Source organism: Bos taurus, chromosome 9 (assembly GCF_002263795.3).
Source record: "Bos taurus isolate L1 Dominette 01449 registration number 42190680 breed Hereford chromosome 9, ARS-UCD2.0, whole genome shotgun sequence".
NCBI classification, from domain to species: Eukaryota; Metazoa; Chordata; class Mammalia; order Artiodactyla; family Bovidae; genus Bos; species Bos taurus.
This window is the reverse complement of record NC_037336.1, coordinates 41636692-41925049: the sequence shown is the minus strand read 5'-3', so window position 1 is coordinate 41925049 and position 288358 is coordinate 41636692. Positions and strand designations below refer to the sequence as shown.

General features: G+C 38.7%; 2 protein-coding genes and 1 pseudogene across 3 annotated transcripts; 2 read left to right on the top strand and 1 right to left on the bottom strand.

Annotated features, from left to right (window-relative positions):
* Nucleotides 1-6908: 6908 nt before the first annotated feature.
* SNX3 (sorting nexin 3) lies at nucleotides 6909-54121 on the bottom strand. Of its 2 annotated transcripts, none has more exon segments than NM_001079778.1 (4): nucleotides 6909-7670; nucleotides 9145-9269; nucleotides 17894-17989; nucleotides 53810-54121. In NM_001079778.1, coding segments are annotated over 4 exon segments (489 nt in total). In that variant the 5' UTR covers nucleotides 53972-54121; the 3' UTR covers nucleotides 6909-7564.
* Nucleotides 72510-73384, top strand: LOC784208 (ribosomal protein S4 X-linked pseudogene; annotated as a pseudogene).
* AFG1L (AFG1 like ATPase) lies at nucleotides 73930-269940 on the top strand. The gene is made up of 13 exons (NM_001192915.1): nucleotides 73930-74115; nucleotides 98741-98964; nucleotides 119738-119789; nucleotides 131379-131480; nucleotides 132400-132530; nucleotides 142200-142299; nucleotides 165405-165463; nucleotides 197786-197868; nucleotides 220571-220641; nucleotides 220898-220998; nucleotides 262159-262299; nucleotides 266008-266121; nucleotides 268760-269940. Exons 1-13 carry the CDS (start codon nucleotides 73980-73982, stop codon nucleotides 268886-268888), a joined length of 1443 nt encoding a protein of 480 aa, NP_001179844.1. The 5' UTR covers nucleotides 73930-73979; the 3' UTR covers nucleotides 268889-269940.
* Nucleotides 269941-288358: the final 18418 nt, after the last annotated feature.

Sequence of the window (288358 nt, the reverse complement as noted above, 5' to 3'; positions counted from 1 at the left end):
TAAGTTCTCAGCCATTTAGAACTTAAAATATTTATTTTGCTCTGTCCTTTCTGGTATTCCAGTTACACATGTGTTATACCTTTTGCAATGATCTCACAGTTTTTGGGTTTTGTTGTTTATCTGTTGTTTACTTTTTGTGTTTCAGTTTGGGCAGTTTCTACTGATATATCTTAAAGAAAGAAAGAAAGAAAGAAAGAAAAAAGAAAGAAAGAAAGTCGCTCAGTCGTGTCCGACTCTTTGCGACCCCATGGACTGTAGCCTACCAGGCTCTTCCGTCCATGGGATTTTCCAGGCAAGAATACTGGAGTGGGTTGCCATTTCCTTCTCCAGGGGATCTTCCCGACCGAGGGATTGAACCCCAGTCTCCCGCATTGTAGGCAGACGCTTTACCATCTGAGCCATATCTTAAGATGCACTTATTTTATGTTGAGTCTACTGATGAGCCCATTAAAAGGCATTCTTCATTTTTATGACAGTGATTTTGATCTCTAGTATTTCCTTTGAGTCTTAAAGTTTCTACTTCTCTAATTACATTACCCTTCTGTTCTTGAATGTTTCCCCCCCCCATTAAAACTTTTAACATATTAATCAGTTATTTTAAATTCTCTGTTTGATAATTCCAATGTCGTATTTGACTCTGGTAGCATATATGACTTTGGTTCTGATGATTGCTTTCTTTCTTCTGAATGTTTTTTCTTGTTTTTTGGCATACCTTGGAATTTTTTGTTGAAAGCCACATATGTTGCACTAGATAATAGAAACTAAAATAAATGGGCCTTCTCTGTTTAAGATTTATGATTATCTGGCTAGGGAGTGGACTTGTTTAATGTTTGCTCTGATTTTAGGTACCAGAGGCTTCAAATTACTCGTTTCTATGCTTTTCTCTTTCTTAACTCTAGGTTTCCTTCCTCCTCAGAGTCTGTCTGGCAGCTTTCAGCTATAATCCACTGTTATACTGGAGCCCTGGTGTGGTGTGGTGCTACAGTGGGAGGCAAGAGCACATTCTATAGTTCCTAGATGCCAGGGTCCAGTGGGCCTGTGGCCTTCACAGGTGTCTCCAGTGGCACAGCTTCCCCCTTCCCCGTTTCCTCCCTTCTCTGGCTGCAGCATTTCCTTAAAGTCTTGACCTCTGTTGACCATGTTTTATTTTTCCTTTAGGTAAGATAGGAAGGCTAGAGGTGTGGGAGGAATGCCCTTCCCTCATCAGGGAGGGATAAGGCTCTGGCAAAGGCTTATCCTGGAGGATAGGCCTTTGTAACGGGCTTTCCTGGTTGGTCAGCGGTAATGCCTGCAATGCAGGAGACACAGGTTCAATCCCTGGGTCAGGAAGATCCTTGGAGGAAGGCATGGCAACCCACTCCAGTATTCTTGCCTGGAGAATCTCATGGACAGAGGAGCCTGACGGGCTCCGAAGAGTTGGACACAACTGAAGCGACTGAGCACACACACGCACGGGCCTTTGTAACAAAGCAGATTCTGGTATTTCACACTGATTATTCATCTCCTCTTCCTGTCAGAGACATAAGGGATCTGTCTTGATCTTCCCTGTGGAAATCTGGTGGGGTTCCTGGAGGTCCAGCCTAGGTACATGTGGGGGCCCCTCTAAGACTGTGGTCTCCAGGAGTTACTCTCATGCTAGACCACACTTGTGTGTGCACGTTCAGTCGCTTCAGTTGTGTCCAACTCTTTGCGACCCTATGGACTGTAGCCTGCCAAGCTCCTCTGTCCATGGGATTCTTCAGGCAAGAATACAGGAGTTGGTTGCCATTTAATTCTCTAGGGGATCTTTCCAACCCAGGGATCAAATCCATGTCTCTATGCCTCCTGCATTGGTAGGTGGGTTCTTTACCACCAGTGCCACCTGGGAAGGTCACACTCAACCTCCACAAATTCGGTATCACAGTATGTGTGATCCTACCAGTTTGTGACTAGCAGTTCCTGCTCAGAGGTAAACAGATTTTGACCATGTCTGTCTAGATGAGCATGTCATTCCAGATTTGAGGGTGGAGGTTTGCTCTGCAACCTCCATTCTCTGATGGGGGTGCCTAAGATAAGGTGGGTCACTGATTTTTTCACTTTGTCGAGCTTTTCCTTGTTGTGAAGCCAAGGATGCCAACTTTCAAGCTTTTTACACTTTGGGGCTGCAACTCAAGTGGCATTTATTTTAAATGACCATTTCCCTCCCTCCACTTGAACTCATGTGTCCCTTCCCTCCTCACATTTGCCGTGTCTTCTGTCTGTACCTTGTGAGTCTTTTCATGACAGTGTCCTAGCAAGACTGAGTTTCTTGAGAAAGGGCCTTTGTTAACCTCTTGTGTATGTTTACACTTTACTCATGTAAAATGCTTAGTGTTGCTGTTTGATTTTGCTGAGTCACTTCCATTTATGTCACTCATTCTAAAAGGCATCTGTGGTGAGGTGGTACCCAGCACCCTGAAAACTTCCTTTTGGGCTTTTAAACAAATTGTCCTGGTCTCCAAAATCAAGGTCTTATTTTCTTAGCAAGGTCAGAATAAGGCAAACTTCATTTACTATAAATCAAGATTTACAAAAGTAATTTCTCAAGATAAGTCCTGACTTTTTCTTAATTTCCTGATTTCTTTTCATAATGATCTAGTCAGGTTAAGATCAAATCGAACCAAATTCCAGGAAATCAAAGGGCCTTCTAGCTAAGTGCCCAAACATGGCTATTTCAGAATTACCTGCGAAGCTTTAAAAAAAAAAAAAAAAAAACCCTGGATAGTCTTAAACAGTAATTGTGGTACACAGCTAAGTTTAGGAGTGTTAAGATACTTCTGATCAGTTACCTCTGCATGCCCCAAAGCACTTTTTATACTTACAATTACAATCACACTAAAAAACAAAACCAATTCACATTCACTCATGCTTATCCTAGAGGACCCTGGAAATGTTACTGGAAATTCACCCTGTCACTCAATCCATACATCTATTGAGCATTAAATAAAGGCTGGGTAGGTACCAAGTCACAGGCCTGGTCCTAAGAAAGAAGTGCACCAAGGCATGGCTTTTAGAGGCAGACATCTTTCTAGTGTTAATCTAGAGCCATAACATCCTGGGTAACCTTGGGCATATTACTTAAGCTTGCAGAGCATCAGTCTTCTCATCTGTAAAGGAGAATATTATTTACTTTATAAGGAATTGTATGACAGAGATCATAAAGGAACTATCAAGGAAGACATACTCTATCCTCCTAAAATAGTTTTCTAACTTGTTTCCCAGTCCAAACACTTGTATATTCTAATAATCACAGCTAGAACTTCCAGATGTTCAAGCTGGTTTTAGAAAAGGCAGAGGAACCAGAAATCAAATTGCCAACATCTGCTGGATCATCGAAAAAGCAAGAGAGTTCCAGAAAAACATCTATTTCTGTTTTACTGACTATGCCAAAGCCTTAGACTGTGTGAATCACAATAAACTGTGGAAAATTCTGAAAGAGATGGGAATACCAGACCACCTGACCTGCCTCTTGAGAAACCTATATGCAGGTCAGGAAGCAACAGTTAGAACTGGACATGGAACAACAGACTGGGTCCAAATAGGAAAAGGAGTACATCAAGGCTGTATATTGTCACCCTGCTTATTTAACTTACATGCAGAGTACATCATGAGAAACGCTGGACTGGAAGAAGCACAAACTGAATCAAGATTGCCGGGAGAAATATCAATAACCTCAGATATGCAGATGACACCACCTTATGGCAGAAAGTGAAGGGGAACTAAAAAGCCTCTTGATGAAAGTGAATGAGGAGAGTGAAAAAGTTGGCTTAAAGCTCAACATTCAGAAAACTAAGATCATGGCATCTAGTCCCATCACTTTATGGGAAATAGGTGGGGAAACAGTGGAAACAGTGTCAGACTTTATTTTGGGGGGCTCCAAAGTCACTGCAGATGGTGACTGCAGCAATGAAATTAAAAGATGCTTGCTTGCTCCTTGGAAGGAAAGTTATGACCAACCTACATAGCATGTTCAAAAGCAGAGACATTACTTTGCCAACAAAGGTCCGTCTAGTCAAGGCTATGGTTTTTCCAGTAGTCATGTATGGATGTGAGAGTTGGATTGTGAAGAAAGCTGAATGCCGAAGAACTGATGCTTTTGAACTGTGGTGTTGGAGAAGACTGTAAATAAGATCCAACCAGTCCATCCTAAAGGAGATCAGTCCTGGGTGTTCACTGGAAGGACTGATGCAGAAGCTGAAACTCCAATACTTTGGCCACCTCATGCAAAGAGTTCACTCACTGGAAAAGACCCTGATGCTGGGAGGGATTGGGGGCAGAAGGGGACGACAGAGGATGGGATGGCTGGATGGCATCACCAACTTGATGCACAGGAGTTTGGGTAAACTCCAGGAGTTGGTGATGGACAGGGAGGCCTGGCGTGCTGTGATTCATGGGGTCACAAAGAGTCGGACATGACTGAGCGACTGAACTGAGCACTCAGAGCAGTTAACCTATAAACCAGGCAGTGTGCTAAGCTCTCTGTCCATCCACACCTTAAACAAATTTTATCTGTAAAGACTTACGGGCGAGGAGCCTTCTCCTTTCATTGGCTATATTCATCCAAAACGGGCAAAGCAAGCTGAAGCACAGGAATGGCCCTTAATGAGAGGGCTGAGTTAAAAAAAAAGGATGTAATAAAAAGAAGATGCTCTCGGGTATCCAGCCCAGAGGTCATCATCACTACTGAGGGTCACCACAGCAGAACCGCCCAGCAGGAAACCAAATACCAGATAAACCTATTCAGGAACTGCCAGGGGCTTAGTGGTATCATTTGCTGTGGCTAATGCTTCATCTGTGATTCCCACTGCCATTAGCTAACTATCATTAAGCCTTTATATGTCTCAGGAACTGCTGTTCTGTGGATTTTACATTTGGTCTTCAACAATTGTTAAGTTACCAATAGTACCACTGCTGTTGAAATTTTACATCTGGCAGAAGTTGGGACAAGGTGATAATTTACTGAGAGGACACAGAGCTGGAGACTCTTGCTGCATAACTCACTGCCAATTCACCTTCTTTTAGGAAGACTCTTTACGGGCTTCTAGAAACGTCTGTTACCTGAGTTGACAGCACCTGCACTTTTAGTTCACAGGGTTAAAGGTGTTGTAGTTTTTTTGGAGCTTTTAAAAAAATTTTATTTTTGGCTGTGCTGGGTCTTAATTGCTGTTGAGTGGGCTTTCTCTAGTTGTGGTGAGTGGGGGCTACTCTTGGTTGCAGTGTGTGGGCTTGTTGTGGTGGTGGCTTCTCTTGTTGTGGATCAGTCTCTAGGCACACAAGCTTCAACAGTTGTGGTTCACAGGCTTAGTTGCTCTGCGACATGTGGGATCTTCTGGGAACAGGGATTGAACCCGTGTCTTCTGCATTGGCAGGTAGATTCTTACCACTGTACCACTATAGAAGTCCAAAGATATTGTTTTAATGCAGACCGTGGTTTCAGTTCTTTAAGAAACAACAGTGAGATATATCCTCCTACATTAGGTAAAAACATGTTACCTAGAATAAATCACCTTTCATCTGACTTTAAACCTTCAACTTTCTAAAAGCATGCCTGCCCTAAGGAAACTGTAGAGATTAAAAGTAAGCAAGGCCAATAAATAAATAAATAAAAGTAAGCAAGGCCAGTACAACCAATCCTAAATCACACTATTCTCTTGTCTATAAATGATCAAAATCAAAAGAATTCCACACTGAGTAGAAACGTTAGCACTGTTGACATTTTCCTGTTGTGGGAAGCAGTCCTGTGTACATTGTATGGAGTTTAGTAGCATCTTTAACCTTCTGCCTGCTAGATTCCAGTAGCATTTCCCGGTTGTGACAGCCAAAAAAGTCTTGCTATATTGCCAAATGTTCCCCAGGAGGCAAAATCACCCATACTTTGGAGGAATTACTGAGTTTAGCAAAGCTACTGTTAACTCTGTTCTGCATGCCAAAAACTTTCAATTTTACTACATACCGAAAACTTTTGATGTTACTGACCACCTTTTACTGCTCTCAGTGAAACACAATTCACATGCTATTTATTCTGTACCTTAATTTACAGTAATTGAAATGTCCAGTATTATGCAACTGTGACATATATAAGCAATAAAACATACTAGGGCAGCTCTGACTTCTTCCTATGACAGCGATCTGCTTTGGGGGACATCCTGGGTATTAGGCCAAGGCCTAAGCTGGTTTTCTCTGAAATGGACTGATCTGTCTCTATAGGAGACACATCTGGAGTGTGAGGGAAAACCTTCCTTACCTTGGAGTTTAACTCTAGGTCACAATGGGTCTCCAAACCACCAGATATAGTACAGATTCAAATTAGAGACCACATTCTGGCTGCAACACAAGTTAGGCAGCAAGGAATCCTTCCTGCATTTTCTGGTTATACAAGTCAGGCTAGAACACTGTTTGAGGCCCTCTCCCTTGGTTAGAGGAGAAGAGGAGAAAATGTGCCACTTCCTAAACCAAATTAGAAAGCATGGATCTGCTAAGAAAATGTTATTACACTCTTGCTAAGTTTGTTTAAATAAGTCACTCAGATGAGCTAGGAAGAAAATTCTTCTGAAAAATAGGAGGCATGCTACTGACTTATCTTAAAAGGATTTCTGAATAGAATGACTTCAGATTATAAGAGCATTTTCCAAATACACAAAGTGCTTCATAATGACTCAATAAGCTTTAAGGAATGCTTTTTCTAGTACATCACATTTTTGTTGTTGTTGTGTAAAAGAAAATACCTCCATTCAAAGGGTAGTAGAATATTTGATATCACCACTGTTTAAAGAGGAATGGAGTTACAGGAATGAGAAGTATATAATTAGTAAATAATCCCTCTCAGCAAGTGAGTTAAGTAGGAAAGCCTTCTGAAGAGAGAAAAGAAAAACCAGAGGCAACACAATCAGTGCATATCAGAAATGCATTTTTATTTTTATTTGAAAACAACTTAAATTTTTAGACAAATGATTTTAGTATATAAATTTGATTTTGTTTTTATACAGAATATAAAGATTTCCCTCATTGATCTTCCATGTGAAGGGTATTACAAGCCTGAAGGGAGATACTCTCTGCATACAAGCATGTATCTTACGTGTAGGGAACTGGAAACCAATGTGTAGTGCTTCCACACATAAATTAGGTCAAGTGACACCACATATTAAAAAGGGGTAAGAGAAATATTCTATTAATTGGATTCAAGAAGCAAACAAGACACAAAAAACTGCAGGTAAGACCAAGTGAGTAAGTTTAGTTAGGACACTGCAGGTTATACTGGAGCAACAGGTTTGTGAAGCTAGAGTATATACCACATTAAAACAGCAAGAAAGAGCTATTTATATAGAAAGGTTGGAATGAGGGATTTTTCACTAAAGCAAATTAACTTCTTGTCAACTGCCAAAACAAAACAAAACAAAATTGAGCGTATGAGTGTTAGTATACTGAAGGCATATTATACCAGTTTTTTGTGCAGCATGCTAAAGTTAGTTAGAACTTCTTCACTGGTGCATATGAATCATTAAGTCATGGAAAGTTTTTTTTTTTCCCCGCCCCTTCTTGTGAAATTTCAGGCATGTCTTATTTTAGATGGAGTATAGCTTTTATCTATAATTTCATCCTGTAAAAACATGTGAAGACAACGTTCATTCTGTGCCAGAGGGTGACCAGCGACCCTAGAAATAAAAAATACAAGTTCAGTCCAATTTTTATAAAAGCAGGGCAGGGGGACCAAACATACACATTTTAAGATTAGGAAACATGAACAATTTAGTAACAGTGTTACTCTGGACAGCCCATAGAGCTATGCTCTATCTAGTGAGTAACTATGTATTTGCTTTCCTTCTGTCTGTAAGGGTAATTTAGAAAACATTTAATCACTAGCTTTACACTGTCTCTGGCAATATGTACCCAGATAGCTTCTTTATATATTAGTTGGTGAATTCATAAGAAACCTAAATGAATTTTAATGTTAAAAGTGAAACAATGTCATTGATTCAAAGAATACATTTTAAAGAAGAAAAAGATATAGGATCACAAGTTCAATAAAATCCCCATATACTAAGAAACAAGCACAAATGTGCAATTTTGGGGTTTGGTTTTTTTTTTTGCTTGCTTTTCAAGGTTTCTATCAGAACAAATATAAAACCAGACTGGGCAACCAGACTTTATTTCAGAATTTAAAAACTTCCAAGCTAGCACTGCCTTTTCCAAAAAGAAAGTAGACAATGAAGGTTGTGTGCTATATCAGATAACTAAAAGTTAAGGGCTTTGTGTAACTTTCCCTGTTTACCACTCACAGATCTTCAAATTACTAGATAAAAAAGTACTGCTAATAAATAAGCTCACACAACAGTATTCTCTAGGATTTGACTTTATGTGGCCAAACTTAAGGCCAAATGCACAATTACAGTGAGCCCTTTGCAGGCGTAACTCTTCCTATAATTTTGGCTTTTAAAAAACAGCTATATTTAGAGAACTCTCTGGTGGTCCAGTGGTTAGGACTCTGTGCTTTCACTGCTGGGGAAACTAATAGTTCAATCCCTCGCTGGGGAACTAAGATTGAGCAAGTTGAGAAGTGCAGTCAAAACAAAACAAAACACTGTATCTTAAATAGGAATAAAAAAAGCTAGAGGTTGATTTTATTAGAAGTTTCTAAAGTAAAAGATAAATGATACAATCTTTTACATTTTCAAAAGTATATATTTTGCCATGAAAATGTAAAATGTGCAGCTTTTACACAAGACATGCTGATAATACCTTCCATCTGCAAACAAAATGACTGCAAGTGTATTGTTCATGCTAGAACATACCTTAAATCAAAAAGAATCATAAGTAAAACTATTTTTTAAATGCTGGAATTTTATATGTAATTGGCATAAATTAACCAAGAAAAACATACAAAACTCAGATCAACAAAAAGATACTCATATCACTCGTAAGTTTAATATTTAGCACATAATATTCAATTTGTTATATATTTTTACTTTGTTTAAATGATACAAAAAAGTTAGAAGATGACCAAAAGGAAAAAGTAGTATTAGTTTGATATCTAAATTACTAGCAAAAAAAAAAAAAATTACTAGCAGTCACCTAAAGAATCTCAGAACACTATTCACTCTTAGACCTTGAGGAACAGAAAGCACTTACTTGTTTATAAACTGCTCCAACCCTTGCTTCCTTTCTTCAATGAAATTGTCATCAAATATGCCATCATCTCCTCTAAAAGGAAGTTGACGCAAAAATGCCTTCCCAGGGAGTGGGGGGACTACAACCTAAAACATGGTAAGAAAGTTCTTGAACAACATGCTGGCTGAAATGGGAAAATTTGTAGAGCACAACACGAAGACAAAGTATATCTTCACTATGAGAGCTATCCTACTGTCAAACTAGTTTAAATATACATAATATAAATATATATAATGTATTTATATTATAATTATAATGTAAATTATAAATAATTTATAATTAATTAATAATATAAAAGGGACTCAATAAAAATACACTGAAAAATGATTTAGTGTTTTGGAGGCAAGATAAACAAAATGTCAGAATAGTCCATCAGGCCAAAGCTCCTCAATGGCTTAATTTTCATTTTTCCTGGACTTACCAAAGCACAAGTATACAAAGGGAATAAGCAACACTGAAATAAAGGCTACCATGCCCCTCAAACAGTTTTGATGTTGCTTGGCGAGAACACTGCTTTATTACAATGGTAATTGTAGAGATCGATCTGAACTCCCAATTAAATGAGGATGTAAAATATTAACAATGTTCTTTCTGGCATGGGCAGATAAGAATTCTGTGGTCAATTTCTTCCACTTCACACTATCTGCATATAATCTTTCCTGCCTGCATTTGAGGTAATGACAAAATAACCAATAATTACTACTTGTTGCCACTCTTCTACGGAGAAGGCAATGGCACCCCACTCCAGTACTCTTGCCTGGAAAATCCCATGGACAGAGGAACCTGGTAGGCTGCAGTCCATGGGGTCGCTAAGAGTCTGACACGACCGAGCGACTTCACTTTCACTTTTCACTTTCATGCACTGGAAAAGGAGATGGCAACCTACTCCAGGTTCTTACCTGGAGAATCCCAGGGATGGAGGAGCCTGGTAGGCTGCTGTCTATGGGGTGGCACAGAGTCAGACACGACTGAAGCGACTTAGCAGCAGCATTACTAGGCTAAGAAACAATCAACTTTCTCACAAACCCATTATCCTACCTTTCCCCAAAGACCTGTCATTTCTTCTTCTACAATAAAGGAACATCCCAAATTTTCCCTGTCAAAGCCTAGCTTTCCTTGAGGGACAACTTATGACTGATCTCCCTCTTCTAGGAATTACCTGGACCTCAAATATTTGTTTAAATGCTGCTGCTGTTTCTTTAGTCACTAAGTTATGTCTGACACTTTGCAACTCCATGGATGGTAACCCTCCTCTGTCTGTGGGATTTCCCAGGTAAGAATACTGGACTGGGTTGCCATTTCCTTCTCTGGGGGATCTTCCCAACCCAAGGATTGAACCTGTGTGTCCTGCTTGGCAGGCGGATTCTTTATCACTGAGTCACCTGGGATGCCCCTGAATTAAATAGTACCTAGCTATTTATTTCACAGGTTCGTCAGGTTCTCTATCCCAGAATTTCTCAACCATGGCACTATTAACATGTTGAACTAGATAATGTACTGGGGGGAAGGGTTTCTTGTACACTGTAGAATACCTATTCAACAGCATCCCGGACCTCTACCCACTAGATTGTCATCAGTAGGCACTCGACACAGATAGGTGTGACTATCACAGTGGTCTCCAGACACTGTCAAATGTCTTCCTGGGGGAGAAAACTACCCCTCCTGGAGAGCCACCAATCTATCCTATTAATGCCTTCAAATCACGGACCCTTGTCTCAGGCTTCTTATGGTTATTTTAAGGAAAGCTGGGCATACAGAGAAGTTCAAATATCTGTTAAATGACTAACCACTTAGGTGAATCCTTATCTTACATTAAAACAGAGAAAAGGTGTAGGCAAACAATTCACACAAGAAAAAATATAAACAGTAAACACCAGTAATAAAATTATACATATTCTAAGAGGTAAAATCTAAAACCCTTGATGAAGAGTTTCTATCCTAAAACAATAATTCAACAAGGTAAAAAAGGGAAAGATTACACAACTTCTTACACATGCACAAAAAACAAAGAGTAAAAAAGAAACACAAAACCAATGCCCTACATAAACTTTGTAATTCCTTCCTAGATCTACTCTTCCCAGGTGCCAGTGATTAAGACATCTAAAGATTTGTCATCATAAGTTTGCTTTAGCAATCTTAAGTCTCTCCCTTATATTATAAAAGCATTTGTCAAGTTGAAGATTTGAAACCTGCAGGTAACTACAACTGAAAACCGGATTATGACCACTAGCTGTGCTCCAACAGAAATAGCTATATGATGGGCAGGGAAAAACATCTATATCTATAAAGCTATTATTAAAAAAAGGAATCTAGAACTAGTGCATTAAAGAAATGACCACCATTAATTCAGGGAAGAATTTAGCATGGAATTTAAAGATTACTGTGTATTATCATCAACAGAGACATACTTTTACTAATACTCAAAATACTCATTGAATTGGATGGTGATGATGTAGGCAACAGGATTAATCACCTACAAAAATCATAAGTGGTTTGTTAACAAAGATCTTCAACACCAAACTATTTTTGCTTAAGCAGTCTGAAAAGATCTACTTAGAATTCTCACACCAATTTAAAAAGTCAGGAGTCTGATGATATGTATGTATATGTGGGCAAGATGAGGACAGGAGGATATCTGGCCAGCATAATATAGTAAAAACATACTGAAATAAAAGCTAAAAAATTAAACCATAATGACTAATAAACACAATAAATGTCACCAACTTTCTCATCTAGTATAACAGATCTTAAGTAGAAGTAGTAATATATAAACAAAACAACTTGATTAACTGTTCTTAGCAATTTTGTTGTTCAGTTGCTCAGTTGTGTCCAACTCTTTGTGACACCATGGACTGCAGCATGCCAGGCCTCCCTGTCCTTCACTATCTCCTGGAGCTTGCTCAAACCTATTGAGTCCAATGGACTCAATGAGTCCATTGAGTTGGTGATGCGATTCAACCATCTCATCCTCTGTCATCCCCTTTTCCTCCTGCCTTCAATCTTTCCCAGCATCAGGGTCTTTTGTAATGAGTCAGCTCTTCGCCTCAGGTGGCCAAAGTATTGGAGCTTCAGCTTCGGCATCAGTCCTAATGAATATTCAGGGTTGATTTCCCTTAAGATTGACTGGATTGATCTCCTTGCAGTCCAAGGGACTTTCAAGAATATGCTAATGAAAATACAACTTTCACACAGGTTAAATGCCCAAAATAAAAAACTGATTTAATGTTAGAAGTGAAGTACTATGCTTCAAAGGACATCATCAAGTGAAAACAATCCACAGGATGGGATAAGATTTTTGCAAATTGTAAATATAATAAGAGACTTCTAAGAGCTTCTTTTTAATATATTCTATATACAACTCAATAATAAAAGAAACTCAATTAAATGGGCAAAGGATCTGAAAAAAAAATTTCTCCACCAAAATAATGGCTGATACATAAGTACCTGAAAAGATGATCATCATTAGGCATCAGGAAAATGAAAACCACAAGGAGACACCATTTCATACATGCTAAGAAAGCTATAATAAAGAAATTACTAACACTAAGTGTTGGTGAGGACATGGAGAAAAGTGGAACCTTAATACACTGTTGGGGAAAATGTAGCTACTTTGGAAAACAGTCTGGGAATGCCTCAAAAAGTTAAACAGTTATCATATGGCCATAAATCCACTCCTAGGTATATCAGTTCAGTCGCTCAGGCATGTCCAACTCTTTGCGACCCCATGGACTGCAGCACACCAGGTTTCCCTGTCCATCACCAACTCCCGGAGCTCACTCAAACTCATGTCCATTGAGTCGGTGATGCTATCCAACCATCTCATCCTCTGTCGACCCCTTCTTCTCCACCTTCAACCTTTCCCAGCATCAGGGTCTTTTGTAATGAGTCAGTTTTTCGCATCAGGTGGCCAAAGTATTGGAGTTTCAGCTTCAGCATCAGTCCTTCCAATGAATATTCAGGACTGATTTCTTTTAGGATTGACAGGCTGGATTTCCTTGCAGTCCAAGAGACTCTTAAGAGTCTTCTCAAACACCACAGTTCAAAAGCATCAATTCTTTGGCGCTCAGCTTTCTTTATAATCCAAGTCTCACATCCATACATGACTACTGGAGAAACCATAGCTTTGACTAGACCTTTGTTGGTAAAGTAATGTCTCTGCTTTTTAATATGCTGTCTAGGCTGGTCATAGCTTTTCTTCCAAAGAGCAAGCATCTTTTCATTTTATGGCTGCAGTCACCATCTGCAGTGATTTTGGAGCCCAAGAAAATAGTCTCTCACTGTTTCCATTGTTTCCTCATCTATTTGCCATGAAGTAATGGGACCAGATGCCATGATCTTAGTTTTCTGAATGTTGTGTTTTAAGCCAGCTTTTTCACTCTTCTCTTTCACTTTTATCAAGAGGCTCTTTAATTCTTTGGTTTCTGCCATAAGGGTGGTGTCATCTGCCTATCTAAGGTTATTGATATTTCTCCCAGCAATCCTGATTCCAGCTTGTGCTTCATCCAGCCCAGCATTTCTCATGATGTACTCTGCATATAAGTTAAATAAGCAGGGTGACAATATACAGCCTTGATGTACTCCTTTCCCGATTTGGAACCAGTCTGTTGTTCCATGTCCAGTTCTAACTGTTGCTTCTTGACCTGCCTACAGATTTCTCAGGAGGCAGGTCACATGGTCTGGTATTCCCATCTCTGGAAGAATTTTCCACAGTTTGTTGTGATCCACACAGTCAAAGGCTTTGGCGTAGTCAATAAAACAGAAGTAGATGTTTTTCTGGAACTCTTTTGCTTTTTCAATGATCTAGCGGATGTTGGCAATTTGATCTCTGGTTCCTCTGCCTTTTCTAAATCTAGCTTGAACATGTGGAAGTTCACGGTTCACATACTGCTGAAGCCTGGCTTGGAGAATTTTGAGCATACCCAAGAGATACAAGAGTTATATAGCTAAGATATACAAACACATGTCCATGCAAAAACCTGTCCATGAATGTTCACAGCAGCATTATTCACAATAGTCAGAAAGCAGGAAAAACTCAAATGTCTGCCAATGATAAATGTGTAAATAAAAAATGATATATCCATACAAAAGAATAAATAAATGAAGTAGTGATTAACAATACAACAGGATGAACCCTGAAAACACACTCAGTGAAAAAAGCCAGACAGAAAAGACTACATATTCTATGCTTCTATTTATACAAAATGCCCAGAACAGGAAAATCCATAATGAAAGAAAATTAGTGGTTGTGAAAGGCTGGGTGAGGAGAAATCAGTAATGATCACTAATGGGTATGGTGTTTCTCTTAGAGAGAGATTACAATGTCCTAAAACTGACTGTAGTAATGGTTGCACAACTCTGAATATACTAAGAACCATTAGACTTAATGGTAAGAATTAAGAATTAATACACTTTAAACTGGTGAGTTGTGGACTTCCTTTGTGGCACAGTGGACAGGAACCTGTCTGCTGGTGTGGGGGACACAGGTTCGATCCCTGGTCTGGGGAAGATTTCACATGCCGCAGAGCACTAAGGCTGTGCACCACAATAACTAAACCCATCCTCTACAGCCTGAGAGCCTAAAGCCTGTGCTCCACAACAAGAGAAGCCACCTCAATGAGAAGCCCACACACGGCAACAAAGAGCAGCCCCCGTTCGCTGCAATTAGAGAAACCCATGCGCTGCAATGAAGACCCAGGGCCAAAAATAAATGAATGTAAAAACTGGTGAATTGTATGGCATGTGAGTTATGTCAATAAAGCTGTCATGAAAAAAAGTGACATATACATTTATGGAATGCTTATTAAACACTCCAGTAGGCCAGGTACTATGTTAAGCAAAGTCAAAAGCCTATCAAGATACTTCTTATCATAAATCAGACAGAAAAAGACAAATATTATATGATCCCACTTTTGTGTGGAATCTAGAAGAGTTGAACTCATAGAAACAGAGAGTAGTAGTAATAGATTAGTTGTTTTCACGGGTTGGAGGGTAGGGGAAATAGGGAGATATTGGTCGAATGGTACAAACTTTCAGTTAAAGAATGAGTAAGTTCTGGAGATCTGTGTGCTGTGCTGTCGTAAGTTGTTTCAGTCACGTCCAACTCTGTGACCCCATGGACTATAGCTCAGAAGGCTCCTCTCTCCATGGGATTCTCCAGGCAAGAATACTGGAGTGGGCTGCCATGCCCTTCTTCAAGGGGTCTTCTAGAGATCTATTATAGCATTGTAACTACAGTTAACAAGATTGTATTATAGTCTTAAAATCCGCTAACAGAAACAGAGTTTGAATGTTACCACCACCACCAACAAAACAATGACGTGATAGATGTATTAACTAACCTTATTATGGTAATCATTTTATAAGATATACATGTATCAAATCATTGTGTTATACAACTTAAACTTATACAATGTTATCTGTCAATTATATCTCCAATAAAGGTGGGGGGAAAAAAGACACTTCTCCCTATGGTCATAAAACATTTCTTCTTTGTAACTTAAAACTTCCTTGTTTTGTACATTTAGATATTCAAACCATCTGTAATTTATATACAGCAAATTATACAGCTTTATTCCCAAACAGCCACATGTTTCAACCCTATTTGCTGAATATAAATTCCTATTCTATACTAATTGACAAAGTTATCTTTGTTATGAACTAAATTTCCAATAAACACATGGTTAGCTTCTCAATTCTCTGACATTCTGCTAATCTATTTGCTCATCCCTAAAGCAATACTTTGCCAACAAAGGTCCATATAGTCAAAACTATGGTTTTTCCAGTAGTCATGTATGGATGTGAGAGTTGGACCATAAAGAAGGCTGAATGCTGAAGAACTGATGCTTTCAAATTGTGGTGCTGGAAGAAGACTCTTGAGAGTCCCCTGCACAACGAGGAGATCCAACCAGTCAATTCTAAAGGAAATCAACCCTGAATATTCACTGGAAGGACTGATACCAAAGCTTAAGCTCCAATACTTTGGCTACCTGATGTGAAGAGCCAACTCACTGGAGAAGAGCCAACTCACTGGAAAAGACCCTGATGCTGGGAAAGACAGGGCAAGAGAAGAAGAAGGTGACAGAGGATGAGATGGCTGGATGGCATCACTGACTCAATGGACAGAAGTCTGAGCAAACTTAGGGAGATAGTGAAGGACAGGGAAGCCTGGCGTGCTGCATTTCGTGGGGCTGCAGAGTCAGACATGACTCGGTGACTGAACAACAACAACAAAGCAATACTATACTGTTTTAATTACTACAGCCTTAACATATGCTGATGTCTGCAGGTGCTAAATCACTGGTAAAAATAATTTTTGGCTATTCTTGCACTTTCTCTGATACTAAAAGTCTTATCTTCAGGCTTATAAAGAACTCCATTAAGATTCCTATTAGAATTTCACAAGTTTATAAATAAGTTAGGAGATACTGCCTTATTTCTGTTGGGTCTACTGCTAAAATGCCAGCTCTAAGTGAGGCCTTCCCTTGACCATCCTATATGAGACTAGCACTCTCTATTTTCCTTAGATTTTTTTTTAGAGCATATTACCACCTGACATATAATCTTTCTATTTTTTTTCTGGTTTCCTTTTCACCACCACCCCGACTTACCCAATAAAGTGCCAAAAAAGTGAGGACCTTCATTTGTTCACAGCTCTGTCTGCAACTCACATAACATATAGAATGAACTCACAAATATTTATAGAGTACATGAATCTTCTGAAGTGAATATTCCAAACCAGGAATGTAGTATTTCTGTTTATAAGGTCTTCTTTTTGCCTTTCAATGAAGTTTTAAGGTTTTCTTTACATGGGCCTTATACTTTCAGTTTTACTTGGAAACATTTTATACTTGGATATTCTTTAGAGTAAAACTATTTTTCCATTTTTGATGGAATGCTATGACTTGTATATGTTGCTCTTGTATCCAGCCACATTTATCTGGTTAGGAAAGATTTCCTTCTTTTTCTATCTTAGTATGCTTCAGAAGGAAGCACAAGCTAGTCTTTTGAGTGTACTTTTCATCATTCTGAGGGTACTTTGCAAGACTCCACGCTATGTATGTCATTCTGATGTAGGGCTGAAGTAAGAGACATTAGAATGAGACTTTGTTTTCTCTATTTTGCAGCCAAAGCCACCAAATTTTCTTCTAAGAGAAGACAGTTCTTACCAGGATATGTAACAGTGTTCTAAAACTGCAGGTAGCAACCTAAAGGTAGATCATGGCCGTCATTTAAAAAGTGAATCTGAGGATTATTAGCACCTATCATACAGATTAAGATAAGTGCTGGTTTATGATATTTCTGTTATATATAAATGTATGATGATAAAAAAAAATGTAGAGTCAGTTAAAAAAAAAACAAAGCTGCAAATACAATGCTATAGCAGATGTACTGAGAAGAGAAACTTACCAAGGGTGGGAAGAGAAAATGAACAGGAAGACGAGAAAAAGGAAGGAAGCAATAGCAAGAAAGTTCTAAGAAGTGTCGTGTAAGTGTGAGTCAGCAAAGGCCTCTGTGGGCCACTGAAGTAGACACGAGAAGGAAGAGTTCTAAGGAAAAACTACACACTTCCCCATCTCCTAGGAAATGAAATTAAACTATTTGGGGGGGAAATTGCTTTTACTCATTTTATTCAAGATTATTTTCCTGAGAGGTCTTAAACATTAAAATTTGGAATGTTTTGCTTTAAGGTAACACTACAAATAATTCTTACCTTGCTCTCTCTTTCTAGTTCACTTCGCAGCCATTCAAAGTCGCTGTATCTTCTTCTAACGGTAGATTCCTTTAGCTTGAAAATAGGCAGATTTGTCTGAAACAAATAAAAAAAAATCACTCCTAAATTGAAGCATGTTACAGGGATTTCAAACAAGCTGGGGGAAGGGGGGAGTCTGTTGTCAAACTGATAAAATGACAAACCCAGTTACCTTAAGAAAATCATAAAAGTTATTAAGATGACATTTTACCTTTAATAAAGCTTAGCTGTTAAAAAGTATGTTACATATACCAGAATACAATTTTTTAAATGCACATTTGTACATATGCTTTTCGATGTCATTCTTCCTGAGGTCAGTTACATAAATACAGGTCATTTTTTCTATTTTCAGTAAGTGGTAAAAATGTCAGGAGTGAGATGAAGCCAGCTCTGATTGCTATACAGTTTAGTATACAATGCTTACAGGGGAAACAGAGCTTTACTAGTTTGAAATGAAATACAAAATATTTTGTTATTATGACTAGAAGTTTCATAATGAAAGAAAAGAATAAAGGACGATTATTTTTAATGGTCTTCTTAAAAAAGCCAAAAAACAGGAGAGAAAGAGTGCAGTGTGCTCTTACTATCAACAGGAAATCAGGAGTCATACACATAAGGTCCAGAGCTTTCAGACTGAGGGCAACTTTAGGAACTGAAAACATAAGGCCCAGTACTTTAAGGTTGCATCGGAATGGAATACTGTTCTTTACAAGAAAGACCACTTCTGTCAAATTCTAAACTTAAAGAATCAAGAACAGATTTTAATTGCACATATCACAAAGTTGGTGCAAATGACCTAACATAATTAATGCCATAATATACTGAAAATGCTATTTAATACTATATACTGTCAGATTATATTTTGTTCTTTATCTGGTCTTTGCACTCGTAGAACCGCAAACTGTATTAAAGCTGCAAAGAAAAAGTGCCACTGGAAGGAAAGACTGACTTCTTAGCAGAGACATCATCATCATCACGTAAAATTCCCCTTAAGAAAATTCCAGTCACTTGTTAAACTTAATGCCTTAGTAAGTGTCATTTAGTAAAAGAAAAGCTTTTTATTCAGGACCTTAAACCCGTTTTGTAGTGGTTTCAATTTTTTCCAACATGTATTAACTTCTCTATGTTGTACACCTTATAGCTTGGAATCTTCTACAGATGCTATTGGGCATAACACTGTATAGATTTCAAGCATGAAACCAAATCTCACAAGAGGTTTAAAAGCACTTGAATTTTCTTTCCCAGGTAACCACAACATTTGTTCATTGTATTAATGACTAAGAGCAAAATTGCACCTAACAAGACCCTTATTATACTAAAAGTCAAGCTTATATTTAGAGATGCTGGCTTGCTGTACAAGAAGGGTATTCTCATTACCCACAGGGAATAAAATTAGGTCCCCTGGAGAGCAAGATGGTAATTCCCAGAAAGAAAGCACTGGATTATTTCTCTCTAATTTCACCCACTGGCTTTTTAACCAAGTTCACCCTTCCACACTAAAATATGAAGTCTTTGTAAGTGTCTAAAGATAGAAAGGCCTTTACAGAATAGAGTGTTTTCTGCAGGTGAGATTTTACATTTTGAATTCCCTCCTCTCAAATTACCTTACAAAAGGGATTAGCTGCTCTCTTTATTCAGTATGTTAAGATCAAGCTTGTGAAAAGAGTTCCCTAAGAATTTTCATACTTCTGGGTACGGAAGTCTATAAAGTTAATCTCTGAAACAACATATCAAGCTTACAGGTACAATGTTGAGGGAAGAATGCCAATTCAGCTCATTTTACCTCCATTTTCCCTTTTGAACTTTTGACACAATCATGATTATATCTGATTCACTTTAATAGATGGGTAGTGGGAGGAAGAAAAAGTCCACTCCTTTCTATGACTAGGTAATAGATTAAAGATTATATATTAAAAAAGGATCATGCTTAGTTTAAGAAAATTCTATAGTTTTCTCAGCTGGCTATTTCTCTTTATATGAAGACTGCTTTAGAGTTTTGATAAAGTCATATCAAGTAATTTTATTATTTGTCCATTACATTTAGAGTGGTAAGTGTGCCTGTTAACTTCACCTTGATCATCACAAGGACTTTCAATTCAAATTGATCAGCATACAAATAAAAGATGCTGAGGATTTTTTGTTTAAGCCATTGAACTATCACTTTTAATTACAAACGCTCATTATTGGTAACTTTCAACTTATTTAACCCGTATAAAATATTGTATTTTAGTTTTCTAGAGACTACAGTTTTGGAAGGATTCAACTATTATTAAAGTCTAAGAACACCCACAAAAGGGCATAGTGCTAGATAAGACGGGGAACACAATGATGAGTAAGATGCAGTCTTGGCCCTTATGAAGCTTATAATATATGTGGTTAAAAGCAAATAGTATAAAAATACTATACACCATAAACAAAAACAAAGTTGAAAGACCATAAACTGCAGACAACTATCTGCAATATAAAACAAAGAGATAATTTCATTAAAATGTAAAGAACTTAAAAACTAGTGAAAGATAAAGATGAATAAACTGACAGATTTTAGAAAAACTATGTCAATAACGTTCAACTTCACTCACACAAGAAATGACAGTCAAAACAGTAACATCCCATTTTCATTTATCAGACAGGCAGGTATTCAATTTTAATACCCAATGATGGTGAAGATAGATAAGCATCTAAAAAGCTTACTGCTAATAGAGAAAACAACCTTAAAGAAGGGCGTTTTGGTGACATCTATCACTCTTTTAAAGGCATATTATCTTTTGAGCCAACGATTCCATCAAGAATTATCCTACGAATATTTCCACATATGCAAAAAGGTATCAGTGCATAGAAATTCACTTGAACATCATTTATATAATAGCAAAAAAAAAAAAAAAAAAAGCCCAGAAACTGAAAATCTTATTAAACTGCTACAAATATAAAATGAAATATTATACAGCTTTTACAAAATGTAACTCAGCCAAAGACTGATCAGGAAGCTTCCTTGAGATGTGTTAAGTATAGGAAGTTTCAGAAGAGCACCTATAGTATGATACCATTTGTACAATTTTTTTAAAAAGCATAAAGGAACTGATAATTGATCTGGTCAGTATTCTTTTAACATCTGGAGTCAGGCATACTACAAGAAGACAGTTGAGAGTGATGAAAATACCATGAACTACATGCAGAGAAGAAAACAGCGTATTCAGGAAGTAATTCTTGTACATTCTAAACCATAGGAGATGGTGGGAAATAAAACTGAAAGCCTGAATATCTGGCTAAGGTATCTCCCTGTGAGCACCAGGAGTTAATAAACATCTCTGAACAGGAATATATCTTAAAAAAAAAATTACAGAGAAGTTACTACAAATTCAACAGGTTAGCTACATATACACTAAAGGGCAGCATGAAAAGTTGGCTCATTCTTATTACACACAAAAGCATTATTTATTTTTTTTAGTAACTATGTATAATGCTAGATATTAACTTGACTTATTTTTACAATGTATACAAATATCAAATCATTATGGTGTACACCTGAAACTAATATGTCAATTATTCCTTAGAAAGAAAAAGGGCTCGTTCTAGCTAGTTTTAAGTTTTATCTGCTTGAAGAGTATGGGAAAGAGACAGACTGAGGCAAATTATAGCAAAAATTCTTTAAAGTTTTTCTTTTGGATATCATTCAAAATGCTTCTGGTTTATCCAGAGAGAAATAAGTGCTGAATTCTGAAATTAGACGTAAATCAGACTTAAAGATGTTAAGATGACTAAAACTTTTGAAACTTAAAAGGCAAGATTTAGTATTTTCTCATCCTTACATTTGAATTTTAAGAAAAGTTGCTCTAGTTTCTCAAGCTGAGCATAAACTAGAAACTACTATGTTCCTCCATCTATAGGTCATTTTAACTAAGAGGTAAAAGTGTCGAACTCAGCCATTTGTATGAAATAACAGCATATGAGGAACAGGACCCTAAGACAGGCAAAACTAAAGCCAATCATTAGGCAAAAACCAAAACCACCTGGCAGCTATTTGTGTAGGTATGTGATATTAGTGAATGCTGAAAGTGAGTTTGAGTAACCTTGGTCCATTTTAGACTTCTCAATTCCATTCATGGAGTTATGACTGTCTGGCAAAGCAAAGACAGAGGTACCTATAAATATTTACATTAACCATTGTCATATATATAAGAAACTGCAAATTAACAATAATTTAAAGTTATGTCAGGGCTGTGGCCCAAACTAACATTTAAAAAGCAGAGAATTATAATCATTTGCCCCCCAAAAAGTTAAATTCGCTGCTTGGAATCCATAAAGTCTATAAAAACTATTTTATTCTACATTAAAAATATTCTTCTGTTAATCATTATAAGCCAAATTCTAGTTAAATGTCACCACCATTTAATAACATTATTGGGGAAAACTGTAACACAGTCTTAACTAGGTTTTAACTAGGTATGTGTGCTCAATCACTAAGTCGTGTCCAACTCATTTGAGACCCCAGGAAACATAGCCCACCAGGCTGCTCTGTCCATGGGATTCCCCAGGCAAGAATACTAAACAGGGTTGCCATTTCCTTCTCCAAGCGATCTTCCCAACCCAGGGATCCAACCTACATCTCCTATGTCTCCTGCACTGCAGGTGGATTCTTTACCACTGAGCCACCTGGAAAGCCCTAACTATAACACAGTTTTAATTATAACTATGTACAACATAGTGATGCAAGATTTTTTAGGTATTATACCCCCTTTAAAGTCATTATAAAATACTGGCTATATTCCTTGTGCTATACAATATATCCCTGTAGCTTACGTATATTATATATGCCTTGTTATCTCTTTAAGTCTTCTTCAATCTAGAGCAATCCTCCTGCCCTTTCGCCATTTAAGACAGTGACAATTTTAAAGAGTGCAGGCCAGATATTTGAGAGATATTATACCCCTGAGTTTGTCCTTTTCCTCATGATGAGTTCCATGTCGTTCATCTTTGTCAGCAATGTTCCTATTGGCAGGAATTTGAAGCCTCCTCAGTACCCCACATCAGAAAGAACACAGTGTCAGCTTGTCCTGCTGTTTGATCACTTGGTGAAGGTGAGGTCAGTTAGATTTCTCCCATGTAAAGTTACTTTTTTTCCCTTACATTGAGGTTTTTTCCCTCTTATGCTGAGGTTTTTTTCCCCTTGCACTTACTTTTCATAAAATAATTTAGTGCCATTTGGAATTTACCCAGTTAAATTTAAAACCTATGGAATGGGCAAAGCACAGAATGAATTCTTAGAGATTCACTTTTAGGGGAAGTTATCTGCTTGACTTTAACCATCAGGACAGAGACTGGCTTACTGCAGGAAAACCTCATTCTGCCAGATACAGTGTGAACACACAGATGTGTAAGTACATTATGTTTGCAATTTGTTGACTCAGAAAAATTAAGACTTATAGTCTACTTGGCTAGAATGAAGCCATAGATATTTGTTACTTATCCTATGCAAAATTCAGGGCAATTCTCAAGCTTCTGTGTAGCTTATGAAAAGGTGATGGACTAATCATTATATAAGAAATCTGGGATATTCAGAAAACTAGGAAAGAACAAGAGTAACCCTATTCAGGGCTTCCCTGGTGGCTCAGAAGGTAAAGAATCCACCTGCCATGCAGGAGACCTGGGTTCGATCCCTCAGTCAGGAAGACCCCCTGGAGAAGGGAATGATTACCCACTCCGGTATTCTTTCTGGAGAACTCCACAGACAGAGGAGCCTGGCGGGCTATAGTCCATGCAGTCACAGAGTCAGCCCCACTGAGTGACTAACACATAGTAACGCACATAACGCTGTTCAAAATTATTCTGTTGCTCTTTACTTTTCCTGATAACATACCAAAAACAAAACTCCAAAGGGATAAAATGTTATGAGAGATGCCTCTATGCCTGATACTCTTAAACTGCTATTTACATAAAAGAGAAACTACTAGTCATTTCCCACAAGGTGTTACTAACCACATAGGGTAAAACCATCAGGAATTCAAATGGACATTATACACTACAGAACAGATTTCGAAACCATGGTACAGAGCTCTAAAACAAGTGCTCCCTTCACGTTCAAACACAGGAAATGGCCACATTACTGGTCTCCAAAAAGCTAGCTCTTACACACTTACAGAGGCTGACCTATCAAAGTCAGCAGCTCACAGATACCCGATATGTAACCTGATTATCACTGATAGCCAAGCAGAAAACCAAGCCTCAAAATGTGGTCACCTGAATACAGCTTAACAATAGATATTCGAAAAATGTTTACGAGGTGTTTCTAGCATTTCTTCAGATAGTGTCATGTGTACATTTGAAAAAAGAGACTGGCAACGACATCAAAAGTATACTCAATAGGCCATACTCTATTCAACCAATCCTAAGAGATGTAAATGGATGCCTCACTTCAGTTCTCATTAAAAGGCTGTATTTCTTCAAATATCTACATCTAGAGATAAAGGATAAGCTGAGAAGTGCTTAAGCTATTACCTCGCCCTTCAGTACTTTTGATACTTGTTTTACCCAATCTGGAACAGCATGAATAACTGGAGATATGGTTTATAACCTAGATGAACTCTAAATATGGCTTGGGAGAAGTCATTTAAGCAAAGAATAAGCTTTTAGTCTGGAGAACCTTTGAAATGTAGATTGTCATTAAGCCAAGGTATTGTGTTTAGTTTCTTTTTTTCAAATAAGGACGTGGCCTTCCAGTGATACAATTTCCTGTTATTTCAAAAGAAGTATCCTTTATGGTGTAATTTCTGAAACAGTAGAGAAGACATTACTGAGACTAGTTTAATGTATAAACCAAGTAATTTCATATATGTTTTCTACTTTGTCCATATTCATTTGTGAATGACAAGATTTATTTGTGAGCTCAAGCAAGATCTTCAATGAGCAACCTTTAATGAAATTGTGCAGTAATAATTCTACTGTAAAGGAAAATTTGTTCTTGAACACTTACATAATCCTACAAGCTTCTGCTGAAAGAAAACTGCCTATTAATAGCATAAGACCTATTCTGAACAATTTTTAAAGTGCAAAATTATTTTGTATCTCTTTCCGACTTGCCTAATTGTAAGAATCACTTCAAGAGGTTTTAAACACACTCCCAACCCCACACTCTTAAATGCCCTCATCTAGAAACTCTCATTCAAATTAGTATAGGTTGGACTCCAAACATCAGTATTTTTAGGTGATTCTAAGATACAACCATGGTCAAGAACCACTGCCCTAGACTTATTAAAAGTGAAACAGAATACTGAGTGCTTAGGAAATCTGTATGATTCCCAGAGATTCTAGTTCAGCCAGGACAGATACGGGCAATACTTTACATCCTCAAGGATTTGGAACTGACACTATGAGAACAATGGAAATGGGATGCAAAGTCACCAAAAATAAAACTATAATGGAGAAATCAGTGAAAGAATACTAGTTAAGAAGCTCTGGACTTCCCTGGTGGTCTGGTGGTCGAGAATCCACCTGGCAATGCAAGGGACAGGGTTTGATCCAGGAAGATTCCACATGCCACAAGGCAAGTAAGCCCTTGCACCACAACTACTGAAGCCTGGGTACCCTGGAGCCCGTGCTCCACAGTGAGAAGCCACAGCAATGAGGAGCCCACACACCAAAACAAAGCCCCTGCTCACCACACCTACAGAAGCCTGCACAACTATGAAGACCTAGCATAGCCAAAAGTAAATATAATAAATAAAAACAAAATAAGTCCTTTTCAGTAAGTGTATTCTAAACTTCTATGTATGCATTACCAGGCACATATGGATTACAAAGATCTAAAAAAATCCTCCTGAAGAGATATTTACAGCATAAAACTGGGGGGTTGGATAGAGGAGAGCAAAGTAATCTTCCAAGACTTAAAACCTTTATCAGTTATAATTCATTGTAGACTTATTACTGTTTAGATGAAAGGGTGGAAACCCACACTAAAGTAATCAGGGTAGAAATGAAACAGACATAAAGCATATACAGATGAATGTATTAGGTTAAGTTTGCATGGCAGGCTCATAGGAAGTATCCATACCAATAAAAGAAGAAGAACAGTGGTACATGCTCATTTGCAGATATGTCATTCTGATACATGATTGACCCCTGAACAATGCTGGAGGTTAGGGACACCGACCCTTCTGAGAGTTGAAAATCCAAGTATAATTTATAGCTGGTCCTCTGTATACATGGTTCCTCCATATTTGCAGTTCTGCATCCACAGATTCAACTGACCATGGATTGTGTAGTCCTGTAGTATTTATTATTGAAAAAAATCCATAAATAAGAGGACCCATGCAGTTCAAACCCATGTTGTTTAAGGGACAACTGAATATCCTTTCAGATTTTATATATACAGATTTTATTCTTATTAAAATACTAGCTTCTCATTTGATATTATTAACATGATTGTATACAGATATCATCTACCTGAGAGATATAGGACATGGTTAAAGCACACAGCTCTGGAACCAGACAACCTGGTTTTAAATCCCAACTCCGGCATCAACCAGTTATCTGACCTGGGGTAAAATGTACTGGGTGAAAGCTAGATGAAGCTTTAGTATAGATCGATAGAACTGACACTTTCCTTAGAACAAACCCCTAACGGTAAAATTACTGGGTCAAAAGCTATGAATGTTAAGGTTTCCAAATGTCCTTCAGAGAGGCTACTTTGCTATAGACAAAGAAGGTATACAACAGGAGTAAGCTATTACTTTGGTGGCTTACAATAAACAATGCCTCTCGGTATCTTTCTTTCTGTATCCTCCATATCTTCCTATGGTGGTGGTGAAGTAGCTAAGTCATGTCTGACTCTTGTGAACCCATGGATGGTAGCCCGCCAGGCCCCTCTGCCCATGGGGTTTTCCAGGCAAGAATACTGGAGTGAATTGCCATTTCCTTCCCATATCACCTTGGCCATGTGACTGCCTCCGGTCAATGGTATATTAGCAAATATTTATTAATTACAGTAAGACTCATCCTCTTGGAATACTTCTTCATAAAGATACTATCTCTTGGAACCCAGCCACCATTTTTCTATTAGAAATCTATCCACATGGAAGAAAACTCAGGACTTGATCAATAGCCTCAGCTTATCTCCCAAATGGTAGCCAGCAACAATGTGCCGGCTAGTCAAATGACTTGAGTCATCTTAGAAATAAATCCTCCAGCCCCAATCAAGCTGTTCCAGCAGATATCAAGAACAGAGAGGAGCTATTCCTTCTAAGGTCTGACAAAATTGTAGAACTGTGATAAAATCAATGTTGTTTTAAGACATCAACTGTTCACAGTTTTTATTACAAAGCAACAGATAACTGATTCAGTAACCTGACTTTGGCAGAATCATGCTAAACATGAAGAGATCGAGAGCATAGTATTTCACATACAAAAACATGTGATACCTAAAAAGTGAATAGACTTTAATTTTTAAAAAACTCTTTGCTGTTTATACTTTTTTACTTCCTTATCAGTTCTTGACTATTTTCTGAGTAGCTGAAGTTTCCAGAAAATCCACTGATTGTGGATTATTCAACAAAGGAAGTGTTCCTCCATAACTTAAGCTGATCCAATGAGCTGAACCTAAAGATTTCCCAAGGCAACATTCTAAAATAACAGTTGTAATTTAAGATTGAGTTGCTTTCTCTACAGTAATTTGATAAACTTCTAGGAACAGATAGTACAAAAGAGTCTGCCACTTATAAAAAATGAAGCTGAGGTGTTTCTTCAAAAAATTACCTGGAAAACTATTTAAAAAAATGTAAAAGGGTGTTTAATGAGTCCTAATTCTCTATGACATGACTGATCCCCATAGTAATAGACTCCTTTCTCCTCTATTCAGAGGAGAGTAATTAGTTGTAATAAGAGCAGCTAGACAATGATACTAAACACTATACACACGTGTTTTACATTTACAAACTGACAGCAGTGCCGTTACAATATTTTATTCCTTTCATAAGGCCCCAAAGAATGATTATTGTTCTAATAACCTGAAAGTACTCAAATCATCAATGCAAGATCTTTTTATTAGAAATAGTAAATAACTAAGAATAATCACTGCAGATGGTGACTGTAGCCATGAAATTAAAAGACGCTTACTCCTTGGAAGGAAAGTTATGACCAACCTAGATAGCATATTCAAAAGCAGAGACATGACTTTGCCAACAAAGGTTCGTCTAGTCAAGGCTATGGTTTTTCCAGTGGTCATGTATGGATGGGAGAGTTGGACTGTGAAGAAAGCTGAGCACCAAAGAATTGATGCTTTTGAACTGTGGTGTTGGAGAAGACTCTTGAGAGTCCCAGTCTATCCTAAAGGAGATCAGTCCTGGGTGTTCTTTGGAAGGACTGATGCTAAAGCTGAAACTCCAATACTTTGGCCACCTCATGCGAAGAGCTGACTCACTGGAAAAGACCCTGATGCTGGGAGGGATTGGGGGCAGGAGGAGAAGGGAACAACAGAGGATGAGATGGCTGGATGGTATCATGGACTCGATGGACATGAGTTGGAGTGAACTCCGGGAGTTGGTGATGGACAGGGAGGCCTGGCGTGCTGAGATTCATGGGGTCGCAGAAGAGTCGGACACGACTGAGCAACTGAACTGAACTGAAGAATCCTCATAATAAACCACAGCTAAGAGCACAGTCACAAAAGAATTTGTAACCTGTTATCAAAAGTTTCAATACATTAATAATTACACTGGTATAATTTAAAAAAATTTCTGGCCAACAGATCCTCGTTAACTGTTAGGTGTAATCAGTGTTTCTCAGGTAGCACTGGAGAGCAGGGCATTCTGGTTCTTTTCCTTATAATTAGGTTCATTTCAGAGTACCCTTTTTTTCATACAGTTTCCATTCCTTGACCTCTCCTCCAAGCTGTGTTGTAAAGTTTCCAAAAAAAGGAAATTATTCCAGATCTTTCATCTTTAACCTCCAAACCCTACTTGAAAGTATGGCAAATATATTTTAAGTCATGACATTTATAAATATTAATTATGACTATGAAGTCTCATAAGTCATTAAACTGATGTTACCTTGAATGCTAATAAGTACAAAGAATACAAAGCATTTACTGAGAATTATGAATGTTGACTACATATATGGACATGGTCCCTGACTTAGCAGATTTTATACAGAGAAAGATAAGTCAGGGTTAAGAGGCAGACATTAAGAAGAGTAACAATTATGTAAAGTTTAAAAATAAAATAAAAAAAAAAAAAAAAGAAAGAAGAGTAGATACCATGGGGGAGTTTCTATAAAACAGTATTCAATCTGGGGAGTACACTATTATGCTAAAGACATGTATGTACACCCTGTTAGGCTTAAAGGCCTTAAAGCTAATAGAAACTTTTTCTATTTATACTTTCATGACTGCTTATATTATTACGTAACAGAAGTTTTCAAGTTTAGATGTGGATGAAAAGTGTAAGGTCCCCGGTTTTTCCCATTCACTTAAGGTATTCAAGGCTAGAGTCATTAAGGTTGTTATCTCAAAGACTTAAAGTCTAAATAATTGTTGTGATACTTTTTGCTGTGGAAGTTCCTGACATGATACATGCTGGGGGAACCAAATGGAAGCACATATATATGAATACACATGCAATCGTTATTTCCTTTGTATGACTGTAGACTTAATAGAAACTAATCACAAATTTGTAACACAATTTCTGATTCTCGGAAGCAGCCAAAAAAACAAAACACCACACCCAAAACCAGATAAACTAATCAAGCAGACCAGGGCTCAAGCCCGCCTCTGAAACTCAACAGTATGACCATGTGACCATGTTAAGTTACTTTCCTCCTATAAATCTGAGGTGCAGCAGACGTGCCTTCAGAGAAGGCAATGGCAACCCACTCCAGTACTCTTGCCTGGAAAATCCTATGGATGGAGGAGCCTGGTAGGCTGCAGTCCATGGGGTCACACAGAGTCAGACACGACTGAAGTTGACTTAGCAGCAGCAGCAGCAGCATCTTTAAAAAAAAGATACTGCCACTTAGCTCAGTTAAACAGGAACTATTACTACTTCACACATATCATCACTACTTAGTGTAGTGCAAATACTATTTCACATGTCACATTTAATCCTTTGGTGTTTCACTTCACGGCTGAATAAACTTAAAAAGAGGAGTTATGAAACTTGTTCAGGGTCACACGTCTATTAGTAGGCAAAGAGATAAATATTTCAACAAGTACTGTGCAAGGAGCTAAGTAATACCTGGTTAAGAGGCTTTTAAAAATATTTAAGCATTGCATAAAAAGTGCTTCATTTCACATGCTAGCAAAGTAATGCTCAAAATTCTCCAAGCTAGGCTTCAACAGTATGTGAACTGAGAACTTCCAGATGTTCAGGCTGGATTTAGAAAAGGCAAAGGAACCAGAGATCAAATTGCCAACATCTGCTAGATCACAGAAAAAACAAGAGAACTCCAGAAAAACATCTACTTCTGCTTCATTGACTGTGCTAAAGCCTATGATTGTGTGGATGACAACAAACTGTGGAAAGTTCTTCAAGAGATGGGAATGCCAGACCACCTTACCTGCCTCCTGTGAAACCTGTATGCAGGTCAAGAAGCAACAGTTAGAACTGGACACGGAACAACGGACTGCTATATTGTCACCCTGCTTATTTAACTTCTATGCAGAGTACATCACGTGAAATGCTGGGCTGAAAGAAGCACAAGCTGGAATCAAGATTGCTGGGAGAAATACCAATAACCTCAGATATGCAGATAACATGACCCTTATGCCAGAAAGCGAAGAGGAACTAAAGAGCCTCCTGATGAAGGTGAAAGAGGAGAGTGAAAGCTGGCTTAAAATTCAACATTCAAAAAACAAAGATCACAGCATCTGAACCCATCACTTCGTGGAAAATAGTGACAGACTTTATTTCCTTGGGCTCCAAAATCACTGTAGATGGTGACTGCAGCCATGAAATTAAAAGATGCTTGGTCCTTGGAAGAAAAGCTATGACCAACCTAGACAGCATATTAAAAAGCAGAAACATTACTTTGCTGACAAAGGTCTGTCTAGTCAAAGCTATGATGCTTCGCAGTCATGTATGGATGGGAGAACTGGACTATAAAGAAGGCTGAGCATTGAATTGATGCTTTTGAACTGTGGTGTTAGAAGACTCTTGAGAGTGCCTTGGACTATAATGGGATCAAACCAGTCAACCCAAAGGGAAATCAATCCTGAATATTCACTAGAAGGACTGACACTGAGGCTGAAGCTCCAATACTTAGGCTACCTGATGTGAAGAACTGACTCATTAGAAAAGACCCTAATGCTGAACTATTTACAATGGTTCATAGTTCAACAGATGAAAGGATAAAGAAATTGTGGTACATATACACAATGGACTATTACTCAGCCATAAAAAGGAACACATTTGAGTCAGTTCTAATGAGGTAGATGAACCTAGAGCCTATTATATAGAGTGAAGTAACTCAGAGAAAGATAAATTTATATCGTATACTAACGCATACATATGGCACCTAGAAAGATGGTACCAAAGAATTTGCAGGGCAGCAGTGGACAAACAGACATAGAGAACAGACTTATGGACATGGGGAGAGGGGAGGAGAGGGTGAGATGTATGGAGAGAGTAACATCGAAACTTACATTACCCTATGTAAAACAGATAGACAATGGGAACTTGCTGAATGCCTCAGGAAACTCAAACAGGGACTCTGTATCATCCTAGAGGGGTGGGATGGGGAGGGAGATGGGAGGGAGGTTCAAGAGGGAGGGGATATATGTATACCTATGGCTGATTCATGCTGAGGTTTGACAGAAAACAACAAAATTCTGTAAAGTAAGTATCCTTCAATTAAAAAATAAATTTAGAAAAGAAAAGACAAGACCCTGGTACTGGGAAAGATTGACAGCAGGACGATAAGGGGACAACAGAGGATGAGATGGTTGGATGGCATCACCAACTCACTGGACATGAGTTGAACAAGCTCCAGAAGATGCTGAAGGACAGGGAAGCTTGTTGTGCTACAGTCCATGGGGTTGCAAAGAGTTGGACATGACTGACTGAACAGCAACAAAAAGTGCTTCTGAGCACCCATTAAATTAACATTAAAACATAATATGAACTAATACAATATTGTAAATCAACTATGCTGCCAGACTTGCCAGAAATTTAGGAGGGATATCCTGAGAATGGCACAGTAACGACAGGCCTTAATAGTTCTCTTATCCCTGGAGGTCTGAAAGGCTGTGTGCTTGCACAAAGCTGTATGCAGGCTCAGAAAAAACTGGTGAGGATCCATAGTTATCTATGTACCTGTGACCCAATATGAGATCTTTCAGAGATATAGGAGCGATATGGACATGAGAAGACTTGGTACAAAGTAAAAGCTGAAACAAACCTGTTACTTGCCTAAACATTCAATTCATTCCCCAACCTACATACAAATCCAATATCAAAGGGCAGAAGCCTTACTAGCTCTAAGTGTTTATGCAGAACCTCTGACCAGTCACTGGCTGACCACTAAAGCTGTCCTGATCCAAGGGTGACCCCCTAGGAAACCAGGCTTAAAAAAAAAAAAGCACATACAAGAAAATATCAGCAACAGCAAAGACTACAGACTTAGTGCATGCGAGTCCTTTAAAAAAAAAAAAAGATACTGCAACAAAGCTCCCCTGGGAAGAAAGACAAGAGGTGATCTAACTCGACAGTCTTGAAAATACATTATCTAAAATGCTTGGTTTAACAAAAAATGATAAAACATGCAAAGAAATAAGAAAGTATAACTCACATGGGGTTAAAAACAGTCAACAGAAACTGTTTCTGAGGGAATTCAGTTCTTGGACTAGGCTGACAAGGATTTCAAAGCAGCTTTCACAAACACGTTTAAAGAACCAAAGGAAATCATACTTACAGAATTCGAAGTATGATGACAATGACTCAATGAAAGAGAGAATCTCAACAAAAAGAGATTATAAAGAAAAATCAAATTGGAATTCTGGGACTGAAAAGTACAATAACTGAAATGAAAATTTCACTGACGGGGCTCAACAGCAGATCTGAGCCGGCAGACAAAAGAATAACAAATGTGAAGACAGATCAACCAGATTTTCTATTGTGAGACTCCATAAAGCATACCAACACAGGTAAAATAGGAATCTCACAAAAAAAAAAAAGAAAGAAAGAATAAATAATGACTGCTGCTGCTAAGTCGCTTCAGTCGTGTCCGACTCTATGCGACCCCATAGATGGCAGCCCACCAGGTTCCGCCGTCCCTGGGATTCTCCAGGCAAGAACACTGGAGTGGGTTGCCATTTCCTTCTCCAATGCAGGAAAGTGAAAAGTGAAAGTGATGTCGCTCAGTTGTGTCCGACTCTTCGAGACCCCATGGACTGCAGCCTACCAGGCTTCTCTGTCCATGGGATTCTCCAGGCAAGAGTACTGGAGTGGGGTGCCATTGCCTTCTCCAAAATAATGGCTGACGACTCCCCAAACTGGACTAAAATCTTTAATCTGACATTCAAGAAGCTCAATGAATTCCAAGTAGCAGAAACATAAAGAGACCTTACAGACATACTGGCAAAAATGTTGAAAGACAAGACTGCCTAGTAGTCTAGTGGTTAAGAATCCACCTGCCAATGCAGGGGCCATGGGTTCGAACCCTGGTTCAGGAAGATCCCACAAACCTCGGAGGAGCAACTAAGCCTTTGTGCCACAACTACTGAGCCCATGTGCAACAATTACTGAAGCCCACAAGGCTAGAGCCCATGCACTACAACAAGAAAAGCCACTGCAATGAGAAGCCTGAAAACCACAACCAGAGAGTAGCCCCCACTCTCTGCAACTAGAAAAAGCCTGAGTGCAGCAAAGACCCAGCACAGTTCTAAATAAATAAATAACATATTGAAAGACAAAAATGAGCAGAAAATTTGGAAAGTAACGAAAGAAAAATGACTCATCATATCCCTCCAACCTCCCCTAATAAAGATTAACAGCTGACTTTCCCCTGAAACAATGAGGACCAGGAAGCAGTGGAATATTCAGAATGCTAAAAGCAAACACAAGAACAAATAATTCTGTACTTAGTGTGGTGGCAAGAATTAAAGCACTGTACTGAATATGTCAGCCAATTTGGAAAATTCAGCAGTGGCCACAGGACTGGAAAAGATCAGTTTTCATTTTAATACCAAAAAAGGGCAATGCCAAAGAATGTTCAAACTACAGTATGGTCACGCTCATTTAGCATGCAAGTAGCAAGAAGAGATAAGAAAGCCTTCTTCAGCGATCAATGCAAAGAAATAGAGGAAAACAACAGAATGGGAAAGACTAGAGACCTCTTCAAGAAAATCAGAGATACCAAAGGAACATTTCATGCAAAGATGGACTAGATAAAGGACTGAAATGGTATGGACCTAACATAAGCAGAAGATATTAAGAAGAGATGGCAAGAATACACAGAAGAACTGTACAAAATGACCCAGATAATCACGATGGTGTGGTCACTGATCTAGAGCCAGACATCCTGGAATGTGAAGTCAAGTGGGCCTTAGAAAGCATCACTATGAACAAAGCTAGTGGAGGTGATGGAATTCCAGTGGAGCTATTCCAAATCCTGAAAGATGATGCTGTGAAAGTGCTGCACTCAATATGCCAGAAAATTTGGAAAACTCAGCAGTGGCCACAGGACTGGAAAAGGTCAGTTTTCATTCCAATCCCAAAGAAAGGCAATGCCAAAGAATGCTCAAACTACCGCACAATTGCACTCATCTCACACACTAGTAAAGTAATGCTCAAAATTCTCCAAGCCAGGCTTCAGCAGTATGTAAACTGTGAACTTCCTGATGTTCAAGCTGGTTTTAGAAAAGGAAGAGGAACCAGAGATCAAATTGCCAACATCCGCTGGATCATGGAAAAAGCAAGAGAGTTCCAGAAAAACATCTATTTCTGCTTTATTGACTATGCCAAAGCCTTTGACTGGGTGGATCACAATAAACTGTGGAAAATTCTGCAAGAGATGGGAATACCAGACCACCTGACCTGCCTCTTGAGAAACCTGTATGCAGGTCAGGAAGCAACAGTTAGAACTGGATATGGAACAACAGACTGGTTCCAAATAGGAAAAGGAGTCCGTCAAGGCTGTATATTGTCACCCTGCTTATTTAACTTACATGCAGAGTACATCATGAGAAACGCTGGACTGGAAGAAGCACAAGCCGGAATCAAGATTGCCGGGAGAAATATCAATAACCTCAGATATGCAGATGACACCACCCTTATGGCAGAAAGTGAAGAGGAACTCAAAAGCCTCTTGATGAAAGTGAAAGTGGAGAGTGAAAAAGTTGGCTTAAAGCTCAACATTCAGAAAACGAAGATCATGGCATCCGATCCCATCACTTCATGGGAAATAGATGGGGAAACAGTGGAAACAGCGTCAGACTTTATTTTTCTGGGCTCCAAAATCACTGCAGGTGGTGACTGTAGCCATGAAATTAAAAGACGCTTACTCCTTGGAAGGAAAGTTATGACCAACCTAGATAGCATATTCAAAAGCAGAGACATTACTTTGCCAACAAAGGTTTGTCTAGTCAAGGCTATTTCCTGTAGTCATGTATGGATGTGAGAGTTGGACTGTGAAGAAGGCTGAGCGCCGAAGAATTGATGCTTTTGACTGTGTGGTGTTGGAGAAGACTGTTGAGAGTTCCTTGGACTGCAAGGAGATCCAACCAGTCCATTCTGAAGGAGATCAGCCCTGGGATTTCTTTGGAAGGAATGATGCTAAAGCTGAAACTCCAGTACTTTGGCCACCTCATGTGAAGAGTTGCCTCATTGGAAAAGACTCTGATGCTGGGAGGGATTGGGGGCAGGAGGAGAAGGGGACGACAGAGGATGAGATGGCTGGATGGCATCACTGACTCTATGGACGTGAGTCTCAGTGAACTCCGGGAGTTGGTGATGGACAGGGAGGCCTGGCGTGCTGCGATTCATGGGGTCGCAAAGAGTCGGATACAGCTGAGCGACTGATCTGAACTGAAGGTTATGCTCAAAATCTTTAAAGCTAGGCTTCACCAATACATGAACTGAGAACTTCCAGATGTACAAGATGGATTTAGAAAAGGCAGAGGAACCAGAGATCAAACCACCAACATTTGTTGGACCACAGAGCAAACAAGGGAATTTCAGAAAAACATTTACTTCACTGAAAATGCTAAAGTCATCACAACAAACTGTGGAAAATTCTTAAAGAGATGGGAATAACAGACCACTTGTCTCCTGAGAAATCTGTATGCAGGATAAGAAGCAACAGGTAGAACCTTACATGGAACAACAGACTGGTTCAAAATTGGGAAAGGAGTACATCAAGGCTATGTATTGTCATCTTGTTAACTTACATGCAGAGTACATCATGCAAAATGCCAGGCTGGATGAATCACAAGTTGGAATCAAGATTGCCAGAAGTACCAATAACCTCATATATGCAGATGACACCACCCTGATGGCACAAAGTGAAGGGGAACTAAAGATCCTCTTGATCAAGATGAAACAGGAGAGTGAAAAACCTGGGTTAAAACCCAACATTCAAAAAACGAGATCATGGCATCGGTCCTATCACTTAATGGCAATTAGAAGAAGAAAAAGTGGAAGCAGTAACAGACTTTATTTTCTTGGGCTCCAAAATCACTGTGGATGGTAACTGCAGCCATGAAATTAAAGGACACTTGCTCCTTGGAAGGAAACCTATGACAAACCTAGAAAGCATATTAAAAAGCAGAGACATCACTTTGCCAACAAAGGTCCATATAGTCAAAGCTATGGTTTTTCCAGTAGTCATGTACGGATGTAAGAGTTGGACCATAAAGAAAGCAGAGCACCGAAGAATTGATGATTTTGAACTGTGGTGTTGGAGAAGACTCTTGAGAGTCCCCTGGACAGCAAGATCAAACCAGTCAATCCTAAAGAAAATCAATCCTGAATCTTCATTGGAAGGACTGATGCTCAAGCTAAAGCTCTAATACTTTGGCTACCTCAGGCAAAGAGCCAACTCAGTGGAAAAGACCCTGATGCTGGGAAAGATTGAAGGCAAAAGGAGAGGGCGGCAGAGGATGAGATGGTTATTAGATAGTATCACTGACTCAATGGACGTGAATTTGAGCAAACTCCAGGAGATGGTGAAGGACAGGGAAGCCTGTTGTGCTGCAGTCCATGGGGTCACAAAGAGTTGGACATGACTTAGCGACGAAACAACAACAAATAAAGGCAACTACATATGTAAACATGTAAGACAATAAAAAATAAAATTTTCTCTTAGCTGATTAAAAAAACTGCCTAAAACAATTATAAAACTGTACTATTCTAACATATACAAATGTAACATATACAACAATAATGCACAAAGGAAGGAGAAAGTGTATTGGACCAAGGTTCCTATTTCACTGGAATTAAGTTGGTATTAATCTGAAGTACATTGAGAAAAGCTGAGGCATACTGTAATTTCAATATCAAACACTAACAATAATTTTTAAGAAGTAAAAAGAATCTCGGGCATTTAAACAGTAAAACAGAAAATATCTAACACAGAAAGCAGTAAAGGAGGAACAGAGAAAAACATGAGACATAGAAAACAAGTATCAAAATGGCAGAAATAAACCCATCATACTGGTGATTTCATTAACAATAAATGCAGGGACTTCCCTACTGGTCTAGTGGCTAAGACAACAATCCTAAGGCAGGAGCCCCAGGTTTGATCCCTGATGAGGGAACTAGATCCCATATGCAACAACTAAGAGTTGCTAAACTAAAAGTACTCATGTACCGCAAGGAAGACAGAAGATCCCACATACTGCAACTAAGACCTGGCACAACCAAATAAATAATTTTTTTTTTTTTTAATAAACGGATTTAGGGAGAAAATATTTTCAAATGAAATGACCAATAAGGGGTTAATCTCAAAAACACATAAAAAGCTCACACAACTTGACAGCAAAAAAGCAAACAAGCTGATTAAAAAACAAGAACTGATCAGACATTTTCCCAAAGACACACACAGGAGGCCAAAAGGCACAGGAAAAGATGCCCAACACTGTTAATTATCAGAGTAACACAAATTAAAACCACAATGAGATATCACCTACACCTGTCAGAATGGCTATTGTCAAAAAGACCACAAATAACAAATCGTGGGAAGGATGTGAAGAAAAGGGAACCCTTGTACACTGTTGGTGAGGATATACATTGGTGCAGCCGCTGTGGAAAACAGTAAGACCCAGCAATTCCACTCCTGGGTAAATATCAGATAAAAAAGAAAACACTAATTTGAAAAGATGTGTGCAACCCCAATGTTCATGTGGGTGAGTGGGCTCAATTGTATCTGATTCATTGAGACCCTGTGGACTGTAGCCTGCCAGGCTCCTCTGTCCATGGAATTTACCAGGCAAGAATACTGGAGCGGGCTGCCATTTCCTACTCTGGGGATCTTCCCAACCCAAGGAACAAACCTGCATTTCTGGAGTCTCTTGCATTGGTAGATTGATTCTTTACTCTGAGCCACCTGGCAAGCTCTCCAATGTTCATAGCAGCATTATTTTCAATTCCCATATTATGGAAGCAACGTAAGTGTCCATCAATAGATGAATGGATAAAGAAGATACGGTTTTTAGTATACATGTATGCGTGTGTTAAGTGTTTATTACAGTGGAATACTACTCAGCCATTTAAAAATAATGAAAGTTTGCCAGTTTCGACAACAATGGACTCGGAGTGTATTATGTTAAGTCAGACACACAAAGACAAATACTGTATGATACCATTTATATGTAGAATCTAAAAAATAAAACTAATGAATAGACTCACAGATAGAGAACAAACTAGCAGTTACCAGTGGGAAGAGAAAAGGAAGGAAGGGCAAAATAGGGATGGGGATTAAGAGGTACAAACTACTGTGCATAAAATAAATAAGCTACAAGGGTATACTGTACAACACAGGGAGTGCAGCCAGTACTTTTTAATAACTATAAATGGAGTACGGCCCTTAAAAATTGTAAATCACTATGCTGTACTCTTCAAACTTATATAATATACATGAACTGTACCTCAATTAAAAATTTTTAACAATTGTAAAACAAAATGGATTATATACACCAATCAAAAGGCAGATTATTCAGATTATCAAACTGAATAAAAAACTTATATCCTCTCTACAAGAGAGGCACTTAAGATTCAAAAACAAAAACAGGTTAAAAGTGGAAGGATGGGAAATGATATACAGCTTACAACTAACCATAAGAAAGCTGGAGTCACTGTGTAAGTATCAGATAAAACTGATTTTAAGACCAAAGAATTGAGATTCTTGGCAAAAAGTTTTAAAGAAATGTTTTCCTCCTTGGCTTTGGTAACTTGAAAGGCAAGAAGATACACATTTAATAACTGTCCCTCCCCCACAGGAGAAGGAAATGGCAACCCACTCCAGTTTTCTTAGCTGGGAAATCCCATGGACAGAGGAGCCTGACAGGCTACTACTGTGTATGGAGTCACAAAAAGGTCAGACATGACTTAGCAACTAAACAACAACCACCTCCTCTATTATCCATTTCTATGCTTTTTTTATTGTGGTAAAATGTACATAACATAAAAATTACCATTTTATGTGTATGGAGTTCTGCACCGTTAAGTACATTCATTGTTGTGCAACCCTCACTACCATCCGCTGACAAAACTCCCATGTTTAAAAGAATACATTCTATAAGACTATGAGTACCTGGCCTTCTCTGGTGGTCTAGTGTTAAAAATAAACCTGCCAGTGCAGGGGACACAGGTTCAATCCCTGGTCGGGGAAGATCCCACATGACGTGGAGCAACAAAGCCCTGGAGCTGTAACTACTGAGCCCACATGCCCCAACTACTGAAGCCCATGTGGTTAGAGCCCACGCTCCACATCAAGTGTGGCCACTGCAGTAAGAAGCCCAGGCACCGCAACAAAGAGCAGCCCCCGCGCATTCCAACTAGAGAAAGCCTGGTGCAGCAACAAAGACCCAGCACAGCAGGGGGAAAAAAAGTAAATAAATCTCAAAAAAATAATAATGAGTAACTGGATTCTTAAGAGTTTTGACCTTTCATTAAGCAACTCCAAGGGTAAATCAGAGTGCTTGGGGGGAAAAAATGCAGATCCGGTAATATATATGTTACAAAACTAATCTTTTACTGAAATCAGCACTCTTCTTTTTTCTGACAGTGCAATAAAAACCTAGAGCCAATTCTCAGATAATGACAGCAGCAGCTAGTATTAAATAAACAAGACAGTACTTAAAAGTCCATAACACACATCATTTAATTTTAGGAGGATCCTAACACTTTCATCTTAGGATGGACAAAAGGTTCAGAGAGGTTAACTGCCCAAGGGCACTCAATTAGTAGGTAGTGTAAAACCAGGCATGAATTCGTGTTCGTAGTTCAAGTGCTCTTGATGTTCAAGATACATTAAACAGTATCTCCCCCAAAATTAGTAGAAGCTCTAAAAAAATGTACATAAGGTGCTACATAAGTAGCGCCTCAGTAGTAGGTTGTTTTGTTCTTCTGCCACAACGTCCTCTGCTCCAGTCTGCCTCCTGTTCCCTTCTACCAACACTAGGCTGGGAAAGACTGTCCCAGATGTTTAGATCAAACGGGAGAGAAATCTAGCTTCCTTGAGAAGAATACTTAAAACACTATGCCAGACCTATTAGTTAAAGCTCAAAAAGAAAATGAGATGGTGGATAAGCAGTAGTGAGCCCGATACAGAGACTGATGGAGAGAGAGAAACAAAATGTAATGTCAGGGCAAGAGTAGGAGATAACAATAGTAAATAACAGCAACTATGAACTAAAACAACAAAATGTCTCTGCGGACTCCGGCAGAGAATACTGATATCAAAATTTCTAATTTTCTAGCAATACTGATATCAAAAAACTGCTAAGATATCTCTGAAGCCAGATGATAGTTAATAAAAAGGTCCTATCAAGAAAATAAGTCTCTAACCTTTGTTTGGTTGGATTAAGAAAATCTATCTATTCTTAATGAAGAATGGGATGTGTATGAAGTCAGTTACACCTAGAGTTTGGCACAGGGCTAACCGTGACCAGATTGTGAGTGACCACTAATCAGAAACAGTGAGATAGGACAAAAAGGTAAAAAAGCAAAACAAAATCTCAGGTTAAAAAGCAAAACAAAATCACAGGTTAAAAAGCGCTGAGTGCACTGGCCCCTTCATATATGAGCCATCCTGTATATCTGAGGCCAGTATCAACTATAGTCAACTAGACAAATCATACAAGTCAACGTCAATGCCAAGAAAACTGGACAAAGAGACGTCTGATAATTTGAATCTTAAACTTTAAATACCCCAATATAGCGAATGGCTATTGTATTAAAGTTGTTTTAGACAAAAATATCAGAAGTTCTAGAGAAAGGTAAATTGAAGAACATACTCATTCTAAATAATCTATTGAAGTATATTCGTAACTGATGTCCTACTTCAACCTATAAAATTTTTCTTAATTTTGTTTGATCAGATTCTATATAATTACAATCCTTCTAAAATACTGTTAGCTTTGACATTCTTGAAACTCTGGGTACCATATGTTTGATACATATTTTTATGGGCTTCATAATTGGATATTTAAAAATTTATTGTCACAAATCAACGTAGGAGTTTTCAAAAGATTGTTTTTGTTCATTTTGAATGAATGCCTTATCAAGATTCAGGTTTCTTCTCAAAACAAAAACAACAAAAAAAATATGTGACATTTGAAGAAATTGTATAGTTATACATTCACTGCTTGAAATCCTTAAATATATTTTAGACTTTGAGGCCTAGAATCACAAGTTGCAAAGGTCAAAATACTTTTCTCTTAAGGTGTGCAGTGAACGGAAGATACTAGTGTTTTTAAGACTAGGCTTGAAATTATGGAGGGTCAAAGACCTTACAATAGAGTAGGAAATTTTTTCTAAGTTAAATTTTAATCAAGAGCTAATAAGCTAAGATATTCATCACCCAGAACATTACTTGTCTAGTCTCAGAAGTTAGCACTCTTACACAAAGGCACTAGATCACAACAGCAAGGGCAAATGACTGAATCAAAGATTATGCGGTTCTTTCTCTTATACGAAATCTTTTTAAAAAATACACTAGTCATGCAGCATTGTTAATTTTGACTTACACATGAACAGCCAAAGCAACAGTCTTTTAGTAATTTTCTCTATAGTTTGGAAAAATAATCCTCTACAGGTGATTAAAGTAACACATTCAATTTTTTCCATGAGAAAAAGTGTTTTTCTATGCCTTTGGTAAAACATCTTGGCAGACTAGAAGGCAAGGGATAATGAGAGCTGATGGTGCTAGATTCTGATGGAGATAAGAAAGATAAGGCTGTGTGGCCTATAACCAAGGCTCAGAATCAGGCTGAGCCCAGTCCCCACTGACTCTCATTCTCTTGGAGTGAGTCTATTGTGTTTCCTTCTGTTGGAAATTATCTTTAAGACAGGGCCATGTCACTATTATTAGTTTCCTATTGCTGCTTTAACCAATTACCACTAGTTTAGTAGCTTAAAACAACACATATTTATTATCTTATGGTTTTGGAGGTCAGAAGCTTGAAATGAGTCTCACTGGGACAAATCAAGATGTCACTAGGGCTGCATTCCTTCTGGAGGATCTAGGGGATATGCTTCCTTGTCTTACCTAGCCTCTGGAGGCTACTCGCATTCTTCAGCCCACGGTCCTTTCTTCCATCTTCAAAGTCAGCGATTAGATCACTCCAACCTCTACGTCCACTGTCACGTCTTTTATGACTAACTCTCCCACCTGTTTCACTTATAAGGGCCCTTGTGATTATACTAGACCCACCCAGATAATCCGGGACAACCTCTCCATCTCATGATCCTTAATTTGATTATATCTCCAAAGGTAACATTCTCATATGTTAACACATTCAGATTCTAGTTATTAAGAAGCAGAAATCTTTGGGGAGTTATTTCTGCACCGTCAATAACCCAAGCCACAGGTGCCACCAATTATGACATTTGAAGATTCCTAACAAGTAACGTATGGTAGATAATGTTGCCACAAATTCTTTGAAGCTACTTTCATCTGAGAGGTGGAGTTTATTTCCCCACCTCTGAATCTAGACTAGCCTATGACTTGCTTTGAGCAAGAGAATGTGGTAGAAGTGACAAGCAGTTTTCTAAGCCTAAAACTCAGAGGTCTTGCAACTTTCTATCTTCATTCTCTGGGAATGCTATTCTAAGACTGCCATATAAGAAAATCAGTAGAGCCTACTGGAGAATGAGAGGCCATCTGGAAGAGAATAAGGCACCCCAGGAGACAGACAGCCAGACATGCCAGCTCTCCAGCTCAAAACAGTTGCACAAATGAGCACACAGAAACTGCCCAGCCAGACCACAGAATGGTAGGAAATAAATCACTGTTGCATGTCATTAAGTTGGGGTGGTTAGTTATGCAACTGACATAATATTGGTTACTGGGAAAAACCAGTCTACAATGTGTACGTATCTGGATGAGCTTTTGGCAGGAGGAATAAAGAAGGTCATTTGGGTTAGATGGGAGAGGAGAACAGCAGGTAGACTTTCATGGCTGTATCACAAAGCATGATCAGGCTGATACAGGAAATGACTGTTAAATAAGAATGACCCTGGCTATTTTTATGATCTGTTCTAAGTGGAAATAAAAGCCATTACAGTTTCTAAGAAGAGGCAGATAACTAAAACTATATCAAAGAAAACATAAAGTGCCTACCATACCAGCTTGAGACACAGCAACTGCCCAAAACATGCTTAAAATAAAACAAACCATAAATAAAGAGGTAGGGAAAGACATTTGAGCCAGACAGTAACAACAGGTCCCAGGGCATAAAGTGGTCAAAATCCAGTATTAATACTGTGTGACTTTGGCAGGTCATTGACAATGGAAAAGACAGCTGTTCTCTCTGCCCTTACACCCCTGGTCCCGCATGCAGGCTTGGGTTCCTACTGAACATTATGACTGTTTTCACCAAGTAGTATCATTAAATTGAACTGAATAGAATCAAACTGACCTACCTCCCTACGTTCCAGTCTATAAGCTTCCTGCCTTTAAGAGCAAGCCATACATTAACACAGTGACTGGCATGTACTAGGTGGTTCATAAATGTTCATTTATTGGACAGTTTTAGGGAAAACTGATCAAAGAAAACATCCAGTCCTGTTTCAGGTTGGTGTGAACTTCTAAATGCAGCAACCACATCTTTTTAAACTTGGCATTCCAGTTCAGTTCAGTCGCTCAGTCGGGTCCGACTCTTTGCAACCCCATGAACCGCAGCACACCAGGCCTCCCTGTCCATCACCAACTCCCCGAGTCCACCCAAACCCATGTCCATTGAGTTGGTGATACCATCCAACCATAGCATTCCAAGTGCTCAATAAAACAACTGGCCCACAGGAGCCACTCAAATGTTAAGTTGAATCTAAAAAGAAATGTAGTTAGGAAAAAACTGATTAGAGTCTTAAGAAAATAAAACTGGGCAAATACACAGATTACAGATAAGAACCATATCTAACATCTAAGTGAAAATGTCTACAATTTATTTCAGCTTAAGTATATCAACATCATCTGCCCTTTTAAACTAAGAGAAAAATTCTATCAATTTACTATATTGTTCCATTTTGAGAACTAATATCACAGTTCCTCAATTTTCAACTTAACCCCTTTCTACAATTCACACATTAAACTTACCCACATCAGTGTCCAACTAATACCAATTTAATCATTTAATAATGGCATACTGCTATAACATGTAAACAATTACCATGTAAGAACACAAAACGTTAAATGATGATATGGTATGAAACAACTAATTCTGAGCTAGAAAATATCTAAACCCCAATCCTGGCTAGAACAGACTCTAGTTTTGTCAGGCACCACCTTCAGTTTTGTCACTGGTTTATCAACTGAAACTAAACCACCATGAACTAGCTACCTAACAGTTTCTATCAGCCCCAACTCTCTCTCTCTAGATATTCAAAGGAGTTTACAAAAGGCTTCAAGCGAGAAAACTAGTTTTACAAACTGAAACTCTTTGTGGTTGGCCTTAATATGAATAGTAGATGTAATGACTCACAAGGTTAGATTGTGTCTTTGCAAAAACTCGACCTTTAGAAGGAAAAAATGGCGCCTACTATTTCATTCAGTACCCAAGAATAGGACCATGCTTTACAATCAAATAAGATTCTCCAAGTGCTTTGTTTTCCACTATTCCAAAGCTACATAAAATATAGACCAGTGACTGGCCAACTTTTTCCCAAATGGCAAGACAGTTATTTGAAACTACTCAGCTCTGTCCTTTCAGTGCAAAAGTGGTTGTAAATACTATGTAAACAAAATATTAAAAGATATGCTGTGTTCTAATAAAACATTAAATAGGTAAGCCCATAGCTGCTGATCCCTGTTCTATAGTGATCAGTGTTTTAAGACTGTTTTCTGTTATATAATATGGTGGAAATCTTTGAGTGTAAATTTAAACAAAGGTCTGGTGATACACAGAAGTATGCCTAGCCAACAAGACTTTTATCTTTGTTTCCACATGAAAATGATCCGTAATATCATGGCAAAGAGGAGATATTGAGAACTAGACATAAGAAAACGAACTTTGAGGCTCCTTTGTTCCTCTAAATGAATTAGAATTTCCAAACTTACTATAGAACAGAGAAGCTCATCCCGTAAGGACAGGAAGGGGAAAAACGGAAAGTAAACAAGCTATAGGTGGCAGGTGTGGAATAATTTTAGGAAAGCCAAGGAAACAGAGATGCTACATCATTTATAAAAGTCTAGAGAGCAAAGAATTAGAAAGTGATCATTCCAGTATTGTTAGGCACTAAGTAATTTTATTAAAGTGATCTTGTCTTCCTAGGATTCCCTGGTAAGAGACACTAACCTCACTCATTTAGATGGCTCAAACAATATACTCCATTACTCACTGTCATCAACTAAAACGCTGGTCCCAAGTAAAACCTCCTACATAGCTTTAAACAGTCACTGAAGGCAAAAAAAAAAAGTTAATCATGTATTTTCCATACTTCTAACCCAAACTCGACCCCATGACGTACTTCTATCGAACATGCCATGTCTTCATGCCTGCCTCCTTTTTCTACTCACCAAAATTTTCTCTGGAAGGGATCAAATTTATTTACATCAAAACAAACAAACAAAACCCAACTTACATTCAAGGATGTCAAAACTAAAAGGAGCTCAAATTTTATTTCTTACAAATCAAATAAACTTTCTCTAAACTTTGAAATCTCAGTCATCAGCAAACAAAGGAAAAAAAAGACAAGAGGAGAATGTTGCCAGTGCCACAGCCTAGAAGACAGACCCGATTACTTCTTTACCACTGTGTGGAAGCAGAGAACAGTGTCTGTTCCTCCTTTCTTCACATGGCTGCCCAGCTAGATTAAATTCCACAGCTTCCTTTATAGCCAAATGTGGCAATGGGCCAGAAATGTGCCTTCACCTTGCCTAGAATGTGGATGTGATACCAGGAAGCTCACAGTCAGGTCACAATGCCAGCCCTGGACTGCTCAAGACTTCTTCACATGAAAAAATAAACTCAGTTTTTGAGGTCTCTGTGAGAACAGCCCAAACTATACCTTAACTGACCATATGTCATATTTTACTATGCTGTCCTAATAGGTTCTAAGTTAAATATTTCTTTAAAAGAACACCTTATTTGGCTGAAAGCTTTAAATCATTTAACTAAGCAATCCATAAACAGCAGTACCAGGATTACAGTATTGATTTTCTCAGATACCACCTTTCTTATATGATAGTCAAAAAACTGCTCGCTCTGCTTACATGGAAGCAGCATCAGATCAGATCAGATCAGATCAGTCGCTCAGTCGTGTCCGACTCTTTGCGACCTCATGAATCGCAGCACGCCAGGCCTCCCGGAGTTCACAGAGACTCACGTCCATAGAGTTAGTGATGCCATCCAGCCATCTCATCCTGTTGTCCCCTTCTCCTCCTGCCCCCAATCCCTCCCAGCATCAGAGTCTTTTCCAATGAGGCAACTCTTCACATGAGGTGGCCAAAGTACTGGAGTTTCAGCTTTAGCATCATTCCTTCCAAAGAAATCCCAGGGCTGATCTCCTGAAGAATGGACTGGTTGGATCTCCTTGCAGTCCAAGGGACTCTGAAGAGTCTTCTCCGACACCACAGTTCAAAAGCATTAATTCTTCGGTGCTCAGCCTTCTTCACAGTCCAACTCTCACATCCATACATGACCACGGGAAAAACCATAGCCTTCACTAGACGAACCTTTGTTGGCAAAGTAGCAGCATATTATAATACAAACATAAAAGTATCTAAAAATAACATTTCACTCCTTTTTTTTGTTAAGTATGATTGTGAAAGTGAGATGAAAAATCTCATGGAATCACCAAAATACCTGAAAATTAGGCACTAGTAGATTTTACACTTTAAAGGTATAGGGTGGCAATACTACTAAAATACAAAGATTTCTTAAATGTATATAAATTTGTCTCTTCCTGATTTCTGGCTTACTTTCATGATTATTACACAGGGATACAGACATGGATGGCATAAGACAGGGGTGAAAAGATCAGGCTTGGCTGAATGTAGTAAATGCTTCTCCTTCCCCCAAAGCTAAGTTGTTGGCATGCTTTGATAGTATCTAAATTGTCTCCCCTTTAAAAATAGTTTTCATCTTTGGCCAATATCACTGGTTTTCCTCTCTGCTACATGTAAGGATCTGCTTCTTTTTCTCCCTTCCCTCCCCCTACCACCCTAGAATTTGCCTTTTTAAAAATCCCATTGAGGCTACTAACCACTGCAGCTCCATTTTTTTTTTTTCATACTTCTCTGTTGCCTGTCATAACTCAAAAGACAGAGAGCCTGGTGCCACCAGGTATAATCCTTGCTGCACAACAGTAAGGTGCCCTTGCTGGGGTGCTTTTTAAATTACCACTTCCCAAATCCCACCCTAACCCAATTAAAAAAGAATCTAAAGGATTTCAAAAGCTCCCCGGGTGATAATGAATGTTCAGTGAGGGTGAAAGAAAAAATATGGCCTCTGAAGATCAGAAAATCTATATTCAAATCCCAGTTTTGCCATTTAATAGCTGTGATTTTGGACAAGTTACTCAACCTTCCTAAACTCCATTTATTCCTAAAGTATCCACTACATGTCAAGCACAATGTCAGATGTTGAGTTAGGGTGATCATGACAGTCCCTGTCCTCTAGAAGGTTACAGAAGAAACAGGAATTAAAGGGAAAAAAAGTGAAAGTCACTCAGTCATGTCCAATTCTTTGCAACCCCCATGGGCTGAAGCTCACCACGCTCCTTTGTCCATGGAATTCTCCAAGCAAAAATACTGGAGTGGGTAGCCATTCCCTTCCGCAGGGCATCTTCCAGACCCAGGGATTGAACCTGAGTCTCCTGCATTGCAGGATTACCATCTGAGCCATCAGGGAAGCCCATACAAGCAAACAAATGTAATCCTAAAAGGGCTACAAGGACACACAAGGAGGAAATCCAGTCTAGATTCCAGGGATCAGCAAAATCTCTAAAAAGGTAAAAGCAAGGCTGAGTTCTGCAGGACAAGTAATGATAGCCAGATAAGGCTGCTAAAGCAAGATAGAGGAGGAAGTGTATGCAAAGGCCTGGATAGTAGTCAGCTTATTTGGGAGATATAAGTAGTTCAGCAAAACTAAAATAAGAATGAGGGAGGAACAAGAGATGAGGATCAACAATGACTTCAGCTTCCACATTTGCAAAACAAAGATATTATTTGCTCTGCTTGGTTACTCAAAGATCAAATTACATATATAGCAAACTGTCTTGAACACAACAGGTACTCAGGTGATAAATTCCCTCACCTTTCACACGAGAAGAAGCTTGCCTTTTATAAGCATTTCCAATCAACAACACACTTTTTCTTTTGAGCCAATCAACAACACACTTTTTCTTCAGATGATTTCATCATAGCACAGAATTCAACAGTAAGTTCTTTTCAGCTATTTTGTTTTTCTGGGGTGCATTTTATCTACTGTGGATTAATGAACAGTCAACTCTTAGGTCTCAAGGACACTAACATTGAGACTTCCTTCTAAAGGTTCAGACACTTGAGGGTTCTCCAACACCAGGCTGTAGATAAAAAAGGTTTTAATATATTGTTTAAATGAACTGAAGCTGTGAAGCAATACAGAATGTGGACCACAATACTTCAAATCCAACCCTGACTCTGATACTCACACGAGCTTTGTGCTTAGTCACTCAGTGGTGTCGGACTCTTTACAACCCCATGGACTGCAGCCCGCCAGGCTCCTCTGTCCATGGGATTCTCCAGGCAAGAATACTGGAGTCAGTAGCCATTTTCTTTTCCAGGGGATCTTTCAGACCTAAGGATCAAATCCAGGTCTCCTTCATTGCATGCAAATTCTTTACTGTCTGAGCCATCAGGGGAGCCCTGACTTTGACTTGAGTTAGACATTAATGATTTACGTTGGGTAAGAGACATCTTTCTGTGTCTTGGTTCCCTTATGTGCCAAAATGAACAATATAAAACAGGATCCCTTAACACAATATAACAGAGCTACTTTTTAACTGCCACTGCCTCACTCCCCCCACATTAAGGGATGGGTTAGGTAAGAACAGACTCTTAAAGCTATCTTTCCCTGATAGAGATCCTGGAGGTCAGCCATAGCTGGCAGCAAAGATGTATATCAGACTTTTCATGGTCAATTGATAAAGCTACCTAGATTCTGCAGATGTCCTTCGGCTCCAAAATGCTTTGATTCTTTTAAATACTATTTTAGCCCTTTAAGAATTAATTCACATAAACCCTAAAAACAAGTCTAAAAATTAATTTATTTCTGAAGAGAATACTAATGACTCAATTTAAAATGAGAGGACTCATCCAGAGAAGAATTACCAATACAAGTTTAGAATGGCAAATATTGTCAAGATGCTACTTTCATTATCTTTCCTGGTACAAGGTTTATTAGAAAACTTTACTATTCAGTTTTATGTTTCAATATGCCTCAACTTAAAAAAGCTACTTTTAGAAGCATGTCAGGTGATAATGTTAATTAAAATTACTGTGGTAATCATTTATGTATATAGCAGTCATTATGTTGTACACCTTAAATACAATTTTATATGTCAATTAGATCTCAAACTGAAAAAAAAAATATCAATACTAGCACAATCATAGGAAACATACTACCTTAAAATATGTCTGTGTGTGCTTAGGTGCTTAGTTGCTCAGTTGTGTCTCACTCTTTGTGATCCCATGGACTATAGCCCACCAGACTCCTCTGCTCATGGAATTTCTAGGGAAGAATACTGGAGTGGGGTGCCATTTCCTACTCCAAGGGATCTTCCGGGCCCAGGAATTGAACCTGAGTCTCTTGGGTCTCCCACACTGGCAGGCAGATTCTTTACCACTAGAACCATGTGGGAAGCCCCCACCTTAAAATATGGAGACTTCTATTAAATATTTTTGGTCTTAAGTGTGAAATTTTACTACATTCTGAATGGCATCACAGCTTCCCACATGGAATGACGCAAATAGAGTTCTTGATAAGGAAATCAAATTATTTTAGTAACTCACCCCTGCACATTAATGTAGAGAATGTAGTCAGCTGATCAATGACTTTTAATTTAGAAGTAGCTGTATTTAGAAAGAAGCAACTTTTGAGTGCCTATTATATACCAATCACTGTGCTAAAGAGAATTATGTGTATTATGTCATTTAGTCCTCTGAGGTAGGTACAGTCATCTCTCAGTATCCATGGGGGATCTGGTTCCAGGACGCACACACCTCCATATTAAAATCTGCAGATGCTCAAGTTCCTTATATAAAATGGTTTAGTATTTGCATACAACCTACGCACATCCTCTCTTTCACTTTAAACTATCTCTAGGTTACTTATAATACGTAACACACAATGCATATGTTATATATATATAGCTGCGGGTATGCAGCAAATTCAAGTTTTGCTTCTTGGGACTTTCTGGATTTTTTTCCTACTACTTTAGGCCTGTGGTTGGTTGAATACTCATATGCAGAACCGGCATCCTCAAATACAAAGAACCAACTGTACTATTATTAGCACACCTATTTTACAGAAGGGAAGTGGACCTTAGATTTTGTACCTTACTCAGTTATTCTTTGAACTCAGAGCTCAAGAAAAATCCTTAAATTAACTCTGGTTCAAAGCAGTTTTCTCTAGGTACAATACACCTTAATTAACTTAGAATCTTCAGAAAATTAAAGCCACATTATAGCACAAACTTCATAAACAGTGACTGAATTTCCCCTTCAGTTTTCTCTTTAATATGCCAAAATAATTCTAGAACCTGAGCTTTCCAAATCCTTTAATCATTTATGGTGCTCTCTGCTATGCCTACCATTAGAATGATTTTAAAAAACATTAATACTGTATCAATTATTTTTAAAAGCACAGAGATAATCAAGAGATCCTAATAGTCTTAAACACTATCCTCAAACCAAAAGATAAATGGAGATTGGGAAACTTGCATTCTAAAGTGCCATCATCCAGATAAAATTACTCTGTGAATTAGGGTAATTTCAATCAGATTCTATAAAATGGAACATTTTTCTCAAGACTAAAATTAGAGTGTAACCATAGGATAGTTTAAGGGCCCAAACTTTGGAACATAAAATGGTCTGACACGTGTCAAATTCAACAGCAGAAGGCAAGCAGCAGGGGCTAGGGAGAGAAGGAACAGTTTAGAAAAGTAGTAATAAATGACAAAATGACTTACCTATTCATCTCACTGGCAGCTGTACCTTAATTACTCTCAAAAATCACATGCTGCTAAAATAAGTTCTAATATCTTACTATACGGTGTCCTGCATTTTAAGTTAACACATTACATTATTAAGAGAATCCCCAATGACATTTCATAAGGACTAGAAACTCAATTATATTTTCTTAGAAGGCACAAGCACTTATGACTTAACAGTTACTAACACACAACAATCTGGTGTACATAATCTAACAAACCAGTGTAGGTGTGTATACTCTGTTAATTCCTTAACTTATTAATCACTCTTAAAAAGGATTGCTTTCTTCAAAATACAAATGACAATACCATAAGCACAATTTAAAGTGTCACATATGCTATTTGGTAATAAAAATCAGATGAATTTTTTTTTAAAACTGTTATTATACTTAAAGTCCATTTACTATGTAAGAACTCAGCATGACAAACACAGTTATTAAATGAGGAAATGTAGGCAGGAGATTCCACTTCAGTTGTGTGACAGGAAGTACTAGCTCTGGAAGTTTAGAAACAGGAATACCAAGCTCTGCTGTAGCACAAGAAATAAAGGAAAATATGCTGATGAATGAGAGTAAAAGAAGTTCTTTTCAGTTACAACCTGCGATATATTAAAGGCAACCCAAAACCATTCCAAAAGTTAAGGGGGAAAAAATGCCTCATTTTTTTCCACTAGGCTTAGGTGACAATGTGCTTCCTTAGGTACACTGGAATTCAGATTCTGCAGTTTCGCTGTAACAAGACTGCTTGTGACTCATGTTTTACACATCCTTAGAGAGACAAGGGTGACTTGTAACATTTAACAGGTTAGTTTCTATTTTAAGTTGGATGATTATTACATTTTTTATAGCAACACATAAGTAAATTATTTTTAAGTGTCTAAGTTTCACAACAGTGAATAAACTGAACATTACTAAACTGTACAGTTAAAAATGGTTAAGATGGTATATTCTGTTATATCTTACCACACAAAAAATGAGAACGTTAATCAGACATTATTCCACTTAAATGTTAATAGTAATTTGTTACATAAAATTTGATTACTCATAAACCAAATTCTTAGGCTTAATTTTTAGTAATTTGTTACTGTCATTAGCAGCTGGATTCGTTTCACTGTAACTAATTTTTAAAGATACTTCCATACATGAGGAAATTCTTTAATTTTAAAGTAGTGTGTGAGAGTGAAAGCACTATACTCAATTGGCATCTTTCAAATCATCTGAATTACTTACTGCCAACAAATACTGGTTATGAAATTATAAATGTGGTTCTACTTCAGCTGATTCTTTCATTCAGTGAAGTGCAAATTTCGAAATTAGGAGAGCAAGATCCCTAAATGAACAGGCTTTTCTTAAAGCAGTGGTAGTCTTGATTGTGAGGCAGGCAACACTTCCCACTCCTCAGCCTTTAGCACAATTGTGGCCCAAAATACTAAGGTCAATCATTTTCCATCACCGTTTTCTCACCTGGCTCAGCCCTACCAAATTTGACAGGCTTTTGTAAACTTTCTTAAGGTTCTGTTCAGAAAAGCGTGCAATCTAGGTGAGTTTGGTAGCACGGAAGGGCCTGAGAGGAATCAGCTTGGCTCGGCCAACTCGGGGGTGGGGGGGGGGGGGGATGGTCTCCAGGAAAAGAAAACCGGATTGGCTTCAACTTTGCGCAAACCCTCTTTCTCAGTCACAGATAGCTCCATTCCCGATGAAGGGCTGTGTTCTCGAAAGATCTACCCCTTTCCAACTCAAATGTCATTCCCAGATCAGCTGCTTGAGGGGCCAGCGGCGCTCAACCCACGCCCTCTTCTCCGAGTACCTTCTTCAAGTACCAGAGCTGGCCTCAGCTCACCCTACAAGCTCCCATCCAAGCCCTGCACGAAAGCCCTACACGAAGACTGGCCCTGGCCCGGACCCCGCCCGTGGAAAAGTCTGCCCCACCATGTCAGCAGGGGGCCCCGCCTGGGCGGCCGTGGCCGTTTGAAGGTCTGCGCTCCAGGGTCCGCGGCGGACAGCCAGGACCACAGGAGTCTCTCCGTAGTGGGAAAAGATGGCCTCACCTTGACCCTGATCTCGTAGGTGGTGAAGCGGCCCCGGCCGACCCCCACTGTCTGCGGGTTGCTCACATCTATCTCGAGGAAGTTGCTGGGAGGCCCGTAGGCGTCATTCAGGTTCTGCGGCTTGGTGATCAGCCGCCGGGTGTCCGCCACGGTCTCCGCCATTTCGCTGCTGCAGCCGCCGCCGCCGCCGCCGCCGCGGACTCCCTCCGCCCCCTCCGCGTTCTACCGACACCTCCGCCGCCGCTGCTGCTGCTGCTGCCCGCCGCGGAGACACCGGGCTCGCGCGCAGCGGTCGCAAGGCGAACGAGCACGTAGAGCGGGCGTTCACCCCCACGCGCGTAGCTCCTCCCCGCGTCCCTCCGGCTTCCGCCTCCTGTGCCCTGGAGGGAAACAGCTGACCTGTCGGAACTTCGCGCCCGAGACCCGGGAGACCCAGCGGAAGCCGCGGAAGGGGACTGGGTCTAGGCAGAGGAGGGGAACAGCAGGCTTGGAACTTGTAGGTGCGGACAGGTTCCGGCCGGACTACAGAGCCCACAATGCACCGGGCGAGCGCGCCCCCGCCGGGCCGAGGCAGAGCTGCTTTGGGCTCAGTTTCAGTGTCGGCCTCGGCCTGGAGCAGTGGAAAGAGCACTATACGAGATCTTCGCGGCCTTGGAAGACGCGGGGACAAAAGTTAAATGGCGAGCTAGGGGAGGTTTGCCCACAGTCCGAGCAAAATTGCCTACGCTAATTCAATGCCAACCTATCCACCGTCTCGCTGTGAACCACTGAAAATGCCTTTCCAGATAGATAACTTTGAATTAATGCCTCAAGTGATTTTTGACATCAATTTGATAGTTTTACCGTACATGCGTCTGGCTTGGTAAATTGTGGTAGAGTGGTCTAAAAACTACTTCATAAGATCATACCGTAAGGTCAAGCCGTTTGGGGAGACTGATCAGTCCTCTAAAACAAGATAATATATGGGCTGAAACTTGCCTTGAATTTCTGATGGTCGAGTGATCTGCAGCTTTTCCCCTTCACTTACCACACAGTTACAGTAAATTAAAAAAAAAAAAGTGGTAAACATATTGCTGCAGCATTTGAAATGGAATTCAGATAACCTTTATCAGAAACGAAAAAACGACAAAACAATTAAGTAGATCATAGTTAATCTCCGACAAATGCAAACTTTGAGCATTGAGGTAAAAGGACAGATGTCTATCCCTGCCTGGGGAGTTATCTCTCTTGTTACGGTCTCATAACCCTTTTTGCATTTCTTTATATGTTGAGTTTCAGAAAACTTATTCACTTTAAATAATCTGATTTGTCCCTTAAACTAAAAAATTACCTGCATCTTTAGCAATGCTCAGAAAAGTTGGTGTAAAAAATTACTTAAGCATGATGTCAATCCCTTTCAGGAAAACTCAACATTCATTCATTAAGCAAGGATTTACTGAAGACCTGCTAGGTGTTTTCAACTCTAGATATTAGAGGTAAAAGGGTGAGGAAGACATTAAAATTCCCTGATCTTATCAGGTTAATTGTTTTGTATTAATATATTGTCTATCTTGGGTAGACAAATAATAAACCAATAAGTAATACATCTACCAATATGATTAATGTTATAAAGAAGATAATACTGGGTAATGTGAATGAAAGTGACCCAACAAGCTCATTAAGTTGGTCAGAGAAGTTCTTTGAGTGTATCTCTCCAAGAGAGAGTAATATCAGAGTAAGTATGCCCAGACAGGACTCCCAGAATAAGGGCATACTTACTCTGTTGCAAGAGACCAAAGGGAAACTTGACAGGTATGATTACAGCAGTGAGCTCAAGAATGTATTTAATGATTCTTTGAATTGAACTATGTGAGACCTGAGAGACCAAGAACCACTCTATTGTATTGTCATCCATGACACTTGAACAAAGCAATTATGGGATATTTGCTTAGAAAGCTTCTGTCTCATTGGAGGCCATGGCAGAGTAGCTTTGGGCAGCAGCAATTGCCTGCAGTGAAGTAGCATCTACAGAAAATAGCAGCACAGTCACACAGCTAAAGAGCTTCCCAGGATAAACATCTGGAAAAAAATCATCTTTATTTTTCAAGGCGATACGATTGCATTCCTAGAAAAACCTATGAAGAGTAAGCTAGTAGAATTAGCAAGAAAATTTAGTGACTGAATGAAGGTATCAAATTTAATTTATAGTTTTCCTCTAAGCAATGTCTAGTTAGACTGGAGATGGGAAAAATATCATATTCATAACAGAGACCAAAGTAAAAAAGAAAACAAGAATGGAAGGCACAAGAGCTACAGGAAACAAAATTATGAAATTTTAATAAAAGATATAAGCCAAAACCTAAATAAAAAAGACTCCATGTTCTTGGATAGGAGGACTTAATATAAAACAAATCACCTAATTTACTATTAATAATGCAAATAGAATCAGAATCCCACTGCAGTTGGTTTTACTTTGCCTTGGGTGCATAGGGTAGTAGTGGACAAGAATTTTCTTTTTTAAGTTCATATGTTGGAGATTAACCAAGAAGACCATGAACATGAAAAGAAAAATGTGATTTGCTTTACCAAATGTTAAAACTTAACTATAAGACTAACTGTAAGCAAAAGCATAGGCAATTCCCTGGCTGTCCAGTGGTTAGACTCCTCACTTTCACTGCAAGGCCCCAGTTGGATCCCTGGTCTGGGAACTAAGACCTCACAAGCTTCTCAGCACAGACCAAAAAAAAAAAAAAAAAGCCACAAGAGTATGGTTTTGGCTGTGTATAAGATAGAGTGTAGTACAGAGGGAGTGTTTCACATCATTGGGGAAGTATTTCTGGCATAATCCTCTGCATTATGTGTGTCTGACTCTTTGTGACCCGTGGACTGTAGCCTGCCAGGTTCCTCTGTCTGTGGGATTTTCCAATCAAGAATACTGTAGTGGGTTACCATTCCCTTCTTCAGAGGATCTTCCCGACTCAGGAATTGAACCCAGGTCTCTTGCATCGTCTGCATTTTCAGGCAGATTCTTTACCACTGAGCCACCTGGGAAGCCCACCCCTGTGTTATACCATATATGAAAAAATTCCAGATAGAACTTATTTATTGTTGATGGTGGGTATTTTTTATTTTGGCCACACCACATGGCTTGTGGGATCTTAGTTCCCCAACCAGGGATTGAACCCAGGCCCTCAGCAATGAGAGCATGGAGTCCTAAACATTAGACCACCGGGGAATTCCAAGATACAATTCAAATATTAATATGTGTGTGTGTGTTTAGAGAAATTTTAGGAGAAAAATTGTACAACCTTGAGTAAAAAAGTGCTTCCTAAGCAATATGGGAAACAAACTATAAAGAAAAAGTAGTCATTTAAGTGCATAAATTTTTTGTAAAAATTACTTTTTAAAAGACATTATAATAAAAGAATTGAAGGAAATATGTTTGTAACAAGTAAGATAGTAAAAGGCTAATATTCCTAATGTGAAAAGAACTCCCCATAAATTGATAAGAAAAAGAATCCCATAGAAAAATGGGCAAAGAATGTGGATAGGTCCTATTTTATACTTTTTCAGATAATGAATTTATCAAATCTGCATAATAACTCTAAAAGTGGGTACTATTATTGTCTGCATTTTAAAAATGGGAAAACTGAGGCACAAAGGCAAAATAACTTGAGTACAGAATGGCAAAACTAACTCCAGTATTTACATATGTAACCACTATTTTTTGCTCTCTCTTAGGAAAAGAAATTAAAATGGACAGTAAATGAGAACAATATGCTCAATCTCATTAATCAAATAAATGTGCGTACGTGCTAAGTTGCTTCAGTAATGGCTGACTGTTTGGGACCTCTTGAACTGTAGCCCATCAGGCTCCCCTGACAATGGGATTCTCCAGGCAAGAATACTGGAGTGGGTTGCCATGCCCTCCTCCAGGGGATCTTTCCGACCCAGGAATCAAATCCTCATCTAAGCAAATATGAAATACTGTTTTCTGTCTAGCATATTGGCAAAAATAACAAGTAACAGGGAAATAACAGGGAAACAAGGATTTCCCTGGTGGTCCAGTGGTTAAGACTCTGCACTCCCAACACAGAGGGCCCTGGTTGGAACCCTGGAAGGGGAACTAGATCCTGCATGCTGCAACTAAGACTTCATAAGCTGAAACTAAGGATCAGGCAGGCCACAACTAGATCTAGTGCAGCCAAATAAATAACTAAAAAAAACCCCACAAGATCAGAAACAGTGTTATGGAGACTATAGGGAAAGAGACAATTTGCTCATATTTATCAAAATTAAAGATATTTGGAAAAAAGTATTTAGGAAACTTTGATCCCCAAATCCAACTTTTGCTGCAAGAGACTATAGTACTTAAGAATGTAACCACAAGAATGTTTATGGCAGCTTTATTTGTGGTGGTAAAAACTGAAAACAGCCTGAATTAGAAATGCTTGGATTATAGTATATTCAAACTATGGGAAAGTATATAATATTTTTATGTAATTTACATGTAATATATAAGTTAAATAATAGAGTAGATGAAATAGTTTAACTTTTATTTAAGATGTTAGAGTATACCTATTTTTAGTTATTAGAGTTAGAAGAGGAGGGACTTCCCTGGTGGTCCAGTGGCTGAGACTTCACACTCTCAATGCAGGGGCATTGGGCTTGATCCCTGGTCAGGGACGCTGCAACTAAGACCCAGCACAGCCAAATAAATAAAATTTTTAAAATGAATTAGAAGAGGAATATCCATGATATTTTGGAAAGAGGATCAAAGAATAATATGTGCAGTATGATCTAATTTGGGTAAACAAATAAAAGCCTGTCAGTCTACGTATGAAAGGATATACACCAGACTGTTAACACTGTTAACTCAAGAAAGGGTGGTAATTGAAGCGAGGAGTAGGGATGAGAAGACACAAACATAATCTAAGCATGGGCTAGATTATAGAAAACTATAACCAATTTTATGTTTTCCTAATGGTCCATTGGAGAAGGCTCTTGAGAGTCCCTTGGACTGCAAGGAGATCCAACCAGTCCATTCTAAAGGAGATCAGTCCTGGGTGTTCTTTGGAAGGAATGATGCTAAAGTTGAAACTCCAATTCTTTGGCCACCTGATGCGAAGAGCTGACTCATTGGAAAAGACTCTGATGCTGGGAGGGATTGGGGGCAGGAAGAGAAGGGGACAACAGAGGATGAGATGGCTGGATGGCATCACTGATTTGATGGACATGAGTTTGAGTGAACTCCGGGAGTTGGTGATGGACAGGGAGGCCTGGCGTGCTGCAATTCATCGGATCACAAAGAGTCGGACACGACTGAGCGACTGAACTGACCTGAATAGTCCATTTTAGACAAATTATGTCAATTTGCCTGTATTACTGTGTGTTCCTTGAGTAGTGTATTAGCTTATCATAGCTAGGTAGATCCGATCACTAAGATCATCCATTCCTGTTTATTCAGAGATCACTGAACAGTCAACTGATCGTAATTTCATTTTTGTGAGGATTTTCTTTTTTTAAATTTTTTTGAATTGAAATATAGTTGATTTATAATGTGTTAGTTTCAGGTGTTCAGCAAAGTAATTGCATTATATATTATGTATATGTATATATGTGTGTTTATATATATTCTTTTTCAGATTATCTTCCATTTAGATTATTACAAGATATTAAATATAGTTCCCTGTGCTACATAGTAAATCCTTGTTGTTTATCTATTTTATATATAGTAGTGTGTATTTGTTAATTTATCCCTCTCCCCCATCCTTTCCCTTTTTTTTTCTGTGTCTGTGTTTCTGTTTTGTAAGTTCACTTGTATCATTTTTTTTAGATTCCACATATAAGTGATATCATGTGGTATTTGTCTTTCTCTGACTTACATATATGATAATCTCTAGGTCCACCCATATTGATGCAAATGACAATATTTCATGCTTTTATGGTTGAGTAATATTCCATTTTATATACAAACCACATCTTCTTTATCCATTCATCTCTTGTTGGACACTTAGATTGCTTCCATATCTTGACTGTTGTAAACAATGCTGCTATGAACACTGGACTGCATGTATCTTTTAAAGTTAGAGTTTTCAGCTTTTCCTGATAAATACCCAGGAGTGGGATTACTAGATCATATGGTAGCTCTGTTTTTAATTTTTTAAGGAACGTCTGTACTATTTTCTATAAAGGCTGTCCCAATTTATATTCCCACTAATAGTATAGAAAATTTCCCTTTTCTCCACACCCTTTCCAGAATTTATTATTTGTAGACTTTTTGATAATAGCCATTCTGACTGTGTGAGGTGATACTTCATTGTAGTTTTGACTTGCATTTCTTTAAGACTCAGCAATGATGAACATCTTCTCATGTGTTCATTGGCCATCTGTATGTCTTCTTTTGAGAAATGTCTATTTAAGTCTTCTGCCGAGTTTTTGATTGGGTTGTTTCCTTTTGATATTGAGTTGCATGAGCTTTTTGTATATATTGGAAATTAAGCACTTATCTATTGCATTGTTTGCATATATTTTCTCCTATTCCATAGGTTTGTCTTTTTTTTTATTAATGGTTTCTGTTGCTGTGCAAAAGTTTGTAAATTTGATTAGGTCCGATTTGTTTATTTTTACTTTTATTTCTTTTGCCTTGGGAGATTGATCTTAGAAAGTATTGCTACAATTTACATCAGAGAATATTTTGCCTGTGTTCTCTTCTAGAAGCTTTTTGGTGTTACATCTTATATTTAAGTCTTTAAGTCATTTTGAGTTTATTTTTGTGTATGGTGTGAGGGCATGTTCTAACGTCACTGATGTACATGGGACTGTCCAACTTTCCCAACACCACTTGCTGAAGAGACTGTCTTTTCTCCATTGTATATTTTTGCCTTTCTTGTCAAAGATTAATTGACCAGATGTGTTTGGGCTTATTTCTGGACTCTATTATGTTCCGCTCATCCTTTTGTCTGTTTTTGTGCCAATACTACTCTGTTTTATAGTAGCTTTGAGATATCGTTTGAAGTCTTGAGAGGGTTATCCCTCCAGCTTTGTCCTTTTTTTCAGCATTGCTTTGGTAATTCTGGGTCTTTTGTGGTTCCATATACATTTTAGGATTATTTATCATGAGGACTTTCTTGCAGGCAAAAGGAAATTCTGCCTTGTGGGTGCAGCTAGTTTATATTTTCATTTTAAACTTGTAAATTAAGGTTCTGTCTTATCAACCAGCATCTTGTGAGCTTGACTTGCATCACTACCCCAAGCCTAATCGCCTCTGAGGAAAATTATAAAACTGAGTAGCTGGACCTCCAGAGTATCAGACTCTGAATTTGTGGCAAACCTAATAAAGTCCTGGAAACTTCTCAAGGGCCATCCTGGCCACTCTTATGTCATTTTTCTAGTTCACACCCTGACCCACCTCCAAACATCTGCTCCCAGCCTGCTGAGAATTCTGAAGAAAATCCTAAGCTGACTGGCACATTTATGGTTTCTAATCTCAGCTGACCTTTCAACATGCCTCAGCAGTCCCTTACTTTATTTGCTTCTCAGATAAAATGTTTTGCAACCCTCTTCCTAAAACTCTCAGCATGTAACCTCACTTCATGTAGCACACAGAAAAGTAAAAGCCACAAAGCTCAGTGCTTCCTTCCTCCCCACTGAAGGCTACTTACAACATGAGTCACCCTCAGAACTTCTGAGAGTGTAAGGCATGCCCAGACCACTGCCAGCTTTTGAGAATGTGGGCATTTTCAGATTTAGTATTGAGGGAATTTATAAACACTATGATTTGTTTGTTCATTTTAAGTAAAACATTTACATGATTCAAAAGTCGAAGTGCATTTAAGAGTATCCAGTGAAACACCTGCCTCCAGTCCCTATCTGCAGCCATCTACTTCCCCTTTCTATTGACAGCCGCAGTTCTCAGTTTCTTGCTACGTATCTTTGTGTCCTTCCAGAAATAGTCTAGCATGTAAAATGTGTGTGTTTATATACATATGTATTATCTAACAGAAATGGCATCATAGAATACACACACTTTTGTACCTTCTTAACAATATATCTTGGAGCGAAATCCACACTTACTATAGCAGTAAAGTATTTCATTACATGATGTTCCATAATTTATTCAACTGGTCCCTGAAAGGGAGCAGAATGTGTGACCCCCAAATATGCCACTTTGGCATGTGGATTATCTTGAATGGAGGATAATCAAGATGCAACTGACTTTAGAAAAACTTGTACCTCTTTCCTCACTATCTAAAAGAAAGTAGATGGGGCTTGGCCCAGAGAGAGCTATTACCAAAGATAGATTTTGTCTGAATGACCTGCTGAGGCAAGGCAAACATCCTAATTGCCAGACATCTGCATCTCTTACTGTCCTCTGAATTACTGCCCTTCCCTTTTTGGAAGCCCCAGACCCCTATCCTACTCCCTAGCTCAGGATGGCTTATAAGCTTTAACTGCCCAACTTTCTCTAGTCGCTTGGCTTCTATGGGACTCTGGTACATACAAAATTAAGTTTCTCTTTGTGTTACTCTGTTTTATGTCCATTTGGTTATTATCTACTCTAGAAGCAAGTCCACAAATTTTTAGGTTTCCCAATGCATACAAATATGTTTACACTACACTGTAGTCTGTTTACAACAATATGTCTTCAAAAACAATGTACAAACCTTAATTAAAAAATAATGCTGTGGGAAAGATAGCACTGATAGACCTGCTCCACAATGAGTTGCCGCAAACCTTCCATTGTAAAAAGTGCAGTATCCGAAAAGCACAATAAAGCAAAGCCCATTAAAACTTTCAGCCCCACCCCCTGACTCCTGGGAATGTGGCAGACAGGAGAGGGCACGGAAGAGCCTTGCGCCCTGTCCCCCATACTTTGCCCTGTGCACCTCTTCCATTTGGCTACTCCTGAGCTGTAAAATAAGCTTAAACATAAAGTATTTTTTTCCTTTTCTGAGTTCTGTGAGTCAAATTATCAAAACTTAGGGAGAAGAGGGTCTTGAGAGTCCTCAAATTCGTAACCAATTAGGCACCTGGTGGCTCAAATGGCAAGGAATCTGCCCACATTGCGGGAGACCCAGGTCAGTCCCTGGGTCGGGAAGATCCCCTGGAGAAGGAAATAGCAATCCACTTCAGTATTCTTGCCTAGAAAATTCCACAGACAGAGGAGCCTAGTGGGCTGTATTCCATGGATTCGCAAAGAATCAGACATGACTGAGTGACTAACACTTTCACTTTTCAGGCAGGAAGCAGAATCGAGTAGTTTAGGTACCCCATTTAAGGCTGGTGTCTGCAGTCTTGTGGGTCTAAATCTTTAACCTGCAGGGTTTGTGTTAACTCTAGGTAGTGTCAGAATTGAATTGTTGCACACCCAGCTGGGATTGGAGAATCAGAAGCTTTGGAGATGATGTTAAGCCCTTCTAGGCACATATCAGATAGTCTCTATCCTTCTCTTAAAAGTTAAGTTTTCTACTTCCACGATCAGGGAGGGGTTAGTGCAGGTTTGCTCCCTGGACTAAGAGTTTAGGGTCTTGGGGAGGCTAATAATTTAGTTGAACATATCTTCACACTGATCTTTTTGGTATATTTGTTCATGATTTCATTTAAAGGAGAGGCAAGTAACTTTCCTGACAGCTCAGTGGTTAAGACTCTGCACTTCCACTGCAAGAGGCATGGTTTGATCCACAGTTGGGGAACTAAGATCCCCTATGTGTGCCACGTGACCAAAAAAAAAGAAGTGGCAAGACCTAGAGCGAGCCACTCAGCAAAATAAGCCTAGTAAATGTGACTCACAGAAGGCAGGTTAGTGAGCACCTGTTGATCTGTTGTGTTTTGGGCATTCCCTTTGAGCAATATTACTTGCCACCCTGAGACAAAGTTTTGTCCAACACACACATAATTCTCTATTTTATTACTTGTGTGTGCGTGTGTGATTTAGTGTCTCTTCTGTATTGGTAAACCAGGCAGTACCCAGATGGTTGTATCAACATCAGAACCCCCCTCTCTTGCTGTTTTCAAGTTCTTCTCCACCAATTAAGCCACTTTCCCTATACCTTGTCTTTACCCTTTGTGGTAGCCATAAGAATGTGCCTCTCAGATCTCTAGCCTCAGGAACATAATTAACCTATGGCCTCAGCTGCTGTGTACTGAAATGTCATTACTGCATTTGCTGTGAGTCCACATGTCCCATGGTTGCTCCCAGCCGAATGCTGAGTACACCAACCAATGGTTGAGGACTGCTCAGACGTCAGGAATATAAGACCCATTACTGGGTGAGGAGGGACTCTCCTCTTATAGATGACTTTGGATCCAATGCCTGGAAGAGTCAAAAGCAGCCAGGACAATGAGCGATTTCTGTCCCTGGTCAAGTGGTTGAGTTCTGAAAAAAATAAAAAGGCACAGGATTCCTTTTGAAATTGAAAGCCTATAATTTCATATAGTGTGACTGATATCAACCATGTAAGGTCAGGCAAGGTTAGTGTAAACCTGAATTGGGGTGAAAATACGCAAGTCCTCAGCTGCAGAAACAGTGGTAACCAGGTATTTGTATTCATTCTCTCAAGAAAATGGATTATGAACTTTCTGAGTAAAGAGCCACCAATACTCAGAGCAGTGTTCCTCAATCATTAATATTGAGGAACAGCTCAGCTGGGGATTGGGTAGAACTACAGATTCTGATACAGGAGTTCTAGGATGAGGCCTGAGATTTTGCATTTCTGGCAAGTTACAGAAAATGCCACTGTTGCTGGTCTCCAGAACATAGCAGATAGCAAGAATCTAGAGAATCTCAAGAATGCCATATATATTGATTTGTTGGTGGGGCAGGGAGAGGGTCATTTCCAGAACCAGTGGCATTATGTGGTCTCCTTAGCTGAACAGATATGTCCCCCTTAGAACTCTTGAATCCTTCTAGCCATTCATGTGACAAATAGTTGCTGAGCAAGTGCTGTAAACCAAGTGCTGTGTTAGGTGCTTGTGGGCGGAGAAGAGGGAAGGTGGTGAACAAGATACAGTTTTTACTTACAGGATATTTCAGTCTGGTCATAGGCACATGCCAGTAGACTGTGATGACAGCCACATACCCCAGTCTCGAGGGGAGTAGGGAAAGAATTCCAGAAGAAGCAACAGTAAACATGGGACTTGAAGTTGGTGTTTGACACACAAAGCATCTGTGATTTGGGTGTGCCTCTGTGTGGGAGGTACATCCCAGAGATGCCTCTGTTTCCCAGAGGAAAGCACTGCTGGGGAGCTACAGGTAGTTAGTACTGCTGGATGAAAGGGCAAAATGACAAGGACTAAGGCCAGAGGGCATTTCAGTCAATGTTTACAGTTCTGGACATTATCTAAAGACATTCTAAAGGAAACCACTGAATGAGACTGACTTGATTTTTAGTTTAGAAAAATCATTCTGGCAGAACTAAGATGGCAGCAGTGGGAATGTAGAGAAGAGAATGGATTTGAGAAATAGTTGCCCCTGTATGGATGTGAGAGTTGGACTATAAAGAAAGCTGAGTGCCGAAGAACTGATGCTTTTGAAATGTGGTGTTGCAGAAGACTCTTGAGAGCCCCTTGGACAGCAAGGAGATCCAACCAGTCCATCCTAAAGGAAATCAATCCTGAATATTCTTTGGAAGGACTGTTGCTGAAGCTGAAATTCCAATACTTTGGCCGCCTGATGTGAAGAGCTGACTCATTGGAAAAGACCCTGATGATGGGAAAGATTGAAAGCAGGGGGAGAAGGGGACAACAGAGGATGAGATGGCTGGATGGCATCACAAACTTAATGGACATGAGTTTGAGTAAACTCGGGGAGTTGATGATGGACAGCGAAGTCTGGCGTGCTGCAGTCCAGGGGGTAGCAAAGAGTCGGACACGACTGAGCGACTAAACTGAACTGAAGTGAATTGCCCTGCCCCTGTTTCTTTCGTTTGACCTGAGAAGGTACTGCATTAAGCAATGGAGGACTGTCCAGACTGGATATCTGTGAGATGCCAAATCTCAGGATGCAAACAGCACCATAACTCCTATAGGGAGGAGAAAGGCCTGGCAAATCTATGTGAATTGGTGTCAGCATTCTAGTGAAAGGCATTGCCACCACAATATACACTCCAGGCATACCAGCTTTGGTTCCTAGTTGTGTTTGCAAAGGAAGTAAACTCTTCTAACTACATTTAGGAATGCCTCTTCATAGGAGGTGTATTCGGCCAGAACCTGTGGATTGTTTTCTTTTTTTAAAATTTTGTCAAGTTTTTTGTTTGTTTGTTTTATTTTGGTTGCGCTGGGTCTTTGTTGCTGCACAAGCTTTTCTCTAGAGTGACGAGCGTGTCTACTCTCTAGTTGTGTGCATGGGCTTCTCATTTCAGCAGCTTCTTTTGTTGTGGAGCACAAGCTCTAGGCTGCATGGGCTTCAGTAGCTGCTGAGCCTGGGCTCAGGAATCGCCCCTCCTGGGCTCCAGAGCACAGGTGCACAGGCATGTCAGGTCTTCACAGACCAGGGATCAAACCCATGTCTCCTGCACTGGCAGGTGGATTCGTAACCACTAGGCCAGCAGGGAAGTCTCGTGGGTTGGTTTTGAGAGATTGAGCAGTCCTGCTGCAACAAGGCTTGATCTGCTCAGCTGTTCAATGCTCCCAGATCTATACTTACCTCAACCTAGAGTGCGGGCATGTTGCCACAGTGCTTGCCACCCACCCTGACACACACTTGCCCAGGCAACCATGTGCTATTTCTGTTTGTTGTCCTATTGACTAAATCAAACTTTGACTGTCTAAATCAGTCTCATCCCACTTATTCTTAAGCAATACCTCTGATATTTACATCCTTTCTGCTGTAAATCACTTGGGCTTATAACAGTGAGTCATCTTTTTTCTCTCCTTTCTCATCTACTCTTCACCACCTCCTGCCATATCTTAGTTTGGTTAGACTGCAGGATTCTCCATACTGCCTCACTTTCTCTAATCTCTTCTATCCATTACGCAGAATACTAGCATGATTTACACATCACCATTCTGATATGTTTTTGTATTAGAAATATTTCTCATCTAGAAATTTATATTTTACATAAACGTGTCTGACTTGAAGACAGTACTATGAGCAAATCATATTCTATTAAGTCAGGGTTTGGTAGAGGACATGGGCAAAATCCTTAGTAGATGAGCAACCCTAGAAAAGTTACTTTGCCTGCCTGTGCCTCTGTTTCTTCATGTATAAAATGGGGACAATAGTATCTTCCTTACCAGGTGGTTATGAGCATTGAGAATTAATATTTGTAAAGCACTGAGAACAGTACCAGACATGTGGTAAGCCCTGAAATGCCTAGAATCTGTGAAGGAGACTGGAAATGACCTTATCTAGGAAGAAAGAATGTGGCTGGAAAATCACAGGAAGAAGCCTTGAAGCTATGATTAGAAGTGACTGGTGGTGTACGGCTAGGTCTGTGAACAGATGATATTCAATCAATGTTGTAACTAAATGAATCAAGTACTCAAAAGCTTGATCCTCTTGACCAGAAAGCTGAGCTCAGGTCTACTGACAGAATGTTTCAAAGCCTTGATTTATTTACTGTCATTTTAGATTCAAAACATTAGGTTTTCATAGGCATTTCTGTCTAAGGTAATGTCAGTTAATTAGGTCCCAAGTAAAACATCTGCCATGGGAGATTTACATTACCATAGCCTGCATATGCGAAAGTCAAAAATTTCAAAATATCATTAGTATCATTAACAAAATATACCAGAGTATATTTTTGATAAACCAGCTTGAATACTGCCTTGTGGATAACAAGGTTAAATAAAGGTTCTAATAAGACAAACAATGACAATTTAAATAAATCAGATGTTTTTGTCGAAGATTACTCTGTGATTTTCTCCAATTATTCATGACATTTCACCCATTCATATTGTGATCTGCTTTAATAGTGGAAGGAAAAAAAACCCTTGTCTCCTTGTTTATTCTTTGTTCTCAAGGAGATAAGCTGTTTATAAAGATACGTTATTTGTTATTTAAATCACTTTTACTGAAGTTGTTTATTTCCTTGTTTCAGTTTCTAAAAATATTGCAACAATTGTAATGCTTCTTAGAGATGTGTATTCAATTCAGAGTGATTTGTACTGAAATTCTTTACTAAATGGGCACAGGTGCTATGTGTATAATATGCTAGAGTGAGTCAAAACTAATAAATGCTGCTGCTGCTGCTAAGTCGCTTCAGTCGTGTCCGACTCTGTGCGACCCCATAGATGGAAGCTAAACAACAACAAAAAAAGACAATGGGAGTATACTTGTATTAATTTTCAAAATGTGTGATTAAAAACATTTTAGACCTAACATCTCAGATATTTGTAAATGTCAAACTCTATACTTGCCATTTCATAACTATTTAATAACAGTAATAATATAATAATAACTTAGATAACACCAAAACTATAAGCAGAAAAATTGTGTAATTTAAGTTCAGAAATCTATTTCTTAGAAAATGCCCTTTAATCATTTTTCAGACTTTCAAGATCGCTATTATATAAAAGTAATTAAATAAAAAGATAATTTACCTGGTATTAAAGTATCAAATTAAAGCTGAAAAACAGTACCTATAAACGGAATTATATTTTAAAAAAATTGTTGAGTAGCAAACACAAGAAGTCATATCTCTTGTTTCTCTCTTTGCTAGGCATAAAATCATTTCTAGGATGCTATGCTATGCAAAGTCACTTCAGTTGTGTCCGACTCTGTGCGACCCCATAGACGGCAGCCCACCAGGCTCCCCGTCCCTGGGATTCTCCAGGCAAGAACACTGGAGTGGGTTGCCCTTTCCTTCTCCAATGCATGAAAGTGAAAAGTGAAAGTGAAGTCGCTCAGTCGTGTCCGACTCTTAGTGACCCCATGGATTGCAGCATAACAGGCTTCTCTGTCCATGGGATTTTCCAAGCAAGAGTACGGGAGTGGGGTGCCATTGCCTTCTCCGCATTTCCAGGATAAATTTTAGTAATTTAATACTATAAAACTATATAGTAGTATAGCATGCAACTCTAAAATACATGTCTTGCATATCAATCTATAAACTCAAACTATGGCTTGTCTTGAGTAATCAACAGCATTGATATGTGAAATGAAGCCAAGTGGATTTGATATTTTAAGGGACAGTTGATTATTTCCAAGAACAAATGCTTCAAAATCCAGCTGGGTTGATTTGGACTAAAGAATGAAGCCTGGTATCATGAATTATAGTATGTATTCCTGCTGAGTAAGCCCTGGATATGGCAAACTCAGATCTGTGGATGCACATCACTCCCTTTGAAGTTGATGAGAATTACTTGGCCTAAGTGAGATACATGCTGGGAAAATTGGGCCCTTATAATTGGTGTGTATAGACATTAGTGGTCTCATGATCCTTTCCTCATCTGGTGCCCTAGTTTTCTCTAGTCTTGGTTTTGGCAGAAGACACCCTTCTTGAGTTAGATATGTCCCATGACCAAAAGGTATTCAAGTTTTATCATCTAGAGAGTCTAGCTTGAGAACTTCTCTATTATCAGTAAAGTTGGATAATTATTTATCCAAGTAATCTTCCTAAGATGTCCATTTGAAAATAAACCACCAGCTGATTCCTTTGAAGTCTAGGCCAAATCATGGCTAATTCTGAGTGTAGTCACCTGGTGCAAGAACTAACACTTATAAACAAATGAGTTCACATAGCTTTATGATTGCATCTTTGAGTCTTGATGAATAACTGCAATTTAATTTTAGTTCTTCTGAAAAAACAATCTGTATCTATAGAACTGAAAAACATTGAGTCTATTTGATTGCTTGGATATGCATTGCATCAAATTTAACTAACCAGACAACACAACTAGATAGACTATGACCATCACTATGTGACAATCAAAATTCTTATAGCACAGTATACTTTTTGCCTATATATAGGTCTCATTTAAAGACATTTTGAAGAACTATCTAATTAAATAAATAAGTTTTCAGTTTCTTTTACTGTTCAGTTAATTTCAAGAAGGAGCGGTGCCTGTGTTATCTTGGGTAAATTATTCTCTCTTAGGATTATTGTGTCTCAATATGTAAAATTCAGTTCAGTCGCTCAATAGTGTCCGACTCTTTATGACTCCATGGACTGCAGCACGCCAGGCTTCCCTGTCCATCACCAACTCCCAGAGCTTACTCAAACTCATGTCCATATGTAAAATGGCTGGGTTAAAATCAGATCTTTAAGGTACCTTTAAGATTTAGAAGTTACCTGGCTTCCCTGGTGACTCAGATGGTAAAGAATCTGCCTGCAATGCAGAAGACCCAGGTTCAATCCCTGAGTCAGGAAGATCCCTGGTGGAGGAAATAGCAACCCATTCCAGTACTCTTGCCTGGAGAATGCCACGGATGGCCTATAGGCAACATACAATCCACAGGGTTGCAAAGAGTTGGACATGACTGAGCAACTAACACACACACAAGATTTAAAAATAACTTTTCTCATAAGTCTGGATATCCATACACATGGCATTTTTTTGTTTTTGTAATGATAAATACTGAATACATATGCAGTATTAAACCTGGAACATTCTTGGAGTTGCCCTGGAAATATTCAATTACTAGTTTTCATGATTCTTTTTTTACAATTGAAGTACGGTTGAACAAATGTGTTAGTTTTTGGTATACAGCAAAATGATTCAGTTACACACATATACATACATATTCTTTTCCATTATGGTTTATTACAGGATATTGAATATAGTTCTCTGTGCTACACAGTAGGACTTGTTTATATAATGTATATATAGTAGTTTGTATCTGCTAATCCCAGTAGTTATTTTTTTCTAATTAAAAAAGTATCAGAACACACTTAGGAAATAAAGTTGGGGATAGGGAGTAGGAAGATAAGATACGTTTTCCAGCTTTTTTGAAAATAATATATATGGAGATTCATGAGAACAAATGGAGAAGGCAATGGCACCCCACTCCAGTACTCTTGCCTGGAAAATCCCGTGGACGGAGGAACCCGGTAGGCTGCAGTCCATAGGGTCCTGAAGAGTTGGACACGACTGAGTGACTTCACTTTCACTTTTCACTTTCATGCATTGGAGAAGGAAAGGGCAACCCACTCCAGTGTTCTTGCCTGGAGAATCCCAGGGACGGGGAGCTTGGTGGGCTGCCGTCTATGGGGTCACACAGAGTCGGACACTACTGAAGCGACTTGGCATGAAAACAAATGAGATACTTAAATCACAGGGCTTCATTCATTCAATGTGAGAAGACGGTAAGGTAGTTAAGAACCAGATCTTGATTTTTTCAAGATACAGAATAAATTGTATTTCCTTCCATAGACTTTAGGGAGGCATTACAACTTTAGAATCTGTGATGGAATGTTTTTGTTTATTTTAAAAAGTATTGATTTATTTGGCTGAGCCAGGTCTTAGTTGCAGCATGTGGGATCTAGTTCTCTGACCAGGGATGGAACCTAGGCCTCTTGTATTGGGAGTGTGGAGTCTTAGTCACTGGAACACCATGGAAGTCTCTGGGATTGATGTTTTAATAAAATAGTTTACAATGGCTACTTAATTAGTCTTCTATCATTATCAATTCTCTTGAATACAAAAAATGTAATTTATTTCTAAGTTACCTTATATTTGTACACAACAAAGTTCATTTGCCATGTTTCCGTCCACTTGTACAGTCATGTGAAAATTTCCCGTAAATCTTCCTAGAAGTTTGGCATTAAACTATACATGAGTTCTTATTTCACTTTTGTAATTATTAAACTTGGAATCTTTAATAAGAGGTAATTTCATTGACCAAGACAAGCAGTAGTTTTCCAAGAGCAAACAAAATAATACTCAGACACTCTCTGAAAGTCTTGAGTGTGATAAATGTGTAAGTCAAGGAAGAAATAGTCCAATTTTTTTCAAAAGGTCTTTCACAAAGTGTCACACCAAAAATTAGTGATATTAAATGAAACAAACATGCAGGAATAGTTTGTCCTTTCAGACGTAATTAAAGATAGAAAAAAATCTGACAACATATTTTGGAAGATAATCAAAATAATTTTTCCATAAATGATTTGACAGTCAGTAAAGAAGTCTCCAAAATATTATACCATGCTACATGCTCTCTTTTCCTGTTTCTTTGGAATCTTCTATTGTAGAAGATTTTGTTAGAACTCTTCACTATGACTGGCCCCTCTTGGGTGGCCCTGCAGGGCCTGGCTCATGGCTGCATTGAGTTAGTCAAGCCCCCTCACCAACACAAGGCTGTGATGGGTGAGGAGGTCTATTGTAGACCAACAACCCAATTTTCTGGAACTCTTTATAGTGTAGTTTGAAACTTGGCTTTCTCCTTTCTGTAATCCGTATTTTCTTTCCTGCCTTAACTCACTCTATTCCTTGTTCTTGGAAGGTCTTCATTTCCTGTTGAAAGTAAAGCTTCTAGAAGGCCTTCCTGATTTCCCAAAGTGTTCTTTCATTGATTCCACAACACGTGGTTAAACATTTTGTCGTTGTGTTTATCCCTCCTACCAGACTGACTAACTCTTCAGGTCAGCAGTTTGTATTCCCAATGTATTTAGCATAGTGACTCAAAACAGTTTTTGATTAACCAAAATAGGGCAGATCACCTAGAAATTCTTCTTTAGATACGCTGTCCCATGGCCATTCTATCCACTCATTCATTTTAGGCCATTGGCTTTCCCATGTTACATACATTTCCCCATGTTCTTTAAAAACGTTTGAGTGGCTCTTTTCGTGCCTAACGCAGCCATGGCTCGGGGTCCCAAGAAGCACCTGAAACGCGTAGCAGCTCCAAAACATTGGATGCTGGATAAACTGACCGGTGTGTTTGCCCCTCGTCCATCTACCGGCCCCCACAAGCTAAGGGAGTGTCTCCCCCTAATCATTTTCCTAAGGAATAGACTTAAGTATGCCCTAACTGGAGATGAAGTAAAGATTTGCATGCAGCGTTTCATTAAGATCGATGGCAAAGTCCGCACAGATATAACCTACCCTGCTGGTTTTATGGATGTCATCAGCATTGATAAGACTGGAGAGAACTTTCATTTGATCTATGACACCAAGGGTCGCTTTGCTGTTCATCGTATTACACCTGAGGAGGCCAAGTATAAATTGTGCAAAGTAAGAAAGATATTTGTGGGAACAAAAGGAATCCCTCATCTGGTAACCCATGATGCTCGTACCATCCGTTACCCTGATCCCCTCATCAAGGTGAATGATACCATTCAGATTGACTTGGAGACTGGCAAGATTACTGATTTCATCAAATTTGACACTGGTAACCTGTGCATGGTGACTGGAGGTGCTAACCTGGGAAGAATTGGTGTGATTACAAACCGGGAGAGGCATCCAGGTTCTTTTGATGTAGTTCATGTGAAAGATGCGAACGGCAACAGCTTTGCCACACGGCTCTCAAACATTTTCGTTATTGGCAAAGGCAACAAACCGTGGATCTCTCTTCCCCGTGGAAAGGGTATTCGCCTTACCATTGCTGAGGAGAGAGATAAGAGATTGGTAGCCAAACAGAGCAGTGGATAAAATGATCTCTATGTGATGTGATTGGAAAAGTCTTTGTAATTAAAGATAATACCAAGTGAAAAATAAAAAAAAAAATAAAAACGTTTGAGTGTACGCCACATCAAAAATAATTTATGGTATTAAAATACAGAAAGCAAAAGTGGTAGGAGCACATTTCAGATACTCTGCTAAAGATGAGTTGAACGCTGGAGGCAAATAAATCCTACCATTTATGGAAGGTAACATGAATATTTCGTTAAAACATGAGCCTGCACTTTTGATTTTGCAATCTCGGTCAGGTTCTCTAACCTAAAAGACTCAGGGATGGTTGTTTGAATACAAGCTGTAATCACGTTCTAACTCCTTGAAAGTGTTTTGGAATCCTCTGCTGCACCCTCTGCATGGACAATTGTCCCTCTAGCCAGGCTTGAGCTGCCCGCCCCGCCCTCGGTGCCGCCGCACTGCATGCTGGGAGTCGTAGTCCAGATTTGCTATGTCTGGAAGGATCTAAAGGGCATCGGAGGCCAGCCCGCCCCCTCGCTACTAGAGGTCGAGTTCTTCCGCTGCTCATTCTCTCGGGCGGAGCCTTCCATGAACCCGGCCACGTTTGTCTGTGCTACCGTCTCTCTTCTGGGTTTCAATAAAGTTTTCCTCTTCCTTCCCTGGTGCGGAGCTCAAGATGGCGGCCTCATGGTCGCCCTTGGTTACCCTGTGCTTAACGCAGAGCCGGCTGAGAGGGAGATGTGTTGGGTGCAGGGCTTGGGCCGCTGCTCTCACCCCTTCGGCCATCGCCCCTGGAAACCCTCTTTGTAAAGGTTAGTGACTGTGTCTGGAGTAAGCCGAGCCCACTGCTTATGACCCAGGAAGCCTCGGGGCAGTCAACCCTCCTCGAGCTCCATATACGGCCGCTTTGGTTCAGTTTTCGAGAGGTTTCCTCCAGAGGGATTTCACCCTCTCGTGCTCTAGTATTATTGCTTGCTCCAGGAGGAGCACTAAGCACTGAGGGAGGTAGCCCAGAATGACTTTTCATTTTGAGGGTCAGGGTTCGACTCAGGGTTTGTTGTCCCCCGGACCCCGTCTGTTACAGTTGAGACTTTGTAAGCCCAGGTGTGGGAGTACCTGGCTTGAAAGGATTCAAGTGGGGGTGAGGGGTGGGGGTTGAGGTCTAGGAATTCTTCCAACCTGCGCGTTCGCAGTCCCAATGTCTCCAGCCTGGTATCCCGGGACTGTAGTGAAAAGCCAAGCCTCTGACACCTGCAGGCTCCGCGAGCTCTCTGGATTCCGGGAATGGAAGTGTACAAACATTCTCAGATTGAGGGGTCGAGTTCTCATGTACTTTTCAAGTTACTAGAGGCTTCAGCGAAGTGTATTTTGTCACCAAGGCTTACACCATTCATTCATTCGAATTGTTATGTGTTCATGAATGAATGAACCTGTATTTTAAGTAAGCAAGCCCACCAGGAGTGCTAATTTTACTGCTCTGTTCACATCAGTTCAGTTCAGTTCCGTCGCTCATATACTTCTGTTCATATACTTCAACTAAATTGCAGGTTACTCAAAGGCAAGGACCAGATGTCAGTTTCCTCAGCACTTAGCACAATGTTTGGCGCGTTATATATATATATATATATATGTTTTTTTTTTGAGTGATGTTATTCTTATTGTTCCCTCATCCACATAACTTTCTTTAAAAAAAAAAAAAATCTCCAGGCCACTCCCCCCATAGATCTCAATAGATTTGTTTGTCGTTGTCTAATTTAGCTAAAGCTCTCTCAGTCTTTGATTATTATCAACAATAGAATTGAAATTAATACTGGAACTGTGATTAAGTCCCTTTAGGTTTTATTGTAAAGTTTAGCATAATCCACCTCCTATACTGGAGAAGGAAATGGCAACCCACTCCAGTATTCTTGCCTTGAGACAGAGCAGCCTGGCAGACTACAGCCCATAGGGTGTCACAGAGTAGAACAAGACTGAAGTGGCTTAGCACACTTACTATCTAATGGAATATTTTGGTAGCATGAGGTTTCTTCGATCATAATATAAACTTAGAATTTTTTTTTTTTTTTGCAGTATAGACACTAGAAGTAAACAATACGAAATTCAAAGGTACAAAAAGGAATTAGGTAAAATGTTGACTTTCTTCCACCCCTGTCCCACAGCCACTTAGTTTTTCTTCCCAGAAGCAACTACTGATACTTGTTTCTTATGTATTCTTCCAGAGACATTCTGTGTGTGTGTGTATGTGTGTGTATATATATATATATATCTGTGTGTGTGTACATATATACACATATATATATTTATAAATATCTGTGGTATGTGCTACAGAAAAATAGAAGTGGTAATGTACTATACACACTTTTCTAGCCTTATGTTTTTTTTCATGTATTGATACTATATCTTGGCAGTCATTCCACATCAATACATGTAGAACTGCCTCACATTTTTAATGGTTAAAATAGAATTCCATTCTATGCATGTACCATAATTTCTGAAAATTAGGACTTAAGGAACATCGTAATAACATGAGACTTATTGAATGTTTGTTCGGGGTCATACAGTATGCTAACTGCTTTCTACATACCTTACCTTATTTAATTCTCATTATCCTTATTTTGGGGATGAAAAACCCAAGGTTGCAAAAGTTATATGGCTAGTTAAGTGACAGAACTTGTGGGTTCAAGTAAAGGCTGTGTCTGGACTTACATCTGAGCCTAAGGCCATTGCTATTAACCTGAACTCATACTATCTCCTATACTCAAGATTTAGCCAGTTTTGAATGTGGACATTTGATGAAAATGTAATTAGGATAGAAGTCAATTTAACTGTAACTAAAATTGCTCCCTCTCCTTCTTTAAGTAAAAGAAGAAATTTAAGTTAAATGTTATTCAGTATTTGGAGTCTGATTTAAATTTGTTTTCTATCCTTTTCTTGATTTTTTTGGGGGGTGGGGTTACTTACTATTTACATTTTAAAAATTTATATTTTATATTGGAATATAGTTGATTAACAACATTGTGTTTCAGGAGTAAAGTGATTCAGTTGTACATATGTATTTATTCATTCTTTTTCGGATTCTTTTCCCATATAAGTTATTACAGAATTTTGAATAGAGTTTCCTGTACTATTTATGTAAAGTTGTTGTTATCTCTATTTTATAGATAAACAGTCTGACCAGCCACTCTAGTGGTATTTGAACCCAGGCATTTTTGCTCCAGAAGCACAAACTTAACCACTATGTTCTACTAGCTCTTTAGCAAGATGATAAACGTTAACACCAACATATCTAGGCTCATCAGAAGTCTTGTAGGACTACACAAAAGAAAGCAGCTTTGCTTGGAAATGGAAGGGCTTTTAAGCAAAAGTGTAGAAGTGAGCTGTGACTGGCCCTTATTGGTGTAGGTATAATTCCTCAGGGGGAGTAGGTAGAGATGAAGCTTGGCAGGTGGGCCAGATTCTGGTTAGAAGAGTCTTGTATAGTATACAGACATGTAGGCTCAGGGTGATTTTGTTGAATATTTCTTGAGAAGTGATCAGGTCCACTTTAGTATATTTGTCCTTGGGGCCACCTGAAAAACAGATCAGGAATGCCTGGATGGGGGAATATTGGAAGCATGGTGATTATCTAGGAGAGTGACTTAGGGCCTGAATTACTGGTAAAAATGGAGAGCAGGGCAGCAAAGGAGGGAGTTCAGAGATATTGTTTTGGTAAATCGACCCTCTCTGGGGGAGACAAGGAAATAGCAGAGTTAAGGTCAATTTGGGTTTCCTACTTTGGGCAACTTAATGGCATCATATTCCGTCTATCAAAGAAAACTAAACAAACAAAAAGTAAGGCCAGAGGTGTTTTAGGGGAGGTTCCATTTTGGATATATTAAATTTGAGATGTTAGTGATAATTCTAGGTAAATAAATCTAATTAGTTGTAGGAAGTATGAGAGATGCATCTAAGAAAGGAAATAGGAGGTGCTGAGACACATGAGAATGGAAGAACTAGCTTGGTAATATTTGTAGAATGAAAAGGAGGAAAGACTAGGAATGACTTCTTAAGGAAAACTTATTTTATGAGCAAAAGAATGTGACCTTGTCAGGGAGCAGTTAGAGAGGTCATAGGAGTAAGAGGAGAGAAACCAAGGAGGAGAGTGCTTTTAATTTTTCTAGAACGTAAAATCAGCATATCTATTTTACTTAAGCTAGCCTTAGAAATTGTTTGTTTCCTAGAGGTGAGAGAATATGAGAGTCACATCTTGTGATTTCTTATTATTATACTGTCCTTCTGCATCTCAATGTTGTATTTTTAGATCTCTCTGTTAACTGATGATTCATCTTTACCTTTAGCTCACAATCTCTTTTTTAGTACACGCACATTGGAGATCCTCATCAGGTATTATTGTGAGTAGAACTCAACCATTTGAGTTGGTATTATTTATTGGTGGTATAGATTAGTGATTAAGAAAATGGACTTTGGACTTTTATTACCCAATTAGATGAATACCCTGTGTGAAACTTCATGTTTCTTGGATTTCTATTAACATTTATTATTGTATTAGAAAAGAATGTTCATGCCTCCTCCTGAGACTGATTAACTTCATGATAATGGTTTCTTTGGGCTTCCCTGGTGGCTCAGTGGTAAAGATTCCACCTGCCAGTGCAGGAGACGTGAGTTTGATCCCTGGGTGGGGAAGACCCTCTGGAGAAGGAAATGGCAACCCTCTCCAGTATTCTTGCCTGGGAAATCCCGTGGACAGAGGAGCCTGGTGTGCTGCAGTCCATAGGGTTGCAAAAGAGTCGGACACAACTTAGCAAGTGAGTAAATAACAACAGGTTTCTTTCAGTTAATTTTTTTTAAAGCATAGTAGAACTTACTGCATGGCATAGCTAGTGTCCAAATGTAATTCTGTGGTGGAGGGTTGGCAGATGAAATAGGATGGATTCAAGAGTGGAACTTTTGAACAGGGCTACCTTGATAGCTCAGTTGGTAAAGAATCCTTCTGCAATGCAGGAGACCCCATTTGATTCCTGGGTCGGGAAGATTCACTGGAGAAGGGATAGGCTACCCACTCCAGTATTCTTGGGCTTCCCTTGTGGCTCAGCTGGTAAAGAATCTGCCTGCAATGCAGGAGACCTGTGTTTGATCCCTGGGTTGGGAAGATCCCCTGGAGAAGGGAAAGGCTACCCACTCCAGTATTCTGGCATAGAGAATTCCATGGACTGTCTTGTTTTAGTCCATGGGGTCTCAAAGAGTTAAACACGACTGAGCGACTTTCACTTACTTTCACTTACTTGCTTACTTAAGAGTGGAACCATTCAAAAGGAACTTTAGAAGTCTAGAGACAGATTACTGATCTACCGTAAATTAGCACTGCTTTTTACCTAGTGATCTGCATTCTCTTTAAGTGAATGGTGAATGTTAAATGGATTTAACTATTTTGGATTTGTCTTTTCACAAAAGTACTACAGAAGTAATAGTCAATGGTCTTGAAATTGATAGTTCAGCCTTGGCACCAGTACACTAATATGCTCTGTAAATTGACAGAAGGTTATGTGGCCTCAGCTTGACTCTCTCTCACACTGTTTCTCATAATTTTCTCTGACTAGTGACTAAGATTTGTTCTAATTTCTCTCTTAAGAGCCTTTTGAATATGTCTGTTCTTCCTGCTGTGTTTTGTCTTCCTTGCCTGAAGTCCTCTGTTGAGGTCTCATTTCTGTGTGCACCCTGTTGGAGGTAACTCATACTTTAATCTTTGGAATCTTTTTCTTAACCTTCTTTCACTATCCTGCTTGTCCTTCTTATTTCTTCTCTCCATTCAGCTCATCCTCAAAGATAGTTTTCAACATTATCTGTCTATGTTCTTGACCAGGTACACCTGTTTTCAGCAATTTTTAAAGCCTGAACATGTAGATCTTAGTTACTTCAAAGCTCCATAATGCAATTTATATCTTATATATAACTCCTATAGATTCCATTTAAAAATTCTTTTATATATGTGTGTAAAAAATTTTAAATGAACATAACAAATAGATGTTATTTTTCTTTATTGTTTGAAAGAAAATAGATCTCTTAGATTTCATTATTAAGTAGTGTTTGGAAAGAGTGAATATTAAGGAGTTACTCAGTATGCTAGGCCATGCCTATAATTACTTCAGAATAGCTTTATTCAGATTTTTAGGCAGTATTTTACTGATTTGTTATGAAATTTAAAGTACTGTTTTTTTTCCTTTTGTAAAGTTACACACATTGACAGATTGAAGATTAACTAGCTTCTAAAGGAAAAGAATGATAACTGGCAAGCATTTAGTTTCAATTTTCATAATTTTTCTATTTAAATCAAAAGCACCCTTTTAAAGCCCCTAAATCAGCCATTTATAAATAAAGTAAATCATCTTGTGATGCATTCCTTGATGATGGCTTATGTTGTTTTTCTAAAGAAAGAGTTTAATTAAGATTTGATTTTCTTCTATTCTGCACTTTGTTTATTCATCACTGAATCAAACATAGGTCTTTTAGTGTCACTGGTAAATCTGACTTTTTGGGTCATTGATGACCATTGCAGTTTTCAGAAAGGCAGCTGAATGTTTTTCTTTGGGTATGAATAGACCATAATAGAGCATAAACGGGCTGCATATGACCTTAGCATGGGCTTCTGTCATTGTAGGAGAACATTTCTGGTCAGTGGCCACTGTTTATAGTTTGTTAAAATCAACACAAATGTACAAAACACTCATGAATAATTGTGAACACAGTATTTGAATGGATGTTTAATAAATATGCATTAAAAATCTAATTACAGTAATGAAGTTTACAGCTGAAATTTTAATCCAACCCTTTAGAAATATTAAACGTGCTTTTCCTGATTGTGCATTTTTCTCACAGCAGTTGGGTAAACATTTTAAACTGGAAATCTAAATTCCTCATATAGTTTTGATTTCATTTAACTAAGCGTGTGTTCTTTTTGGCAACAGTCTTCTTTCTCTTTGTGAAAAAGTAAAGCTCCTTTTATCCCATAACTATTACTTAGAAGAATTCTGATCAGTTCTGTTTTAGGACTAATGAACATATGGGATACCTGATGAATAATAAAATGTAACCTGGGAAGGCTAGATTGTGATTTTGGTTTCATCCTCTGGTACTGAATCAGTCATTTAATTTGATATTTCCTTTTTCTCATCTGTCGAATGAGATTAGTCATCCTAACTAACATGTCATCATGAGGCTCAAATGTCATCTATGAGGCTCAAATAAGTTATTGTATGAGAAAGTCCTTTGAAAACCATAAGACATGTTATATAAGTGTGGGGCTATGCCAGGAGTAATTGAAATGGTAATATTGAAATGGTAGAGGTGGTGGATTCCAGTCAGTGAAAAGGAATAGGACGAACTCAGCTCTATGTATAATTACTAAAACCTTTTTGATTTGGGGGGCAGACTCACTTATGTTAACAATGGCAAAGGACTCAGTCTGATTTCAATGCTTTGAATTCTAGAAAATGCAGTTTTGATTTTTCTAAGATTGTGTGGAGGGCCTCTACAGATAACCAGGATGGTTGTTGTTATCCTAGATTTAACTACCTTTTCTCTGGATATCCTGAATATATCTAGAGGGTCTTAGAAAATATGAGCTACTGCTTTCATCATGATGTTTCAAAGAAAGCTGTTCAAATTTGATTTATAGTATTCAGGTAAGTCACTTAGGTATCATATCTTCATTTAGTAAGATATTGCTTATGGATACTGTTTTCAGAGTAACTCCAGTTGTTAATTATTTGCTGTGCAGTGAGATACAATGATAACATTTCGTAGGATCATAGAATAATAGAGCTGAAGGGGACCTCTGGGTTATGTAGTCAAATGTCAGATGGGAATGTACTTTCTGCCTTTATTTCTTTTTGAGGCATTCTGTTCATTTTTGGGTAGCCCTAATTGCTAGAAAATACTTTAATAGGCTGAGATTTGAGCTTCTCTGTAACTTCTCCTCATTCATCTTGACTCTTTCCCCAAGGACAGCTTATATAACTCTAGTTCTCATTATTCTCATGGCAGTTTTCTAAGTATATTAAGACCGATGATGTGTATCTTATTAATTTATATAGTCATTTATTCATTTATCATATTTCCTTGTCCCAATTCCATTTGACAGCCTTTACAACATCAAAGACTTATATTTCTCCCATTCATCTGTGCATTCATTCTGCAAATATTTCTTGGTGCACCTGTATGCTAGACACAAAGTGCTGGGATGTTACTCTCTCCTTAGTGTCAACCTCTCTTGTCTTACAGTCGCATCTCATGACATTCTTATGAAATCTTACGGTTTCTAGATCCCTGAAGTACTTCCCTTCTTGAGACTACAGTATGGTTTCTGAATGTCATTCTGTAAACACGGTCCACATATCAGTATATTCCTTTGGACATTTCTGGCCAGAACAGTACTTTAGGTTACCTTTTCTGTGTCCTGGTACATTAACTTGGTGGCCAGGTCATATTCATGTCTCACCTTAAGGCTCCTTGGGCTATTAAGACAGGTCTCCTTTGTTTATACTTGATGAGTTATTTTTTTCTATTAAAAGTAAATTATTTTTATTATAAAAATACTACATGTGCATAGTAGAAAATACAGGAAAGATAATCACTGTGAACTTCATTTTTATTTTTTAAGTATACTTATTAATGTATACGATTCATTTAGAAAAGTACACAAGTGGTAATTGTAAAGCCTACTGAATTTTTATAAACAGATTTGTGTAAATACAACCCAAATCAAAAATAGAACATTTGTAGTACTCAAAGGCTCACATTGTGTACCCTTAAAGTCATTAGTTTTTTACTCAAAATGGCAGTCAACACCCTGGTTTATGTTACTGTTGATTTATCCTTTCATATGTTGATTTACACTTGTTTTCATGTGTTGGCTATTTAAATAATGCTGCATTGGACAGACGGAGAAGGCAATGGCACCCCACTCCAGTACTCTTGCCTGGAAAATCCCATGGACGGAGGAGCCTGGTAGGCTGCAGAAGAGTAGGTCGCGGCCTGGTAGGTCTCGAAGAGTCGGACACTTACTGAGCGACTTCACTTTCACTTTCATACATTGGAGAAGGAAATGGCAACCCACTCCAGTGTTCTTGCCTGGAGAATTCCAGGGATGGCGGAGCCTGGTGGGCTGCTGTCTATGGGGTCGCACAGAGTTGGACACGACTGAAGCGACTTAGCAGCAGCAGCAGCAGCAGCAGCAGCAATGGACAGAGGAGCCTGACAGGCTACAGTTCATGGGGTCACAAAGAGTGGGACACGACTTAGTGACTGAGCATGCACACACAGTGGACATGGGGGTGCAGTGATTTTTTTGAGATAGTGATTTTGTTTCCTTCAGAGAAATACTCATAGGTGAAATTGTTGGATTCTATTTCTTAATGAATTATGTCAGATTATAGATTGCAAATGTTTTCTCCCATTCTGTGGGTTGTATCATCACTTTCTTGGTAATGTCCTTTATTAATACAAAAGTATTAATTTTGATGAAGTCCAATTTATTTTTTGTTTGGTCGCTTTTGCTTTTGGTATCATAACTAAGAAATCATTGCCTAATCCAAGGTCATGAAGATTTACAATGATGTTTTCTTCTAAACATTTTATAATTTTAGCTCTCATGGTTATGTTTTTGATCCATTACTACAGGGATTTAATTGGGATTCATTAAGTCTGAGTTTCACAGATGATTGTCATTGTCCAGACAGGATTAGCTTTAGAAAGTCCACACCTGTTAGGAGAGTAAGTCAGGGATTGGCAACCTTTTTCTGGAAAGGGTCAGGTAATACTTTTGTCCTTGCCTGCCATGGTCTCTATTGCAGCTATAATTGGCCATCCTTATTTTTGAGTTGAACATCTGTGGATGCAGAGGGCCAACTGTATTTATTGTACTGTACCATTTTATATCAGGGACTTGAGCATTTGTCGATTTTGGTATATGAAGGGGCTCCTTGAGCCAATCTCCTGCGGATACCGATGAACAATTGTACTCAATTCTGGTACTGTGAAAACAGCCAGAGACAATAGACTATTGGGTATAGCCATTGGCCTGCTGACCATAGTTTGCAGACCACTGGACTAGGAAGATATTCACCTGTACTTTATTTTTTTGGTTTGAAATTTTTAATGTATTTACATTTTAAAGCCATCTGGAAAGTATTTTGGTATGTACTATGAGGGGATAATCTAAATTAACTTTTCTATTCTAGTTGTCTAGCTGTCACTTGTTGAATGATCTCTTGGCTCCCATTGCTTAATTCATTTATTCAACAAATATTTATTGTGTGCCTATCATATGCCAGGCATTGTAGGTGCAGGGTATACAGTGAATTAAACAGACATGATGTCTTCTCTTTTGGCTTTCCTGCTGGTAAAGAATCCGCCTGCAGTCCAGGAGACCTGGGTTCTATCCCTGGGTTGGGAAAATCCCCTGGAGAAGGGAAGGGCTACTCACTGAGCTATTTTGGCCTGGAGAATTCCAAGGACTATGTAGTCCATTGGGTTGCAAAGAGTCAGACGATCCTGAATGACTTTTACCTTCCCTCTTGTGACTTGTAGTCTAGTTGAGAGAGACAGACATAAAGTAAATAACAAAGAAATAATTTCAAGTTGGGTGATAAAAGAACAGTGATAAGATTTGGTATACCTTTCTTTTTTATTATCTATATTAAGTTATTTAATGAAGACTTGCTTTGGAATATGTTCATTGATCTTCAGATCACTGCTGCTGCTAAGTCGCTTCAGTCATGTCCAACTCTGTGTGACCCCATAGACGGCAGCCCACCAGTCTCCCCCGTCCCTGAGATTCTCCAGGCAAGAACACTGGAGTGGGTTGCCATTTCCTTCTCCAGTGCATGAAAGTGAAAAGTGAAAGTGAAGTCGCTCAGTCGTTTCCGACTCTTCTCGACCCCATGGACTGCAGCCTACCAGGCTCCTCTGCCCATGGGATTTTCCAGGAAAGAGTACTGGAGTGGGGTGCCATTGCCTTCTCCACAGTGTTTTATAATTATTTTCTCATCTGGTAGATAAGATCCTCCTCATTACTTCACATCTTCATGATTTTCTAAAGATGTTGGAATTGGAATTTGATGGAACTGTGTTTAATCTGTAAATTGTACAGAATTGACAGTGTTATGATGTTGTGCCTTTCTTTTCCATAACATTGTGTCCAGTTTTCCAAATTTTCATTTATGCCTTTGAAAATTTAGTTCTCTTCACATAGATCTTACAGATTGATTGTTAATATGACTCTTCTTTATTTTAGACTTTTTAATCTTAATTGTAAGTGGGATCCTTTTTTCCCCTATTGTATTTGCAACAGGTCATTGCTAATATGTCAGAAGGATAAAGCTGTTAAATTGTTTTCCAGTATCCTCCTCCTTGCACTTTTCTGGTGGCTCAAACAGTAGAGAATCCGCCTACAATATGGGAGACCTGGGTTTGATCCCTGGGTTGGGAAGATCCCCTGGAGGAGGGCATGGCAACCCGCTCCAGTATTCTTGCCTGGAGAATCCCCATGGACAGAGGAGCCTGGCGGGCCACAGTTCATAGGCTCTCAGAGAGTCGGACACAACTGAACCACTACGCACAGCACAGCACAGCACAGCATCCTTCTTCTTTGCTTAAGAGGAGGTATAATTAAGCCACCAAATTCTTTAAAACTCCTAAGTGGCTCCCTGGTATCTTCAGTATTAAATTAAAAAACTATTTGAATTTAACTTTAAATTTACCATTGTAAAGCCCTGTGTCACCTGGTTTCTTTGTATTTTTCTAGTATCTTAATTCTTGCCCCTGGGCCTTTTATATTTTATCTCAGTACTGAACTTGTTTCATTTTCTGTAATGTACGGTCCTCTCATATTTCAGAGCCTTCTCTCAGCCTGATGCACCTCCTTCTCTTTTTTCTATTTTTCCCTGGCTAACTCCTGTTTCTCTTTTTTGCTCTCAATTGAAACATCATTTCCTGAGTAACCTTACTTAACCTCCTTAACCTAGGTGCTTTGGCTCTGTGATCTCATAGCATCCTTCTCTTCCCTTTACTTGGTACCACATTTTATTAAAGTTGTTTATCCACTTTTTTAAATCTCTCCCAGTGCCCTGTTGGCATTTTGAGTGCAGTTACAGTGTCTGTCTAGATGGTTGTTTGAAGTTTTTAGTACAGAGCTTTATACTCTATGGCTACTTTATTTGTTGTTGCGTATTCAGTTCTTCTGCTGATAAGTTTTCAATTGATTCTTTTCAGTATAATTAAGTTTTTGAACCTATTTACACCTTTTGGTACTTTTATCCCGTTTTGTGGCACATCAACATCATTTTGAATCACAACTGTGATCCATTGGTCTGTCTCCTGACTTGGTGTCATCTTTGTTTTTGAGAGCTGGGTCTTCATTTAGTGCCAAATATGTTAATACTTGGTTCTCAAAACTCAAAAAGGTGTACATTAATCTAGTTAGTCAGAATTCTTAAGAGCCAGTTATGTGAAGCATAAGCGCTTTTATATTTATATAGAAAGGAATTTCTTTGCTCTAACATTTCAACTTTGGGCTTTTAGTAAAAAAGCTGCTGATTCATACACATAGGAAAAAAACTATGGTTACCAAGGAGGAATGGAGAGAGGAGGGGTAAATCAGGAGTAAACAACAAGGACCTACTATCTGGCTGCTGCTGCTAAGTCACTTAAGTCGTGTCCGACTTTGTGCGACCCCATAGAGGGCAGCCCACCAGGCTCCCCCGTCCCTGGGATTCTGCAGGCAAGAACACTATCTGGCACCGGTAACTATATTCAATGTCTTATAATAGCCTGTAATGAAACAAAATCTGAAAAAAGCATATATATATGTGTGTGTGTGTGTAACTGAGTCACTTTGCTGTAGCTAAAACTAACACAGCATTGTAAACCAACTATACTTCAGTAGAAAAAAAATCTGCTGCTGCTGGGTTTTGGAAGAGTACCGTTTATTAGCAGAGGGAGGTTGACCCCAGAGTGCAGGCAGGTCAGAGCTCTAGCTGGGCCTGAGTAGGGTGGAAACCCAGGAGTGGGTTGATGGTTGCTCCAGGAGGCTTGAGTACTTCAAATTAGAGGGCCTGAGAGAGGTTTGTGTTTTGATTTTCTGTTGCCTGGCTGCGATAACTGGGAGCACAGTCTTCACTTGTCTGTAGTGTTATGGTGATTTTAATGAGCGAAGTATCCTGGTGGTTTGGGGTCGTTTAGCTTGAGCTCCTATCTTGCACATTCACTTAACATTTTCTAACTTTTTGTGGTGTTTTAGTTCCCTCATTTGTAAGGAATAGCAATGCCTACCTTAGATTTTTTTGGAGAAGTAAGATAATATATAGAACATGCTGTGTGTACGCTGGCTACATAGGAGGCACTTGTTAGTGTTTTCTTTACCTTTCAGGATTCTGTTTCTCATAAGTTTTCAAATGAATCCAAGCTTTGCAAAGAAAATCTTAAGTTGTTAAAATGAACATAAAGCATATGACTTTTCTGGGTTATGTAAGTACCTCTTGTAATCTGTTGATTTTTATACAACATCCTTAATTCTAGTGAAGTAAACACATGCAATGTCTTGAAATAGACTCATCAAAAATTTTATTGAATATTTTTGGACATATAGCTGTCTAGGAAGGAATAATGCAAAAAGATAATTTTCTTTACCTTGAAAACTCTTTAAATTTGTATAATCATTTGTTATCTTGCATATATTCAGTTCTTTAATCACAGGGTATTTTTGAGCTGAGAATTCTTTACTCGTATGTTTTTGAGCTGAGCCACTTTACTGATGAGTTGTATGTAAAATTTCTGCACATTAAATGACATCTCTACTGATTTTGAGTATAAAGTTGGAGATGGGTTCTCAAAAATATGTAACACCAAGTGAAAACCCTTAAGGGTGAAACAAACCTGTAAAATAACATTTCTGAAAGAAAAATGCTTACTTTCTGTTGAAATAGTCTGGTCCACCATTTTGCCTAAGTCTTTAAAGAATATCTGTAAGATTTTCTTAACTATCTACTTTGTGTAGAATTTGAAATTTCATTCCTATTTAAAGCCCCAAAGAGCACAGAGACCACACATCCCCTTTGCTGTTATTACTCTAGCTCTGTGGAAACACAGTTAAGCTTTATGACATATATTTTAGTCAAGGTTCTTCAGAGACAACCAATAGGATGTATGTACATTAGAAAGAGATTTATTATAAGAAATCATCAGCTTGTGCAGTTATGGAGGTTGACAAGTGCCAAGATCTACATCAGTATGCTGAAGACCTGGAGACCCAGGAGAGTTGGTGGTGTTAATTCCCATCTGCGTCCAAAGGCCTGAAAACCAGAAGTGCCAGTAGTGTAGTTCTCAGCTTAAGACCCAGGAAGAACCAACATTTCAGTTTGAGTCTAAAGGCAGGAGAAAACCAATGTTACAGCGTAAACGCATCCAGGCTCAAGGAGTTCCCTCTTACTCAGGGGAAGATCAGTCTCCTGTTCAGGACTTCAACCGATTGGATGGCACCCTCCCACATAATGGAGAGCAGTCTACTCAGTCTACTGCTTCAAATGTTAAGCTTAAAAGAAATACCCTCACAGACGCATCTACAGTGGTGTTTGACCAAATGTATTGGCACTCCATGGCCCGGTCAAGTTGACATAAAATTCACTATCACACATATATCAAGATTATTGTTGTCCTCAGTGTGTCAGCGGCATTTCCTCTCATGTTCTGAAGGTACTTGCAGCAGTACAGGTATGTTGACTTCATAGGTAAAAGTACAGAGGCAGGAAGGAATGAGTTTCTGTCCTAGTCATCTTTTGAAGAGCATCAGGAGACACTCTGGCAGAAGTTGACTTCCTCTTAGGCATCATTGGCTAGGACTGTGATTTTGTGACCAACTTGCTATGATCCAGAGTTGAAATGGTGGAGTCAGGAGATAAATCTGGAGGGTATGACTCCAGAGCCCATGCCCCTTCCACCATAACATCCTGCCTCCCTGCTGGACCTGCAGGTACAATGCTGGCTCTGCCACTACCTAGCTATGGGGACATGGACAAGTTACTTACTTAGTCCCTTTGTGCTTCAGGTTCTTTAAGTTAGGGATAATGTTAGTACCTGCATCAAAAGGCGGTTGTGAAGATTAAATGATTGGAAGTGTGTAAAGTACTGAGAAAAGTACTTGGCACTTAGTGAGTGCTCACTAAACGGCAATTTTTGCTGCTTTTGTTATTATCTATATGACTTGGTCAGTTTACTTAACCTGCAATGCTAACTCTCTGGTCCAAATCATAGATATCTCTGAACTGTACTGTTGTTACAGTTTCCTAACTGGTCTCTCTGCCTTTTAAAAAAAAAAAGGAAAAGAAAAATTCTTCTACTTGATCTTATCAAATCCATGCTATTTACCATGGTTTGTAAGACCCTGCATGATCTGGTCCTTCCTCCCTTTTCAACTTCACCTTATAACATACTGCACCTTGTAAACTTTCTCTTCCTTCCTTGAAAATGTGAAGCTTATTTCCATTTTCACTTTAAGGTTTGCCAGAGTTCTTTCTTCTCCCTGAGCAGTTCTCCCAGTTCTTCCTTAGGACCACTTCTTCGGATATTAGGTGTCAACTTATGTCACTTCCACAGGAAGGCTTTTCTTGATCATCTATAGGAGTCCTCAATCATTCCCTAGCATAGTGCTTCTCAGACTTAAGTGTGCATATGAAACACCTATATATTTTGTTAAAAATGCAAATTTTGATTCAGACCCCTGAGGTGGTGCCTAAAATTCTGTACTTTTGTTGAGCTCCCTGGGGAGATCAGAGGTCCCAGGATATCACTCAGTTTTATTTTCACCAGTATACTGATCATTACATGATCCTTTGTTGCTTCTTCATTTAATTTTTTGTCTGTCTTCCCCTTGACTGGAGGGAAGTCTCCACAAGGAAAGGTATTTGTTTTTAAGTGTAGTTTCACTGGTGATAAGAATAGTGCCTGAGCTACATAGTTGGTTCTCAAGAAACGTGAATGAATGAATCGATGAACAGATTCATTTATGGGTGTTTTTAGTTATTTGTATAATAGGATTATTGTGCAGAGTAGAGCAAGTAATTATGTGAAGTTACTTAACCTAGTCCTTAGTACACTGTAGGTGCTCAATAAATGTGAGCCGCTCTTAATAGAATTTTCTTTTAAACTCAAAATTTTGACAATTCTTTTTAAAACAGTGATTCTTAACCAGTTTTTGTTCACTTGTTTGAAATTCTAAAGGAATTTGTAGTATATTTAGAGGTCTTACCTCAAGAAAAATGCACAAACATACACACAGACACTTTTAATTTCAGAAAGCTCTCAGACCGCCCCCCCACCCCCACCCCCCATCCAATTCACTGCCAGCCTGTCAAGACCTTATTTAGAAAAAACAACCCATATATATATATATAAATTCTTGTTAGGGCTGTTTGCGTCAATTTGCCTTTTTCTAATTTCTCAACAGTTGTACTGTCGAATTGCCTCTTCTTTCTTGTTGTAAGTTATTATGTGCCGTTAAGAAAAGCATCAGTGCTTGTGTGCTCAGTCGCTCAATTGTGTCCTACTCTTTGTGACCCCATGGACTGTAGCCTGCCAGGCTCCTCTGTTCATGGGATTTTCTAGGCAAGAATACTAGAACGGGTTGCCATGCCCTCCTCCAGGGGATCTTTCGGACCCAGGGTTTGAACCCGTGCCTCTTGCTTCTCCTGCATTAGTGGATTCTTTACCATGGAGCCACCTGGGAAGCCCCACAGAGTGTAATTGTGCTTTATACTATTAATGCAATGAGATTATTTAAGTCTATGCTTTATTATTAAAGCATAGACTTTAAGAGTGCAGAACTTAAAAATTTTTTTGTTCTAAATCTCTGTTTTAAGATGAAATCTTAAATATTGGGGGAACTCCCTTCTCTTCCTGCCAGTAATGCCCCCGCAACAAACAGACGTGATTTGTGTTCTTAAAACTTGCTGGACTTCTGTAAGAAGTGTGCCAGGCATTAAACCCACAAAGTGACACAGGACAAGAAGGGCAAGGATTCTTTGAATGCCCAGGAAAAGTGGTCTTATGACAGGAAGCAGAGAGGCTATGATGGGCAGAATGAGCTGCTTTTCTGGAAAAAGGGCTAAAATTACAAAAAGGGATTGTGCTGAGGCTTGAATTAATTGAGCCTAGAAAGTGCTGCAGATTTAGAGAGTGCTGACTGTTAAGGCCTGCAAGCATTTTGAACTGGGAGGAGATATAAGGGCTAAGTGGTCCAGTCCTAAGCTTCATCTTTTATTTTTTTATGAAGACAGTAAAATCTTAAGCTTATGTTCATTTAAAAAAAAAGTTGGTGGAGGGGTAGCTGAAGTAATAACAAATAAACCTGTTAAAGCCTGGGGAAGCTAATTTTTTTTTTCCTTAGGGAGAAAAATAGATGTAATTGTTCGAATACTATCTAGAAAATTATAATAGATTGTTCAGATGCTAAAATATCATGATATTGAGTATATCTTATAGCAGGTGGGCTATGGAGCATAGTAGAATCTTCCTAAAACTTAGTTTAGGAGAGAGTAGTGAAATAAGGTAGAAAATTGAGGTATTAAAACAGTTTAGATTTTTTTTTTCCCCTCTAAAATCTCCCATTTATGTTTGTGGATTAGTGTGTGGATCTTCAGAATGGCATTTTCCCACTGTCCATTTGGAGTACAATAAGGCAAATTAATACAAATCAAAATAATATGGCAGCAGCATCACATAATTTGTGTACACTGATGTAGTAACAGATTTAATTTAGTGCAGCTTTTGAGAAGTCTTTTGTGTTTCAATTTATACAGCTGCTATCCAGGCCTAAGCTGGCCAGTCTTTCAGCCTTGAGTATCTTGCCTGACTGATTCTCTTTCTTTTTAAAAAGACTTTATTATTTTTTTTAGAGCAGTTTTAGGTTCACAGCAAAATTCAGAGAAAGGTACAGAGATTTGCCAAATACCCGCTGCCTGCCCCTCAGCATGTCCCCATTATCACTGTCCCGTCCAGAGAGGTACATTTGTTATAGTTGATGAACCTCCATTGACGCAGCATCATCATCCGAAGTCCATAGTTTACAGTAGGGTTCACTCTTGGTGTGGTACAGTCTACGAACATGGACAAGTGTATAATGACATGTATCCATCAATATAGTATATTTTAAGGTATTTTCACTACCCTAAAAATCCTCTGTGTTCTGCCTATTCACACCTTCTTCCTATCTACTTGCTTCCTTTTTCTACTACTGATCTTTTTACTATCTTCATAGTTTTGCCTTTTCTAGAATGTCATTGTTGTATAATTAAGATATAGGACCTTACAGTATATAGCTTTTTCAAATTGATCTTTCACTTAGTTATGTGCTTTTACATTTTTTTGTGTGTGTGTTTTCATGGCTTGATAGACTCATTTCTTTTTAGTGCTGAGTAATATTCCATTTTCAGGGTGTGCCAGTTTATTTATCCATTCTCCTTCTGAAGGACATCTTGGTTGCTTCTAAGTTATGGCAATTATGAATAAATATGCTATAAATATATGTGTGCAGGTTTTTGTGGACATAAGTTTCCAGCTTCTGTGGGTAAATACCAAGGAGCATAATTGTTGGATTGTATGATAAGAGTATAGTTTTATAACAAACCACCAAATTGTCTTTTAAAGTGGCTGTACCATTTTGCATGCTCATCAAGAAAGAGAGGTACTATTGGTCCACATCCTGGCCAGCATTTGTCAGTGTTCTGGATTTTGGCCATTCTAATAGGCATGTTCAGTTCAGTTCAGTTCAGTCGCTCAGTCGTGTCCGACTCCTTGCGACCCTATGAATCGCAGCACGCCAGGCCTTCCTGTCCATCACCAACTCCCAGAGTTCACTCAGACTCATGTCCATTGAGTCAGTGATGCCATCCAGCCATCTCATCCTCTGTTGTCCCCTTCTCCTTCTGCCCCCAACCACTCCCAGCATCAGAGTATTTTCCATTGAGTCAATTCTTCGCATGAGGTGGCCAAAGTACTGGAGTTTCAGCTTTAGTATCATTCCTTCCAAAGAAATCCCAGGGTTGATCTCTTTCAGAATGGACTGGTTGGATCTCCTTGCAGTCCAAGGGACTCTCAAGAGTCTTCTCCAACACCACAGTTCAAAAGCATCAATTCTTTGGTGCTCAGCTTTCTTCACAGTCCAACTCTCACATCCATACGTGACCACTGGAAAAACCATAGCCTTGACTAGACAGACCTTTGTTGGCAAAGTAATGTCTCTGCTTTCGAATATGCTATCTAGGTTGGTCATAACTTTTCTTCCAAGGAGTAAGCATCTTTTAATTTCATGGCTGCAGTCACCATCTGCAGTGATTTTGGAGCCCAAAAAAATAAAGTCTGACACTGTTAGTGGTATCTAATTGTTCTTTTAATTTGCATTTCTGTGATGGCATATGATGTGGAGATCTTTTCATATGCTTCTTTGTCATATGTGTATCTTCTTTGGTGAGGTTTCTGTTAAAGTTTTTAGACCAGTTTTTAATCAGATTGTTTTCTAGTGAGTTTTTAGAGTTCTTTGTGTGTTTTGGAAAATAGTCTTTTATCAGATGGGTCTTTGGCAAATATTTTCTCCCAGTCTGTGGCTTGTCTTCTTATGAGACCATGACATTGTCTTTTGCAGAATAAAAGTTTTTAATTAAGTCTAGCTTATCAATGATTTGTCTCAGGAATTGTACCTTTGGTATTGTATCTAAAAAGTTAAAACGGTACCCAAGATCATCTAGGTTTTGCCTGTATTTCTTGCATGGTATCTTCTAAGAGTTTTATAATTTCATTTTTTACATTTAGTCCTATGATGCATTTAAAAAAAAATATTTATTTATTTGGCTGCACCCAGTCTTAGTTGCGGCATATGAACTCTTGATTGAGGCGTGTGGTATCTAGTTCGCTGACTAGGGATTGAACCTGGGCCCCCTGCATTGGGCGTGCAGTCTTAGTCACTGGACCACCAAGGAAGACCTCCTATGAAGCAATTTGAGTTAATTTTTGTGAGGTGTAAGGTCTGCGTCTAGATTCACCTTTTTGCATGTGGGTGTGCTGTTGTCCCAGCATCATTTATTGAAAAGATTATCTTTGCTCCACTGTATTACCTTTATTCCTCTGGCAAAATGAATTGACTATATGTATGTGGCTATATTTCTGGACTCTCTATTCTGTTTTATTGATCTGTTTGTCTGTTCTTTTGGCAATACAGTGCTATAATGATTATTGTAGCTTTCTAGTAGGTCTTGAAGTTGGGTAGTGTCAATCCTCCAATTTTGTTCTTCTCTGTTGGTATTGTGTTGGTTATTTTGGGTCTCTCTTGCTTCTTCATTTACATTTTAGAATTATTTTGTCAGTATCCACAAAATAATTTGCCAGAATTTTAATTGAGATTCCGTTGAATCTGTAGATCAAGTTGGGAAGAACTGACATTTTGACAATATTTAGTCTATCTGTGAGCATAGAATATTTCTCCATTTTTAAGTTCTTTGATTTTGTTCATCAGCGTTCTGTCATTTTCTGCATATAGATCTTTTACATATTTTGTTAGATTTACACCTTAGTATTTCATTTTTGGGAGTGCTAATGTAAGTGGTATTTAAAAAAATATTTATTAATTCAGCTGTGCTGGTCTTAGTTGTGGCACACAAGATCTTTGATCTTACACTGGGACATGTGGGAATCTTTAGCTGTGGCATGGGGGATCTAGTTCCATGACCAGGCATTGAACCTGGGCTCCCTCTATTGGGAGTGGAGAATCTTAGCCACTGGACCACCAGGGAAGTCCTTAAATGCTATTGTTTTTAATTTTACATTCCACTGTTCACTGCAGGCATATATGAAAGTGATTGTCTTTTGTATATTAACCTTGTATCTTATAACCTTACTGGAATTGCTTGTTAGTCCTAGGAGTCTTATTTTGTTGTTTCTTTTGTATTTTCTATATAGACAATCATGTCATTTGGGAACAGAACATTTTATTTCTTCCTTTCCAATCTGCATGCCTTTTATTTCCTCTTCTTGTCTTACGGCATTATTTAATGCTGTGTTGATATGGAGTGAAGAGAGGGGACATCCTTTACTTGTTCTTGATCTTAGTGGGAAACTTCTAGGCTATTACTCTTAAGTATATTTTTAGCTATAGGGTTTTTGTGAATATTCTTTATCAAGATAAGGAAGTTCCTTCTTAGTTTACTGTGAGTTCTTATCATGAATGGGTGTTAGTTTTTGTCAAATGCTTTTTCTGTGTTTATTGATTCCTTGAACCTCAGAATGAGAACACCATATGTGTTGGGGATCCCCTTAAGACTACCCTCTGGGGATTTACTAAAAGACTCAGAGGACTCAGCATATAGTTAGACTCAAGGCTACCATTTATTATAGTGAAAGGATACAAAGCACAATCAGCAAAGGGAAAAGGCATGTGGGGGAAAGTTTGGGAAAAAATTAGAAGCATATAAGCATCTTCTCTCAGTGGAGTCAAACAGAACATGCTTAATACCTCCAGCAACTTTGACAACAGGGGTGAAATGTCTATTAGGAAGATTCATTAGAGACTCGAGGCCTAGGGTCGAGTGGTGGTTATGGACGTGCCCTCTGCCTGTCCATGCGTGCGTGCTTAGCTGCTTCAGTCATGTCTGACTCTGCAGCCCTATGGACTGTAGCCCGCCAGGCTCCTCTTGCCATGGGTAAGAATACTGGAGTGGGTTGCCATGGTCTCCGTCAGGGGATCCTCCCTACCCGGGAATTAAACCTGCATCCCTTATACCTCCTGCATTGGCAGGTGGGTTCTTTACTACTAGTGTCACCTGGGAAGCCCACCCTCTGCCTAGCCTGTGCGAAAATTCCAGACTTGTAGAAGGAAACTCGGTGTTCAGCATAAACCATATTGCTTATATATAATACAAGCGTTTAGGCACAGTGAGTCACTCGTACTATTTCTGGATTGATGGGGAACCCTGTGGGAATTCAAGCTCCAGTCAAGGTCCCACTTTTGCAAGCAGGCATTTCTAAGCTCTGCAGTCTGAGGCCTGCTGTGTTAACGCTTTTCTGTGCACTGTTCTCACTTAATGTGATCCTATAAGGTGGGGAAGAGGCCTTAGGGGCTACTTTGGAAATGAAGGGATATGGGTGTGAGAATGAGGGAGATGTGGAGAGGATGGGACTTTGTTACCCCTTTCTTCTTTTCTGTTAAGTAAATTTAGGATCCGATGGAAGGTTTTGTATATAAAAAAGGTGCTGCTGTTAAAATTACATTTGAAAATCACTCCTTTAAACAATGAGATGAATTTTAAGCCAAATATTGGTAAAATCACATTTGGATTTTAGTAGGATCATTTCTGTTGTTGATGGGAGATATTTTTTTAAGAGATTGTGGTCAAGATAAATTTGAGGTTGGAGATGATCAGAGGCAGGGAGATCAAGACAGAGATAATTAAGAGCATCGGCTGGAGTGGTTATATGAAGAAGGAGGAGGAAATGGATTAGAGAGACTTTAGGATGTAAAATTGGGTAGAGAGCTTCTCTGATGGCTCAGACGGTAAAGAGTCTGCCTGCAATGTGAGAGACTTGGGTTTGATCCCCGGGTTGGGAAGATCCCCTGGAGAAGGAAATGGCAACCCACTCCAGTATTCTTGCCTGGAAAATCCCATGGACAGAGGAGCCTGGTGGGCTACAGTCCATGGAGTTGCAGAGTCAGATACAACTGAGCGACTAACATACACACAGAAAATTGGGTAGCATTGATGATTGATTGGCTGAGGATCTGGTTGCGGTCTGGGGAGGGGGTTTGGGGTTGGAGAAGGAAATTAGCATTATCTTAGGTATTTTACTTAGTTGATTCCAGGGAGTGGAAAAGAGCATTTTCCCTGGTTGTGAGGGTCTCATAATCCTCCAACACTGCTGGGTATCCAGTAGTGGATACCGACACTATCTACCTGAAGGTAGTAGCATCAGCTCCCACGTGTTAAAGGGCCAATCCTATAAAAATGGTGCCACTTCAGAGGCCAGCTGCAACTGTGCTGCCCTGCTTCCCACCCTTCTGCGTGGCTGAATTCAAATTCAGGGGGTTGATAATTAGCTAAGTTTGATAATTTTCTAGTAATGGTCATAGACCTCAGAAACAAACACTTTAAATATGTTTATCAGTTTGTTATAAAGGGTATGTACAACTCAGAAACAGGCAAATGGAAGGGGTTCACGGGGCAAGGGATGGAGCTTCCATGCCCTCTCTGAGTACGTCACCTTCCCTTGAGATGTTCACCATCCTGGATGCTCTCCAAATCTTATTGTTCAGGAGTGTTTATAGAGTTTAATCTCCAGCCTCCCTTGCCCTCATAGGTTGGTGGATGGGACTGCCAGCTTTCTAAACACTTAGTCTTTCTGGGAACCAGCCCTGTCCTGAGACTATTTTCAGGACCTTCCCTGAGTTCATTAGCATATGTGTGATGGAAAGAGGCTCATTATGAATAACAAAAGATGCTCTATCACTTAGGAAATTCCAAGGATTTTATGATCTCTGTGCCAGGGACTGTGGACCAACTGCAAGTATGTTTCTTATACCACCCTGGTAAACGTCTCAAATCGCTGGAAACCTCTGCGGAATTCTCAACCTGTGCCTTCAGTTTCAGCATGAACCCAAATCTTGTCCTTGGTCCTACAAGGCCTAGGATCCCAGGAGACCCTTAGTTTGGTTCTCTATTGCAGGCTGTAAGCCCAATGTATTAGTTAGGGTACAATTTAGGCCTCTGTAACAAAGAGACCCCAAAATACACTGCTTGAAAAGCAAGATAGACGTTTATTTTACATAAAAATCCAGGCAGGTGGTCCAGAGCTGGTTTGGCAGCTCAGCATTGTTGGGGAACTTTGCTCTGCTTTGCTCAGCATTCTGTGTGCCTCTCCTTGCCAGGTTGGCTCTTCCAGCTGCAGCCATGGCACTTTCTTTCCAGACAGAGGGAGGGGAGGGAAAGAGAGGAGGGGAATTTGCCCTTTCCCTTTAAGTGCTCCGGAGCAGAGCACACAAATTTCAGCTTACATCCCACTGGTCACGTGGCCATCCTAGCTGCCAGAGACCAGGATATGGAATATTTTACCGGGCTGACTTGTACCCAGCTAAAACCCCTATTTAGAAAGGGAGAACAGTTATTAGGGGATAGCCCTGCCCTATCCTCAATAGTCACAGTATATTTAAGGATTTTTTTTTCCTTTCTTAGAAAAAGATGAAAATAATGTTGTGACTTAATTTTTTTCCTAAATTAAGTAATTTTCATATTATTGAAACAAAGGAAACATGGTATTCAATGAAACAAGAGAAACTCTGGCAAAATACCCTTGCAAAATCTTTGCCTAAAAATGTACCAGCTTGAACCTGCCCCAAATAAGGAATGGAGTTATAACCGGACCTTACCACAGATAATCAGTTTTCTTCCTTGAGAAGCTAAAAAAAGGATGAACACACCCTGCTTTGAAACACTCTTCTTGTCTCTCAGCTCTTTGTGTTCAACCTAAAGGTAATGGAAAAAGTGAAGGAATCTTGTAAGCAGAGAACTGAATTCAGCATGGTAATGTCTGAATGCTGTGTTGTTTTGGATAGGGAATAAAGAGGCAATAGACAACCCTTTGTGACTAGTCTCTAAGTCTCTGCCTTGGTGTTAAAGAACCAGATTTAGGCCTAATGCAAAGAAAGGTACCACCTCTGCTGTGGGGAAGGATGCGATGAACCTTGGTAGCATTCAATGGAGTGGAGGTAAAGCTGTCACTGTAGAGGGGGTTAGGCTTCTTAGAGGGCTTCCCTGGTGATTTAGACAGTAAAGAATCCACCTGCAATGCGGGAGACTTGGGTTCGATCCCTGGGTTGGGACGATCTCCTGAAGGAGGGCATGGCAACCCACTCCAGTATTCTTGCCTGGAGAATCCCATGGACAGAGGAGCCTACAGCCCCTGGGGTCACAAAGAGTAGAACATGACCGAGTAACTAAACACACACACAAAGGCTTCCTAGAAGAGGGGTTATATTGATAGGTTATGAGTTTGGGGTTTATTAAATTGAGTCAATCATTTATATATTTATTGTACAAAATGTGTATGTTTTTGAAAAAGTTATTTATCTGGCTGCTCTGAGTCTTAGTTGTAGCATGTGAGATCTGGTTCCCTAACCAGGGATCCAACCAGATCCCCTGCTTTGGGAACACAGAGTCTGAATCACTGGACCACCGGAGAAGTCCCCAAAATGTGTTTTATATTATGGTTTTCATCAAAATGATTTTTACAACAGCTGCTCAAATATGTACAATTGTAATTGGTTAAAAGTTTTAAGAAACAGTATCGAGCACTATGAAATACCTTCATTTCAGAAAGTCTTAAATCTTATATATATGTATTTGTTTATAGCCTATTCAGTTCAGCCCCCTGAGAGTATGTCTCCAACTGCTGCTACAGAGGCTTATTCAAAAGCTTTAGCTGTTTGCCATGGACCATTGGACCACTATGACTTTCTGATCAAAGCTCGTGAGCTAAAGGATGATGAACATCAAAGAAGAGTCATACAATGTCTGCAGAAACTGCATGAGGACCTTAAAGGATACAGGATAGAGGAAGAAGGCCTTTTTTCTAAGGTAAGATTTGTGTCATGTTAAAGATGGAACAGTTAAAAGTGTGAGCATTTTAAAAATGGATTAAATGCAGCTGGGTACACTCATGAAAGAGCTTGAAAATTTGCTTCCAGTTCCTTCAAACAAGCTCTGTTGGATCCCCATTTCTGACCTCTTGATGTTCTATAGCTTTCTTTTACCTTCAGGGGATTCAAATAGCTTCATACTGAGGTAGTAAAAAGAATACCTAAATACCAGTTACAGTGAAAACTTGTATGCAATTCAAAGCTTCCCCCTCGCTTTAGCTCAGGCCTGGCCTAGGATCAGTAGCAGAGAAGAGGGAGTGACTTGTTCTTTTTTCTCTCTCCTTTTCCTCTCTCTGCCAGCTTGGCTTCCCTAGGGTCAGAATGCGGGGGATAGACGATTAGAGTGAAACAGCAGAGTCTTGAGTGGCCAGTTAAGGGCCATTTGTGTGGTAGATACTGACATGCTAGCTCTCTGTGAGGAGCATTGTGTGCGTTCTTCAGGACTCCCATGAGGACCTCCCCACTGCGTCACTGTGACCGACCTCTTACGACTCTAAGGAACAAACATCTCACAGCTTGGCCCTGTGGTGCGGGGATGGCCTTGCCCTTGCACTTAGCTTTCTTCAGTGGGGTCCTTTCAGGACAGCTCTAGCCAGGTCGCCTTTGTGGTGTCTACTGAGACCACCCCAAGTAACACATCTCCTTTCTCCAAACCCTACTGTGTGGGCAGCTTCAGTCTCCTGCCCTTGGACTTCTGCAGATTTAAGAAGCAAACACCAGCATCTGTTCTGTGTGCCCCTGTACTCCTGGGGACACATACGTGTCAGGTTCTTCTGTGAACTCTTTCACACCCTACTTGGGTAGCTGTCTGCAGATTTTCTCAATGAAGTGAGTATCCAACTGGGGAGAGGATGCCCATTTTGCCTTAATTCTAACCTGTTTGGATGTTTCTCTTGGGGACCCCTTGCACTTGACATGAGGTTGGTTCATCCAGGGGAAATGCCACAGGATTCTTTACCCAGCTAACAATTTTCTACCTTGATCACTTTGGTTGTGGGGCTGTTTTTTGATTCCCCTCTGCCTCTGTTTAAGGAATTCTTGCATATATACAACTAGTGCCTCTCTGTAGTGTATAGGGGCACCTGTTTCTCATGTCCTCAGCTTTGAGGTTTAGCTGAAATTCTGAAACAAAAGGAAAAACTCCCATTCCTTGTCCTGCTATAGAAGCTCTGTTATCAGTGGTGTCATCCTTAAATTATGAGGGATATTATGGTTCAACCTAAGAAACTAGTTTTCCTTTAATCAACGGACCAAACTACGTTTCCCCCTTAACACAAATATCCTCTTATTATAAGATCTTTATAAGAAAGGTACTGTATAACAATATAACAATAACAATATAATAATAGTACTTTGTTTATAAGTTCTACTGAAAGTAATTTTACTTTTTAAAAAGCACTTGAGAATGTAACAAAATGATTTTATTTTTATGTAAGGAAAAATACTGCATTGTATTAACATGTTTTGGTTAAAAACAATGAAGTATTACTTATTTAGGCTTGAGAAAGAAATGGAGATGTGGAATAAGATTAAAAAAGAAAATAGCAACAAAGGGCATCTCCATCACTCAGCCAGGCCTCACAGAGCAGGCACCAGCATTTGGCACCATTCTCAGATGGCGCAGTGGTAAAAAATCCACCTGCCAATGCAGAAGATGCAAGAGACACGGGTTCAGTCCCTGGGTTGGGAAGATTCCCTTGAGGAGGGAATGGCAACCCACTCCAATTTTCTTTCCTGGAGAATTCCTTGGATAGAGGAGCCTGGCAGGCTACAGTCCATGGGGTTGCAAAGAGTCAGACACGACTGAACAGCTGAGCACAGTGGCTCTGAAATCTCTGATGACTTGTAGGAAGTGGTCCCTGTGGATGCTCCAGTGCCCTGCCATTCATAAAGAGTGATCTATTTACTCTTTGCTCCTTTTCCCCATTCTCTTTCCCGCTCTGTTCATCCTACCAGCTTCTCATTTCTTTTCCTGTATCTGTGGTTTAAGTTCCTGAGGAAGAATCTGAGAGGCCACCCAAACCCTTCATCCCTGTTGGGGCAGAAGTTTCGCACCAGTTTTCCAGGGGCTGCTAGTCAACACAAAGATTGGCTCTCTGTATAAGGTGCTATCCAGTGCTCCTGAGAGCAGGGCAGTTTCCCTTAGAAGTGGACTGTGAGGCTGGGCGCCAGGGTGTGTTGGCTAGTCCAGCACAATGGTTATGGGAAATAATGATGAATTATCCCTTTTGATGGCCAACGTTTTCTCTTTCTCTTGTGTTCCCAAAAGTTTATGGGTGAATCAAGAAGTAAGAAGTTTGGAAAACATAGATTGCTTAAGTACTGCATACTTAATTATAGTTTGCGTTACAGGAGGTCTTCCAAATAAAATGACAACTTTGTTATATGTCCTAGCCAGGAGACAAGATGTTTTACTTACCAGATTTTTGCTGTTATCTGAAAGTTAAAATTTCTCTCATGACTTTTGTATCTCATTCCACCTTTGATATATGAATTGGCTATACTGAATCTGCCTCTAAATAGACAGCTATTTAGCAGTAATTAAATGCAATACTTTACTATCTAGAGGCCCTTGTTTTATTGTGTAATTCTTATGTAAGGAGGAAATTTGACAAATCAGGTAGTTTCTAATGTGTCTAGTGAAAGCTTATGTTTGTTAATCCCAATGCATATGTGAATGAATATTTAGTAGATTGATCAACATCTTTTTTATTTGTCCTGGCATTTCTTAAGCCCATAAAATATTTAGCATTGCAGAAGACCCAAATAACAAATTTAGTCTGAATAAAACATGTAAAACTTCAGTTTTGGAGATTATAAAGATGCCACAAGACTATTTCTTCTAAAAATACTGACATGCCAATTATCAGAGAAGGAAAATTTAAGCTGTTAGATTTTTCCAGCAATAGAACTTTGTTAGTAGTTTAGAATCCCTTTTTAAAAAAAATAATGTTGTTTATGTCTGTGCTGCATCTTTGTTGCTGTGTGGGCTGTTCTCTGCTTGCTGTGGGGTGGGGCTCCTCTCCAGTTGCAGTGTGTAGCTTCTCATTGTGGTGGCTTCTCTTGTTGCAGAGCATAGGCTCTAGGGCATGTGGGCTCTGGTAGTTATGGCACGTGGCCTCAGGGCTCAGTAGTTGCAGTTCCTGGGCTCTAGGACACAGGCTCAAGGGTCACAGTTTACGGTCTTAGTTTTTGCAGGATGTGGGTCTTTCTGGACCGGGATCAAACCCATGTCTCCTGCACTGGCAATCTGATTCTTTACCACTGAGCCACCAGGGAAGCCCAGTATGTAGATTTTTTGATTTTCATAAATAGGGTTTACAATTTCATGGACATTTGATTCTTCCCTCAGCTTTACTGAGATATTATTGACAGATAATATATCTAAATTTAAATTGTGCAGTGTGATGATTCATACCTGAATACATTGCTAAATGATTCCATAATAAAATTAGTTAACCCTTATATCCCCTGACATTGGAGAAGGCAGTGGCACCCCACTCCAGTACTCTTGCCTGGAAAATCCCATGAACGGAGGAGCCTGGGTGGGCTGCAGTCCATGGGGTTGCTAAGAGTCGGACATGACTGAGCGACTTCACTTTCACTTTTCACTTTCATGCATTGGAGAAGGAAATGGCAACCCACTCCAGTGTTCTTGCCTGGAGAGTCCCAGGGACGGGGGAGCCTGGTGGGCTGCTGTCTATGGGGTCGCACAGAGTCGGACACGACTGAAGTGACGTAGCAGCAGCAGCAGCGTATCCCCTGATATAATTACTATTTCTCTTTGTGGTGAAAACATTTAAGATCTACTCTTCTGACGACTTTCAAATGTTAATATGCTACTGTATTATTAATTATAGTCACCACGCTGCACATTAGATCTTATAGTTGGGAGGTTGTACCCTTTGACCAATATTTCACCATTTCCCTTGCCCCACAGCTCTTGATAACCACCATCCTATGAGTTATGCTCTTATAAAATTATGCCTGTAAGTGAGAACATACAGGATGGTCTTTGTCTGACTGAATTTCAGTTAGCATGTATGCAGATTTGATTTTGTTTTTGGTACAGATGTTTAAATATTCACTCTGGTGGACTTAAAACAAATTGTACTCCTAAGAACCGTTCTGTAAGGATAAGCCATAATGTTAAAATAAAATGCACATTCTTTGCAAAATGCTGGAGTTATTTATCAGTGAGGAGAATTGGTGGCAGACTATTAGGCTGCTTTCACCTACCTATGTAACAATGTTTTCTCTAGTAAAAATTCGAAAAAGTTATGAGAAGATGACCATGCTATATGAACAACAAACTAGGAAGAATGAGCATTTATGAACACTTTACTTTTGTTATCAAATAAAACTTACAACCAGGTTAATCTGACACATTTAATGTATGCATAATTGTTATTGTGCTGTGAGGTAATTAGGCATAAATGGTAAGTAGTTCATGTAAATCACTATAATTAGTATTACTTTTACACAGCCAAATCAAGCATTTCTAGAGTCATGGAGGGAAAGAATTAAACAGAGTGTGGAGCTGCTCTGAAAATCTCTGTTTCCATTAATCAGGGGTATATAGGCAGCCAGGTTTTTTCATCTCTGGGGAGGAGACACCATAGCCAAAGAGACCTGGGAACTGGGAAGGGGAGCAGGGGTCAGAATTCCTTTTCCTTTTCTCCTGCTCTCCACAAAATAATTTTGTTTTTCTCTAATGAGAAATTATTATTTCAGACTTCCTTTAAAACCTATTATGGTCTTTAATTTGGATACCTCTCCTCACTCTCCTAAGAACAATGCATGTTGCAGGTAGAAATGACCTGCGCTGCCTTGAATTCAGCTGGTGTAAGGTCTTGGTGCTTTCTCTGATCTGGCTCCTCACACCTGGGAGCCGTGAGCTAGATACCTGGAATGCTATGCTGTGGACTTTTCTTTCGGGAGATGCAGGAGACCCATTGTCTGGCTCCCTTCAGTTATTTATCCAAGACTAGCCAGTTTGCTGGTTTTTCCTCAGTTCCTCCCTTCTCTCCTCCAGCTAAGGAAGTGAGCCCTTACTCTCTCTGTTCCTTTTCTTAAAACTGACATATCCTATAGGTGAAGTAGGTTGAGCAGTGGGATTTAGGTAAAGCTTCCCTGTTATCTGGTGATTTAGCCTTTAGAACATAATAAGCAGCATTGACTTTGGAATAGATATCTATCGCTACAGCTTTATTAAAGACTGGAAATATTTTTAAATGTATATTTTTTTTGTATCAAATTTTTATGAAAGCCAAAGCAAAAGATTATGTCCTAACCCAATGACAGCTCTATCTGTAAGGAAACAAGATTGGGAGTCAAACTGCATTGTTTTTTGGGAACTTAACACATGCCAAAGACTCATTTATGTCTGAAATTTGAGAAAGAGAATATAATGGGCCTGCTTCCATCTCCAGAATAATTAACAAATGTATTCAATTACATTTTAAATTTTGTCATGGTTCCAGAGGTAAAATTATGCTGTCAGTGTAGATGAGAATGTCTATTTTTGTTTTTTTCTTCCAGTTTTATTGAGATATATTTGATATATAGCACTATATAACTAAGGTGTCGGCCATACTGATTTGACTTACATGCATGTGTGGGTGCTAAATTGTTTCAGTCATGTCAGACTCTGCGACCCTATGGACTGTAGCCTGCCAGGCTCCTCTGTCAGTGGGATCCTCCAGACAAGGATTCTGGAGTGGGTTGCCATTTCCTCCTCCAGGGGATCTTCCCAACCCAGGCATCAAACCTGTGTCTCTTGTGTCTCCTGCATTGGCAGGTGGGTTCTTCACTGCTAGCACCACCTGACTTACATGCATGGTGGAATGATTACTATTCAAGTCCAGTGAACATCCATCATCTCATGTAGATACAAAATAAAACAAAGAAAAAAATTTTGTGTGTGTGATAAGAACTCTCAGGATTCACTCTCCAAACAACTTTCACATATAACATGTGTCAGTATTAATTATATTAATCATGTTGTACATTATATCCCTGTTATTTATGTTATAACTAGAAGTTTGTACTTTGGGACTGCCTTCATCCATTTCTCCCCCACACCCCCTCACTAGATGAGAATATCTTTTATAAATTCTTTAAAGTAAATTGAAAGAAAAGGGGAATAACCTTAATGTCTTAAGATAGGAACTTTTTTGTCATTGTCAGCCAAAACTGACTGCTTTGGTTATGGCAGCAGAATTATGTAGGCCATAAAGAGGCATTAGAACCATGGGATCTACGTTGAGATTTTGGTCAGGTCTTTAGATCAGGGGCTGGTGAATATTTTCTGTAAAGGACCATGTAGGAAATCTTTTGGGTTTTAGGAGCCATATGATCTCTGTTACAGCTCTTCAGTTCTGCCATTGTACTCAAAGTAGCCATGGACAATGCATAAATAAATGTATTTTGATAAATATTTATTTATAAAAACATATGTCGGGCTGGATTTAGCCCACAGACCATAACTTGCTGCCCCTGCTATAGATGGATGACTGCTTCCTGACTAGATTTGAGGGTGGTGGGAGACCGTTAATAGTGTTCAAAGTTCTACCAGAAATGTACTTAGTCTAGGTTTCCAGTCTAATTTTCTGTTACTTTCCTATATCTGCCTCTAGTCAACAGAACTATTCACTGATCACTTATTATATAGACATACAGACAAGTGGAACAAAATAGAATACATGGAGACCTGATACACCATTGAGTTGGCACTGAAAATCAGTGGAAAAAGATGGTCTAGTCAGCCAACAGGGATGACACAATTGATTATCTTTGTGAAAAGTAAAATTAGATATCTACCTTTCTGAACATAAACATAAATTCCACAGAATCAGTGTCCTAAACTTAAAGGGAAACTTTAAAACTTCTTGAATAAAATATAGAGGATTTATGTTTGTGACCGTGAGGAGAGGAAGACCTGCTTATACAAGATATGAAAGCTTAAATTATAAAGGTAAGTTGGATACATTTGATCCAACTAAAATTTAAAACTTATAGTCAACAAAAAGCACTCTAGAAAGGTTAAAAGGAAGACCACAGACTGGGAGAAAATATTTACATCAAAAATAATTGACTTAGGGAGGTGGGAGCGAGGTTCGAAAGAAAGCTGACATATGTATACCTGTGGCTTATTTGTGTTGACATATGGCAAGAAACCAACACAATGTTGTAAAGCAATTATCCTCCAATTAAAAATAAAAAAAATTGACTATAGATTGCTATCTAGAATATATATAAAGAACTCCTACCAAAAAGAAAAAAAAATCAAGCTGGTAGAAAAATGGTCAAAGAAGAGTCTGTTTTGGGGGAATAAGTAGTAGATACCACAAAAAGATAAGTAAATCAGAACATATTTTTAAAATGAAATGTTCACTCTGAGGAAGAAGGGTACAAAATGGGGGGGGCATCAACTGTATCTAATTTTTTTAAAATTTTGGAATAAATATGTCAAAATATAAAGATTTGATAATTAGATTGATTGAAAGCTAAGTAACCAGGTGGTCAATATTTTCTCCAATTTAGCCTATTTATAATATTCCATAAATGTATCTTTAAGTGTAATTGTGAGATATTTCAACAGGTTAGTTGATTTTAAGAAATAATTTTAAGGAAATTATAACTTTCCCTGATAATATACTTCTACTGGTTCAGCATTTGCTTCTTACAAATAGACTGAGGAAGGGGTATTATGAGCTCAGAAAGTACTCAGCAAAGCATAGGAAATATCTTAGTAAAAGGTTTTTGGCTGAGTGAAAACCTCTATTTGGAAATGAGAGAACTATAAAGAAACAGCACCTCTAACCCATGCTATCATCTCCAGTGGAGATGTGCAGATATTAGGACCTGAACACTGAACGTACATTTCAGGCCAAAGTGCCACAGCCATGTGTAGCTTTTTCAGAAGTGTGAAGCATAGCTCCAATGCATCCGTAGTCCCTTCATGGCAATGAAGAGCACTACAGAGCTGCCTTCAGTTAACTTTGCCCTGATGAACCACAAGAAGTACCCGTAAGTATTTCTCCCAGAATCATACTGCCACCTGGCCGGGGGTGGCTTGTCAGCAGAGCAGATACAGGTAGTGTTGCCTTTTCCTCCAGTTGCCTCCCATTCAGTTTCCTCTCATTATCCATACTGTATCAATAATGATATTTATATGAGATAACCTGGTTGGGCCATTCTCCTGCTTAAGGCTTCCCAGTGCCCTCCAGATAAAGTACAAACTCATTAGCACGTTCTACATAGTTCTTGAGAGCCTGCCTGGTCCCTGCCTCTTACCAGCCTCATCTTTGTTATCAGCTGTCCCCAGCTGTGACAAGCTACTTAAAGATTGTTAGACAAGACAGGGACCTTCTCTTGCCTCTGGGTCTTTGTTGAGGCTGCCTGTCTCTGTATCCTTTTACTTACGGCTCATCTCCCATGGCCTACCTGGTGACCACACGTTCCTTTAGTACATGCCATGTCATGTTTTCTGGATTGCCTAGATCTGCACAACTTAGTTCACTGCCTGATACAAAGTAGGTGCTCGATGTTCAATTCATGACTCTGGAATAAATGAAAAAAAAAAAAAAAAGGAATATTTGAATGAATAACAAAGCAATCACTGAAGAGTCACAAAATACTTTTCTGCTGACTCTGAAGTCAGTTGCCCATGAGCCTATCCTTATGTCTGTGTGAGAGTATTGGTGTTTTTGTGAGTTTTACATTCACTTGCTTCTCTGTGGACATGTTTGTGTTCTCATTTCCTCCATAGTGCCAGTTCTTTGAAAATCCAGGAGAAGCTTGGATGGCCGTTTTAATCCCTCAAATTCAGAACCTCAACTGGGTTCAGAATGGAATATTTTCCACATCTTTCTTTTGATAAACTGCAGGTCAGTTTGAAAATTATACTTATGTCCTAGATGTCCCTCTGAACAAGTGGTGGATTTGGAGTAGGTCGCACCCAAGCTAGTCCAGAATTTGAATTCAGTCAGGAGTGAGTAAGCTGGAAGGATTTGCTGAAGAAATTAGCTCATTTGTCTGACATGTATCAGTTCAGTTCAGTTCAGTCGCTCAGTCGTGTCCGACTCTTCTCGACCTCGTGAATCGCAGCACGCCAGGCCTCCCTGTCCATCACCAACTCCCGGAGTTCACTTAGACTCACGTCCATCGAGTCAGTGATGGCATCCAGCCATCTCATCCACCGTCATCCCCTTCTCCTTCTGCCCCCAAACCCTCCCAGCATCAGAGTCTTCTTCAATGAGCCTTAGAAACGCTTGTTACTTGAATGCATGCAGCATTAAAAAGTCATTTGCATCTCGCAATTCTGTTGTAATCAGAAATTGAGCCATTGCTTAGGCTAGTTGTTTTAGAGATTTAAACTCACCCCCCACCCTCCTCCCGCTAGTTGTTTAGCTACTTAAAGGCTTAATTATACTAGTAAACTGAACAAATTGGTGTACTTTAGGTTACAAGGGTTCTTTTGCAAATCAGCTGAAGGCATTTAAAAAAAGATTTTCATTTAAAAAGAATTTATGGGTGCTAACATATAGTTCAGTTTTTTAGTTTTTTAATGGTCTTCTTAGAAACCTGAAGTGAAAAAAAAAAAAAAAGAAACCTGAAGTGATCTACTTTTATCAAACAGTGGTTTATGTTGAGAATGCTTGTTTTTAAAAGATGTAATTATGTTCAGCATTCCAGCTGGAATCATTGTTTCTGATTCTGTCATTTTGGGAGATAATAATGGAATGGTGAGGGGTGTGTGGAGAAGCAGGAAAAGTAATATTCCTGCATTTTAAACAAATTGAAAACTCTTTTTATTTAAAAGCACCACCATTATTATCTTAATTGTCCTAATGGAAATTATGCTTGACTAGCAAGTGGACAGTAACCCAGAAAGGTGGAGGACATGCTATTTTAATTTCCAGCTTTGATGAGAATCACCTTGGATTATTTTTAATGCTTGAATTTTAATATTATAAGGAACAAAGGATAAAGTTAGAATGATTAAATCAAAATATTTGGAATGATGGATGACAGATGTTTACCTTGCAGAAGTTAAAGGAATAGTTTTGAAAGCAATTGTCTAAAATGCTAATATGTAGATACTTTTGGAATAATTTAAGACTTAATTCAAAAGTAAAAATAATACAGTAATTAATCACTTTTACAAATTTTGCATTTTGTTTTACCCAACTTTTTATTTTGAAAAATTTCAACAGTACTCTTAAAACCACTTAAAATGGTCAACATTTTGCTGCATTAGGGTTTTTTTCTCTCAGTATTTTCCCTTTAATCATCTGAAAATAAGTTGTAATATTGAAACACTTGACCTCCAAAAACATCATTATGTATCCTAACAAGGACCTTTCCCTGCATAACTATATTACCATTATCACACCAAGAAACTTTTTTTTATTGGAATATAATTGCTTTGTAATATTGTGTTAGTTTCAGCTGTACGAGGAAGTGAATAGACTATGTGTATACGTATATTCTCTCCCTCTTGGGCCTCCCTTCCCCTCTACCTCCATTTCTACCCATCTAGGTTCTCACAGAGCACAGAGCTGAACTCCCTATGCTATACAGCAGGTTCTCACTAGCTGTTTATTTTATACATGGTAGTGTATATGTTAATCTTAATCTCCCAGTTCATCCTACCCTTCCCTTCCCCTACCTGTGTTCCACATGTCTGTTCTCTACATCTGTGTCTCTATTCCTGCCCTGGAAATAGTTTCACCTATACCATTTTTCTAGATTCCACATACATGCATTAATATACAACACTTATTTTTCTCTTTTTGACTCACTTCACTCTGTATGACAGACTCTACTTCCATCCACATCTCTACAAACGATCTAGTTTCATTCCTTTTTATGGCTGAGCAATTTTCCACTGTATATATGTACCATATCTTCTTTTTTTTAAAAATTAACTAATTTTATTTTTGGCTGGGCTGGGTTTCATTGCTGCGTGCAGGCTTTCCCTAGTTGCCAGGAATGGGGCCTACTCTCAAGTTGCAGTGCTTGGGCTTCTCATTGCGGTGGCCTCTCATTGTGGAGCATGGGCTCTAGGGCACTCAGGCTTCTGTAGTTGCAGCTCGTGGGCTTAATTGCTCCCCAGCATGTGGGATCTTCCCAGACTGGGGCTGGAACCTGTGTCCTTTGCATTAGCAGGCAGATTCCTAACCACTGGGCCACCAAGGAAGTCCCTGTACCATATCCTCTTTATCCATTTATCTGTTGCTAGACAGTTAGACATTTAGGTTGTTTCCATGCCCTGGCTATTGTAAATAGTGCTGCAGTGAACATTGAGGTACATGTGTCATTTTGAATTATGCCTAGATCTTCTTAGGGTATATGCCCAGTAGTGGGATTGCTGGGTCATATGGTAGTTCTGTTTTTAGTTTTGTAAGGAACCTCCATACTATTCTCCACAGTGGCTATATCAATTTACATTCCCACCAACAATGCAAGAGAGTTCCCTTTCCTCTACACCCTCTCCAGTATTTACTGTGTGTAGACTTTTTGATGATGGCTATTCTGATGGGTGGTTAGAATGTGGTACCTCATTGTGGTTTTTTTGAAACACATATTTGGCTGTGCCGGGTCCTGGTTGTCACATTCAGGATCTTTGATCCGTTTTCTTTGTGGCATGCGGGATCTTTAGCTGCAACATGTAGGATCTAGTTCTTCGACCAGGAATTGAACCCAGGCCCTCTGCAGTGGGAGGGGAGGCTTAGCCATTGGACAACCAAGGACGTCCCTCTCATTGTAGTTTTGATTTGAATTTCTCTAATAATGAGCAGTGTTGAGCATCTTTTCATGTATTTGTTGGCCATCTGTGTATTTTCTTTGGAGAAATGTCTGTTTAGGTCTTCCACCATTTTTTGATTGGATTGTTTGCTTTTTTTTGACATTGAACTCCATGAGTTGTTTGTATATTTTGGAGATTAATCCCTTCTTGCTTCATTTGCAAATATTTTCTCTTAACGTTGATGCAGTGATATAGGGTCACTCAATTTAGCAAATAAAAATAAAGTCTAGATAAACTTGAATTTCAGATAAATAATGGTTTTTTAGTGTATGTATGTCCCATGCAACATTATATGATGTCAGTGTGAAACTCAAATTTAACTGGGCATCCAGTATTTTATCTCATAATATAAAGTAATTAATATGGGCTAAATATGAAGCCCATATTTAAATTTCTTCAGTTGTCCCAAATGTTCTTTTAAATATGTGTTTGTATGTGAATCCAGTAATCATGTTTTACATTTGACTTTGTCTAATAAAATTTTGATAGAATAATTATCAGGTATTTACTTTAAAAACATAAACTCATGTTCAAAAGATTCTTTGTGTGAAAGTGGGCTTTCCATGTATATGAAATTAAAAACATAAATTTTTACTAAATTTAGTGATTTGGAGTGTCATCACCAAAATATATAACAACTAGGACCCCAAACACTTGTGACATTAGCACATTTCCTTGTTGGGCGACTGGCAATTTAGTCGTATTATTTAAAAAAATTTTAATAACATTGTTTCTGACAGCTGCTTTTCTTGTTAGCCTCCCTTTTGATTTAGTGTTATAGTGTTCTATTACTTATTATAGTAAGTCTCCTAAACTTGAGATGCTCTCTTGACTCATTACCTGTGAGTTGTTTTTAGGTTCCACATATGAGTTCATACGTTCTTTCTCCGTCCGATTTATTTCTCTTAGCATAATGCCTTCAGTGTCCATCAGTGTTGTCCCAAATGTCAGAATTCCTTTCTTTTTTAATGGTTGAATAATTTCCATTATGTGTGTGTGTGTAACACTTCGATTGTTTCCGTTTTTTTGGCCATTGTAAATAATGCTGCAATGAACAGGGAGTTGTAGATATCTCTTTGAGCTCGAGTTTTCATTTGGATAAATATCCAGAAGTGGAATTGCTAAATCGTATGGTAGCGCTATGTTTAATTTTTTGAGGAACCTGCATACTGTTTTCCACAGTGGCTGTACCCATGTACATTCCAGCAGTGCATGAGGTTCCCTTTCTCTACATCCTCAGCAACACTTATTTCAAGCAGGGCTCCTCTGGTTGCAGTGTGAGGGCTTCTCATTGTGGTGGCTTCTCTTATGGGGCATGATCTCTGAGCACATGGGCTTCAGTAACTGTGGCATGTGGGCTCAGGAGCTGTGGCTCCCGGGCTCTAGAGCACAGGCTCAGTAGTTGTCGTGCATGGACTTAGTTGCTCCGAGGCATGTGGAATCTTCCCAGACGAGGGATCAAATCCATGTCTCCTATGTTGGCAGGTGGATTCTTTACCACTGAGCCACCAGGGAAGCCCTGGAGATCTTCTTTATCTTGCCCTCCTGCTTATTTTGACTTTGTGTTCAACTTGGCTTATGTCAGAGTAGCAAACTAGCATCACATCTATGCAGCGTACTGCCCAGAAGACAAGAGCTCTTTCACCTAGAGATGAATAACAGAACTCCCCTTGGTTGAACTTAGTCATAGACTTACCCCTGAAACCCTCATCTGGTTGTGGAGGATAGAGCAGGGAGTAGGACCGTTCTCATCTAAAGGACATGACGGCCGCACAGTTGTATAAGATTGCTGAGAAGAGTCTGAAAGCCCTGAGGAGTACCCCTTCATTTTGTCAACAAATCTATTTCACTGGTTAGTTTACAGTGTCTCTGAACAATTCTCTAGAGCCTTCTTAGCTCCCTTCAAGCTAAACTACGCTTCCCCCATCACTTTCAACAGATGTCTACGTCTTTATAAAGAGAAAACAGAAGGCATTGTGTTGGCCCTCCTTCAGCCTCCTATATGAAGTTGCAATCCCAGAAGTCTGGGTGAATGTGAAGGAATGTGAAAGAAAGTCAGTATCTTAGTATGAGTTTTTTCTGTTTTTAGCTATCCTTCCATATTTATTTTTAATTTTATTCCATTAGGTAGGCGTACAGTGATTCTTTGGAATATATTGAGATTGCTTCTAATTGCTTAGAATATGAACAGTATTTGAAAATGTGCTCCCTGTTCTTGAATGTATTCTTGATTTGTTTGGTAGAGTTTATATAGATATGAAATAGCTTAAGTGTACATTAATGTTCAGATCTTTGAGAGGGGTGTGTCAGAGGGTGTGATGTTTCTTCTTTTGTGGTCCATAGGTTTGGATAGAGGTGGGTATCAGCACATGAAGTTTGCAGTCTTCAGTGTGAGTGAGTGGGCCTTGTGATTAGGCGTGCAGAGGTGGGCAGTGGATGGGAACTCCCCTGTGCTGTGCCCTGAATCCAATAGATAAGGAAGCAGCACAATAGATAAGGTGTAGAGTTGATGTGGCTTACCCAGAGTCATGTAGCTAATAAGTAGCAGAATCAGAATTTGTACCAAGATCTTTTCAGTTCAGCTCTACTACTCTTTCCTTGTGGAGGTAGGTAATAGTTTTCCACTATCTTCCAACATCATCCTTATGCTTACTATCCGCAGAGTCTATAATACAGTATCACTGTATCCCTATCAAAAACCCATTAGAGAAGGTGCCATGATCCTACTTCACAAATTCCCTCAGATATAGTTAACATGACAGATTTTACAGCTGGTCACTTGAGAAACTTATGTTCAGATTTCCAAGTTTTTGTCTAGTGTGAAGTGTGTGTATTTTAGAGGTTGGGCATGTATCAGTGTTCTGGTAGGAAACTGTTTACAGCAGTTCCAAATAAAGACTGAATCAAGAAATGACTTAGAGAGTCATGGGCAGGGCAGTCCTAAGGCAGCAAACAGGGCATGGAGGAGTGAAGGAGTAGCCTGCAGAGAGCTGGAGCTGTGGCACGAGGACCTCGTGGCTCTGGAGAGAAGCCTCTCTGCCAGAGACACAGCCTGGAAGCAGGGAGGCAGCGGGGCTTTCTCTCCACCCCCTCCCTCCAGTCTCCTACAAGCAGTGCCTCCCAGAGGCTGAACCCAGCTGGCAGCCAGCTAGCAGCCAGCCAGCAAGGTTTCCCCCTAGGGTAGAGAGCAGGACATCCGAGGCTTGTTGGGGGACGGGAGCATGTGGCACATCCCAGCACCTAGGACCCAGGCCAGGGTGGCGTGCTCTGAGACATAAGAACACATTACAGGAAATTAAAACATTGAGAAAGGGAATTTAATGGACCTGAAAAATAGGGTAAATTGTGAGAAAATGTAAATTAGGAACATGTAAATGATGTGGGTTCCTGTGTAGTTATTTTGAAGAAACTGTGTGAACCCAACTCTCCCTGAATTCACTATGATGAATAAAGAACTTAGAAACTTCTTTAGGACCCATTTTACAGCCTTGTAAATAGCTTTACTGTTCTCCATTCAATCCTCTGACTTTCCCATTAAAATATAGATTTTTAATCCTTTGAAATAATTTCAATAATTTTTGGAAGACTGAAATTTTATTAGGAAAAAATCAGCTTGCTTCTCCAAGTAAAAATACTTGGTGCATATAATAGAGTTTAGATGGATGATATCTAACATTTATCATTAGGGGACTATCCATTGTGTTTATCAACTTCTTTGGAGTAAAATCTTTCTTTGGAGTAAAATCTGCATCTTAAATAGTATTTATGCTATACTAGATATCTGTGATTTCACATGTTTGAGAATCTTTTCCTTTGGTACTCTATAACCATCTGGTACCTCTTTATCATTTTCTAAATGTTGCCTTAAATATAATATAAATTATGTATGTAATATATAATGTAGTATGATGGTGGTGGTGGTGGTGGTGGTTTAGTCGCTAAGTCGTGTCCGACTCTTGCAACCCCACGGACTGTAGCCTGCCAGGCTACTCTGTTCATGGGATTCTCCAGGCAAGAATACTGGAGTGGGTTGCTATTTCCTACTCCAATAATGCAGTATAATATTTGGCAAACTGCTTTTTCAAAAATATATTAACTTTGGGTAAAACAGAAGAGAGGCCCAAGTGAGATATATATGTGTGTGTGTGTGTATATGTGTATATATATATATATATATATACATACATACACATGCCTATATTTGTATTAACACATATATGCATATATATGTGGGTTTTTTTTTAGCAGTGTTGAGTTCTTGCCATGTCATCTTTCCCCTCCCATCTTTGTTAAATTTTTGCCTTGAATTTCACTGATTCAGCACATGTTGATTATATTCTGACTAGACCCTGGACAATTTCTGCAAATTATGTTCAGTCCAGTTCAGTTCAGTTGCTCAGTTGTGTCCAACTCTTTGCAATACCATGGATTGCAGCATGCCAGGCTTTGCTGTTCATCACCAACTCCCGAAGCTTGCTCAAACTCATGTCCATCAAGTCATTGATGCCATCCAACCATCTCATCCTCTGTCATCCCCTTCTTCTCCTGCCTTTGATCTTTCCCATCATCAGGGTCTTTTCCAATAAGTCAGTTCTTTGCATCAGGTGGCCAAAGTATTGGAGTTTCAGCTTCAGCTTCAGTCCTTCCAGTGACTACTCAGGACTGATTTCCTTTAAGATTGACTGGTTTGATCTTGCAGTCCAAGGAACTCTCAAGAGAGTCTTCTCCAACACCATAGTTCAAAAGCATCAACTGTTCGGTGCTCAGCTTTCTTTATAGTCCAACTCTCACATCCATACATGACTACTAGAGAAACCATAGCTTTGACTAGATGGACCTTTGTTGGCAAAGTAATGTCTCTGCTTTTTAATATGTTGTCTAGGTTGGTCATAGTTTTTCTTCCAAGGAGTAAGCGTCTTTTAATTTCATGGCTGCAGTGACCATCTGCAGTGATTTTTGGAGCCCAAAAAACTAAAGTCTCTCACTGTTTCCATTGTTTTCCCATCTATTTGCCATGAACTGATGGGACCAGATGCCGTGATCTTCATTTTCTAAGTGTTGAGTTTTAAATCAACTTTTTCACTCTTCTCTTTCACTTTCATCAAGAGGCTTTTTAGTTCTTCTTCGCTTTCTGCCATAAGGATGTGTCATCTGCGTATCTGAGGTTGTTGATATTTCTCCCAGCAATCTTGATTCTAGCTTCTGCTTTATCCAGCCTGGAATTTTGCATGATATACTCTGCATATAAGTTAAATAAGCAGGATGACATTATACAACCTTGACGTACTCCTTTTCCTATTTGGAACCAGTCTGTTGTTCCATGTCCAGTTTTAACTGTTGCTTCCTGACCTCCATACAGATTTCTCAAGAGGCAGGTCAGGTGGTCTGGTATTCCCATCTCTTTCAGAATTTTCCACAGTTTGTTGTGATCCACACAGTCAAAGGCTTTGGCATAGTCAATAAAGCAGAAATAGATGTTTTTCTGGAACTCTTGCTTTTTCGATGATCCAACGGATGTTGGCAACTTGATCTCTGGTTCTTCTGCCTTTTCTAAATCCAGCTTGAACATCTGAAAGTTCATGGTTCAGGTACTGTTGAAGCCTGGCTTGGAGAATTTTGAGCATTACTTTGCTAGCGTGTGAGATGAGTGCAATTGTGCAGTAATTTGAACATTCTTTGGCATTGCCTTTCTTTGGAATGAAAACTGACCTTTTCCAGTTCTGTGGCCACTGCTGAGTTTTCCAAAATTGCTGGCATTCTGAGTGCAGCACTTTAACAACATCATCTTTTAGGATTTGAAATAGCTCAAGTGGAATTCCATCACCTCCACTAGCTTTGTTTGTAGATGCTTCCTAAGGCCCACTTGACTTCACATTCCAGGATGTCTGGCTCTAGGTGAATGATCACACCATCGTGGTTATCTGGGTCGTGAAGATCTTTTTTGTATAGTTCTTCTGCTTCTGTTAGGTCCATACCATTTCTGTCCTTTATTGTGCCTATCTTTGAATGAAATGTTCTCTTGGTATCACTAATTTTCTTAAAGAGATCTAGTCCTTCCCATTATGTTGTTTCCCTCTATTTCTTTGCATTGGTCACTGAGGAAGGCTTTCTTCTCTGTCCTATTCTTTGAAACTCTATATTCAAATGGGTATATCTTTCCTTTTCTCCTTTGCTTTTAGCTTCTCTTCTTTTCTCAGCTATTTGTAAGGCCTCCTCAGACAACCATCTTGCCTTTTTGCATTTCTTTTTGTTGGGGATGGTCTTAATCATTGCCTTCTGTACAATGTCACGAACCTCTGTCCATAGTTCTTCAGACACTCTCTCTATCAGATCTAATCCCTTGAATCTGTTCGAATCACAGCAAAATATGTTGTGAGCAAGTAATCAATTGCTGTGACATTGCCAGTTACTTTCTGCGAAAGTTGCTTTCAAAAGATTTCTAATACATAAAATGTACTTAGAGATTATTAAGTTGTATATAAGTTTTCTAATTTGAAGCTGTTTTAAAATTATTGAGGGAAAAAAATTGTTGAGGAGCACATTGGTTTTTTTCTGGAAAGTTGAAAATAGAATAACCAATGTATAAGAATGGTTCATGTAAGATATTAAAACAAGGCAAATTAAGGAGTTTTGGCAGGAGTAGTTTCTTCTTTCTCTTGAGATTTAAGAATAGATGGAGAGTTGATGTGCAGAAGAACACAGGAAAGGCATCCAGTTGGCAGAATCAAAGCAAAGCAGATTCTTTTGCCTAAACTGATGAAGGTTCTTCTGGAAGGGGCTGATGAAGTCAGGGGCTGGATTTATAGAGAAAGCTAAGAGGAGAGCAAGAGAGGTTTCTGAGGCATACCAGACTGAATCCACATATTAAAAAACAAAAGTGTTATAAAAGATCCTGAAATCTAGCTTTTGCAAATGTTCTCTGTCAAATTATCTGCTGCTGTGGTGATGCTAAATGGCATAACCTTTGCTTCCTTCCACTTTTGTTGTTGTTTAGTCATTAAGTCATGTCCGACTCTTTGACACCGAATGGACTGTAGCCCACCAGGCTCCTTTGTCCAGGGAATTTCCCAGGCAAGAATACTGGAATGGGTTGCCATTTCCTTCTCTAGGGGATCTTCCAGGGATCAAGCCTGTGTCTTCTGCTTTGGCAGGTGGATTGTTTAGTACTAAGCCACCTGGGAAGCCCCCTTTCTGCTTTTATCCTCTCTGTACTCTCTTGGATCTGGCTCTCCTTGGTTTTTACATAGGTGTCTAGGAACTGTCATAGAGTTTGAAGGTTACTCTTCTAAGTGGAACAAAATTTAGAATGGTAATTTGGGTTGATAATAATGTCGGACAAAGAGAAGTTCCATTTTGTTTCTTTTTGAGGCCTTCATCCTCCTGCTTTGGTCTGTACTTGATTGCTTTCTTGTCCTGCTTGTGCCACTGTAGCCTAGGTGTTCATATTTCTGCTGGGGAAGATTTTTTAAGACCTTGTAAATGTGGAATGTCAACTTCCATTTTCACACTTGATGGTTAGATGGGAAATCATTGTCTCTCAAATTTTATTCAAGTTTTATAAGTTTTTTATGACTTGTCTCTACCACTTCCCTCCTCCACTGCCACCTTGGATGTTTGTAAGATTTTCTTTATTTTCCTTGTGTCAGAAATTTCAGGATTATGACTTGGTGAGCAAGAGTAAGTTAAGTTGCTTCAGTCGTGTCCAACTCTTTGTGACCTCATGGACTATAGCCCACCAGGCTCCTCTGTCCATTGGATTCTCCAGGCAAGAAAACTGGAGTGGGTTGCCATGTCCACCTCCAGGGGATCTTCGAAACCCAGGGATTGAACTGGTGTCTCTTATGTCTCCTGCATTGGCAGGCAGGATCTTTGCCACCAGCACCACCTGGGAAGCTCTTGTGACTTGGCATGGGTCTTATTTCCCTCGTTGTGCTGGATGCTTACTCTGTCCTCCTCATCTTAAAATTTCATCCTTCAGATTTGAGAAAAATCTTAGGTAATTTCCTTCTCTCTTTTTTATCTTTTCCCTTTCTGGAATTCCTTTTGGTTAGCTCTTGGACCTCCTGAATTAATCCTGTAATTTTCTTACATTTTCCATCTTTTATTGTTACCATTTGTTTTATTTCTGGAATTTTATTTCTGGTACTGTATGTTAAATTTCAGAGTACTCTCCTTTGTTCTTAATATTCCTTTTTAGAAATTGCATTTTGTTCTTGCTTTATAGTTTTAATAACTTATTTTCCTCAGCATATTAATTGTACTGGTTATAGTTTTATTTTGACGTTTCCTTTTGCAGTCTGTTTCCTCTGTATATTTGCTGTGGTCTCCAACTTTCATAATGAGAGTTTTTTTTTTTTCTTCCAATTTCTATTGATTCTGAGCTGTCAAATCATTTTAGTGTCATTTCAGATACTAATGAGCTGATTGAAGGCTGACTCTTAAGAGATTTGTTGACTAGCGTACTTTACTGTAAGGTGATCTGATAGGGATCCCGTTCTTTCTTTGGGAGAAACCAACACACAAGTGCCTTTTTCTCTGGAAACCATTTAGTTTCTCCATAAAAAGTCTTCCGATCTCTTGCTTGCTGGGAATGAACTAGGCTGTCATTGTTTGGGGAGCCCATTTGCAAATGAGTGGAATGATTACATGGTTAGTAAATGGTGAAGGAGGTGTAAACTTAAGTTGTGTGACTTCAGAGCTTTGCTCTGAGCTACTGATTCTTGCCTTCTATGTTAAAATGTAAGTGGGGCATCATAGCCTTTTATGTCAAGTTTTTTGTACTTACTGTGTGCAGTAGCCTGTTTCACTCCTATATATAGCTTGGTTAGGAACACTGTGTATGATGATATTCATTTATTTCCACATTGGAGATTTATAATTTTTTCTTAATTTGCAGCTTTTTTCAAGGAGCAAACCTCCAAGGGGCCTGTATGTTTATGGAGATGTGGGTAAGTGTGTTAAAATAAGTTTTAAGTGGTCTAAACAAAAAGTTTCCTAGCTTTCACTCAGAGAAAACTTCCATTTCTATCTTTCAACACACCACCAGCAGGAATAGGATGAGATGAGGTAAAACAGGGGAGAGGAGAGGATTGTAGATTTCTTAGGTTTTACTTTTATTTCTCATGAGCTGTGACTGTAGTTGAAGGCATGATTAGTTAGCATGTTAGGTGCAAACACTATTTAATGAATAAAGTGAATTGATCTCAGTGACAGAAATCATCTCTAGATAGGTTATTTGATAAATCAGAATCTCATTGCTCAGTGCTGTTTGACTCAGCTTAATAACTTAATAAGTTGCTCATTTTAATTTTAATTTCCACTAATACTTCTACTCATAATCTAAACTCTTGCCCCTAATTTAGTCATCTTCAGTCTATTGATGAGTGCACACTCTAAACATATAAGTGGTAACATTTCCTTCTCGCACTTCCAGTCATTGGGCATGAAGACTCATTTTCTTGGAAACTTTGTGAACTGTCAGTTTCTCTAATATGTGGGCGTGCTCAGTCATGTTCGATTCTTTGCAGCCCTGTGAACTGTAGCCCGACAGGCTCCTCTATCCATGGAATTTTCCAGGCAGGAATACTGGAGTAGGTTGCCATTTCCTACTCCAGGAGATCTTCCTGACCCAGGGATTGAACCCACATCTCTTGCATCTGCTGCATTGGCGGGCGAATGCACCACCTGGTAAGCCTTTCTGTAATAGATTTTCCTAATCAGTTGTCTTGCTTCTTCCTTGACTTCATTATTGATGAAGTTGTCTGTTTTCTGGTTTCGATTTTCCTTCAACCAAATCCTTTTGTTCTAGTCCTAAACCTTTCCCTAGTTATCCACCTTCACGAATGCCATGAAGGTGGCTCTTCTGTCATCTGGCCTTACAGCTTGCCAATCACTTCTTTATTTGGCATACTCAAAGTATTTGATGTAACGAGATCAGTTTTCAGTTCAGTTCAGTCGCTCAGTCGTGTCTGACTCTTTGTGTCTGACCCCAAGAACTGCATCAGTTTTAGTCCTTGACTGATCAACAAGCCTCAGACTCCCTTGTAGCCATAACAGATTTTCATTGTGAGGAAGTGGTGGCAGAGGTTTATTATCTTAGTAAGAATTTTAGGATAATAGGAGTTGTATTGGAGAAGGAAATGGCAACCCACTCCAGTGTTCTTGCCTGGAGAATCCCAGGGACGGGGGAGCCTGGTGGGCTGCCGTCTGTGGGGTTGCACAGAGTCGGACACGACTGAGGCGACTTAGCAGCAGCAGCAGCAGGAGTTGAATAAGTAGTTACACTGCCTTAAAGGTCAAACTGTTCTTTTCTTTTCTCGGTCCTCTCTCTTATTCTGATGTTTATTAATGCCTCTAAATGTCTGTTTTACATTTATAGATTTAGCAAATCTAATAAATGATTAGTGTTCAGTTTTTAAAAAGGGAATGATAGAGATTCTTGAAGTTCTTTTATCTTTCTTTCTAAATTATTAAAAACATTTTTATTGGCGTTTAACTGCTTTACAATGTTGTGTTAGTGTCTGCTACGTAGGAGAGTGAGTCAGCTATACGTACACATGTATCCCCTCTTTGTAACTGCAGAGCGTTGAGTAGAGTTTCCTGTGCTGTGCAGTAGGTTCTCCTGAGTTTTCTGTTTTATACATAGTAGTGTATATACGTCAGGCCCAATCTCCTAATTCATCCCATCCGCCCTTTCCCCTCTTGGTGTCTATATGTTTGTTCTCTATCTCTGTCTCTGTATCTGCTTTGCAGATAGGTTCATTTGAGCCATTTTTCTAGATTCCACATATACATGTAAATATATGGTATTTGTTTTTCTCTTTTAAGTTCTTGAAACTTGTAGATTTTAAAAATGTGAAAGAATCTCAAACTATTCTTTTTCTTTGTTCATCAGCTAATTGGTATTTCTGAGACCAATGTATGCTTACTCAGCATCTAATTTATATCAGGTACTTGATCAGATTATGTGTCTGCACCTTTGGCTATCGCTAGGAGATCTCATTCTGTAGTCATCTCTCATTTTTTTGCCTCTTTGGAGAACATTTACTTCCTGTACCTTTACTTTCATGTTCAGTGATTGCTAAAATCAGAATCTTTGTTTCCCCTGTTTCTTTAACCACTTAACCATAAATGAAGATGCTTAGTAAAGCACAACAGTTTCCACTTCTGCAAAAGGACTTAAAAAAAAAAGCACAAATATGGAGGTTGTTGGATTTTAGTTTTGAAAATACAACCATATTCTAACACATTGAAGGGAGGTACAATAAACATAATTCATCTGAATGTTTGAAAGAATTAGAAAAGATGTGATAACATGGTATATTCACATAGGCTGGATGTGTGGTAATCTTTGGCTATGCACATCTTCATAATGTAGAGAGGGGAAGAGAAAGGAATTCTGAAACAGGAAGTGAGGTGAACATTTTGGTGGCTTTACTCTTTAGTTTAGAATTCTTACAAAATAGATAATAAAAGATAGGTCAAATTTTCATTTTTGTGGGGCTTACTGGCTGGGAGAGTAGCCTCGGCATGTCTTCACAAGCTCTTATTCTTTGTTATTTTTCTTTTTTAGACTTGGGAAACAAGTATTCAATTTTAAAGAGACTTGATGGAAAAGATGTCTGTTTTATAGCAATCCCTTTTCCTCTCCTTATTCCTGCCCTTGGCTTGGGCTCTGTTATACCCACCTCACTCTGCTCTTATCTTCATAGGTGTGTTGAGATAATCGATCAGATAGGCTAGGGAACCCCAGGAACGTTGATATCATCATGGTTCAATCTTGAGATGTTTCATTAACAAAAAGCTTATTATATCTCATGCAAAAACCAAAAGCTGCAGTAGCAGTATTTTGTGGCTTCATTCTTATCCTACAGCTGGCTTTCTTACAGCAAGGTTTCAGCTCTAGACTAACAGAATGTGTGATGACAGGGTTAATGATTTCTCTCATGTATCAGAAGAGAATAAAGTCCCTTTTTTGCGGTCTCCTGGTTTAACCTCACTTGTTTCACACTAGTAATTTTACCAGTGGAAAGGTAGACTGGTTTTAAGGTTAGGAGTTGGAAAGCAAAATTCTGCTAAGTGGGAGGTAATGGTGGAAGCTACCACTTCCAGCTCCTTCTATGGGGGAGTAGGGGGTGCAGGGTGTCACCTGTGAAAAGAGCACCACTAGAGGAGGCTCTTGAGTAATGATTTTTGGCTTCCCAGCTATGGGCTTAAAAGTTAGAACTTACTAGAGTTTACATGGCTTCCCAGGTGGCACTAGTGGTAAAGAACCCTCCTGCCATTGCAGGAGATATGAGATGCAGCTTTGATCCCTGGGTTGGAATGATCCCCTGGAGAAGGGCATGGCAACCCTCTCCAGTATTCTTGCCTGGAGAGTTCCATGGACAGAGGAGCCTGGTGGGCTACAGTCCATAGGGTTGCAAAGAGTCAGGCATGATTGAAGCAACTTATCATGCACAAGAGTTTTAGGTTTTATAAATGACTCCCCTAGTAAGATTGATTGTCTTATCTTGAGAAAATTACAAGGTTTTATTTAGGATTCTGTAGATGCCAAAGCCGGAGAAGGCAATGGCACCCCACTCCAGTACTCTTGCCTGGAAAATCCTGTGGATGGAGGAGCCTGGAGGGCTGCAGTCCATGGGGTCGCTAAGAGTCGGACACGACTGAGCGACTTCCCTTTCACTTTTCACTTTCATGCATTGGAGAAGGAAATGGCAACCCACTCCAGTGTTCTTGCCTGGAGAATCCCAGAGATGGAGGAGCCTGGTGGGCTGCCGTCTATGGGGTCCCACAGAGTTGGACATGACTGATGTGACTTAGCAGCAGTAGCAGCAGATGCCAAAGCAAAATTGTGAGGTAAGGGAAATTTAGTGTTGGTTTCTTCCCTACTTTTCCCCAGCATTCTTCCAGTTACTTGACAAATAAGCACCTGCCTTGTGCCCCGTTGTCTGTTGTTTCTGGAAATGTAATGGTGAATGAAAGCAGACACAGCCTTTGCTCACTCAAGGTTTACAAGCTGTGGCAATGGCTTTTTTGGACGTGGCTCACAGGTAGTAATTTACTTTACATCCTGAGGTAGTATATCCTTGGGTGTGTGCACACCACACATGTATAAACTTCTTTATCCTGTAAGATTTCCTATAACCTGGACATTGCTGATGCACACTGAAGTGTGATGTGAGTCTTCCAATTTTGTCTTTTTCAAGATTATTTTGGCTATTCTATTGCCTTTGTGTTTCCATGTTCATTTTAGAATTCATTTGTTCATTTAAAAAAAATCTTAGGATACTGAGATTTCAACTGGGAGTCTGTTAAAGACATGTTAAAGATCAATGTCTACAGAGAATTGATAACTTAAAATATTGAGCATTCCAATCTATCACCATGGTATATTTCTTAATTTTAAAATATTTTCTTTAATTTCTCTCAGTGGTATTCTTTAGTTTGTAGTACAGAGGTCTGCCATGTGTTTCAATAAATTTGTTCCAGTGTCCAGTGTATTTTATGTTTTCTAATGCTGTTGCAAATGGTTGTTGTTGGTCATTGCTCAGTTGTGTCCGACTCTTTGTAACCCCATGGACTGCGGCATGCCAGGCTTCCCTGTCCTTCAGCATCTTCCAGAGCTTGATCAAACTCATGTCCATTGAGTTGGTGATGCCACCATCCCACCATCTCATCCTCTGTCATCCCCTTCTCCTCCTGTCTTCAATCTTTTCCAGCATCAGAGTCTTTTCTAATGAATCAGGTCTTTGTATCAGATGGCCAAAATATTGGAGCTTCAGCTTCAGCATCAGTCCTTCCAATGAATATTCAGGATTGATTTCATTTGAGATTGACTAGTTTGATCTCCTTACAGTACAAGCGACTCTAGAGAGTCTTCTCCAACACCACAATTCCAAAGCATCAGTTCTTCAGCCCTCAGCCTTCTTTGTGGTCTGACTCTCACATCCATACGTGACTATTGGAAAAACTGTAGCTTTGACTAGACGGACCTTTGTTGGCAAAGTAATGTTGCTGCTTTTTAATATGCTGTCTAGGTTTATCATAGCTTTTCTTCCAAGGAACAAGCATCTTTTAATTTCATGGCTGTAGTCACCATCCACAGTGATTTTGGAGCCTAAGAGAATAAAATCTGTCATTGTTTCCACTTTATCCCCTCTCATTTGCCATGAAGTGATGGGACCGGATGCCATGATCTTCGTTTTTTGAATATTGAGTTTTAAGCCAGCTTTTTCACTCTCCTCTTTCACCTTCATCAGAAGGCTGTTTAGTTCTTCACTTTCTGCCATAAGGGTGGTATCATCTGCATAATCTGAGGTTATTGATATTTCTCTTGGCAATCTTGATTCCAGCTTGTGCTTCATCCAGCCCGGCATTTCACGTGATGTACTCTGCATAGAAGTTAAATAAGCAGGGTGACAATATACAGCCTTGACGTACTCTTTTCTCTATTTGGAACCAGTCTGTTGTTCCATGTCTGGTTCTAACTGTTGCTTTTTGACCTGCATACAGGTTTCTCAGGAAGCAGGTAAGGTAGTTTGGTGTTCCCATCTCTTGAATTTTCCAGTTTGTTGTGATCCACACAGTCAAAAGCTTTAGCAAATGGTATTGTATGTTAACATTTAAATTTCCAGTTGATCACTGCTAATATGTAGAATCAATTGATTTTTTGATGACTTTGCTAAACTCAGTTATTAACTCTAGTGGTTATTTGGTAGCTTCTTCAAAATTTTTTTGTGTATGCAATCATGTCTGTAAATAAAAGAATTTACTTTTTTCCTTTACAATGTCTATGCCTTCTGTTCAGTAGTTCTTTTTCTTGCCTCATTTCATTAGCTAGGATGCTGTACAGTGTTGAATAGAAGTCATGAGAGTGGGTATCCTTGTGTCAAATTTTGGGGAGAAATGTTCAGTCTTTTCTAGTAAGTATGATGTTGACTATAGGGTATGTGTGTTTGTGTGTCTGTGTGGGTGTTAATGTATTAGTTTTTTGTTGTTGTTGTCATGGCAACATATACATTCTACTTCTGTCTCTAGGAATGTGACTACTTTCAGTTCAGTTGCTCAGTTGTGTCCGATTCCCTGTGACCCCCATGGACTGCAGTACGCCAGGCCTCCCTGTCAATTACCAACTCCTGGAGCTTGCTCAAACCCATGTCCGTCGAGTCTGTGATGCCATCCAACTATCTCATCCTCTGTCATCCCCATCTCCTCCTGCCTTCAATCTTCCCAGCATCAGGGTCTTTTCCAGTAAGTCAGTTCTTTGCATCAGATGGCCAAAGATTTGGAGTTTCAGCTTCAGCATCAGTTCTTCCAGTCAATATTTAGGACTGATTTCCTTTAGGTTGGACTGGTTGGATCTCCTTGCAGTCCAAGGGAGTCTTAAGAGTCTTCTCCAACACGTCAGTTCAAAAGCATCAATTCTTTGGCGCTCAGCTTTCTTTATGGTCCAACTCTCATATCCATACATGACTGCTGAAAAACCATAGCTTTGACTATATGGACCTTTGTTGGCAAAGTAATGTCCTCTGCCTTTTAATATGCTGTCTAGGTTGGTCATATTGTCTCTTCTAAGGAGCAAGAGTCTTTTAATTTCATGGCTGCAGTCACCATCTGCAGTGATCTTGGATCACTCACTGCTACTTTAGGTATCTCATGTAAGTGGGATTGTATAATGCTTACTTATCCTTTTGTTTCTGAGTCATTTCATCTAGCATAGTGTCTTCAAGATTCATCCATGTTGTAGTGTGTGTCAGAATTTCATGCTTTTTTTAAGGCTAAATAATATTCTGTCATATTGTTTATACCAATTTTGTTTATTCATTCATCTACTGATGGATGTTTGGGTTGTTCCCATCTTTTGACTAGTGAATAATGCTGCTGTAAACATTGATGTACAAATATTGTTTGAATCCCAACTTTCAGGTGTCTTGTATATATCCAGAAGTAGAATTGCTAGATCACCTGATCATTTTATGATTAATTTTTTGAGGAACTGCCATACTGTTTTCCATAGCAACAGCACCATTTTACATTCCCACCAGTAATGTACAAGTTTCCACATTTTTCCGCATCCTTATCAACCTGTTTTTGTTTGTTGTTTTCATAATATCCATCGTAATGGATATGAAGTCATATCTCATTGTAGTTTTAATTTGCATTTTTGAAATGTAGTATCTTTGAAATGAGTATCTTTTCACTGTAGGTTTTTTGGTATTTGTCCATTATGAGGTCAAGGAAGTTTGCTTCTTTTTTTTAGTTTGCTAAGAGTTTTTACTGTGAATTTGTGTTGAATTTTTTCAAAATTTTTTTCAAACATTGTGAGAATCATATAATCCTTAAAAGTTTTTAACAGGAATGTAGTTGATTTACAATGTTGTGATACTTTCTGTTGTACAGTGAAGTGAATCAGTTTATATATATATATATATATATATATACACACACATCCACTCCTTTTTAGATTCTTTTCCCATATAGACCATTACAGGGTACTGAGTAGGGTTCCCTTTGCTATACAGCAGGTTCTAATTGTTTTCTGTTTTACATATAACAGTATATATATGGGCTTCCCTGGTGGCTCAGATGGTAAAGAATCCGCCTGTAATGTGGGAGACCTCGGTTCGATCCCTGGGTTGGGAAGATCCCCTGGAGGAGGGCATGGCAGCCCACTTCAGTATTCTTGCCTGGAGAATCCCATGGTAGAGGAGCCTGGTAGGCTATACAGTCCATAGGGTTTCAAAGAGTCAGACATGACTGAGGCAACTTAGTACACATGCACAGTATATATATATGTCAGTGCCAATCTCCCAATTTATCCCTCCCCTCTCCTTATCCTCTGGTAACTCTAAGTTTGTTTTCTATATCTTTGACTCTACTTCTGTTTTGGAAATAAGTTCACTTATTCCCTTTTTTTAAGATTCCACATGTAAGCAATATCAAATGATATTTGTCTTTCTGTTGTTTGACTTACTTCACTCAGTGTGATAATCTCTAAGGCCCTCCAAGTTGCTGCAAAAGGCATTATTTTGTTCTTTTTCATTGTTGAATATCATTCCATTGTGTATATGTATCACATCTTCTTTATCCATTACTCTGCTTATGGACGTTTGGGTTGCTTCCATGTCCTGGCTATTGTAAATAGTGCTGCAGTGAACATTGGGGTGCATCTCTCTTTTTTTTTTTTTAATATATTTTATTTATTATTTGGCTGTACCAGGTTTGGGTTGCAGCCTGCTGAACCTTTAGTTGTCACATGTGGGATCTAGTTCCCTGGCCAGGGAGTGAACCAAGGACCCCTGCATTGGGAGCAGGGAGTCGTAGCCACTGGACCACCAGTGAAGTCCCCATATATCTTTTTGAATTATTGTTTTCTTTGGGTATATGCCCAGTAGTGGGATTTTTGGGTCATATGGTAATTCTGTTTTTAGTTTCTTAAGAAACCTCCATACTGTTCTCCATAGTGGCTGTACTACTTTACATTCCCACCAACAGTATAGGGGGATTCCAGGATTATCTAATTTTTTTTTAAATTGACACGTTTTTCTAGTTTTATTGAGACATAATTCATATATAACATTATGATTCGTATGTGACATACGTAAGCTTAAGTTGAACAACACAGTGAATGCATTGCAAAACTAAACTTATTTCAAACTTACAGCAATAAGTTTAGTTTCCATTCATTATCTCAGTTTAATATAAATATATATGGATGTGAGAGTTGGACTATAAAGAAAGCTGAGTGCTGAAGAATTGATGCTTTTGAACTGTGGTGTTAGAGAAGATTCTTGAGAGTCCCTTGGACTGCAGGAGATCCAACCAGTCCATCCTAAAGGAGATCAGTCCTGAGTGTTCATTGGAACTACTGATGTTAAAGCTGAGAACTCCAATACTTTGGCCACCTGATGCGAAGAGCTGACTCATTTGAAAAGACCCTGATGCCTGGAAAGATTGAAGGTAGGAGGAGAGGGGGATGACAGAGGATGAGATAGTTGGATGGCATCACCGACTCAATGGACGTGAGTTTGGGTAAACTCTGGGAATTGGTGATGGACAGGGAGGCCTGAGGTACTGCAGTCCATGGGGTCGCAAAATGTTGGACGACTGAGCAACTGAACTGAACTGAACAGTATAGGAGGGTTCCAGGATTATCTAATTTTTATATGTTGAATTTTATTGTGACAGGTAGTTAAATAAGTTACTTGCATGCCAGCTTGATTCATTTGAAGTATTTTTTTTAATTGAAAACTTCATTGAGATAATTATAGATTCAGATGGAGTTATACGAAGTAATGCAGAGAAATCTCTATGCACTTTACTCATTTCCCCACTAAGGCAACATTTTGCAAAAGTGTAGTATAAATATCAAAATGAGGATATTGACATTGATTCAATTCACTGATCCTATTCAGATTTCTCCAGTTTTAATTATATAGTCATCCCTAGGTATCCACAGGGTATTGGTTTCAGTAGTCCTCGAGGATATAAAAATTTGGTAATATTCATGTCCCTTATATAAAATGGCATACTGCAAGGAATGCACTTTGCCCTCTGTTTCTGGGAGTTCCACATCAGCTGTGCTGTACTCACTTAGGTGTGTATATTTATTTCTATACAGTTTCTCACCTATGTAGGTTCATATATCCACTGCTTTAGTCAAGGTACTGAACAATTGTATTAACACAAGAATTCCTTGTATTGCCCATCATTTTATAACCATACCTATTCACCCTCCATTTCTACATCCTGGCAACCACTAATCTGTTCTCCATTTCTAAAATTGTGTCATTTCAAGAATGTTATATAAATAAGAAAGCTTGTAACTTTTTAAGATTGGCTTTCTTTTTTTTACTCAGCATAATTCAGTGTACCATCATTCAAGTCGTTGTATGTATCACTGTCTCTGGAAATGGCTCATCTCACAGCTTTCTTTGGCTCACGTTATGAGGTATCACCTTACATGTGAACAGCTGTTACTCAGTGAAAGACTCAAGAGTGCCCACGTGTTGGTTTCTGGGGCTCTTTCATTATAGAACTGCCTCCTCTCGGGCTCTTTGCCTCACAAATTTCACCTGCATTTTTGGGCTCCCACAATCCTGATCTCTTAGCCCAACTCAGTTAGACCTGGGTATTTTATCTCTTTCTGTGCAGCAATCTGAAAAGTGCCTGCAAGCTAAAATCTGGAATGACATAGGACTCATCTTCTTAATCCAGTTGTCTGCTGATGGGCAATTGGGTTGCTTCCACATTTTGGCTGCTGTAAATAGTGCTGCTGTGAACATTGGGATGCATGCATCTTTTAAAGTTGGTGTTTTCATTCTTTCCAGATATATGCCCAAGAGTAGAACTGCTGGATCATATGGTAGTTCTATTTTTAGTTTTTAAAGCTATCTCCATACTGTTTTCCATAGCTACTGCACCAATTTACATTCCCACCAACAGTGTGCAAGGGATAATAGAGGAAGCCATGAGGATGAGAGACAAGACCAGCATTCCCTGGCCTGCCTGCTGGGGAATGCTGGGTGTGAAATGAACTTGATCACTTTCAGTGTCCTCAAAGCTCTGGGCTTTCTGTGAGGGAATAGGCTTCCGGTGCATACCTTGTTAAATGCTCAGGCTGTTGATTCTTCAATTGCTAATGTGATCATAGTGATTAAAAGTTTCAGAGAGTGTGTATTTATTTAACTTTAAAATTATTAAAGTTGGATAATTTAATTATAAAGGTTAACTGTATCTGAATTTAACTGTATCTGTATCTGAATTTCTTTCAAAAGCCTATATTCTCAGCTTTTAAAAAAAGTATTATAATTGTCAATTATCCAGCTCTAATCTACAGCTATTATTTATTTGCAGTTTTTATGTTAGATGCTAGTCTATATTTTCTTATTTTTTACTGGTGAATTTTCCATAGTGCCTGAGACAGTTCCACAGGCTTCCCTGGTGGCTCAGATGGTAAAGAATCTGCCTAGGATGTGGGAAACCCAGGTTTGATCCTCGGGTCTGGAACTTACCCTGGAGAAGGGAAGGGCTACCCACTCCAGTATTCTTGCCTGGAGAATTCCATGGACAGAGGAGCCTGGTGGGCTACAGTCCACAGGGTCGAAAAGAGTCAGACATGACTGAGTGACTGACACTTTTTCTCATGCTAAGTAAGGGCCATTACTTATTTTATTTATTATTATTTTAAATAATAAAATAATTATTTTATTTATACTGGTGCCTTTCAGAAGAGATACTGACTGATAAATAATCTGTAATTCTTGCCAGTTATGAACATAGTTCTCTGGAGGAAATAGTCCCCAGAGTGCTAACTAGATGTATTTCCTAAAAACAGGATTTTAACAAAAAAGAATAATATCAACATTTTATTTTTAGGTAGTTTAACATAAGAAATAAACACTCCTTAAAAAAAAAAAAGTAACATAGTGTTAAGTTTTCCAGTAGCAGAGTGTGGGTTCATTATCCCAAAGCTAATGAACAACCGCTAGAGCAATCAGTACATACTGTTTAATAGTATTTTTTTTTTTTTTAAGGTACAGGGAAAACAATGGTGATGGACATGTTTTATGCTTATGTGGAAATGAAGAGGAAAAAACGTGTTCATTTTCACGGTTTCATGCTAGACGTTCACCAAAGTAAGTTGATGATCTGAAAGAAGTGATTTTTAAGTGGCCAAACACAGCAAAGTAATTTTCCTCATTTTAAAGTTCTTAATCTAAAAAATTAGATTTTTGCTAAAAGTAAGATTTTATTTAGTTTCATTTGTTTTGTGCTATATTGAAATAATTAGTGGTGTGTCCAGAGTTGGTCCTAGAGACAAATTCATTCCTTCCAAATCAGAGAACAGAGGTTACTCTGTGAAGGCCAGACATTTCCTCTACTAAGGATTAGTAAGAAATGTTAAAGCCTCACCTGTCTCACCAGGGTATTCTTGATTAGGCCCTTTCCTCCATGTCATCTTAGCATGCGGGCATTCAGTTTGTTCTTGTATGTATGCTTTATTGCTTTGTCAGTGGTCTTACATTATTTCATCTTTGCATTATTTGTTTACCAGCCATACTGTAACCTCCTCAGGGCAGGAATATTATACTTTTCTTCAAATACTTTCAGCGTTTAGTAACATATAGTGAATGAAGTGGGCCTGGCTGGAAGTAAGGGAACATCCTGATTAGACGTGCCAGACATAGAGGGCAGGGTGACCTCCTGTGCCTGCATCCCTGAAGTCCTCAGGGCTAAGATCCATCTGTTGATCCATCAGCCACCATCTAATCATCTGTTCTGTCACTTTGTCATCTCCAAAGTGGCTGAAGAGTGGAGATGGAATGATCACAGAGTGTCCTTACAACCATGGGGATGTAGTAATATGTGAACAACTTATTTTGAGGTAGAGAAATTGCAACCAGCCTCAATAATCATATTTGCTTATATGTGAAATTTAAACTTCATTTGTATATTCACGCTGTTTCATTTAGAGGTTTAAAAAGTGTGTACTTAGGTGTCTAAAATGTACTTTTAGTACAATATTTGATTTGTGTTTAATTTCATCCATTTAAGGAATACACCGCCTTAAACAGAGTTTGCCAAAGAGGAAACCAGGATTCATGGCTAAATCATATGATCCAATAGCTCCTATAGCTGAAGAAATTAGTGAAGAAGCATGTCTCTTATGTTTTGATGAATTTCAGGTAAGGTAGAGATGTTTCATAGATGTAGAATGGTATACTGAGTTAAGTGTGAGTATTTCAATTCTGTTCCTGATTTTATCAGTTTTTAGAAACTAATACTTTATCTCTTATGACTTTAATTTTGTTATCTAGTCCTTGAGTCAGCACAGCATCACTTGCACAGGGCAAATTGACCCATCTACTTTTGTATGGCCAGTGAAAAAAAAAAGATTTTTATATTTTTTAAAAAAAGGAAAAGAGGGCTTTCCTGTTGGCTCATTGGTAAAGAATCCACCTGCCAGTGCAGGAGAGGCAAGTTCTGTCCCTGGCCTGGGGAGATCCCACGTGCTGTGAAGCAACTCAGCCCACAGCTATTGAGCCTGTGCTGTGAGCCTGGAAACCTCAACTATCAGCTACTGAAGCCCAGGCACCTAGAGCCTGTGTCCCCCAACAAGAGAAGCCACCGCAATGAGAAGTTTGCACACTGTTATGAAGCATAGCCCCTGCTCACCACAAACAGAGAAAGGCCTGCACAGCAGAAAAGACCCAGAACAGCCAAAAATAAACAAATAAATAAATAAATGAAATTATTAAAGGAAAAAAAACAACAAAAATGCATCAGACAGCCTATATGGCTGGCAAAGCCTAAAATGTTTACTATTCTTCCTTTTGTAGGAAGCTTGCCTACCCTATATTCTAATCAATGGATTCACATTTCCCCTACATCATGATGTAAAGGAAATAATATTATGATTACAAAATAATATCTTTAAAGATATTTGAAGTTTTTTTTTTTCAAGTGTTATATAAAAAATAAAGGATTCACACATCTCATTTAAGCCTCATCACTTATCTGTGATGAAGGAAGGGAATGGTTGAGTTGAAATTTTAAAGTTTGTTTTGGTTTTAGGGTTTGAAATTGTGCATTTAAATTGGTAATATGTTATTTCTTGGTCTTTATTTCTTATGAGAGCAGTTATCGCATCAAGGCAAGCAAAGTCTTATGCTTATTCTGTGTCCTCTGTATCCTTCTGTATCCCAGTGTTAAAATAGTAGTAGTAAAAATAACAGCAACAATAATAATGATACAAGATACTCTAGGTTAAGAATTATTTTCTCTTTATTTGACTGTTCTTTTTGGTAGTTCTGAAATGCTTTTTCTAAGATGCTTACCATAAGTGCAATTGATTATTGGAATGAAAATAGAAAAATCCATACGTACTGAATATAAGCTCAAAATAAATCTGTGAGTACTGAATATAAGCTTAAAAACAGGGCATCACACCCAAAACTTTTGAAAAAATATTTCTGGACCCGAGTGCAGAAACTCCTGTGTCTGATTGCCTAGAATAAAGGCCCAGAGAACTTTCAAGAGTAGGGAACTAACATTAGTTATATGCCTACCCGTGGCTCAACTGGTAAAGATTCTGCCTGCAATGTGGGAGACCTGAGTTCAATCCGTAGGTTGGGAAGATCGCCTGGAGAAGGGAACGGCTACCCACTCCATTATTCTGGCTTGGAGAATTCCATGAACTATATAGTCCATGGGGGTCTCAAAGAGTCAGACATGACTGAGTGACTTTCACTTTTCACTTTACCTCAAGGCAGGCCCTGGGTGACTCATACATCTCATCTAAGCCTCACAATGTATTTGTAATGAAGTGAGGAAATTGCTCTGGTTGAATTTTAAAGTTTCTTCCAATTTTAAGATTCTCTGAAATTATGCATTTAAATTGGTAGTGCATTATTTCCTGTTATTCTGTGCGAGTTAGTGGATAGATCTATGGCCAGGATTCCTTTATCCCAAATGAGGCAAGTTGGTCTCCTCTAGCAACTCAGTTGGAGAAGGTGATGGCACCCCACTCCAGTACTCTTGCCTGGAAGATCCCATGGATGGAGGAGCCCGGTAGGCCGCAGTCCATGGGGTGTCTCAGAGTCGGACAGGACTGAGGTACTTCACTTTCTCTTTTCACCTCCATGCATTGGAGAAGGAAATGGCAACCCACTCCAGCATTCTTGCCTGGAGAATCCCACGGACAAGGGAGCCTGGTGGGCTGCCGTCTATGGGGTCGCACAGAGTCGGACACGACTGAAGCAACTTAGCAGTAGCAGTAGCAGCAACTCAATACACACAGCTCACAACGGTCTCAGTTTATGATAGAGGAGAAAGGAGAATTTTTTTTAACCAGTAATGGTGTTACACTGAACCATCTGGGGAGGAGGAATTTTTACCTCTTTCTCCCTTCAGTCATATTCAGACAGCCTGGCATTCGCATTCACCCTTTGTGTTATAGAACTACAAAGGTCTTCGGAAGAAAGGCTTATGGAAAGAGATGTTCCTTAGCTGCTCTGAAGAGGTACACTGAGTACACGAGTGTACTACAGAAAGAGAGGGCCTTATTTAGTTCTAAAAATAGCACCGAGTTAACAGTTATGTGGCCTTCAACAAGTCAGTCATGAATCACTGAACGCCATCTCTCTTGGTTTCTCATTATGAGTTTTAACCAAAATATCTCTAAACAAAATTGAATCGACAGAGTTAAATTTTTTTTTTCCCCTTAGAAACAGAAGTTTTATTGAAAGAGGGAAACCAGTGATGTGAACAAAGCACTACTTCTGTATGTTACTTGTGTTGTGTCAGCTTTTTAAACAAGAGAAACTTTGAGGTACATGACTCTGAGTACCTTCTTTTGCCACAGTTATCAGGTATTCAACACATTAAATTTTTGATTAAAGGTATTGAAATTAAAATTTTTAAAGTATATTATTACCCAAACTTTGTTAACAAATTCATGGCTTACAAAGTGTCCTTACTTCACTTAATTCTATTAAATAGTTATTCTGCATGATGGAAGTAACTAATAGAGTTGGCAGGACCATTGATAAGACTGTTTAGGAATGTTAGGAGAAGATAAAAATCTGGTTGTGCAAAGATCCCGAGAAGATTTATGCCAAGCAGGGCCAAATTACATACTAGGCACAGCAGGTACAGTGCTGAGAGTCCATGATACTTTAAGGGACCCATGAAAATAATTTTTTTTATAATTTGGAGAAGAAATGAATATATCAATAGTGAATCCAGCCTGTATCTGTCTGTATCTGTACTATATTTGTTTATACCAACACAGTTATAAAATGTAATTTATATGTATATAGATGTATATTTATATATATGTTTAAATATATTTTAATTGAGGAAAGGTCTTCTGAAGGTTAAAGGGCCCATGAAAATCATATTGCCATCCTCATAGTGAGGTCTTAATAGAAACCTGTCTGATTGCTGGATATTCTCTGTTGAGTTCAAATTTTAGAAGATTGATACATGGTTGTGAAGAAGGAAACAAAAGCAACTATCTATTGGGATGAATCAAGTATTGTAAATGAAATGTAAGGCAACAGAAAAGATTTTTGAAATTATATATTAGGGGAGATCAAGAGGGAGACAGATCCCTTGCTTATAAAATGTTGCTTGCTAACAAAGAGAAAGTGAATGTGACGCAGCTGTCTGTCATCTCCTACTTTATCCAGAATTGGTTCATTCATTCATTTACTCATTCACCCCAGTTGTCTTAAAGAGTCTTATTCCTTTCTATAGGACCCTATCTGTCCCACAGTCACATGGATCATGTCAGGACATCTGATCTATGAGTAGCTAGTCTACAAGCTTGTCAACACCCGTGGACTTGTGTGGTGTGGCCTAGTGATTAAGCCAGTCATACATTTTTTCTTGTGTATTTGAACTAAAAGGTACAGAGGGAAGTTCCCACTTAGTAATGAGCCAAGAACAAAGAGATTTAGGAAGTAGCTGAATCACATTAGCGGAAGGAGTACCAGGGTCCTCCCTAGGCAGCTGCTGAGCTCTCCAGAGCAACCTGTAATTTCAGGCCAGTTTCCAGCACCAGTTCCCAGGAGGTGCTTTCAGTGCTATTTCATCCTGGGATCTCAAGTATAAACAAGCCCTTTCCTTTAGCTGAATCTCCTGTTTCTTGCCAAGAGTTTTGATGAGAAAGGAATTATTCAATTTATGTCTTGCTCTTATCTTCTGTATTGAAAAAAAATTTCCTGTGATCTAGAACAAATAGAGTGAATAGAAGTAAAGTAATGTGAGGAAATGTCATCTTCCTTAATATCTGTTACCTCTAATGGGAGGAGGTTTACCTGGATGAACCAAAGCCCAAGAAAAGCAAAGAGAAGAGGTATACATTAGGATGCTTTTGGCTGCAGGTAACAGAAAACCCAACTTAAAAGGGCTTAAACTCTAAGGCAGAATATAAGATGGGATTATAAGGCAGGAGAAAGGAATGGCAACCCATTCCGGAATTCTTGCCTGGGAAATTCCATGGACAGAGGAGTCTGGCAGGCTACTCAGTCAGACACGGCTGAGTGACTAAGACTTTCACTTTTCAAGATGGTGTCATCCCCCTTGCTCAACCCTGCTCCCTGCCAGCACCTGCTTCCTTTCTAACCTTATCACTCTTACTTTCAGACTCACTGAATGTTCCCTACTTTTCCCAATCCTATTTTCTTCATAGATTAGGGAACCATAGGTATTGGTGGTTTTTATACCAAATACTTGTTTCTCACCAGAGTTCTGAAAAAAATATGCAGAAAGACTACAGAATGAGACTGAAAAACAACTTGATTGCTTTTATTTGCTCCTGTATTTCAGGGTAGCATGCTAGTATGGTAGCGTTTACCCTCTTCCCTTGAGCAAAGTTGGCCTGAATGTCCTAGAATGAAAAATGTTAATAGTCTTGCTTTTTTGTTTTCCCTGCAGTACCAAACTTGAACCTTGGAGCTTATCACTGCATGCAAGAAAAGACTAGTATTTGCATATACCTTTTGGAGAAAAGCCAGGGAAATCGAGAATATAAGGGCAAGAATGAGGGCAGAGTTGATCACTGAGCAGAGCCTAAACAGATCGCTAAACAGAGGTGGCTCAGAGGTTAAAGCGTCTGCCTGCAAGGCAGGAGACCGGGGTTCAATCCCTGGGTCAGGAAGATCCCCTGGAGAAGGAAATGGCAACCCACTCCAGTATTCTTGCCTGAAGAATCCCATGGACGGAGGAGCATGGTAGGTTACAGTCCACAGGGTCACAAAGAGTCGGACGCGACTGAGAGACTTCACTTTCACTTTCACTTTGGAGAAAAGCCAGGGAAAGCGAGAATATAAGGGCAAGAATGAGGGCAGAGTTGATCATTGAGCAGAGCCTAGATTTCCTAATTTCAGTATCCTGTGGACTGTCTTCCACTGGTCTTAGAAAAGCTCCTTCTAGCACATCAAAACTGGGTTAACTGCCAGTTCAGGTCTCTACTGGTCCTCCTTTTCTAAAAATCAAGAAGATAAAATGATACCTCAGAGTATTGGCACACCAGCACTCTGACCCCAGCGTCTGTACAATTTAGAACAAACAAGCTAAGCCTTTGCACTTTCTGCATGGAATGGCCTCCCCTACATGTCCATCATGATACTCTCTTACTTCTTCAGATCTTTGCTTAGTTATACCCTTAACAAGGCCGATACCCTGTTTAAAAATACAGTTGACTCCCACACTTCTAAAGCCCCTATCCTTTTTTTTCCATAACATATATTACCTCTGACATATATCTACTTATTTATTGTTTACTACTTATTATACATATTTCTCTACAGGAGTGTAAACTCGAAGGTTGTTTTGCTGATTGATGTATCTCAAATGTCTAGAATAGTGCTTGAGTATAAATGAATGAACAAATAATAATGAGCGAGCAAATGAATGAATAAATCTTAGTATCAATAACTATTGAAGTTATTGAAGTGCTCCCCCAACTAAGCCCACTTCCTTCATATATAACAACCTGCATTTTTTCCTGTCAATGTTCTGAATTATCTTAGCATTTTTGTCTAATAGGTGAAAAATGGGATCTCATTGTTTTAATTATATTCTTTTAATAATATGGTTTGTCTTTTTTGTATATATTTGCTTACTGTTAAATCCATCTTTTGTGAACTAACTGTTGGATTCAATGACCATTTATTTATGAGGGTGCTTTTATTCTATCAGTATATGCTGTGATAATATTAGCTACTGTTTACTGAGTGTTCTCTATGTGCCCGTGCTCCTAACTACTGTGCTATGCTGTGTATCATTCCATCTACAGCTAAAATTCTTAACAGTTACATAAAAATCGTATGGTCTTATCCTCGCATATATAACATACAGAGGTAACAGTCATAGTGAACATTTCTTGAGGATTTACTATATCTAATGATTTTGCAAGGTAGTTGTTGTTACTGCCTTTATTGGATTGATGAGAGAATTAAGGGTCAGAGAAGTTGAGTTACTTTTCCAAGGTTACAGAGCTGGTAACTCTTGAATCCATCATCAGTGCTCTTATTCACTAGTAATAAAGGCTATGTTGTATGTTCTTTTTGTTATATGTCTTCTATTATATGTTTAAATATATAGACCTAGAACTAGGTGGGTTTTTAGAAAATCTTTTAATGATAGAATGTAGAAATTATCCTTAAGCCTAGTAAGCCTAGTACATACATTGCTGATTTGCTAGTGCAGTTTTTAGGCACTTTAATCTCTATGACAGTGTATCTGCAATCACCACTTCACTTTAAAAATTGAATCCTATTACTGGTCTTGATTTTTAATTATTATTGACCATTAGATGGTGTTAATTAATATTTATTTTATAGGGGGATGAATGGGAACAATTGTTGCTTAAAAACAATAATACATTGTTTATTTTCTCTTAAATTTAGGGCTTTTTTAAGATTATGTTTTGGTAGCATTCAGATTACATTTGCAGAAGGTCAGTTTTACCAAGCGTAGTATTTCAGTTTTACCTCTTATCAAATACATTGTTCTTGTTTGAGAGATTTGTCTAGATAGAATATTTTTATGTGTTTTAATTATTAATTACTGAAATAAAAGAATAGGTTTTCCTTAAAGTTTTCTTTAGGGTCTTCATTATATTCTCTTTGAATATTAATATTTATTATTAAGCCATTTATGATTCTGAAGATATCAGAATACTGAAGGAGACTGAATTTTTTAAAAAATGTTTTCTCATGTTTCTTTTAGGGACACTGGATAGATATTTTACTAATATGGTCCAAAAAAAAAAAGAATTCTGATGAGCAGAATATCATGCAAAATTCTCCTCTATAAGCTATCAATATCATTTAAAAAATAGTTTTGACCGTTTTTATAAAACAGGAAAGCTATTAAAAACTGCTAATAAAAAATAGGTGCTTATTTTTGTGCTAATACTAATTACTAATAATGCATGCTTATGTTTGTCACTCATTACATGGCCCTGTACCAATCAGTAGATGACTGAGACTCAAGTACTTACACATGTAAATTAACCATTAGATTTTTTTTTTCCTTTTTTTTACTTAAGCAAGTCATGATGGAAAGCAACTCTAGGTCATAAAAAAATCTTTTCTCTTTAATGCTAATGAAATGTCTCCACTCTGTATTAGCAGACTACCCTTAGTGGTAATCTGTAGCCTTCTCTTTTGTTCCTGGTGGTAATGAAATGCTGGGTGATGAAAAAGCTCGCTCTTCAAGAATGTGTGGCCAATTGTCTTCTGTTCACTTATACTGTAAAATTACTGTTCCCCAGCAAAGCTGAACAAGTGCAAGGACAAGATCAAAAGAGTATGCATTGGCACCCGGCTACACCAAGTGACTCCTGCTTTATTAATTAGCCATCGCTTCTCCAAGTTAATTTACTCTGCTAGAGCAAAAACATTCTGTAATACAAAAACAACAAATTATAATTCAACCACCAGTCCTTATTGCTTGCTTTTTCAACTTCCAGTTTAAACCTTTGCACAGTGTTATAAGCTAAATGTCCCTTCACTTATCTGAACCTTTAGGGCACAAAAGCTATTTTAATTTTTTTCAAGAAAATCAGTGAGATAGTCAAATGATCATTTTTATTCTCTAAAATTGGGTGATTTTAATTAATAACCATTCTTTTTAAAAGTCAGTGTATTGGGAATCCAATTTAAAAGTGCAGTTGCTTCTAAAATTTGCAAGCTTGTTCTGTCCTCTCATCAGAAATGCCACTGGTGTTTAAGCATTTGAAAAGGGCCTTCTCTGTGAGTGTTTTGGCGGAAGCAAAATTTGACAGTGATCCTAAGCTCCAAATTAAATAATATCAGTACCACTTTCCTTTTCATTTTAATCACCACTTTGTAAGTTCTTTAGGTCTTTTTAAATTTTTTTAGTTAATGGTTTAAAGTTAAAGCCTGAGACAGCAAAAAAAAAAAATATCTGCACATTCCCATATCCTGGTTTGATTTGGTTTTGTTCAGGTGGGAAGGAAATCAACTTTTGAGTGAGATATCAGCTGAAAGAGAGAAGTGATTTAGACTTCTGTCACCCAGATTGTTGTTAGTTGTGTTACAACCATTTAGTCGGTCACTTTTAGTATTTTGATCTAATTTGAAAAAATGTCACTAGTTTCTGTGTACTTTAGCATGGTTTAAAAATAACAATGTGATATATATTGTGTGATATATTTTTATGAATATAAAATAAGTTTTATTGAGATTACCTAAAATGTGCTGTTAAAGGAAGATCAAAACATTTTTACACTGAGAGTATCCAAAACCATGTTATTATATTCATAGGGTAAGGTGCAATAATTAATATCAACCTTCACTATATATTTATTTGTGAAGTCAACTTCCTTCCCTCCCTAATTTCTGTATTTCTTTGTGATTTTAAAAAGCTTTTAAAAAAAAATTATCATTAAGATTGCTTGTTAATTGTGGATTAAAAAATAATCTTAGAAAGTATCAGTGGTCATATTATCTCTGTAACTTAGATGAAATAGTTTTATCTGCATTGTTTATTTCTGTTTTAGTCAGAAGCTATTTTTTTTTTTTCAGCACCATGTTAACCATTCTTATAAGGTTGGTTTTTTTTGTTTTTGGTTTTTTTTTGTAGAAGGAATATTTGTGTTTGTGAAGGTTAGCAGAGGCTGGCTGTGCTGGAAATGACTGCAGTGCCTTTTGATTATTCATGGACAGTAATAGAAGGCACTTAAAAAGAACAATGAAATTGCTTATTTTTGTGATGGGCCATCTGTTGAATTGTTTTGTGCAACAATTGCACAATAGTATCTATGTCATATCATTCTATTTTCAACAGCAGCTGATTTTGTCTCACAGGCTACTTGTCCTTATTTCTAAAGTCCCATGACCATTTAAAGTCACCTTTTCAAGGACCTTTGCCAGAAAGGTGTTAGAAATCTCAAACAGCCTGTGTTTTTTTTTTTTTCTCTTTTTTCCTCTCTCCTCTTTATTTGGAGAGAGAGGCTGTAATGGGAGTAGGAGGCGGGAGTATGAGGGGGGAGTTGGTTATGTTAGTTCTAATTAGTTAGATTTCCTAAATGTTTAGGACAATTATCTGTGCTTTCCACCTGTAGTTCTATGAAAGAAGTTAACATAGAATCATTTGATAATTTGTGTAGAAATGATAGGCTTGCAAAAAAGAAGAGTCAAGTTTAACTGACTACAGTCTTCCATGCTTTTAATTATCTACTCTTTTCTTCATGATAATTAGAATTTTTCTCTTGGAATTCACTTCCATATTAAAAAAAAAAAAAAAAGATGAGCCATTAACAAATTTGTTAGAGCAGAAGTAAAATTAAAATAAAACAAGTGTGTTGCTGTCCATAGGTCACTGACATTGCTGATGCCATGATTCTGAAACAGCTTTTTGAAAATCTGTTCAAAAATGGGGTCGTCGTTGTGGCAACATCCAACAGGCCACCGGAAGGTAAAAACAAACATTGTGCTAGTCTTATCCAATTAGGTGGGAATGAATAAGCTTTTAAAAATTCATAATTTTGTACTCATTTTATTATGTTAATAAATCTGATGACTTAGTTTTATCCTAAGTTTTATAGCTAACTTAATTTGAAAAATCAGTCGGTATTTGTATTTGAAAATGTTTTAGCATGCTAAATCCAGGTGATCTCCTGTGTTTGACACACTTGCAGTTTTTCTCTGAGTATTCGATATGCATATTAAAAATACTGGCCTTTCTAACTGCTTTTTATGGGTCATGAAAGAAACTCAGTGAAATGAAAGGAAAAATTCCTAATTGAATCTTGGGAAAAGACTTAAAGCTTGCCTGCATAAGTGGTTTCTGATACTTCATTTATCATTTCTGAAAAAGCACTTGTGGCTTATTAGGACATTGTTTAAGAATTATAAAAAAAAAAAAAAAAATAAAAATAGCAAGTTAAAATCTTGTATCTTTCAGCCCATCATGTGGTCAATTGAAGGTTGAATACTACCAAAAAATAGTATTTTATGTATTCTTAATGTTGACTGTGTGGATGACAATAAACTGTGGAAAATTCTGAAAGAGATGGGAATACCAGACCATCTGACCTGCCTCTTGAGAAACTTATATGCAGGTGAGGAAGCTACAGTTAGAACTGGACATGGAACAACAGACTGGTTCCAAATAGGAAAAGGAGTATGTCAAGGCTGTATATTGTCAGCCTTATTTAACTTACATGCAGAGTACATCATGAGAAACGCTGGGCTGGATGAAACACAAGCTGGAATCAAGATTGCCGGGAGAAATATCAATAACCTCAGATATGCAGATGACACCACCTTTATGGCAGAAAGTGAAGAGAAACTAAAGAGCCTCTTGATGAAAGTGAAAGAGGAGAGTGAAAAAGTTGGCTTAAAGCTCAACATTCAGAACACTAAGATCATGGCATCCGGTCCTATCACTTCATGGGAAATAGATGGGGAAACAGTGGAAACAGTGTCAGACTTTATTTTTTTGCACTCCAAAATCACTGTAGATGGTGATTGCAGCCATGAAATTAAAAGACGCTTACTCTTTGGAAGGAAAGTTATGACCAACCTAGATAGCATATTCAAAAGCAGAGACATTACTTTGCCAACAAAGGTCCGTCTAGTCAAGGCTATGGTTTTTCCTGTGGTCATGTATGGATGTGAAAGTTGGACTGTGAAGAAAGCTGAGCACCAAAGAATTGATGCTTTTGAACTGTGGTGTTGGAGAAGACTCGTGAGAGTCCCTTGGACTGCAAGGAGATCCAACCAGTCCATTCTAAAGGAGATCAGTCCTGAGTGTTCTTTTAAAGGACTGATGTTAAAGCTGAAACTCCAATACTTTGGCCACTTCATGTGAAGAGTTGACTAATTGGAAAAGACTCTGATGCTGGGAGGGATTGTGGGCAGGAGGAGAAGGGGACGACAGAGGATGAGATGGCTGGATAGCATCACCGACTTGATGGACATGAGTTTGGGTAAACTCCGGGAGTTGGTGATGGACAGGGAGGCCTGGCCTGCTGCGATTCATGGGGTCGCAAAGAATCGGACATGACTGAGCAACTGAACTGAACTGAATGTTAACATCCGACTGGAATGCTGTTATACCAGATATCTGCATGATTAAGTCCTTTCCTCTTTCAGGTCTTTGCTCAAAGGTTATTTTGCCAATGACACCTAGACTCATTTCCCATTTGAATCTACAAACCATCCCATTTCCCCTGGCACTGCTTCTTCTTACCTGCTCTGTTTTTTTCATGTAGCATTTATGGATCTACCATGTACTTCATTTATTTATTTATTTTACTGTATTTATAGTTTATTATCTGTGCTCTTCCAGGATGCAAAAGCTTTAAGAGAGCAACAACTTTTACCTCTTCTTTTCACATATATATATATTTTAAGCACCTGAAATAATGCCTTGCACATAATTGGATCTCAGTAAATAGGCTTAGAATGAATATTGAGTAAATGTGTATTTTTAAAGGTTCTCTCTGCAGTATTGAGAATAGATTGTGGGAGTGAGGTTTCAAGGTTGGAAGTAGGGAGACCATTTAGAAGATGACCGTAACAATCCTGAGGGCAGATGACGGAGCAGTGAAGGTGGTGAGAGTAGTCAGGTTTTGCAGGCAGTCAAAAGGATTTAATGATAGAGTGAATATGGGTTATTAAAAAAAAAGATCAAGAATGGCTCAAAGATTATGACCTGAGCAATTGGAAGGGTAACTTGGCTGTTTATTGTAATGGGAAAGACTATAGGAAAAGCTAATTTGGGAAGGGAGGTAGACGTAGGGTTCTGGGGTGTCTATGGTTATGAGACAGATGCATATAAATTTGGATTTCAAGGAAAGGTTTGGACTGGAGATAGAAATTTGGGAGTCATCTGTCCTAAAGGAAGCTGGTAAGAGCAGCCAATGAGTAGGAGAGCCAAGAGTATGTTGAACAAGGAAAAGGGAAGCGGTACAAAAAAGATGGATGATCACCTTTGTTAAATGCTGCTAGGAGGTGAAAAATGAGGTTGAGAGTTGATCATTGGAATTGGTGACATGGAGCTCATCACTGAACCTGAAAAGAGCAATGTAGTGGTGTGAGTTTTTGGTTCTGTTTTTTTTTTTTTTTAATTGTCATGTCACATTAATGACTTATAGAGAATTTGTAATCTACTAATATGCCCAGATATTACTGTGTGAGCTGCTGTCAAACTAGGTCTCTCTCTTTCTCTATTTTTGTAGTTGATCTCTTTTTTCTTCCTGTTTCAGCTTATTAATTTGTCTATGTTTTTCCATATTATTGATTTATGTTGATATTTTTGAAGTATGATTCTAACATTATTTTTAGCTACCCCTACTAGCTATGACATTTATAAGCTTAGTAATTGGGCCTCTATATCTTCAGCTGTTCATTAATTAAAATATATAAATAGGGTTAGGCCGGAGAAGGCAATGGCACCCCACTCCAGTACTCTTGCCTGGAAAATCCCATGGACAGAGGAGCCTGATAGGCTGCAGTCCATGGGGTCGCTAGGAGTCGGACAAGACTGAGCGACTTCACTTTCACTTTTCACTTTCATGCATCAGAGAAGGAAATGGCAACCCACTCCAATGTTCTTGCCAGGAGAATCCCAAGGATGGGGAAGCCTGGTGGGCTGCCATCTATGGGGTCGAACAGAGTCGGACACGACTGAAGCGACTTAGCAGCAGCAGCAGCAGCAGCAGAAGGGTTAGGCCAAGTTTAGACTCTTCTTGTATACCATAAGATGCCTTATTTTAGGGAAACATTAATTGGTTCATCAATACCTTAAGATCTAGTTATTCAAACAATTATAGTTATACATAATCTGTTATACTATAGAGAATTATGAATGATTTTTCAGATGCATTTATTAAAATCCTTATAATGTTCTGTATCTCATTCTTGTGATTTACTAGTGTAATAGCCCTATGAGACAAGGCAATAAGTTTTTTCATATTAGATCATCAATGGGGACAGAAGGCTTGACTCTACTCCTGCGACTTGTTGACTTAATAGTATCTTCAGTATTACCTTTAGGCATTCAGGATAAGCTATGTTCATAAAAAGCAAGGTGCATGAACAAGCTTAGAATGACTCCCCAAGCAAAGACTGTTGAGAAGAAAATTGCCAGTGGCTGCTCAAGCTACTGCAGTGTGTAAACTGAGGAAGGCCAACCACAGGAGAGGTTAGGAACATTCTGGAGCTCATAGCTTTGTAGGAGTAAACAAAGTTATAGGCCCACTAAGGTAGCACATAGAAATCCGAGATGGAGCCGTCCCTATGGAGGAGACCGAAGGTCCAAGATGCAGGATTCCAAAAATCGGGCATTAGCCACAAATTTAAAGAAAGCCTTTTCTAAATATGAATCTAGATGGGATGCTTAGCATACACCAGGTTTTTTAACCATGGCAGACAATCAGTCATCATAAGTAGCTTACTATTTTAATATAAAGAAGATGGTATATATGTTATATATATATGCCATCTCCTGCTGGTGTGTGTGTGTGTTTCTTCATGACTGAAGAAACAAGACTTAGGAAGATTAAGTTTGAATGTCAGGAAAAGTTAAATGTGTAGGACAAAGAATGGGTCAGTGGTTGCCAGGGGCCTGGAGTGATAAGGTGTTTGACTACAAAAGGCCAGCACCAGAGAATTTGAGGGGGAGTTTGGAACTGTTTTGTATCCCGATTGTACTGGTGGTTACATCTGTTAAACCTCATAGAATTGGACAACAAAAAAGTTAGTTTTCCTGTTTATAGATTAAAAAGAAATCACATGGACAGTGAGTGACAGAACAGAGGCTAGAATGTAGGTTGTGACTCTTTTGACACACTGTCCTCTATCTTTCCTTCTTGTTGGTCATCACTGATCTTTTTCTACCCCATCCCAGGTATAGTATGTCCTCTTTTCCAGCCATCAGAATGCATTCAACTTTTTCTTTAGGTTACTGCTGTTAATTTCTAGCCCCCGGATACTTATTATTATTTTCAAAATAGCTTCTGCTTATTCTCAGAGTGTTATGCGAGGTGGGAGAAGAACCTTCTTGGCAGAGGGTTGAAGCAAAGCGCAGTGATTGGAGAGAGAATGACCTGTTTGAGGAACTGAAAGCTAGCCAATGTGGCTGGAATACACCAGTGAAGGGGAAGTAGTATACAGTGAGGTACAGGATGAATCTGGAGAAGTGAGAGCTCGGACCTTATAAAGCAGTAATAAGGATTTTGGATTTTATTATAAGAGAAATGGGAAGCCACTAAAGTGCTTTTAGTAGGGACTGGTAAGATTGGATTTGGAATACCACTCTGGTTATAGTATGGAGAATGGGTTATAGGATGGGGTACAGTAATATGGTGGATTCAGGGAGACACTCTAGTAGGTTATTGCTATATATACAATATATGATAATAACAAGAAATGATAATAACTTGGTATAAGGCAGTGATCTCATCTTGGGGGGTATTTTGCAAACCAGGAGGTATTTGGCAATGTTAGAGATATCTTTGATTGTCACCACCCGGCAGTAAGGAGGAGTTGGTGCTGCTACTGGCATCTCATAGAAGTCAGAAATTCTGCCAAAACATCCTGTGGTGTACAGGGATGCCCCCCCCCAAAACTGAGAACTATCAAGCCTAAAATATCAATAGATATGAGGTTGAGAAAACTTGATATAGGATACAGAGAGGATAGATTTGAAAAATAGTTAAGAAGTAAAATGGGTATCACCTGGTTATAGGTTGGATATTGAGGAAAAGGAAAGGACAATTTCTAAATTTCTGGCTCATACAACTGGGTAGGTGGTAGTGCCTTTATTCAATAAAGACAGAATAATCTGGAGGCTAGAAGTCCAGAAGATACTGCCTAGGAGAAGAACACTGTATTTTTCCCCCCTCTGTTATCTTTAGCTGCTATGCTTAACTTTCTTCCACATCATTCATCTTATCCCCTCCATTTCTTGTTAGAATGCATCAATTAAGAATAAAGGTTGTTGGTAGAAATTACAGTTATACCTTTATTGTCAATTTGTAGATAAATGTTATTAATTTTAATAGAAAGTGATTAGAAACCTTTAATTTTAATAGAAAATAATTGTTAGCCAGTAAAAGCAAGGCCAGAATTTAGGAACTTGGAAGAGAAAATAGCTCTGGAGGTAGTAGTCTGGGAAAGTCCAGTACAAGTAAAGAAAGGGAAGTGATACTTGAGGGGTGAAGGGAATAAGGTACCAAAGAGTGACTGCCTGTGTGTCGCTGTTTTTTCTAGTCCTCCCTTCTAAGTCCTGCCTTGCTCAGGTCGATGGCCTCATTGTCTACACCGCATAGTTGTTAAAATCTCAAACCAGTGTCAGCTCATGATTACTACTTTGGCTTTTGGCTTCCTGAGTGTTTACTGGTCTGCAGGGATTTTTCTACTTTCTTGTAAACTCAAAATATGTTTAATGTATTTTAACTATTTGTAACACAACATATGGAGTGCTGTTTTACATTTTCTAGGGTAATCTGGTTAAGATTCTTGAAGCAGAGAGGATCCACAGGAATAGGAAATTGCTGGGAAGTTTTTAGATAAAATATATCTATTTTAGTTTATATTCAGTTTCTTACTTTTATAAACTCTCAAGTTAATGATTTATTTAGCATTTTTGTCATTTAGGTAAATACAAATGTACATGTACAAATGCTCATGTACAAATAGACCTATTTTTACATTTTGAAGATGATACTGTCAGATCATTAGAAGAGCCAGAAACAAAAATTAAAATATCATATATATGCTACTCACTTTCTAACAAAATTTTGTTAATTTCATGATATTCTAGTAGGAAAAAGCAATACTATAGATTAAGTGCATGGAGACTCTAAGAACAAATTAATAATAGATTGGTAGATTAAGTTAATTAAATTGAAATTAATAATTAAACGTAAGAACTTGTTCAATCAAAAATACGAATATAATTTTGTAGAGAAAAACAGTATGCAAGTTGAAATGGCTATGCTTTTTGACAGTAAAACAAAAAGTGCTAAAAGAAAAAAATCCCTTGTTTGAGGAATGCATTGTGGACTTCTAGTTTCTTATTTGTTTGTTTATTTTTGCTGCTGCTGAGTCTTCATTGCTGAACACGGGCTGTCTCTAGTTGTAGTGAGCTGGAGCTGCTACTGTTGGTTGCAGCACAAGGGCATCTCATTGTGGCGGCTTCCCCGGTGGAGCACAGGGGCTAGGTGTGTGGGCTTCAGCGGTTGTGGCACACAGGCCTAGCAGTTGGGACTTGCAGGCCCTAGAGCACGGGCTCAGTAGTCGTGCCGCACGGGGCTTAGGTGTTCCACCGCATGTGGAATCTTTTTGGACCAGGGGTCGAACCTGTGTCCTCTGCATTGGCAGGCGAATTCTTATCCAGCTGACCACCACCAGGGAAGTCTCTTGGACTTTTTAGTTTTTAATTCACTATTTATTATAATGAAAATACTATAGATAGCCTTACAATGTCCAAGAATAATCCTGTGTTATTTAGATTATCAGGCAACAACACTGTGTGATTCTTACTCAAGCCAATCTGTTTGTAGTAAATAAAAGACTGGATATCACTGGGAAGTTGGTACATGCACACACACACACATGCTCATGTAATTTATCATATTAATACTTCTAGGGGGTCTTCCCAGGTTGCTCAGACAGTAAAGAATCTGCCTTCAATGTGGGACACCTAGGTTCGATCCCTGGGTGGGAAAGATCCCCTGGAGGAGGTGATGGTAATCCACTCCAGTATTCTTGTCTGGAGAATCCCCATGGACAGAGGAGCCTGGTAGGCTACAGTCCATGGGGTTGTAAAGAGTCAGACATGACTGAGCAACTAAGCACACACACACACAATACTTCTAGGGAGAAAAAAATCCATTGACGTTCTCCATAAAAGCATAAAAGAGCACTTGACAAAATTCAGCATCTTGATGTAATCACACCATGACATATAAATAGATGGAGAGTTTCTTAATATGATACCAAATATATGTATATCAGTTCAAAAGACAGAAGTATGCTTCCTGGAAACATTGTGGTATATCTACTACAAGAATGAACAAGCCAAGGATGTCAGTTATCACTTTTTAACAGTGAACTATAGTACAGACTGAAATATTATAAGAACGACTAGGTGGATAGGGAAAGAGGAATCACCATATATCTTAGGTTACAGGAGCTCTTGAAGATTAGTCATACAACTCCTTTTTCAAGGTTATGTAAATAGAAAATACTTTAATATGGGAACAATAAGTAGGAAAGAGAAGTAAGCAAGCATTAGAAGATTGTTTTGTATTCTTTAAAAATAAGGGAAACATAGACTCTGTAACATAGAAGATCTAAGCTGAGCACCGAAGAATTGATGCTTTTGAACTGTGGTGTTGGAGAAGACTCTTGAGAGTCCCTTGGACTGCAAGGAGATCCAACCAGTCCATTCTGAAGGAGATCAGCCCTGGGATTTCTTTGGAAGGAATGATGCTAAAGCTGAAACTCCAGTACTTTGGCCACCCCATGTGAAGAGTTGACTCATTGGAAAAGACTCTGATGCTGGGAGGGATTGGGGGCAGGAGGAGAAGGGGACGACAGAGGATGAGATGGCTGGATGGCATCACTGACTCGATGGACGTGAATCTGAGTGAACTCTGGGAGTTGGTGATGGACAGGGAGGCCTGGCGTGCTGCGATTCATGGGGTCGCAAAGAGTCGGACACGACTGAGCGACTGATCTGATCTGAAGCTGAGAGAAGACAAACAAATGGGTTGAAACCTTTTTACTAAGAATTCAGATGAAATTAAAAAAAGCAACATGTGATAAAGGGGTTTTAAATTAAATCAGTTAAAATCAGTATTAGAAACACTGAAGTGTAGAATTGAAACTATAGAAAATGAAATCAGTGATGAGGGGAAACCACTTATAAAGCTCTGGTAGTGTGCAGAAAGAGAATAAAGAATGAAAAGATTTTTTTAAAAAGTGAGTCCTCTGGAAGAAAGAGGTCTTAAAATGTGAATTTATTAAAAAGAAGTGTTGGAAATAAGAAAATTGATCATAACAGTGAATTAAGGTTAAGTGAATATTTGTAGTTTCTGCTTGCTTATTTATTTGTAAATTTTGTTCCCCTTAAATAGAGAGTTTACAGATCCTAAGTGATAGTGTCAATATTTGTGGCACTGATAACTAGGGAAAAAATAATATATATATTGTCAAGTATATTAGAATTTAAGATACCCCTTCTACTTTTCAAATTGCTAGAAAAGACAAGGGATCAAAGTAAAAATATTTCTTAAAGCAAAAGCTAGAAAGCAGAAGAAACAGCAGAAAAAAAGAATAAAAAGCATGGAACACAATCAGGCATGTCCATGACAGGAAATATAATAAATGGGTTACATCCTCTATTAAAAACTAAAACTTCTTCTGGTGTGGCTGAATAAGCTCCTAACCAAAAGACCTTCTTGCAGACAGCCATAATACATTCTGAACAAAATATGTAACTCAACTATCTGAAGGTCCCAGAAAGATTGTAGAAGGGAGACAAAACCTGGAAGAGAACCAAAATGAAGAGAATTTTCTTTTAATTTTTTTTCTTTCTTTCTTTTAAAAAAATGGTTATCAGCTTTAGGGCAGATAAAGTGAGTGATGCATTTAATGACTAAAATTCTGACAGAAAAACTACACTGTTTCTGGCTAGAATAACCAGATTGCAGCATTTAGGGCAAGCATAGCTGCTGGAAAATGAAAAATGAATCCCAGGGAGAACTAGATTGATATAGCCCCAGGTTCTCAAGTTCTGTGTATAAATTCTCTGACTGGCCTCTGAACCATACAGTTGCAGAGCAAACTAGAAGCTTCCTAAGGATAGGGTGCTGAACTTAGATTTGAGTTTATAGTTTTAGTCCAACCAAGGTAATTTCCTGCTAAGACAAAAATATCAATGGTCTTCAGAAACAGAATCCAGAAGGTCCAGAATACCATCCAAAGGTGAAGAATGAGGAGATATTACCCATTCTCAAGAGAAAAAGCCATCAGCAGATAACTACTCCAATATGCCCCGGATATTGGAATTAGCAAACAAGGACTAAAACAAGGACTGTAACTATAATTTAGGGGGAAATGAGGTAAAGAAAATATGTTTGTAATGAATGAAAGGATAAGGAATCTCAGCAGAGAAATACAAACCATAAAAATACCAAATTTAAATTTTAAAACTAAAAGAAGACAGTGTTTTAAATAAGAATTCACTTCAAGAGCTTAATAGCAGAATGAGGATAACAGCAAAGAGCCAGAGAGAACTTAAAATTACCCAATGTGAAGAAGAATAGAAAATGACAGAAGTAAAGAAACAGAGACTTAAGAATTTGTGGAGCTATAACAAGCTTTCTAATATATTTTTAATTGGAATCCCAGAAGGCAAGGAGAGATAATGGGTAGAAAAACTTTTGAAGAAATAATGGTCAAAAATTTCCCCAACTTGGGTGAAGACATAAATTTACAGATTCAAGAAAACCTCAGTGAAATCCAAGCAGAATAAATATAAGAAAGTAATGCTTAGATACACTGTAATTGAATTTCTAAAAGCCTAAGGTAAAGAGGAAATCTAGAAAGCAGCAGAGAAAAATGACGTTAAATACAGGGAACAATGATTAGCTCTTTTTTTAAAATTTTATTTTATTTTATTTTTTAACTTTACAATATTGTATTGGTTTTGCCATATATCAACATGAATCCGCCACAGGTATACACGTGTTCCCCATCCTGAACCCTCCTCCCTCCTCCCTCCCCATACCATCCCTCTGGGTCGTCACAGTGCACCAGCCCCAATCATCCAGTATCATGCATCGAACCTGGACTGGCGACTCATCTTGATGACTTCCATTAGAAACTGTGGAGGCTAGAGACAGTGGAATGACATCTTTAAAATGCTGGGGAAGAAGTTATCAACCAAGAATTTTATATCAAATAAAAATTTCCTTCAAGAATAAAGATAAAATAAAGATATTCTGATATCAAAGAAAGCTGAACAAATTCATTAGCATCAGATATGCAATACAAGCTATTCTAAAAGAAGTTCTACAGGTAGAAAGGAAATGGTAACAGACATTTGGATCCTCAAGAAGAAAAGAAGAGCATCAGAAGTGGTAAATATTGGAGTAAATATAAGTAACTACTTTTTATTTTTAATTTATTAAAAATAGAAATGACTGTTTTATGAGATATTATAACATCATCTGTGGGATTTATAATGTATGTGGATAGGATGCAAATGACACATAGTACGAAGTGGGATGTTTAGATGGACTTATATGGATGCAAGGTTTCTACATTTTTTTGTGTGAAGTGGTATGATATTAATTCTAAGTGTGAAAAGTTAAGGATACTGGTAAGCTTGGAAATATTGCAGGTTTGATCCTCAGTTCAGTTCAGTTGCTCAGTCGTGTCCGACTCTTTACGACTCCATGGACTGCAGCACACCAAGCTTCTCTGTCCATCACCAACTCCTGGAGTTTACTCAGACTTATGTCCATTGAGTTGGTGATGCCATCCAACCATCTCATCCTCTGTTGTCCCCTTCTCCTTCTGCCCCCAATCCCTCCCAGCATCAGGGTCTTTTCCAGTGAGTCAGTTCTTTGCGTCAGGTGGCCAAAGTATTGGACTTTCAGCATCAGTCCTTCCAATGAGTATTCAAGACTGATTTCCTTTAGGATGGACTAGTTGGATCTCCTTGCAGTCCAAGGGACTCTCAAGAGTCTTCTCCAACACTACAGTTCAAAAGCATCAATTCTTCAGTGCTCAGCTTTCTTTATAGTCCAACTCTCGCATCCATACATGACTACTGGAAAAGCCATAGCCTTGACTAGATGGACCTTTGTTGGCAAAGTAATGTCTCTGCTTTTTAATATGCTATCTAGGTTTATCATAGCTTTTCTTCCAAGGAGCAAGCATGTTTTAATTTCATGGCTGCAGTGACCATCTGCAGTGATTTTGGAGCCCCACCCCCAAAATGTCTGTCACTGTTTCCATTGTTTCCCCATCTATTTGCCATGAAGTGATGGGACCAGATGCCATCTTCTTTGTTTTCTGAACGTTGAGCTTTAAGCCAACTTTTTCACTCTCCTCTTTAGCTTTCATCAAGAGGCTCTTTAGTTCTTCTTTGCTTTCTGCCATAAGGGTGGAGTCATCTGCATATCTGAGGTTATTGATATTTCTCCCGGCAGTCTTGATTCCAGCTTGTGCTTCATCAAGCCCAGCATTTCTCATGATGTACTCTGCATATAAGTTAAATAAGCAGGGTGACAATATACAGCCTTGACGTACTCCTTTCCTGATTTGGAACCAGTCAGTTGTTCCATATCCAGTCCTAACTGTTGCTTCTTGACCTGCATACAGATTTCTCAGGAGGCAGTTCAGGTGGTCTGGTATTCCATCTCTTAAAGAATTTTCCACAGTTGTGATCCACCCAGTCAAAGGCTTTGGCATAGTCAATAAAACAGAAGTAGATGCTTTCCTGGAACTCTCTTGCTTTTTCGATGATCCAGCACATGTTGGCAGTTTGATCTCTGGTTCCTCTGCCTTTTCTAAATCCAGCTTGAACATCTGGAATTTCATGGTTTGGTTCTAGACCACTGCAATAAAGCGAGTACTACAATAAAGTGAACAACATAATTTTTTTTGACTTCCTAGTGCATCTGAAGATTTTTTTATACTACTGTAGTCTATAAAATGTGTTAATAGCATTATGTCTAAAAAACAACATATACACCTTAATTAAAAAATATTTTATTGCCAAGAAATGCAAATCATTATCTGAACCTTTAGTGAGTTGATATCTTTTTGTAATAGTAATGTAACCAAACCCAGATTTGATTGCTTGCTGCTCATAAGCCAATAATTTGAGAAGCAAGTGTCAGTAGAAAAGAAAGGTGCTTTAATCATAAAAGGCAGCAATCTGGGCAGAAGGTAGACTCATGTCCAGAAAACAACTCCAAAAATTCTGCTTAGCCATGACAGTTTTTAAAGGGAAAAATGGGGTTGGGCAAAGAATCTCAGTGAATCATTGAAGTAGGATGTTGGGTTCTGCATCATTCTCCATTGAGTGCAGACTGACTGACTCTTCAGATGTTATCTTGCCTTCATGATCTGCCTGCGGGATTGCTAAAGAGGCTGTTGGGGGTAGAGAGCTAGTAATTTTGTAACTGCTTGGTTCTTCTTTCTTTCTTTTTATATAGGAAAAGAATCAACAGATTTGACAAGGCATGGTACAGCATTCAGGAGAGCTTAAATCAGGAGTTAGTTTCAATTGCTTAGTAACCTCATTCCTATAATTAGACTCTTAATTATAGAGGGGAGCAGAAATGGACAAGCAGGAAAGGGGTAAAAGAGCTACTTTCAGTAACATAAAAGGTCACTAACTGTAGATCACCATAACAAATATAATAATAAGGGAAAAGTTTGAAATATTGTGAAAATTATCAAAATATGACATAGAGACATGAAGTGGACAAATGCTGTTGGAAATATGGTGCTGATAGACTTGCTCATGGAGAAGGCAGTGGCACCCCACTCCAGTACTCTTGCCTGGAAAATCCCATGGATGGAGGAGCCTGGTAGGCTGCAGACCATGGGGTTGCGAAGAGTCGGACACGACTGAGCGACTTCACTTTCACTTTTCCCTTTCATGCATTGGAGAAGGAAATGGCAACCCACTCCAGTGTTCTTGCCTGGAGAATCCCAGGGACGGGGGAGCCTGGTGGGCCGCCATCTATGGGGTCGCACGGAGTCGGACACGACTGAAGCAACTTAGCAGCAGTAGCAGCAGCAGACTTGCTCAACACAGGGTTGCCACAAACTTTCAATTTGAAAAAAATTCAGTATCTGCAAAGCTCAATACAGCAAAGCAGTATAAAATGAGGTTTATATATTGTTATCCCTAGAACAACAAGAAAAATAAAATAAAGGCCAGCTGACAAAAAGTAATTTTAAGATGTATTCAAATAATTTTTAAAAAGGCAAGAAAAGAACATATGAAGAAAAAGCAGAAGAGACAAAAAGAAAACAATAATTAAATCATAGCCCTAAATATTAAATGCTAAATGATTTTGAGAAAGAAGAATGGAGCTGGAGGAATCAACCTTCCTGACTTCAAACTATACTACAAAGCTTCAGTCATTAAGACAATATGATACTGGCACAAAAACAGAAATATAGACCAATGGAAAACATAGAAAGCTTGGAGATAAATCCATGCACCTGTGGGCACTTTATCTTTGACAAAGGAGGCAAAAATACACAATAGAGAAAAGACAGTCTCTCAATAAGCGGTGCTGGGAAAACTGGTCATGTACGTGTAAAAGAATGAAATTAGAACACTTCCTAACACTGTACATAAAAGTAAAGTCAGAACGGATTAAAGACCTAAATATAAGGCCAGGAACTGTAAAACTCTTAGAAGAAGGCATAGGCAGAACACTGACATAAATCACAGCAAGATCCTTTATGACCCATATCCTAGAGTAATGGAAAGTGAAATGAAAGTGAAGTTGCTCAGTCGTGTCTGACTCTTTGCGACCCCATGGACTGTAGCCTGCCAGACTTCTCCACCCATGGGATTCTCCAGGCAAGAATACTGGAGTCGGGTGCCATTTCCTTCTCCAGGGGATCTTCCTGACCCAGGGATCGAACCCCGGTCTCCTGCATTGGAGGTAGACGCTTTAACCTCTGAGCCACCAGGGAAGCCCCAGAGTAATGGAAATTAAAACAAAAATAAACAAATGGGGTCTAATTAAACTTATGAGATTTTGCACAATGAAGGAAACTAAGCAAGGTAAAAAGACAACCCTCAGAATGGGAAAAAGTAATAGCAAATGAAACAACTAATAAAGGGTTAATCTCCAAAATATACAAGCATCTCATGCAGCTCAATACCAGAAAACAATCCCATCAAAAAATAGGTGGAAGACCTAAACAGACATTTCTCCAAAGAAGACATACAGATAGCTAATAAACACATGAAAAGATGCTCAACGTTGCTCATTATCAGAGAGATGCAAATCAAAACTACAATGAAGTATCATCTCATACCAGTCAGAATGGCCATTATCAAACAATCTACAAAGAATATGTGCTGGAGAGGGTGTGGAGAAAAGGGACTATGCTTGTATTGTTAGTGGGAATGCAAATTGAAAGTGCCAGTATGGAGATTCCTTAAAAAACTAGGAGTAAAACTACTGTATGACCCAGCAGTACTACTACTGGGCATATACCCTGAGAAAACCATAATTGAAAAAGACACAAGTACCCCAAGGTTGATTGCAGCACTATTACAATAGCTAGGACATGGAAGCAATCTAGATGTCCATTGACAGATGAATGAATAAGGAAGTTGTGGTGCATATACACAATAGAATACTACTTAGCTGTAAAAAGGAATGCATTTGAGTCAGTTCAAATCAGGTGGATGAACCCACAGCCTATCATACAGAGTGAAGTAAGTCAGAAAGAAAGACAAATATTGTATATTAATGTATATATATGGAATCTAGAAAGACAGTACTGATAATCCTACCTGCAGGACAGCAAAGGAGATGCAGACATAAAGAACAGATTTTTGAACACAGTAGGGAAGGAGAGGATGGGATGATTTGAGAGAGTAGCATTGAAACATATACATTATCATATGTAAAATAGATAGCTAGTGGGAATTTGCTATATGTCACAGGAGACCCAAAGCCAGTGCTTTATGAGAACCTCAGTTCAGTTCAGTTGCTCAGTCGTGTCCAACTCTTTGCGACCCCATGGACTGCAGCATGTGAGGTTTCCCTGTCCATCACCAATTCCTGGAGCTTGGTCAAATTCGTGTCTATCAAGTTGGTCATGCCATCCAACCATCTCATCCTCTGTCGTCCCCTCCTCTTCCTGCTTTCTATCTTCCTCAGAATCAGGGTCTTTTCAAATGAGTCAGTTCTTTGCATCAGGTGACCAAAGTATTGGAGCTTCAGCTTCAGCATCAGTCCTTTCAATGAATGTTTAGGACTGATTTCCTTTACAATTGACTGGTTGGATCTCCTTGCAGTCCAAGGGACTCTCAAGAGTCTTCTCCAACACCATTCAAAAGCATCAATTCTTCAGCGCTCAGCCTTCTTTATGGTCCAACTCTCATCCATACACAACTACTGGGCTTCCCAGGTGGTACTAGTGGTAAAGAACCCACCTGCCAATGCACGAGACATAAGAGATGTGGGTTTGATTCCACATCTTGAGATGCAGGTTCAACCCCTGGGTCAGAAAGATCCTCTGGAGGAAGGCACAGCAACCCACTCCACTATTCTTGCCTTGAGAATCCCATGGACAGAGGAGCCTGGTAGGCTATAGTCCATACGGTTGGACAGAGTCTGAAGAGACTTAGCACTCACACACACTTCAGACTCTGAAGACAACCTTTAGGGCTAAAGTGAAAGCTGTTGGCTGAGCCTCAGCCTGTCACAGTTGATAATGAAATAGATGGTTTTAAAAGTTAACCGAAGAGTCGAGGTCTTTGCCACTAGTTTTTGCCTGACGCTTTGGGGTCGTCTGTGTATGGGGATTCCCCAAAGTACCTAAGGTTTGTTTTCTCATTGAAGACTCCAGTCATGATATTTCCATTCATTGATTCTGTGTATAAAATGAAACTCTGGTGTGAAAAACTACTTCATTGGTGTTTGACCTACTGCAGTAAATATATAAGTGTATGGATGGTAGTATTTTTGTAATCAAGATTTTATGTAACATTTTGTTGTTTCTCTTTCATTGTTTTTTTTTTTTAAAAAGGATCCTGTGGAGCTTTTTCCTTGGACCCTGGTTATCACTGTTATAGGAAATTGCAGCATTTAAAATGTCATAGGATATCTAAAATGGGGGCTGGCAGTTATTATTTGAATAAAAAGATGGATTCAATTTATAGGACTATTCATAGAATTGATGGATAGGATTTCATCTTCCTGACTTCTCTAAAGCAGTTTTCATTCAAAATATTAGCCAAGGATACATGTGGTAAATTATCATCAACAACAATAAATGTGTAGATGACCCTAACTTTTCTTTCAGATTTTTAAATCTGTGTGTTGCTAAACACATTATTGACACTAGCAATGAGAAGGAATGAGCACATAACAACATGGATAAATTTTAGAAAGATTAGAATGAGTTAAAGCAGCAGCAGTATACAAAGGAATATATACTCTATAACTTCATTTTTATGGAGTTTTATGTAAGGTTTTATGGTTTGCTTTGGAGATTTTAGTATATATGCTTAACTTATCACAGTCTACCATCAAGTGATATTAGACTGTTTCAGGTATAGTATAAGAACTTACCATAGTATATACCCATTTTTTTTCTTCCAAACTTTGTGCCATTGTTTCCATACACTTTACTTCCATGTTATAAATCCCACAGTATATTGCTATTATTTTAGCTTGAAATTATTACCTTTTAAAAGGATTTAGATAATAATTTTAAAAGGCTCATATTTGCCCAGAGTTGCCATTTCTGGTGCTGTTTACTCCTTTATGTGTTCCAGGGTTCCATCCAATATTATTTTTCTCCCTGAGGACTTCTTTAAACGATTTCTTATGGTTTTGGTGTTTTGGGAATAAATTCTTACAGCGTTTGTATGTCACAGAAAGTCCCTACTTAAGGAGATATTTTTGTACAGGGTAGAATCATATGTTGACAGATTTGTTTCTTTTCTTTTGACCTCTAAAAATGTTGCTCCACTGTGTTCTGGCTTGTGTTGTTTCAAATGAGAAGTTACTATCATTCTAATCCTCCTGTATGTAATGTATCTCTTTTTTCTCTCCTTTCCTTTGGCTATTTTCTATTGCTACGATCTAAAGCTCACTAATATTTTCTTCTGCAGTATCTAATCTGCTGTTATTCCCATCCAGCATATTTTTTGTCTCACATATTATAGTTTCCATTTTGAAAAATTCTTCAGTTTAAAAAATATATATTTTCTTTATTTGATATGCTTGCTCTTCCAGCTGCTTGAACACATAGAATATAGCAAAACTGCTTTAATGTTCTTTTCTTCTAAATTTATTATCTGTGTCATTCCTTGGTCTGTTTCTGTTGACTGATTTTTTTCTTTTTGTTCTGGGCCACATTTTCCTGTTTCCCTGCATGCCCAGTAATTTTTGTTTTTTATTAGATGTCAAACAATATGAATTTTACTTGATTGGATATTGGATATTTTTTGTCCCTATAAACATTCTTGAGCTCTATTCTCTTTCTTACAATTTGATTCTTTTAGCTATTGCTTTTAAATTTTGTATGGCAGGACTAGAGCATATTTAGTCTAGGACTAATTTTTCTTGCTACTGAGATAAATCCCTTCTCAATATTCTGCTCTGTACCCTGTATATTTAGAAGTTTTCCAGTCTGTCTAGTAGAGATAGGCACTATTCCTAGCCATGTGTGCACCCCAGTGATGGTTTCCTTGAGTACTTTCAAACGATTCTTCTCTTGGCTTTAGGTAGCTTCCTCACACATATATGCTGATCAGTACTCACCTAGGGACTCAGTTGGGACCCTCAGCAGGTCTTTAGCACTTTTTCACTGAGCAGCTCCCTTTTCTCTGGTACACTGATTGCCCTGTGAACTCTAGCTACTTTTTCTTCCCTAGAGTCTCACCCATCTCCTCAATTGGGGAATCGGAGCCAGGCTTTGCTTGGGTTCCCCCTCCTTGTGCATACATGCTTAAGTTTCCTGTTTTCCAGGCACAAAGTGCATACGTTTCTTATTCTCAGAGAGAACTGTCCCTTTTATTCTGGTGTCCAGTGTTTATATAAAGCTGTGCTGACCAGAACTAGCATTATGGAATGCCACTCTTGAAGTCTTCCCGCAATAGTGTATTCAAGGAAAGCTTGTTAGAAAATGTGGATTTGAGCAGTAGATTGTATAGAAAAGAAAGTAAAGTCATGAGCTGGGCTCACTCTTGACTGAGCCTGGGAGCTGACATGAGCCTGGGATACCCATGCTTTCTTTCTGCTTCGTGGCACCCTGATTATTTTTCCAAGGGACTCTAGTCCCATTGTTACCTGCAAAGCTGCCTTTGAACCCAGATGAGATGAATAGTTCTCATTCTTTATGTTATGTTTATACCTTGTATCCTTTTATACCCTGTATCATGGTTATGATTGGTGGTTGTGTCTGTCAGCTGCAGCAAGTCCAACTGGTTACGCTGTGGTTCTGAAAAAATCTATCAGTTTTAGCCTCATTAAAGATCTTCCTCTGAAATTTCTAGATATACTAATTACTAGCTGGAAATCAGCAAGTTATTTTAAAAAATCCTAGAGCCAGTTTCTTTGTCTGTAAAATGGAGGTAGAAATATTTGCTGTGTAGGAATATTAAGATTGTTGTTTGTGTGAAATGTCTAGCAAATTGCCTGACTCCTGCTAGGTATTCTGCAGATGCTAGTTCCTTCTTTTATTTATTTTTTGTCCTCAGCAATCATTTCAGTGCAAATAATAGGAATACACGAATGTACATTGAATTGATTATAGAATTGTAATATGCCGTCAAATGGACATATTTAATTCACTATAATATCTGCACATTTGGTATAATATTGTTTGAACTCCAGTTAGATTTTTTAAAAGAAGCCAAGTAGCTCTTCCTGCTTACATGGCCTAAAGATGCCATTTTGTTTTAATCTACACTAAAACAAGCATCTCCTGGAAGGGTAAATCAGATTGCTTCCATAGAATCATATAAGTATTTTATGTTAATTTTTAGGAAAACTCCTTTTAATTACCTATCTTAAAAGTTTTTCTTACTCAAAACCCCTATTTCTTATATAAATAGGTGTTATTCATCCTGGTCGTTTTGACAGTGGATTTTAAGGAAAAGATCTACATGTCTGTGGGCATCTCCAAAGTATTTATGTAGATCCTTGTAATTACTTTAAAAGTCCTCTTTGCATGTATTTCATCTGTAAGTATTATTACAGTTATTCACTGTGGAGAATGTAGAGGTCCTTATACCATTCTCAAAAACTGAATGTCCCATGATTCCAGTACTCTGTCTTATATGACCAAGTGCTCATTTAGCTCTGGTTAGTGATCATTTAAAAATTGTAGGCAAGAACTTCTGTTAAATTTTAAAATGCTATTTAGTAAATAATGACAAATGTTGATTTAAATATATTATAAAATCTTTATGTCTAAGAAAAATAATATTAAACAACTAAATATTAAAAATTCTGGTAGCTAAATAACATTTCAAGAGATGTATCTATTGTATTGATAATTAGCATAATATTTGAATTGCAAAAAACTCTTCAGTTTAACGAGTACAGTCCTTTTTCACTTAAGTGTCCTATAAAAACCTAAAGGTTTTCAAGCCAAATGAATTCTGTTTAGAATTTTGTTTAGAAAATACTTCCCAGATCATGAAATTTGAATTATATATCCTTTTAAAGGCTGATTTTTTAAAAGTTAAACCTTTAAAACTTAAATCTCAAAGATTTAAAGGCATTATTATTGTACTTTAATTTTGCTCGGTGGAAATCTTTTAATCAAGAATATTACAAGTGGGCCTTTACATTTCTCATAGCCATTAACCTTCTGAACGGTGCATGCCTATTAAACTACATCTTGAATGAATGCATGCTAAGTTGCTTCAGTTGTGTCCAGACTCTGCGACCCCGTGGACTGTGGCCTGCCAGGGTCCTCTGTACATGGGATTCTCCAGGCAAGAATACTGGAGTGGGTTGCCTTGCCCTCCTCCAGAAACTACATCTTAGGGTGTGCTGTATATGTCCATTCAAAAAGATTTCGTGAGTAAGACCAAAAGCCAAAACGTTACTTAACATAGATAAACTTTCATTAGTGTAATATTTTGGTTTTAATTCTGTAACATTTCATTTTTTTTTTTATATTCACTAGTGTTGTGTATGTTTCTTTCCCTAATAAATTTTCAAAAAGCTTATTAAGTCATAACTGACATACAATAAATGGCATGTTTTTAAAGGATACAATAATAATACAATAATTCAGGACTTCCCTGGTGGCTCAGATGGTAAAGTGTCTGTCTACAATGCAGGAGACCTGGGTTCGAGCCCTGGGTTGGGAAGATTCCCCTGGAGAAGGAACTGGCAATCCACTCCAGTACTCTTGCCTGGAAAATCCCATGGATGGAGGAGCCTGGTAGGCTACAGTCTATGGGGTTGCAAAGAGTTGGACAGGACTGAGCGACTTCACTTTCACTTTTACTTTCAATACAATAATAGTGACATAGGTATACATCTGTGAAATCACCACCACAATCAATATGATTAACATTTCCATCACATCCCCAATGTTCTTCCTCCCTTTTTTCATCTCTCCCTACCATCACTGTCCCAATCTGTCCCTTCTTGAGAAAACTGATTTGCTTTGTATTGCTATAGATGAGTCAGCTTTTTTAGAGTTTTTATACATGGGATCACACATTCTGGTACTCTTTTTTTAAGGGGTGGAGGGTATTACTTCTTTTACTCTGTATAATTAAGATCCATCTATTTTTTGGTATGCATAAATAGTTTGTCTTTTTTATTGCTGAGTACTATTTCACTATGCAGATGTGCCACAATTTGTCCATTCACCTAATGATGGCCATCTGGATTCCTTCCAGTCTTTGGCTGTTACAGATAAAGCTACAGTTTCTAGCTGTTATGATAGAGCTGCTTGTAAACATTGTGTGTGTTTAAAAATTATTTCATTTTTGATTTTTACTACTTACTGGCAGTCATGACCGTTGACTCTTTATCACATAGCAATATTTTTATGCACATTCCCTAGCAACTTTATAATTAGGGAAGACTATGAAAACATCTTACTTTAAACCCATTTCCTACATTTTACCCATTTTACTCATTTGATATATTGATTATAGGAAAAAAAGACCTCATTTTGAATTTTGAGATCCTCACAGTCTGGCTAGTATTATCTTACTTTTTGTAATATCACTAAATAAGAATTTTAAATGTAACTGAATTTAAAGCCTGTAGTCCTTAATTAACCAAAGAGCTTATGCAAATACTTTCTCCGCTATAATGATATTATGATGAATATTTTTCTAAAGAGAATAAATGTTTTCTAATGACCATATTTTATTTCCAGAAGTAAGTGTGGCAGTTGAAATCTTAGTTATTAAATTTTCTTTAAACAAAAAAATACAGAAAGGAGCCTATAATGCAATACTTAAAAAGGAAAATTGAGACATTAACTTGTAATTTTTATCACTTGGAAGACTTTACTGTTATCTTTATACTTTTTTATTTTTTAAATCTTATTACTTTATAGAGTTGACTTTTAAAAGGAATGCTTTATTTATTTTGGCTGTGGCATGCAGCTTGTGGGATCTTAGTTCCCCTACCAGGGATTGAACTTGGGCCCTCGGCAGTGAGAGCAGAGTCTTAACCAATGGACTGCCAGGGAATTTCCTAAAAGGAATGTTTAATATGCAATAAAATTTCAACCTTCTGAAAAAATATTCCAAGTCTCCATTTTTAACAAAAAGTATGCAGAGCTTAAAATTTGTTTCCTTATTCCTACTTACTGGTCCTTAATAATGTGTGCTTATGTGTGTGTATATGTGTATGAACATATACCGTGGCACATATATAAAGCAACATTCTAAGACAGTAAAAACTACCTGTTTACGATATAGAACTATGTTAAATTTATAGTCTATTAAGAATGGAGTTTTAATCTTTAGGTAGTTTCTTTCTTTTTTCCTTCAATTTTGGCTGCGCTGGGTCTTCATTGCAGTGCACAGGCACTTTGTGGCACACAGGCTTTTCTGTGGTCGCAGCACGTGGGCTCAGAGTTATGGCATGCAGGTTCTCTAATTGAAGTATGCAGGTTCTCTAGTTGTGGCACGCAGGCTTAGTTGCCCTGTGGTATGTGGAATCTTAGTTCCCCGACCAGGGATTGAACCTGCATACCCTGCATTGGAAGCCAGATTCTTAACCACTGGACCACCAAGTAAGTCGTTAGGTAGTTTCTTTTAAAGTAGAGTGTCCCTAATGTTATTTACTTTAATGACAAATATATAACTTTGACACAAATACATACACAGTTCTATCTACTGGTATGTTCTCTTAAAAGGCACTGTATTACACAGTTTTCTGTACTGAGAACTTTTATTATGAGTGAGGTAAGGGGGATATAATTTGTTTCCTGATAGAATCTAGGTGTTCAAATATTAATAATTTTAAATAGATCATCTTTTTATGTTGAGTTATTGATTTAGGATCATTTGTGATATTGTCCAAATTTTTTGCTTGCATTTTATTATAGTTTAAAGCTAATTTGGTCGAAGGTCTTTTGATGTTCTTTCTATGATTGTTAATTTTTTCTATTTTTAAGAACATAATAAATTTTGTATAGTACCAGAATAGAGATGAATTTTGGTTATTTTTATTCTCCTTCACTTTTTTATTTTTTTCATCAGTAGAAAGCTTTATTTGCTAGGCTAAAATATAACCTAACATTATGATTTAGGCTAAGTGAAAAGCTAATACTAATTTTTTCTTTCAGATCTCTATAAAAATGGACTCCAAAGAGCTAATTTTGTCCCATTCATAGCTGTCCTGAAGGTAAGAAAAATCACTTACTTGTGTTTAGTGACTAATATCATATTGATTGGTAATCAAAGACTTTTACAGGATCACTATGGTCTTGCATTCAAATAGAATTTATTTTGGTATTTATAGTAATAGTTAAAGATACTAAAGAAGAAAGAAATCTTTTTTATATAGTATTCATCAATTTGTATGCAGGAAAAATTGCAAAATATGGTATAAATTATTGTCTAGCTGAAACATTTGATAGTTTGCATTTTATGAATGTTAATTTGAGGTTTGCTCATAAATATTATAGTGGAATGTTTGAACTTATACATTGGTTTCTGAAAAAATATTTAATGTTCCTTGTTTCCTTCCGGTTAATGGCCATTAACATGTTTTCCCAGCTATTAAAGTTTCTATTTTAGAGTAGCATTATTACAAAAATATTCTAATATATTTAAATGTGATTGCCATCAAGTTATCATGAAATTATGTCAAGTTGAGGCACATCGTTTAAATATTTGTGTATATCACCACTGCATAGAGTTTAAAATAGTCTTCATTACAATATGATTAAGAATAAAGTAGCCACTTTTTTCACTGTTAATTTTAATAATTTTTAATGTAATTATTTAATAATGATTCTACCAATATTTATTGGGAACCTACTATGTGCAAAGTACTACATTAGGTATAATGGATAATATGTAATAAGTAAGTTGTGTTTCTTGCAAGTCATTTATAATCTAGTTGGGTATATACTATGTACCCAAATACCTCTAACAAGCAGAATGTGATAAGTATCAGAAAGAAGCACATATGCCCAAATATAATTCCTGTAATTCTCAGGTACATTTTTCACCGTCCATAAAAGCATATCCAAAGAAAGGATAGAACTGTATTTTTTTTAAAGACATAAAACTCAAAAATTCTTACCAAGAAGGAGGAGTAAAAACATTTATTTTCAAATATTCTGAAGATGTAGTCAGACAATCTTTTTGAAATATACTTCAGTGGGAGCTATTGTTAGTGCCAAACTTTATTCCCTGTGCTATCCAAACATCTGTTTCCTTGACCAGTTTTAGGCTCCCAGAGGATTTTAATTTCTCTGAGATATTTATAGATGTAGGAAAAAGTACTTTTTGAAGATTTATGCTGTTAATAATTTTTTCCCCTTTATATTCTTATTTTACATTTGAGGAGAAGGTAGATTTGCAGTATTTTCTCCACCTGGGAATCTAAAGTAATGTGGTGTACGTAGATACCAAAATATAAACAGGGAAGCTAAGAAAAATAGATGCTAAAAATAGTTTCTTCATGTAGCATAAAACACACAAAGTATAAAGGGAAGGCTCACAGAATGTGACAAAAGGTTCTCAGACATCTTTGTAGCTATACATTTTTTTAAACCCCAAACCTTAGTTTTTGTGATATTTTAATATATCATTGCTAATAGGCAACAAAATTGGCCAGGTTGAATTTAATTCCTTCCCTTTCCTACCCTTAATTTTTTTTTCTTTTTGTTATTTGGAAACCCAGCCATATTTTTCCATAGATACAAAAATATAAATGGAATAACTATAAAAACAAAGGAAAAAGAAAGCAGTGATGGGAATGTCTTTCTCTCCCATGTTTAGAGGATTTGTTAAGTAAATTATAGTATGGTCACATGAGGGGAAATAGTATAGTTATTTAGAATGACATTTTCAAAAATTGTGTGATAATGTAGAATAATGCTCAAGGATAATATGAGTGGAAAAATACAACGTAAGTATATCTATTACTCTTCTTGGAAATAATATATATACATAGAAAATACTGAAAATAAATATCCCTAAATGTAAACAGAACTTTTTTCTGAATGATAAGATTATAGATGATTAAAATTATCTGTTTTAGACCTTTCAGAGATTTCTGGAATGATATTGAATTATTTTTATAATAAAAACTTTTTAGTGTAAGTAAATTTTTACCCACCCTTCCTAGAAAATCAGCAGACCTGAATAAGACTACCCATATTAAAAACTGAGAAATCAGCAGAAGGTAAAATGAACTGAGCATGGGTTCCATGTAGAGACTATTGAAAAAATGAAATGGCAGCAATAAGAAGGAAGTATCAGGAGTAGATGGGGGAAAGGTAGGCATGAACTAAACAAGTAAGAACACATGAAAACTTGCTTTAGAAGAATTATCCCAGGAAATGGCAGATTTTTTCCAGTTAAAACTTTGCTATATTTTAAAAGAAACTAAAGTTATGGTACCAATGAAATAAGAAACCAGAGATGAAAAACTGTAAGATTAGATGAAAAATAGGCTGGCAGAGCTAAGAAAAGACTGAAGGCAGACCCATTAAAAAGTGAAAAGCATCTTACTAAAAGTAAGTCAGTGAATCAACACTACTGGAAATAAAACCAGTGATAAAGAGATCAGACTTATGAAAAGAAATCACACAAAATGAAGCCAAAATAGTCAGAAACTAAAAACTATTACAGCGAAGGTGTTAGTATGGAAACTAGACAACAGATCAAATATTCACATAGTTTGTATTTCTAGAAAAGAAAACATAAAGATAAAATAGAAGAATAATGTGCTTTTCTGGTGTAAAATTAAACTTAAAGGATAGAGAATCCTACAGTTATATAGAAGAAGAACCAATGGGGAAAAAAATCAAGCTGGACTGAGACTTTTTCACCTAAAGTTGGTTCTGAAATAGTGTAGAATAGTTTTTACTAAATTGAAAAAGAATAGATGTACCCTCTTGTCAACTGCCACTGTTACGAAAATTCAAGCCCAAAATGTGTATTTTTGGATATATGGTAATGCAAAAATTGCAATCCTCATGAAGCTTCCTGAACAAACTAAGATTTTGCCCAGTCAAAATTAATAAATTATTAATGGAGATATTATGGTAAGAATATATTGGTGGTGGTCACTGAATTTGATTAAATAGTGTCTTCGGTATTGTCTACAATCAGACAATAAAGTTTTTTGTTTTTTTTTTTTTATTTCATGTGTGAACTTCTGTAATTAAGCTAACTACAGAATGCAGAGTATAAAAAAAGAGACCTCAGCCCACACTAGCAGTTTGAGTAGAGGACATGGCACATGTCAGGAGTATTTCCAAAGAGCAGGTTATGAAAAATAAGTTACCAGACAAAGCAGGAAAGGGCATTCAACTTAGAGGAAAAAGCACATGGGAAAAGCATGAGAATTATATAGATTAAAAATGTTGTGCTTAGTACTCAGCTCATTGAATTTTCATATAATAGTAACTACTGTTCTTCTGTTTACTTGAGGTTTGGGATTTTATTTAAAACTCAGATTCCCTTCACCCAAAATAAAAGCAGAGTATGTTTTGTATGTAAGTATAAAGAAAAAAACATTTTGGCAGTTAACATTTCCTTATTTATATAAAAAGATGGTTAATATTATGATTATTGTGCCTACTTGAAACTTCATATCACTTAATATTCTGATTTTGATGATTTATTCTTGAAGAATCTCTGTCTTGATTTTAATAAAACCTAGGTAATTCTTTTGAAGTATGTGAACAGATACAGTTGTGAAAGCATTTGTCGTTATCTACATAGCACCAGTTTATAAAATTAAATACATCTGTCTCAGTCTCTGCACTGCAGTATTTTAGAGTAGACTGATAATCTGTACCAGGGGTTAATAAACTACAGACAGTGGTCAGATCTCACTTGTGCCTGTTTTGGTAAATAAAGTTTTATTGAAAAGCTTAATGCGCGTTTCTTTATATGTTGTCTATTTCTGTTTTCCCACTGTCATTGCAGAGTTGTGTGATTGTGGCAGAGAAGTATGGTCTTTAAAGCCTGAAATGTTTACTCTCTGGCTTTTTAAAGAATTTCTTACCCCTAATCTATGCAATATACAAAGGACAGAGAGACAAACAACTGTTAAAAATAACACACTAAATAGCACTTGTTTTCTATAAACTTGCTCTATGTGGCGGAAAACGTGTCAGCATAGATTCATTAGAAGGTCTTGGAGAAGGTGACATTTTGAGAACTTGCTGGATAAATGGTTGACTGAAGGGAGAATGCTTGATGAACTAAAGGCAAGAGAGTGGGCCAGCATCAGCTTCAAATAATTTGGTAACCTGAGAAATATCAGCTTTGTTAGAATGTCTCTGTTGTATACATTTAAAAAGAATAATGTCTTAATTTGAGCATAATCTCACTGCGTTGCATGCATTATTTGAAACTACTGAAGTTAAAAGAAAAAGGGGACCAATTGATATTTTGGTCCTAAGAAAGTTTCTTGGGTTAATTTCATCTAGACTATTATTGGCCTCCTTGATAAATGAATTGCCTGGCAAACACTGCTCTTCCCATTTGGTCAAATCTTGCACTCTCATATTTTGGAGGATGTTTTCTGTTTGGGTTAAAAAAAATCTCTCTCTGTTCACTCCATCACTTACACCCACATCAACCATTTTGTTTGATAAATTCTGTAATGAGCCCTGAAAGAGATAAATGCTATCATAATTTTTAGAGTTAAAAAAAACTCCGTGTGAATTTCATTAACTTTCTTTTTATGATTTTCTTACTTCATTTAACAGTATGGACAAATCTAAAATAATTCCCCTTGGGAAATATTCTTATGCAATATAAAAATGTAGTGTTTTTGCCACATGGTAATAGATTCTATTGTCAATAATATAGCACTTTAACTCTCATTGATAGTAACATTTTAGAAAACTATTTCTTAAGTTTTTTATTTCTGTTTAAAATTAAGAGAGTTAGATGATTAATAGATTATTGAAATGATAACTGTAAGTTGATCAAAAATAACCAACAAGGGATTCGACAGTATAATTCTCTCTTTGATGAGTGTCAGATGAAGAAATTAGAAAAAAACAAGATACTAATATTAACATTTATAAATGTGAATTTTCCCTTTCCTGATGAAGACTTGCCCCTTTGGAAAGCATCATAATCTGCTTTAGTTTAACATTTGTTGAGTTGAAATATGCAGTACATAAAAATACTTTGTAATCTAAGGTAGTAATAGTTTTGTTATTATTATGATTTTTATAATATTTGTTTAATGTTCAAGCAATGACTTCATTTCTTCTACTTGGTTGTTAATGTTTCTAAGCTGTTATGCATCCTTTATTTAAAACTTAAAATAAATTTAGCTAGGTACTAGCTTTTGTGTTTTTGTTTCCTGAGGAATTTTTCCTGAGGGATTTTATACCTACTGTGAACTCTTTGAGGCTATTACCATGGTGTGATCTCTAGTTATAAACTAGCAAAATTGTGTATAACCCTTATATAAAGTGCTTCAGTGTTCAGCCTTTGTTCAGCCACCTGCATTAGGATTTATAGACTTGCTAAGTGTATGTTTGCGTTTTTTTCCTGCCACAATTTTCATTTCATTGGTGAAATTGATTTGTCAGTTTGTTCATTACCACTTTCAATACTGGAGCTTTCACAGGGCTAAATAATCAGAATCAGCCTTTGAGGTCAGTGTCAGCCCCGCTGACCTCTACTGTGTTGTCACCTGAGTCAGCCTAGCAAGGATTAACCCTTTGTTAGTGTGATAATGTCTTTACTTATGAGTTGGCTTTTTAATACTTAAGATTGAAAGAAACAAAAAACAGAACAAAAGTAGTAAACTGAACTCCAAAAGTGAAAAGAGTTTTGGCTTTCCCCTACAAATCACTGAAGTATTTATTTGAATTTTAGTATTTAATATTTTAAGATATAAAAATTACTGTTTGACTTGTAAAATATTCCTATAATTGCCAAGTTTGAGGCAAATAAAGTACTTAAATTACCTGAGATATTTTTATAAACCTATTTTATATATATTTGAGGAAAAATATTTTTTAAAAATTGGCTTCAGTACAAGCACTAAGCTTTATATGTAGTAGTGTTTTGTGCTGTGTCCATGAAATTAAGAAGTATCTAGAATAAAAATTGTTGTTAAAGGACTTAAAATGTAATTCTTGTCCATCTTCATACCAGAATGTATACCTTCTATTAGTCTGAGCCTACCTATGTAAATGTAACTTGGGGTGTATGCCTTTTAAAATATTATTTCCCATAAATATCTTATATAAAATGAGAATAATGATTTCCCATGAAATATTTAAATATATATTTGTATCTGTATAATTATGTATAAAATATATATAACTACATATTTATATCAAACTGGAATATAGCAAGGTATTGCTTATATGTAAAACACGTACTGTTTAGGTCCTGAATTCTCTTCTCTTAGAATAATAAATAGTTATTTTTGGTTAAATTACAAGAAATCAATTCTTTGATGACGAAAATGGTTTAAGGGAAGTGTGTCTTAAATATGAATTAGTTGTTTCTTTGACTCATGAGACAAATTAGTTTAATTACATGTGGCAATTTTCTTGGCTAGTGATGTAATGTGAAATAAAATTCTCCCTTTCCCCTCCCTGAAAACTCAAGCCAATTAATAGAACTTTTAAGCTCTTTGTCATAGGCCACCATGGAGGTCTGCAGAGAAGAACTTTAATCCAATAAACATTTCATTTAGATCATGAAAAGAAAGCCTGAGGAGAAGCTCCTGTAAGAGAGGGTGTTACCATGATTCCAGCCATGAAGAGATGTGAGGAATTTGCCAAATTAACCAAGAGGTCCTCATATTTAACGCATAAATGTGTCAAAACTAACAGAATAATTATTTAATTTGCTTGAACTCTATATTGAGAAAACTCTAAAAAGCCATGACTGTTTTCTTCAAAGCCTTCACTGTTGGGCTGGATGGACAGGGCAAAGGGAGGTTGTGAGAAATCCAGATAGCAAATAACACTGGCCGGAGCTGGTCAGAAAAGGGAATAGATAATTAGACGTAATTAGCGTGTATGAATTGTTGTCTCTCTGCCCTTAGCTTGAATAAATTTTGAAGAAAAAACCCTAGTGGTGAAAATCCTTTGATGTAGGAAGAGTCATTGTGGCTTGGCAGCATAAAGGCAGTGTTTTATACTGCTTACATAATGGTGGTGATACAGAAAGAGTGAATGGATTCGCACTCCCCTGTCTGCTTTATAGCTAGGACTTTTGGATTCTCTTGAAACAAAATGCATCACAAGTTTTCGGTTGCTAGTAATGAGGTAGCAGCAGACCTCATCAGTGCTCAGAGGAAGCCATCTTTAGCTTTTGTTTAAATCTTAATCACATTTTTTTTTTCCTTTCTGGGAAATCTGTTTTCTTGAATCAAAACTTCTTTTCTCTGCTTTGCTTGTGCCTCCAATAAGATAAAGGAATAATGTTCAAGAAAACTTAATAGAAGAGTCAAACAAAAATTATCACATTAAAGACTTATTTTTTTTTTGTTTTTAATTCCATGTATAAAAGATGCTTATTATATTACTTTTTGCCTCATATTGGTAACATTTTAGTGAGGCTGCTTTATAATATGCATGAGAAAACATATAGTGATTTTAGATTGACTTTCAAAAGAATTTACTTTTCAAATTGAAATTACACAAAGTAAAATGATAACTATGTTTCTATTTCACTGTAGTTAAGTTTTTAAATGGAAATCAGTTTGGTTTAAAAATATCACTCAGTAGATTTACCATAAACTTTACTTAACTTGAGGTACTTATTGGAAATCCAGGTTTGGGAATCTGGTTCTGTATGGGTATTCGATATCTACTACTGGAAACACAAGAAATATCCTTGAGAAAGCATTGCATTTATTTTCAAATTTTCTAAGACCTGAGACAGTAAATCATCTAAAATGTAATAACAATTTATTCAGGTAGTTGAATTATGTTACTTTTGACTATCTAAAATATTTTTAAAAATTAGTCCTCAGCAAAAAGAGAAATTAGTGGGAGTGGCTAAAACACTTTACATATTATCTTCAATATCAGAATAGTATCTCTAAGTTTATATTTCTGATTAATTTTTACCCTGTTCCATCAGCTCTTTTGGAATTGTAGTTTTTAAAAATTTGCCCTTCAGATACTTCAGTGTTCAGATTTCCTTCTAATTAATATCCTTCTTTTAGCATATTTTATTTAAAAGATTTTCTGTGGTAGTTGTCAGTGATCCATTTCTTAATGTGTAATCTGTGAATCTATTTTTATAAGTACTGCTTTGCTTTAGTGTATTTTTGTTCTGACATTTTGATTCTGGATAGACTTCTTTCAAGCCACAATGCTCTGAGATGCTTTGGCTACTTAACCCGTTTTGCATATTGTGCCATTTGTAGAATAAAGTAGCCTTTTATACTTGAAGTTGATTTGAACTCTGAAAGGCAACACCTGAACATCTCACAAAACTGGATAATTATGGCTGATTGTGTTTTTCAGGTATAGGTCACAGGAAATTCATTTGGGGTAAAGTATGTACAAAGCTAAGAAATATGCAGATTTTCTGTTGTAGGATTGTGTAAAAATTATTTACAGTTAATACTTGCATAAAGGTTAGAAAGGTTGATGAAGTGATATTTAGTTTTGCTTTACTATTCACTGCATGTCAGAATGTAATTATGACTGATTCATGAAACTGTCTTAGAAACGAACCATCTTTATTAAAATGCTGATCAAGATAAGAGCTGACAGTAATAAAGAATAGAACATTTTAGTCTTGTTGCTTTTGAATGATTGCTAATTACCCCAGAGGTCATGTATAGTGCTTGGTAGGATTCATTGACATTATTTCTTTTAAGTCTGCTGTTTCAACAACATCTGAGCATGAAGACGCAAACTGTATGCATATTGAACAATAGTTTGGCCAAGTTTTTAAGCCTTCAAGATATCCAAGAAATATTTTTCTGCTATAATAAGTTTAGCTTCTTTCTCAAAATTATAGTATTTCAGGGGTGCTTGGTCCAAAATACTTTATATATTTATTTACTACTGATTGTAGTAACTGATCTATACCTCCCATTTTTAAGTTGGTGTTAAATAGTATATGTAGGTTATTGAGACAATGAATATACAGACAAGCACATAAAATTAGTAAGAACAAAATGTAGATTGGCGCTTAAATTAGACTTAATAGAAAAGACTTCTTAATGTGTAATTAGAATGTACCCTTAATATCTGTGGTTAGTGTTCAATTTGTTTTTGTGGTTATTAAATGTAAATTTTGTAATTTGTTTCTAAAGACATGTGGAAGTCCTTTTAGTGTATTCCTCAGCCAATAGTGAATGAATAATAATTGCTGGGTTTCATAGATTATAAAGATATAGCTCATCAACTGAATAAACTCTGGCATAATGTCTAAAATAACTTAAATTATTAAAACTCTTAAAACTGAAAGTAGAAGAAACCATGTAGTCATGTCACATATTTACATGGTTTCCATGATATAACAGAAAAAACAATGGATTGAGAAGGCTGTCTGTTGTGAACCTGGCTCTGTTATTGACTTTGGGCAAGTTTTAAGTCCTAAGCTAGCTAGTCTACAGAAGTGTGATTGCCCAAGAAGCTCAAATATTACACCTTTGTAAGATAAAATAGAAGATAAAATATTTAGATTTTGACATGCACTTAATAATGCTTAGTCACTGTTGCAGTGAGGAATATTGTCCTGAGATGAATCTTGCCATCAAGGAAATCAAATTCTAGTCAATTTAGAATTAGAAACACCAATAAATAATTATAGGAAAAATATCATGCTACAGTACAAAATGAGTGAAGAATGATTAAATGTATGTTGGGAGATTACAGTGTTAACAGTTATATAAAACAACAGTGTATTAAAATAAAGCACAAATTCTAAATAAGTTTTCTACCTTCTATACTGCTGGTAATTTGGGGGGAATGAGTGAATAACATGGAAATTTATGTGAATTTTGAATGGACTCCTTTTAAGTGTCTACAAATTTCAGAAGGTCGATGAAACTGGAGCTTTGTTTTGCCTTTAAAATTAAAAAAATTTTTTTTTGCTTTCTTTGTGTTTTGTTTTTTGTTTTATGTGTTTGGCCTTTTAATTTCTCTATTTGGATGTATCACTACCATCATTCTTAGTTTAATAATCATGCTTATGATATGATACTATCGTGCTCTAATTGGAATGAAGCAGAGGCTTTCTTGAGAAAACTGCACAAGGTTTAGAAGGGAGAAGGTGAAAGCAGAGGAGGGAAGCTAAAAATAGTTTCAGTGTATGTGGGAAGTTACCTGGCATGGAACTAAATAAGGTATGAGTAGTGAGAGATGAGAAATACAGAACAGAAAATGTACAGAAACTCTTTTTGAAAGAGGAGAAAGGGAGTTGGAAAGGAATTGTGCTCTTAAATTTTAACTGGAGGTTAAGGAGGGCCTATTTAACTTTGGAATATCCTCACTATGTGTGGAAGGCAGACTGCAAACACAGGGATATACATGTTAGACATTTTGTAATTTGGGGGTGATTGTAAATAGGATGATAATTCACACTGTTTAACAACTGGTACAGCATTGACAGACCAATCAGAACAGGTGCTGGCCTATGAACAGCCTGTCATGCCATACTGGTATGAGCTAGTGAGTGCCCGCCTTGCCTGTAAATAAAAGCATGTATATATGCGTGTACGTACAGGGTGTCAGTTTGAAGGAGAAACGTTTATCTTACCGCCTTGTGGTGCAGTGGAGGTAACTGACTCATGCGTAAGGTCACCCAGCTACTGGCAGAGCTGACTCTAGGTTTCCTGCTTTTTATTGAGAGTTCTTTCTTCCAAACCATGTTGCACGGTGTGTGTGTGTGTGTGTATTAACATTATATATTCATTATATTTATATATTATAATCTTACTGTCATTGGGTAGAATTAATTATATTTTCAGTTGCTTTTATCAATAAGGTACTTTTTATCCTTTACCTTTGGTTATATGCAATGATAAATATAGTGATATCTCAATATTGTTTTAGCTAATAGCTTAAACTTTACTCTTCAGATCTTTTATCAGTGATAAGAATAAGCTGAAAGATTGCATTTGTCTTCTTTCCCTTCCTCTTTTCATCTTCAAATAAAAGTGCCAATGAACAGTGAAGTGACAAAAAGTTGAGCAAATACAATGAAGAAAGAGCAGAACCAGAGTTTAGAATATTTATAAATGCTGCCCTGGTTACTGAAAGTCTTCATAATGAACTCTCTGAAAATAGAAATATATTATTGAGGTTTCATTTTTCTTATTATTCTGGAAGTTGTGATTATAGTGTGAATGAATTGTGTGCATTATGGACTTTGCATATTTATAGTGCAGTTATATATTTTGAGATAGAAAAGTTATTTACCTCTGATTATTGTTTAGGAGAAGGAAAAATATTGTGGATAAATTTATTCAAATTGAAAAAATAGAGTTTGCAAAACTACATATATAGTGGTAAGTTCCTGTTCACCTGGGAATGTATTACACAGTTCCTTTTTGTGGGAGAAAATGAAAGCTTATAGGAGCTGCAGTTTGCGTTTGGTAGCAAGCATTGCTTGTGGCTCAGCTGGTAAAGAGAATCTGCCTGCAATGCAGGAGACCTGGGTTTGATCCCTGGGTTGGGAAGATCCCCTGGAAAAGAGAAAGGCTATCCACTGGACATGGAACAACAGACTGGTTCCAAATAGGAAAAGGAGTACGTCAAGGCTGTATATTGTCACCCTGTTTATTTAACTTCTATGCAGAGTACATCATGAGAAACGCTGGACTGGAAGAAATACAAGCTGGAATCAAGATTGCCGGGAGAAATATCAATAACCTCAGATAGGCAGATGACACCACCCTTATGGCAGAAGGTGAAGAGGAACTCAAAAGCCTCTTGATGAAAGTTAAAGTGGAGAGTGAAAAAGTTGGCTTAAAGCTCAACATTCAGAAAACGAAGATCATGGCATCCGGTCCCATCACTTCATGGCAAATAGATGGGGAAACAGTGGAAACAGTGTCAGACTTTATTTTTCTGGGCTCCAAAATCACTGCAGGTGGTGACTGCAGCCATGAAATTAAAAGATGCTTACTCCTTGGAAGGAAAGTTATGACCAACCTAAATAGCATATTCAAAAGCAGAGACATTACTTTGCCAACAAAGGTCCGTCTGGTCAAGGCTATGGTTTTTCCAGTGGTCATATATGGATGTGAGAGTTGGACTGTGAAGAAGGCTGAGTGCCGAAGAATCGATGCTTTTGAACTGTGGTGTTGGAGAAGACTCTTGAGAATCCCTTGGACTGCAAGGAGATCCAACCAGTCCATTCTACAGGAGATCAGCCCTGGGATTTCTTTGGAAGGAATGATGCTAAAGCTGAAACTCCAGTACTTTGGCTACCTCATGCGAAGAGTTGACTCATTGGAAAAGACTCTGATGCTGGGAGGGATTGGGGGCAGGAGGAGAAGGGGACGACAGAGGATGAGATGGCTGGATGGCATCACTGACTCGATGGACGTGAGTCTGAGTAAACTCCGGGAGTTGGTGATAGACAGGGAGGCCTGGCGTGCTGTGATTCATGGGGTCGCAAAGAGTCAGACACGACTGAGCGACTGATCTGATCTGATCTGATCCACTCCAGTATTCTGGCCTAGAGAATTCCATGGACTGCATAGTTCTTGGTGTCGCAAAGAGCTGGACATGACTGAACAACTTTCACTTCACATGCTTATAAAAAGGATTCTCAAGAGGTATAGGCATCGACTTTTTCTAGTCTGTTGTATATCATTCTATGATTTTCTTTTTTTAACTTCCAGAATGAGAACTCTGGTTTTCTTGGATAAAGTAAATAGTGGGAGAACAATGGAACATTAATTAAAATTCTGTTTGTTATGACAAAGCTGGAAATGTATAATAGCTATGATATCTGTAAGATAGCTATCAGCTTTTTCCAGGCACCACTATTTGGGCACAATACATGGAATTCTGTAAAATCTTTCCTTTTATACAATTTCATGAAAGATAAGTGAATATATTAAGTTAAAAAGTCCAAACATCAGTTTAGCGTGTATATATATATATATATATATATATATATATATATACACTATATATTGAAATCTCCCCCTTCACTACTTTCTCCCCATTTTCTCCCACCTTCCACCCTGACCTCATTACTACTTTCCTCCCCAGGAGTAACCACTCTTAAAAATGGAATGTGGAGAATTGAAATCAGCACCAAGGCTAAATAAGAGACCTTGTGTTCATGTTCCCCCCTCCACTGCCAATAATTTGGCATCCATCCATAGACAAAAGTAACTTTGTGAGATTCAGCACCATACACCAAGGGACCTTGGAGGACACTGCCCACCCATCTGTCAGGAAACACATATGTAGACCTCGGTCTTGGCTGTGGACCCTACAGTGGCCATGAACCAGCTCCAGCCATCCTGACCATGTTCTGGGAGCCCCTGAACACACTATATTAAACAGTCGCCCAAGGACAAGGGAGAGCTTTTGTGGATGTCCAGATTTTTAGTGGAGAAGTTCCAGCATGCTGTTGGAACAAAAACAAATAAGACTTTGCATTCATTGGAGAGGGTAAGAGAAATACTTTGACTTTTTATCCACATCACTCTCCCACAGGCTGCACAGCTTGGGGCCAGGAGAGATGATCTTGAATGTGAGCTGTGTGCCTGGAGCATGGGAAGAGGCTGAGAGAGCAGCAGATAGGATTCTAGGAAGGAGGATCCTACTAACTGCTTCATGGACGCCTTTAAGAAGCTTGCCTGCCAGCTATGGGGGACACCTTGCCCACACATCCCCCTCACATGGCCCTAGTCACCCCCAGCCTAGGGGGTGCCTCCTCTCATCCCACCCCCCAACTCTGAGACTGGTGCCCTGTGAGTGCCCCTAATGGTGCTAGTGAGAGAGAGCTTTGGCACATGGTTTGTGAGCATGTTCAGAAAATCAGCCTGAAAATGTGGGCCAGGGAGAGACCACAAATTTGAGCTTTAGTCTTATCTTTGGAAAAACAGAAGGGAGGCTGTCAGCACTAGGCTTGGTGTGTTACAGGATCCACAGAGGGCATACAAGCTTAAGAATTCTTCCACAAGAGGGAGCAAGAATCATCAAGTAGTGAGTGAAGTGAAAGTTGCTCAGTCATTTCTGACTCTTTGCAACCTCAAGGACTATATACAGTTTATGGAATTCTCCAGGCCAGAATACTGGAGTGGGTACCCTTTCCCTTCTACAGTGGATCTTCCCAACCCAGGGATAGAACCCAGGTCTCCTGCATTGCGGGTGGATTCTTCACCAGCTGAGCCACAGGGAAATCCAAGAATACTGGAGTGTGTAGCCTGTCCCTTCGCCAGCAGATCTTCCTGACCCAGGAATCGAATCAGGGTCTTCTGTGTTGCAGGCTAATTCTTTACCACCTGAGCTATCAGGGAAGCCCAGTAGCCTTAGAAGATCTGAGAAAGCCTTGACATCTCTACTAGGGCTGATGGAAGATATTTCTGTCCTTAAAGCAATTAGTAAAGACTGGAGGAGATGACTGGAGAAGGCGATGGCACCCCACTCCAGTACTCTTGCCTGAAAAATCCCATGGATGGAGGAGCCTGGTAGGCTGCAGTCCATGGGGTTGCTAAGAGTCAGACACGACTGAGCGACTTCACTTTCACTTTTCACTTTCATGCATTGGAGGAGGAAATGGCAACCCACTCCAGTGTTCTTGCCTGGTGAATCCCAGGAATGGGGGAGCCTGGTGGGCTGCTGTCTCTGGGGTCACACAGAGTTGGACACGACTGAAGCGACTTAGCAACAGCAGCAGCAGAGGAGATGACTGCTCCACTGGAGAAGGGATAGGCTACCCACTCCAGTATTCTTGGGTGGCCCTTGTGGCTCAGCTGGTAAAGAATCTGCCTGCAATGCGGGAGACCTGGGTTCGATCCCTGGGTTGGGAAGATCCCCTGGAGAAGGTAAAGGGTAACCACTCCAGTATTTTGGCCTAGAGAATTCTGTGGAATCTATGGTCCGTGGGGTCACAAAGAGTCAGACACAACTGAGCATCAATGAGGCTAAGAGGAGACGACTGCTACTTAAAATATGAAGACAGCACAAAACATCAGGGAACATAAAAAGTCAAGGAAGTGTGACACCAAAGGATCACAGAAATCATCAATAACTGACCCCAAAGATATGGAGGTATGAGATTTACTCCGTAAAGAATTTAAAATAGTTGTTTTAAGGAAATTCAGTAGCTATAAGAAAACACACACAAAGATAATTCAACAAAATCAAGAAAAAAATGCATAAAGTGAAAAGTTTAACAAAGAGATAAAAATCATAGAAAAGAAGCAGAAATTGTGAAACTGAAGAATACAATGAATGAAATGAAAGAACATGCAATAGAGAACATTCAGTATTATAGCTGATCAAGGAGAAGAAAGAATCAGTGAGATTGAAGACAGGAACTTTAAAATTATTCAGTTGGAGAATAAAGAAAAGAAAGACTACATAATCTATGAGATACCTTCAAAAGAATCTGTGAATTATTGGGGTTCCAGAAGAAGAAGAGAGAGAAATGGAATAGAAAGTTTATTTAAAGAAATAATGACTAGAAACTTCCCAGTTCTGGGGAAAGATTTATATATCCAGATTCATGAAGCTTCTAAGTCATCAAACAATCTCAACTTAAAGAATCCTCTCCAAGACACCTTATAATAAAACGGTCAAAAATCAGAGAGGATCTTAAAAGCTGCAAAAGAAAAGAAACTTGTGTCTTATTAGGGGAACCTCTGTAAGGCTATTAGTAGGTTTTTCAGCGGAAACCTTACAGGCCAGGAGAGAGTGGGATGTGTTTTATTTCAAAGTGCTGAAATTAAAACTGGCCAACCAAGAGTTATCCTTTTGAAATACAGTATAGATAGCAACTTTCCCTGGCAACCAGAAGCTGAGGTAGTACATTACTGCTAGAACTGCCTGACAAGAAATGCTCTTCAAACAAGAGCATTGTTCAAAGTGAAACGAAAGGACAATAGTTAGTAACATGAAACATATGAAAATAAACAACACACTGGTAGAGATAAGTACATAGTCAAATTCAGGATACCCTAATACTGTAAGATGGTGTGTTAGCCATTTAGCTCTAGTATAAAGGTTAAATGGAAAGAGTATTAAAAATAACTACAGCAACAATAATTTGTTAATGGACATACAATATAAAATAGGTGAATTGTGACATCAAAAACAAAAGATGGATAGTAAAAGGGTAGAGTTTTTGCATGTGATTGAAGTTAAGTTATCAGTGTAAAATAGACTGCTGTATGCATAATATGTTTTATGTAAGCCTCATGGTAACCACAAAACAAAAACCTAGAGTAGGTTCACAGACAATAAAGAGAAGGGAGTTATAGCATACCACTAAGGAAAATCATCTGTTTGCAAAGGAAGGCAGCTAGAGAGGAAAGAGGGGAAAAGAGCACTATAAAACTTAACAAGATGGCAGTAATAAGTCCTCTTCTATCAATAATTACTCTAAATGTAAATAGATTAACTCTCCAGTCAAAAGGTATAGGGTAGCTGGATAGCTGTTGGTGGGAATGCAAACTAGTACAGCCACTATGGAGAACAGTGTGGAGATTCCTTAAAAAACTGGAAATAGAACTGCCTTATGATCTAGCAATCCCACTGCTGGGCATACACACTGAGGAAACCAGAAGGGAAAGAGACATGTGTACCCCAATGTTCATCGCAGCACTGTTTATAATAGCCAAGACATGGAAGCAATCTAGATGTCCATCAGCAGATGAATGGATAAGAAAGCTGTGGTACATATACACAATGGAGTATTACTCAGCCATTAAAAAGAATACATTTGAATCAGTTCTAATGAGGTGGATGAAACTGGAGCCTATTATACAGAGTGAAGTAAGCCAGAAGGAAAAACATACAGTATACTAACGCATATATATGGAATTTAGAAAGATGGTAACAATAACCCGGTGTACAAGATAGCAAAAGAGACACTGATGTATAGAACAGTCTTATGGACTCTGTGGGAGAGGGAGAGGGTGGGAAGATTTGAGAGAATGACATTGAAACATGTAAAATATCATGTAGGAAACGAGTTGCCAGTCCAGGTTCGATACACGATACTGGATGCTTGGGGCTGGTGCACTGGGATGACCCAGAGGGATGGTATGGGGAGGGAGGAGGGAGGAGGGTTCAGGATGGGGAACACATGTATACCTGTGGCGGATTCATTTTGATATTTGGCAAAACTAATACAATTATGTAAAGTTTAAAAATAAATTAAAAAAAAAAAAAAGACCAAACTATATGCTGCCTACGTGAGACTCACTTGAGCTTTAAGGACACATGGGCTCAAGGTGAAGGGATTGAAAAAGATATTCAGTACAAGTGGAAACCAAGAGTAGGGATAGCTATACGTATATCAAAGTAGACTTTAAATAAAAAAGCTTCAATAAGAGGCAAAGAAAATCATTATAATGATAAAAGGATCAATTCATCCCAAGATATAACCATCATAAATACATATGCATGCAGTATTGGAGCAACTAAGTATATTAAGCAAATACTAACCGATCTGAAGGGAAAAATAGGCGAGTAGTACACTGTTAATAGGATACTTCTAAAAATGGGCAGAAGAACTGAATAGACATTTTTCCAAAGAAGATATACAAATGGCCAACAAGTATCTGAAAAGATGCTCAGAATCAATAATCACATCAGGGCAATGGAAATCAAAATGACAGAGATATATCACCTCTCATCCATTAAAACAGCTGCTCTCAAACGGATAAGAGATAGATGTTGAGAATGTGGAGAGAAGGGAATCCTCACGTACTGCCAATGGGACTGTGAATTGTTGCAGCCACTATGGAAAACAGTGTGGAAGTTGCTCAGAAAATTAAGAATAGAGCTGGCATATTATCCAGCAGTCCCACTTCTGGGTGTTTATTCAGAGGAAATGAAATCATTTTCCCTAGAGATGCTTGCATCCCCATGTTCCTTGCAGCATTTTTCATAGTAGTGAAAATGTAGAAGCAACCTAAGTTTCAATCAGTGGGTGAATGGATAAAAGTGCTGTCTCTCTGTCTGTCTCTCTCTCTCTCTCTCATACACACACACAGGGGAATATTTTTCAGCCGTGAGAAAGAAGGAAATCCTGCCATTTGTGACAAAATAGATGAACCTTGAGGACATTATGCTAAGTGAAATAAATCAGAGAAGAGAAAGACAGGTACTAGATATCACTTATGTGTGGAATCTAAAAAATCTGAACTGTTGGAAACAGAATAGATGGTGTTTTCCAGGGGCTTGAAGATGGGGAAAATGAGGAAATGTTGGTTAAAAGGTACAAAGTTTTCAGTTATGAGATGATTAAATGTACAGTATAGTGATTATGGTTAAGGATATTGTATTATATATTGGAAAGTTGCTAAGAGAGTAAGTATATTCTTACCAAAAAATAAAAGGATGATTATATAGTGTGGTGGAGGTGTTAACCAATGCTACTGTGGTAATTTTTGCAATATACCAAGTATATCAGTTATACAACTGAAACTTATATGTCAATTATATCACTTTAAGCAGGAAAAAGTTTAGTGTATCTTTTCAAGCATTTATGCATATATATATCTCTCTATATATTACCTAAATATACAGTTTTGTTTTGTTGTAAATCAATGGGGTTACAATAGTTATGTCTTAATCTGACTTGTGCTTTTATCCATTGTAAATATCCTGGAGATCTTTTGATCCCAAATATGACTCCATCTTATTCTTTAAATGGCTGCTTTGTAGTTCACATTATGGCTGCACTGTCATTTTTATAACTAATCTGCTATTTTTGTATACTTAGGTTTATTTTAGTTATTTGCTTTTCAGATAGTGCTTAAAAAACCTGTTTACAAATGTTTAATCACATGAGTCAGTGTTTCTGTAGGTTAGACTCCTATAAATGGAACTTCTGGATCAAAGGTTCTATGCAATTAAAGCTTTGTTAGATTTTGTCAAATTACTCTTTACTTGTGTATTAGCTAACCCTGAAAATTAGATGGTGAAATTGAATTTACTGTGTTCTTGCCTGGAGAATCCCAGGGACGGGGGAGCCTGGTTGGCCGCCGTCTGTGGGGTCGCACAGAGTTGGACACGACTGAAGCGACTTAGCAGCAGCAGCAGCAGCAACATGCCATATTTTTATGAAGCCACATTAACCCTTGTGCAACACAGTAGATTATAAATAAATGACAAGAAATCATGCGGAGTTGCTGACTTACAGGCTTGAAACAAATCTGTTTCTATTATCTCAGTCATTGTAGGGAAACTTCCAGGTTCTTATGTACAATATGATATAGCTGAACAGAATCTCTAAAAATCTGCCCAGTGTCATTTTTGTGTGAAGTTAGGTTGGATGTAGATAAGCAGATCTGTTCATTGTAACATCGCTGCTTCTCCAGATAACCGTCAAGACTAGAGGCCTTACTCAGTTAGCATATGAACAACAAAAGTAGGACTTTTCTCCAGCAGGCTAACAGAGTATCACAACTTCCCAGTAAGCCTATGTGAACATTCAGTTGCTTTGTATATCCAAGCAAGAGCCCTGATTGCTTGAACATACCCTAAGGTGTCAGTATGGCAAAGTAGTTAAGAACATGAACACTGCAACCAAAATGCTTGGGTTGAATCCTACCACTTTTCTGCTCTTTGACACTGGGCAAGTTTCGTAACTTCTCTGTGCTTTATTTCTTTATTCCTCTGTAAAATGAGAAGAAGAAGAATGCCTGCTTTTTAGAGTGGTAGGCACTAATAAGAATATTATTAATAATTAAATACAGAGAGTTTAGAATGGATCCTGGCACTTTGCTTTTTGATAATGTTGATGATATAGGCCCACTTATTTACATCTCAAATTCTTTTACTGAGTTTATGGCAGTTTTATTGAGATATTTTAAGAATATGAACAGAATCTTCATCTGTAGTTTATAGAAGAGAATCATCATTAAAGGTTAGTTTGTACTTTCCTTTTTCTTCCCATAATAGAGAGGAGATCATCACCAACATTGGACTCCAGTCCAGCTTTGTAGGGCCTATGAGTACATGCAGCAGGTTAAGCAGGCAGTCCCTACTCTTGGAGTTTACCTTCCAAGACAGACAACATTGGTGTAGATGATCAAGTAAAGGTCACAAAAATAGTGGACCATGAGTTGGCCAGACACTTTAAACATAGAAGATGTCCTATATAACGGAAATTTACTGTATTACAACCCATTAAAGTATAGAATTTAGTAGAGGGTACATATATCTCACAGTTTTGGACTAAATACTTAGAGGAAATCATAATAGAATCATACAATGTGGACCTCCAGAAGAGCGATTAAGAAATTTATACTGGGCAGAGGTAATTACTGTGGGACAGGGATGGAGGAGTTGGGGAACAAAAGTTAATCCTGTAAATTGTATAAAGTGAAAGAAAACTGATCCTGTGGCTACTGCTTAATAAACCAGTGTGACATGCTGGGAAGACCTGATATGGTGGGTAGACCATGGATTTGGGGGCAAAAATAACCTGAGCAAATCATGGCTTAGCTATCTGCAGACTGTGCCCTCTCTGGAGCTCTTTAAATTCTAAGGAAAACTGTTTTCCCTTCCAGCTGAGGCTGCAAAAAAGGTAAGATTTGTAGCGCAGCTTAGAAACAGGTGTATTCAGGGGTGCTTTTTCATTCCAGCCCTGACGTTTTTTTAAAGTTCATAAAAATTTTTTTCCTTTTTTACTCTTAAAAAATGCTTTCCTGTGTATTTATTAATGGAATAAGAATATTAGTGATTGTATTGATTAAGGCTACCATAACAAAGTACCACAGCCTGGATGGCTCAAACCACAGAAATGTATTTTCTCATAGTTCTGGAGGTTAGAAGTCCAAGATGAAGGTATTGACGGGGATGATTTCCTCTGAGGTTTCTCTCCTTGACTTGAAGATGGCTGTCTTCTTTCTCTGTCTTCTCATGGTCCTTCCTTTGTGCATACACAGGTCTGTGTCCTAATTTCCTCCTCTTATAAGGACACTAGTCATATTGAATTGGGACCCACCATGAACACTTCACTTTTTTTCCCACTTGTCACAACAAACACTTCACTTTAATGCAGTCACCTTTCAAAGTCTCTCATCTCTTGCATAGTCACATTCTGAGCAACAGATTAGGACTTTAACATATGAATTTGCAGGGGGCACAGTTTAACCCATGACAGTGATTTAAGAAAAAATAATCTCCCTCATAAATTTCCTTAACTGTAAAATGGGCATATAAAAATGATTACCTTGTTCTATGTATGATTTTTGTAAGGATTATAATGAGATAAATTCAAGTCAGTTTCCTGGCACAACTGAGTCATATAATAGGTACTTTGCAGGTGTTAAATGTCTTCCTTTCCTGCTTTTTGACAGGGGGAAAATTTTTTGAAATTGCTGGATAAAAAGGAGAGATACAGATCTTACTTGCTGAAGTGATAGGGTGTGGGTGTGTGTTTTTTTTAACTTTTAATTTTATATTGGGACATAGCTGATTAACAGTGTTGTGATGGTTTCAGGTGAACAGCAAAGGGATTCAGCCATACATATACTGTACACATTCTCTTCCAAATCCCCTTCTGTTCAGGCTGCCGCATAACATTGAGCAGAGTTCCATGTGCCATACAGTAGGTCCTTATTGGTTATCAATTTTAAATATAGCAGTGTGTACATGTCCATCCCAAATTCCCTAACTGTCCCTTCCCCCTGGCAGCCATGAGTTTATTTTCTAAGTCCCTGAATCTCTTTCTGTTTTGTATATGAATTCATTGGTTCATTTTTTTGTATTCTGTATATAAGTGATATCATATGATATTGATCTTTCTCTGTCTGACTTCCTTCACTCAGTATGACAATCACTGGGTCCATCCATGTTACTGCAAATAGCATTATTTCATTCTTTTTAATGGTTAAGTAGTATTGCATCATATATATACCAGTGTCTCCTACACTGCAGGTGGATTCTTTACCCACTGAGCCATCGTCAGGGAAGCCCCAGTATATGTATCACACCTTCTTTATCCATTCATCTGTCAGTGGACATTTACGTTGCTTCCATGTTGGTTACTGTAAACAGTGCTGCAATGAGCATTAGGGTGCACATAACCTTTCAGATCATGGTTTTCTCCAGACATATCCCCAGGAGTAGGATTGCAGGGTCATACGGTAGCTCTACTTTTAGTTTTTTTAAGGAACCTCTATACTATTCTTCAGAGTGGGTGTACCAGCTTATTTTCCCGAGTAGGAGGGTTCCCTTCTCTCCAGGGTGTGGATGTTTTAAGTGTCAGAGAAACTGGGATAGCCAGGGTAGGAGGGGTGGGGCAGTGGAAAAAAAAGTTTTTATTTATTTTGGAGCATGAAGTGATCAAGAGCAAAGGAGCTGAGGTGACTTCAGATAGGCTCTGGGGCTGGGGTCTACTCCAGAACTCAAAAAGCCCAGAGAAGATCTTAGCCCTGAACTGAGAGAACTTCAGCAATAACATTAAGAATTGTAGACTGAAAGGGATCATGATTCAATTCCTTATTTTATGGAGGAGAAAGCTGACATTCAGAAAGATTAAGTGACAGGCTAAAATCACAGAGCTAAGCAATTGGTGGAAGACTAAATCTGAAAAATTATGCCTGTGATTGGAAGGAGAAGGATATGATAACTTGAAAACATCTGAATTCTACCAGACTGTCAGTACTAAAGCTATATCTTATTCATTATTGTATTTCCAGTAACCAAGGATATGCCCAGTGTTTAGTATTCAATGATAATTAAGTTGATTCAAAATAAATACTGAATTTGCAGGGAACTTGTTAAACTATGGGTAGGTGTACATTTTTGTAAGTAAAATAATGCAGTATATTTATGAAATATATGGACCATCTATAGTATAATCCTAAAAATCATACACAAAAAATTACTTCAATAAGTGAGTTTCTAAAACTGCTGAATCTAAGGACACTATTCAAAAACTGATTGTATTTCTTTATACCAGTAGTAAATACATAAATTCACATACACTACTATAGGGAGTGTAGGTTGCACAATCACCTTGGAAAACTGGCAGTATCCTCTAAAGCTGAATATACTCTTACCCAAACAATAGAATGGGAAAGACTAGAGATCTCTTCAAGAAAATTAGAGATACCAAGGGAACATTTCATGCAAAGATGTGTACAATAAAGGACAGAAATGGTATGGACCTAACAGAAGCAGAAGATATTAAGAAGAGGTGGCAAGAATACACAGAAGAACTATACAAAAAAGATCTTCATGACCCAGATAACCACAATGGTGTAATCACTTACCTAGAGCCAGACATCCTGGAATGTGAAGTCAAAGGGGGCCTTATGAAGCATCACTACGAACAAAGCTAGTGGAGGTGATAGAATTCCACTTGAGCTATTTCAAATCCTAAAAGAGGATGCTGTGAAAGTGCCGCATCCAACATGCCAACAAATTTGGAAAACTCAGCAGTGGCCACAGGACTGGAAAAGGTCAGTTTTCATTCCAATCCCAAAGAAAGGCAGCCAAAGAATGTTCAAACTACCACACAATTGCACTCATCTTACACGCTAGCAAAGTAATGCTCAAAATTCTCCCAGCCAGGCTTCAACAGTACATGAACTATGAACTTCCAGGTGTTCAAGCTGGATTTAGAAAAGGCAGAGAAACCAGAGATCAAATTACCAACATCCATTGAATCATCGAAAAGTAAGAGAATTCCAGAAAAACATCTACTTCTGCTTTATCAACTACACCAAAGCCTTTGACTGTGTGGATCACAAAAAACTGGAAAATTCTTCAAGAGATGGGAATACCAAATCACCTGACCTGCCTCCTGAGAAATCTGTGTGAAGGTCAGGAAGCAACGGTTAAAACTGGACATGAAACAATGGACTGGTTCCAAGTTGGGAAAGGAGTAAGTCAAGGCTGTATATTGTCACCCTGCTTATTTAACTTATATGCAGAGTACATCATGTGAAATGCCGGGCCGAATGAAGCACAAACTGGAATAAAGATTGCCGGGAGAAATATCAATAACCTCAGATATGCAGATGACACCACCCTTCTGGCAGAAAGTGAAGAAGAACTAAAGAGCCTCTTGATGAAAGTGAAAGAGGAGAGTGAAAAAGTTGGCTTAAAGCTCAATGTTCAGAAAACGAAGATCATGGCATCTGGTCCCATCACTTTATGGGAAATAGATGGGGAAACAGTGAAAACAGTGTCAGATTTTATTTTGGGGGGCTCCAAAATCACTGCAGATGGTGACTGCAGCCATGAAATTGAAAGATGCTTGCTTCTTGGAAGAAAAGCTATGACCCACCTAGACAGCATATTAAAAAGCAGAGATATTACTTTGCCAACAAAGGTCTATCTAGTCAAAGCTATGGTTTTTCCAGTAGTCATGTATGGATGTGAGAGTTGGACCATAAAGAAAGGTGAGTGCCAAAGAAATGATGCTTTTGAACTATGGTGTTGGAGAAGACTCTTGAGAGTCCCTTGGACTGCAAGGAGATCCAACCAGTACATCCTGAAGGAAATCAGTCCTGAGTATTCATTGGAAGGACTGATACTGAAGCTGAAACTCCAATACTTTGGCCACCTGATGCGAAGAACTGACTCATTTGAAAAGACCCTAATCCTGGGAAAGATTGAAGGCAGGAGGAGAAGGGGACGACAGAGGATAAGATAGTTGGATGGCATTACCAACTTGATGGACATGAGTTTGAGTAAGCTCTGGGAATTGGTGATGGACAGGGAGGCCTGGCATGCTGCAGTCGAAGGGGTTGCAAAGAGTCAGACACAGCTGAGCGACTGAACTGAATTGAATTGATGATCAAGTAGTTAACTCTTTGGGTAGTATATATCCAGCAAGAGCACATATGCATATGTACTAAAAACCATGTGCAGGAATGTTTGTGGCTGCATTATTTGAAAGAGCTAGTAACTAGAAACAGCCCAAATGTCCATCAACAGTAGAATGAATCAATAAATCATGGCATATTCACATTGTGGGTATGATACAACAATCGATAAACTACAACTACACAAAACATATGGATGAATAAATCTTGTAAACCATAAAATAGCCCAGTCTCAAAAGAATGCATATTGAATACTGTATAATTTCACTTTTATATAAAGCTCCAGAAACAGGCAAAATTCTATGATGCTAGAATCAGGATACTGGTTACATTTGGAAAGGTGAAAAAGTATACTAGGGGGGCCTCAGAAGTGCTAGTCCTGTTCTGATTCTTGATTGAGCTGGATGCTTATTTTTACATTTTTATATATTTGTTATACTTAAATTACAAAAGGCTTAAAAGTGTATAGACGTTTGTGTGTTGAATTTTTATATATCATTGCTTAAGCTTTGAAATGGTAGCACATAAGTATTTTAAATAAGATTGAGGCAGCTATCTTAGAAGGTATAGCTGCTTCAGGATATATATTTAGATGTATAGCTGCCTAAAAACATAAATAAAATTTGAAAAGACATCCCCACCCAGTCTCCCACCCTTTTTTTGGTTCAGCGTGTTTTTTGTACTCTTACTCATCATTTATTTATGGAATTGTATTTTTAGTAAACAGAATAGTAGGGTATGCAGTATAGCTTTCCAGTATTTAAATATAATAGTTATTTCTCTCATAGAACTTTTAAGGTATCAAAAAGGATTAAGCTTAGAAGTGTGTATAATATGATCTCAATTTGTCTATCATCATCTCTATGTGTAAAGGAAAAACTTGAAGGATATAAGCTATACACATACTTTTTTCTGAGAAGGTGATAAACTTTCTATTTTTATATGTTTGATATTTGAAGTTTTTGAAATAAGCATGGGTCACTTTTTGGTTTGAAAAATGTAAACTTTTTAAGAATTAAGCAAAAAGATAAATCTTAGTTATTACAGTATTTTATATTATAGAACTAGAAAAAGTCTCAGCCTTTTTTCCTTTTATGCTTTCTTATTAAAACTGTGTAAAACTTATCAGTTGAATACTATCAAGAAAAATGCCAATACTTTTCATCTTTAAATTCCCAATTAATGTAATCATTTAGATAAGCATAAAACTTTGATTTATGTGGTTGGTTTTTTTTTTCCTATTTTCCAAATTTTCTAGAATAAGCAATAGTACTTTTATAATAAAAGAGTATTTTACAAACAGAAATCTTTATTATTTCAATTTTTGCTTACAAGGTTAATATATTGTACCTTTAAAGGATTTTTCTCCACAGTATTTATTGTTCTTTTGTTCCAACTGGGAAGGGAAAAGCCAGACTGGAAGCTGTAAGAAGTTATTTTTGTGAGATGCTATTTTTCTAACTGTATTATCCAGAATTGCTAAATATACACACAATAGATCTTGAAGAAAATGTAAACTCTGGAATACAACCCTTTTTGTTGTATATTTTCCTTTCCAGAGTCAAGGCCTTTGACTCATGAGTATGCTCCCAAGGTGTTAACCTCCCTCCTTTTCCTCCTTGAATTTCCTAATTGCATAATTGTATTTGTCCTCTGTATACATAAATATACAAACCATCTTAAAATAAATTCAGTTTGATGGCTGATTAGTTTTATGCATTTGAATTGGTTGGTGATAAGAGGTCACAGGTCTTGTAAATATCCTTGGGAATTAGGAGATTGCTTAGAGATCATACCCTTTTGACTAGATTCATCTTCAACTTGGAAATAGCTTAGTTTTCACCCCCCTCCACTCTCCTGAAAAGTGGTCTGAAGACTCTAACTTAAGTGAATGAAATCAGAAATTTAGAGGTTTATTTTTCTTTAAAAATATAAACTGAGTGTTAGTATTTTTCGGACAATTAAGAGCTAATATCTACGGGCTTTGGTTATAGTTCTTATGCTGCTGATTAGGTATTCCTTGGTGGTGATTAGTGAATGTACAAATGCAATCATTTGGTAGGGCTTAATCACTCATATAAGAGAGAAGTTAGTTACCCAGAAGGAAAAATTGAAACTTATGTATAACTTTCATTAGCCTTATTTTTTTAATAGCAAAAAAAACAAAAAAAACCCACCAGTATTTGACTAAATTAGGAATATTGAATATTGAGTAATATAAGATAAATTGTTATTTAAAAGAAATAGAGAACCTAGGGGGATACACTTATATGAAGATACTGGTCCACTGTGTAGTATATTGTCTGTAGTACAGGTAGATTATGAATAGTTGACCCTTATCAAGCCAGGACAGATTTCCCTCATAGAGACATAGAGAAAGAAGTGTACCTGAACAAGTGTATCTCCTTCTTTCTTTGTTTTGGGTAGTTGTACAAACCCAGTACATAAACCCCAAATTATAGCAGGTTTACTACATTACTCAGATTGAGAAGAAGAGAAATGTATGGCTATACCTTGTTTTTTTTTTTACAGGTCCTCTGAGGCAAGGGGAGAGTGAAATGCATGTATTTAGGCAATGCTGTATTTCTTTCTGGTGAGATGGGTTAAGGGCATGAGTCCTGAGGGTGGTTTAGAACTACTTGGAATGACGAGCTAGGGATGTGTGGGTGGCTGCTTACACCAAGCATTGCATGGTGCTGTGACTGTTAGGTTCAGAGGTAATTCTTCAAACGTGTAGTTCAAAAGCTTAGCTTTGTAGTCTCTAAAGGCCTGGTCTTTTATTGGGGATTATTCTAACCTGATTCAGTTCAGTTCAGTTGCTCAGTTGTGTCTGACTCTTTGTGACCCCATGGACTGCAGCATGCCAGGCTTCCCTGTCCATCACCAACTCCTGGAGCTTGCTCAAACTCATGTCCCTCGAGTTGGTGATGCCATCCAACCATCTCATCCTCTGTCGTCCCCTGCTCCTGTTGCCTTCAATCTTTTCCCAGCATCATTTCCAATGAGTCATTTCTTCGAATCAGGTGGCCAGAGTATTGGAGCTTCAGCTTCAGCGTCTGTCCTTCCAATGAATATTCAGGGTTGATTTCCTTTAGGATTGACTGGTTTGATTTTGCAGTCCAAGGGACTCTCAAGAGTCTTCTCCAACACCACAGTTCAAAAGCATCAATTCTTCAGTACTCATCTTTCTTTATGGTCCAGCTCTCACATCCATATGTGACTCCTGGAAAAACCATAGCTTTGACTAGACGGACCTTTGTTGGCAAAGTAATATCTTTGCTTTTTAATATGCTGTCTAGGTTGGTCATAGCTTTTCTTCCAAGGAGCAAGCATCTTTTAATTTCATGGCTGCAGTCACCATCTGCAGTTATTTTGGAACCTAAGAAAATAAAGTCTGTCATTGTTTCCATTGTTTCCTCATCTATTTGCCATGAACTGATAGGACCAGATGCCATGATTTTAGTTTTTTGAATGTTGAATTTTAAGCCAACTTTTTCTCTCTCCTCTTTCATTTTCATCAAGAGGCTCTTCAGTTCCTCTTCGCTTTCTGCCATAAGGGTGGTATCATTTGCATATCTGAGGTTATTGATACTTCTCCTGGCAATCTTGATTATAGCTTGTGCTTTATCCAACCTGGCATTTCACATGATGTACTCTGCATATAAGTTAAATAAGCGGGGTGACAATGTACAGCCTTGACGTACTCCTTTTCCTATTTGGAACAGTCAGTTGTTCCCTGTCTGGTTCTAACTGTTGCTTCTTGTCCTGCATACAAATTTCTCAGGAGGCAGGTCAGGTGATCTGGTATTCCCATCTCTTGAAGAATTTTTCACAGTTTGTTGTGATCCACACAGTCAAAGGCTTTGGTGTAGTGAAAAAAGCAGAAGTAGATGTTTTTCTGGAACTCTCTTGCTTTTTCTGTGAGTCAGCAGATGTTGGCAATTTGATCTCTGGTTCCTCTGCCTTTTCTAAATCCAGCTTGAACATCTGGAAGTTCTTGGTTCACATACTATTGCAGCCTGGCTTGGATAATTTTGAGCATTACTTTGCTAGTGTGTGAGATGAGTGCAATTGTGTGGTAGTTTGAACAGTCTTTGGCATTGCCTTTCTTTGGGATTGGAATGAAAACTGACCTTTTCCAGTCCTGTGGCCACTGCTGAGTTTTCCAAATTTGCTGGCATGTTGGGTGCAGCACTTTCACAGCATCTTCTTTTAGGATTTGAAATAGCTCAAGTGGAATTCTATCACCTCCACTAGCTTTGTTCATAGTGATGCTTCATAAGGCCCCCTTTGACTTCGCATTCCAGGATGTCTGGCTCTAGGTGAGTGATCACACTATCGTGGTTATCTGGGTCATTAAGTTCTTTTTTGTATAGTTCTTCTGTGTATTCTTGCCACCTCTTCTTAATATCTTCTGCTTCTGTTAGGTCTATACCGTTTCTGTCCTTTATTGTATCCATCTTTGCATGAAATGTTCCCTTGGCATCTCTAATTTTCTTGAAATGATCTCTAGTCTTCCCCATTCTATTGTTTTCCTCTATTTCTTTGCATTGATCACTTAGGAAAGCTTTCTTTTCTCTCCTTGCTTTTCAAAGGAACTCTGCATTCAGATGGGTGTATCTTTCCTTTTCTCCTTTTCGTTTTGCTTCTCTTCTTTTCTCAGCTATTTGTAAGGCCTCCTCAGACAACCATTTTACTTTTTTGCATTTCTTTTTGTTGGGGATGGTCTTAATCACTGCCTCCTATACAATGTCATGCACCTCTAACCATATTCTTCAGGCACTCTGTCTATCAGATCTAATCCCTTGAATCTGTTTGTCACTTCCACTGTATAATAGTTAGCCATTTGATTTAGGTCATACCTGAATGGTTTCTTCATTTGAAGTATGAATTTTGCAATAAGGAGTTCATGATTTGAGCCACGGTCAGCTCCAGGTCTTGTTTTTGCTGACTGTATAGAGCTTCTCCATCTTCCACTGCAAAGAATATCATCTGTCTGATTTCAGAATTGACCATCTGGTGATGTCCATGTGTAGAGTTGTCTCTTGTGTTGTTGGAAGAGAGTGTTTATGACCAATGTGTTCTCTTGGCAAAACTCTGTTAGCCTTGGCCCTGCTTCACATTGTACTCTAAGGCCAAACTTGCCTGTTACTCCTTGACTCCCTACTTTTGCATTCCAGTCCCCTATAATGAAAAGGACATCTTTTTTTGGTGTTAGTTGTAGAAGGTCTTGCATGGAACCATTCAACTTCAGCTTCTTCAGCATTAGTTGTTGGGGCATAGACTTGGATTACTGTGATATTGAATGGTTTACCCTGGAAATGAACAGAGATAAGATCATTCTGTCATTTTTGAGATTGCACCCAAGTACTGCATTTCGGACTTTTTCATTGACTATGAGGGCTACTCCATTTCTTCTAAGGGATTCTTGCCCACAAAAGTAGGTATAATGGTCATCTGAATTAAATCTGCCCATTCCAGTCCATTTTAGTTCACTGATTGTTAAAATGTTAATGTTCACTCTTGCCATCTCCTGTTTGACCATTTCCAGTTTACCTTGATTCAATTTACCTTGAATCAAGGTAAACTTGATTCACAATTGCTATATATAAAAACCAAAATGCCATAGCTTTTTGACCCATTCAGGCCAGATTTCAGGGCCTTCTCTCCGAGGGTGACCAACTATCCCAGTGTGCCCATGACTTTTGTGGTGTTAGCACTGAAAATGTTGCTTCAAGAAAAAAAAACCTCAATCTTGGGGAGCTCAGTCTCAGTCTCAGATGGATGGTTGATCAGCCTAACTTACTTCCCTGAGCCCCTTAGCTGCTGTCCCATGGGAGGAGGGGAAATGCATTCTCACTGCCACCGTGTACAGTCTACTCCCTGTAGTGCAGATGATGAGCAGTGCTTGCAGAGCAGTACATTCTAGGATGTAATTTCAGGGAGCAGGAATGTTGCTACCTCCCAAGTGTGCCCAGATGGTGCTCTTCTGACTTACCTATTGCTGCATAACAAATGACTGCAAAATTTAGAGGCTTAAAATAATATTTTATTCTCCTCCTGATTTCTGTGTTTCTTGGATTTGAGAAAAGCTCAGCTGACAGTTCTGGCTCCCTCACTGCGTTAGCTGCTACAACTGGAACAGCTGGGGATTGGTCAGACACCTCTTGTCTTCATGTCATCTTAAGGCCTCTCTGTACAGGCTAAACTTCAGGCTCTCCTAGTTGCCTCCAGGCAGGTGGCACTTACCTGACAGTTTAGGATGCCAGAGCAGGTGTTGCGGCCAACAAGTAGGAAGCTGCCTCAGATGTCACATCAGGTATTATTGCACAGCATCATTTTCACCGTAGCCACAGGATTCAGGTGAGGTGCACAGACTTCTTGATGATTAGAAGGTCTGTTGGGCTGGAGGTATTACTGCAACCATCTTCGTAAAATATAATCTGGCAAAATTACCTTAGTGGTTAGAAGATCTGTTGGGATGGAAACATTATTGCACCTATCTTTGGAAAATATAATGTGCCACAGTTACCTTAGCTTCCAAATGCAGTTTTTCATTAGTAAAAGTAGTGAAGTTGTCAAAATATTATTTTTCCTCCTCAAGTTTTGTAATGCAGTTTTTATTTTGAATGAAAACAAAAAGGTCAGACAGTAAATGTTTCTTGAATTATTCTGAAAACCCTTTACCATGTTCTACTAGAATGATTAAATATATATGTGTGTGTGTGTGTGTATTACGTGTATGTATGTGTGACTCTCTCACTCTTTATATATATATACATATATATATATATATATATATATATATATATTCCAGAAAAGTCAACTGACCTGTATAAGTGTAGCAAAAGTTCATTTGCTTCCATTGTAAGAATTTTAGGGTGTGTATGTGATGTATGGCAGTTTCCATACACGCGTGCACCCCAGAGGCTAGAAAGGAAAGAGTGATTGTGAGGAGACAACGACAGTAGGGGCTTAGGATCACTTCAGGTTGAAGAAGGGGTCCACAGCAGGCTAGAACTCCGAAGACATGGGTGGCTGGAGAGGGAGCTTAGGGACAAGGGCAGTGACTGTCATTTAGAAGTGAAGGGCAGGTATGCGTGTAACATCCCTTGGTATCATCATTCAGTTTGAAATGTGGCTTCTAATGTTGTGATGCAGCTTTCTTAGACTGACTCCCATTGTGATGCTTAAGATCTGTGAGTCATTCTTTCTGATAGCCTCCAGCTTCTCACTTCAGAGTAATGGAAATTGGAATTTTAAAAAATCCAATGCAGTTATTTGGGGAATTTTCTGACAGTGCAGTTTTAGCAAAGTTTCAGGAAAGCATGCTACAAATCTGAATTTTATTAAACTGATATTTTTTGGTTTGATATGTGTTTTATGTTGCAACATTTATGATTCTTACATGAGTTCTATTGTTTTATTCTAAACATTATTTTATTGAGGAAAATTTCAAAAATTAAAAAAAAATGGGATAGCAGAAAGATTATAATTCTAAGCAACCATTTGTTTAAAAAAATATTTTATCTGTTTGAATTGTAGGAATACTGTAATACAGTCCAGCTAGATTCTGGGATAGATTATCGGAAAAGGGAACTTCCTGCTGCAGGAAAACTCTACTACCTGTAAGTTTTTTTTTTTAATTTTAATGTTCTTAAGTTTAATATCTAATAATTTATCAGGAAAAGATGAGAAAAATAAGCAAGGTAATTATTAGAACGTGAAAGGCTAATTCTGAAGCCTGTGATTTTTCAAATACAAAATGTTGTAATGTTAACTTCTTTAAACTGTGTTTTTTGCCATCCACATTTGCATGATTTATAATGTGTGATTGGAGGAAACCCTAATTAGTTTTTTAGGGAGGAGTGATGACAGATGGTTAGAAAGTAATGAGTATCCTCTTATAAGAAACTCTAGTATTAAGAGAATATCTTTATTGTGCTAAAGTAATTAATTATTTGTGGACATCTTCTGACAAATGTGTCATTTCTGTTCCCTGAAAATTGTGTTTTATTTTGTCAGACAATCTGTTTGTATTTATCTCTGTTGATTGACTTCCATACATAACTATGTAAAATATATATACACAAGTACAACTGGATATATTTTGTCTTCTAGAAGCTCATTCTCCCAAGTAGGAGCAATTTATAATAATAGATGTAGTCAGCTTGGGTAGTTAATGCTGAAAACAAATATAGTTTGTTTTAAAATGTCACTTGTGAGAACCTGAAAAGGAAAAAGTTGCTTTACCAATGCAGAGTGTTTAGCATATGCTGGTAATGTTGGACACATAGTGGGTTCTCAGTAAATAGATCTGTCTTAAGGGCTAATTGTGATTTAACTCAAAGGCATGTTTCTGCTAATTTAAATTTTGATGACTACGTGTGTATGAGAGGTTCAGAAAAGTTCTCGTCTCTGCCACCTTGTAAGCAGAAGTACTTTACTGTTTTTGAAGCAGAAATTAGCTAGAAAAATCACATAATTAAAATTGCATACTTTACAGTGTACCAAGGGGACTATTTCAGTTTATTATTCAGATTCTGATGATTATTATAGGAGGTTCTTCATCTGCCCTTAAGTACTTTGTCTTTAAAGTACTTTATAATTTTGAAAAATTCTTAGAGCACTTTTTTTCTGCTTTAACTAGGACTTTATCCTCTCCATTTCTTTTATCTTTGGGCTTTCCTGTCTTTTATTTTTCTGACCTTCACAAGATTTCCCTGAAGCTTTGCTACCTGTTTCTCGATATGCCAGATGTATGGTACTTAGAAATTAATTTATTACTATTCCTTTTATTTTTTCAACAAATCCTTGCTCCCTGTTTTCCCACAAAATATATTCTTATGTCGAAGAATTAAAACATTTTCCTAAAAGGAAATCCCTTCACTAAAGATGGTTGTCTAAGTCATGAAATTTGTTTCTTGGTCCTTGAGAGGTCTCAGTGGAATTTACAGGAAGTGGAAAGTCTGCTTTTGCTTCAGCAGAGCCTCTTTTTCTCTGAGCTACCCTGTATTGCCTCTTCTTCTTCCTGATGAAAGTAATATAATTCTAACATCAAAATTCAGGTTTGTGCTTTAAACATGTACTGGAAGAAGTCAGAATCTAACAACATCCCAGAGTCCAGAAAACGAGAATGTACAAAGGCTACCATGAAACTCTGGAATAGCTTTCTTAAAAATATATAAATTCTTTAATCCTCAAAGAAAGTAGATTTATTTATGAATTTTTAACATCAAAAGAGCTTTACCACAGTCTGATAATCAAGAATAGAGAGCCTGGGGGCACACCTCAGAGGGAAGGCAGATATGTGCACCAGAGAAGAATTAGGAATTAAGTCATCTCAGAAGTGGGAGAATAAAGATACCCAGATGGGATGATAGGGGTTTCATTTATATTGTTGCACAGGAGCCTTTGGGTAGAACTTCTTTCATGAGAGAGTAAAAGAAAAGTTCCTGGGGTCATGTTAACATTTCTGATTTAATTAGGTTTCATTTTATCTTGTTCCTGCAGGAAAATTTATTAATTTCCCCTCTATGACAGATTTTAATATGCCATGTTATTTATTGCCCTTTTACGACAGGAAACATCACTGCTGAGGGGTCCATAGGATGCTGCCCCTGACCATTTTGCTGTCAGTTCTGTGAAGGGTTTTGTTTTCCTGAAGAGAGGGGATCAGATCACCTTAGACTCACCCTCCTTCTCTGTCTCTTTTCCTCAGGATCTGAGTAGCACAGGTCCTTTTTTTCTGACTAAATCTGTTGAAGAAAGTTCCTGTTCAAACACTGTATCTCTACCATGCTCACATGCAAACACCCTGCCCCCAGCATGGAAGCCATGGCCTCAGTGGAATATTTTAAACTGAACTAAAAAGGGTAGAGGCAGGTGTTGGGATTTGATTTTGGATTTGATTTCGCCCTACTTACGAAGTAATAGCTTTGCCTGTATTGTTTCATGGATGCTGGCAGAAGACACAAGAAACCTGTGTCAGAGACAAAGGATTTTATTACTCTAGGCACAGATAGCATGTTGAGTCAGTTCCCTTCTCGCTTCCTAGTCCCATTAGGGAGGAGAAGAGGAGTTTTGCTGAGGGCCCAGATGGGTGCCTGCACTTGCAATGCGTTGTGTTATAGGAGAGGGACTCTGAGTATGGGGAATGGACCACTTTATAGCCAGAAGTAAGCAAGACTGCTTTTTGTCTCAAGGGAGATATTGCCTCATCCCTCGAAGCTTCTTGCTACAAACACACCTTAAGAGATGGTTAAGGCCTTGCATTCTTGGCCTTCTCAGCAAGCTGTGTGGGTGAGTGGGAGACTCAGAGAGGACTGTCTGTCCTCACAGGGGATGTTTACCAGACTTTTAACCTTTATTTATTAAAGAAATAAAATTTCCCTTTATTTCCTTTGATTCCTATCTGCCAAAGTCATCTACCACTTCAACAAAATTACTTCTGACTACTATTCAATTATTTAACCCCTGAATTGTTTCAAGACCATTTCAGCTCCATAGATATGGAAACTATGATCATACTGAAATGATGAACATTTTATGTTACAACTCACGTACCAATGCAGTAGACATAAGAGATGTGAGTTTGATCCCTGGGTTGGGAATATCCCCTGGAGGAGGACATGGCAACCCACTCCAGTATTCTTGCCTGGAGAATCGCATGGACAGAGCCGCCTAGTGGGCTATGGCCCACAGGGCTGCAAAGAGTCAGAAACGACTGAAGCGACTTAGCACGGCACAGCACATGTGTTACAACTTTTCAGGCACAGACCAAATACTCACATATTTTTACCTGACTAATATAGTACATGTATTCATCCATCTTTTGAACAGTTTTAAGGAGTTTATTCTTAAATACTTTTATCAATGGAAACTTCATGTCCCAAGTGCTCTTAATTTTCCACTTGGGAAACATCTATTCCAAATAGTAAATTACTTCTAAGAATATATCTTCGAGCATCATTTAAAAAAAAAATTGCTGCTAAAAATGCACAGCTTCAAGGTTAGAGCTCTGTTTTAGAAGAAAGGTCTGTGAAAACAAAGACTGGAACTCATCCATGTTGAAACTTACTCCCTTGCAATTAAAAACTTGTTTGCCTCTGATATTCCCTGCACATGTTCCCCTGCCCCCAACCGGGACAACCATCGATAAAAATTTAAAGCATTTTCTTAGCTTGATTGTCACATCTTCTCATCCCTAAAACTTCGACAGAGATCTGTCCTCTGCCTGAAAGGTTGCCACCTTCTGAATCAGCAGAATCTCTAGGGCATCTTGGGGCCTTCTCCCCATCCCCCATCATTACCATTATAGGTGTTTCTGTCACAGACATTGAAATCTGCAGTTTCAGTCTTAGTTTTTCTCACCAGATATCAACCCAGTCATTCCCTGTTTCACTTCCCACTGAAGAACCTCTGAAATATCTGCAAACAGTAGCAACTTGAATATTGCTAAGTTAGCCCCCTCCTGTTTAGACTGCGATTTGTTTCATTTCTGTGAACTAGACTGCCCAATGTCCCCGCAGCGGCTCTGTGTGTAACTTCACTGAAACACTTGACCTCTGGTCACCTACAACAAAGTTTTTATAGTTTGACGCTAAACCACAGGCCTGCTGTACTTTCTCTAAAATCTCTCATGTATCTTTTAGAGTCTTTAACATTCAAGTTAGTCTTACTTTTGATGCTAGTGCATGGTGTCACAGTGGAGCTGTATGGGTATTGAAGAGAAGATGCCACACATTTAAAGAATATGAAATTTGTTTAGCACCAAAAGTATAGAAACATATCCATATGGAGACAGTTAGGCAAAACAGAAGACAACATAGCATATTCTCATTGAAAGTTTGTTTTCTGGCCCATTAAGCTGACAGTATAGCCCCCCTGATCAGGATGAGGACCCCAGCAGGTTATGTTTATCATTCTTGATTGAGTGGTTTAGAGAGACTCTGGCTAAGTGCCTGCCTGTTCACCAGGTATTGTTGTGTTTTGTTTACTCACTCAGTCATGTCCGACTCTTTGTGACACCATGAACTTTAGCCTGCCAGGCTCCTCTATCCATGGGATTCTCCAGGCAAGAATACTGGAGTGGATTGCCATGCCCTCCTCCAGGGGATCTTCCCAACTCAGGGATCGAACCCAGGTCTCCTGCATTGCAGGTGGATTCTTTACCATCTGAGCCACCAGGGAAGCCCATTCACCAGGTACAATGACTGGATGTAAATCCTAGGACATGCCTGAATGTTCACTGTCAGTCTGTGTGAATCAAAGTTTCTCGTCCTTAGTTAAGATTAGACTCGGCCTTCCTGAAGTCTGTTCCTCACAGGGCAGAGGGCAGAATTTCTGCCTCTGGCAGTTAGAGAAACTGTCTAGTTTAATGAGGTTCAGGCTGTTGATCTGGGCATTTCTTAAGTCTGGGGAAGGGATGTTTACAGATTAAATTTTATTGTTAGCTTTTTGACACAGAACATATAGGTTTATCTACTTAAGTCATCAACATAGTTATAAACTAAAGTGTGTGTTAGTCACTTATTTTGACCCCATGGACTGTACAGCCTGCCAGGCTCTTCTGTCCATGGGATTTTCCAGGCAAGGATACTGGAGTGGGTTGCCATTTCCTTCTCCAATAAACTAAAGTATTAACAAATAAAACAATATGGTGTATGGGACATGCTTTAAAATAGTCCAGGGTGGAAGAATTGAGAGGAGGTATAGATGAAACCAGAGTGGCCACGTACTGAGTGTTACATCATGATTGTCACATCAGGTTTCTTATACTGTTGTTGTCTTTACGTGTATGTATGTGTGAAATTTTCTACAATAAAAAGTGTTTTTTTGAAAAAGGTTCAAGTTTTCTCTATTTTTTCTGATTATGCTAGTGAGGGTCTTATTAATCCATTCATCTTCTCAGAGAAATAGCTTTTATTGTCTCTATTGCTTAATGTTCTATTGATTTCTTTTCATTTTGTCAATAATTTCCTTTGCTGTGCAAAAGTTTTTAAGTCTAATTAGGACCCATTTGTTTGTTTTTACTTCCATTTCCTTTGCTCTAGGAGCTTGATCCAAAAAAATATTGCCATGATTTATGTCAGCGTGTTTGGCTTGTTTTCTTATAGGAGTTTTATGGTTTCTGGTCTTACATTTAGGTCTTTAATCCATTTTGAGTTTAATTTTATATTTGATGTGAGAAACTGCTCTAATTTCATTCTTATACATACTTTGCCTGTTTTTAAATTGGATCATTTGTCTTTTTATTATTTAATTTTAAGTGTCTTTATTCTAGATACAAGTCACTTGTCAGATATATGATTTGCAAATATTCTCACATTCTGTTTTTTTAAAATTTTCTCGGCAGTGTCTTTGAAGCACAAAATTGTAAACTTTTAATTTAAGATCAATGTGTTTTTTCTTTTGTTGCTTATGCTTTTGGTGTGTCACGTTTGATAAACTGTTGTCTAATCCAGGGTCACAGTAATTGTTACCTATATTTTCTTCTAAGAGTTTTACTCTTTTAGCTCTTATATTTGTGTGTTTGGTTAATTTCAAATTATTTTTATATGTGGTGTGAACAAATTATTTTTATATTTTTTATATATTTTTATATGTGGTCTATCTTCTCTCTGTTGCATGGAGATACTCAGTTGCCCTAGTACTGTTTGTTGAAAAGAGTATTCTTGTCCTAGTGAATTGTGTTGACCTCCTTTTTGAAAATCGACTGACTGTAAACATAAAGGGTTATTTCTGGTCCCTCATTTATATTCCATGATCTATTTGTCTAACTTTATGTCGATACCACACTGTCTTGATTGCCATAACTTTGTTCTAAGTTTTGAAATTGGGAAATGTGAGTCCTCCAACTTTGTTTTGTTGTATTTTAGAGATTGTTTCGGCTATTCTGAGGCCTTTGGATTTCCATATGAATTTGAGGATCAGCTTGTCAAATTCTGCAAAGAAGCCATCTGTAACTTTGATAGGAATTGTGTTAAATTTGTAAATCACATTGGGGATATAACATTAAGTCTTCTGATCCATGAACATGCAATGTTTTATTCGTTTCCTAGGGCTGCCATACAAAGTACCCCTAACTGAATATCTTAGAAAGTAGGAATTTATCCTCTCGTTCTGGAGATTAGAAGTCTGAAATCAAAGTGTTGGCAGCTTGGTTCTTTCTGGGCAGTGTGAAGGAGAACCTATTCCATGCTTCTGGTGAAGTTCTTGATTTGTAGGTGCATTGCTCTAGTCTCTGCCTCTAGCTTCATATGATATTTTCCCTATGTTTGTGTGTTTCCAAATTTCCTCTTTATGTAAGGACACCAGTTACCACATTAGAGAGCACCCTAATCCACTATGACTGCATCTAAACTTAATTACATTTGCAAAGAGCCTAAGTAAGATCACATTCACAGATATTGGGGGCTAGTGCTTTAACATCTTTTTGAAGGACACAGTTCAGCTCATAGCAGCTATCTTTCCATTAATTTTGGTCTTCTTTGGAAGTGGAAGTGTTAGTTGTTCAGTTGTATCTAACTCTTTGTGATCCCATGGACTGGGGCCCACCAGGCTCCTCTTGTCCGTGGAATTTTCCAGTACTGAAAGAGTACTAGAGTGGGTGGCCATTCCCTTCTCCAGAGGATCTTCCCAACCTAGGGACTGAACCCAGGTCTCTGTGCACTACAGGCATATTCTTTACCATCTGAGCTACCAGCGAAGCCCCTTCTTTAATTCCTTTCAATAATGTTTTAAGTTTTCAGTGAATAAAATTTGCAAATACTTCTATTAAATTTATTCAAAAACATTTTATTCTTTTTGAAACTGGCATAAATGGAATTGTTTTCCTAATTTCATTTTTGGTTTCTTCATTGGTATGGTTTAAGAATGTAATTGATTTTTGCATATTGCTCTTATAGCCTGAAGCCTTGCTAAACTCATTTATTTGTTCTAATATTTTCCAGTAGCTTCCTTAGAATTTTCTAAATACAAGATCATGTCACCTGGAAATAGAGACAGTTTACTTTTCCCTTTCCAATCTGAATGCCTTTTTATTTATTTTTCTTGACTAAATGTCCTGTCTAGAACCTTCAGTGAAATGTTGAATAGAAGTGGTATATTCTATCATAAAGAATGGACACGCTTGTCTTATTCCTGAGCTTGAGGGAAAGACTTCAGTATTTCACCATTAATTATGCTGTTAGCTCTGGGTTTTTCACAGATGTCCTTTATTAGATTAAGGACATTCTCTTCTATTCCTAGTTTTTGAGTGTTTTGACATTAAGGGGAGTTGGATTTTGTCATACATTTTCTGTTTCTATTGATATGATCATGTGGTTTTTGTCCATTATACCATTGATGTGATATATTTTATTAATTGATGTTTGGATTTTAAATCAACCTTGCATTTCTGGGATAAATCTCACTTGGTTATGTTGTATGTTCTGTGCTTAGTCATGTCTGACTCTTTGCAACCTCATGGACTGTAGGCCACTAGGCTCCTCTGTCCATGGAGGTTCTCCAGGCAAGAATACTGGAGTGGGTTGCCATGCCCTTCTCCAGGGGATCTTCCCAACCCAGGGATCGAACCCAGGTCTCCCACACTGTAGGTAGATTCTTTACCATCTGAGCCACCAGTGAAGCCCCAGTCATGGTGTATAATCCTTTATATATATTGCTGGTTTAGTTTGCTAGTATTTTGTTGAGAATTTTTGTGTTTATATTCATGAGATGTATTGGTCAGTAGTTTTCTGTTTTGGTGATATCTTTGACGATGGATGGAGATTCGTGACATTATACAGGAGACAGGAATCAAGACCATCCCAAAGAAAAAGAAATGCAAAAAAGCAAATTGGCTATCTGAGGAGGCCTTGCAAATAGCTGTGAAAAGAAGGGAAGTGAAAAGCAAAGGAGAAAAAGAAAAATATACCCATTTGAATGCAGAGTTCCAAAGAATAGCAAGAAGAGATAAGAAAGCCTTCCTCAGCGATCAATGCAAAGAAATAGAGGAAAAAAACAGAATGGGAAAGACTAGAGATCTCTTTAAGAAAATTAGAGATACCAAGGGAACATTTCATGCAAAATGGGCACAATAAAGGACAGAAACAGTAGGGACCTAACAGAAGCAGAAGATATTAAGAAGAGGGAGCAAGAACACACAGAAGATCTATACAAAAAAGATCTTCATGACCCAGATAATCACAATGGTGTAGTCACTCACCTAGATCCAGACATCCTGGAATGTGAAGTCAAGTGGGCCTTAGAAAGCATCACTACGAACAAAGCTAGTGGAGGTGATGGAATTCCAGTTGAGCTCTTTCAAATCCTGAAAGATGATGCTGTGAAAGTACTGCACTCAATATGCCAGCAAATTTGAAAAACTCAGCAGTGGCCACAGGACTGGAAAAGGTCAGTTTTCATTCTAATCCCAAAGAAAGGCAATGCCAAAGAATGCTCAAACTACCGCACAATTGCACTCATCTCACATGCTACTAAAGAAATGCTCAAAATTCTCCAAGCCAGGCTTCAGCAATACGTGAACCGTGAACTTCCAGATGTTCAAGCTGGTTTTAGAAAAAGCAGAGGAATGAGAGATCAAATTGCCAACAACCGCTGGATCATGGAAAAAGCAAGTGAGTTCCAGAAAAACATCTATTTCTGCTTTATTGACTATGCCAAAGCCTTTGACTATGTGGATTACAATAAACTGTGGAAAATTTTTCAAGAGATGGGAATACCAGACCACCTGATCTGCCTCTTGAGAAACCTGTATGGCGGTCAGGAAGCAACAGTTAGAACTGAATATGGAACAACAGACTGGTTCCAAATAGGAAAAGGAGTACGTCAAGGCTGTATATTGTCACCCTGCTTATTTAACTTATATGCAGAGTACATCATGAGAAATGCTGGGCTGGAAGAAGCACAAGCTGGAATCAAGATTGCCAGGAGAAATATCAATAACCTCAGATATGCAGATGACACCACCCTTATGGCAGAAAGTGAAGAGGAACTAAAAAGCCTCTTGATGAAGGTGAAAGAGGAGAGTGAAAAAGTTGGCTTAAAGCTCAACATTCAGAAAGCTAAGATCATGGCATCCGGTCCCATCACTTCATGGCAAATAGATGGGGAAACAGTGGAAACAGTGGCTGACTTTATTTTTCTGGGCTCCAAAATCACTGCAGATGGTGACTGCAGCCATGAAATTAAAAGATGCTTACTCCTTGGAAGGAAAGTTATGACCCACCTAGACAGCATATTAAAAAGCAGAGACATTACTTTGTCAACAAAGGTTCGTCTAGTCAAGGCTATGGTTTTTCCAGTGGTCACGTATGAATGTGAGAGTTGGACTATAAAGAAAGCTGAGTGCCGAAGAATTGATGCTTCTGAACTATGGCGTTGGAGAAGACTCTTGAGAGTCCCCTGGGCTGCAGGGAGATCCAACCAGTCCATCCTAAAGGAGACCAGTCCTGAGTGTTCATTGCAAGGACTGATGTTGAAGCTGAAACTCCAATACTTCGGTCACCTGATGTGAAGAGCTGACTCATTGGAAAAGACCCTGATGCTGGGAAAGATTGAAGGCAGTAGGAGAAGGGGATGATAGAGGATGAGATGGTTGGATGGCATCACTGACTCAATGGACATGGGTTTGGGTGGACTCCAGTAGTTGGTGATGGAGACAGGAAGGCCTGGCGTGCTGCGGTTCATGGGGTCACAAAGAGTCAGACACGACTGAGCAACTGAACTGAACTGATGTCTTTGTCTGATTTTGCTGTCAAGGTAATACTGGCCTCATAGAAAGAGTTTTGAAGAATTCCCTCCTTTTCTATTTAGATTTTGTCTTTTTCTTGAGTCAGCTTCAGTGATATGTGTCTTTCTAGGAATTTTACCATTTATCGAAGTTACCTATTTCGTTGGTACAGTTGTTAATATTATTCCCTTATAATTCTTTTTTATTTCTATAAGGTTGGTAGTAATGTTGTCTCTTTCATCCCTGATGTTAGTAATTTTAGTTTTCAGTCTTTTCCTTAGCTAGAAGTTTGTCCATTTTATTCACCTTTGCAAAGAATTAACTTTTGGTTTTATTATTTGCTCTATTATTTTTATATTCTTCACTTCATTAATTTCCACTCTAATCTTTATTATTTCTACTTGTTTTAGATTAATTTTCTAAGAGTCTTATAGTAGAAAGTTAGATTATTAGTTTGAGATTTTTCTTCTTTTTTATGTTGGCATTTATAGCTATAAATTTACCCATAAGCACTACTTCTGCTGCATCTCATAAGTTTGGTATATTATGTCTTCATTTGCTTTCTTTCAAAGTATTTTCTAATTTTCTTTTTCATTTCTTTTTTTGACCCATTGGTTACTTAGGAGTGTGCTGTTTTATTTCCACACATTTGTGAATTTTCCAAATACGTCTTTGTTACCAATTTCTAATTTCACTGTACTGTGACTAGAGAATACTCTGCATAATTTCAATTCCCTTTAATTGAAAAATTGTTTTATGGCATAGGATATGATCTTTCTTTGAGAATGTTTCATGTGCATTTGAGAAAAATGTATATTTCTTGGTTATTGAGTGAAGTGTTTTGTATATTAGTCTAATTTGTGTATAGTGTATTCAAGTCTTATTATTTCTTGTTGATCTTCCCTCTAGTTCTATCAACTATTGAAAGTTGGATATTGAAGTCTCCAAACTATTACTGTTGCATTGTCTATTTCTCCTTTCAGTTATGTCAGTTTTTGCTTCATGAATTTTGAGGGCTTTGTTTCTAGGCACATACATATTTATAATTGTTATATCATCCTGATAGGTTGATAGTTTTATCATTATAAAATGTTCCTTTTAGTTTCTCATCACATTTTTGTTGTTTTAAAGTCTGTTTTGTCTGATATTAATAGTGGTTGCTTTTTTCATGATATATCTTTTTTTCATTCTTTTATTTTCAACTTATTTGTATCTTTAAATGTAAAGCATATCTTCTATAGACAGCATATAGTTGTAACTCACCTTTTTATCCAGTCCACCAATCTTTGCCTTTTGATTAAATTGTTTAATTCATTCACACATTATGTTATTACTGATATAATTGGATTTACGTCAGCTTTTACTTTTCATTTTCTGTACGTTTCATGACTTTTTGTTTCTCTGTTCTTCCTTTACTTATTTCTCTTACATTAAGTACATGTTTTTAGTGTAACATTTTCATCCTTTTAATAATTTTTCCATTATATTTTGGGTCATTTTTTTAGTGAAGAACTTTTATCTGTATGAAACATATAAAATATAATGTTTCATTCAAACTGAAATGTCTCAAATTCAAGATGAAGTATTGTATGTTGCTATATGTTTTGATAATTAAAATATCAGTAATGGTAATGAATCTTTACTCTAAGGCCACCTGTAGGGAAAAGATAATTGATTCTCAGAAGTAGTTTACACAGTAGTATCGTTGTCATAAGAACTCCTATTGATATTTTATCTATGAGTAACTCTGTGTGACACTCCAAGCTTACAACTGTATCAGTTCAGTTGCTCAGTCATGTCCAACTCTTTGAGACCCCATGGACTGCTGCATGCCAGGCCTCCCTGTCCATCATCAACTCCCGGAGTCTACCCAAACTCATGTCCCTTGAGTTGGTGATGCCATCCAACCATCTCATCCTCTGTCGTCCCCTTCTCCTCCTGCCCTCAATCTGTCATCCCCTTCTCCTCCTGCCCCAATCTTTACAACTGTATACTAGTAAAATATAACAGTAACAATTTTCTACTTTATGTACTATAGTCAGGTAGGCCGTTTATTATGTCTTTCAAAAATCACAAAATTGTCTTATTTGGTGTAATTTATATGTGTGTTAAAATTTATTAATTAATTTTATATTCACTTAAGGACTCCTGAATTAAAATGTCAAGGATTTGAAATTTGAATATTTGAAATATTTGAAACAGCAGCAAAAGAAGTCCATCTTCTATATATTTCAGTATCAGTTTCCATTAGTCAGCTCAGCATACCTTTTATCATCTATCCATTTATTGAACTGTAATTTAACAGCATATTACAGTGTTTGTTTGTGAGCATGCTAGACAGGACCAGAATGGAGCTGGCTCACCATTTCCAGCTAAACATATTGACAAAAATGTTCAGTTGTATGACTGTACTCATCTAGTAAAGTATAAATAGGCTATGTATACAATATGTACATGTGTAGATAATATATATACTTACACATATAAAAGTACAGAGGAAAGTTGCTAACTTTCCTTAGCATTCTTGTTATTTCATCTTCAAATATATCACATTTATAAGTAAAAATCTTCAACTTAGGTCAAGCTGATCTGGCAAAAGTCCTATGTGTTTAGTTAATTTTGCTGTGTACCTTTTTTTTTTAACCTACTAAAATTCCCTGGCCTCTTTTTCTGAGGTGGATGTGACTATCTTCTTCACTTAAACAGGAGTTAGAGATTCTTATTCTCCAGCTTCCTTTTTGTTTTTATTGTTGTTGTTTAAAATGTTCAATTCTTTTAGCCTTTCTGAAATTTTAAGAAAAATAATTATGTTTGGATCTACCAAGTTGCAGTTTTACATGTTACACCATTGATTTATTTGTGGGCAATGTAATATATAGATTTAGTAGAAATTTTATATGGAGAGTGGGACTGAGAAGGAGGGTTGAAGGTCTGGAATTTGAGAGTTAAAGGCACCAGATCCTGCTTGCTTGCATTATACATAGGTCAAGATTAATGGAACCAGTTAAGTTACTCTCCAGGTGATTGAGAAGGGTGGGAAATTTAGAGACTGAAATGGATCTCTGCACAATCAATTAAGTCTTTGAGTGATTGAGAAGACGATAAATACTAGGACAAAAATCCATCCTAACAACTGATTCTGTTATGTAAAACAAACCTACAGGATTTGAAATGCAACCAAGTCTGTTTTATATTAAGGCGAGTATAAACCAACTTAATCTTAGACCTGCCTCCAGCCCCAGATTATGTTTGGTATGAGCACAAAGAGCTGTACAGCGTGAATGCACAAGGAATCAGTAGAGTGAGAAGGCTCACTGCCAGGGAAGTTTGGCACAAGAACTCTAAGAGGAAGGGGAAATTTCTCCCTCGTTGAATCAACTTTGGCTCTCTGGAATAGAGAACATGAAGAGAGAGGCACCAAGGAAAGCCAACTCTATTCTACTTGTTGATACCTTAACAAGCTGTTGATTTTTAAAGGGGGATAAAGGGGCAAAGTGTGGGTAGCATTCTGTTCCTCTGAGTCAATCCTAATGAAGTAGGAGGTTCTTGAAGAAATTAATTTCCATTTAAATTCATGTGTGACCCTCTTCTAGAAACCTCCCCTTGTTTTGGAATTTTTGTTGAGAATTTCAAACAATTCAGCAACAATAAAGTCTCTTTTGACATACTCTATTTCTTGAGTGTAAGTTTTATGTCAAATGCCTGATTTTAGCCATAGAAATTTTCTCAAAATTGAGATAACTGATTACTTTCCTCTCTGTTTACTAATTTATTGTGGAAAAATAAATCACAATTCTTATACTTTTGAAGCAGTCAGGCTTTTAATCCAGGATTCCTATAGTTGTTGATGCCAAATTTCCTGGCAATGAAATAGTGGTCGATTCCAGGGCTTTTCTGACTTAAAGACACAGTAGTTTTTACTTGACAGAAAACTCTACTGCAGTTTCTGAGTCTAGCATAAAAGTGACAGAAGCAGTGAAATGGGTGGATTTTACCCAGAGCATTTAGAACAGAGGAAAAAGTCTGTGCTCTGCTTGGGTCCCTCATACTCCGACCCCTGTCAAGAAAGAACATTGGAAAAGAGTGACTCTGCTTCTTCAAATATGACTTAATTCTCTGACCATAGTCACCTTTTGATTATCTGTGAGCAGATTTTCTGTTTTGCATCTCATCTACTCTACCGAGGCATCCCTCTGATGGGGCAGTTATCCAGAATTAGAAGTCCCTTAAATTCTTTATCCCTACTCACTTGTAGGAGCTTATGGTCCTGTCTTCCCTTATGAGAGAAAAGGGAATATGATTCAGAGCATCTGAACTTAATTCCTGTATTTTCTGCTGATCATTTTGATGCTACTCAAGTCACTCTTCTTTAAGATATGCCTCTGTGGTTAAAATTGAACTACACAAAGCTGAACAGAACACATTCTTCCATCCATGTGACATGATATTCTTATAGCCCCAGAAGAAAATTCTGAATTTAGCTCCCCTTTTACAGTGAAAAAAATTATGTTTAATTTAGTGGCATCTTTACGCTGTAGCTTTTCCATGCAACTGCTTTTGACTACCAGGCTTCATCCCTCCTCATTTTTACTGGTTAGGCTGGAATACTTTCAAGTATGTTTGTAATTTGAGAGTAATTTTAATCACTATTTGTATTTCATATAGTCTATATCCTTGTGTGGTTTTTGTATATTTGTTTTCTGAATATACCTGTTGGCAACCTTATATTGTATGTTCTAAACACTAGTTTTGTTTTGTTTTGAAGCTAGCTGACCCTTAATCTTTTTTGGAACTTTACAGACATGATTGTATTTCTGAGAATAGATTTTTAGTGTAAGATAATGCTGCTGTCTTTTGAAATAGTTTCACTGGAAAACTGACAAGAGGGTCCTGGAGTTGCAGAATCACTGCTGTTACTCTTGTTTTTCTCCATTATAAGTGCATTTACCCCCACCCCCCTTTTGGAAGTTAAAGACATTTTCTCTGGTTGAAATTTTTATAATAAAGTTACATTCTTGAAATTTACTACTTAAAAAAAGTCAAGCGATCTTAGGTGTTTTAAGAATAGATTTGAAAATTTTCATGTATATCATAATGACATTTTACCAAGAAAATGCTAACTATTGCACTGATTAAATCATATTTGTATTTTTATTTCCTTTCTAAAAATAATTTGAGGCAACTTAGATTAAAATTATTTATCATATGTCTACTATAACCACTAAAATGGAATATAAGGAGAACACCAAGTGTTGGCAAAGATATGGAACAAGTAGAACTTTTTGTGCACTGTAAGTGTGGGAATAAATTGCTTCAACTCCTTTGGAAAGCTGCAGTATCTGCAGTAGATACTGGTAGTATCTACGAAGCTGAATGCAGATTTAGCCTATGGATAGCAATTCTACTCCAGCAAACATGTATAAGAAGTTTACCAAAAGGCTCATACTAGAATGTTCACAGTAGTACTATTCATAGTAGCCCCAAGCTATAAATTACACAAATGCTCATTGTTAGGAACTGAATTGTGTTCCTCCAAAATTCATAGTTGGAGTCCTAACCCAAATGGAACTGTATTTGGGGGTAGGGCCTTTAAGGAGGTAATTACTTACATGAGGTCATATGGGTGGAACCCTCATCTCATAGGACTGCTGTCTCTATAAGAAGAGGAAGAGACACCAGAGGAAAGACCACGTGAGGACATAGCGATGAGATGGCCATGTGCAAGCCAAGATGAACTTCAGAAGAAATGAAACCTGACCACAATTTGATCTTAAGACTTCCATCCTCCAGAACTGTGATAAAATATATTTCTGTTGTTTATGCCACCAGTCTGTGGTATTCTTTTGTGGCAGCCCTAGCAGACTAATACACTCATCAACAGTAGAATAATAAATTGTGGTGTTTTAATGCAATAGAATATCACCGTACAGAAAAAAAAAACTACTACATACATCGATAAGGATGAATCTCACATAATATTGAGTAAACAAAACCAGACACTTGCTATTAAAGGAAATGAATTTATATGAAGCAGTATGTATCCTAATACCCAAGTTGAAAATGTTTCAGGACACACTGTCATTGATTTGATCAATATCGGTACAAAATGAAAGACATTTTCCTATGTCTGGAATATATTTATTAACCAGAAAAGGTCAGGACTATCAGATTTAGTAATTAATACTATGTGTTTTTGGAGAAGGCAATGGCACCCCACTCCAGTACTCTTGCCTGGAAAATCCCATGGACAGAGGGATTTAAAAAGCCTTTAAAAATAATAAACGTAAAAACTTTAAAAAATGATGACTTTCACATATTAAATTTCTGATGTATTTAAATTTTAAAATAATTTTGTTTAGTATTTATTTTGTGTTAATATTTCCTTCTAATGTTTTCTACTATCATAAGTCTGTATCAGGTAAAGATCATTTTCATACTATTGAAATACATAATCTTGTCATAGTATATTGACTCATACTAGTGATAAGCCATGAATTTATTATTATTATGAAGTTTTTTGGATTGAAAACTGCTGAAACTTTTAGTATAACCCTATAATAAAAAATGATTCATTGTTTGTTATTATGGACACTCATTATTTGAGGACACATGAAGTATTGTGATAAATACAGATTTCAGAAATTTTCCAGATTGATATCTTTTGGCAATTTAGAAACACTTTTTCTGAAATTCCCCCTGATTTTCCATCTCTGTGATTACCTGCTACTCTCCTCTGGTTCTTCATGCTTTAAGAACTGTAGGTTTTCTATTGGGATTTTAGTTGCCTTGAGCAGTACTGATTTTATTGTCTTTAGTCTGAAAGCTATAAAAATGAGTAGCATGCCATTTCCCCCTTCTCCCAAGGGTGGGCTTCTTCTAGAACCTACCTGCTCTGTTCACTTTCCAGTGCCTTCAGGTTACCTGTTCTTGTACCTTGTGCAGAGTTTACAGCCGTCATCATCAGGAGAGTCAGCTAGGGCAGAGCTTCATCCTCCAAGCGGTGTAACTCTTCTTTCTGTTCTGATAGAGCACCTTCCACTATCTTCCTGAGAAGACTGCATGGGAAATATATATTTTTGAGGGCTCATCTGTCCAAAAATGTCCTTATTTGATTTGATTAGTAATTTGGGCATGAATAATTTGACATAATTTGAATATTCCCTTCAAAACTTCTAGGCACTATACCATTATCTTCACATTTCCATTATTGCTGTTGTGAAGTTTGATATGCAAGTTTCTTGATCTTTTATGTTTGACCTGTTTTTCCTTTGAAATTCTTTAGGATACTTTTTATTTATTCCTACTTTCCTGAAACTTGATGATAAAGTGCCTTAGAATGTTTTTTTCCTCCCCTTCTTTGTGCTTGGTATTCATTGGATTCTTTCAATTTAGAAAATCATGTCCTTCAGTTCTAGAAAATTTAATTTTCTTTTTCTTTGATAATTTGGTTCTTCATTCCCCCTAAGACCCCAGACTTTAGAATGACTCCCAGTTAGATATTGAACCTTCTGGATTTATCTTCTAATTTTTTAATTTTCTATTTTATTTTCCATCTTTTTTTCTATTTCTGCTATATTTTCTGAAAGATTACTTCAACCTTTTCCCTTAAATTTCTCTTTTTTTTAGCTTTTTATTTTGTACTGGGATATAGCCAATTAACAAACAATGTTCTGGTAGTTTCAGGTGACCATTTCCCTAAACTTCTTATTTAGCATTCATTATTCAGAGCTCTTTCTTAGGCCCTAATTGTCCTTTTGGTTTATAGCATTTATGCAGTACAATGTGCCTATATGAAAGGCATAATAGAGTATAACTTTCCCCTTTTGGTCTCTGTATTTTTTTCTTCTCTTCCTCCAAGATCCTTTTCTCTATTTCTTTATGTGATGTTTATCTTTTATCCTACAGGATTTCCTTAAATGCCTAGAAATGCTTTTGTTGTCTGTTCACCTTAAAAATGAAGCTGATTAGGAGTTTGTGTACATAGATGGGGTTTTATTGATTGGTGGACCTAACTAGAGGATAATAAGGTAGCAGGTCAGGTTTTCCATTGAAGAACCCCCAGATGTCAGTATCAGCAGGTCTTTATTTTTTTGGCTATTCAGTTTCCTCCAGAAAGTTGTCTCCAGTCTTTCTGTCTACTTCTTGGGATGGACGCTTCCTGGACTGGTAGGGTTCTGGATGCTGAAGAGGTAAGGACTGTTGGTTTCGTTGTTTACTTTGAAGAATTGCAGTTTAGTGACTTTCAACCTTTCTCAGTGTTAAAACTGTCCCAGACAGTAAATGTACCGGTTTCAGCTGGAGTGGAGGTGTTACAGGAGTCTGGCTGTCCAGATGAAAAGAGGGAATCTAAGGAACTGCCTTGGTGTTATTTTCAGGCAATGCTCTTGTTTCTAGCCTGACCCTCACCTGTATCTTTGAGTGTATCTAGTAGTGCCAAACCTTTGGTGGTGGTGGTGGTGGTGGCCGGGGGGTAGAGTAGGGGAGGCTGTTGTGAGAAATGAACTGCTTCATCTCGGCTCACCTCCTACCTTCTGATTTCTTAGTCTACTAAGGTCCTGCTCATCGAAAGCAACACGTCTTTCCTTCTTCCAGTCCTCCCTTATATTTCCTCAGGATATTCTTAGAATCCCACTTTCCCTCATCACTTGTTTTGAGGGGGGTAAATCACCCTCTTCTCTCCTAAAGGGAAGGGAGGGAAAAGGCTCTTATCACAAAAACGAGACACAAAAGCCATCGATTCCTGATCTTCTTTACCCTCCTTCTAAAGACACTATGGTGTGGGGAATAGAGGGGTGGTAGAGGTGCATAGGGCTGGTTATTCTCATGATTAAACCACAGGGGCAAGAGCCTGAATCCGGTTATTGGTGGCTTATTGGTGGTTCTTTCTAGCAATTTGGCGGTACTTAGCACTTCTACCCAATCAACTTTGAGCCTTAATTACAATTCCAGGACAAGAGGGGAAAATTGCATATAATGACCTATTGTATAAGTGGATCCAAATGTGCTTCAAATTCCCCATTGTTGGACATTTAGGTTCTTTGCACTTTAAAAAGAATTTATGTATTTAGTTTTGGCTGGGCTAGGTCTCCCTTACTGTGTGTGGGCTTTCTTTAGTGTGATGAGTGGAGGCTGCTATTTGTTGCGGTGCTCAGGCTCCTCCCTTCGATGGCTTCTCTTGTTGTGGAGCACAGGCTCTGGGCTCACGGGCTTCTGTAGTTGCAGCACGTGGGTTCAGTAGTTTCGGCTCCTGGCTCTAGAGCGCAGGCTCAGCAGTTGTGTTGCGTGGGCTTAGTTGCTCCCCGGCATGTGGAATCTTTCTGGACCAAGGATCCAGCTCGTGTCCGCTGTGTTGGTGGGTGGACTGTTAGCCACTATACCACCGGGGAAGCCCTCTTTTATACTTTTTTTGATGCTAGCAGTGTCACAGTGAACATCCTTACAGTCATTAACCGTTAACTATTTACACATGAGATTCCTATGAGTGGAATAGCGGGGTGATACGGTATGCATGTTTTTAATGCTTTTATTACATATTATCTGGTTGCCTTGAACTCTTGTACCAATTTTACATTCTGTGGTACATGAGAAGGTTCTTTTTCCCCTTACCTATGCTTGTTCCAGCTATTTTATCTTTTTCCTTATCTCTGCCAGTTTGTATAAAGGAATGGTCTGTCATGATTTTACATTGCATTTTTATCACTAGTAAGAATGAACCACTTCACATATGTGTTTTGCCCACTGACCTATTTTTTTTAATGCCATTTGCCTGTTCAGGTCCTTTGACAGTTTTCCTATTGGAGTATTCAATTTTTCATATGTTAGAGCTTTTAATATATTGAAAATATTAAATATATGCCATAAATATTGCCACTGTGTTTCCCAGTTTAATGTGCCTATATATTTTATTTATAATACTTTCCATTATACAAAAAATTTAAAATTTTATGTATTCGGATCTTAGATAAAATGACCTATTTCTCTGAGTTTTGTTTTTCTCTTTAATAAATATGTGATAATAATACATACTGCATGGCAAGTGGGGATGGGATAGGTAAACTTACTGCTGCATAATAGCTGTTCAACAAATGATAGCTTTTTTTATTCCATGTGTGACACGTTGAAAATGTTCAGAATCATCCAAATTTACTAGAATTACAAAACATACTCAAGATGTTTAAACCAGATATATATGAACATGAATGTTAAGTAAAACTTTTAGGCTGGTAGAGACAGGTAACTTTAATTTTTCTTGTTACTTGTCTAATTTTTTATTCTTAAAAAAATTGATGAGTTCTGACTGATGCATCCTCTTAAGTAAGGAAATCTGAAGTCTGAATGGAATGTGAGACTAGTGTTTTCTTGTAAGTTATTGTTAAGGAATTATGAATATATTCATTTCTGATAATGATTTCTTTCATTACATGTTTATTTTATATTAGTATAGATAACATCTGATAAAACCAAAACCACACACTAGCTCATCCTGCTGTTAAACAATACGAAGATAAGGTTTCTATCATCCAGAAAGTCAATAGAACTTACTCCCCGAGGTCAAGTGCAAGTTGGCCTTAGGTGGATAACAGTATGTTCAGTTGTGAGCTTACATAAATTGCTTTTATGAATATTATTTTTAGACTAATTTATAACAATAAAAATTTTTATTTTAGGTGTTGTAACTTCTGAGCAATCTTTTATAATACAATGGATTTCTTGTATATACAAGAAATCTTATATAATACAATGCTGTTATAATAAAAATAATTTTATCATTTCACATATAATTTCACTATAAATGAAATCACTTATAATATATTTCACAGATGTGGCCTAACTAAAGTCTAGTGAGCCATATTTTAATATTATAGTATATTTGAGCACAGAATAAAAAAAATTACCACTGAGGAAGTTTATAAGAAATTATTTACCAGATATGCTTTTAGAAACATAACTGTCTTCTATTTTGGTTATTTTTCCAAATTCATTTTTCCCTCTTTATTGGGTAACATGCCTAACATAAGGACAGGGTAACTTACTGAAAGCCAGCAGATGTCCAGGGTTGTCAACATTGCTCTCTTCTTTATATATCCTTTTAGAAATATCTCCCTTCTCCATCAGTTGTGTGTGTATACACCACTATTGCAAAGTGGAGATGATTCCAAATGAATCCCTGTGAACGATGTTGGCAAAGCCATCTAAACATACAGGTTCTTGGTGTGGGCACTGACATTTATGTTGATTTGTAGGATTTCTTTGTACCTTCAAAATTATTTATTCTCTCTATAATCACTCTGTAGTGTCATTTTATTACCTTGATACAGCTCTATTCAATTATCATACAAGGCTTTATATAAGTCAAACAGCATTCCCCTGCAAAGCTAACCATTGCAAATGATGTTTTAAAGATCCTTGAGGTGGAGTGGTTACTACTTGAAATGTGACAGTTCCAAACTCTTCATAGTGACTGCGTGCTTTGTGGCATTCTAAAGACATTTCCTGTAGAACATTTGAAGAATTAGGTGCTTGTGTGTTAAATGCCTGCCACCTGACAATTATCTCAAGGAAGAAATTATTTTGGTTTAGTTTAAGCTTAATGTAAAGAAAAAATAATTTATGAGTTTTCAATAAGACTTTAAGACAGATTCCAGAACTGAGTTTAATTGCTTCCACACCTAGATAAGAGTGATTTGTGTGTCAAAATTAAGCATATTGGCAGGTCATCCTGTGTAAGTTTGTACATAGAGTCGAAGTAAACTTATATTTTCACTTGAAGTTTTTTTAACAACATTTATTTCTTCTGCCAGTTATTTTAGTTTATTGACTGTTAATTTATCAACCCTTCTTTAAAAAAAAAAGTGAGAAGAAAAAAGGCCATAGTATTATCACATTTGTATATGTGGGTTTCCTAAACCATATGGTGGTTTCTAATTAGAATACAAAGGATTCTTTGAGGAGACTAACTTCATAGTATCTGCAATGGTGGGCATCACAGAAGAAGAGAGTTTTCTTGGATTTCCAACAAGGACATTTTTGAGAGAAACTGTGTGGTCTGTAATTGTCCTTGTATTCGAAGTCTGATAAAGTTATTGATGTGCAGATCAAGTTGGTATTTTGAAGCTGGTAATTTAATTCTGGATGTTTGATCCTCTCAGTCAGTGGTTTGACTTGATTTTTTTAAAAGGCAGCTTCAATATTTAATTTCACATGTACCCTCTCAGTAGAGATTTCAAAGGATACTTTGCTGGATCCTTGACTGCCTTGTCTATTTGTTCTTGTTTTGCATGCAAGAGAGAGCCAGAAGCCTTTCTTCTCATTGTGTACACATAGTATTAATGGATTTACTCTGCCTGTATCGTCTCATTACTGGAAACAGCCAGAAGCACAGAAGTCTTTCAGTGTATGCAAATAAGGCAGAATCATCTACCTGAGAGTTAATATTCTCTGCTTTTAAGTGTATTCTAAATCTAATGTTTGTATTTAGAGCATAACATCCTGTTCTTTTTTTTATAGGCAAAAAGCTAAGCAGGCTCAGGCAGCTGTTTGATGTTGGCTTCAAGTGTTATTAATTTCATATTCTATTATTCTTTTCACTGTAGCACAAGTGAAGCTGATGTGGAGGCTGTCATGGATAAGTTGTTTGATGAGCTGGCTCAGAAACAAAATGATTGTACGTAAGTTAATTTCTCTTGAAAGAGAATACATTTAGAACACAATGCCCAATCTCCACTGACCAATTAATAAGTTCCATTGCTGTATATGGGTTGATGCCACGCTCAAGTGGCAGTCATTGTATCAGCATTTTGTCTAATTTATGTGTTGAATCATGTGCTATTATTCATCAAGCTATGCATTTCCTATCTGTAAGAGATGAATTTTATAGTAATTATCCAGACAAGATTGAGTCTTTGTTCATGTTCCCATAGTAACTAGACCAAGGATTCTAAAAGTGCAAGGCAGAGAGCTGCGGCTGAATAAAGCTTGTGGAACCGTTGCCGACTGCACATTTGAAGAGCTGTGTGAGAGAGTGAGTATCCAGACACGTTCAGACTCAGTGGCCTTTTCACATGTTAAAATACTTCATATTTTCCTCTGTGCCTGTTTCAAATTTTAAAATACAATTTACTGAGTCAGAACTGGTTTATTAGTCTCATTAAGAGAAATACTCATCTGTATATGCCCATGTGCTTTTTATAGATATTGGCAAAAATTTTACACTTAGAAGGGCTCTAACACAAAATTAGAAATACAGAGAGAGCTGTCAACTATAGCTGGAAGCAAAACTAAAATGGGCTTTAGGGATATTGTATAAAAGTCAAACATAAGAAATTTTTTTTTTTTTTAAAGATATGAGGTTACTATGTGGGGAAAGGAAGATGATGTAATACTACCATGATCCAGGAAGTATGATGTAAAAGAGTTTCCATTCCTTGTTCTCATGGATCCTCTGTTATTGTTATAATATCTGACCTATTTAGGTCAGGTTAAGGAAAGTGAATTTTTTTAACTATGACATCTATATTATATAACAGTATATCCAACAGAGAAAATATATATATACACACACAGTTTCATATAAATGAGAGAGACATTGATTGCAAATTAATTATAGATATGAATTCTTTCTTTTAAAAGCTCTGGGAATTCTCAGGACTCAATGAGTATTCAGTTGATTATAAATCTTAAGAAAAACAAAGTCAATTAAATATAACTTTAAGCATAAAACCTCGTTGTCATGTATAATTTATCATTCCAACTGGTCTTTCTGATTTATCTTGACTTTTAGGTAACTAAAAAGGAATTATTTTTCAGGGAGAAGAGAAAATATTTTTTATACCTACTAGCCATTTTATGGCTACTTTTCTTAAAACCTAGTAACTTCATTACTTCTAAATTTGTAATTTTCAACCCAGAGAGAAGAATCCAATCTACAGATGATATCACAGTAATAAAGCACTTCAAGACCCATAATGATTAGGATGAATTAGAATCCTCGGACAGGTTGATAATGTCAGTGTCTGGTTATGAAAGTCATTCTGGGTGATATGGACTGTTCATACTTCTATTGGGTCAGTCTCATCAAGGTGTCCAACTCTGTGCGACCCCATAGATGGCAGCCCACCAGGCTCTGCCATCCCTGGGATTCTCCAGGCAAGAACACTGGAGTGGGGTGCCATTTCCTTCTCCAATGATGAAAGTGAAAACTGAAAGCGAAGCTGCTCCGTTGTGTCTGACTCGAGACCCCAGGGACTGCAGCACCAGGCTCCTCCGTCCATGGGATTCTCTAGGCAAGAGTACTGGAGTGGGGTGCCATTGTCTTCTCCAGATCAAGGTCCTAATAACCTAATATCTTTAGGCATAATTTTATTAGGGTTTCCATTTAAGTTTTACTTACTTTGCCCAAGAAATAAACTTGGGAAAAATCTTATATATCTGAGAAGCTTACCCTACTTCCACAGAAGGGGACCTAGTGAGGAAAGGGAAGGACAGATCAATTGTGTCTTGGGGTAGTAGGGCAAAGGTAGGTCTCTTAGAGCAACTACTGAGTTTTTATCTCTTTTTTTTCTATGTGCTCATTATTTCAGGATACTTAGTACCAGGAAAAAGTCACTAATCAGGGACTAAAGTCTTCATAGTCTACTGTATGGGGGTCGTGAGGAAGAAGAGTGATTGGAACATTACCTTGAAAAACTGAGATAACACATAAAAATAATTATTTTTATCTTATTTGACAAAAATATGGATTATAATAGCAACCAGGAACTAAATTCCTAAAATAAACAATGAACAAATTACTATTTATTTTTTGGCATACCTTTTTTGACAAAATTTTAGGATGATAAAATAGTATATCCTATGTTTCATAATTTGGTTGAGTACATGGAAAGCCCTGTTTAATTCATGAATGTTTCAGTTACTTTCTTTTAAAGTTCATGTGGTGTCATTGTCCTTGTTGAGTTTTTTCTTTCTTCAAGTTGGCTAGATCTTCATTTGTCAGTGACTTTGCTTGAATACATTTGCTTTATATCCATATTGTAATTGTGGGATACTTACTACATCAGACTGGATGACTGACATTGAATATTGACATGATAGGTTGGATTAAGCTAGTATTAAGCTGTGATGCAAGTTTGAGGAAGGATTATATTTTTTTTAATTGAAATATAACTGACCTACTAAAATATTAGTTTCCGGTGTACAACATAGTGATTTCAATACTGTTATACACTGCAAAATGACCACTGGAAAATGACCACTAGTAAGTCTAGGTAATACCTATTACCTTATATAGTTAAAAATTTTTTTCTTGTGATGAGAATTTTTAAGATCTAGCAACTTTCAAATATGCAATATAATATTATTAATTATAATTCTCATGCTATACATTATATCCCTATGACTTATTTATTTTATAACTGAAAGTTTGTACCTTTTGACCTCTTTCACCCATTTCTTCCATTCCCCAAGCCCCATCCCTTGCAGCCACCAATCTGCTGTCAGTAGATATAAGCTGGTTTTCTTGTTTTGTTTTTGTATTTTTAGATTCCACATATAAGTGAGATCATGCAGTATTTGTCTTTCTCTCTCTGACTTACTTCACTTAGCATAATGCCCTCAAGGTCATTCCATGTTGTTGCAAATGGCAAGATTTCATTCTTTTTTATGGCCGAATAATATTTCAGTATGTAGGTATACCACATTTGCTTTCATTCATTGACTGGCACTTAGGTTGTTTCCATGTCTAGACTATTGTAAATAATGCTGCAGTGATTATGTGGTGCATATTATAATTTCAAGTTACTGTCTTTATTTTCTTCAGATAAATACTGAGAAGTAGAATTGCTGGATCATATGGTAGTTCTTTTTAATTTCTCAAGGAACCTCCATAATGTTTTCCATAGTATCTGCACCAATTTACATTCCCACCAATAGTGTTCAAGGGCTCCTTTTTCTCTACATCCTCACCAACACTCATTTCTTGTCTTTTTTATGCTAGCCATTCCAACTGATATAAGGTGATATCTCACTGTGGATTTGAATTGTATTTTCCTGAGGATTAGTGACATTACACATCTCATGTATCTGATGGCCATCTATATTTTCTTTGGAAAAATACTGTTTAGATCATCTGCCCATTTTAAAATTGGATTTTTTTTTTTTTTTGCTATTGGATGAGTTCTTCATATAGTTTGGATATTAACCCCTTATTAGATGTATGATTTGCAAATTTTCTTCCATTCAATAGGTTGCCTTTTCATTTTGCTGATGGTTTCCTTTACCGTGCAGAAGTTCTTTAGTCTGATGTATTCCCACTTTCGGAGAAGGCGATGGCACCCCACTCCAGTACTCCTGCCTGCAAAATCCCATGTACAGAGGAGCCTGGTAGGCTGCAGTCCATGGGGTCGCTAAGAGTCGGACACAACTGAGCGACTTCACTTTCACTTTTCACTTTCATGCGTTGGAGAAGGAAATGGCAACCCACTCCAGTGTTCTTGCTTGGAGAATCCCAGGGACGGTGGGGCCTGGTGGGCTGCTGTCTATGGGGTCGCACAGAGTCGGACACAACTGATACGACTTAGCAGCAGCAGCAGCATTCCCACTTTATTTTTGATTTTGTTGCTTTTGGTGCTAGATTTAGAAAACGTCACCAAGGCCTAGGTTAAGGAGTTTGCTGCTGCTGCTGCTAAGTCACTTCAGTCGTGTCTGACCCTGTGCGACCCCATAGATGGCAGCCCACCAGGCTCCTCTGTCCCTGGGATTCTCCAGGCAAGAATACTGGAGTGGGTTGCTATTTCCTTCTCCAGTGCATGTAAATGAAAAGTGAAAGTGAAGTCGCTCAGTCGTGTCCGACTCTTAGCGACCCCATGGACTGTAGCCCACCAGGCTCCTCCATCCATGGGATTTTCCAGGCAAGAGTACTGGAGTGGGGTGCCATTGCCTTCTCCGAAGGAGCTTACTGCCCATGTTTTCTTCTAAGAGGTTTATGGTTTCAGGTGTTATCTTCAATTTTTTAATCCATTTTGAGTTAATTTTTGTGTATGGGGTAAGATAGTGATCAAGTTTCATTCTTTTGCATGTGGCTGTCCATTTTTCACATTTACTGAAGAGACTGAACTTTCCCTATTGTATGTTCTTGGCTCCTTTGTCATTAATTAATTGACCATATACATGGATTTATTTCTGTGTTCTCTGTTCTGTTCCGTTAATCTATGTACTTAGTTTCATACAAATATTATACTGTTTTGGTTACTATAGCATTGTAATATAGTTTGAAATTGGGGAGCATGATGCCTATAGCCTAGAGAAATTCTCAAGATTTCTTTGGGTATTCAGGCTCTTCTTTGGTTCCACATAAATTTTTTGATTGTTTGTTCTATTTTTATGAAAAATACCATTGGAGTTTAGATAGGGATTGCATTGGATCTATAGCTTGCTTTGGGTAGTGTGGACATTTTAACAATATTAATTCTTCTGATCCATAAGCATGGACTATCCTTTCATTTATTTGTATCTTCTTTAATTTCTTTCATTAATCTCTTGTAGTTTTCAGCAAATAGGTCTTTCCTCTTCTTAGTTAAATTTATTTTCAAGTATTTTATTCTTTTTGAGGCAATTATAAATCAGATTGTTTTCTTAATTTCTCTTCCTGGTAGTTTGTTATTAATATATAGAAACATAACAAATTTTTGTATATGATTTTGTATCCCATGACTTTGCTGAATTCTTTTTATTAGTTCTAACAATTTTTTGGTGGAGTCTTTAGAGTGTTTGATATATGGCATGTCATCCGCAAACAGTGACAGTTTTATTTCTTCCCTTTCAATTTGGATGCCTTTTACTTCTTTTTCTTGCTTAATTGCTCTGGCTAGAACTTGCAGTACTATGTTGAGTGAAAGTTCTGAGAGTGGGCATCTTTGTCTTGTTCTTGATCTGAGAGGAAAAACTTTTTAACTTTTTGCCATAGAGTCTAATGTTAGCTATGGGCTTATTATATATGACCTTTACTATATTGAGGTACATTACCTCTGTATCCACTTTGTTGAAAATTTTTATCATTAATGGATGTTGAATTTTGTCCAAATGCTTTTACTGCATCTCTTGAGATCATTAAATGATTTATATCCTTCATTTTGTTAATTTAGTGTGTGCAAATTGACTACTTTGTACATGTTAAACCATCCTTGCATAACTGGAATAAATCCCAATCCCATTTTAATATTGTCTGATCCTTTTAATGTACTCTTGAACTTGGTTTGCTAGTATTTTGTTCAAGATTTTTGCATCTATGTCCATCAGGGATATGCATGCTCAGTTGTGTCTAATTCTTTGTGACTGCATGGACTGTAGCCCACCAGGTTTCTCTGTCCATGTGATTATCCTGGCAAGGATACTGGAATGGGTTGGCATTCCTCCTCTAGGGGATCTTCCTAACCCAGGGATCAAACCTGTGTCTCCTGCATTGCAGGCGGATTCTGTACCACCCAGTCACCTGGGGAGCCATCAGGGGTATTGGCCTGTAATACCCCTTTTCTTGTGACATCTTTGTCTGGTTTTGGTATCAGGATAATGCCAGCCTTGTTAAATGAATTTGGAACTGTTACCTCTTCTATTGTTTAGAAAAGTTTGGGAAGTATTGGTATTACTTCTTCTTTTAATGCTGCATAAAATTCATCAGTGAAACTGTCTAGTTTTTGATTTTGGGAGGTTTTTGATTTTTGATTCAATTTCACTGCCAAATTTGCTATATATTTTTTCATGATTCAGTCTTGGTACATTGTATGCTTCTAGGAATTTATCCATTTCTTCTACATTGTCAAATTTGTTGATGTATAATTGTTAATAAGAGTCTCTTTTTAATTTAATTTTTAAATTGAAGTATAGTTGATTTACAATGTTGTGCCAATCTCTGCTATATAGCAAAGTGACTCAAACACATATAGACATTTATTTTAAAAATATTCTTTTCCATTATGATTTATCACAGGATATTGAATATAGTTCCCTATGCTATGTAGTTTACATCTGCTAATCCTACACTCTCAGTCCTCCCCATCCCTCTCCCCTCCCCCTTGGAAACCGCAAGTCTGTTCTCTGTGCCTGTGAGTCATTTGTGGATATGTTTATTTGTGCCATATTTTAGATTCCACATATAAGTAATATCATATGGTATCTGTCTTTCTCTTTCTGACTGACTTCACTTAGTGTGATAATCTCTGGTTGTATCCATATTGCTGCAAATGGCATTATTTTCCTGTTTTTTTTTATGGTTGAGTAGGAGAAGGCAATGGCACCCCACTCCAGTACTCTTGCCTGGAAAATCCCATGGACGGAGGAGCCTGGTGGGCTGCAGTCCATGAGGTCGCTAAGAGTTGGACACGACTGAGCGACTTCACTTTGACTTTTCACTTTCATGCATTGGAGAAGGAAATGGCAACCCACTCCAGTGTTCTTGCCTGAAGAATCCCAGGGATGGGGGAGCCTGGTGGGCTGCCGTCTATGGGGTCGCACAGAGTCAGACACGACTGAAGCAACTTAGCAGCGGCAGCAGTATTTCATTATATATAGGGACCACATCTTCTTTATCCATTCATCAGCCAGACATTTAGGTTGTCTCCATATTTTGGTTATTGTAAATAACACTGCTGTGTACACATAATAGTCCCTTTGATCCCTTGTATTTCTGTGGTATCAGTTGTAATATCTCTTCTTTAATTTCTGATTTTATTTATTTAAGTCCTCTGTTTTTCTCTTGGTGAATCTAGCTAAAGGTTTGTGAATTTTGTGTTTTCAAAGAACCAGTTCCTAGTATTATTGATCTTGCTATTGTCTTTGTAGGCTCTATTTTATTTATTTCCATGCTGATCTTTGTTATTTCATGAAGGGCTACATTTTAAAGTTTGTTTGTTAGTATTTTCTTGGTATGATGATTTTGCATTTCTTTGCAACCCTTAAAATCTATGTCAGTTCAGATATTGAATACCTTGCAGGAAGAGGACTCCTGTATCCCTCCCAGCTCCAAGCACAGTTCCTCAGATCTGAATGCCTGCAAGTTAACATCTGGTCTTTTGGTCTGTGGGATTCCCATTCTCTGCAAATCTACTGTTCAACACTATCCTGCCCAGAGAAACACTCTCAATTAGGAGACCCTATAGTACCTTCATAGTAATAGTAGCAAACGTTACCATGTACAGGCATCATTCTAAGTACTTTATATATATATATATTAATTACTTTAATACTTACAATAGGTAGGTACTACTATCCCAATTTATAGGTGGAGAAATTGAGGCACCAAGATATTACGTTACTTTCCCAAGATCACATAGCTAGTCAGTGGCAGAGCCCAAGGCTTGAACTCCTTGGTAGTTGTGGAGTCAGAGTCTATGCTCTTAATCACTGCAGCATATCTGAAATACTGTTCTGGAAAAACTCTACATGAAATCTTTAATGTAATTCTGCTTCTACCGTGAAGTACAATCAGGTACTTTGTGAATTGCCACATCTGAGCTAAACCTTAAGCCTTACGTAAAGCATGAAACTGGCTGGGGAGCAGATGGCCTCCAGTCTGAGAGACCTGCCTCTCTGTTAGAACCTTGGTGCAGAACTGTCTGACTCACATATCTTGGCATGTCCACTGGGAATGGGTCCAGCTACTGACCTCTCCATGCCCCTAAAGGCAACCTAGGGCCTTGTGCCTTCAGGATAGGGACCTCATGCCTTAGGCAGCCTCATTCCTTTATTCCTTAGTAAAAAATACCATTTTTTTCCTCCCAATCATGATATGAAAAAAGTTGGGAAGCCCTGCCTTGGAGAACTGTGGGCAGGTAAAAGAGAATATGTTTGAATGATCTTTGTTCCCTGTCACTCCCTCCACATTAAAGCTGTGGTAAAGGAAAGTGGAGCAAATTCATTTCTTCAGACATAACATGAACTTTAGGGTTTTCTTTCCTTTCCTTGACATAGTTACTTGGCTTAATCACAGAGTAATGGAGAAGTCAGAAATATTAGTTAAGTCAGAGGTTTTTGAAGTGTGGGTCTTAGAAGTCTAGGGGCTGGAGACACTTTCAAAGGTCCTAGAGGTCAAAACTCTCTCTAATAATACTGGGATACTGTTTGCCTTTTCCATTGTGGTGACATTTGCAGTAATAGAGCAAAAGCAATGGTGGGTAAAACTGCTGGTGCTTTAGCGTGAATCCAGGCAGTGGCACCAAACAATGTTATCATTGCCCATGGACTTACAGTTTCACTCTAAAATGTCCTTGAAGAGGCAGTAAAAATGATTAATATTGTTCAATCTCAACCGTTGAGAACATGGTCATGAAGGAAGAATATCTAAAGTTCCTCTGCTGTATTCCAAATATGAGGGTTGTCTTTAGTAAAAGCATTTGTGCAGTTGTTTGACTTGTTAGCTAAACTACCTACTTTTTTCATGGAACACCATTTTCACTTGGAAGGATAAGTGATAGACTATGGTTATTCAGGTTTGGCAGACATTTTCTCACAGTGTTTAACAGACATTTTCTTGAAAATGAATAAAGAAAAAGTTCACTTCTTTCACTTTAAGAAAGCAACTACCAGTATTTGTTGCCAATGATAAAATGTGAGCAAATGAGTGAAAAGTAGAATTTTGGAAAACTTGTTGCTGCCACCATGAACTTGGTATCTCTTCCCAGTTCTTAAGTATTTTTTTTTCCTGATGAGATTGATGGTGATATTAACAAAGTTCTGGTATTGTATAATTAAATACATTTAGAAGATATCCATAACTCTTTGATTGAATATTTTCCAATAACCAATGTGTACTCTTATGATGAAGGTCCATTTAAAATGCAAGAAAGATTAATGGATTTTAATATAACAGAATTTTAAAACTATGCTAATATTGTTTCATATTCTATATTACAACTGTCATTTAAAAAATTACTTCTTGTCAAATTAAAAAAAAATTTTGAATAGACTTATTTTTTAGAACAGTTTTAAACTTATAGAAAAATTGAGAAGGTAGTCCAGAGAGTTTCCGTATATTCCCAAATCCAGCTTGCCCTGTTATTAACATCATACATGACTGTGGTATATTCATTGTCATTAATGAGCCAATATTGATATTATTATTCTTTTATCTATTTATTCAGTTATTATTTAGCTGCATCAAGTCTCAGTTGCACGGTGCACAGTCTCGGTAGTTATGTAGCTTAGGCTTAGTTGCCCTGTGGCATGTGGGATCTTAGTTTCCTGACCAGGGATCACCCCTGCGTCTCCTGCATTGGAAGGCTGGTTCTTAGCCATTGGACCAGGGAAGTCCCTATATTGATATTGTTAACTAAAGTCCATATATTGTTCAGATTTCCTTAGTTTTTACCCAGTATTCGTTTTCTGTTCCAGGATCCCGTCCAGAGCACCACGTTACCTTTAGTCATTGTGCCTCCTTAGATTCCTCTTGGTTGTAACAGTCTCTCAGACTTTTGTTTTTGATGACCCTGACAATTTTGAGGCATACTGGTCAGTTATTTTGTAGAATGTCCATCAACTGAGATTTGTCTGGTGTTTTCTCCTATCTTGACTGGAAATGTGGACTTCAGGAGAAAGACCACAGAGGTCAAGTGTTATTTTCATCAGATCATATCAAAGGTACATATTATTAACATGACTTATCACTGTTGATGTTAACCTTGATCACACTTGTCTGATGTAGTGTTTGTTGGGCTTTTCCACAATAAAGTTACCCTTTTCCTCCTTTTTCCATAGTGAGCTCTTTGGAAGGAAGTTCTTACTGAGTTTTCATATAGCAGCAAAGAAGAAAATCCACATTTATCTAATAAGGTTGTTAAAAGACTTTTCCCTTTTCCACTACATATTTGTGTGAGGCTAGATTTTCTTCATGCAGAAGGAAATGGCAACCCACTCCAGTGTTCTTGCCTGGAGAATCCCAGAGACAGGAGAGCCTGGTGGGCTGCCGCCTATGGGGTTGCACAGAGTCAGACATGACTGAAGTGACTTAGCAGCAGATTTTCTTTAACCAACCTACGGTTGGTTCAACCAAAGCAACATGTCACAGTATTTTGACTATAGAAGCAGGTATGAGAATTCCACTATCTTCTGTCATGCCAGGCATTAAAAAGATGTGCAAAAAGTATAAAACAATGCTATTCCTCTTAAAAAATTATTTTCATTTTAGAAAATATAATTATTTTCACAAAAATTTTATTTCTGTTATTTTTATAGGTTGAATATAAGTTTTATCATTGCTATTTTAAGTAAATTAATAAACACTTTAGAATTTTCTCAGTTTTCATTTCTAATACAGTAAATATTGGGAGATATAACCTGCATAAGCAAAAGCTCGTGGGTTCTTCAATAATTTTTAAGAGTGTTAGGGAGTCCTGAAACCAAAAAGTTTGGGAACTGCTTTCTTTAGAGTTAAATTTCTGTGAACCTAAAATGAAAGTACCCTCTATTCAAAGAAAGCAAACCAAAACTGAATTCTAAAGGCTTAATGAGTGAACTGACTATACCTAAATTTTCCTTATTGAGAAATGTAATTTTTACACCTGCAGAAAATTGTTTCCTCAACTGATAACTGTGCTCACAAGTAACTGTTTGCAAGAGTAGTTTGTTATTTGTGTCTTAAAAATAATGACAGGTGGCCAGGTGTGTTTGCAAAAAGTCTGAGCAGAAAAATGTATCAGTTTATGCATATGCACGGGTGTATACGTTGTTCACTGTCAACTTTTTGTTCCTTAGCTTTGTTCTTTGGTTCTTAGTATTCAAAGAATGGAGATCCATCAGATATGTGTTTTGCTTTTCAACTGTCTATTAGTCTTGATTATGTCATATTAATTTGTATATTGTTAGACTTATCAAATTGTATCAAACAGAATCTCTTGGGGAGTGTTGCTAAAAGAGGCTTCCCTTCTGGTTCTTTGTTCTGTCTCTATTTCATTTGTTGTATTCCAAATGAAACCACTGAATAGGGACTACTTCTGGTTTGTGTACCTGGTACACTCTCAGTAAATACTAAAGGATGAATAGCTTTTATCTCCACTGTTTGGCCGAGAGTCAAGGCTGATGGTGTTTGGATGCCAGTGGTGGTGATTAGCATCAGGGAATAAGGGCATTAATCACCAGAGCTGAGGCAGCCCACGAATCTCCTTGGCCGTTTACCTTCCTGGCAGCAAAACCATTCTGGTAACATGGCTGATCCATGTGTGTCTGTTCCCCAGATATTCTGACCTCTGTCTGAATAAGGCAGTCTGGCTAAAGCATAGGAACAGGTAGGGCAGAAGTGAGATTCCAAAGAGCTGAGTAGAGAATGGGTCAAATTATTGTAGGGAGGAAGGTAAATCCAGTGTTAAAAATGAGTCTTAGGTCTTTCTGTCCTTTATGTTTCCCTGACCTCATTCCCAGTCGACCTCTTAGGTAAAACATCATGAAAGTCACCTTGAAAGCCATCTTATCTAACCACCATTTATCCAATCCTGAATTCTCCCTACAAACCCTTGCTTGCCTTGCAGCGCCAGTTTGAGGGGTGCAATTAAATGTATGAGAAGGAATTTAGGACATATGCAGTAAGATGGTAAGTTTCAACATACATACCTGGACCCAACTGTTTGATATTGGCCCTCCAGATTATGAGGAAAGTTTTTGGAAAAAAACCTCATAATTGACCCATACCATAATTTGATTTAAAAAGTTAAAGTATATACTAGTAACTTTTAACCCAAATCTACATAATTATCCTGAAATTTAAAAAATGAAAGAATAAGAATTTGCTGTAAGGTTGGAAGTTTAGACTGAAAGATCAGTTTTTACTAATTGTTGATGATAATTAGTCTTTTCTAGGGGAAAAACTATATATTGGGTTAAAAGTTATGTTTTGTGTGTGTGTGTGTTTACTATTTTAAAGGAAAAAAGACTTTAAGAGCAATGCCCATTTAAAAGGGGCTAGATTAGAAATTAGAAAACTGTGGCCACTTAGAATAATTGTGGTCATTTTCATGATACAAATGGAGGTAAAAATAATCTGAAGGACTGGAGAAAAACTGGGTGGAGAGAGCACCTTCCTAGTTTCTTCACATGGGAAGTTTTCACACAGACACACTGTGAGACTTAAGTAGTCTTGCTCAGCTTCTGTTCCTAGACTGGAATAAGAACATCTCCTTAGCTGATGCAGCGAGTATGACAACAAAAAATTTAAGCTCTTCAGGCCATGGACTTCTCAGACACAGCTGCTTGAAGCCTCTCTTAGGGAGAAAATTTGCTTTCATTTTCTTGAATTATATTTATGTCATGTTGCTAACTTAAACAGTTTAAGAGGTATTCAGTCCCTGTAACTGGAGAGAAGTTGCTTCAGGATTCCCAGGGTGTCTCAAGGGAAGAGGAAGTGTGCTAAGAACTGTATACCTTCAACATGTCCTTTTTCTTCCTTAGAAATAAAATTGTTTTGAGGCTCAGATCTAGTAGTAGATGCAACTCCTCATATTCCTCCCAAAATCACTTCTACTCTAGGAAAGCCTGACAAACTAGTATTTAATACTTGCTTTGGTCTTTGGAAGGAGTGTGTCTACTGTTCCGACAGTGCTTAAGAAGTGTGAATTAAAAATTTAAATTAAAGAGGTTATTAACTTTGTAAAATGAGAATTTAAAGTACATGGTCTCACTTGGCTTTTAATAATACATGTATCATAGCCCTAAATAATAGTTGGGAATAGTTCCCTAAACAGAAGACCTGTGTAATGAAATGATGGGTAAAGGGTTAGGAAAATCTAGGCCAATCAATTGGTGGCTCAGACGGTAAAGCGTCTGCCTGCAATGCAGGAGACCCGGGTTCAATCCCTGGGTCGGGAAGATCTCGTGGAGAAGTGAATGGCAACCCACTCCAGTGTTCTTGCCTGGAGAATCCCAGGGACGGGGGAGCCTGGTGGGCTGCCGTCTATGGGGTTGTACAGAGTAGGACACGACTGAAGCGACTTAGCAGCAGCAGCAGCAGGCCAATCAATTAACATGACTGTAAAACACTTTAAAAGTACTTGTTTGATTTTTTAAAAGAGCTCTAACACTGGTGGTTTTCCTAATGCCAACCTCCAATTGGCTTGATTTTTTTTTAACAAAAATATTTTTAACCAAATATTCCTTTGATTTGTAATTTTAAGGTTTTTCTGTTTCTCATTGTAAAGTATATGATTTGATATATTTCATAGTACCTTCCCCTAGATTGGATCAGTTAACTCAGAATTACTTCCTACATTGCTAATTAAAATATTCAGTAAGGCACATCTCACTAGACCTATTTTTACTTTGGGATGTAAATATTTTATAGAAAGAAGTAGGAGAATTATTAGAATATACTGTTTTGTTTCTTAAAATAACTTTTGAAGATACTGTTGAGTCAGGGAAAAGATTTTGAGAAAAAAGCTAGAAGTGAGGGATAGTATTATGAAATTATGAGATTTCCATGTATTTTAGGGTATCAACTAGAAAAAGAACACAATGTGAGAGCTGTGAGTTCAGTTATATTTGGGGAATTCCTGAGGACTATAGCCTGGAGACAGCCTCTCAGATAGCTCTGAGGGACTTCTCTGAAGAGGTAAGGACTAGGTCAGTATATATGTAATTTTGGCTAAGAAGATACATGCAATTAAGCATACACCAAGGTTGCTGTTAGTCTTGAGGAGCAGATGCCTCTGTTAATGATTTTGATGCTTTTCTAAGTATGAGAAGATGCAAGAAATTCAGTTCATAAAATTTTTTCCCAAAAATATCTATCTGAAGGCCTGTTCTGCCAGTTTTCCCAGAGCACAGAGTGCTTCATTCCTGATCTCCACCCTGAACTCCTTTCAGAGCATGTTAAAGGTCAGCAACTACCATGGCTAGTGGCTTCATTCTTATAGAACCAGAACAACATTGTTTGTTGTCAAGGATCAAGTCCTATTTAACTCTATTATTAATCAAAAGGAGTATGTTTTGTAAGGTTTCCCTCCCAAGTTTCCTACAATGATTCAGTGGTCAGCAACTATTTCTTAAGTGCCTCCATATCAATATGCCACAGTGTTATGAGGAATATAAAAGGAGTGGAAGGCGTTTCTTTCAAAGAGTTTACAATTTAATAAGGGAAATAACATGAATCAAATACCAGACAATGCAGTAGAGTGGAAAGAGGCCTAGCTGAATCAAGAAATATGAATCGCAGTTGTTACTCAGATACTACGTAGCCGAGTGGCCTTAGGTCACTTAATCTCTCTGGGTGCAAGTACTGTACCTCATCTATAAAATGCATGATGTGATCAGCTAATTTCTTTCACTTTTCAGCTATAACAGTCTATTTTAAAGAGCTGTGCTCATTAAATACATATTGTGAGTACATCAGGAGGTCAGGATGATAAGAATTAGGAAGGCTCTGAGGAGACTTGAGATTTAAGGAGAAAAGTGATTTTGACCTTGAAAGACAAGTAGAATTCAGATGAGCAGACTGAAGATGATCTGAAGGCAAGCAACAATGTTACAGGAGGAAGAGAAGATACTTGCCTAATGAGAGCAGAGTGCTGGAGAGAAAAGGGAAGTAAGAATGAAAACCCCAGACAGATTGGCCATAATATCAGGCAGAGGAGTGTAGACTTCTTACCCTGATTCACAGTCGCCTGCAGAGCAGAACATGGTACATAAAACATGTTTTAGGAAAACTAATGGGGCAGTAAACTCTAGAAAAGGTTATAACTTTCACCAGCATGTTCTAGTGGATAGGCAAATAGTATCTCCTCTTGAGAATGTTACCCTTTGAGGAAGGAAACTTGTTTAATAAATAAGCCAACATGCTAGTTATTGGAGTCATCTTCAAATAAAGCAGGGTAGCAGAGAGAGTCCTACCCATTTTATATTAATATTTATAGCCCTTTCCCCAAGTCATTCAATAGATATTCACTGAGTACAGTAGTCCCCCTGTATCTGTGGGGCATATGTTCCAATCCTGAAACGTATTGGATACTTGCAATTAAGAGTGAGTGGGTGCCTGAAACCATGAATACTATATATACAATTGTTTTTCCTACACATACATATCTATGATAAAGTTTAATTTATATAAATTAGGCATAGTAAGACAATAACAACAGTAACTAATAATAAAATAGGTTAATTATCCACCAGGTTGCAAAAGAGTCAGACACAACTTAGTGACTAAACAACAACAACTATGATAAAAGTTTTAAGAATATGGTCTTTCTCTCAAAGTATCTTATTGTACAAATATAATGCCTTTTCCATCTTAACTAGGCACTTGTCATACACTATGGCTGTTACTTTTACAGTTTAAGATGCAGCAGCAAAGTTAGCATGAAATTCTTTTTCCTTCACAATTTTGCAAGGAGATGATTCATTCTTACCATAGATTTTAACAACCTCAGCTTAAAATTTTTTTTCATTCCTTATTCAGTCGGGAACTTTTACCTTTTCATTTAAAGGAAGCACCATACAGTTTTGCTTTGGTATATCTGAATTACCAACATCACTACTTTTGCACTTTGGGGCCATTGTTAAGTAAAATAAGGGTTACTTCAACATAAACACTGGGATATCCAGAGAATTGATCTGATACTTGAGATGGCTACTAAGTGACTACTAGGCGGAATACCCTTGACCAAGATGTGATTCACATTCTGAACTGGATGGTGCAAGATTTCATCACACTACACAGAACAATGCACAATTTAAAGACTTAGGAATTGTTTATTTCTGGAATTTTCATTTAATGTTTTCAGACCAGGGTTCACCACAGTTAACTGAAATTGTGGAAAGTGAGACCTACTGTACTTAATGGAAAGCTGGCATAGTTCTAGGTGCGGTAGGCAGATGAATAAGAGTCAGTCACCACGTAGTTCAGAGGAGAAAATATGAGTAGAATATAGCGTGTGAGGCAGATTGTAATTAGTACCATAGGGTCTGTACAACCAGACTCCTGTCGTGGTCAGAGACGGACTGAGCATTGAAGGCTGCGGGGTTGGAGACACTGCTGGTGCGGGAAAGGAGCGGGAGGGCGCGAGGGGTGGCTGCTTGTTCCTAAGGATGGAGGATCATGAGGGCAACTTTTGTGATCTCTTCCTCCTCTGAGGTTTTATGCTTCTATGAAAAACACAGAGGTAGAAAATTTCAGACTATATTTAAAGATTTGAAGACCCTGGAGGGTCCTCCTCCCACTAATAACAGAGGATCTCCTGTCTGACCAACCGACCTATAGATCACAACTGTCACTCTGGACAAAATCTAAAAAATAATGATCTGGAAGGCATTATTGAGCAACCAAAAGCAGGGAGAAAGTGGAGCGCTATCCACACATGGAGGAAATATTGACTCTGCTGAATTCTTATTTTTATAGGTTTTTTTTTTTTTTTTTTTTTTGCCTGAGAGCAGATCACAGTTGACTTTTTATGGGCTATCTAAAAATAGGTGGAAACCTGCAGTATTCCTAACTTGAGGAATCAGAGAAGAGCGACCATAGCAGCTGGAGAATAAGAGGAGAAATTATGGAAATGAGAGAAAGAGTCCAACATTCTTCATATAAACTCTGCTAAGTCTTGGGTTAAACTATATATGTGCAACTAAGGCTAAAAATAAATTGAACAGAGATTTTTAGTCACTGCCCATCACAGAGGAGACAGAGTTTGGAGTTTGAGATTAGCCAGATTAATTATCTGCTATGATAGCTACAACAACAAAATCAATAAACTTTGTTGGAATATAAAAGAATCTCAAGTCTCTACAACATATCATCCACAATATTCAGAATATAATAAAAAATTACTAGATGTGTCTGCTGCTGCTGCTGCTGCTAAGTCGCTTCAGTCGTGTCCGACTCTGTGTGACCCCATAGATGGCAGCCTACTAGGCTCCTCTGTCCCTGGGATTCTCCAGGCAAGAACACTGGAGTGGGTTGCCATTTCCTTCTCCAGTGCATGAAAAGTGAAAGTGAAGTCGCTCACTTGTGTCCAACTCTTAGTGACCCCATGGACTGCAGCCTACCAGGCTCCTCCGTCCATGGGATTTTCCACGCAAGAGTACTGGAGTGGTTGCCATTGCCTTCTTCCAGATGTGTCTAGACATAGGTAAATCTGACCCATTTTAAAAGAGAAAAAGGTAATCAACAGAAACTGAACCTGAAATGACACAGATGTTAGAATTATAGGCAAAGATTTTGAAGTAGCTTTTACATTTATACTCAGGAATATGAAAGAGCTATATACTGGTATTGAATGAACAAAAAGGAAATCATAACAGAGAAATTGAAACTATAAAAAAAGAACCAAATGAAAATTCTAAGACTTCTGGAAATTAGAAATTCTAGACTAAAAAAATTTTAAGTTCACCATATGTACTTAACACTAGATTGCAAATGATAAGAGAGTAGGTACGCTTAAAGATAGATCAATAGAAGTTTTTAAAACTATGTATTTATCATTTTTGGCTGTGCTGGGTCTTTGCTGCTGTGCTCGGGCTTTCTGTAGTTGCGGGGAGCAGTGCACGGGCTTCCCATTGAGGTGGCATCTTCTGTAGAGCACAGACTCCACACAGGCTCTAGGGAGTGAGCTTCAGGCACGTGGGATTGTTTACCCCTCAGCATATGAAATCTTCAGGGACCAGGGACTGAACTCGTGTCCTCTGCATTGGCAGGTGGATTCTTAACCACTGGACCATGAGGGAGGTCTGGAGATGAAGAGAAATTATGCCATCTGAAAAACAGAAAAAGGTTTTTTAAAACAAAGCCTCATGACTTTAAACTATATCAAAAGGTTTAACTCATATGTCATTGGAATCCCAGAAGGAAAAAGGTGAGAGAGCAGGGCAGAAAAAATTTTTTGAAGAAAAAATGGCTGAAACTTAAAAGATGTAATTTTACAGATTCTTGAAGCTCAAAAAACTTTGAGATAGCAGATACAAAGAAAATCACTCCTAAGCACATCATGGTCAGACTGTTGAAAATCAAAGATAAAGAAAATTTCAAAGCAGCTAGAGGAACAAGAATATAATTAAGGACTAACTTCTCACTGAAAGCGATGGCAACCTGAAAACTGTACAACAACATTTTTAAAGTGCTGAAAGGAAAAAACTGATGATTTGGAATTCTCTATCTAGTGAATTTAAGAGTCTTGGCTGGAACTTATGTGTGGGAGAGTGATGTGCATGCAGGCAGGGTAGAAGGGTTGAAGTCAGTGTAAAGGGGCTTGCGTTATCAGGTAGTAGAGTTTGGATGAGAACCTTCTTCAGCATAAAGCAAACTAGTCATTATTTTTTTTTTTTTTTAGCAGATCTGTATGGGATAATCTGGCAAAGAAATACAGGATTGGCTCTGCTGCTACCATATGTGGAGCCTTGTATGCATTAGATAAAGCTGCCCTTGAAGATGGACATGGACCTAAGTGAGCAGTAATGCCATTATGTGGAAAAAAACTGTGCCCCTTCCTCTTGATGGATGCTTCCCCTCATCAAGGTGCATGGCTTAGCAAAGCAAGCGTGGACTGGATTTCAGCTCCTAGTTGCCCCATCACCCAGAGACATAAACCAAATTTTCACAATAGATTGAAAGAACAGATGGGACTGGATATAGAGGGATCTTAGGTCCAAGGCGAGTCACTGAGAGCTCTGACATTTTCAGTTTATGATCAGAGGAACAGCAGGACCCTTAACAGAAATACCAGAGGTAAGAGACGGGCTGTTACAAATGATTGGAAGTCTAGTACAGAAGTTATAGACCTGGAATATATTTATAGAGGTATGTTAATTTGGAGCCTCAGGGGGTCAATGAAATCACCTGAACTGACATAGAAAATGGAAGCGATGTAGGGGTGGGGTTAGAAAATACATTATCACGAGAGTCAGTTGAAGGAAACAGAGAAAGGTGCTAGTGTAGATGAATCAAAAGTTCAGTAGGAACAATAGTATTTCCCACACTTTTAAAGAATTTTTAAACATGGCAGTAACTTACTAGATGGTAGATTCTTGGGATTTGGATATTGCTTTGTAGAAGGTCTTAATAGACTATAACAAGCACCTCATCTTAATCTAATTTTACAGCATTCAGCTTTAATATATGTAGAAACTCTGTAAACAGCAAATTATTATACACATTTACATGAAGATATAAAAATTATCTTGCATACATTTTGGTATTATCAGCTTCTTCCCTGAACTTTCTACATTTCTCTGTCATGTCTTAATACAAATCCAAATTTTTAAATATTCACTTCATTCTGGGCTGCTGCAGCTTCTACAATACATTTTCTGATCTCCTTCACTGCTTTATTAAGGTCAGTGATGGTTTGCTTTCATCAAGCTTCTTCCTCCTTCACCAAATTCCTTTTAATTCCACATTTATGAAATAGATTTCTACTTTCCTATGCCGGACAATTTCCTTTTCCATTGAAAAACCCACCTTCTCTAAGAATACCACTCTATACTTTTCGTACTGTGTAACTGATGGGTGTTGAGTGCATATTTGTTAACTAACAAAGCTAAGAGGTACTGCTGTTTACTATTTAGAGCCTCCCTGGTAGCTCAGATGGTTTACCATCTGAGTCCAGACCTGGGTCCAATCCCTGGGTTGGGAAGATCCCCTGGAGAAGGAAATGGCTATCCACTTCGGTATTCTTGCCTGGGAAACCCAATGGACAGAAGAACCTGGTGGGCTACAGTCCACGGGGTCTAAAAAGAGCCATACATGACTGAGCGACAGAGCACAAGCACACGCTGTTTATTATCTGAAGTTCTTGCTGACATTTTACTTCCCTGTTTCTCTTTTATTTCCTTTTAAAAAGCAAAATAAATAACAAAATAAGCTTTAAAAAGAAACAGAAAAAGAGTTAATTTTGGTGTGTATTTATTTATATCTTACTTGATTCCAAGAAGTATTTTGTGTGTATGTGTACATACATGTATACACAGACACCCACTTACAGACACAAATAGAATTAAATAGACTTAAAAAAATTAGAGCAAAGAGAAAATAGAGAATAGTAAAGTTGAAAGACAGGAAAAGTTAGTATCTCTCAGTTCATGTCAGAAACTTCTACAAAGTTCTTAAAATGGAATGATTAAATCAACACTCACTCTCTCTTCAGCCAAAGAGAGGAAAGGATATTTAGTAAGATAGAAGATAGAAGCAAGTTAGTCCTTCAGAAGAAGTGAAGATGGGGCTTACCTGGTAGCTCAGCTGGTAAAGAATCCACCTGCAATGTAGGAGACCCTGGTTTGATTCCTGGGTCGGGAAGATCCCCTGGATAAGGGATAGGCTGCCCAGAGAAGAGATAGGCTACCCATGACAGTATTCTTGGACTTCCCTGGTAGCTCAGATGGTAGAAAATCTGCCTATAATGTGGGAGACCTGGGTTTGATCCCTGGGTTGGGAAGATCCCCAGTAGGAGGGCATAGCAATCCACTCCAGTATTCTTGCCTGGAGAATCCCCATGGACAGAGGAGCCTGGCGGGCTACAGTTCATGGTGTCGCAGAGAGTCACTGAGCGACAAAGCACAGCATAGCACTTGGACCTTTCATAGAGGGACATCTGAAAGATGCCAATGGACGTTTTCCCAGCAACATTCCTGCTAATAGTATAGGTTTGTATTGTGCAGATTCTTATATATAAGCTGGGGGCATAATGACAAATTACAACTCAATGAAACTAGTGCTGTAGAGATTAAAAAAAAGTACAACTAAGCTTTTCTCTTTATTATTTGATTTGATCTAGAGAAATAGTTTTCAATGTTAAGTGGATAGATTAATTTTCAAGCCTTTGATGAATGTTATATCTTTTTAAAAAATTTGGGGAGTAGATAATTCAAAGTTGTCTTTTTGACAGGAGGATGGAATGAAGAATTCTGTTGGTTTTAATCAGTTTCAAGGAGTTGACCCTTTGTGTAACCAGCAGTACAGGGGCATATAACCTTGCTCTGTTTCACATTTTAGCATCCTTAGAATGTCAAGTTAGCATTTTTCACTGAATATTTCCATGATTTGAAAAGCAGAAGAGTACAAGGAAAAATAACTCATTGATATCTACGTTTCTTGCTCTGCTTAGGCTTTTCTAATATTCACCTCTAAGAGGATTCAGTTTCTTCCCAATGAATGCTCACAAAGCAAAATAAAGCCTCTTCATTTGTTAGACTTTTTAACATGTTCAAAAGCCATCATTCTCAAATTTAAAACACTTTCTTTGCTATTCTCAAGTTCTTTACAAAGTTACTTTTTAGTGTCCTAAATATTCCTTTTCATGCCCCTGAGATGCAAAGGGTAAAGTTAGCACTGATTGACCTTTCATTTCATGTTCACATGTGGAACCAGTAGCAAAGGGCATCGAACCTCATATTCATCATATGGGAGTAATCTTTCACATTCTTCTGGATAGGTCTCAAAGCCAAAGAAATCTATAACACAGACTTTCCTCCCACCAGATGTAGCAAATACTGCCCTCTACTGAGGGATGCTCAGGACGGCTCAATTACGTTAACTAGTCTGTCAGCTCCTGTTTTCCATGATTTTGGTAGTATTGTTACTAATCACTTCATTATTATCATATACATTCTTACAAAGTCATTATATTAAAATTAGAAAAGGATAGAAACATGTATCAGTCTTGGCTACATATGTTTATTACCTTCTGTAGTCTATACAATCAGATATCATAATGTCTGAGGCATTAGCAATAATGTTTAATTTTCCATTTGTTTTGAACTAGCTAAGGAAATGCCTTCTGCAGTGGGAAATTAGAACAGGTTTTCTTTCAGTTCAGTTCAGTCGCTCAGTCGTGTCCGACTCTTTGCAACCCCATGAATCGCAGCACGCCAGTCCTCTCTGTCCATCACCAACTCCCAGAGTTCACTCAGACTCACATCCATCGAGTCAGTGATGCCATCCAGCCATCTCATCCTCTGTCATCCCCTTTTCCTCCTGCCCCCAATCCCTCCCAGCATCAGAGTCTTTTCCAATGAGTCAACTCTTCGCATGAGGTGGCCAAAGTATTGGAGTTTCAGCTTTAGCATCATTCCTTCAAAAGAACACCCAGGGTTGATCTCCCTTAGAATGGACTGGTTGGATCTCCTTGCAGTCCAAGGGACTCTCAAGAGTCTTCTCCAACACCACAGTTCAAAAGCATCAATTCTTCGGCGCTCAGCTTTCTTCACAGTCCAACTCTCACATCCATACATGACCACTGGAAAAACCATAGCCTTAACTAGACGGACCTTTGTTGGCAAAGTAATGTCTCTGCTTTTGAATATGCTATCTAGGTTGGTCATAACTTTCCTTCCAAGGAGTAAGCGTCTTTTAATTTCATGGCTGCAGTCACCATCTGCAGTGATTTTGGAGCCTAAAAAAAATAAAGTCTGACACTGTTTCCACTGTTTCCCCATCTATTTCCCATGAAGTGATGAGACCAGATGCCATGATCTTCATTTTCTGAATGTTGAGCTTTAAGCCAACTTTTTCACTCTCCTCTTTCATTTTCATCAAGAGGCTTTTGAGTTCCTCTTCACTTTCTGCCATAAGGGTGGTGTCATCTGCATATCTGAGGTTATTGATATTTCTCCTGGCAATCTTGATTTCAGCTTATGCTTCTTCCAGCCCAGCTTTTCTCATAATGTACGCTGCATAGAAGTTAAATAAGCAGAGTGACAATATACAGCCTTGATGTATTCCTTTTCCTGTTTGGAACCAGGCTGTTGTTCCATGTCCAGTTCTAACTGTCGCTTTCCTGACCTACATATAGGTTTCTCAAGAGGCAGGTCAGGTGGTCTGGTGTCCCCATCTCTTGAAGAATTTTCCACAGTTTATTGTGATCCACACAGTCAAAGGCTTTGGCATAGTCAATAAAGCAAAAATAGATGTTTTTCTGGTACTCTCTTGCTTTATCAATGATCCAGCAGATGTTGGCAATTTGATCTCTGGTTCCTCTGCCTTTTCTAAAAATAGCTTGAACATCTGGAAGTTCACGGTTCACGTATTGCTGAAGCCTGGCTTGGAGAATTTTGAGCATTACTTTACTAGTGTGTGAGATGAGTGCAATTGTGCGGTAGTTTGAGCATTCTTTGGCATTGCCTTTCTTTGGGATTGGAATGAAAACTGACCTTTTCCAGTCCTGTGGCCACTGCTGAGTTTTCCAAATTTGCTAGCATATTGAGTGCAGCACTTTCACAGCATCATCTTTCAGGATTTGAAAGAGCTCAACTGGAATTCCATCACCTCCACTAGCTTTGTTCGTAGTGATGCTTTCTAAGGCCCACTTGACTTCACATTGAGGATGTCTGGCTCTAGGTCAGTGATCACACCATCATGATTATCTTGGTCATGAAGATCTTTTTTGTACAGTTCTTCTATGTATTCTTGCCACCTCTTCTTAATATCTTCTGCTTCTGTTAGGTCCATACCATTTCTGCCCTTTATCGAGCCCATCTTTGCATGAAGTGTTCCCTTGGTATCTCTAATTTTCTTGAAGAGATCTCTACTCTTTCCCATTCTGTTGTTTTCCTCTATTTCTTTGTATTGATCGCTGAGGAAGGCTTTCTTATCTCTCCTTGCTATTCTTAGGAACTCTGCTATCAGATGTTTTTATCTTTCCTTTTCTCCTTTGCTTTTCGCTTCTCTTCTTTTCACAGCTATTTGTAAGGCCTCCCCAGACAGCCATTTTGCTTTTTTGCATTTCTTTTCCATGGGGATGGTCTTGATCCCTGTCTCCTGTACAATGTCACGAACCTCCGTCTGTAGTTCATCAGGCACTCTGTCTATCAGATCTAGTCCCTTAAATCTATTTCTCACTTCCACTGTATAATCATAAGGGATTTGATTTAGGTCATACTTGAATGATCTAGTGGTTTTCCCTACTTTCTTCAATTTAAGTCTGAATTTGGCAATAAGGAGCTCATGATCTGAGCCACAGTCAGCTCCTGGTCTTGTTTTTGCTGACTGTATAGAGCTTCTCCATCTTTGGCTGCAAAGAATATAATCAATTTGATTTTGGTGTTGACCATCTGGTAATGTCCATGTGTAGTTTTCTCTTGTGTTGTTGGAAGAGGGTGTTTGCTATGACCAGTGCATTCTCTTGGCAAAACTCAATTAGCCTTTGCCCTGCTTCATTCTGTACTCCAAGGCCAAATTTGCCTGTTACTCCAGGTGTTTCTTGACTTCCTACTTTTGCATTCTAGGCTGCTATAATGAAAAGGGCATCTTTTTTGGGTGTTAGTTCTAAAAGGTCTTGTAGGTCTTCATAAACCGTTCAACTTCAGCTTCTTCAGCGTTACTGGTTGGGGCATAGACTTGGATTACTGTGATATTGAATGGTTTGCCTTGGAAACGAACAGAAATAATTCTGTTTTTTGAGATTGCATTCAAGTACTGCATTTCAGACTCTTTTGTTGACCATGATGGCGACTCCAGTTCTTCTAAGGGATTCCTGCCCACAGTAGTAGATATGATGGTCATCTGAGTTAAATTCACCCATTCCAGTCCATTTCAGTTCGCTGATTCCTAGAATGTCTACGTTCACTCTTGCCATCTCCTGTTTGACCACTTCCAATTTGCCTTGATTCATGGACCTGACATTCCAGGTTCCTATGCAATATTGCTCTTTGCAGCATTGGACCTTGCTTTTATCACCAGTCACATCCACAGCTGGGTATTGTTTTTGCTTTGGCTCCATCCCTTCATTCTTTCTGGAGTTATTTTTCCACTGATCTCCAGTAGCATATTGGGCACCTACTGACCTGGGGAGTTCCTCTTTCAGTATCCTATCATTTTGCCTTTTCACACTGTTCATGGGGTTCTCAAGGCAAGAATACTGAAGTGGTTTGCCATTCCTTTCTCCAGTGGACCACATTCTGTCAGACCTCTCCACCATGACCTGCCCATCTTGGGTGACCTCACAGGGCATGGCTTAGTTTCATTGAGTTAGACAAGGCTGTGGTCTGTGTGATTAGATTGACTATAGTTTTCTGTGGTTATGGTTTCAGTGTGTCTGCCCTCTGATGCCTCTCGCAACACCTACCAGTCTTACTTGGGTTTCTCTTACCTTGGACGTGGGGTGTCTCTTCATGGCTACTCCAGCAAAGCGCAGCCACTGTTTCTTACCTTGGACGAAGGATATCTGCTCACAGTCGCCCCTCCTGACCTTGAACGTGGAGTAGCTCCTCTAAGGCCCTCCTGCCTCCCGCGCAGCCACCCGCTCCTTGGACATGGGGTAGCTCCTCCCGGCCACCGCCCCTGGCCTCGGGCGGGGGATAGCTCCTCTCAGCCGTTCCTGCGCCGTAGCAGCCTGGTACTCTCGGCCACTGCCCCTGACCTCGGACGTGGGGTAGCTCTTCTTGGCTGCCGCCCCTTGGGCATGGGGTCCCCCTGGCTTCTGCCCCTGACCTCGGACGAGGTTAGCATTATTTTAACAAATGACTTTGTTAAATAGTTCTAGCAACCATTGGGCTGGTTTTCTTCCCCCTGCCAATATTTTTTTCAGTGTCTGTTGGGTTGTTAATACCTAGGTTAAGCATTTCAAAGAACTAGCTGCTTGTGCAGTTAAAATTTCCTCATTGTTGAGGTACCATTTCACGCCAGTCAGAATGGCTGCGATCCAAAAGTGTACAAGCAATAAATGCTGGAGAGGATGTGGAGAAAAGGGAACCCTCTTACACTGTTGGTGAGAATGCAAACTAGTACAGCCACTATGGAGAACAGTGTGGAGATTCCTTAAAAAACTGGAAATAGAACTTCCATACAACCCAGCAATCCCACTGCTAGGCATACACACCAAGGAAACCAGAATTGAAAGAGACACGTGTACCCTAATGTTCATCACGGCACTGTTTATAATAGCCAGGACATGGAAGCAACCTAGATGTCCATCAGCCAATGAATGGATAAGAAAGCTGTGGTACATATACACAATGGAGTATTACTCAGCCATTAAAAAGAATACATTTGAATCAGTTCTAATGAGGTGGATGAAACTGGAGCCGATTATACAGAGTGAAGTAAGCCAGAAAGAAAAACACCAATACAGTATACTAACGCATATATATGGAATTTAGAAAGATGGTAACAGTAGCCCTGTATACGAGACAGCAAAAGAGACACAGATGTATAGAACAGTCTTTTGGACTCTGTGGGAGGGAGGGGGGGGAATGACTTGGGAGAATGGCATTGAAACATGTATAATATCATATAAGAGACGAATCGCCAGTACAGGTTTGATGCAGGATACAGGATGCTTGGGGCTGGTGCACTGGGATGACCCAGAGGGATGGTATGGGGAGGGAGGAGGGAGGGATTGGGAACACGTGTATACCTGTGGCAGATTCATGTTTATGTATGGCAAAACCAATACAATATTTTAAAGTAATTAGCCTCTAATTAAAATAAATAAATTAAAAAAATAAAAGAAAAAGAAAAAAAATTTCCTCATTGTTTATCATCTTAAAAGATTAATTACACATGGTTACTTAAAAATAAAGAACCATGTTAAACTAGATACCGTCCAACCAAAAGCTCCTTAAAGAAACTAACTAGTGAAATATTCACATACACATGCATTTGTATACAACATGTTTTTGGAAAGTGTTCTGCTGCCTGTGTTCCAGACATGGAGAATATGAGCTTTCTTGTTAGGCTAATATAAGGCATTGTTCAGCTCACTTGTTCCCATTTTTATAGAGTCTGGTTAGAACTGGCTTAAAGCTAAACAAGTTTTGGTAGTCATTATAAACAAAGTCTAGTAATTCAAAGTTTTGCCATGGCTTCTTGTAAAATCTAAAGCATAAACCTCTCATTACCTTCATTCAGAAACGTTAGATACCCTGAAAACTAGCTAGAGAGTCTAGCCAGGTTGAATAATCTTATGGTGAGGGTAGATTCTAGGAGATAATTAGCCAGTCAAGGTCTGTGAAGGAGGCTGTGAAGACTCATATACCTCAGACTTAAAAACCAAAGAAGCAGTCCTGTTTTGTATAGACTCTAGACTGCTTTCTATCATGCATAGTTAAATTGAAAACTTAAGAATGAAGTACCTGGGCAGGACATTCTAATTCTAGAAATATTTAGGGTCTTTCTGAATGGAAGGGTCTAAACTACACTAACTCATTCATGGTGTTAATTTTGTTGGCATGGTCAAATCCAGTTGTCTCATTCCTAAAAGGGTAACTCTTGATGCTTCTCAAATTTTAGATGTCTATTAAACAATTGGACATCTTAGATGCCAACTAATTGCTCAAAAATTATAGTCTCTATTTACTCAATTCCAGGTGGTTGGTATAATTAATCCATTCCAATAATTCTTACCATCTTATGGAGATTCCTTTGCAGTTTTAATGTATTACCTTGGAGTGGTATTAATTCTTACACTCAGTGGTGCTTATTAACAATAATGATGATGCTAATGATAATGATTTCCTACTTCTTAATGTTCTTCTAATGTTGTATTTTTAATCTATCTCCATAATTTTCATTTTGGTTTTCTATGCTGCAGGCAATAAGTCAAAGGTTTTTAATGCCAATTTCGTTGGGGTTTTCTACTCTCCAGTTGAACTTAGAATTCCTAGAAATAAACCCAGCATAGTGCTTTTCATATTGTAGGCACTCAGCTATGATATGGTTTGTGTTTTGAGAAGTTTTCAGGTCCAGAATCTCCAGAATTAGATACCTCCAGGATTTGGAGCTCTATTAGATATGCAGAGCTAGATATGCGTCAAAGTGGGGGGAGGGTGCAGTCTGGTCTCTGGTGTGCCATGTTGACTTTTGTTGTTGTTTTTTTTGTTAAGTCATTGTTTTTACAAACCCTGTTAAAAATATGACACTCCCTCCAAAGAATACTACATTCACCATTATTATTTGGCCGTAGAGGGGATAGTGTGTGTGTGTGCTCAGTTGCTCCCAACTCTGCAACCTGCTGGACTGCAGCCTGCCAGTCTCCTCTGTCCGGGGAATTCTCCAGACAAGAACACTGGAGTGGGTTGCCATTTCCTGCACCAGAGATCTTTCCAACTGAGGGGTCAAACTCATGTCTTCTGCATTACAGGTGGATTCTTTACGACTGAGCCACCCGGGAGGCCCCAGAGGGGTTGGAGAGTTTAACAAAGATCTGGCAGATCTAGGCAGAACTAACCTCCTGCTGTTAAGACTGTATAAATCAAGTAGTAAGACTTTTCCTCAGCACAAAAAGAACATCTTCTGAAGTAGAATGTGTACAAGTTGGCAGTATTTTCTGGAATGGTGAGATATTTCCTGGCTGGATATTATGGTCTTCATATTAATAAGATTTCTCATATTAAGGTGCCATATCACCAACCTTGAGAAATTATTTGTACACATTTCAGTGCTGTTTTTCTAGCTATTATCTTTATTAGTTTGGTGCACATAGTTGTTTTAACATCAATTCTTTTGATACTTTTTTTGTTTGTTTTGAAAAGGACACAGTCATCCAAATACCATTCAAACATGTTTTTTCCTGTTAAAAGGCACTTCTCTTTTAAGATTTGAGATATTGTCATTTCTGTGTAAACAAAGCAAGGTGCCACACATATTTGTTTAATGAGGAGCCATCAGGGCATCACTACAGGGAATTTATAAAGAGGAGCCTATACAGATAAAGAGTAACCCTTGGGACAGTATTATCTAGACAGCGCTTGAAATAATAATTGTCCTACTTGAGCTGAAATAATGGTGGTGGAACAAGCATTAGCCAGGCAGAGAAAAAAGAAACTCAAGCTGACAGCTCATTCCTGTTGCTGAAGTGGATCAACCGCTCATTGCAGAGCAGACAGCAGCCCAGTGGTAACACTCATGCCTTTCACATTGGTGTGGCATTGAGAAAATCCTCACTCCACCCTGGTACCTGGGTCAAACCAAAGCAGACAGCTGTTGCGTTTCTCATACAGGAGAAAGAGGATGGCAGGCAAGCTCTTTTATTCCTAAAAGTTTGTCAGAAAAGCTATGCTACATACAACCCAGCTGTATGTTCTTGGTAATTAAGGAAAACAAATGCTCTTTGCAAACTCATTATATATTTTAAGTTCTTTAAGTTTTCATCAGGTTTCCACAGAAACAAAGAGTTTGAAACAATAGTCGAGAATGCATAAACCATCGAATAAGTGGATTTTAATTGTTCTTGTTTAGAAAATTATTCAGATAACCAGTCACATCAAAGACTATTAAACTTTTTAATTGCTCAGGTAGAAAGATGGAGACTGTCATCATTATCTATCATAAGAAGAATCTTCATTCGGTAATGCTACTTGAATTTAGAGCTAAAATAACATCCTTAAGGATGCTACTAACTAGAGTGCCATTTAGTACTCAAAAATAATCATATGCCTTACTTATTCACAGGACACAATGCATGAATTTATAATACTAATTATGATTTCAAACTGTTTTATGCTATGGCTTACTTATATAGGCAGATCAGTTAATGCAGAACAGAGCTATAAATATTTGCACCTACCATAGGTATCATGTGCATGCAATTTAGTGCTATGTTAGTGAAGTCAGAAGAGTGGAGAAATGTGTCATCTCTATATTTTGCAGAGCCCTTGTAGGACTTAATGCCTTGTATTTCTTAAACATTCAGTAAATATAATTTTTTTCAATTTTATTTATTTACTGTAGTCTGTGCTGGGTCTTTGTTGCTATGTGGGCTTTTCTCTAGTTGCAGGCAGTGGGGTCTACTCTGTAGTGGGCATGTTCAGGCTTCTCATTGTGGTGGCTTCTCTTGTGGAGCACAGGCTCAGTAGTTACAGCACACGGGTTTAGTTGCTCTGTGGCATGTGGGATTCTCTTGGATGGGGGATCAAACCTGTGTCTCCTGCATTGACAGGCAGCTTCTTTACCACTGAGCCCCCAGGGATGCTTTCCGTAAATATAATTGATTTTGAAGAATTGGTGACAGTGTATTCATTTATTTAGCAGTCTTGGATTCTGCAAGATTCTGTTCCCTGGTCTTGCAAGGTGCTAGGGACCCTGAGGTGAATAAACAGTACAGTTGACCCTTGAACCATACAGAGATAGGGCTCCCGGCCCTCTACACAGTTGAAGATCCACGTGAAAGTTATAGTCGGCCCTCTGTATGCTTTGTTCCTCCATAGCTGAGGTTCTGCACCCTTAGATTCAACCAACCATGGATCATGTAGCACTTCAGTATTTACTACCAAAAAAAAAAAATCTGTGTTTAAGTGGACCCACATGGCTCAAACTGTATTTTTCACAAATCAACAGTACTAACAGTTTGGGGACTCCAGTCTCATACACTGGAGTAAGTGAGAGTTGCCACTGCAGATTTAAATAAATTCGTGAGTCCTCAAGCTCTTTAATATATGCATTTATGTTGAATATTTTATACATAGGGAAGATGAGTGAAGTGAAAGTAGCTTACTTGTGTCAGACTCTTTGTGATCCCCATGCACTGTAACAGTCCATGGAATTCTCCAGACCAGAATACTGCAGTGGGTAGCCTTTCCCTTCTCCAGGGGAATCCTCCAAACCCAGGGATCGAACCCAGGTCTCCCACACTGCAGGTGGATTCTTTACCATCTGAGCCACCAAGGAAGCCCAAAAATACTGGAGTGAGTAGCCTATCCCTTCTCCAGCAGATCTTCCCGACCCAGGAATTGAACTGGGGTCTCCTGCATTGCAGGTGGATTCTTTACCAACTGAGCTATCAGGGAAGCCCAGGGAAGATGAAGGGGACTAAATAGCTGAAAAACAAAAACAAAGAGTGTATTTTGTTTGGTATTAGTAAAGATCTCAAAAAAGCAGAGACATTACTTTGCCAACAAAGGTCTGTCTAGTCAAGGCTATGGTTTTTCCAGTAGTCATGTATGGATGTGAGAGTTGGACTGTAAAGAAAGCTGAGCACCAAAGAATTGATGCTTCTGAACTGTGGTGTTGGAGAAGACTCTTGAGAGTCCTTTGTACTGCAAGGAGATCCAACCAGTCCATCCTGAAGGAGATCAGTCCTGGGTGTTCATTGGAAGGACAGATGTTGAAGCTGAAACTCCAGTACTTTGGCCACCTGATGCGAAGAGCTGACTCATTTGAAAAAACCCTGATAATGGGAAAGATTGAGGGCAGGAGGAGAAGGGGACAACAGAGGATGAGATGGTTGGATGACATCATCGACTCAATGGACATGGGTTTGGGTAAACTCCAGGAATTGGTGATGGACAGTGAGGCCTGGCCTGCTGCAGTTCATGGGGTCGCAGAGTCGGACACGATTGAGTGACTGAACTGAACTGAACAAACATTGTTTTGCTATCCCAATTCTGTTTTTATGCTTTTTTGGCTATAATATATTCTCAGACCCTTAGAAAATACAGAAAAAACTAAAAAACATAGTAGATTTAAAAAAACCCTCTATCATTCAGACCATTTAGAGATAGCAACTATTAGTGTTTTTTACATATTTATGTAGCCTTTGTCCTACATGTATACTTTGAATACAATTATAATTTTACATTGTCCTGTTTCCACTTAGCTTTTTACCATAAGTGAGTTTCTACATCATAAAATATTTTTCGTAAGCACCATTATTTGTTGGCAACATATTATTCCATTATATTAATGTGCCCTATTGAGCCATTCCTCTTGTTTGTTATACTTTAAAGTTGATTTTTGATTCTCATAGTCATAAATAATCCTTGTGTATAGCTGTTTGTTGAATTTTTGGTTATTTCCTGTAGATTGATTTCTAGAAGCAGAATAACAGGGTCAAGTTTATGACTTCTTTAAGGCTCTTAATACAATCCAGTGTTTTTTTCTGACTGATTTAATCATCCATCAGCAATGGCTATCTCATTATATGCCTTCCAGCATTGAGTAGTATAATTTATTTTTTAAAATAACTGTATTTATTTATTTTTGGTTGCCCTGGGTCTTCATCGCTATGTGCAGCTTTATCTAGCTGTGGCCGTCTGGAACCACTCTTTGCTGTGGTGCGAGGGCTTCTCATTGTTGCGGTGGCTTCTCCTGTTGCGGAGCGTAGGCTCTAGGCACACGGGCTTCAGTGCTTGTGCTGTGCAGGGTCAGTAGTTGTGGCACATGGGCTTAGTTGCTCCACAGGATGTGAAATCTTCGCAGAGCAGGGACTGAAACCATGTCCCCAGGATTGGCAGGTGAATTCTTATCCACTGTACCACCAGGGGAGTCCCAATGTAATTTATTTTTCTTTGCAAAGTTGCTGTATGGAAAATGATACATCATTCTTATTTTGTCTTTCTATGGTTACCATTGAGCTTGACTATATTTTTCGCTTGTTAGCTCCTTATGCTTCTTATATATTTTTGTTCCATGAACTATCTATTCAAATTATTTCTTTCTCTAATGGAATGCTCTTAAAATTTTAGTTCTATTGCAATGAGTTTTTGTCCCCTTCCCAATTCCATCTTCATGTCAATTTGTTTTCTCTCTATGGTTTTCTATTTTCATTCAATTGGGTCTTTGTCATCTTGTGATCTGTATAAGGATGCCACATAATTTTATGGCTTTTTTTCTGGTTCTTATATACAGTAAATCATAAGTTTTATTTTTAGAAATAAGTTTTATACTATACCATAAAAATTCCAAAATTGATTACAAAAATAAATAAGCATAAAATAAATGGCACTCTGCTAACACATTTATCACTTAGGTAAAATCTATCTTTTGCTATAAAAGCTAAGTCATATTTTTTCTACATGTGCTATACTTGCTAATGACTTCTAAAACATGGACTTTACTTAGTAAATCTCTGTAGCAAGCATAGTATTTCAGTAAATTGCCCTCCAAATTCAGTGACTTAAAAAAAAAGCATTTACTATCACTCTCTCGTCAGCTAGAAAGCTGGGAGGTGAGGTGGGAAGTTATTTTGATCAATTTTGCATTCACTTATGTACCAACACTCAGCCTTGCTGCTCTTGCTTGCTCATCTCTTTGGGGGCCTGGCTGGCTATAGGCAAATGGCTCTCCTTCTGTCCATTCATCCTCTAGCAGGCCAGCTGAGGTGCTGCAACAGGGTGAGTGGAAGCATTTAAAGCCTCTTGAGACCTAAGTTCATAACTGGAAATTTGTCACTTGTTCTATTGGCTGTGATAAATTAAAGCCTACCCAGATTGAAGAGTTGTGCAGATAGACTCCATGTCTTCAACTAGAACTAGAAAATCACAATATAAAAGATGTGGACAAGGAGGCAAGAATAACTGGAGTCATAACTGTCATCAGACTACCCCACATAGGCATTCTTCATTTCTCCCAAAACATTTTAAATGAATTTTAAATTATCATAATTGTATAGAGACTTTTTTACTTAATGCAGTTGAATGCCCCAGACACCTTTAAATGATGAATGCTAATAAAAAAAGAGGGGGCGAGTGGGCCTGTGGCAACGTTATTATCAGTTTACCAGTCTTAGTGATCAAGATGTCACACGTCAAAAATGAAACCATTTGGTGATCTTATGGCACACTAGGCTATATAAGATGATTTGGCAGCATCTGTATGTGGTTTGGTGAAAACATTTATTATACTTCTGTATGTTATGTAATCATGAGGGGAAAAATAAATTTATAAAGGTGTTTTAAGTATATCAAATACTGAATTTGAACAAAACTTTCAGATAAAATCTTTTCACATTTGTAGTGAGGAAAGTTACCTCCATGAACGTAACTTTTAAAGAAATGCGTTTTTGGCTGTTCTGGGTCTTGATCACTCTCTAGTTGCGGTATGCAGGCTTCTCATTGAGGTGATCTCTCGTTGCGGAGCACAGGCTCTAGGGCATGTGGGCTTCAGTAGTTGTGGCCTGCAGGCTCAGTGGTTGTGGCATGCTGGCTTAGTTGCCCCATGGCATGTGGAATCTTCCTGGATCAGGAATGAAACCCATGTCTCCTGCATTGGCAGGTGGATTCTTAACCATTGGACCACCAGGGAAGTCCCATGAATGTAACTTTTTAAGAATCAGATTTGATGTTGGAAATGGCTAAATGCAGTTCCTGACTTAAAAAATTTTAGTGATAATCTGAATAAAATTTGAAGAGAAATTTTTGATAGTTAACATCTTCTGTGAATAAGAATCCTTGTTCACACAGTAAGTGTTGGGAAGTCTTCCACTTCCAGTAATGGTGGGCACTTTGTCAGTAATTTGCACCAACCTTGTAGTTAGAGCAATGAAGGGAAGCTGGATCAATTAAGTATCAGATTAGGCTAACTGCAGAAAGAGATAACCCCCAGTCTCAGAGGCTTAACAGATAACCCCCAGTCTCAGAGGCTTAACAAATAAGCACGTGTTTCTTGCTCCTCTCACAATCCAGTGTAAGTTGGCCAGGAAACTGCTCCAGGTGGTCCCTCGTGGATCCAGGCTTCATCCCTATTGTACGTCCACCCTTCTTTAAGTCCTCAGCGGCCTCTCTCTTCAACCAATGTTTGAGTAAAGAAAGTGAGGAGTCTGTGTGGGAGTTTTTATGGGCCAGATCTAGAAGTGATTCATATCACTTTCTGTTACATTCCACTGGCCTGAGCCTGATTGCGCGGCCCCACCTAAATGCAGGAAAGGCTGGGAAATGTAATCTAGCTCTGCACTCAGGAAAACGAAGAAAACATAGATATTGGTGAGCACTAGTAATTTTCTTTTAAAAGTTCTGAGCTTGCTTTTGGCAGCCTCACTGGGTTATTGAGACAAAGGGCAGAGACTAGGGCCAGCCAAAGATGGGAACCTACTAAGCTCCTCCCCACTGTGGTTGGAGCCCTGAAGGATTGTACTCTAGGAATAAATGTGAGCTTGAATTAAACCAGATCTCTGTGGACTTCAGTCAAACTTTATGTGAACTGAGTAGCTGAGAATATTCCAGGTCTTGAACTTGAAATTTTTTCTTTGAGTGTTTTATTAAAGATATAATCCAGTACGCAAAGATAACCAAACATATGAGGAGACAAGACACTAAAATTAAAACATAAGATATTGGAATTATGAGTTCATATTTTCAACAACTAAGCTTACATATTCAAGGAGATTTAAAAAGAAAGCTAGGCTTGGACGTTTAAATGTAGGTATCTAGGAATTATAAAAAGAGAGAGATCAGCTTTGAAAAAGAACCAGTATAATTTCCAGAACTGTAAAGTATGTAACCAAAATTAAGAACTTCGTGGATAGAGATTAAGAGCAGATAAAACACAGCTCATGAGAAACAGAGGAAATTATCCAAAATGAATCATGAAGAAGTGTAAAGAAAGGAAAATACAAAAGAAAGGATAAAAGAAATGGAGACGATGTAATGTAACTTGGGTTCATTTAGAATAGCAGAAGGAGGAGAGAGAGAAAGAGAAGATGGAAGAGGTAATACACACATGCAGAGGGACTGGATATTGTCTGACAATTACGGGAAAAAGAAACACTGACAACGTGGTAATCAAAATTGCTCAAATTAAGATAAGGTATCAATGGGAGCGTATCAACCTGCCTGTGACTTGCATTTTGACATTGCTTGGCCTTTGATCATGGGGACTCTGGTACTCGGCCATGAGGGCTAAATGTGACCTATTTGGAAATGGTGCCATTTGCCCCATCCCCTCCCTCCCCTCCCTCCCCTCTTGTCTCCCTGGTGTAAAGAATCATTAGCTGAGTGTTAACTGTATACCTGAAGTCAAATTTTATCCCAAATATCAAATCCATTTTCCTTTTGTCAAACTTTAAAGAAGAACATACACATTCAGCTTATTTATTTTTTTTAATGTGCCTGAAAAAATCCTGCATCTATAGATTAAGAACATTTAGAAAGAATAAATAAAAAGAAAAATTAGAGATAAAAAGAGAAATGTCCATGACAAAACTAATATAATGATCTCACACAGATGAGGCATAAATGATAAGATGCCCACTATAAAAATGATCTCCAAAAAAGCATTATTGTTTTGCTATTCAAAAAATCCAAGAAGTATAACAAACAAATTAATCTTTCATTCCACTATCCAAGGATGACCAGTGTTTACATTATGATCTATATCTTTTCTAGAATATTCCTAAATGTATATTCTATGGTATACAACAGAGACTTACCTTGGGAGTGAGGAATTTGGGCCAACTAAGAAAAGGTGGGGTTTTTTGGTAGGTGTTTCAATTTCTTTGGTGACTAAATGGGTATAAAAGAAGGAGTAAGCCTGCTCCAGGCTGTGTTGTATTTTATTCATATATTCACTCAATGCATTCAACAAATATTAAGCACTTCCTATGTGACATGTACTGGATTAGAGCCTGTGCATTTTGTGGGCCTGGGGCTTTCCCCCGCATTGAATGCTCATGGTATTACCTTCACAAGACACGTGGGAGGGAGAGGGCCCGAGACAGACGCTGTGTCTGTCATCTAGGGATGACTTCATGGAGGGCTGAGGTGCCAAGGAGGGCAGATATTTTAGTGGGCCAGAGACAGTGAGAGGGAGAGGGAATGGCTGTTGCTTGTAAGTGCAAAAGCAGAGGCAGACTGGATTGTCGAACTTGCCTGGCTTTGTGAGCTGAGGAAAAGGTTATTTAATAGTTAGTAAAAGAATAGTGCTTAGTCACTCAGTTGTGTCCAACTCCTTGCGACCCCATGAACTGTAGCCCACCAGGCTCCTCTGTCCATGGGAATTCTCCAGACAAGAATACTGGAGTGGGTTTCCATGCCCTCCTCCAGGGGATCTTCCCAACCCAGGGATTGAACCCAGGTCTCCCACATTGCCGTTTGAGCTTCCCTGGTGGCTCAGAGGGTAAAGCGTCTCCTGAGCGACTTCACTCACTCCCTCATTGCAGGTTGATTCTTTACTGTCTGAGCCACCAGGGAAGCTAATAAAAGAATAGGTACTATTTATTATGTGTCTATTGTATGCCAACAGCAGACAGTGCATAAATCATTTTACTTACTACTCATATATGGGGGCTTCCCAGGTGGCGCTAGTGGTTAAGAATCTGCCTGCCAATGCAGAGGACGTAGGAGACTCCAGTTTGATCCCTGGGTCAAGAAGATCCCCAGGAGGAAGAAATGGCAACCCACTCCAGTATTCTTGCCAGGAGAATTCCATGGAGAGTGAAGCCTGGCGGGCTACAGTCCATGGGGTCATAAAGAGTCAGACATGATCGAGTGTCTGAGTGTAATACTTCTCATGTGAACTCTGCAAATTAATATTTAACTAACATTTATTGACCAGCCACTATTGTTGTAAGATTTTATATGTAATCAATACATCAAATCCTTGGGACAAACCTATGAGACAGGTCATGATCCCCCTTTTACAGGTGAGGAAACAGACATTGATGAAGACTTGCTCAAGGTCATACACTAGACCTGACAGACCATAATTCCAAAGTTTCTATGGTATTTTCATTCACAGCTACGTAAGTAATGAAAAATAGTGTTTCTCATTAATAAGAAACCCCTATCTCTCCCCAAATTCAATCCTAGGGATCTTTGTTGAGTGTCATTTCTTAGACACTTCAATATTGAAGCTGGAATAAGAAAACACACTCTTTTAAATACCTATTAAAAAAAAAAAAAGAAAAACCTTTATATTTTAAATTAATTTTAACCTTTCTGGAGCTGTTTTCTTTGGGGAAAAGACATCCTTCTTTGATTAGTACATTTCATTCTTCTTTTTCATGATTTTAGAGAAAAAGGTGATATTTCTCGATAGCCTAAATTGAAATTTCTTTTGCAACGAATAAGCTCTCCTTTATTTAAAGACTATTTGTGACTGTGGTTAAGTAATACATAACATAAAATATACCATTTTAATCATTTTTTAAAAGTATACAGATCAGTGGCATTAATTATACTCATGTTGGGCAAACATCACAACACTCCATCTCTAGAACCTTTGCAGCATCCTAAACTAAAATTCTGTACCCATTAAACAATAACTCCCCACCCCTCAGTGACCATTGTTCTTAAAGGAGATAGATAACTGTTAAGCTTAGTTTTCTTTATATGAATGAGCACATAATTATCTTAGGGATATGAAGGAAAGGGATATTTGCCAGCCTAATGGCAAATGCAGAGCCTACTGACAAAGGTATATAATTTGTAAAAATAGCTGAGTGGGCAGAATTCTGATTTTTCAGCTGCCCTAGGCACTTCAGTGCACTTCTGATAATGATTTTCCCTGGGCATGTAGTTATACTGATAGAAATCATATCCATGCATAAAGAGTGAGCTTAATTATATATAACTGCATACCTAAAATGAGGCTGTACATTTTTTTTTACATACACTTTCTGATTTACAAAAGATGAGACACTAAATTCTTTTTTTTAAATTTTATTTAACTTTACAATATTGTATTGGTTTTGCCATATATCAAAATGAATCTGCCACAGGTATACATGTGTTCCCCATCCTGAACCCTCCTCCCTCCTCCCTCCCCATACCGTCCCTCTGGGTCGTCCCAGTGCACCAGCTCCAAGCATCCAGTATCGTGCATCGAACCTGGACTAGCGACTCGTTTCATATATGATATTATACATATTTCAATGCCATTCTCCCAAATCATCCCACCCTCTCCCTCTCCCACAGAGTCCACAAGACTGTTCTATACATCAGGAGACACTAAATTCTGACTGATCCCCAAGAAGTAGTGTGCGTCACCCTCAGAACGTGAGTGTCTTATTGTAGAGGTCTCCTTTTTCTGCAAAGACACTGTATCTTGCCTTCCCCCTCACCCCTTCGGGAATTGTTTTCATTATATGGGATTTCACAATCTCATCTGATTTCTGCTGTGACTGTGAGAACAGGAAAATGCACAAAGGCTGATTTAGGGTTTTGGATGTAATCAGGGGTAGTGAGCAAAGCAAAAGTGAGTTGAGTGGTAATGTCTGTTCCAGGTGCTGTATTAAACGCTTTACATGTATTATTTTGTTTAAGCCTCACAACTCTGTGAGATAGGAATCAATTCCCATTTTACAGATGGGAAAACGAAAGAATAGGAAGATGAGGTTACTTGCCAAAGACACATCACTAATAAATGACAGACTGAGGATTCAAACTCAGGCTGTGTAGAGCTCTTGTTCCGAGCTGCTCTGTTAACACACCCTCCTGGCCCACATCAGCCTTGACAGCAGCGTTAAACCACCCGCACGTGCAAGCCCTTGTGTGGCTGAGGTGAGTGGGGAGTCTCAGCTAAGATCAGACTCTGGGTCTAGAGATAGAGGCTGTCCAGCCAGCACAGGGAAATGGGGAAACACAGGGTCATCTCTGGCACCACTTGTTACCTGGTTGTTGGAGGAGAGGAGAGAAGGGGTGTCTCTAAGCAGGTTTCAAGGCTCTTCCTTGTGCTCACTCTCTGGTGTTGTGCCCCTGGGCTCGTAGTTGCTGCGCATCCTTCTTAGAGCTGCTTTTCCTGAGGGAACCACCTCCCCAAGGCCTCCCTCTCCAGTTTACTCTTACCACCCCACACCTGCAGGAAAAGTTTTCTGAGTATAGTTGATTTCAGCTAGTTGTTAGGAGAGTGGCAGGTGTAAAGGGTGGACTCTAGGTGAGGATGACTCCCCCTCTTTGCAATTCCCTGATTCTCCCAGGACCATAGTTGTATCTACATTTCTGAAAGCAGAAGTTTTAATGCAAACGACCACCCCAACGAGGGAGACATTCTTTTTTGTTTTTTAATTATTTATTTAGTTTATTTATTTTTGGCTATACTTGGTCTTTATTGCTGCCAGGGCTTTTCTCTAGTTGTGGCGAGTGGGGCGACTCCAGTTGCTGTGCGCGGGCTTCTCATTGCGATGGCTTCTCTTGTTGTGGAGCACATGCTCTAGGGCACATGGACTTCTGCAGCTGTGGCTCGCAGGCTCTAGAACACAGGCTCAATAGTTGTGGCACTCGGGCTTAGTTGCTTCGTGTTACGTGCGATCTTCTTGGGTCAGGGATTAAGCCTGTGTCTCCTGCATTGGCAGGCAGATTCTTTACCACTGAGCCACCAGGGAAGTCCAAGGGAGACATTCTTAAACAGGGAGGAGTATTGATAAATTCTGCCGGAAGTTGAAGAGGCTTAGCTATTTGGGTCCCAGGGATCAGTTGTTGGGATCTGAGAGCTTCCAGAGGGACCTGAGAGCAGCTCCTGGACTTTGAGTCTCTCTGCATTCTCTCATGGCCAGAAACTTTCTCCTGACCCTTGCTCATGGCTCCTGTTCACAGGGTACAGCCATTCACACCCAATTTAGAAGTGACTCTCCTGGGAGTGTTTCTGACCCCAGAGAATGTGTGGATTGTTTTCATAACTGTCATAAATTACCTTCGTGTTTCAGGAACAAACATGTTACACCTGCAGGCAACACCTTTGTGATGGTTCTGTGGATCCCGAGGGTTGCATCCTCCTTGTGTGGGGAGGTAACAGGTGCACCAAGCTATGCTCGAGGGCTTGCTCTACTTTTGTACAAAAACCCTCTGGTATTGCCTACAAAGGTTAGCAGTGTTTACTACATTGTATTTCAGTAATTGTACCTCAAATTAAACAAAAAAATATTGTCTGATGCTTTTGTATACTGGAGCACAGTCTTTATTTCAAAGTGGTGACATAACATTCAGCTGCTGTGATAAGACAGCTGCGTTTACCAGTAGTGACAGTTTACAGTTGAGTCATAGGAAGGATTCATTTGGACATGTTTAAAGTCATGTCATCGGAGACGGTGATGGCACCCCACTCCAGTACTCTTGCCTGGAAAATCCCATGGATGGAGGAGCCTGGTAGGCTGCAGTCCATGGGGTCGCTACGAGTCAGACACGACTGAGCGACTTCAGTTTCACCTTTCACTTTCATGCATTGGAGAAGGAAATGGCAACCCATTCTAGTGTTCTTGCCTGGAGAATTCCAGGGACGGGGGAGCCTGGTGGGCTGCCGTCTATGGAGTCACACAGAGTCGGAAACGACTGAAGTGACTTAGCAGCAAAGTCATGTCATAGAAATAAAACGATGAAGACCAGATTTAGGATGTGGGCCTACAGGATGCCAGCTGAGGTGGCTGGAATTGTTCTTCACGGCCCACCATGTGCTCGTCTTCTCTCTTCCCTTCTGCTTATATCCCTAGTAAGTAGGGTGTACACTGTCCTCAGCCTGCTCTGAAAACACCACTGTGTTTGGTAAAGTTACCTCAAAGCTATACCTAGATCACACCATGATGAGAAAAAGAGATATTTTCAACCAGAATTGACTTATTTCAATTTTCTGTTCTCTATTTCATTTTAATTATAGCCACTTGGAGCCAGTGACTATTTGGAACTGTCAAAGAATTTTGATACAGTATTTTTACGAAACATTCCACAATTTACCCTGGCAAAGAGGACCCAAGCTCGGAGATTCATAACTCTCATTGATAACTTTTATGATTTCAAGGTAAGGATGTGGTGCATTTTCTCAGAACTAAACATTCTGGACCGTGGAGCAAGATTGTTTGGGCTGGAATCCTGGTCTACCCCTTAGTTTACTTCTCTGTGCCTCAGTTTTGTCACATACAAATCGAAGATACTATTCTGAAGTAGTATTTACTTCAGAGAATTATCGTGAGGACAGAATAAACTAATCCAGGTAAATCTTTTAAAACAGCACTTGGTACACGCTGATGCTGCACAAGTACTGTTGGTGGTGGCAGTAACGGTAATCATACTGTATTAAAAGCCCCATCATAAGACGCTGCTATATGCCCAATCCCATCACTCACCTAGACGCATCCTGTTCTCTGTCTGTGAGGATGCACAGCACAGTGCCTTACCTAGATAGAGTGCTCAGGAAACATTTGTCGCATGAATCAGTTGTTGGACTGGTGAAATAACGGATGAACAAAATGAATAAATGAATGACTAAAGGGCCATTCTCAGTATTAGAGTTTTCTCTCCCTCTGACTTGGAAACCCCAGTAACTATCATTGTCCCTAAACAAGCAAGAAAAACCCAGTTGTCTTATTACCAGCATGAGTCGCCGAGCCTTTGTCCATTCATCAGGGGCATTATTGCCTAGTGGTTAAGGAGTGGACCCTGGGGCCAAGCTGACTACCTTGAAGACCAACTTAGCTTGAATTGCCTTCTTTAGAAAAAGAGGATAATAATGGTATTTACCTCATAAGACTGTTGTGAGGATGAAATGAGCAGGTGAAATACTTAGAACACTGTGCAGCGTACAGTAAGCTTTCAATGAAGGTGAGCCATTAGCATCACTGACTCAACAGACATTAATTGGAGCAGGCTCCAGGAGATGGTAAAGGACAGGGAGCCTGGCGTGCTGCAGTCCATGGGGCCGAAAAGAGCTGGACATGACTGAACAACAACACCAGCGAGCCACTAATAATAATATATGCCTGTAAATATATTTACAGTAAAGTTAAAGTACTGCTTCAAGTTAAGAGTGAAATATTGTTTTACCCTTAGATACAGTTTTCCCTCCTTATTCCTTGTACTGAAATAGAGCAGTGATTCTAAAATTGAAGGGACCTTGAGGGGAGGAGAAGGTACCAGAATCTGCTGGGAGGGAGAGGTGAGATTCTTAATGTTTCCTTTCTTCATTCATTCAGCAATCTTCACACCAAGCACAGTGCTAATTCAGTGACAAGCAAAGCCAGGCATGCTGCCTGCCTTCATGGAGCTGATAGTCAGGTGTTGAAGAGACACTGATTAAATGTATGCAGAACTGAGTGTAAATGTTCTGAGAACTGAGTGTGGGATGTTCTCTTGGCGAGAGAGGGGACTTGGTGCCGTGAGAGTCCAGGAGGACAGTAGACTGATCTTTGTATGGGAACTGGGGGCAGGCCGAGGAAGTCCTTCTGACGACCAGCTGCACCAGGATCATCTGAGCTTCTTAAGATCCAGATTCCTGAACTCACCCCACGCCACACCAGCAGATGAAGACCAGGGACGGGGCCTGGAGCCTGCTGGTTCATCAGCTCCTCAGGTGCTGCTCGTGAACACTGAGCTGTGATGGCTGGGGTCCACGTGCAGAGTGGAGAGTTGGCAGCACAGGCCCTGTGATGGGCCTGAGCATGAAAGGCAACCTACCTTAGTGAGTGCCATCAGAATCTGCTGCCTGCTCTCAGGGGGCCCTGTGAGCAGGAAGTTGAGAACACCAGGGCTGGGGATCAAGGTCTGTTACTTGTCTCCTTCTGGATTACTCATCAAGAGACTCAGCTCTGAAATAATCATGTGGGGTCTGGAATACATTGCCCAGGGGTAGCAGTCTGTTTTCAGAGGGCAGTGCTTCAAGAAGAAAGTGGGAGGGGTGCACTGGTAGGTGGCTCTTAGAGGGGCACATTGATAAACTCTTATTTTTGAAAGCTTATGATCCCTACCCTTCAGTCCCCCGCCCTCCCCGATCCTACCTCCCCACACTGTTTCACTTCTTCATTAGACAAAAAGATTTTTCTGGCAATATGATGGAATGTCAGAACTACTCTCCTAACATTTGCTTTAACTAAAGCACACATTTAAAGTTTATACTCTTTTTAAAACATAGCCGAAATTCTTATTTCAGAAATTGGAAGCATTAAACAGACATCGTTTTAGAATGCATTTGTAGAAATCTGTGAAATAAGGACATTTCCATCTAAGTAATGAAAAAAGTGTCATTTGTGGTTAAAATAATTTATAAGAGGAGGTAGAAGGTCATTTGTATATGGAAGAACTAGTCCCAAACATCAGTACATTGTTTTAAAATACTGATAGCGAGTGTGTGCTCAGTCATGTCTGGCTCTTTGCAGCCTCATGGACTGTAGCCCGCCAGGCTCCTATGTCCATGGATATCAGCACATTTACTTAAATAATGATTTTAAAAGGATGGCTGTGAATCCTGAAAACAAATTCAGATCTGAAACATCAGGAAGAGTATGTTTTAAACTAGTGGACATAAAATTTATTAAGTTGTGAAAGCAGTTTCTGGTGTGTGATTACACATGGATATTCACTCAAACACTTATGTAATCAAGAAATATTCATGCCAAGCTTAGTGTTTTTCAAGGATGTCTGGCTGGATGCTGGTATAAATGTGGGTTCTGGTAACTCAGGGTGTAATTAGAGGAGCGGGGCACTGGACTTAGTCACATGTGCAGCAAAGGGGTAACGGTGCAAAGGAGAGCATCTCGGATGCGCACAGAGATGGGCTTCACACAGTCAAGTGAAAATGTCAACCTCAGAGGTAATGGAAAAGCCTCTGGACTTAGAACTGGAAGAGATCAGGACTGGTGTCGAGCTGAGGCTCTCCAGGCCTGGAGCGGCCCCTAAAACCTTTGTTCCCTCCTTCAGAAGGCGATGTAAGCTGCAGGGGAATGTTTGTAAAGTGCTGTGCAGTTTAAAAATAGCACTTTAAAGAGACTATTAGAAAAAGTATGAAAATGGTCAAGAGGTTTTCCTAAAAAAAGTATTTTGTTTCAAAAATACATTTGGAAACATCTCTGATCCCAGGCTATCTGACTATAGGTTATGTGGTGTGTGTATCTACATTTTAGAGGTATTCCAGAAATAGAAAAAAAGCTTCCCAAATATTGAAATCCACTTTAAAGAAATGCTATATTCACTTATTTATGCAAGATTTTTTTTTTCATTAATGAAGAAGATATAGTGTAGATGGGTCCTGCCAGTTTTGAAATTTTGACAGCCACATTTTGCTTATGCTCTTTTTGTGGACTTTAAAACATGGAGATTAATAAAAATTTTAGTAGCTTTACGGTAACTTTTGGATATTTAGGTAAAATCTCTAATTAGAAAAATAGATTAATGAAACAGGAAAAAATGTGATAGATTGAAGCTTTTAAAATATTTTTTTTTCCAAAATAAAGATAGGACTTGGAGAAAATGTGTAGAAGGAGAAATGAAGTTAAGACTGTTACTTAGGTTGAAAGAGAGGAGTTCAAGGCATTGTTCTTTATAAATACGCATTCTGTAAGCTCGTAAAAGTGTATTTTCACCAAGTACCAATTTTGCTACATATATTTAGAACCATTTAAAAGCAAAAATCTTCAGCTCCCTGTTATAAAAGATTTTTTTATTCTATGAGAAATTTGTTTTTGCCTTCACCTTGTTAAAGTTAAGGAGTGACACCATTTGCTGTTTTCTGTTTCAGGTGCGCATCATTTGCTCTGCATCAGCTCCTGTATCAAGCTTATTTTTGTGTGATCATCATGACAGTGAGTTGGAGCAAAGCAGAATACTGATGGATGATTTGGGGCTGAGCCAGGTAGGTGATATTAACATAATCTCTTTTTATTATAAAACAACTTAATTGTTTTGGTTTGATGCATGGCTATGTTTTAAAGAACGAATGCAGTATGTATTTAACCACTGATTTGCCGCTTTCTTCTAAAGCCAGTATAGCAGACATATCCTCAACATCAGTAAATATAGAGAATTATAGCCTTAGAGTGGAAGGAATCTTTGTGGTAAAGCGAAGACCAGGGAGGTGGACTAAGGGGCTTGCAGTTACACCACTGGCCAATGGCAGGCCAGAGCTGGCCACCAGGCACCCGTGTCTGGTTCTGGACTCCCTCAGCCACACCATGCTGCCTTTTCTGGATATCCTCCTTCACATCTGCTGGATCTGTAGAGCATATGCTACAGTATCCAATCATGTGGACTGGCTGTTCTAGGACTTTGTGCCTGGCAAGTCCCTTTGCTTAAAAAGAAATCCACGATTCACCTCCTAACCCCATTCTGTAGACATTTGTGGAGCACCTTGGAAGAAAAGTTATGACCAACCTAGATATCATATTGAAAAGCAGAGACATTACTGCTTTTCCATCTAGTCAAGGCTATGATTTTTCCAGTGGTCATGTATGGATGTGAGAGTTGGACTGTGAAGAAAGCTGAGCGCCAAAGAATTGATGCTTTTGAACTGTGGTGTTGGAGAAGACTCTTGAGAGTCCCTTGGACTGCAAGGAGATCCAACCAGTTCATTCTAAAGGAGATCAGCCCTGGGTGTTCTTTGGAAGAAATGATGCTAAAGCTGAAACTCCAGTACTTTGGCCACCTCATGCAAAGAGTTGACTCATTGGAAAAGACTCTGATGCTGGGAGGGATTGGGGGCAGGAGGAGAAGGGGACGACAGAGGATGAGATGGCTGGATGGTATCACTGACTCGATGGACGTGAGTCTGAGTGAACTCCTGGAGTTTGTGATGGACAGGGAGGCCTGGCGTGCTGCGATTCATGGTGTCGCAAAGAGTCGGACACAACTGAGTGACTGAACTGAACTGTGGGTGCCAGGCTCTGAGGATGCTCTGTTGGAAACCAGCTGATGCTGGCCCAGTTCTCCTGGACCTTGGGGGGTCTGGTGATTCACTCCAGGCCAAACAGAAGTGGCTTTGCATTTCCTTTTTCTGTATGAATATTACAGGGTATATTTCTCAACTGTAGACAACTGAAATATTAGTAAAAGATTTAAAACTATAAACACTCATCCCCCCCAATGAGGGGAGCCCCATTCTTTCAACCCCAGTGGTAGAAGACCATTTGGAATGAGGAAACCATTCCTTATTGACCTGAGTTGAAATTATGGACTCTCAGGAGTTTGGGGAAATGAGGCCAATAATTGTTTAAATAGTGAACTTTCAAAATATGATTTTTAAATCTACATGTAGAAATACATAGCTGCTTGTGACCCCATTTCTCTGAGAGCAATACATTCAAATAATGTCTTTTGACAATTTGGAAGAATATACTTAAGGGGCTACTTCATCTCAGTTTCTGAAATTCTTTAAATCATTGGTTTTTGAATTTTTCTTCTGATCAGAGTTCAGATACAGGGCAAAGTATGCTCAGCATTTAGGGCCAATAATACATGAAGAAATCCTGGCACGTGGCTATAGGGTCATGCAGTTTTACAGTAGGTCAGTAATTTGGATTTAGGAGTGCAGAACTTTTCTCTGAGAGAGTATAATAGCAAACTCCTAAGGAAAGAGGCAAGATTCAGTGTTCACTTACAGGCTATAGCCTGTGTTGAAATCACCAGTCCCAGCTTATTTGCTAGCCTCACGGAGGGCTCCCTAACTGAACCCTACATGGAAGGATCAAGTGTCCCAGCAGCTCAAGACCAAAAACAGCTCTGGCCTTCCCAAAACTCACTCCCAGACACAATCTCCAGGTCCCTAGAAGACCTCTCAGTCACCCAGTTTGGAAAAAGAGATTAGCCCTCAGGCCTCCCCTTGGGAACGTGGCCCTGACTGTGAAGGTTCAAGGGAGAGTCTTAGCCGCATATTGATATACCGGAACTACTGGGTTTTGTTGTTGCTTATTTCTTTCTTAAAAAAATATGTATTAATTTTTATTTATTTGTCTGTGCTGGGTCTTAGTATTGGCATAACATATCTAATTCCCTGACTGGGGATGGAACTCGGTCGGGCCCCCTGCAATGGGAGCTTGGAGTCTTAGCCAGTGGGCCACCAGGGAGGTCCTGATGTTACTTTTTTCTGGCATGCACTTTTTGAGAAAGAATTCCTTTTCTGTCTGAAATGTCCTTCCTTTAGATTTTGTAGAGAACTTTCATCTGAGCAAAAGTTTTCTTATTTGGATATTAGGGTGTTGTTTCAGCTTTAATTATTCGTCTAATGTTTTCTTCCTGTTAATTTGTTCTGCTAATTGATTACTGTTTTAAATTAGTTGATTCTCTAGTCTAATTTATATTAGCTGATTCTCTAGTCTAATCTAATTGTTGGGTAAAATTAGTTGATTCTCTAGTCTAATTTAATGAAAAAAATTTGTAGAATATTTTATAATCTAAGCTCAAAAAGTATTTTTTAAACTTGTACTTAGTTCTTTAAATTTTTAGTTGCAGAGGTTTTAACTGGTGCTGGATTGTTGTTTTATTTTTTTGATAAATAGGACTCAGCAGAAGGACTCGCCATGTTTACTGGAGAAGAGGAAATCTTTGCATTTCAGCGTACAATTTCCCGACTCACAGAAATGCAGACTGAACAGTACTGGAATGAAGGAGACAGAAGCAAGAAGTAACCATCACTTTTGCGTGAATAAAACTCTAGACAAATGATTACCGCAGGGAGAACTCTTTATTACGGGACTTGAAGGAATCATTTTCTCATCATTAATTATGCACTTTGTCCTCTGGACCATTTTTATCTAAAATTGCTGTCAAAGATATAGTGGTTTAGTAAGTTAAAGCCATTTTTAGGTCTACTTTTTGCCTGTTTATTTGGCCTTATTTCTACATCACAAAATTAAAATCAGCACTCTTACCAAGCTGAATGTAGACAGGCATTTTGGTTTCATATTAAGCTACCTGAATGAACCTTGAATACACACACCAGTAAACGCAGGGTGTCTGGACATCTGTGAGCTTTTGGCTGCCTGGTAGCCGCATGATAGAAACACATTTTTATGAGAGTGGAAGAAAAACACCCTACATTTCAATTCAAAACAAAAAAAGATTTCTGATGCACTTATCTCTGTGATTGTTGGGGCCTGTAAATTACTTTAAATCTCCCAAGTCTTTAGGCTTCCTTACAGCAGAGAGTATATTTTTTACCCTGAGTTCAAGCTTTGCAGGCAGTACCTGATCTCCAGTGGACATACAGCTGACTGAAAAAAAATCAAGGATTATGAAACCATAGAATAAGAAACAGGGGTGTCAAATTTCAACCGACAGGCAGATTCCCCCAACTCTGAGAGCCCGGAAGACAAGCACCAGGAATGGGGACCAGTGAGAGTGTCAGGAGGGGAGCACCCTGGACCACACTAAGCCGCAGAATGGACTCTGCTCGCTGAGGCCGTAAGACCCCGTGCACCGCAGCTCCTTCCCACTGCTCACGTATGTTTGCTCTGCTCGCAGATGTCACTCCCACCCTTGCCTCTGCTTCTGCAGAGCGACGGGCTTGACAGTAAACGGGAAAGAACGTTCGCTTGACGAATCTACTTAAATGAAATCTGATTTGCCCTCCATGGAAGTCATTCCTTGACTCATTCAAATACAACCTGACTTTGCTAACTGTCACTCACAGAAGGAATCTTGGTTGAGGCTGTTACAAGAGTCTAAATCCTTATTCAAGAAAAAAAAAGAGAAAAAGAATGGAAATCCACAAATCTTGTGAAAATTAAATATTTTGGGAGAGTAGGCACAGGTGAGTCAGTTTAAAGAAATTATTACAATTATCAACATAAACTATGTCATTTATAGGTTAATAATCTACCCATACTAGTCTATTTTGGACCTTAACCTAAGTCAATCAGATGGATAGGTAGGGTACCCAAGAATAGCGAAACATTTAAATCAAAACTTCTGAAAATTAAGTGCAATTTGAAAATATTTTTATTGAAGTGAAACAGTGAGTTCAAAAAGATGTTAAACAGGTTATAAGGGAGAAAGGACAGGAAATAACCACTGTGCAAGATTTATTGCTAGAAATTTCTAAATCTTGCATAGAAATATAATCCTCAAGAGACAATATAACCATCCCTGTTTATAGACAAGAAAACTGAGGCTCAGGAAAGCAGTTTGACTGGAGATTCATCGTTTACAACCACAAAACTCAGGTACTGTGTTTTTTACCATACCACCTCTATAAAAACAAGATCATTTTTAAGAGTAATTCCTTTTTGTTTAATAAATTTACAACAGAACCATTACTTTGTACTCAGTAAGTATAAAATATTTAATTTTAGTCTTTCAATCTAAGCTTTTTGTTTTCACAGTTTGTTTGTTTTTTTTTTTTGGCCAGATATGTTATCCGTTAATAAAAAGACAGTGTGAATGCTAGACAGACTGACTGGTGGACAGTCTGCTTGATAGAAAGAGGAGCTGTCCCTGAGTGTGTGGGTATATGTGAATAGTCCCCCACAAGTTCTGTTGTACAAGTTCATCTGAGGTCAGGTATTTGAAACAAGAATTTGATTTTTCCATAGAAACAATAATGTGATGTTAGTTAGGGCCCTAGCTAAATGTACAGAAGCTTATGGAGTTCTCAGTGCAAATGCCTTATAATTTTGGTACTAAAGAACTTAAACTCCTTTTAAAATACAGTTGCTGCAAGGTAAAACTATAGTTCAGGTTCCACCTGAGTACCCAGATCATGTCTACACTTTTGTCCTGCCCTCTAGGCCCCTTTTCCTGGACCTGGTGGGACAGGCCATGGCAGAAGGGGCTTGCTGAGAGTGGGGTCTGTGGGGATGAGAGGAGGAGACAGTGTAAGGGCCTGTTATATCAGCCTAAGTTCCAGAAGGAAAGAGGAGGGAGTATCAGGAGGTAGCTGGAAATGGTACAATGTTATTCCATCTCCTCTCCACTAATTGTTTCATAAAAAAGCCTACAAGAAAAGAAGCAAAAGCCTTCAAGAAAACCTGTTACCTTGAAACAATATGGTAGTTCTGCTAAAAAGGAAAGTAATGCCAAAATGAGAGGAAAATGACTCCTAGATCGGAAAGCATTTCAATATATGTGTTGTTTCTTCCAAGTCCTGCCCCAGTTGCCGTCTCAGCATTCCAGTCTTTCTCCCTGGGATCATGTGAAATCTCTCAGAGCAGATGCTCTGTCTCTCCTTTTGAACTGCTTTTAATTTGTACTTGAAGATGAGGTTTGAACTGACTGTTGCTGTGTTACACTCCCATTCACTTAAGAGGTGACCAAGGGTCATGCTGAGGGTTTTTATTGTTGGGAAAATGCCTCCAAAATGATCACTAATTTCCAAATTTAGAAGAAATCAAGTAGAGAAAAAGCACATTTTAAAAAGATAGAAACATCTGATCACTGCATTATTCTTGTGTTTCTTTAGACAATGGATAGGCTTATCTGTTAACATCAGTAATAATGACATGGTAGACTTAAAGAATTTTTAACCTATTTCTGATGTTTACAAGGCTCCAAAGACTAGTACTGTTCTAATCAAATTTATGTATTTTCAGTGGGATTTCAAGTTTTAGTCATAAGGCATTATTTTATGCCTTCTGAATATATTTCTTATACCTATAGGTGTGCAAATAACATAATTTAAAAATTACTTGGAACTTGGAAAATTAAAATTTTATTTGTAAAATATGTAAATGGACATACTCATATCCATTTATTTATTTAGCATTATCTAAGAAACACATTGTGCTTACTGTGTGCCAGGCATGGTTCTAAATGCTTTATAAATAAACTATTTTGATCCTTATAATAATTCTATGGTTATACCACTTGCAGACAGTGAAGCTGAGGTACAGAAAGTGGGTCCAACCACATACTGAATTGCTAAGATGTACGTTGGAGTCAGTAAAGTGATCAAAATAGTGACTTAATAAACTTTCATGTAACTGCTCCTGTCCTGAAAACATTCTTCTTACTCCAAGTAACTTGAGCCTACAGTTGCAGCCCCTTCATCTGGGATAAAAATACCCTGAGGAATTGGGGTCCTGGGTCCTGACATTTGGGTTCCTGATCAATTATGAAACTCTGGTAGTAAGTCTGTGACCTTGTATATAACTTTCCTCAGATCCACTAGTCTCATAAGACATCACTGGCTGGTAGAAAATTATTTTCTTTGGACATGAGTCTGTTAAATTTTTCAAGGCAGATTCTTCTTTCTCATTGGCACAGCAGTTCATTTTCCTGGAACAGAAAATTTAAAATAATCCAGTCTGTCTTCTTATTGAGTCTCTGCTGCCTCTATATTCCTCTGCACTAGAAACTTCACATTTGTCACCTCATCTCCTCACTGAACCCAGTCAAACGTATCATCTACTGACCTGTTTGTTGTGTGCGACAGTGTGAAACTCCAGAAGGATATCTATCTGTCCGTCTTCCAAGCCCGCTCAGGAGGGCTGCAGAGGTTGTCTGAGAAGCTTCCTCTCAGGGCTGTACTTGTTGGGGCCGTATCCATTGAGAGCTGGTCTCTCTGATGCACCTCTCTTTATCCAAGTAGGTGGGAAGGGCCCTGAATCTGGTTCTGCCAGCTTTTGCTTCGTGACCTTGAACTAGTGCTTTGAGCCTTGGTTTTCTTATCTATAAATGACGATAATAGCCATTTCATAAAGTTATTCTGAGGATAGTTGGTAAAAAGCACTTTGCAAACGGTAAAAGATTAAAGGAATATTAGTTGTTATTGACTGTAATGATTTTGATCAGAAAGCAACAATTAATGCCTACTCTGCTTTGTAACAAGAGATGACCAGTCCTAACCCGGTATGGTCTCCAGCAGAAGGGAGAGGTGTACATTACACGGCTGGACAGCTTGGGCACAGAGTTCTGGCCTAATGAGATGCTGTGAAGATTGTTAATTTCAAACCCATTCTTTCAGGATTAATAAAGAAAATTGTTTGGTGAACATCAGAGATTTCCCAGAAAGAGAGCACCATCTTGTGGTTAGTGAGAAGAAATGACAGCAAAAAAGTCTAAGAATCACACAGAGTTGGAGAGTTGTCAAAGTTGCTGTTCCCAGGCCTACCTCCTACACTGGAGAGTCAGATGCATTTGGTGAGATGTGGGGATCTGGTCTGTACTTGGTAACGCTCCCCGTGGGATGCTAATGTGAAGCCAGGGTTGATAAACCCTAACCACACACCCAGTATCCCCACGGAGGTGGGCCTATGTGGGTCTCCTGACTCCGCACCAGGGCACTTCCCAGGGAGACAAGGCTGCTGCTGTGACCCTCAGGGGACCTGGGGCTTGGGACCACTGGCACACCAAGGCCTGCCTGCTGCCTCCCAGAGCCTGTTCCTCTCCTTCCTTCCTTTGCTTTTCCTCCTTCCCCCGACTCTCCTGCCTTCTCCACCCCTACTAGTAACAGACTGGCTGACCCAGCATTGCTTCCCACTTTGCAGAACACTCGCTTCTATTCTCTCGTTTCGTCTACAGCAATTCTCTGAAAGTATGATTATCCCTACCCCCTATGAGGAAACGGAGGCCCAAGGTAACACAGCCAGGAAATATGTTTTCTAGTCCCAAATCCTGTACTAATGGCCTTGTCTGCCCGCATTTACTGAGCCATTGTGGACCTTGAGGGTTAGGACAGGAAGGATGTGGGTGTGGAGGCATTGAAGAGGGTTGCTCCTCACAGCATCATTTAGATGGCAGAGACCTGGAAAATGGTGATTGGCAAAACTGTGAAGTATCAATTGACACAATCATTATGTAAAAGCAGGTGTTATCATCACCAGTCTTTTTGTCTGATGAGAAAACTGAGTGTCAAAGAGATGGATTAACTGGAGGCCGCCTGGAGTCTGTCACTAAGGGAATGCATTGCTAAGGAATGTGGACTCTTCCCACAAGGAAATCCTCTGCAGCATCAGAAGCAATGAACTGTGTTTATGTAGGGACAACAGTCACACACCACTGAGGGAGAATTAGATTCAACACCATTAATACAAGCTTGGAAAGTGAAACTGAAAGTTGTTCAGTCATGTCCGACTCTGTGACCCCATGGACTATACACAGTCCATGGAATTCTCCAGGCCAGAATACTGAAGCGGGCAGCCGTTCCCTTCTACAGGGGATCTTCCCAACCCAGGGATCAAACCCAGGTCTCCCGCATTGCAGGAGAATTCTTTACCAGCTGAGCCACAAGGGAAGCCCCAAGTTTGGAAACCCACATATAAACACTAAATATTTTTCTAAGGCACAAAATCTAAATATATTTATGGCACTAGATTAAAGGAAAACAACATACACTAGAGTGGATGCTTAAGGGAGGAAGGAAATTAGGTTGAATATGGTAGATAAGAGGAAAAATAAAAATGCTGCCTCCCCTGGGCAAATGATGTCAACGTATCTTAAACTGAGGCATATGATCAACACAATTTGTTGCACCAGAGGTCCCTCAAAAGACAGAAGAACGGAAAATATTTTGGACAGAGTCGTCAGAATTTCTCCAGCACACCTCCAGAGAGGTGCAAAGACAACAGACATTTTTGGGATTGGCGGTGAGGCTTTGTAGAAAGTCTGCAAGAGTGGGACAAATGGGATCTAATTAAAGTTAAAATCACTTGTACAGCAAAGGAAACCAGTCCACAAAATGAAAAGACAACCTACAGACTGAGAGGAAATATTTTTAAATGATGCTTCTGACAAGGACTTAATTTCCAAAATGTACAAACAGCTCATATAGCCATATTAAAACAAACAACCCAGTCGAAAAAGGGCAGAAGCCCTAATTATATATTTCTCTAAAGAAGACATACAGATGGCCAACAGGCATAAAATCAAGCAGCACTAGAGCATATGCATATCCTGACTCACAAGGAATCCGGACACTCCACTCATCCAGGGGAAGGATCCAGAGGGCCTGACAGAAGGGCCAGGGGGCAAGAACAGAGCGCTGGAGGAGTCAAGAGTGTACTTGAGACCTTGTGTTGCTAAACCTTCCATAACTTATCACTACTCTTTGGGCTTCATCTATGAAGCTTTTTCTGTGAAGCTGTCTTGCTTATAATTTGATTAAATAGTGTACAGATATAAGTGGCCAATAAACACATGAAAAAAATGTTCAATAATTCCTTAGGGAGTTGCAAATAAAACCACAGTGATCTACTATTACATACCACTTGGATGGCCAGAATCAGAGATAAAATGAGGGTTGGCAAGGAGGTAGAGAAACTGGAACCTTCAGAAATTGCTGGTGAAAATGTAAAATGGTTGCAGCTTTGGAAAATAGCTTGGCAGTTCACAACATGTTAAACATTTGAAGTTACTATATAGGGACTTTCCTGGTGGTTCAGTGGTTAAGACTCCAAAATCCCATGGAGCAGGGGCCTAAGTTTGATCCCTGGTCAAGGAATTGTACTCATTTCACATGCTAGCAAGGTAATGCCCCAAATCCTTCAAGCTAGGCTTCAACAGTACGTGAACCAAGAACTTCCAGATGTACAAGCTGGATTTAGAAAAGGCAGAGGAACCGGAGATCAAGTTGTCAACATTTGTTGGATCACAGAGAAAGCAAGAGAATTCCAGAAAAACATCTGCTTCATTGACTATGCTAAAGCCTTTGACTATGTGGATCACAACAAACTGTGGAAAATTCTTAAATAGATGGGAATACTGGACCACCTGACCTGCCTCCTAAGAAATCTGTATGCAGGTCAAGAAGCAACAATTAGAACTGGACATGGAACAATGGACTGTTCAAAATTGGGAAAGGAGTACATCAAGGCTGTATACTGTTACCCTGCTTATTTAATTTATATGCAGAGCACACTGGATGATTCACAAGCTGGAATCAAGCTTGCCAGCAGAAATATCATCAACCTCAGACATGCAGAAGAAACTACCCTTATGGCAGAAGGCGAAGAAGAACTAAAAAGCCTCTTGATGAAGGTGAAAGAGGAGAGTGAAAAAGCTGGTTTAAAACTTAGAATTCAAAAAGCTAAAATCATGGCATCTGGTCCCATCACTTCATGACAAATAGATGGGAAAAAGAGGAAACAGATTTTATTTTCTTGGGCTCCAAAATCACTGTGGACAGTGACTGCATCCATGAAATTAAAAGATGTTTGCTCCTTGAAAGAAAAGCTATGACAAACCTAGACAGTGTATTAAAAAGTAGAGATGTCACTTTGCTGACAAAGGTCCATTATAGCCAAAGTTATGATTTTTCCAGTAGTCATGTGCGGATGTGAGAGTTGGACATCCAAGAAGGCGGAGTGCTGAAGAACTGATGCTTTTGAACTGTGATGCTGGAGAAGACTTTTGAGAATCCCTTGGACAGCAAGGAGATCAACCAGTCCATCCTAAAGGAAATCAGCCTTGAATATTCATTGGAAGGGCTGATGCTGAAGCTCCAAAACTTTGGCCACCTGATTCAAAGAGCTGACTCATTGGAAAAGACCCTGATGCTAGGAAAGATTGAAGGCAGGAGGAGAAGGGGACAACAGAGGATGAGATGATTGGATGGCATCACCGACTCAGCAGACATGAGTTTGAACAAACTCTGGGAGATAATGAAGGACAGGGAAGCCTGGTGTGCTGCAGTCCATGGGCTCACAAAGAGTTGGATACAACTTAGTGATTGGATAGTAACAACAACAGGGAACTGAGATCCTGTATGCTACAACTAAGACCCAGCACAGCCAAAATAAATAAATATTATTATAAAAATACTATTTATTATTAAATAAATATTTAAAAATAAAAAATTACTGTATAATTCAGCAGTTCCACTCCTAGATATAATATATACCCAGTTGAAATGAAAATATATGTCCCCACAAAAATCATACATGAATGTTCATAGACGGCATTATCCATGTTAGCCCCAAAGTGAAACAACCTAAATATCCTCCAGCTGATAAACTGATACACATATTGTGGTATATCTGCACAATGGGTTATTATTCAGCATTTAAAACATGAAGTATCGTACATGCCACAGCATAGATGGACCCGGAACAAATTATGCTAAATGAAAGAAGCCAGTCACAAAGGCCAACATACTGTATGATTCCATGTATGTGAAATGTCCAGAGCAGGCAAATCCCTAGAGACACAAAGCAGGCCCTAGAGGTGGTGGCAGGAATGAGGACTAATTGCTGATGGGTACCGTTTTTTTTCTACAGTTAATTTCAGGGGGTCTGAAATGAGAGTGTGGTCATGATTGCACAATTCTGAGAATATACTAAAAACTACCGAACTGTACACTTGGCATGGTAGAATTTTAGGGTATGTGAGTTATATCCCAATAAAGCTGTTAAACATTGTGTACAGATATTCACTAATCATTCATTCATTCATCATTTACTTGCTGTCTCCTCTGCCAGGAGCTAGGCACATCAAAGTGAATGAGACGAAGGTTCACCGCGATGAGCTGCTGCTCTCCTGGGACAATACACGGGCGTAGTGTCAGGAGTGCCAAGAGGGCAGCTTGCCCAGGTGTCCTGGGAACATTGACAGCACTTAAGTCAGCCAGGAAGTTAGTAAAAGGCAGAGGAAAGGACAGAGCTACAGATGTTGTGTGCTGGGGGAGAGGGTGCAGGGTGACAAGACCCACCCATCCTGTCCAGGAGATAAACTGAGTGTGAAAACACAGCTCTTTTTTTTTTTTTTTAATTTTATTTTATTTTTAAACTTTACATAATTGTATTAGTTTTGCCAAATATCAAAATGAATCCATCACAGGTATACATGTGCTCCCCATCCTGAACCCTCCTCCCTCCTCCCTCCCCATACCATTCCTCTGGGTCGTCCCAGTGCACTAGCCCCAAGCATCCAGTATTGTGCATTGAACTTGGACTGGCATCTCATTTCATACATGATATTTTACATGTTTCAATGCCATTCTCCCAAATCTTCCCACCCTCTCCCTCTCCCACAGATTCCATAAGACTGTTCCATACATCAGCGTCACTTTTGCTGTCTCGTACACAGGGTTATTGTTATCATCTTTCTAAATTCCATATATATGCGTTAGTGTACTGTATTGGTGTTTTTCCTTCTGGCTTACTTCACTCTGTATAATAGGCTCCAGTTTCATCCACCTCATTAGAACTGATTCAAATGTATTCTTTTTAATGGCTGAGTAATACTCCATTGTGTATATGTACCACAGCTTTCTTATCCATTCATCTGCTGATGGACATCTAGGTTGCTTCCATGTCCTGGCTATTATAAACAGTGCTGCGATGAACATTGGGGTACACGTGTCTCTTTCCCTTCTGGTTTCCTCAGTGTGTATGCCCAGCAGTGGGATTGCTGGGTCATAAGGCAGCTCTATTTCCAGTTTTTTAAGGAATCTCCACACTGTTCTCCATAGTGGCTGTACTAGTTTGCATTCCCACCAACAGTGTAAGAGGGTTCCCTTTCCTCCACACCCTCTCCAACATTTATTATTTGTAGACTTTTGGATTGCAGCCATTCTGACTGGTGTGAAATGGTACCTCATAGTGGTCTTGATTTGCATTTCTCTGATAATGAGTGATGTTGAGCATCTTTTCATGTGGAAAACACAGCTCTGATACATGGGGCAGAGTGTGACAGCTACCATGAGAAATACTGAGTATTTTGGAAATTCAGAAGAGGGAGATACAGTGACTTGAATGTTACTCTTCTGAATGATCAGAGAGAACTGGGATTTAACTTGGTCCTCCCAGACTCAGTGGTTCATCTTTAGAACCCCAAATTCAGGGTGCATAGTGTGAAAGCTGCTGACGTCATTGAAACATGCCCCTTGTTTTGCTCTAATAACCTATCATACTTTTACCAAATTCTGTAGCATGCAGAATATTAAATTCAATTGCTAAAGAAGTATCAATTGATTTCTGTGGGTTAAAATAACAGTCTGTAGAATTAAAAGTAATTGTTTATACCTTTGAGGTACTGACATACTCAGATTTAGCAGCACAAAGACAATCCTCAAAATATGAAGAGGTAACATTGTTTGGGGCAAAACAGACATCCGTGTGTGGGTGAGCTACATCCTCAGGGTGGGACCCCTATAGCCTAATGGTGAGACCCCTGTGATGTAACCCACGCTGGGAGGAGGAAGAGAAGGAGTGGACACCGGGTCCATCTGAAGGCTGAGTGGAGGCCTGAGGAACCTACCTGTGAACTTGGAGGCTGTCACCACCTCTGCACTCCCGCCCGGGACTCTGGCTGGGGTGGCCCACTTCTCACCCTCAGGCGTCCTCCTGCAGACCTCGCCCCGTGTGTGTTGGTTCTTTTGCAGCAAGGAGAGGCAGGCCCCCAACTCTGGCCCCAGCACAGACCTCCCCCTGTGGGGCAGGACAGCCAACTGGCACTGTGATGCTGTGAAAAAAATGGCCTCATTCTCTAAGATGAGTTGTGGGGTCCACAGAGAACGAATGCTCAGGAAACTCCTCTCACTGTAACCGAAAGTCTGCCAACGTTCTGCACACAGACCCTTGAGGCCGCTGCGTGGATTCTTGAGGGGCCCACGGGTGCTACGTTAAGAACCTGACAGTCAAGGTCACGCCACGTATGTGTGCAGCAGCATCTCCTGGGAAGGGAAGGGCTCAGAGTGCTGGCCTGCTCTCTGGAAGGTGACAGGGTCAGGGCCGGGGTACCCCCCCGCCCAGGAGCAGCTGCTGGTAACACTGAGGCTGCAGAGGAGACAGGAGCCCTGCACTGACCTCTTCCTGTAGGCCAAAGGCCCTCGGCCGCCCACGAGGCCCCTGAGGTATCCTGCAGGTTCAGAGAGAGAGTGGCCTAGTGTCAGCATTATAATCAGCAAGTTGTAAGGAAGATCTCGGGCTTCCCTGGTGGCTCAGCTGGTAAAGAATCTGCCTGCAATGCAGGAGACCTGGGTTCGATCCCTGTGTTGGGATGATCCCCTGGAGAAGGGAATGGCTACCCACTCCAGTATTCTGGCCTGGAGAATTCCATGGACCAAATAGTCCTTGGGGTCACAAAGAGCCAGACACAACTGAGCGACTTTCACTCACTCACTCAAATAAGATCTTACAGTTCTTCAACACTGTTTCCCTTACAGGAATGACCTTTCAAGCAGTAGAGTGGACCACTGATACTGTTTTCTAGATAATGGTATAGAATGATTTGTATACTGTGTGTTCCCCAAACCTATTGCACCAGCGGAATCACCTGGGAAGCTTCATACAGATTATTGGACCCCACCTCAAACTTAATGAATCTGAATCTTCAGTGGAGGGGCCTGGGAATCTGTACTTCAAAGAAGTGCTCTCAGAGAAACTGTGGTTAACTGAAATTGAGAAAGACTCCATACCTTTAATGTTCCTAAAGAAATTTGCCAAGAAATCAAATACTCAGAATTTACACACCCCAAATATTTTTTAATATATTTATTAGTTTTACCACATTTTTCTGTAACCCAAGGCATCTTTGAGCGGTACATAAAACACAGATATTAATTTGAATAGGAGTTTGAAGTTGCCTGGTAGCCTCATACATCTGATTTCCCTGGAGCAATTGCCACTGTCTTATATTCCTCTGTCTGTCTGTCTCCCTCCCCTTCTCTTTTTTCCCCCGTAAGTGGATTTAGGATAATCCTAAGTTGGACCATTTCATCAAAATGACCTTACAGCAAGTATTTTTAGAGGACCTGGGTAAGGCCGCTCACTCGACTCGTGTGCTTGGTGATCCAGCCGCCCTGACCCTTGCATTTGTTGGTGGGGGGAGCAGGAGGGGGACACCTGTTAACAAATCACCATGAAAATAAGCAAGGAGACATCAGGGTGTTTAGTGCTGAGACAAAAAGGAAGGGTGATGTGGTGGAATGTGCCTGAGCGCCCCTCAGTTAGGAGCTCAGAGAAGCCCTCTGAGCACATCCCCGAATGACACGGGACCAGCCGTGTGACCCTCCAGGGAGGGCATTCTGGACAGAGGGAAGCTACTGCAAGGACCCTAAGGTTAAGGACCACACTACTGATGTGGGAGGGAGGAAGAACATCCGTTGAGTCCACAGCTCATGACCGTCTTCCCATGAGGCAAACATTTTTATTAAAGCCCGGTGTATCTGGAGTACTATTACAACGTCCCAGCCTACCACCTGTGGAATTTTTTAGTTTGTCCTTGAGAGTGATCTGGTGAGCTCTCCGTCCTCCACCTATACTTTCTCCCTACAGGCCCTCCTTGTTGACTAGGGGCTTCCCTGGTGGCTCAAATGATGAAGAATCTGCCTGCAATGCGGGAGACTTGGGTTCGATCCCTGGGTCGGGAAGATCCGCTGGCGAAGGGAATGGCAACCCACTCTAGTGTTCTTGACTGGAGAATCCCATGGACAGAAGAGCCTCGTGGGCTACAGTCCATGGAGTCGCAAAGAGTCAGACACAAATGAGCGACTTTCACTTTCCTAGAGGCCACTTCATCCTCTTCTCTCTCTCCTTTCTCCTTGTTTCAGTGGTACAAAAACCTATACCACTGACCAAAATGCCACCTCCCCCAGGAAGCCTTTCACAATCCTTCCAGGGAGAATGAACAAGAACACAGGGTCTTTTACTCCTTTCTCCTACACCTTTTCTAGCATTTCTCCAGCAGCGCCTACTTCATTCTGCCCTGGGTTGTATGCCATCCCATGTTTATACATCCCTCAGGCCAGTACATGAGGAAGGCTCAAGAACAGGGCCTGGGATTTATTCCTCTCTGAGCCCTACCGCACAGCTGGGTCTGCATGGGCATCAGCACATCTCAGAGTTTCCAGCTGGCAGAATGCCAGCATCCATTCATCCAGCATCATGGAGCAGCCGACCCTGCGCCGGGTTCATGGGAGGGACAGGAAGGTCCAGGCCAGCTCCTGTTCCTAAGAAGCTTAGAAATCCATGGCAGCAAGACTAGCATCCTCGAAGTCCTACCAGAGGGCAGCGGTCTCCAAACTGGGGCGAGTACACACTGCCAGGGCACATGACAGGTCCTGAGATGCAGGAAGAAAGCACAGGAAGTTCTGTTTTGTTGGAAAGCATATTTAAAATTGAGAAATAAGCCAAAAACTTAGAAATAAAAATTGTTTTACTCTTTTTCACAACCAGGCTTTCCCTTAGCATCTCTCGAGGCCTGCTGGCAGGCACCCAGAGCCACGTGACTTGTCCTCAGGGCGCAGTGGCAGCCACAGCGCTGAGCCTTGACAGTGCTTGTCCATCCGCCAGCAGTGAGTCACCTCATGCTTCAGTTCAGTGTTCCAGGGTGTCATTGACATGGTTCCTTTTATAAAGACAAGAGCGTTCAGTAACCGGATCTTCACAGAGTTTTGTAAATGAAATGGTGGAGGGTTGATGTGGCCATGAAAAACTTTTGTTCCACATAGAGGCTTTTCGATTGCTCATGGCAAAGTGCTTAAAAGAATTTTTGGACTTAAAGAAGAGTTATACATTTTTCTTTGACAAAGAAAAAAAACGTAATTGTTCTAAATTTGCCAACCATTCCTGTGATAAGTAGTTTAGTAGTTTTCTGCTAATTAGTATTTTTTAAATCAGTACCTTGAAGGAATGAGTGATGTTTTAAAAATCAGAGTGAGAAAGAAGCAGCTTTACAACAGCTGTAACTGCTGCTATAAAGAGAACATTTTGAACACGTCTGTGAATATTGCATCAAGATGTGATTTGTGGCCAAAAATGATGTCACTTATAAAAATTCCCACATCTGCACACTTACAAAACATGAAATTTCATGAGCTTCCAAATTAAGAGTTCATTTTTTTTTTAACCTTTTGGCATCAAGGAGATGGAAAATAACTTTGTGTAAATGGTGCATGGAATTGAAAAAACTAGTATCAGGAATTAGGAAGTGCAGCCATTTGAGTATTTTGTTTTGCTATAACAGCCATTAAAACCAAGTGTAGATATAAACTTAAGACTAGGCCTTTGAATCATGAAGTATTAAGCTGTAATTTTAAAAAAGAGAGTAAGGTATTTCCAATCACAGACTTGATGGCAAAAAGCTTTTCAAACCCTGTTAATAGATAAAACATAAAACTACATAATTTTTCTTTTATTTGAGCTTTCAAAAATATATGTTTGCTCTATGATGAACAATATACTGCTACATTAGTAGAAGCTATATTGGTAGCAAAATATGATCATGTTTACTGATTGAGGTAGATGATGAAAAACACCGGAGACCACACATTAGTGTGTACACTTGTATGGGCCACCTCCCCGGCATCTATTTCTTTTCTTCCACCAAAATTCAGGGTCCCATTTTCTTTGGCCATGCCCCATGTCGTTTTATGGCAGCCAGGCATGCTGTTTGAGATCACACCCCAGCTCCAGGAGTGGTCCCTGTTTGGTTTACACCAATCAGAGGAGCCCATTCCCCTTGGGCATTGTGACTGACTTAGGGATGAGGCTGCCTGGTCCTCACAGAGAGGAGAAATATTATTTACCAAGGGCTTCTGACCAGGAAGCCTCCTGGATTTTCTGTGTACTACTAGAAGAGATATCCTATCTTTCTCTGGACTTTGTAGCCTGAAGATATGAGGGCTGACCTGGCACTGCTACAGTGAATTCTTCAGCCCAGGGATGATGGCAACATTCGGAGGAGGTCAGAATGGAAAGAATCACACTCATGGACCCAGAACCCTAAGACAAGTTGAACCTCTGAATTAATCCATGCCTGAAGTTTCCCTTGCTTTCGGTTTTTTATTTTTTCAGTTATAGGAGCCAAGAAATTCCTTTTATTTTATTGGTACTTGATGAGCACTGAAGAAATGATGCTTTTGAACTGTGGTGTTGGAGAAGACTCTTGAGAGTCCCTTGGACTGCAAGGAGATCCAACCAGTCCATCCTAAAGGAAATCCATCCTGAATATTCACTGGAAGGACTGATGTTGAAGCTGAAACTCCAATACTTTGGCCACCTGATGCAAATAACTGACTCATTGGAAAAGACCCTGACCCTGGGACAGATTGAAGGTGGAGGAAAAGGGGACGACAGAGGATGAGATGGTGCGATGGCATCACCGACTCAATGGACACAAGTTTGGGTAAACTCCGGGAGTTGGCGATGGACAGGGAGGCCTGGTGTGCTGCAGTCCATGGGGTCACAAAGAGTCGGACACGACTGAGCGACTGAACTGAACTGAACTGAAAATTGAAAAGTCCCAATCAGAGGGTAATAAATTTAGCTGAACTATGCAGTAGAAACATAAATGTTCTGGAATACCACTGATGGGCCAGCTGGTTAAATTAGGACTTGTTTGTAGAGTCTGTCCTGAAGCCTAGCTAATTTTGCACTTCAGAACAAAGTTGAGTTGATGGGATGAGTTGGAGCACCTTATGTACCCAATTTCAGCAAGAGATCAACTTGCTAAAAGTTGGCATCTCATGTTTTCTGCCTCCCTTTTGGTAACTTTACCATGTTCTCAGACAATCAGTTTCTTCTCACCTGTTCCATTCTAAGGGGTAAATGAATTAAGGGTCCAGTGGATTCTCCCTTCCAGGGTGTGGATTGCAAGGGACAGAGAGCACTGGAGATGCTTGAAATTTGCATGTATACTCAGCTCTTGGCCACTAGATGGCAGGAGGAGACCAGTAAACAGAGCAAAGACCTGCGTCTTCCCGGCTGTGCAGAAGGCGGCCCTTGCTCCACATTAGGGAAACCATCACCTTGCCAGCGCCTGGCCAGGTCCCCATTTTGGGTAAATTACTAAGGAGAGAAATCATTTTCTTTTTTTCCTAGAGTCCCCTGTAAAACAATAAGAGGTGCTGGCCCAAACAAGTGAATTCTGTGAAGCTTAATAGTGAAGGCAGCCACCAGGGATGGGTAGGCATTTCTGCTTCTTCCTCTCGCTCTCTGCCTCTCTTTCTCCATCTGCAAAGTGGGGGTCCTGGTTCTAGCCTACCTTGCTGTGACAGAGCAGGTAAGAGAACTGCCCTGAGTTGAAAGGTGTTTTTCTGGGAAGACTGGCATCAGGGCACCATGTATGTCCAGCCCTCTCAGAGCCTTCCGGGAACAGTGAAGTGCCCTATGATTCAGGTGACTGTGGTCCCTGGGATGGTCCGTAAATCCTGACCTCATTCTCTACTTAAGGAAGACAGTGACAAGCCCTCACCAGAAAGAGGTGTGTCTTGACAAGTGCCAGAGGCAGTGAAGAAGGATGTTTCCTTTGTTGGGGGCACTCTGGGGTGGATGGATTTGGAGGCAGTGCTGTGGCTGAGACTTCAGCCTTGTTCGGACCCCACCTGATTGTCTCAACCTCAACTCCCCCGACCTGAAGGTCATGCCTTATCTCATAAACCCTCACCGGCTCAGCCAAAGTGAAAAGAAACGTTAATTCTGATCTGAACAGATTTTGTACATAACCATGTGCGACAGTTAGAAACGGTTGCTTCCTGGTCCTTCATGTTCAATTTCTCCCTTTTCACAGGGTATCTTCTTGTCCTCACAGGGAAATGTGGAGTCTCTGGGCTTGGAGGAACCTCGTGGCATTCGAGGTGCGAGCGGAGGGAGCCACCTCTGGCCCGTTTCTGGTCAGCCAGCTTGGGCTTCTTTCTGCGTCATCCTATCTCATACACATCGCTGGTATTTCTTGGCATCTTAGGCTGTAAGAGAAGCAACGTAACTGGGGTCACTATGTGTTTTCATTTTAATCAGGAGATTCTTCTTGAGACTTTACCAAAGTTCTTTCTGTTCCCATCCTGACTCTACAAATATCTTACACGTGGTGGCTGGGAGGTGAAAATTAAAACAAACTGGAGACTTCAGAGTTACTAGGATTAGTTACTGAGTTACTAGGAGGAGGCAGGGTGCTCAGGCCTTGGCGAGTAGCATCTTTCAAGGCATCAGGTTTTCTCTAAGTGCAGCCACATTCAGGTGACTGTGGTTGGAGCAGCCTCTGGCTGGCTTCGCGGGAACCTAGAAATCTTGGCCTAAGAATAAACCCTTTTTGAGTTGGAATGTTTCCTAGATCGGGCATTGGGAGAAAGTCTGGTGGTCCAAATGAAAGGAACTTGAGAAATAGAATTCAAGTGGAGACATGTCATTGATACAAAACGACTTTGGAACAAGGAGGCATTGGTGGGGTCATGTGCTGGGAGGGTGGAGAAGACTGCAACAGAGTGCTGGGTCAGCCGCTGGGCCCTTGGGCATAGCCTGAGGGGCCCTGAACTGTGACCGAGCGAACTCAGGGGAACCTGCCATTGGCTATTTTGCAGGGATCCAGGGGACCTGGTAGCCAGCAGCAGCAAGAGCAGGGCACCCTCAGCAGGGAGGTCAGTGAGGATCCACAGCCACCCCTACAGAGAGACTGATGTCAGACAGCATCACACGGATGCTTCCAGCAAGGATGGCAGCGGCGAGGGTGTCAGGAGCATTGGGATGGCATTGGCTCAGGACATGAAGAGGACCTGGGTTCACACTGAATTCACGCAGGCAAAACGGGGCTTGAATAGTGACTGGGACCCTCACCATCAAGCCCCAGTTTCACCTCCCAAGATTGTTCTGAAAAACAGTCCGTTCGGGAGAAAAATGCTCTAAGCTCAAATCTCATCCCCAAGGTGACTGATTCACTTTTCAGCAACTATTGATAACTTTTAAAAGATATACAAGATTAGAATGAAGGTGGTCATGGTGACTATAAAACCCAGAATGGATGCTAAGGGCTTTATGGTATAGCTCATCTCTTTTTAAAAAGGGCTGTTTCCCCTGAAGCTGAATCTTTCCTGTGACAACAGCTGTAAGTTAGCCAAGGCAGAAATGGAAGACATTGAGCCCATTGCCCACAAACGCAGAACCCCGCTGTCGATGAGAAAATGCTGGCATCCCAAAAGAATAGGAAGCCAGGGGTCTGGGAAAGGGGATACTCAGCAGCCAGGCAGGTAAAAATATCCATCGATATCTTTGCCCAACATTTTTGTACATGAGGCCCCCTTTGAATGTGAAAAGGAGCCAAGGCCTCTCCCATGATCGTGGCTCTACTTGATTATTAATTAACAGAAAAATTCACAGTGACAAGTATTTACAATGACACTTAAATACCATTCAAGAAATAGTAATGCATGGTACGTGCGAGAGACTGTTTTTCAACCTCAGGCAATGTTTGGAGGATATTAGCAGAGACACAGTAACAGCTCCTGTAAACCCAGGAGGTAAAAGACTGAGATGTATCCCTACCCTTAAGAAATCTATTATCTAGTTTTTAAAATTGGGCCCACACAGGCTTTGACCTGGCATTAGCACAGCACTGACAGGCTGAGAGCTTTGGGACAAGGCAGGCAATTACATGGACCCTCCACCCGGAAAGTCCCTTGCTGAATAACTGGGGACTATGGAAGGAGGGCAGGGCTTCCCAGGGGGCGCTAGTGGTAAAGAATCCACCCACCAATGCAGAAGACATAACAAACGTGGGTTCAGTCCCTGGGTTGGGACGATCTCTTGGAGGAGGGCATGGCAACCCACTCCAGTAATTCTTGCCTGGAGAATCCCATGGACAGAGGAACCTGGCAGGCTACAGTCCATGGGGTCACAAAGAGTCAGACACAACTGAAGCGACTTAGTATGTATGCACAGGAGGGGAGGGGAGAAGATAGGAGGTGGAAAGGGGCAGAAGGGAAGTAGGAGGGAGTGGGGGGTGGGGAGGGGAAGTGGCGCCATCATCAGTTCTGGGGCCTGACACACAGCAGCTGCTACGCTGAGCCTCCAGGGGAGCCAAAAGAGTAAGATGGGACTGCCCATTTCTCAGAGGTTCCCTACCTGAAGACCTAATTGGCATTGCCTGGTGTAGAGCTGAGACAGTTTTTTCTGTCTGCCTCACAGAAAATGGGGATTTCCTGCAGAACCTCTCCAAGGCCCAGCAGGCTTGAGAAATGTGAACCTTGTAGACAGAAACTTAGCCTGAAGGCAGCCTGGCTCTATTACAGGCTCTTTCCAGTGCTTTGGAAAGAGTTCACCCTTCTTGACCTAAATGGGAAGGAAATCTAGAAAAGAGTGGATGTATGCATATGACTGATTCACTTTGCTGAACAGCAGGATCACAACATTGTAAAGCAACTATACTCCAATTAAAACAAAACACAGGGGTCACTGGGCAAGACAGATGGACTTCTTGAGGAGCTGTACAACACGCTGCCCACAGTTCTGAAA

Coding starts and splice junctions, on each gene's coding strand:
- SNX3 (XM_059889737.1), bottom strand. CDS start 29,905: ATGCTGCTGCTGCTGCTGCTAAGTCAACTTCAGTCGTGTCTGACTCTG. Junction 17,990..29,803: donor CCATCCATAGGATTTTCCAG/GCAAGAGTACTG, acceptor TATTTGTTTCAG/ACAAATCTGCCTATTTTCAA. Junction 9,270..17,893: donor AACTAGAAAGAGAGAGCAAG/GTAAGAATTATT, acceptor ACCATGTTTTAG/GTTGTAGTCCCCCCACTCCC.
- AFG1L (NM_001192915.1), top strand. CDS start 73,980: ATGGCGGCCTCATGGTCGCCCTTGGTTACCCTGTGCTTAACGCAGAGC. Junction 98,965..119,737: donor AAGAAGGCCTTTTTTCTAAG/GTAAGATTTGTG, acceptor CTTAATTTGCAG/CTTTTTTCAAGGAGCAAACC. Junction 142,300..165,404: donor ATCCAACAGGCCACCGGAAG/GTAAAAACAAAC, acceptor TTTTTCTTTCAG/ATCTCTATAAAAATGGACTC.